The sequence below is a fragment of the Lagenorhynchus albirostris genome, chromosome 1 (genome assembly GCF_949774975.1).
Source record: "Lagenorhynchus albirostris chromosome 1, mLagAlb1.1, whole genome shotgun sequence".
Lineage (NCBI taxonomy): Eukaryota > Metazoa > Chordata > Mammalia > Artiodactyla > Delphinidae > Lagenorhynchus > Lagenorhynchus albirostris.
In genome coordinates this window covers 31,955,316-32,166,060 of record NC_083095.1, presented here as the reverse complement: position 1 = coordinate 32,166,060, position 210,745 = coordinate 31,955,316, and the positions used below count along the sequence as shown (strand labels likewise).

At 43.5% G+C, this 210,745-nt stretch overlaps 2 protein-coding genes across 6 annotated transcripts; one reads left to right on the top strand and one right to left on the bottom strand.

Annotated features, from left to right (window-relative positions):
- Window positions 1-738: 738 nt before the first annotated feature.
- SLC8A3 (solute carrier family 8 member A3) lies at window positions 739-150,554 on the bottom strand. Of its 5 annotated transcripts, none has more exons than XM_060140229.1 (8): window positions 150,469-150,533; window positions 149,542-150,157; window positions 127,799-129,644; window positions 16,200-16,303; window positions 7,198-7,322; window positions 6,550-6,649; window positions 4,609-4,884; window positions 739-2,814 (listed from the first exon to the last, which is right to left on the bottom strand). In XM_060140229.1, exons 3-8 carry the CDS (start codon window positions 129,580-129,582, stop codon window positions 2,438-2,440), a joined length of 2,766 nt encoding a protein of 921 aa, XP_059996212.1. In that variant the 5' UTR covers window positions 129,583-129,644; window positions 149,542-150,157; window positions 150,469-150,533; the 3' UTR covers window positions 739-2,437. The 5 variants fall into 5 exon arrangements, with proteins under 5 accessions (XP_059996212.1, XP_059996221.1, XP_059996242.1 ...); XM_060140238.1 differs by having other exon boundaries at window positions 150,055-150,157; XM_060140259.1 differs by having other exon boundaries at window positions 4,609-4,881; window positions 150,431-150,477.
- Window positions 150,555-164,795: 14,241 nt separating this feature from the next.
- Window positions 164,796-204,165, top strand: LOC132527755 (dynactin subunit 6-like). Its single transcript, XM_060163771.1, has 3 exons — window positions 164,796-164,877; window positions 165,376-165,486; window positions 203,577-204,165. Exons 1-3 carry the CDS (start codon window positions 164,796-164,798, stop codon window positions 204,086-204,088), a joined length of 705 nt encoding a protein of 234 aa, XP_060019754.1. The 3' UTR covers window positions 204,089-204,165.
- The last annotated feature ends 6,580 nt before the right edge of the window (window positions 204,166-210,745 follow it).

Genomic DNA, 210,745 nt, shown 5'->3' with positions numbered 1-210,745 from the left:
ACAAAGCAAGAGCACGTTGGGAGGGAGAGGAAGTGGACAGGCCTGACAGGCAGAAGGAGGAAAGACGGGGGACACCTTGAGGTTTCAGGGAGGTGGAACGTGGCCTTGCTTCCTGAGGGCTTTCAGGCCCCCGTGGCCTGCCGTGCTCCTGCCTTGGGTTCCGCAGTATCGCCCCCGCCCCCTTCATTTCTTGAACTAGCTTAATGGGTTTCTTCTTCTTGTAACCAAAAGAGCCTTGGTTAAAAGAAGTTCTACCGGCCTCTCTGGACTGTGAGTTGCTTGAGGTCAGGAACTCTATCTCACTCTTCACGGTAGCACCAAAACGTAGCTCAAGGCACACAGGGTGCTCAAAACACATTTGTTGAAAGAGTCATGAATAAATGAATGAATGAATGTGCCTATTGGTAACTAATACAGGGCGCTGTTTGTCCAGCTGGAATCCTGCCCTACCAGGCCTTTCTAATACAAAACGCTCTTTCCCCTTTAATCATCACAGCGCCACCTCGTGCGTCCTCCAGCGCCTTAAAGTCCAGGCTTTGGCAGCTCGCATTGTCCTGAAGCATTTTTTGCTTTAAAAATCCTGGGTCTGGCACATTGGCATCTGAGGACATGATGGACACAAATAGGAGACGCAAACAGGAGAAGACGCTTTCTCCTCAACCCCTTCAGCTCCAGAAGGAACCCAAGGTGACCCCCCTAGACCTTTTCCTGAGGCAACATGGGGAGAAGCAAGCTGTCTTTAGAGAGATATAAGTATAGCTTTTATTTTTTTTTTTAAACCAACCCAACATTTCCACTGGCAACTGTCAACATGGCTTATGACATGAACACTGTTTCTTTTTCAGCTATTTTTTCTTAAAAAATGTGTTTAAAATTAAACAGGTGTTTTTTAATTTCTTCTTTGCCCTTAAAAAATGTATTTATGTCAATGCAGAAAGCCTAAAGGTCTGTGGGCAGTCTTTTGGTGATTTCATATGTGTGGTTATTTGTGTCTCTGTGTGTGTGTGTGCGCACGTGTGTGCGTGTGTGCGTGTGTGTTTGTGTTTTAAAGCCAGGTCCTTTCAAAATTTGTTGGGAAAGGGTCTGTAGGGCACGCCAATCTCTCTATAAACCCAGGCTCCATGGGGTTACGGCAGCTTAGGTTCCTCCTACTGGGGCAAGAAATAGCCCACAGCCTGGAAAAAGAGCTTCAAGAGGTTTAAAAACAAGCAGGAATGTGGGAGAGATGAGGAATTCCAGTTCCTGTCTTGTGAAAATACTTTCAAATGTGACCAGAGAGTCCAGGAGAGGTGGAAGGAGGCCCTCATTTTCTTATAAAACTCTAAGTTTTTGCATTAAATCAAGAGACACAGTCAGAGCTCTTAGTCTGGTGCATTAGGAAGCGAGGGTGTGGTAAAGCTGACATTTCTCAGAAGCACTGACATTTTACATATAATCTTTTCCCTTAAAGATCTCACTAGGTGGACATCGCATCTCTCCTGCCTCAGATATGAAGCCAAAGATGTTCTAGAAGGCATACAGCCCTTCTGTTCCCCTAGCTGCCCTATGTCATCATATTCCATTCCTATTTTTGTCCCCTATCTCCCGTTAGGTAGGTCTTCCTGCAGAAGGGTAAACATATAGACATTGACACAACGAGACAGAATTTGAAAGGCTCGGGCAGGGAAGAGAAAAATGACCTCTTGTTTTAAACTGGATTTCGACAGAAGCTTGATAGAAAGCTGTGCTCCAGCCCCAGCCCCAGTTCTTCAGCGCGCTGCCTGGGTGTGCAAACTTACTGCCACCCAAATGCCACCAGTCCATTCAAGAATGAAGAGAATAAAAGGAAAGGGGGAGAAGGACCTCAATGGAGCAAGAGACAGCTGTTACCCAGTGCAAGTGGGAGAGGGTGTGTCTGAAAGTTCGTGCTTCTACCCATCGGCTCAGACCCTGCGTTCCTTCACAGCACCGTTGTCACTAACCTCAGAGAGAAAAGACAAGATGAACAAACAAATGATGAGCAAAGCCTGATGGGAAAATGAAAGCCACCGCGATAATGATGGCAATGAAAATAGAACCCAAGCCAGCCACGTGGATAGGGCTCGTTTTCGAGCCTTGCCAGTGGAGTGAGAGAAGGGTGATGTATCACATTGGACAGACAGAAGAAACCCTGCCCCCGAGGAAAGTAGAAGCAAAGGAATAATCAGAAGAAGGTGGTATCGAAGGTGGCGAAAGGGTCTGACTATGTGATGGGTCAGGGACATCGCGGGAAGATGGGCTGGAGTTGGATTTGTCGCCATTGTTGGTTTGTATTGAATTAAATACTTTGTAAAATGGGTATCTCCTCCGTTCTGTTGGATTGCTTAAGACTCTGCCCCTTCAGTTCACTGCCAGGGCCCAGGCGGGGGAAGTTCCTGGGGCTCGGGTCCTGACGCTGCCTCTCCAGGGCTGCTGCGGCTCAGAACCCCTTGATGTAGCAGTAGGCCTCCAGCGTGGCGAAGAGTATGTAGAGAAGCCACAGGCTCACAAACAGCGAAGTCGTGGCCAGCTTGCAGCCACGAGGGCCGCCCAGCTCCCCGCCCAGGTGGGGCCGCCGGCGGTACAGGAGCACGCTGACGCACACAAACGCGAAGATGGTGAAGAGGGTGACAGAGAAGGCCAGCGTGCCCGCGGACACGTGGAACTCCTGTCCCTGCAGGGCCCAGTAGATGGCGGCCACGGACCAGGCCAGGCCGATGCCCAGGAAGACGTTGACGGCGTTGCTGCCCGTGACATTGCCAATGGAGGCATCTGCGTACACGTCCTGGACGGCGGCTGCTTTGCTGGCAAACGTATCTGAAAAGAGGCAGACAGACAAGAGCTGGTGGGAGGCTGAGGCGCGGAGGGCCTACCTTTGAGGGTGTCCAGGAAGGCAGCTGGGGCCATCAGGCCGAGCCTGGGAATGACAGGTGGGGGGTTGGGGGCTACCCCCAGCTCTGCCATTAATAAGCTGTGAGGCCTTGGATGGGTCACCTTACTTCTCTGGGCTACCCGTTCCTCATCTGCCTGCGTCTGAAAGATTCCCAAGGTTTTTTTTTTCTGGTCCTGGTATTTACTGAATGGGTTTATTGTTCTCCTTTGACTACTTTTGCAGTAAGGGGAGTTTGCTTTCCCATAATATCTCCCCAGGGAACCTTGACATCCAGGGAAGCTTCTTACAGTTAAGTGCCTGACTGCACCTGTCACACGGGGCATTTACTTACGTAACAGACTGTGAGTGAGCCCATGGGCTTAGCATTGCGCTAGGTGCTGGATTTATGGGGACAGAGGACATGCTGGGGAACCATGATGGGGAGATACAAGGGGAGCTGTGGACTCAAGGAAGACAGGGCTCTGCCTTTGCAGTTAATATACAGAGCACAGGGCTGTTTGACATCTCTTTAGATGTCAGCATGAATCGTAAGCACTGGAAGGACTGCCAGCCACCCTTTTATCTGACAAGTTAGGAAAAATAAGGTTCAAGGAATCTACTCAAGGTAAGTTATCAGGAGATTTGACCTGAAAACCCTCATGTTAAGAGCCCTTTCCATAGCGTCACCCTACATCCAAGGAGCTTCAGCCAAAGCCACACATCAGCTGAGTGGACCACAGGATAACCTTCAAGCCCCTCATGCTGCCAGCTGTTCTCTGGACGCATTGCAAGGACTTGGATGTACCCCAAACGCTCCCTTGCCCGGCTTATCCTGGCTTGCCTCCTTGTTGCCAGTTTTCTCCCAGAGAAAAGCTCTTGCCTTTTCTCGCCTATGACCTTGCTTTAAAATTTTTTTTTAACCTCTGATTCTCTGCAATTTCTTCCCACATCTGCTCCTTTTACCCACATCTGCTCCATCCCCTCTGACAGCTCCAGTCCCTCGAGGCCCTGGAGCACAGAAATAAATCGCACGTGGAGATTTATAAACTCCACATGGAAAGGGAAGCATGTCTGTCTTGTTTCCCATTATTGTCCCAGCAACCAGCACAAGACTGTATCAGGCTCAGTAAACATTTGTCTAATGAATAAATAAAGGCATGCTTGTTCCTCTTCATCTTTAGGTGTTTATAAGAAAAAAAAAAGAATATGTAATTCATCAGATGAAAGGACAAGAGCTTGCGAAGCTCCCTTCACCTATCCTGCTGGGAGACACTTTGTACTCACAGGCGTCCTAAGCGGAGGAGGCTGCCGGGCATTTCTCCAGCACATCTTCAAGCAGGCTAACCTGCAGCCGGAGCGAAGTGGCCTATTCATCTGATGTGGAGGTTAAGAAACTGGCCACTTAACTTAAGCAGGTAACTTAACCTCTGGGGCCCCACTTGACAGATGAGGATAATAACACTCCTTATTGAATAAGGTTTGGGTGAGCATTACAGGGCTAAAACAGGTGAGCTGCTTAGCACACACACTTCCTGGCACATCAAAAGTGCTCAAGAAATGTTAGCTATCATTCTTAATAGTGGCAGTGACCCCTTTGACCGACTTCTGTGCACCTAAGGGGCGGAGGCTCTGTTAAGCTCAGATCTGAGATGGTAAGGAAGATAACGAGGCAAAGTGTGTAGGGATCACTTGAACCAGGTGATATCCTCTTCGCGAATGCAAGCACCCCTCCCTCTCACCTGGCACAGAGGTGCCGAACGCCACAAAGACAACAGCCGTGACCGAGTCCTTGAGGCCAATGGTGCAGCCGAAGTGGGAGGCCAGGTCCCCGATGACGGCTGTGAGCATGCCGATGATGAGAATGGAGACGACAAAGCAGGCCCAGCCGTGGCAGTACTCTGTGGGGGGCACGCAGGCAAAAAGCACCTTCCAGAAGACCGTTAGGAAGTGCATGACGTAGTCAAAGCAGGAGGGCAGCCTCTCCTCACCTGACTCATCCTCGTCTTCGTCCCCTGCTGCAGGCAAGACAAACAGACCCGGGAAAGGACAGCGGGGTCAGATCCCCGTTCATGAGAAAGTCCAGTCCAACCCACGTCGTAAGCACCACTGGCTGCACGGAGACTCCAGCTCTCTCCTGGGCAGCTGGCGCGGGCACCAGAAAACGGGCGGGAAATTGAAAACGAGTTGGGGTGCCCCGTGGTCAATTTGAATGCAGGGCACCCAGGGAGAGTGGGTGAGAGACGACAGGGGAGTAGGAAAGGGAAGAGAAAGAGATGAAGAGAAAGGATGAGAGAACCTGAGAGGGACAGGGCAGTGGGGGAGAGAGGGAGGAGGATGGAGCAGGCACGGGGTTGCCTGGGTGAAGGAGGGTGAAATCAGCTGGGTTTCCACTCTTCACTGGACACCCGTGGGGCTCCTCTAATCTTCCTGACGTGACTGCTGCAATAACCTCGTGGTTCTGGTCATTTTCCATCCCCAGCAGGACAGCTTTCATTCCAGATCATGTGGGCATCCCGGGGAGACAGTGCCATCCTCCAAATATCCCGTGGGATGGAGCAGGGATGGGCCTTGTTTGTCCTTGCCAGGAAATGTGGGCAGAGTTGCCCATTCAGCAGTCCAGGAGGAGAGGACGTGCTGGCGCCCCGTCAAAGGCAACCTCTGTCATGTTTTGACATAACCGGTGGCAGCAGGAGTCGGGACACTTGGGTTCCAACTGCAGCTGCGCTCTGAAGAGAATCTGGAACCTGGGGTCAATCATCTTTGGTTTCTGAATCTCGGCTCCCTCATTTGAAAAAGGAGGGCGTTAGATTATGTGCCTGATATTCCGCTTATTGCCTCTATAGGGGCAAAGAAAGGTCCTCAGAGGTGGGACTGGGAGTATCTGAAGCAGGTGATAGGAAAAGAGGGGGCAGCAAACGCAGCAGCAGTGGCCCTCTCTTCCTGGCTGTACTTTGGCTCTGGTGCTGGGACCTCAGGGATGTGACCCTGTGGGTTGCTATGACAACAAAGCTTCATGAAAAGAGACAAGGCCAGGAGTGCGGGGCAGTCCAGGGGGCCTCCGTGGTGCTAAGAGGCAATGCTGTGAGTGCTGGCAAGACCCCTCCCATCCCCATGCCAACCCGCATGCAGGCCTCTGGGATGCTAGCCTGTGCTGTGGGTCCCCACTGAGGAAACCTGTCACTCACTGCCGAGGAGAGGTCTGAAATCATCCAGGGCAGGGGTTTGTCAGTCAATGCAAGGTTTTTACAAACCCCAGACCCCCACATCTCTAAATCAGAATAGTCCCGCATTTTACAGAAAAGGAAGACCAAATTAATAAGAGGACGGAATGATGAAAAAGAGAATTTCTTAAGTTCCTGTTCAGTACCAGACTGTGCCGCTTTCTACTCTCTTCGCTGAGAAAGGTGGCAATAGTTCCCTTTTTGGATGAGGAAGTCAAAGTACAGAGAGGATAGCTTGCCCCAGTTCACACAGTAGAACCAGGGTTTGAAACCAGAGATAGCCATGCTCTTCTAGTTACCCCATAGTTCTCTTCCAAAGTGACTCAGTGAAAAGGCAAACATCTAGGGTTAGAGCTGGGAAGACTGGCCACAGGGCCCTCCCAGAGACTGGTGAGTTGTTGACATGGCTGTGTTCTTGCTTCCCTGGAGCTGCCTGTGCCCATCTTGTGACCCTCTTACCTGCACTGACAGTGATGGCCTCCATGAACTGGTCCCTCCAGGAATGGGTCCCCACAACCAAGGCCAGGTTTGTCTTCCTGATCAGCTTGTCCACGGTAGTCTGTCAGGAAGATTAAAACTTGGAACCATGAGGTTAGAATGCTCAGAACCATTGTAGAGTCTGGTACTTCATGGGAATGAAAGCTACCCTGTACTCCAGGGGGCTCCACGTGAGTTCTGAAAGTTATGCATGGAATGGCCTTAGGGGGTATCTTCTGGCATAGTCCTTTTCTTCAGTTGTGACTGCTGACATTGGACATTTAGAGCAATACAACAGAGAATAACACTAATGATGTCGGTAAACCTAGCCTGGAGTAGTGAACTTTAGTATATTTGTTTTAAAAATACAATTAAATAGTGATGATACATTTAGGAGCTTTATAGCTCATTTATTCCATAGGCTATGTTATGTTTCCTCACAATATTCCTAAGATACACATGGCCAGCACTGTTTGCTCCACTTTACAAATGGGAAAACTGAGCCTGGGATAAGTGAGTTGTTCAGTTTCAACTTCACGTATTCAGTGGTGACATTGGAACAAGACTCCAGGTCTTCTACCTCCCACCTCATTACTTTATTATTCAATTACATCTCACGTATGGCCTGACCTTGAATTCATAGGACTCTTCAATGATGACCTCTAGTTTGGGGTGTTCACCCAATATTGGCTTTCCCATTTCTGCTATCCTCTTGGCTTCCTCTTCCTCCACAGTCAGCTTCCTGTCTGTCACCTCTGCAACAAAGCAAAATCAGACTAGCTTTAGCTCATTGGCCATTCCCTGGAAGTCTAAAGCTCAGGGTATTAGGCATGGGCAGTGGGCATACAGCAAATAGCTCTTGAGGATGAGGACTTTGTGTACTTTTTAGTGCCTTTTTCTATAAGGTGCTAAACACTTTATGATCATCAGACCATGAGAGTGTTCCTTGCAGGCCTGGGCTAAACGTTCCTCTTTTGATTTGATACCTGGGTGGGCAATCTGACCCAAGGATCTTCTGAGAAATAACACCAAGTGAAGTCCCAAGACGTTTGGTGAGATATCGAAGAGCTGGGAACCAAAGTCAAATCTCTTGACCTTTAATAATTTTGAACTGTTGGGCATGACTGGTCAACTACTTCATATAAGAGTTCTTGGGGGTCAGAAGCACATTTTCACCCAAAGGGAATGTCCACTGGTTCCCATTAACATCTGTCTCCAACACTCTTGGGAGTGTTCTCCTCTATAAAGGAGGAAGAAGGGATATTTCCAGGAATATCTACATTTCATACTAGTGACTATTATCCTCACCATGAGAAACTTGGAAGATTTCCCCCCAAACTTCATGATTTCCAAATGAAAGATCCCCAGGATTTCTAAGGAACCAGGCACATTTCTTCAGAAACACAAATACTTGTTCAAAAACAAAACAAAAGGAAGCTCTTCCTCTACTTCCTTTTGAGGCATCCCCTGTCACCCCTCAGCATCTTAACTCAATCACCGGTGGTCCCTTCTCATGCTGAACAGTTAGACATTTTTTGCACTTCAGCTGGTGAGTCCATTTTAAGACCACTTCACCATGAAGACGCGTTTTCTAGATTAAAGTGGAATAGAGATTGTCTTTTTATTCCCCTTTGATTAGAAAATTGCTCTTGGCGTCCTGTTTCTTTCAGAGCTCGTTTAAACATCTTTCCAGCCGAGTCCACATTCTTACATGCAATTAATTCTTTTATTTGGCTCTTTGATTGCTTTCATTCCACACAGTGAATCTCCTGGGGGGAATTCTCTAGTCCTTGAAGAATCTCAAGGACAAAATGGGTCAGAGGCCAAGAAGGTCTTCTCTTCTTTTTATCTTGGGAATTTGTGAAGCATGGGGAGGGGTGAGACTTGAGCTCTCGAGGTTGCAAGGAAAAGAATTCACTGGAAAGATGATAAGCCAAGCAGAGAGTCTGTTTTCTATAAGAATTTCTGAGTAGTCTTGAATGAAACTGGTAAGAGAGTATGCGGAGGATTCCTGAGCTGGCTGTTCTACTCAGTGCTTCTGGCACCAAACACAGAAGGCAATCCCAAAGCGCTGGGGAGCTGTCCGTGGTGCTGTCCTCCCTTTCGTGTTGGTGACCACTTTAGGAAACAATTATTTCTCAACGATCAATGTCCTCCTGTACATTTCTATGCAGACACCCCCTAGCAGCCCGACTTCATTTAGTCCATATGAGCCTCTTATTAGTTAATTCTGAATATAAGTCTGGCTATGAAGTCAGTGATCCTAGAAGCCAGACTGCAAGCCACTCTGAATAAAAGTCTTTGGAAAAAGATGTATACGGAGATTCTTTAAAAGCATGGGTACGCTTTTCCTCTACTTGTAGCTTTTGGCACCATATTGCAATGCCTATCCTAGTAGTGACAGTATTATTCCACTCCTCCCTCCCCGACTCTCCCTTGTCATATTTTACATGTGCCACAAGAACTTTATACCGATGTAATGAGCTCTCCAGTGACTTATAAATGTACCTGTCTAACCCCTTGTCTAGCTATCAATCTAGCACTATATCCATCTGGCAGGATATTGATCTAGCCACTGACCTGTCTACCCCTGTGGTGACAGTCAGTTTTTCCTTCTAGCTCTCTGCAGAAATCTCTTTGACAAATAACCAATCCTCTATCTTTCACTCTCCCACAGCCCCACAGTACCCCACAGAGGTACTCTCTCGCTCTCTGTCTATATATATATATATATATATATATATATATATATATATATATATATATATCTGTTAATTGATTGATTCACATGCCTTTAAATCAACTCTGATTTAGTATCTGGATTTGGTATCAATTCCTGCCTTTTTCTACTTCTGTAATTATCATTCCTTCACATTCAAATAGTTAATTTCTTGAGAGAGTCATAAGTCTCAAACCTAAAAGACCATAATTATTCTGATCACTTGTTTATGTAACTCCTCTGAATTTCAAGTGTAGAGAATAAATGACAGGTGATATCTTGATATTCAGACTGACTAAACAAACTCTTGGGTCTAGGAGAAGGAGGAGGAAGGGGAAAAAGAGAGAATGAGACTATTAATAGGATGGAAGATTAAACAGATATTGGAAGAGGAAAGAGCTTGCCAGGTAAGACTGGAATAGATTGCCATGAATGTTCTACAGACATCCTCAGAAGGAAATGGGGCGATGCAGCCAGTGCTCTAACTCCCAGGTCCCTGAGCTTGGTGATGTAGTTCAGATTGAACATATTTTCTCTCCGTCTTTCATCACCAGGCATTGTGAATCATGTTTGCTTGGCCACCTGGGAAAATCCAAACAAGGAGTTGAGATTTCCAGTGAATTTAAAGTCTAACCAAGGGCTCCTAAACTGCAGGCGTACAGATTGAAAGATCTAGGAAATGACACCTTCTTTTCCTGTTTTAGTTTCTACTGGTATCTGTGCCAATGTGTTAAAAGTATAATGAAGCTTAAATTAAATCACAACCTTTGGTATGTGCATATGTGTGTGGCTGGTGGAGGGGTAGAGGCAAGCATTGGAACAAAAAAGCCCAAATGTCTCCTCGGGCGAGAAGATGAGTGAAGTGGAGAACACCCAACGCTCTGACATTGAAACCCTGGGAGAAGAGTGGAATATATGGGGTTGGAGATAGTCATTATCCTATTGATATAAGAGGAAGCAAGAGGCCAGGGAAGCTGGAGTAATTTTTTTCCATAAAGGGAAAATGTAGGGGTTTACCTACATATATCTTTTATTTTGGTTTGAGACTCCAAGGAGGTAAATGTCCTTACTATGTACACTGCCCCTTCCTCAAACTCAGTTTACAGCCAGCCTATGGTGACTGAGTACCAATGAATTCTGTAAGATGGTTTGCCTCTCAAATGACCTTAAAATTTTTATACATTCAAAGAACTAATGAAGTATAAAATGTTATTTTAACATATGTTGAGACATCTTGTATAGCTCACTCTGCCTGCACCAAGAGTTACAGTATCGCCGATATGCTGGAAATGCATTCCTAACTGCTCACAAAGTTGGACATTGTCTATGATTTGATTCCACTGATGCAAGCATACTCTCAAAGTAGATGTGTTTCCTACAACAGGCTCTAGACTCTGCGTGAGAATATCTCCAACATAAATTCCCCCGAATTTCTATATACAATCAGATAATTGCCCACCCCCACCCCGCCATAACATTCTAATTCTTCTTGTTGTTCATGGCACATGTGACTTCAAGGATCAATGACTAATGAACCAAAGTTCTACAGATTTAGGTCTCTGCTGTGATGAAATGGAAGATCTTCAGGATCAATAAAATACCAGATTCCTTAAAAATTGCTTTTCCTGTTCTCACAGCAGCTCCTGATTATTTCTCCCTGGACCCCTTAAGATCAAAGTATTTTCTTTCTCATCCCATCATGATCCTATTAGGAGAGTCAGCTCTGACTCTCATCCTCTCTTGCCCCACAGCATGAGACGACAGAGGAATTAAGGCTCAGGAGAAGTCTATGACCCACCATTTCTTTGGTAAGTTTCAATTCTCTTCCTGGTCTCAGAGAGGACCAGCTATGCCTTTACTCACATCCACTAAAATGGTGCTCAAGGAATTGTCTACCTCCTCACAATTACTTCAGGTAGGGAAATATCTCCAAGTCCTTAGGAGAACTTGTTAGGTGGAGTTGGGCCCCCAGTTCCTAGTAAATAAATCAAAGGACATTGGTCTTAAACTAAATATTGGCACTGGCAAGAAGCAGAAAAAGGGGGGAAGACTCCCCTTACCTGGAGACAACAGGAGCGCTGTTTGCAAATGGGTACCAGACAGGGGAAGAAAGAAAAGGAAAGAGCATTAAGGTCCCATCTTAAAAGTGTCCCCAGGCTTTGTGGTTGCAGTAGCACAAGGAAAGCAGTGAGCTTAGTAGATGAGAACTTTGCAGCCACATGCAAAAGGCAGCAATTGGAGCATGCACAGCAGCAGCAACTGCAGCAAGGGGCGTGAACTACTAGAGAGACTGCTGAGCACCAGGAGCCTGCAGCTTCAAACTTTCCCCACACCTTCCCTGCAGCTCTGAGGGCCAGGGATAGAGGCATGAGGATGGGGGAACCAAGCGGGTGGAGAAGAGACAGAGTTGGTCATTTGTGGTCTTCTATGGGATCAGGTTATCACATCCATTCTGTAAAGGAGTGAGAATCCAGTTATCTTGAAAACTGTATAGGTTGCAACCCTGACCCAGCTCTGAGTACCCCTAAAAGAATGACCTTGTGAAAAGGTAAATCCTGCAAAATGTTTTCCTTGAATAGTGTGTTATTTTAGAGAGATAGCCTGGAGGTTGGAGGCCATGGACTCCTCCCATTTTGTATCACCTGTGCCTACAAAGTCACTGCAAAGTCATTGTAATTAGTAGGTGCTCATTAGAGATTTACTGTTGGTCACCTATTTTGGCAAATGTATTTTTCATAGATCCTGTGCAGCTGCATCTCTGGATGGTGTTTTGTTTCAGAAAGGACAGGCTAAGTCAGAGTCCAGATATTCTGGACCAGAGAGACTGTCATACTGAAAGCTACTGGTAGATGGAGATGACAAATACAAGGTCCCTGCATGGCCTGGGAACCATGGTTTGGTTAAAGATGTACCCAGCACAGGTCATCCCTAGCCCCTGAGTTTTCACTTACGCTAAACTCTCTTAGATTTCAAGATCCAAAAATTAAAACATTCTTGTAACATACCACATTTTCACCTTGATGGTGTCTTAGTGCGGCACCTCACTCCCTGGTTCTTGGCAAATAAAAGCCTGGGAACATCCTGTTACATACTCCTGGTGCAGCTGGCGACTGAGGGAGATTGCTGAGGAAGGAGTGGGGCAGGGGGTGGGGGAAAGTGTCTGTAGATTGTTTTTTCTAAAAATCTCTAAGAATGCCACTCAGGTCTGTAATCCCATATTCACAGCCACTGAAAACACATACGGATCCAGAATCTTTATGGTCCATAAGCAGGGAGAACAGCAGTTGACTTTTTCTGGTTTCTCCCATATGGAATTCCAAGGGGTAATGGATCAGTGGATCTCCTTACTACACTGAGATGATAGATAGATAGATGATAGATAGATGATAGATAGATAGATAGATAGATAGATAGATAGATAGCAAGAGAGCTTGTTCATTCTGCTCCTTCTATGAATCTGGACAGAAGAACCCCTCCTGCCCCCCAGGTTCCAGTGGAAACTAGAGATCCAAACACATTAGTGTATCCAGGGAGGCCAAGGGGCAGCTCTTCCAGAAAGATCCCTGCTGCCCTGGTTTTTACTCAGACATCCCTCCCAACACCAGGATCATCTTTAGCACTATGAGAGGGCTTTAAGTCAGCTGACCTGCACCATTTGCTGGTCATGTCTACAGGAATCTGAGACTTTCCACTTAGCAGTTACGGATGGGTCAGTGAGATCCAGGTAGACCAACTCTGAGTGACATGATATCTCCAGGGTGTTTTTCCTACTGTTGCTGATGAGAGAAGCTGGAGCTGAACTTTCCCCTGCATTGATCCCCAGGGTCAGGTGAGAGTCATTTATCCCTGCTCAGACATCCCAGGGACAAGCAGGAAACAGCATAGCTCTGAGTATTTGGAAGCATTTGGGCAGCTCGTTAGGGTGAGCCCATGGATGTGGTAAGAGGGGGAGCAAACAGGCCTCATTCCTGGCGGAGAGAGCTTTCCTTTCCCACCTGAGGCTTCCAATGTCCAGACCCAGGCCTCACATCCTTGACCATGCTGCTCAGAGTTGCTCTCAGCTGTCCACTGCTAGACCCCAGGGCTCCCTCTATTGCAAGGCAACTGTGTTTCCTATTCATCCTCCCTTATTCCCTCCCCCAACTTGTCCAGAGCATTTAATCTCACCTCTGAAGTCTGTTTTGTTTGCCAAGAATAGAATCTCCTATTTCAAATATAGTCCTTTACTTCTTTTTGTGATGCAATTGTCATTTTGACCATGCACACACTATACTATGTTGTACTGAATGCCTAACACTCTCCCATGTAGCAGTGATAATGAAAAGCAATTTCCGCTGTGTAGTTTCTCACTCTGAGAACAGCAGGACATTCTGGAAATCAGGATGGGGTTTCATTTGACTCTGAATCTAGACAATCAAGTTTCATGACCTTTCAACTTGTGCTCTAATGCCAAAATATGAGGAGATCTGAAGAAACTGAAAATGAACCCTATAGACAATAGAAACTGACAGAAGACTGACACCTTTCCTATTGGCACCTTCCATCTTGGCATCTTGGTCACTGGGAAGATCTGGAGTCATAGCACACCGATAGCTCGATAAAATCCTTATTTTCTCACCTACTCCCTCCCCCAGGACTGGGCTCCACCAGGACTCTGCTGGCATCTCCTTGGACAGAAAATCCAATGCAGTAAAATGGGGTCCTCAAATGAGGAGTAGCCACAGGCATTCATGTTTGGCCAAGTCTCTTGAAGACCGCAAGGTTTATCTTAGGTCACTCTCTGTCCAGCTGTTGAATGGGGTTTATTGGCAAGGCAGAAAAGAAGAGTCTCTTTACTGGTAGAATAAAGTCATGGATGGACTTCCAACCCATTCTTCTTGCCTGGAGAAGACTGCCTTCTTTTTAGCTACTCTGTGCGATCCTTTGTCCTGCTTTCATTTGCACATAAGTAGCTGGGACTGTGGAAATTGATGACACTAGTGTACAATGGCCTTAGGTGTCTGCTACGTCCATCCAATCATGAAGATGTGCATTAAATGCACAAGGGAGATGAGAATGAAATAGGGCAGGTGTTGAGACAATTTCTGAAAATATTCTGGGTGGCAGGAACACAATCTGGGAAGCAAGGGAACTGGAGATTTCCTCTTTTCTTCCAGCACTCTTTGGCAATCAGACTCATGGCAACATCTTAGGTGGCCAACAAGAGGATGAATAATGGAAGGCAGAGAGGGCTTCTGCCTCTCCAACAGCAGGTGTAAAACCAGTGTGGGCACAGAACTGGTCAGGTCTGCAGAGAGAGTCCCCAGAAGACAAGGGGAACTGAACAATCATTCGTGTCTGAGAAGAAGACCTGGGCATGAGCCTTTGGGAGCATAGTCGCCGAATCTCTTAGATTTGTCCTTGAGTGAAAGGCTTCATGCTGCTCTTTGTCACGTGACTATGAAGTAGCTGCAGAATCATCACCTTTTTTGACAAACAAGTAGGTCTCACCGTTCTATCCTTCATGAGGTTCCAGCAGCACATCTCTCCTGAAGGGGAGTGTGAGTGACCTCCTCTTGATATTTCCCAAGAGGACTCTTACCCACATATATTCCTCCAACACTTTCAAAGTCGTAGCTTCTAATCATTTTCTTCAAGGGAAGAAATCTTTCCTTACTACTACCTTGGTTGCAATGTAATCAGTCCCTTAGGCAGGTATCCCAAGATGCAGGGCCTGAGGAAAGGAGGAGAGGAGGCCACGTCTCTGGTGTGGGATGAGGGTTATCTCAAGACCTGGGTGATACGCTCATTTGCAGATGTCAAGCCAAGGCAGACTTCTGTGAACCGTCCAACACCTGTTTCTCAGAGATCAACAATAAGCAAGCCCTTCTACTGGAGTCCCTTCCATTGGAAAACCTGTAAGACCATACTGTGGGCCTGCCCAATGTCAATCCTTTTCCAGGACCCTCCGGCTAAGGAGATTTCCATACCTGGAGTTAACTACTTTCCTTTTGCAGACTCAATTTTCTGCTTTCGGGACTGCATTATCCTAAAGTAGTCTGAATAAAGTACCCTACCTTGGGCTAGAACAGAGGTAGAGTGGGATGGGGTGGGATGTCAAGGGAAGGATGAACAGCTCAGGATTCCAGATTGCACGACTAGCTCAGAAGGGAGCTTTCTCTCAGAGAGCTCTCAAAAGCGTGGCCTCTGACAACTGGTATACCATTCCATGTTTTGCTCTACCCAACTGTGAAATAGCCAGATAAAACACTTACCTCCATGAAGGACAAAGGGGCCCATGGGCCACTCTGCAAGTGAATAACCTGCCAAGCACTCAACGGAGGTTGGGAGATGCAGCAGAAGACTCAAGGCATCATGGCAAGATGGGCTCCAGCCCCCATCCCAGACCCTCCCCCATTCAATCCGGGCTAGAGAGTGAGGGGTGGAAGGGGAACAAGGCAGGGAAGGGGTAGAGGCATGCATCGCGTTACATTCCTTTCTTTATCTTCTCCTCCCCACCCACCAAGGAGTTTGCACATTTACAGGTGACTCTGTGTGTATGGTGGGGGGCTGTGAGGATGGGGAGTGCAGGGGACATTGGTAATCAGGTAATTGGAGCACAAGGCAGAAGTAACTCATTAGGGTCATGAGGGGTTGAGGCTGCAGTGTGTCCAAAAGGTGAAAAAGGAGGACGTGGAAATAAGCTATGGCCAAGAAGGCAGAGATGATACCGAAACAGGGTAAGAGCGAGAATACAGGAGGGAAAAGAATAAAACAAGTCCATTGGTCAAAAGGAGGAAGGAGGAAAAGGAAAGAAAAGGGGGGAGAAAAAAACATAGTTTCTTTTTGTTGTTGTTGCTTTTCAACTTGTTTAAATTTTTTCTTTCTTTTTGTTGTTTTATTTTGTTTTGTTTTGTTTTTAAGAATCTCACACCTGATAGTCCACGTTCCATCCATTTCGGTTCACCAAGGACAATGAAGAAATTCTCTTGCCTTTCGTATTCCTCCTCATCTACTATTTTAACCCTTACGGTTTTCCTGTAGGGACAACAAGAGAGAGAGTGTCGACTGGGTCGGTAGATTGGTTGGTCACCCGGAGCCCAGCCTTTAAAATCATTCCCCATCACTCCTGGCACATGCAGCTCAGTGCTGCCATGGTGGCTTTTGACAGGACTTGGTGGATTGAATTGCTCTTGTGTCAAAAATGGTCTTAGCTTTTCTTATCTCCTTGGTCATAGTTGTCCTTACAGGTGAGAGGGAAAGGGAGCCAGGAGGCAAGGAAAAGTTGGCAAAGGAAGGGATCCAGAAGGACAGGAGGGAAATGGGAAGGAAAAAGGGGGCTGAAGGTGGGGAGGAGTCATTTTCGATCCTGCTGACGGTTAGTAGGAAGTGAGTTGGGCAGCACATTCCACTGGGTGTCACATGGTAATTGGCATTTCTTTGGGCAGTAGGTGAACTGCTGGCCCATCGGGGGTGACCCAGGGCTCTTCTACAACAGGAAATATGTCAACAGTATCTATCTAGGGTTTTTTTTTCCCTTCCTTGTGTCCATTCCCACTTGTTATGTGGGCCTCAGAAAGAAAATCTTAAAAGGAAAGTATTTATGAGGTAGGGAAACCAGAGAGAGAGAGAGAGAGAGAGAGAGAGAGAGAGAGAGAGAGAGAGAGAAGGGAAGGAAAGAAGGCAGAATTCTATTATCTTTCTCATTCTTTATCTCACAGGGCTTCGGTGGTGGGAAGTAAAATAAATATGTATTAACCACGATAGGATGTAGTATTCCTTTAATATTTACAGCTGATGCACGCCTGAAAAATGTGGTAAAAATGATGTAAGTCATCAATTCTAAATCATCTTTGGACTTCTATCATATAGCGGTGATGTGTACCAAGGCCGGCTTAAATGCTGATTACCAAGGGTCTGGTGGACATGATAATGGAGGTTTCTGTTCATTTCTGGGTATCTCAACAAAGCACAGTGTCTTTTAATAAAACCAAATCATACGGGGAAGCAAAGTTTTCTTGAAAATCACTTCCTTCCAGAGACTGGCCTGAGGCTGGCTCAGGTCCGTTGTCTTTGGCAAAGTTGCCATGTGGGCCTGGGTCTCCCTGTGTGGCTTCTCCTGTTCCTTCAGGGAACCACAGTGGTGTCAACGGGTCCTAAGAGTGAGCCCTAATTGTTATTTTCTGCTTTTTCTTTTTTGGTTTTGTTTGTTTTATTTTTGTGGGGTTTTTTCTTTTCTTTTTCTTTTTCTCTTTCTCTCTCTCTCTCTCTCTCTTTTTCTTCTTTTTTGGCCTGGGACCTAAATGCTCTCTAAAGGGCAAAAAAGTGTTAACAAACATAGCCTAAAAAGTCTCATCAGAGCCTCTGATGTTCCTGTTCCATTCTGAAGACAGGCTCAGCTTTGTGCATTTGTGGTGTGTGTGTGTGTGTGTGTGTGTGTGTGTGTGTGTGTGTGTGACCTTCTGGGCACTTTTTGGACATCTTTCCACACCTTGCTCATTGGACAAAAGACAAAGCTCACTGATTGTCGAGAAGCATTTTCTGGGAATCTCTCTTGCCCTAGATATGGTACTCTAGGGCTGTCTAAGGGATATGAGCCTGGCCTGTCTTTCCACTGCAGGGACTCTGCTGTGGGATGGGAAGGGGGTGCTTGCTCTGTGACCATGGGCATGGTCTGGAGGAGCATGATTGACAGCTCCCCCTTCCACAGTATGATCCATCCAGAAGAGGATTTTCTGACTGTCTGTTGGAGGCTGGGGTGTATGGGGCCATTCAAATCAAAGGCAAAAGCTGCGACTGAGAAGTCCTGTGACTTCTTGGGGAAGCCTCACCTCAGGTCAGAATCCTCTCTCCCACTCTTCTAACTGCCTTGACACCTAGATGCCCTGCAGAGGGAAGACAGAAGACGGCAGGTAGGCCTTTGACCTAGACCTAGAACTCAAACCTGTACTTTCAGCTCAATCAAGGTCAGGGAGAGAAAAACACACTTGCTAGCAGGGATTCCTAAAGCCTGTCTTGGGGAATGGGATGAACCACAAACAGAACCCCAATACAAATACATTGATTGTCAACATCCAGGGACTAACAGCTTAGCCCTGAGAAGAGCTGTGCCACAGATCTCTGTGCTGAGAGCTGGGCCAGTTTCCCAGGGCTGCCCTTCTGCCTGGGATTGCACTATCTTTTTCTTCCTTGTATCCTAAACCACTCAGGAGAAGCAGAGAGCCTCATATATGATACTCTCAGGGCTGTGGCTGGTGGTTTTTCTCTCTCGCTTTCTCTCCCTTGCGTTTTTTTCCCCATATCCATCTCCCCATCCCACAAAAAACTGCCATGGGGTCTTGAGCATTCCCCTTCCAATACCATGTGACAGGCTGGCAGGTGCTAGGACAGAGCTGGGTGCAGAGAGAATAGAGGGAGAGGGAGGGGGGAAAAGAGAGAAACAGAAAAGAAACAAGGGACAGTGAACCAGAGAGGCAGAAGAAAGGGGAAGAGAAGGAGACAAATGGATTGGAGAAAGGAGGAAACAGAAGAGGAGAGGAGAGTGTTAACGTTAGTGTGCAGGACAGGGTGCTACACCTTTCTGAAAACTCATATCCACCATGTGGGGGCCCATCGTCTCAATGAAGTAATTCTTATTTTTCTCATGCGCCTCATGATCAATTACCTTGATGTGAATTATTTTGCTGTGGATGGAAAAATAAGTATCATAAACAAGGAGCAGAGTGGGGGGCCAGCCAGCCAGGATAAGAAACGAAAAGAGAAAGAAACAGTGAAAAGATCTAGAAAAGTCAAAGTTTGCCCCAACACCATAGGGACACGGAGGAGAATGGCCACCCCAGGTCCCCTTCCAGCCCCACTGGGCTCCTCCTGGGCTTCATGTGGCTTTATGGCATGATCAGACTGGAGCTCAGGCTTTGAAGTCAAAGGATCTAGGTTCTAATCCTGGATATGCTAGGTGATCTTGGACGAATTATTTCCCTGAGACACAAAGGGGTTGAATAATGCGTAAATTACACCATCTCAGGGCAGTCGTGAGAGCTACGAAATAATATACGTAAAAAGGCTCAGGCATTCAGGTTCTCCTAAAGTATTTGCTTCCTTACTCTCTCTTGCTTCTGGGGCAAAGGGGGAATTTAAAACAATTTTTTTTTCTTTTGAAATTAGCTGATACCGACTTGAAAGTTTTATTTTATAGAAAGGCCAGCTTGGGGGGGGGCGCTGCAGTTGGAGCCTGTCCCTTTCTCTGTGGTGGTGGCTATCACAGGGAAGCCAGGAGGGCCATTTGGCTCAAGTCACACCTTCTGGTAATTCACAGCAGGCATCGAACACTACCGACCTGATCTCCAAATGAGCTTCTGCACTCAGAGGAGTACACTGGCTGGATCACAGGAACTCTAGGGCTCTCTGAATTATGATTAGTTCATAAATCCTACAATGATCTTGTGACTAGCACAATTATGTTTTTTCTTTGTGTTAAAAGGAGTTGTTTTGTTAATTTAAACAGTGAAAATTATAAACCAAGCCAGGAACCCTGTTTTGCATTTCTTTACTTTAGAAAAATGTATTACTAGGAGCTTTAAAAACAGAGGTGGACCTGAGCTTCTCCCAGCCTTTGCTAGATGAGGGGGACATTTCCGGATCAGACCCCGGACAAGATGTTTAAAGGTCTCTCCCAGAGGGTGTGAGACATTGCCGGACGGGGGTGGGCATGGAGCTGAGGCTCCCCTCAGCGGTGGGAAAGAAGGGGCCACGCAGAAGCCCTGCTCAGCTGCCCACGGGCACGCACCCTTTTGCACACGGATGCCCTGAGCGAGGCCTGCCCTTTGTTGAGAAGACCAAGGCCTTCCGCTCCAGCCTTTATTCTTTCGTATAAAGTAGGAATATTGCTACATTCTGACTTGGAACAAACTCTCAGCTCTCCCGTGTTTCCCAAGTCACCGTTAGAGCTTTGCATGTCGACAGAGCTTCTGTCGGCCACACTGTCGATCCTGTGGAACAAGATGTGGGTCCGTCGCTCCTGAAGTGAATGCAAGAGCAGTTACTAACCCACCCAGCTCCCGCCACCCCGGTGCTTCAAAAACAGACTTCAAACCCTCCTCACTTGCTACACGCCCCCCCCCAGTCACAGGAAAACCTGGCTGGTCACCAGAGATCGTGTGAGTGTCCCGCCTCTGAAAGGCCACAATACTTTGGCCTTCCCTCCTCCAGGGCCATGGCATTGGGATGGAAGACTGCGACCTGGGATCAAACCCAGCCCCCTCCTGGGCCTCAGGCAGCATGGTAAAGCTCACCAAGTCTCATTTATAAAGTGGAATACTAATACCTCTTCATAGCGTTCTTAATTGAGAAAATGCATGCAAAGCACTTGGCAAGGTGTACGTTTCCTCGTAAATATTTAATAAATAGCAACTATCATTACTAAGAGTAATATGACCCCAGTCTGGTGGTTTGAGAGTAACATGTAAAGAAATTTTTTCATCTCCAGTCACGGAGTCAGAGAATAAAAGGAAATCAAGCAATAGAACTGGTGACCCAAGAGGTGGTACAGGCTGGAAATAGATGTCAGGTCAAGAAAGAATTGGATAAACCAGGATGGGAGATCCCAAATGGGTTCTTAGAGGGGCTTGGCATGTTAAAGGTGGTAGCATGGAGACAGACTCTTATATTCTCCCCAAATCTGGTTTTGTGCCCCTGTCAGTGACAAGCTCTGGGTTGGACACACCCCACGTCAGACACAGCACGGCTTGTGCTTGTTTGATTTTTAGTGAACAGATAAACAGAAGGAGAGAAGCCACTGACAACTTGGTTGAAGACAGGAAATGAGGCCAGGCATTAAGCAGTGGCAAGAGAAACTTAGATGAGCTAGGTGGAACCCCCAGCTCGAGGGCATCATGCGTGGGGGAGGAGCGGTGTGAGCCTCCCTCCCTGAGGTGGCTCGTGCGGAAGGCACCACATCTGTTTGGGCTTAGGGTGTTACCTTGCCCGGAGAAACCCGAGAAAGTTCGCAGTTCTGCTCAAGCCACACGTGAGGCCACAAGAACATTTAAATTTATTAAGAGTCACCAGCCAGGTCTCGCGTTCTCTTTCCAAACTTGTTCTCCCCCATTTCAGTCGATGATACCATCATCTATCCAAACCCAGAATCACCCAAATCCTTCCTCTCCCTCATCCCTCCCCATCACCAGCCCGACTCCCATCTCTGACCCTAAAACATTTAATGCGCCCATTCTGCTATCAAGACCTAGATCAAAGCACTATTACCTCTCCCTTGGACTTTACAACAGCCTCCTAAGAGGTTTTCCTGCTCCTGACTCTGCCCTCTTCCTTAAATCCCTTCCCTAAATGACAACCAGGGTTATCTATTGAAAATAAAATCCAGGTCCTATCACGCCTCATTAATTGGAATAAATACAAAGTCTTTACCACTGCCTATAGGATCTTGTATAACCCAACTTAATTCATCACGTGGTCCATGCTTATCCTCGTCCTTTTGGTTGTCTCATAAACATTCCTTCCTCGGTGTGGCCTTCCATGGCCACGTTATCTCTTTGGGTCTCCCTCCCCACCATGCCCACATCTCCAACCTGGGTCACCTTCTATCATGTTCCATCATGTTATTTCCTCAGCTCATTCCCTTCAGTGCACCGATCACAGCCCAAAGTCAGCTGGGTAGGTTATTAACTTACTTGTTTACAGCCTATCTGTCCACATTACAGTGTAAGCTCCCTGAAGACAGGAGCATGTCTTTCTTACTTGCCACTATAGTCCTAGTGCCTGGTGTAGAGGAGGCCCTCAATCATATCTTCCCAAGTGACTTGCTAGTGGCGAATTTCTAACGCATTAGAAATTCACAAAATTTCTAATTTCATGAAATGAATCTGAAATTCATGAAATTAATCATGAAGCTGAAGCTTCATGAAATAACTCTACTCTACCTTTTCACAGTAAAAATGTAATGCATTAGGAACAAAAAATATACTGAAGGCTACTTTGATGGAATGACTAAGCATTCTCAGTGGCACAAAGAGGCCAGAAGCCCAAATGTCATTAAACTACACCCTCAGCGTACTTAACCTACTCTATTTGTCCAGTCTTCAGGAGCTCTCTCCAACAGCAAGCAGGGATCTAACTCATGGGTTTAGGCTAGGGCTTTTGAGCCCCGTATCTCTCCTATTCCCAATTCCTCCTTCTGCCCAGTGGCAGTTACTAAATGGTCATGGGGCCAGACCATCCCAAGCAGCTGCTCCTAAGAGCCAGTAATGCTTTCAGAGGCTCTAGGCCTGCACCTGCCTCTCCTCCGAGCCTTCTGTGGAAGGAGGTTCCAAAGCATGCAGCATTCCCAGCTAAGACCTAACTGTGCTGCCTGGAAAAGATGCCCCCAGGAGCTCGCCCACCGGCAACCTGGAAGGGATTAGGAAACACGTTTCTGGGCTTCCTGGCTGGCCTCTCAGAACATTCCTTTCTACGAGGACACCCAATTCCAAATCAGGACTTGTGAATTTCACTTTACACAAGGAAGGAATCTAATGTAATATATGCATTTACGTTGCCTCCAGCACCATGAGAACTTTCTTATTTCATCCTTACTTCAGCCACGTAAACTAGGTATTATTCCTTCCACTTTAAATAGGAGGAAACGGAAACTAACACACCATTGAAAAGCAATTATACTCCAATAAAGATGTTTTAAAAAAATAAATAAATAAAGATGAGAAAACAGATGCTCAGAGAGGTTAAGTAACTTTCCCAGAGTCACACAGCTAGTAAACAGCAGAGTTGGGATTTTGGCATATGTCCCCTATTATTCCTATAGCTTATTTTGTACAGGCGGGTGGCTAAACTCTGGCTGCCATTCCCAAGCTGTGGCCACAGTAAGAACCCTAGAATTCTCCCATTTAAACTCAGGCAGCATAGGCAGGTAATAAAGGGATCTGCCTCTGCTTTGCGATGTGAGTAGCTGGCTTCTTAACCCTTTGGCCCTTCCTTGCTGGAAATAATCTCTAAAGAGTCTCTGACTTGGTGACCTCTTCCCTCCTGATTTCCACTAAATTACTCTTCACCCCATCAACAAAGGTTCCTTTTCATCATTTCTAAATTTATCCCGAGTGTTCCAGGCCACCTAATGCTCACAAAGCTTCCTTGACCTGGGGCTACAGGACGGAGCTGGCAGCAGAACTGTCAGCCTTTCTGTGGGAGCTTCCAGAAGGCTCACATCCGTGTTGGGTTCTTCTTTTAGTCCTTTTTATCTCCCTAGTTGGTGCCAGCAGCCCCCATCTCTTTCTTTGTCAAGTTTCTGGCTTTGAACCAGGGCTGAAAAAGCCCTCCCACCTCCAGTGGCAGCCTGACAACCCAACACTGACACTCCCCCGACCCCGACCAAGGTCTGGGGGAAAAGCTCCACGTCTCACGGGAAGGCTTAGGGTGCTTGCGCTGATTTCTCTCTTGAACATAGGTGTGGCATAGGGTCCCCGAAAACAGCGCTTCGCAAACTTTGGTGTGCATATGTTTTCCCTGGGAATCTTGTTAAAATGCAAATTCTGATGAGGTAGGTCTGGTGTGGGGCCTGAGAGTCTGCATTTCTAACAAGTAACCTGGGTATTCCTATGCTGCTGGTCCAGGGCCCAGCACTTTTGGGGGAATTCTCTCTGACTCTACTAAAAACTTAGGGAAAAGGAGGCAGCTACTCAAAAACTACTGCCAGTCAGGGAGAGGGGGGCTGGAATCAAAGTGTAGCATTTCAGCCAAAGACTGGAGTTAGGTCCATTCTGACACTACATTTTGAGAGGGAAATTGGAGCGCACCCAGAACAGGGAGACTAAGATGATGAAGAGTCTAGAAACCATGTTTCTAATTAATTGACTAATATTTATATCTTTTTTTTTTTTTTTTTTTTTTTGTGGTACGCGGGCCTCTCACTGTTGTGGCCTCTCCCATTGCGGAGCACAGGCTCCGGACGCGCAGGCTCAGCGGCCATGGCTCACGGGCCCAGCTGCTCCGCGGCATGTGGGATCTTCCCGGACCGGGGCACGAACCCGTGTCCCCCGCATCGGCAGGCGGACGCTCAACCATTGCGCCACCAGGGAAGCCCTATCTGACTGATATAGTGCTTCCTTTATGCCAGGCACTGTTCTATTCTGGCACTTTAGTTATATTAAACAATTCAATCTTCACAACAAACCCATAAGGTAGGTACAGATCAGGCAAGGTGCATACATCACCTCATTTAGTTAGTCCTCACCGTAACCCATGTAGGTAGGTACTGTTTTTATCCCCATTTTATAGATGAGGAACCAGAGGCCCAGAAAAGTTGAGACTAGCCCAAGGTCACAGGTAAATGAGCGGCAGAGCTGGAATTTGAACTCAGACAGTGTGGCTCTAAAGACTGAGCTTCTAACTGGGATGTGATATGTGAATCCGGAGGAGAGATGTCTCCTGAGGGAGATGGCGCCCACTCCAAATGGTTCTGGGGCTGTCATAAGTGGTTCGTCCAAAGGACTGAGTCCATTGAAGGGGAGGCAGAATTCAACTCTACCACATACCATTACATCAAAGAGATGAACTGATTTAAAAGGGAGTTATCTCCCCTTTCCTGGTGGCTAGGGTGATGACCATGCATGAAAGAGGCTGCGGAAAGGATTCTGCGTGCTACAGGAGATCAAGGAGATGACCTGTAAAGAAAGGTCGACACCCAGTGGTATGCTGGTAAACGTGCTCACTGGAAAAAAAAAAAGGAGCCCTGATTTGGGGTGATGCCTTCCATGGTGTAAATACTCCCACTATAGTCAATTTTAAGGTACTAATAGTTTGAACAACCAGTTTGCAAAAATCTTCAACACTTAACAATCAGGTCTCATGAACTGGTAGGAGCCAGTTCCAGCTGACCACTGACAGTGTCAGCTTCTGCCAACACGTTCGAGAGAGGTTATGTTGAGAAAAGGTAGTTCTGATCGATTTACAAATTATTTTACCCCATGCTAGTGTTTGCTCAAAATGGGTAGCTATCTGAATGAGCTTATTCAAACAGGCCTTTGGGGGAAAAAAAAGGCTCAAAGATTTGGCTTTTAAAAGGAATGTGGGTGGATGACGAGCCTGTGGTTGATTGAATTTCTAAAATGTCCCCTCTTAGGTGGAGCCACTGCCAGTGGCTGTGGACTGCGCCCTCGGCTCCACTTGCATGATGGTCCTTGTTGTGGTTTGGTTTTATTTTGAGGAAAATATCCTGGGGTAAATTTTAGTTGACTGCAGCTAATTTGTTTTAGAGGAATTTTGTTTAAAAGAAAAGGATCATTCTGAACTTTGCAATGACCCCTTATACATTTTCTGAAAACGAAAATGATCAGCCATGTGAAAAGATTTTTCAGGGAGGATGTCTGCATTTTATGAAAAGCCAGAAGTTATTACAGGAAAGCAGTTGTTGAATCTTTCAAATATACTTGATCATGCACAAACTGTAAGCATTTTTTCTCTTAAACTGGAAATAAATCTGTATCTGGGGCTTCCCTGGTGGCGCAGTGGTTGAGAGTCCGCCTGCCGATGCAGGGGACGTGGGTTCGTGCCCCGGTCCAGGAAGATCCCACATTCCACGGAGCGGCTGGGCCCTTGAGCCATGGCTGTTGAGCCTGCGCATCCGGAGCCTGTGCTCCGCAACTGGAGAGGCCACAACAGTGAGAGGCCCGCATACCGAAAAAAAAAAAAAAATCTATATCTGTTAGAAACAATGTAGCCAAAAGATGTGAATCTGAAGAATTTTGTTGCCAATACTTTATAGCAAGTATAGGAACCAAAGTGATTTGAGTTTGTAAAAGTGCAAAATAGTATGAACAAAATTTGCACTATACCAGATTTGAACATCTAGTGAGATTCACATTCATACTAAGTTTTTAGCATTGTGTTCTTCTGCATTCATTTTTTACTTTTATTATAGGTTCAAAACCAACTAAAAAAAAGTCCCATCTTACACAACATTGTAAATCAACTATACTTCAATGAAAAAATAAATAAAATAAAATGTCCCATCAAAGATGTTCTGCCCTAATCCCTGGAGCCTGTGAATATGATACCACCTCCATAATGTTATGTGATATGTTATGTTATACGATACAGTTGACCTTAAAATAGGGAGATTATCCAGGTGGGCCTGACCTAATCACAGGGGTCCTTAAAAGCAGAGAGCTTTTTTTCTGGCTGAAGAAGAGGAAGCCAGAGGGATTCATGCATGAATCCCTTTGAAGCATGAGAAGAACTCAATGTACTGTTTCTGGTTTCAAGATGGAGGGCATCACATGAGGAGGAATGCAGGCAGCCTCAAGGAGCAGAGTGGTCCCTGGATGACAGACAGCAAGGATGGGGGCCCTTAGACCTAAAGCCAAAAGAAATTGGATTCTGCCAACACCCTGAATGAGCTTGGAAGCAGACACTTCCCCAGAGTTTCCAGATAAGAGCCCAGCCACCCAAACTTTGATTTCAGCCTCGCGAGACCCTGAGCAGAGATGCTCAGCCATGGCCATGCCTGGACTTCTGAGCTATAGAACTGTGAGATAGGTATTGTGTTACATCTCTAAGTTTATGACACATTGTTTCACAGCAATAGGCAACTAATATGAAAGGTTTTTAAAATTTTATAAAGTCAGGAACTGAGCCAGATAATCTCTTAGAACTGTCTTGCAGTGTCTATTTTGTAATCAGACTATGTCGTCCTGATGGCGGGGCCACTGTTAGGCTCGAAGGCGCCTTTGTGAAAAACTGAGAAAAGATACAGCCCTGGAGATACACAGCTTGGTGAGGAGAGAGCGCCTTCCTCCGGCTTGCAGAGCAGCATGTCAGGGCACTGGGCTTGGTGTGGAGAGTGCTGGCTAGATTTTCAGCCTCCACTTAAGGGTCTTTATGCAGTGCACAACCTGCACCACTGTACATGGCAGTCCTGCTTGGCAGACTTTTGCCTGATTCATTAAGCCACACACGTGCCTGAACCAACAAGAATGTGGGACAGGTGGAGGCAGAGACATGGATTTCATTGAAGAACTTTCTGCAACCTGGGGGAGTGGCCAGGGAGGTACAGAGTGGTAGGGAAGGATATCTGGGTCTGTAAGGAGGAGCGTGCACAAATGACCTTTGCTGCTTTGGCATCTATTCTGGACCTTTCTGATGAGCCCGCTGCTGCTTGCAACTTCTCCATACCTACGACTAGCTGTGCCGATCAGGGAAAACCCACAAGGTTGTGGCTTCCCCTAAGCAAAATGCAGGAACATTCTGTCTCCACTGACAATTAAGACCCGACTGCTGGGCAAGTCGATGGGTGCGCACCCACATATCTGAGGACTTGACGTGCATTCTGTCCATTTGGGAATGTCTGGGCTCATCACTGGGCACTGTAACTCATGACCGATTCCTTTGCTCTCCTAATCCCCACTTTTCCCACACCTGAAGAGCGAGCCTCTTACCCGTGGCTAAAGGGAAAAGGACATCTGAAATGACTGTATGATTATGAACCTAAGGCTTCAGGGTATGGTCAGAGGCAAAATGGTGCCAAAAATCCCAAAGGGGCCACTCATTCTGTTTCCCAAAGTTCAGGGCAAAATGAGGAAAAATTTTAATTTCTTAGGTCTTCTAAACAGGCAGCCTTTCTTTTGAAGGCTGTCATGCCTCACTGAGCAGCTCTACAGGGTAGAAAAGATTTGAAATCACACATTTTTATCTCTCTACCTTTTCATAGAGGATAAAGACTGGACCCTTCATTCCAGGAATTAGATGCTCTCTGTGATGTCCATCCATACATCCACCCACCCACCCACTCATTATTGATCAAAAGCCTGTTCCCACTCTCATGGAGCTTATAGTCTAGTGGTATGAACATTTACAGAAAGTACCCTTTTGCCCCTGACCTTTGCTTTTATGGCATTTCCGTGGCATAGGAGGCAATATTAAGAAATGTAGTGTCTCAGTGGAGGGCATCAGCTTACATTCCTCAGGCAGCTCAAGTCCGTCTTGCTTTGAGTATACCGCAATCCTCAAGGAGGCTCCTAAGCTTGACTATTTCTCACGGCCACCATGCAAAGATAAAAGTCTCTTGTGTGCACTTGCTCACACACATGGGAAAGAGTGTGTTCCTCCATCGTCTAACTACAATGTCTCTGCTAGGAGAAGAGTGCTCTTCAAATCACAATAAAGATTTCTCCCCCTCTTTGCTGCCCTGTGGTGGGGAGTGCTTCATATTCCTGATTGTGTGTGTGTGCATACAAGTGGGGCTATGACGGGGTGGGGTGAGGGTAAGGAACGTTCCACTGTACACTAGAGGGAGAATCTGGCCTTCTTGAAAGTAATCTCTGTAGGGGCCTTGCTTAGTTATCCTCAAAGGGGAATTAAATTTCCAATCCCCGTGGCAGTGGACATGTGTGGGTCTCAGTTCCATATGTGACTCGGTTACCTACAGGCCTATTTGGGTTCCAAGTGTGCCCTGCCTCACCCCAAGAGAGTGGGGTGGAGAGAGAGGACGATTCACAGCTCCAATCCTCTTCCTCTTCTAAGTCAACAGGGGGAGTAAAAAAAAAAAAAAAAAAACCCACCGATGATCTGGGAATAAACCACTTCTGCGTCTTGAAATTGATAAATCCCTTTCTTGGAAAGGTAGTGAGAATAATCTATAAAATCATTTTTTTAACAGTGTGTCTGCTCCAGGTCCGAAGAGAACAAGTGACTGGTTATCCGATTCATGGCTTTGGAGATACTGGGTCTCACTGTCTTGTTTTCTCTCTCTGCTGGGGATCTCATTTTTTCAGAATGATTTTGATCCGAGCAGAAAGGAGAGAAGTTTGTACCGTAAAGATGTGAAAATTCAGGTCCAAGAAAAAGCTTCTAAAAATTAGAAAGAGAGAAGAGCTGACTCCTCAGGACCTGAGTCAAACCCAGTCAAAGCTCCACCTTCCACCTCACATCCCTGTGCACTCGAGCGCTTATAAAGCCCATCCTTCCGGTGGATAATTTCTAGAGATCCCAGTGAATAGCAAGTCCAGGAAAGATGACTGTCCCAGGTCTGGGTAGAGAAACTCCTTCAATTAGTGACTTAACTACATGGAAGATGAGCTGATTCTACAAGCGTTTTGTTGACTGAATCGATCCAGTACTAAGCTAAGGCAGAGCTGCAGCATTCCATCCATTCACGTAGAGAGCCACAGGAATGCTGGCCCTGGGGCTGTGCGATGCAGTGGCCCTGGATGAGAGGCGAGCATCCAGGTTACCTGTCAACCATTGTCACCATTTTTGGTGCATTGCGTCGTGCGTCCCAAAAGGGTTGTCAGAAATTTCTGCCTATAAGACTTTTTAAAAAAAAAGACTAGCTGACTTTTTAATTTTATTTTGGCCGTGCAGCATGCGGGATCTCGGTTCCCCTACCAGGGATCGAACCCGTGCCCCCTGCAGTGGAAGTGCAGAGTCCTAACCACTGGACAACCTGGGAATTCCCTGCCTGTGAGATGTCTAAATGACCTGTTTTCCAGTTCAGGGTTCTTCCCTTCTTCTACCTGCCAAAAAGCAAATTCTTGTTTTGCACCACCTAGAAAGAAGGTGGGGCCCAGGCTCTCAAAGGGTTGGAGTCGGCAGGGCTGAGTCCTGGCCCCAGCTCAGGGCAGCAGGGCTGAGCACTGTACCCTCCACTCCAAAGTGAGGACCCAGCCTATTGCTAACTGGTGATCTCGGCAGGAACATAGTAGGCAAACTTCTCGAGGAATAGAGTCTAAAATCTGCAGGTGAGCTTTTCCCAAGGGTGAGGGGAATGGAAATCCTATTTGCTTTGTGTTAAAGGTCTGAAGTGCTGCTAATGGTCAATACAAGAGGCTGATACAGAATCGTGTAACAGATCCAGGGCTAGAACCGGGATGAGGCAAGCAAGGGAGAGGTGCAAAAGTTAAGGGTCCACCAGGCAACTCAGCAATCAAGATAAGTAATATTTTATTGCAACATTTAAAAAAAATAAGAATTAATGTAAAAAATCCATAATGAACAAAATACCAAAATTATAAATAAAGACAGGACCCACCCTGTACCTACATGACTCACCTCACCCTAATCCTAATTCATTCCAGGGGTCATTTGGCGCCTTGTGGGATAACGGAGAGGGTGTTAGGCTTGGAAGCAAACGACGGGAGTTTGAATTCTGCTGCCGCTTCTTATTTGCTGTCTTCTCCTAAGGCATTCACCCTCTCTGCGCCTATACAGGAGGCCTTATTTCTCTCTTGGGATTTTTGTGGATAATGACATGAGCAAAAAAGCACAACCCTTGCTTTCGGAAACTACAGGTCTCACTCAAGTGTGTGTGTGTGTGTGTGTGTGTGTGTGTGTGTGTGTGTGTGTGTGTGTGTGTGTGTGTGTGTGTGTGTGTGTGTGTGTGTGTGTGTGTAATGTGTAGGGCTCCTACTTCACCCTCTGGAACTAACCCCTTAGGCCTCTCGGGAAGCCACCCAACTTCCTCAGCCTTTCAGAGTCCATCCTTCATCACTGCTCCCCCATCACCTGTGTCTATGCACCAGAGGAAGCCCCTGTCCTCTTGAGACAGGCCTGATCTCTGCTTTGAACTCCCTAATCTTAGGCAAAAGGGAGGAGACTGGGAGGGCAGAATGTCTTCTCTGAAGACACTGCTTTTGAACCGTCCTCTGGGCAGTGGCAGCCAGTTCTCTGTGGTCCTAGCTTCTGCCCCCTGCCCTTGTCAGGCATGGTCCAGCTCTCCCTGCTGCCACACACCCCGCTCAAACCACTGTCACCATCGGCCAGGACCCTTGCAATAGCCACCTAACCCAAACTGGCTCCCTGCTTCCATTCCTCTTGCCAAATTATAGTCCATTCTCTGCTCAACAGCCACGGGGCTTTTAAAAAATTTTTAAAGAAAATCATAACATGCCACTCCTCTGTACTTAAACCCTTAGTGGGTTCCCAGTGCACTTAGAATAAAATTAAACCTGCCTAATCGAGCCCTGAGTTCTAAAACCTCCGCATACTCAGAATCATCAAGCGGGCTTGATGAAACACAGAATGCTGGGCCCCATCCCCATTGTTTCCGATTCAAGAGGTCTCGCGGTAGTGCCCGAGAATTTGCATTTCGAACAAGTTTCCGGTGACACTGACGCTGCAGGCTCCAGAACCACCCTGAGGACCTTAAGGGGTCTGCAGAGCTCAGCCTAGCTTGCCCCCAGCTTACCTCCTACCACTCTTCATCCGCTCTGCCCAAGCTGTGCTCTCCTTTCCATTTTCTCAAATGCATCAACCTCATTCCTGCTTCAGTGCCTTTGCACTGTTTCCTCTGGCTGGGACTTTCCTCCTCCTTCACCAGGGCCTTTTTAATTATTTTTATTATGTTTTTAGCTTGAATTTAAAAAAAAGTTTTATTGGAGTATAGTTGATTTACAATGTTGTGTTAGTTTCTGCTGTACGGCAAAGTGAATCAGTTATACATATATCCACTCTTTATTAGATTCTTTTCCATTTAGGTCAGAGTATTGAGTAGAGTTCACTGGGCTATATAGTAGGTACTTATTAGTTATCTATTTTATTTTTAACATCTTTATTGGAGTATAATTGCTTTACAATGGTGTGTTAGTTTCTGATTTATAACAAAGTGAATCAGTTATACATATACATATATATCCATATCCCCTCCCTCTGGCGTCTCCCTCCCACCCTCCCTATCCCACCCCTCTAGGTGGACACAAAGCACCGAGCTGATCTCCCTGTGCTACGCGGCTGCTTCCCACTAACTCTCTATTTTACATTTGGTAGTGTAGATATGTCAATGTCCAGGGCCTTTTTAAATGTCTCAGTTTACCTGTTACTTCTTCGTTCACCCAATCCGATTGGCTCTGCAACTACTCTCCATCCAATCACCCTGTTTCGTTTTTATCTTCTTTACATATTTGTTTTATCTGTGTACAGTCTGTTCTCCCCAGCAGAGTATAAGCTGCACGAGAGCAGAAGCCATGACTGTCTCATTTACCAGTGCCTGACAGTCTGTGGCACATAGGAGGTACCTCCCGTATATATTTGTTCAATGAATGAATGAATGATTAATGAACACTACTGAGGGGCGGAGCGAGGATTTGAGCTGGGGACTGACTGCAGAGCCTGCACTTAACTCTTAACAAGTGATTGTACTGGAAGCAGTGCCGGGGCAGACCGGTGCTGGCCTCCCTGACTCCATTTCTGCCCATATTACTCCATTCAGAGCATTGTTATTGGGCTACACTTATGAAAAGATCACTTTAATCGCTCCCCTTTCCCTTCCCAAACCAATCTAAACTCCTTTGGCCTTCAAAACATGCATGAATGGAGTCCCCTTTGGCTGGAACCTGACTCTGCTGTCACTTCAGTAATTCAGTCATGACTTTAGTGAAGTGTTAATATGCTCCATTGTTCCTTCCTGTGACCCATGCCAGGAAAACAATTTTCTGTTCCATCATTTAGTGGTTAAGAGCATGAGCCCTAGGGTCAGAGATACCTGGACTCAGTCCTTAAGAGTTTTAGGACTTTTCTCCCAAGGCAATAGAAATAAAAGCAAAAATAAACAAATGGGACCTAATCAAATTTATAAGCTTTTGCACAGCAAAGGAAACTATAAACAAAATGAAAAGACGACCTATGGACTGAGAGAAAATATTTTCAAATGATGGGACCGACAAGGGCTTAATTTCCAAAATATACTAACAGCTCATACAACTCAATAACCAAAAAACAAACAACCCAATCAAAAAATGGGCAGAAGACTTAAATAGACATTTCTCCAAAGAAGACATACAGATGGCCAATGCGCACATGAAAAGACGCTCAACATCGCTAATTATCAGAGAAATGCAAATCAAAACAACAATGAGGTACCATTTCACACTGGTAAGAATGGCCATCATTAAAAAAGTCTACAAACAATAAATGCCAAAGAGGGTATGGAGAAGAGGGAACCATCCTACACTGTTGGTGAGAATGTAAATTGCTGCAGCCACTATGGAAAGCAATACGGAGATTTCTCAAAAAACTAAAAATAGAGTTGTCATAGGATCCACCAATCCCATCCCTGGGCATATATCCAGACAAAACTATAATTCAAAAAGATACATGCAGGGACTTCCCTGGTGGTCCAGTGGGTAAGACTCCTCGCCCCCAATGCAGGGGGCCGGCGTTTGATCCCTGGTGGAGGGACTAGATCCTGCATGCATGCCGCAACTAAGAAGTCCGCATGCGGCAACTAAGACCTGGCGCAACCTAAATAAATAAATAAATAAATATTCAAAGATACATGCAGGCGAATGTTTATAGCAGCACTATTTACAAGAGCCAAGACACAGAAGCAATCCAAATGTCCATCGACAGACGAATCGATAAAGAAGATGTGGTGCATACATACAATGGAATATTACTCAGCCATAGAAAGAATGAAATAATGCCATTTGCAGCAACATGGATGGACCTAGAGATTATCATACTAAGTGAAGTCAGTCAGAAAGAGAAAGATATATACCATATGATATCACATATATAGAATCTAAAATATGACACAAATGAACTTATTTATGAAACAGAAACAGACTCATAGACATAGAAAACAAAGGTGGTAAGGGAGGGATAAATTAGGAGTTTGGGATGAGTGGATACAAACTATTATATACAAAATAGATAAACAACAAGGTCCTACTGTATAGCAAAGGCGACTATATTCAATATCCTGTAATAAATCATAATGGAAAAAATATGAAAAAGAACATATATACACATGTATATATGTCTGTACATACGTCTATGTCTCTGTCTCTATAGATCTGAATCACTTTGCTGTACACCAGAAACTAACACAACATTGTAAATAGACTATACTTTAATAAAAATTTAAAAATATATAATTAAAATAAATAAGATAAAGCAAAGTTAACATATGGGAGAAAAAGAGATTTAGGACTTTTGGCAAATGGCTTAATCTCTGTGAGTTTTGGTTTCCTTATCTGAAGACGGGTGCAATAATAAAATCTACCTCATAGGGGTTCTGAGAGGAGTAAATGGGGCGATGCAAGTAAAACTCATAGTATAGTAATTGGCATGTGATAAGCAGCCAGAAATTTCGCTTAATTTGATGATGGTCTATTGTTACGACTCGAGCAACCAGTGAAGGGATTATTCCTTCCCTAGTTTCCAGGATAGGGTCAGAAGAGGGTGAGATGACTGGGAGTTTGACAAGTGCTGGTTTCGCTCCAGGCGGAGCATTTTCTGAACCCCATGGTCTGGCCTGAGGAAGAATTACAAAGGGGCGTGTATGCCTGGAGAGGGCTTGTGCTTCCTCAACATCATTCCTCACTTTCCTATCACCGCATATGGACCTTAGCCTGTCTTAGGAAGTCTGTTTGGAAACGAGGATCATCTTTCCTCTGCACTTGCCGCCCCAATTTTAGCCGCATGCCTGTCAGAATGTAACCTTCCCTATTATCCAACCCTGCTCTTGGTTCTCTCCTGGGACAGGAGTTGGGAGAGTGATTGCAGAGGTGGTTCATTTGCATATTTTAATCCCATTGGTTAGAGAAGGGCCTTGAGGGGTCCTGTTTGATGTCCACGGGGGAATGTTAGGAAGAAGCAATGGTACCAGTTTGTCCTACTGAAGGCTTCTTGACCTTGGAGGAGAAGTTCTCCATGGGAGGTCAAGTAGGTGGAGGCAGCATTTGAATTCACTTCCTTCCAGCCCAATCCTAGCTGCTCCTGTTGACAGATAAGCCCCCCAAGTCTCCACTCATCCACACCTTTTTCTGTTCCCAGAGACGCAAGAATCTGATTTCATGGTTGCAATTAGTGCCAATTCCTCGAGCTCCTTTCCCGGCCTGGCCCCACTTCCGTGACTTCTCCTGAGCTGTGCTCCCTTTCTCTGTTGGCCTAACTGGGTGAGGTGGGGGAAGAGAGTCTGTTTCCCTTTCCTGACACATCTACCTGCCCTTCCTCCAACTGCCACCTCTCCCCCCTGTTCGGGACCAGAAGGTTTGCAGGCAATACTCATTTCCAGCATGACATATGCATCCTCCTGTCCTAGTGGTGGAAATAAAATGAGCTTGGGAGAACCTGGGTTCACAGAGGGAGAGGAGCAGCGGGCAAGAGTCAGCCCTGCATGGTCCTGGAGCCCTCAGTTAAAAGCATGTTTGTTTGGGCTTCTCTGGTGGCGCAGTGGTTGAGAGTCCGCCTGCCGGTGCAGGGGACGGGGGTTCGTGCCCCGGTCCGGGAAGATCCCACATGCCGCGGAGCGGCTGGGCCCGTGAGCCATGGCCGCTGAGCCTGCGCGTCCGGAGCCTGTGCTCCGCAACGGGAGAGGCCACAGCAGTGAGAGGCCCGCGTACCGCCAAAAAACAAACAAACAAAAAACATGTTTGTTTGTACTGCACATCTGTGGGCTGCTGACTTTCTGATGACATTCAGGGTGTGCAAGTCAGGCGGAGTCGTTCACCTGAAACGGAAGGCAGTGACACTCCGGGGTGATAGAAGAAAACCTAACGACAATGACAGTAATGTAATACATTTGAAATTCTACATCTGCCCGGAGGGCCTTTAATCAAGGTTTCAAAGCACATTTCCCAGATCTTGCCCATTCATCTGTAGCACATTCCTGGGAAAGAGCTGGCAGGTAGGTAGCAGAGCGCTATAAATAAAGTACTGTATCATTACCTTTGATGCGAACACTACATATTTAGACAGCATTACTCTGAAGAGCTAAAGGGCTCCGCACACATTATATTATCTAATTCTAACTCATTCATACAGCATCCCCCATATTTGCTGCCTTGCAGGTAGTTTGGAAAAGCTTTGGATCCACAGAAACTTACAACTCTCTAAAGCCTCCTCCCTCCTCTCCCGTTCCTGCTTAATTCAAGGCACTTCCCAATGCTGCCCCTGGCAGCCCTAAGCAGCCAATAGCACAGCCTGACTCACCTTGTTTACAGTAACACACACTTGGTTTCATGTAAGTGATGCCATGGGTTGGAAGAAGAAGAAATAATCCATTGCCTTACTGTCAGATTTCAACCGTATCTTGGTTGCTGGGTTTTGAAAGCCTCATCTGTCTGGCTATCAGATGGACCTCATGATCATTATGAAGAGACAGGGCAGGGAATGGGTCTGCAGGGTACACTGGTCACATGGGCTCATGGTTGAAGCTAAGTTATTAGTGCCTCACCTTGAAAACGGACATCCTCTTGAAGACTGATTAAGTGCATTTCTTTCATTTGTAACAGCATCTGTATTTCCCTTACACTGATACCAGGAGGGGGCCGATGTACTTCTGTTCTGTACTTATACATGTCACAGCTGTAAAGAATCACTCAAGTGTGTAATTATTTCCTGATTTGTCTTTTCCCCTGTCCTAAGCTCTATGAGGGCTGGGGCTGTATTTTTTCTAATTGTCTCCATATCTCCAGAGCTGAGCCCATGTCAGATGCTTCATAAAAATATTTCTTGAATGAACGGAGGAGTGATGGCATAAATCACAGTGAGCATTCTTTGGTTTAGGGCTTCTAATCATGCCCTTTTTTACAGGCTTACTTTCCTTTTAGGGCATCAGAACAGCTTCCGCACCCACGCCACATCATCATGCACCCTGGGAAACTCTCACCAACACTCCCCTCTTCATTCTCCCCTGTCTTCAAGGAACACACAGGGACTGCTTAGGTAGAAGGCATATATTTGCTCTCTTCTCCTTATCCCTCACCCTACTAGGCTGAATCTCATCCATTGACTTAGTTGAACTCTAGCCTCAGCTTATTTATATGATCATCTCAAAAAGCCCGAGTCCCCAGCAAAATCTCTCGCCTGCATCTAATATATGGTATGGTGGGGAAACACATAAACTTTGGGGTCTCAAAGACATGAGTGAAAATCTGAGCTCTAATGCTTACAGCTGTGTGACCTTGGCCAAGTTCCTAACCTCTCTGAGCTTCTGTGTCTTCAGCAGTAACATGGAGGTGATACCATCCACATCAGGGGGTGTGGGTCAAATGAGAAGACACAGGCAGCAGCCTCAGTGGATGGCTGTTCCCTTTCCTTCCCTTCTATCCTCCCCCTTCCTTGACTTATCCTCCCTCCTGGCTGCCGCTTATCCTTCGGATGCTTCTAGCTGTCACCCCCTACGTTTCAGGCTCCGTGCTAGAGGTGCTGGGACTCCGACTATATTTATATGCCTTAGCTCTTTTATTTTTTACACCACTGTGTTGCTATGGTGATGGTGAGGAAGGAAGCAGGGAGGACAGCCCGAAAGGAAAGATGAAGCTTAGCCATGAAGATCGGTGGCTCTGGTTGGGGATTTCTCCCGGTGAGCTGATGCTCTCCAGGACCCCTACCTGTGCATTCCATCAGGAGGTGCTGCAAGGAGACGAGAGGAGTCTCTGCCTAGGAAAGGTCTTAAGAAAAGAGGCGATAAAGAGGAATAACTGCTGAAAGCTGCTCACCCCGCTGGCCCAGCCACAGCCTCAGCTCCTGGAGCCTTCCTCAAATGATTTCTCTATCAATCGAGTCAGGAGGCAGCAGATGGGGTTGGTGGAGGAGTGACATCAGTGATGTTGGAGTTCGGAAGATGTTCAGACCACACTCCTTCCCAAGAAGAAAGTCCCCTCTCTTATTGCTGAACCTGGGGAAACTCTTGTCCTCAGCTCTGAGGGTTTGGAGGAAGAAACAGCAGAATCCAGGGAAGCCACAGCATGGCCCAGGCTCACACACCATGGACGCAGTACATAAGGAAAACCAAAGTCAAACAAGGGCAGAAAGGAAGAGAAATTTCTTTTATTCGTGTGAAGAACTCCATATATCTACTGGATTTGAATGTGGGCATGGTAGGCTCCAAGATGATGAAAAAAACCTGCAATGTAGAACAATCCAGTGTTCCTAAAGCTGTTACTCATACGTGATATCACTGGATCCTCAAAATGGCCTGATGAGGTAGGATTATCTTTGTATGAGGAAAGGACACAGAGAGGTTGGCAACTTGCCCAATGTCACACAGCTGGTAAATGGCAGAGCAGGGATTTGAATTGAGGCCACCTGGACTCCAGCCAGTTGGTGAACCCTGGGTTCTAGCCTATGAATTTGTCATCAGGGTCCAGATGAGGCCACAGCCATTGTCTGACCTTGGTGGGGTCACCGTTGTGTTTAACAGAGCGGAAGGCCACCCAAGGAAGTTCTGGGTGGGGCAGAGAAGGGTACCGTACTCAAGAGCACATGAGAGAGGTTGATCTGGGGAAAAATCCTAAAGAAGTATGTGAGAGTTGGGCTGAAGATACATTTATTGGCCAAGCACAAAGTCTGGAGAAATATACAGGGAAATAATGCTCGACTGCTCAGTCATTGAAGCATTGAGAGAATTACATGACAAAGGATGGAGGTTCTGATGATGCTGTTGAGGGGGCAGTCAGTGTTGGATTAAGATTTTTAGCTCTCCTCCATTCGGAAGACCTTATGATGCCCCCTCCCCTATAAGGAACAGCTTCCTCTGGGCCAGACACCATGCTTTATACAAATAACTCATTAATCCTTCCCAGAGCCCTATGAGGTATATACTATTAGCATTTCTAGTTTACGGGTGAGGAAACTGAAACTGTTAGGAGTTAGGTAATTTTGCACAAGGTTAGCCAGCTAGTAAGTGGTCTGATGCTAGGGTCTATGTGTACTCTAACCCCAAACTAACCCATAAAATAAATATAAGAAGTTCAATTATGTTCCCATAAGATTTTTCTTTTTTTTTGTATTTTTTTCTTTTCTGTTTTTTTCTTTATTTATTTAGTGTGATAAGATTTTTTTAAATCTCAAATTATTTCATTTTTTTCCTAATTTTTTTGGGGATGACTCTACTTAGCTGATGCTTTTGGGTGATCCAGTATTGGGTAAATGAAGGAATATCTCCAAGAGGGTTCTTTTCCCAATTTTCTCCCTTGCTGTTTCCGGCGCTTTCAGCAGATTGCATTGTAAAGTTGTCTCTACAAAAATTTATTTAAAAAAAACCCAACACCAAAGACTGCAACACATTTATTATGTAAGTCCTACCTCCAAGGTAGAGCCGAGGTTCCATCTCCTCCAGAAACCTTCCCCAGTGACTCAGCCTGCAGGGCCTCTCCCTCCTCAAATCTGGTCCCATGTCCACTCCGTAGCAACCATTTGGCACCCAGCACCTACACAACCTCTGCCTTCTCACGTCCTTACTGTCCTGTGAGCCTCATGGGGGGCACAGCCATGTTGTATCCCTCTGCTTCTCCAGCATTTGGCGGAGTGAGGCTACCCTGAACAATGGAGCATTCATACAGGAGCAGAAAGTTGAACCAGAGGGAAACCAGAATTGAAGGAGGCCAAGGAATTGTGGGCACAGAGGGAGGTGAGAATGGGCAGCCTGAATTCACCTCCTGTGCAATTACAATATGGGTAGAAACACTCTTGAATACATTCCTCCCTTTTCCCTTTGTATACTTCCATTGGATCATAACCTGCTCTGCTTATCACTTGTCCTGGGGTCATGGAGAATAGGTAGGGAGGGAGAGGGCAACAGGGGCAGGAAGGGGACATGATCTAGCCATAACTCGTGATGCCAGCCCATGGTCCAAAGGAAGCTGGCTGATCTGGTTCTAAAGCTTTCATAAATTCAGATTTGACATGACTAGTTTCCTCTGTTCCATTTTGGAGACTGACCTGGCTCCTCTCCCCAGCATCTCCCTCAGATTCTGGCCACATGTAGAGTAAATGGTTTTCTCCAAGAATCCAGCCATCAAGCATGGGGCCCTCTGATTGAGATTTCTTCTCTCTGGATAGCCCTTTACAGTTTATGAAATGCTCTCCCACACATGACCATTCAAGAGTTTGCCAAACACACTGGGGGTGTGGGCGGGGCAGTTATCAGGGACCCCATTCTGTTTATTGTTGAGAATGGAATTATGGGGTTAGCTATTGGGCATCTTGGTCTATTTCCTCTTTTCCAAAGGAAAAAAAAATCCTATTGGAAAGGCAGCTGGCAAACATCTAAAGTTTTTGAGAAGAAAGAGAAAGAGGAACCGTAATTAATTATAGCGCCAGTCAGCAGACAACTGACCATGTTCTGTGCTCCTAGTTGCCTAGTACTAGCTTCTAATACCTGAAAGTAGGGAATGCCCGTACCCTTTGTATTTGCTGTGGGCATTTCGGTTTAGAGAGTTATTTTATTTTAGCCTCACAACAGCCCAGGGAAGTCCATGCAGTTATAATCACACATTTGAGGGGTGTGGCTACTGAGACCTGGGGCAGAGATAGGATCTGCCTGAGGTCACACAGCTGGTAAATGATACTGCCTGGGTTAGGTTCGCATCTTCAGAAACAAGGTCAATCCTCTTTTCAATACTCTATTCTGCCTCCCAGCCTGTGAGTTTTACTCAATCCACACTTAGGCATTCTGAAGGTAACGGAAGCAGTGTACGAAGAGGGTCCATTTCCATGGACTGGGCATATCACAATATAGGAAAGAAGAGCAGAGATCTTGCAGCTAGACTGACCTAAGTTTGAATCACACCTCTGCCACTTATAGCCAGATAACAGTGGGGAAATCACCCGTTTAAAGGTGATTTTCTTGTCTGTAAAAGGACAGCATGAGGATTAAGTGAAACCTCCTCCTGCAAATTGCTTAGCACAGATTCCTCAATATATACTCACTGCTGCTGTGATTGTTGACGGCCAACAGTGACATTAATCACTGGATCTGTTTTAACTAAATGATCCTGAATAAGATCATATCATAGTGGTTATTTTCCAAGATGGCGGTGTGATCCCACATGCTTAGGCATCTTTTCTATTTCACAAACTTCCCTATCACGTTTTGCAAAAGTGGTTATAAAGTTGCTTTTTTTTAACCAAACCCTCCATTAAGAGTAGTTTCAATGCTGTTGTCAACCTTCTGGGTCTTGAGGATAGAAATCCGGTGGGTGGGTGGTTAGCTTATCTTTTCACCCTGATGGTCATTATTCAGCCAAGCTTAACACACTTCTGCCTTTTCATTTTTCCCTCACACTCTTATCTAGTCAAGTTTCTGAAGAGGCAAACTTGTCGCTGAAGTGATCAGACAGAACACTTAGCATTTTTCTCACACACATATGCTTTCAAAGTACTTTTCCATTTCTCTCCAGCATTCAGTGTCTAGAGGGAAAGTGGTGTCCAGGAGCGTGGCATTAAGAGAGGAGAACACGGAATATTTCTGGAATTGCTAATGCCTCACGGGGACTCAGAAAATATTCACTGAGGAAGCAGAGAAATAGAGTCGGGGAGAGAAATTAGGAACCTGCCTCAGGTCATGAAACTGGATTGCAGGACTTCCCTGGTGGAGCAATGGTTAAGAATCCACCTGCCAATGCAGGGGACACGGGTTCGAGCCCTGGTCCGGGAAGATCCCACGTGTCGCAGAGCAGCTGAGCCCATGTGCCACAACTACTGAGCCTGCGCTCTAGAGCCTGCAAGTCGCAACTACTGAGCCCACATGTCACAACTACTGAAGCCTGTGCGCCTAGAGCCCATGCTCCGCAACAAGAGAAGCCACCGCAATGAGAAGCCCGTGCACTACAGTGAAGAGTAGCCCCCGTTCACCGCAACTAGAGAAAGCCCACGTGCAGCAACGAAGACCCAATGCAGCCAAAAATAAATAAATTTACATAAAAAAACCAAAAACTGGATTTCAGGGTCTGAAGAGCCTTAAGTCTCCTGATTTCTAGAATTCTGTTTCCCAAAGGGCACTTGAAATTCTTGACACGAGAGACACAGGGCAGTGGAGCTGTCAAGTACAACGATGGAGGAAGAAGATGCCAAGGGTATCATCACGTGCCGTTTACAAGGTGTGAGGGAAGGGAAGAGAAGGATAGACAAAGTGTATCATACACGAGGGATGGGAAAATATGAGTGCCTTCCTGGACTTCAGAAATTCAATGCCATTTCTAATAGTTATTGAGTGTCTATGGGCAAAGTATGTGACAGGCATTAGGGGCTGAAGGAGTTACAAACATGAGTAAGATGTTTTTTACTTCAAGGAGCTTGGCATGACACAGATTACAAATGTTGAGAACTAGTGACCTAGAAACTCTCATGGCCGAATTCCCAGCTTACAGATTCATGTCTGTGGCAATGTCTCTTGAGCTGTAGTCTTGGGAAAGGGAGTGGATTGGCACCTCATTTTCCACGCACACCAAAACAAAACACACAGCACATATGTAAAACCATATAGTGATAATAATGATAATATGAAAACATGTACAAGCAAATCATCATTTTCTCTCCTACGTACTCTCCTCAGGCTCTTTTGGTGTTGACACTGAAGGTGAAATACTGATCTGATTTCTCCTGGATAACAATGTTTGCAGTTTATGTTGATGACTATTTAGTGTGTATGATACTCCTGAAGCCCTTCTCTCACCTTTAACCTACCCACCGCCCCGGCTGCACCGACCCACATTGACTGAGGCCCTACAACGTTCTCAGTACTATGGTCGACACCTCGAAAACATCAGGCATCATCGTAAGATGCTATGCTACACGGAGATGAATAAAACTGTTTCTCTGATTTTCAAGAATTCACAGTTCAATGGGGAAGGCAGACACATAAGCAGATATTTATACTTCAAACTCAGTCTGACTTATGAAACTGGGAAACACCTCAAAGACTTTGGAGTTCTTATTTATTATCGCCTTTTAGAGACAATAAAACTCAGGCACAGGGAGGTTAAGTCACTTGCCTAGGGTCACACAGCTTAAACGACAGGTAGAATTTGAACTGAGGTAGTCTAGGCCTACAGTCCTTGCCCTTAACCACCAGACTATACCGACTGTCAAATGAGATGGTAAAAATTGCTTTCCAGTGAAACAGAAGAGATTATGAGCTCTGTCATCCACGGTCACCTTTGGGTCTCTCTGGTAACTCTCAACCAGCATTTATCAATTTCTTGAGTGCTCCTTATGTGCCAGACACTGTGCTCAGTGCTTTCAACACATCTCATTTAACCCTCATTACAGCTCAATGAGCCAGGTACTAGCGCTATGCCCTGTTATGGACTGAATGTTTGCGTCCCCCTAAAATTCTGGAGTTTCAAGAAAGTAGGATAAGTTTTTCGAGTTCCCTCAGCCTAAGATCAGCCATGCCAAGCCCTTCACTCTGGGAACGTGCGTGTGTCCACCTCTTGCTGAGAGAATCGGATTCCATAAACCAGACCCCCTACTACATAGAGCCAGTGCCAAAGTACGAGTACTGGAGGGAAGAGTCGGGGGGATCAGTAGATGAACCCCTTGCAGTTCCAAAGGTCCTCACTGACTAGAGTCTGGGGGTTACCAATGACATCACCTTCCATAGGGACCATTATCCAAAGCACAGTCCTCACTATCTTTGACAATTATTCAAGAAAACAGAAATTCTCCAAGGATCTCTAGCCGTCTAACGAGTTTTTAAAATCATTACCTAAACGGAAGAATAATTCAGGATCATTCCTATCTCCAGATGTCCCGGCTAAAGTCCAGGCTAGAGTATTATTAGGATAACCATCATTAAAATGAGAAAAGGAAGACAGTTTAATGTGAAGAATGAAGAATAGGCAGATGGTGCTCTGAAGGGGCACTGCCATCCTAAGAAAGCGCTTGGGTTGCTGTGCAATTTCCATTCATCTCCTTAAACTTCCTGGAATACTGGTCACTGATGTACATCTATCAATGGCCCAGCAGGCATATTAAACCCTGTCCATTAATGGCCACAGGGGTTTGTGTCCAACAGGTTTAGACACTTGCTACTTGACCTCATTTATTTTCTTTTTTTTATTGCTCTGCTATAACATTTTTTTTTGAGCACTTACAATCTCCTCTTTTTCCTGTCTTAAGCAGTTACTCTCTGTCAAGTACTCATTTTCATTTTCTGGATGTACAGACAAATCACTTGAACTGCCATTCACAATCCCAGCTCTCAGGCAAATCAAACACATCCAAAACAATTGCTACAAAAGCTAAAAGGAAACAAAGAATTCAGTGCCATCCCTTATAGGCTTTTGCTTCATGGAATTTGAGCTCCATGTACTGTCTGTCATTCTTACTTCATACAAGAAACACAGGGGCCAGAACTTTGCAACGCGTGTAACTTCCAAGTAGGAAGTTAACTAACCAGTCTTCTAAATATTCAGGGTGCATCTAAGCATACAAGCAATTGTGCTAGAAACTGACAAAGTATAAGTTGGATTCTGGTCCACCAAGAGGTTGCAATACATGTGCCTAATAGGTAGTATTCTGTGGTATAGTGTGTTACAGAATATTGAGTAGAGTTCCCTGTGCTATACAGTAGGTCCTTGTTGGTTATTTATTTGATATATAGTAGTGTGCATATGCTAATCCTAAACTCCTAATTTATCCCTCCTCCCCACGTTTCCCCTTGGGTAACCATAAGTTTGTTTTTGAAGTCTGTGAGTCTCTTTCTGTTTTGGAAATAAGTTCTTTTGTATGATATTTTTAAAATTAATTTATTTATTTTTGGCTGTGTTGGGTCTTCGTTTCTGTGAGAGGGCTTTCTCTGGTTGTGGCGAGCGGGGGCCACTCTTCATCGCGGTGTGCGGGCCTCTCACTATCGCGGCCCCTCTTGCTGCGGAGCATAGGCTCCAGACGCGCAGTGGTTGTGGCTCACGGGCCCAGTTGCTCTGCGGCATGTGGGATCCTCCCAGACCAGGGCTCGAACCCGTGTCCCTTGCATTAGCAGGCAGATTCTCAACCACTGCGCCACCAGGGAAGCCCCAGTATGATACTTTTTTAGATTCCATATATAAGTGATATCATATGGTTTTTCTCTTTCTCTGACTTACTTCACTTAGTATGATAATCTCTAGGTCCATCTATGGTGCTGCAAATGGCATTATAAAACTCTTATTCATTGGCCTCCATCACCTCTGGCCCAGATTCCAGTAACAGTCTCCTAACTCATCTCCCTGACCCCTCTTCACGCCCACTCAATTTCGTTCTCCCAACACAGCTGGGGCCGTCTGTTCAAGTTGCCAATCTCACTAGGCCCCTCCTTCCCTTTTTTTTTTTTTTTGCAGTACGCGGGCCTCTCACTGCTGTGGCCTCTCCCGTTGCGGAGCACAGGCTCCAGATGCGCAGGCTCAGCGGCCATGGCTCACGGGCCCAAGCCGCTCCGCAGCATGTGGGATCCTACCGGACCGGGGGCACGAACCCGTGTCCCCTGCACCGGCAGGCGGACTCTCAACCACTGCGTCGCCAGGGAAGCCCCCTCCTTCCCTTTTTAATGGTTCTTCACTGTCCTCCAAACTTCTTAGCATGTTGTAAATGGCCCTTCTGGAATGCTGTTGCTTGCCCTCTTTCTTGCTCAGTTTCCACACATCCTCCAGACCTCAGAAATCACCTTCTCCAAGAAGCTTTTCCCAACCTCTCTGAACTGGTTTGGTAAGTCTCTCCTGTCCTGTCCCACAGTACTCTGCTTGCCTGTGTGATGACACTTATCACACTCAATTGAAATCTCTTTTTCACAAGACCATCTCCAGCAGGAAACACAGTTTCCAGAACATCGCAGGAGCTCAGAAATGCTTGTGAAATGAACAAACGAATGAGTGAGGGAATGAACGAATGAAGGGATGTATGAGGAAAACATTGTGAATGCAGAAATGGGAGGTACGGCGAAGTATTAAAAGATAAACGTAAGGTTTCACACCTGATGAAGGAGGTAGGGATGATGGGGCAATGGACAGAAAGAGGGACTTCCAGAAGAAGTTGCTTTTGGTGAATGTAAATGATGCTTTCAATTCGGGCAGGATGACTGGGAAATGACGGCTAGACAAAGCCCAGGAGACACAGATTTGCAATTTATACACGAAGAGGACCTCTTTGAAGCCATCTCCATGGAAGATGTCTTCAATACAGAATTTACAGAGAGAAGAGCAGAGGACAGAGGCTGCTTCATGTAAGAAGCTTTACCAATTATCCAGATAATTCAGGTCTAAGTGCGGCTTCTTAATTTTCTGAATAGTTATCTCCATTGTTTCTGACTTGGAAGATCTGCTGTTCTGCTTTTGTTTCCTTTCTTCGTAACTACTCTTACTCTTTTTTTTTTTTTTTGAGCATATTTTGCGAACTCCAGCTGTTAATTACCTCATTACACAATCAGGCCATTGGGGTTTATGTTGCCTGTTTTTTGCAGTATGATGCTTAGTTTTCAGTTGTATTCTACTGTTTTCTCCCCAAATATAATTTCTTTGATCAACATATTGGCTGCTATTGATTCATCCGAGTTTTATCAGAAACAGTCTTGCTTACTCTTCCTCTTGCCTCCTCTAAGTTGATTTTCCATAAGAAATTCTGTGTTTTGAATTTTATTCTCCTCAATTTCAAGTGAACATTTGTGAGTCCTTAAACATATCACATAATATGGGCACGTCGTTATGCCTACCTGTCAATTACAAAAGTCCTGTTAGTGAAAGTACAATGCATTGGCACATCATAGGCTACAGTTTACCCCTAGAAGCCAAAATCAGCCAACATTTTCCTAATTGAAATATAAAGGTTTTATTTAGTGAAACCACAATTATTTTTCAGGGTTGAAATATAAATATAAGAGCATTGCATGAATCTGATACGTTCTTTCCTGCCAAGGGCAGAAATCTTTGGTCTTTTGAAAGAATTTGTACATAGTGGTCCTTACTCTAAATATATTCAATACGCTAAATTTCTGATTCTTATAGAATTACTACAACATGTCCTTGACGAATTTCTACAGTTGGAAGTAGACCTGCTTTTGAAGTGTGAAACTGCAACCCAGTTGTGCGAGCTGCCCTGGTCAAATCTGGAAGTCTCTAAGTGCAGCAAAAACTCTCTTTATTCTAGGGAATGGTTCTTAATCTTTTGGGTGGTCATGAACTGTTTTGATAACTCAGATGCCTTTTACCAGAAAAATGTACACACTCACACACAACATTTTGTTTGTAATTTCAGAGGGTTCAGAGACCCCATGAAAAACCAGTCACTGATCCCCTAAATGTCCCTGGGCTCCTCCGGGTTAATAACTCCTAGACTAAGGGCTAAAGATCAATTGTTGATGGGTGATGGATTTCAGTAACCTCAGAATGAAGAGAAAACAGCTGCAAAGAAAATGTGAACTGCTGGACAGTAGCTACAACTCCCAGCAGGAGAGGCATGGCTTGTGTACAATCATGCCCAGCCAGCATGGCACTGAGTGGGCTGCCATCTTTCCTTCTGCATGATGTCGAGTTTTCTACTTATCCTATTATGAGATTTTATTTTATGGCAGCAGAGCTCTGATTCTATGATGGAAGTCAGCTCCTCTTTTTAAACAAAAATTGGCCCTATAGTCATTTCAGCTAAAACAAACCCACTTTTTAGCAAGAGGGAGGAGACGGGAGGAAGAGGCTTCTGTGTAGAAAGACCTGCAATTTTTGCCACTCCTCCCTCCCTTCCTACAAAAACCCTAGCTCCTCGCTTTCTCTAATACCTTACACTCCCTTGACTTCTACTTGCCTTTCTTAGGTCTCATTTCATTTTCTTGAAGCTGGCGCCTGAAAATCCTACATCAGTTCCAATCTTTCGAATGTCTGGTGTTTACTTATCTCATTCCATATTGCTTTGCACGTATCTGATTTCTGAGCTGTACACTATTCCCTTGAATCCTAAGGGCAGCTTGGTGCTTTAGATCATTTGTATCACCAACCCCTACGTTCCTTTTTAACTCAAGGCAACCTAACCCCCTCCTTCAAAGTTTTTTTACAAACGTAACTGACCTTTAATTTTTGAAAACCATGTTAAAAGCATGACCTGAAGGATAAGCCAACTTAGTAACCGCTAATTACAAACTGCACTGTTTTGCCTGTCTCACCATCGTCCCCATAATCATATTTCCTAAGATTTTATATGTATAGGGAAACATCAATTACTCAGACAATTTGAGATTTTCCCCTCTCTTCCCAAAGGAAAATCCTCTAAAACACCATCACGTTACAGATATGGTTTTCAAGCCAACATTCCTCACCACGTTACTTGCTATCCAATACCTTCCAGCCTATATACTATTTCAGGTTGTTCTTTGATCCTCTTCTAAACAAATCCTTTCAGGGTTCTTAAGAGCCTAACTCTACAAATATGTTCAAAACCTTTATTCTTCTATCCTTGACATCAGGACCTTACCACCCTCCCTTTCGTACCTTGGCCTCCAGCAATGCTGAGTCACTTGCCTTTCCCAAGTGCTCACACCCTTCTGGATTTTTGCTAATGTGGTTGTGTCTGGCTGGAATGCCCTTCCTCTCTTGTACACCTAGATGATTCTAGTCATCACGTGTCCCTCAGCTCCGTGTAATGCTTTCCTGATGACCCTTCTCACCCCAATGCAGACCCACATGGATGCCCCTCCTCTGGCTTTCATGGCTCTTGTGTCGTAGAGCTTACGGGACTGTGTTACAGCTGCTGACACTCTAGTCTATACCCACAATCCCCACTAGACTGAAAGGCCCTTCAGGTCAGGGCCTGGGTATTGTTTGTCACCTAGAGTGTCCTTCCTCCAAGCCCCTGCTTTGGGGTATGTCTACTCCTCTAATTCTGACCATGTGGTTGAAACGGGAGCTACCATCTTCTTACATATTCTACCCGCCTGGCACAGTGAATGGTGTAAGTGGTGTCTGACACCAGAGGGACAGTCACCTCCAATGTTTAAGCTTAGGCTGTGAGTCTGATGGCTGCTTGCAGCTATGTCTCCAGCCCGGTGAGGGGAGCCATTCCGGGCGAAGAAATCTGGCATGAAAGGAGAAGACAGAAAGCATCCTGAGGCTGTGGTCATCCCTGGGACTGCCCTTCTCATGCTTTGCTTATAAGAGCCAATGCAGCCTTTCTCCAAAGCAAATGCAACTTGGGTTTCTGCTGTTTGCAACCAAAGAATCCTCTCAAGTGATACTGACCGACTTCTTCATGTTTCTACCCCCAGTCGCTGACTGAGGGCTTGGCACTCACTAGAGGCTCTGTAAACGAAGCCTGAAAGCATGTTTGTTGTAATGTGGAATCAGGGACCGAGGTGAGAGTGTGAACACACGTCACACTATGATAGGTGTATGAGGGCCACACCTCAACGCTGTAGAGTGAAGCAGTGATTCCATGCACATTCCGAGCATCTCTTTGGGTCTGAGTTTGTTCTGTGTTTCTGCTCAGCCCTCCTGCAGAAGTGTTGGCTGATCTGATTATTTCTTGTCTAACCAAGAATAATGAGCTCTTCCTGAAAGACACAGTGAGGGAGAACCGTAACATGCATACATACTCCATATGGCTTCCTGGTTGGCTTTTATTTGCGCCGTGCACAGATGTGGGAGAGAAGACAGCTGAGACGGACACTGTTTACCAGCTGTGTGGCTCTGGAAAAGCAACTTAACTTCTCTGGGCCCCGCTTACCTCACAGGACTATTGAGAGGATGAGAAGAGAAAACACACAGGGTGGTACTTTGTTGTTGTGGTCAAATCCTTTCTAGGGCATCATATCGGGCCCTTCTCTAAACACAGAGGCCACTGCAGGGCTGACAGGGCTGCTCTGATAAACACGTGGCCAAAGGCAGGGTCACTGCTTCAAGAGCTGGCCCAACACACACACCTTCGTCAAGGAGCTGAGGTGAGCCTTCCCACGTCCAACACCTGCTTTCTTTCTTTCCTCTCCTCCTGGATGGATGGTCAAACAAAGCTTCTGGCCACTTCCCACTCTGTCACTACTCAGAAAGCCTCTCAGCTCAGCCTTTGGTCATGAAAACGGATCCGGGATCTCCTGCTTCCCTGTTCCATTCCCTGGAACATGCCCCCAGGTACCTGCCCTAACTAACGAGTTGGGCTGAAGCTTGGTGAAACCTGACAGACTGTTGTGGCTTGTGCAATGTCCGGGATGCCTCTCTAGAACACAGCCAGCCTGGCCAGGCCCGGGTGATAACAGCTGGCCACACTGTGTGGGCCGGCACTGGCAAGCTGCCTGGGGGCCCAATCCAGCTCTGACTCTGTTTCCTTCCTTGCTGACCTTTGCATAAGTAGCTTCCAGCAGCTTCCCAGTCTGCTTGACTGGAAAGGAACATCTCTGACGCCTATTCCACTGCCTCCCCTCCAATGGGAGGCAGTGGTAGAAAGACAGAGGCTTTGGAGACCTGGGTTCAAATCCCAGCCCTGCCATCACTGTGGAACTAGCCTGTGGAACACAACCTCGCTGGGTCATATTCCCATCTGTAAAATGGGGCTGAATGAAGCCCGTATTACATTGCAAAGATAACCAACAGTCACACAGTTGCCCAGCGTACAGCAGGTGCTCAGTAACCGATGTTTCCTTTCCCATCCCTCAATTGTTAAACAATCCCCAGTATTGGGATATTCTACATCTCTGGCAGAAACTTGCAAGCGAACGGGAATCTACAAATGAAAATATTTCAAAAATAAATTTGGAGGGGAAAATCTACGTCCTCATCTCTTCAACCTGCTGAGACCCAGATTCTAGGTTTTGCGTTCTCCCAGCAACGAGGGAGGACACAGCATGAGCTACACTCCTTCCAGGCCTGGGGAGGTGGGAGGGGAGTGGGGCTCGCTTTGTCAGCCTCGCTCAGGGTGAAGACAGGCTCTCCCCCGCTGCTGTTGGTGGGGAGGAACCCGGGGCTGGGTAGAGCTCGGCGAAGCCCCGGGGGCTGGCGGTATGTGACAGCAACAAAAATAATTCCCATCTGCAGGGGCTGCTTGTTTTCAGAGCCCTTTCTCTTCTTTTGTCTGTGTTTCCCTCTACAATATCCAAGTGAGATGGGCATTATCGTTCCCATCTGACAGACGAGGAAATGAAGCAGAGAGCGGAGGAGTATGGCAAGTGGCTCTCGGGAAACAGACAGGGCTGTGCTCACATCCCAGCTCAGCTGTGTGACCTTGAACTAGCTGCTTACCATCAGTGCCCCAACTGGCTCTCCTGGGATATGGGTCTGAAAGCACCCGTCCCGTGGGTTGTTGTGAGGTATATGAGGGTTTGTTACATGGTAGAAGGAACAGAAGCTTTGAAGACCTGTATTTAAATCCAGGAGTTCTAGGGATCAGCTCCATGAGAGCACCACATGACAGATTAGCGAAGAGCTGGTCCCAGGACCCAGGGGTCCTCATTCTGAGACAGGCTGGGACCTGGGACCCGGGTCCCTTTGCTGCAGTGCTTGCACCTGGACGAATGTCTCCTCAAGCAACAAAATACAGAGAAACTTTAAGAAACTAAAAGTAACTGCATGCATGCCAGTTGGGGAGAGTTATGGAAAACAAGATACAAAAAACCAAAAACCCAACTGCCACTTCTGAAGAGCCGGGAGCAAAAGCAGGGTACTGCGCATGCCCCCTGCACACACCACCACCAGAGGGAGGGGCAGACCACCTAGGCCACGCCTCCGGCCCGACCCCTGGACTCGCCCCTACCCTCAGCCCATATAAGGAAACAGCTCTCCCCACCTCAGGGAACGAGTGAGCAAGGGAAATTGTTACTTGTTTTCGCTCCCCACTGCTGCAGCAAGAGCCCCAATAAAGCCTTGCCTGAATTTCTTGTCTGGCCTCTTATCAATTTCTATTGATTAAGGAGGTCAAGAACCCTGGTGAGTAACAATTCCAGAGCCTGAGTTGTTCCAGAACTTCATTTTGCATGCTTTCTTTCCTGGGGGTCCTGAACTGAATTTATCCTAGGAAGGCCCCAGGACCCCCTGGTGGTGGAGAGACAAAGTAGAGAAACCTCACTTCCCCTCAGAATCAGATACCACGTCTGGTAGATCCAGTATAGACACAAAAGCCAGAGATCTGGATCCCCAGCCAGGCTCGTTCTGTGCCTCAGTTTCTCCATCTGTGAAAAGGATGTGACTTACTTCTGCCCTGACCTTTTAAACTACTCCTTGGACCACGACAACAGCTGCCTGCCCGGCCTCCCTGTTGCCCCTGGGCCTGGCAGCCGTGTCTTTTTCTCCATTTCAACTGCCCTTCAGCCAGGCCCTTGACCCAAACTTTCTCCCTGGAATGTGGAGTTTTAAGTATACTACGGCTGCCCTGAATGAGGATCTGTGAACTTGGAAGTGCTGATGCAGGTTTTTCCGCATGCATGATGAGGCAATAAAAGACAGTCAGAGGAGATGGAGAGAAATGAGGCAAAGATGTAGAGAGAAGCAGGTAAGAAACCATTGGGTTCCAGAGGAAAAGGCAAGGAGGCACCGGCAACATCCCTGTTCCTGCTTTCAGCACCTCAGAAGGCCTGTTTGCCCTAAACCAAACTCTTTAAGATACCTTATATCTTATACATTCAACTTTAAAAAAAATATATATATAAGCTGGCTTTCGTGGGTTCCTGCTTCTTGTAACCAAAAGAGAGTGACACGGATTGTACATGTGTGCTCTTCCGACCTCGCCCTTAGATGGGCTACATCACTGATGAAATCATAGTCATTGGTTTTTCTTGCTGGTGCCCACTGTCACAGCACCCAGGCAAGACCTTGAACATCAGAGGCCATCACTGGACACAAGGCCTTGGCAAAGAACAATCAGGCCAGTGTAGCTCCAGACAGCTGGTCTCTGCTTTATTGTGCAAGAAGATGGCCGTCGATCTATCTCCAACTTTGACTTGGCTGTTTTCAAGTAGGAGGCGAGATAGAATGCTGATTAAGGGCCCAGGCTCTGGAGCCAGACTGCCCTGTTTTTGCATCACGGTTCCAACAACTTACTAGCCGTGTGACCTGGAACAAGTTATTCCATCTCTGTGCGCCTCGGTTTACTCACCTGTAAAATGGAGAGTATCGCTGGTACTCGCCTCATAGGGATATTGTAAAGATTGAGCTGTGCGGTATAATAAATAAATCCCCAATACGCACGCCCTAGGATTTTCATGTCCTAAACAGAACACAGAAAGCATTTAGAGAGGAGGCTAGCAGAGCTGTGAAAGGATTTTGGTTTCCTCTCCACTTTGGTTTTGAGGAGGGAAGCTGGTAACTTCAGAGAAAACCAAGGCCTTGAAGAGGGGCAGACTGAAAGAGAGGTCATCAGAGAGACTGACGGGCAAAGAAGGGAACGGCTTGCCAGGCTCAAGGAGGGCCTCAGGGCAATCGCTCGGGGACGCCACTGGAGAAATGAAACGCTGTCCCGAGGAAGAAGAAGCCGGACCGCGAGGCTGAACAAGGAGAGAAACTTGCTCTGCCTGAGAATAAGAAGGGGAGCGCACCCCGACACCAACACTGGGGAGCAACGGGGCTCAAGAGAGATGAGGCAACAAAAACCAGTCGGAAATGCGGGAAGAATGGCAATGCAGGAGAGTCAGAATGAAGCTCGCGAAAATCTTTCTTTTTTTTTTTAACATCTTTATTGGAGTATAATTGCTTTACAATGGTGTGTCAGTTTCTGCTGCATAACAAACGGAATCAGCTATATGTATACATAGATACGTAGATCTATGTATGTATCTATGTATACACAGATACTATATCCCCGTATCTCCTCCCTCTTGCGTCTCCCTCCCACCCTCCCTATCCCACCCCTCTAGGTGGTCACAAAGCACCGAGCTGATCTCCCTGTGCTATGTGGCCGCTTCCCACTAGCTATCTATTTTACATTTGGTGGTGTATATATGTCAGTGCAACTCTCTCACTTCGTCCCAGCTTACCCTCCCCCCTCCCCGTGTCCTCATGTCCATTCTCTATGTCTGCTTGCGAAAATCTTGATCGTAAAGATTTTTATGAATTTGGATGCCACCCTCAGGACACCTTCGGGTAAAAGAACCGCACCACCTCTTTAAGGATGAATGAAATCCCAGCAGCACACATCTGCAGACTCCTTTCAGCTCATCAATCCAAAGCTACTATAAATGGTTCTGTGCAGAAAATCGTTTCAAATGTATGACAAGCCTATGCTAACGTTACTGATTTCAAACTGTGGATTCTCAAGTCAGGCTGCTTGGGTACAAAACCTGGCTCCACTGCTAATCAGCTCAGTGACCTTGAGTATGTTTCTTAAGTTCTCTGTGCCTCAGTTTCCCTGTTTGTAGAATGGAGATGGTAAGCATCTAGTCCATAGACTTAGGGAAAGGGAAAATGAGTTACCACGTATACAATGCCTAAAACGCTGTGTGGCCACCGGGAGGGCTCAGTGAACGTTAGCTATTCCCTCTGCCTGTGGTTTTTATATTTTTATGTGGTGTGATACATGGTCCTGCGCATGTATGGTACACACACACGCCAACAATTCCAATGCAAACAACCAGCCAGGTTATCCAGAGCCCTCTCACATGCAAGGGCAGAGTGAGGGCACAGTCCGGCTGAAGGGCCAACGTGAAAGTTCCGAGAAGCTCAGCAGCCAGGGGATGGCCTTGGTGTCAGGTTCCGGCACAATCACACGGCATGCCCTTTCTGACTCCCCAGATCCTGTCTCTGGGTATAAACCTCCGATGTGTTAAGACACCCTCTCTCCCCTGCTATCACCTTGTGGCTGTTACAACCGCAGACCCTGAGAACCCCAGCCCTCAGCTTTGTTACTATTCCTTCCCTGCCCCCTCCCCACCCCGGGAGGGAAACCCACGAGCAGCGGCATCAGTCCACCACATTCCCTGGTTTAAGTGACACCCTGGCTGGGGCCGCCTGAGCTCATGGAAAGGGAGATCAGAGGCTCCCCTGACACGTGACCAGGACAGGTGTCATGGCAAATGTCCACAGGCTTCCAGTAGGACGGAGCTAGCCAGGAGCAGCGGTCCTCACCACCCAAAAAGTGCTCCATCCTTCCCTCCTTCGGTGGGACCCTCTTCCTGAGGTTCTCCTTCCCTTCCTTCCTCTTTTTTTTAATCTTCTCTCTGTCCATACTGTCCCCTCTCCCCTCCCCAGCTGCCATCTCATTACGCAACTGCATGTGCTAAAAATACTTCTGGCAGCCGTGATCAAACCCAAACTGAGCAAGATGCAGAGTTAATGAGGCTTCCATGGAAACACAGTTCCTTTTCCCAGGCAGAAGAATGTGTCTGCGCCAAGGAAAGGGGGCAGGCAGGGAGGTGTGTGGCGAGGAAACAGAGACGTTGGTTAGATGGGGGCAGTGGGGAGTCACAGGAAGCTTCTTGGCCCTCCAGCCTCTTCTGGAAGGGGACTTCACCTCCTAGAGATGGTCAGCTGTCCTGGTCAGCAGCAGCCTAAGAACCCCACTGTATGAGCTCAGCAAAGGGAACCTCGCTTCTTCCAGGAGGGAGATAGGTATTCACCACAGGAGTCCCTTAAACAGTCAAATGCTTGGCAACTGAAAAGGGAAATAAATTAAAACATAAAAATAAAGAGCCCCTGACCCAAGGGTTCCTCATTGTGCTCTGATTACAACCAAGAGGGTGCAGAGGGGAAAGGTTGAGAAGGGGCAGGCAAATGTGAAGACAATTTCTGCCCTGCAGGTTTCCTGCTCCCACGAGGAGGCCTTTCCCTCCGGCCTTCTGGAGCCATGAGGTTCCTGACAGAACTGCAGAGGGAAAGCTGAACCCTTCCAGGCACAGCGGCCAGTGGTTAAGTGACCCCTGGTTCATCTCACCAGAGCAGGGATAGCACCTACTGTAATCCTGCTACCTCTCCCAGGCACTCACCATTTTTCTCACTGTTTTCCACTGGAAACACAGAGTTTCCACATCCTGAGAAACAGTGTGTGCGCCGATTAAAAGCAGAGGTCAGCAAACTACAGCCCACAGGCCAAATCCAGGCCATATCAGGCTCATACTCCATTTGTGTGTGTGTGTGTGTGTGTGTGTGTGTCTTGTGATTTCAAAATGGCTTTCACTTTTATAAAGGGTTGTAAAGAAGGAAAGAATATGTGACAGTGACCACATATTCCCTGCAAAGACTGAGATATTTACCATCTGCCCTTTACAGAAATAGTTTGCCAACCCCTAGTTAAGAGCAAAGACTACGGACTCAGACAGACATAACGAGGTTCAAATCCCAGGGCCTCCATGGACTAACTCAATGAATTTATGGAATTTACTTTCTCTCTTTGCATCTCAGTTTTCCCAGTTGTAAAATTAGGCTAGGTATCTATCTCATAGAGAAGGAAGATAGCAGCTTAGCAAGGTGTTCACTGCATAAATGCTCTACAAATGGTAGTTAGCACTACCACTGGGAAGGATGGAAAAGTACATTTGAAATATGGCAGAATAATGACCTAGATTCTCTTCCAGAATTATGTCAATTGCAAACATTCCGCCCCTCGGTTTGGATAAGCATCAGATACATCACCTCACCATTGGTTCAGGAATTAGAATTCCCAGAATTCAAAGGCATTCCATGGAGACAGGGATTCTGGGCCACAAGGAGTCTGACAAAGGCTCTGATGATGAACACCTAAAGGCAGGATTTGCTGCTCACCCAAATCACAACCATACAAGTCTCGTGCGATCATTAGTCCCGTTACGCACAAGACCTACTAAAACCGACATCGTCAGAACTGGAACAGCAGAAAAGTGGCAAAGAACATGTAGTGAGAAATCAGACAGCCCTTAATAGTACAAAACTACTCTGGCCTACCTTTTCTCCTCTTCAGCTTTTATAAAAGATTAAACAGATAAAGGAGACCCTGACACTGCATTTATTCATCCTTTGGAATAAATAACTGAACTGCTGAGCCAAAGTGGTGCTGAGAAGGTCGTGCTGATGAGCTCAAGGTTAAACCTGGATCAGCCATACGCCCTTGTGTGGTCAAAAATTCAGATGGTGTTCCCAGCCAGTTGTCCTGTGAATCTCCGCACTGGTTACAGAAGGGAGCTAGAGGGAGGGGATAGAGCTCAGAACATTCACGTCTACTTAGGGACAACAGCACACAGATGACTGCAGCCTTTCTAGACCGACGGCTGATTTTTGGCACAGTGTTCATTAGCTTAAAAAAAACAAAGAGGCATTAGAATGTTTGAGATGTAGTTCTTCAACAAAAAGGCCCAAGCATTTTAAAATTGTAACCAGATGGCAAAGAGCCCCACAGGGCCAAGAATGGAAATGGGGAAACCGCTCAGTGTGGGAACCGACAGGAGCAAAATGAGTGTAAACCCACGTAAAGTCTCCTCTGTGCTCACTGATATTTTTTAAGAGCCTAAAATGTCAACATGATCCCATTCTGAAAAACTAGAAACCTGTTTCAAAAAGAGGATTATACTGTGTACACATGTTTCCTTATAAGGGTAGAAAGAAGCCAAGAGAATGGGAGGCCAGGGGGTCTCAGGAAAGAATTCCTGATTAGATGCCAGGAGACTGTTCTAGCCATGTTTCTACTTCTGGTAGTATGAGCTTTGACACATTATCCAGCTTTTCTGTGTCTGAAAAATCTTTACCTGATAATAGGCACAAAGCTTCCTTACAGGGTTTTGTGAGGCTCAGAGGAGTTATGCAGGAAATCCCTCTTTGAAAAGTAAAGAAGACTATACAAATGTAAGATATTATATTTATTATCAATGATAAAGTGAGTAGAAGATCTAAAAGACAGAGGTAGATTCATTTATTCAACAAGTACATATTAACTACCTGCTGGATGCCAGGCACTAATAAATACTGGGCATGTGGAATAAATAAAGGGATAGGATCTCTGTGCTCCTGGATTGTGCATTCTAGAGGAGCAGAGGGATATGAAAAAAAAAATAACCACATAATTACAGTTTTAGTAAGTGCTTTGAAGGAAAAAATACAGGGTGAAACGAAAGAATACAACAGGCGATGGAACCTAAGACTGGCTGGGTCAGGAATGGCCATCCTCAAGAAATTACATCTTGGTTGAAACTTGAGGATGAGTGGCAGTGGATGAGGCAAGGAGATAGTGGAGCATTTTTAAGGTGGAAGGAATACCATGTGAGAAGCCCCCAGTGGGAGAAGTTCATGGAAGGTGAGAAGACTAACAAGAGGGTAGTGTATGAGGGGGAAGGTGGCACCATAAGGAACTAGAGAAGTACGCCCGAGTCCATGTCATATAGGGCCTTGAAGGCGATGTTACAGATCACCAACATACCCTAAGAGCAATGGAACGCTGCCAAAGGGTTTCAGGAAGGAAGAGATATGACCCAATCTGTATTTTAAAAAAGATACAAGTTGAACTTGAGTCTCTAGTCATGACAGAGTTAACTGGTACTAGACATGACCTCCCATTGAAAACAACCATAAAACTGAGAAAAAAAAATATTCGAAGAAACTGTCTTCAGTTATTGAATAACACTGAATAACACACAGGACAGAACTGTGATCTTTGAGAGAAAGAAAACACATGAATCAAGAGGCATAATCACTCCACAACTGCCCAGCCTTCCTTCCTGGAGATACTTTCCTTTTTCTTGTTGTGGAGCAGGAAGATGGAGCTGAAAGACAGTAGTAGTTTGGCTGAGCTGAGAAGGCAGATGTTAGAGCTCTGGATTGCTGGGATGGCTGAAATCTTCATAGTAGAGTCTCTGAGAAGAGGAAGCTATATAGGGGAGGGCCAGAAGTCTGCACAGAGGTTCCCTGCAGGTCTTCGGTGCAGGGTTGGATGGTAGAAGTGCAGAGAAGATTCCACAAGGCCCAGAAGAGATATCCTTCTGCAGGCCTGAGAGCTGAATGATGAAAATAGAGATCAGGCCATGATGGGAAATACTGCAGTTCCAGCCCAATCAGAGTAGTGAGATCTCACTGCGCATCTCAGGCATTAAGGATAAGCCTGGTAGGAGTAAGGACCATACCAGAGAGCAAGGGCTATGCTCTAGAACTGGTTAAAAGTAAAAATAGGCTTATCCTTACAAAGAATAAGACCAAGCTTGACAGGAACAAAAGTTACAGCAATGCAATTACTTTCTGAACAAAATTCAATACCCTTTAAAGGAAGATGACATTATTGAGACCTTTTACAATATTTCATCTCAATGTCTAGCAGACAATGAGTTATTACTAGACATATAAAGAAACAGGAAAATGTAGCCAACAGACAAGAGAAAAATCACTCAATAGAAAATAACTTCAAGATAACTCAGATGTTGAAATTAGCTGACAAGAACTTTAAAATAGCTATTACAAATATGTTTAAGAACTTAAAGGAAAATGTATCTTAATGAATGAGCAAATGAAGAATCTTAGCAGAGAAATGAAAACTATAAAAAAGAACCTAATAGAAATTCTATCAATAGATCTGGATGGCCTTAATATCAGATTGGAAATGGGACAAGAAAAGATAAATTAACTTTAAGATAGATCAAGATAAATTGTCCAATCTGAAGAACAAAGAGGAAAAAATTGAAAAAGAAAGGAAGAAAGAAAGCAGAACCTCAGTGACCTGTGGGATAACATCAAGCAGTATAACCTATGTGTAACTGGAGTGCCAGGAAGAGAGGAGAGAGAACAGGAAAGAAGAAACATAAAATAATGTTTTAAAATTCCCCAAATTTGCTGAAAAACTTAACTTACATAGCCTAGCAGCTCAGTGAACACCAAGTGGGATGAATATAAAAAAACAACACTTAGGCATATCGTATTCAAAGTGTTGATAACCATAGATAAAGAGAAAAATCTTAAAAGCAGCCAAAGAAAAAGAACATATTCCATACAGGGAAGCAACAAATAATGGATAACTTCTTTTCATAAACAACAGATGCCAGAAGACAACAGAACCCAAGAGAAAGGGAAAAAGAACCTGTCAACCTAGATTTCTATGTCCAATAAAAATATATTTCAAAAACGAAGGCAAAATAAACACCTTTTAAGAGAAATGAAAACAGAGAATATGTTTCCAGCAGTCCTGCACTAGAAATGCTAATGGAAGTTTTCAGACTGAAAGAAATAATACCAATGGAGACAGGTCTACGGATAATAATTAAAAACAGTAGAATTGGTAAATACGTAAGTAAGAACACAATACTATATATATTTTTTTACTCATAAAATTGTTATAACTCACATGAGGGTTTTAAGCAAAAGTTATAACACTGTACTGTGGGTATATATATATATATAACGTATGTAGCTATCATATGTATGGTAACAATAACACAAAGCATGGATGAGTGTAAAGAGGCATAGATTGCTGCAAAGTTCTTTACTTTATGTAAAGTAGTATAATATTAACTCTAAGTTGACTATAAGTCAAAGATGCATATTGTTATCCCTAGAGCAATCAATAAAAAATAATGCAAAGAATTATAGCTTTAAAACCAATAGAGGAATTAAAATGGAATATTAAGGAACAACAACAAAAGAAGATGGGAGATGCAACAAATAACAAAATGGTAGACTTAAATCCAACTATATTAGTAAACATATTAAATGAAAAGGAAGAAATTGTCAGATAGGAGTAAAAATAATCAAGATACAATAAACTACATACTGTCTATAAGACATGCACTTTAAATATAAAGACAGAGAATGAAAGTAAAATAATAGAAAAAAATATAAATTATGCTTAGTAAGCATAAGAAAGATGAAGCGGCTATATTAATATCAGGAAAAGACTTCAAGGCAAGGGATGTTACCTGAGATAAAGAAAATTTCATAAATGATTTTTAAAAAGTGTCAATTCATCAGGAAGCTACAGCTATCGTAAATATATATGTGTCTAATAAGAGTTTTAAATTACATGAAACAAAACTGACAACACTAAGGAGAGAAACTGTCAAATCCACAATCATAGATACAGATTTTTAACTCCCTTGTCTTAGTTAATCATGAAACAATTAAAATTCAGTGAAGATATGGATGATCTAAACAACATTATCAATCACCCCATTCTACACCCAATAATTACAGAATATACTTTCTTTTCAAGTGCACATAAAATGTTCACCAAGATAAACCATCTGCTAGGTCAAAAACCAATTCTCAATACATTTCAGAAGGCTAAAACCTTGTAGAGTATGTACTCTGACCCCACAGAATTAAATTAGAAATCAACAGTAATAAGATATATTTGAAAGACCCCAAATAGTTGGAAATTACAGCATATTTCTAAATAGCCCATGGGTCAAACAAGAAATCCTAAGGAAAATTAGAATATTTTGAATTTAATGATTATAAAAACACAATCTCAAAATCTGTAAGACATGGCTAAAGCAGTGCTTAAAGGGTAACATAAGTTTAAATGCACATATTAGAAAAGGAGAAAGTTTCAAAATCAATAATGTTAGCTTCCATCTCAAGAAGTCAGAAAAAAATGAACAAATTAAAACCCAAAGTAAGTAGAAGAAAGAAAATAATAAAGATAAGAACAGAAATCAGTCTAATGTAAAATAGACAAACAAGAGGGAAAATAAACAAAACCAAAAGGTAGTTCTTTGAAAAGATTCATAAAACTGATAAACCTCTAGCAAGCATTCTTGAAAAAAAATGAAGGGACAACATTACAGATCCTACAGACATTCAAAGACTATTATGGACAATTTTATAGTAATAAATTTACAACATAGATGACATGGAAAAATTCCTTGAAAAACACAGTTCGCCAAAACTGTCACAAGATGATACAGAAAATATAAGTGCTATATTTTAGAGCAATTGCATTCTTTATCAAAAAGTTTCCCACAGGAAACTGTTAAGTCCAAATGGTTTCACTGGTATATTCTACTGACCATCTAAGGAAGAAATAATTCAAATGCCACAAAAATTCTTTCAGAAAAATTAAGAAGGAGAGAGTACTTCACAACTCATTTTGTGAGACCTCATAACCTTGATACCCTAAACTCTTGCAAAAACTTTACAAGAAAAAACTGCAGACTAATTTCCATCATGAAAGTAGACACATGCACAAAAATTCTTAACAGAATATTATTAGTTTGAATCCTTCAGTATATAAAAGGGACCTAGTATAATTTATGCCAGTAATATAAGGCTGATTTACATTTGAAAATTGATCAATATAATTAAACCATATTAACAGCTTTAAAAGTAAAACCATATGATTATCTAAAGAGACACAGGAAAAACATTGACAAAATTCAAAACCCATTCATGGTAAAAAAACAAATAAAAAATTAACAGGGAACAGAAATAGAAGGAAATTCTTCAATTTAATAAATGGCATCAATGAAAAAGTTATAGATATAATATTGAAGAAGACTGGGAACAAAGTAAGAATGCCTATTCTTTCCATTCCTATTCAACATTACACTAACCAGTGCAATAAAACAAGAAAAAAGAAATAACAAGCATAGAGAAAGAAGTAAAAACTGTAGATAACAAGATTTTTTTATTAAAAACCCTAAGAAAAACATAAATCAACAATTAGTTGCTAATAAGTTAATTTAGCAAGGTCATAGGACAGAGGCTAATATACAAAACTCAATTGCATTTCTGTACACTAGCAGCAAACAATTGGAAATGAAATTTTGAAAAATATTTTAAAAATTCACTTAGCATCAAAAACAAAAAGATACTTTGAGATAAATTTAAGGAATTATATGGAAGACATCTACACTGAACACTATAAAACATTCCTGAGAAAAGTTAAAGATTAAACAAATGGAAAGATATATCATGTTCATGGATTGTTCATGGATTGGAAGTCTCGATAGTATATGATTTCAACTCTCTCCAAATTGACCTATACATTCAATACTACATTTCTAATTATAATCACAACTAGTTTTTTATAATTAATAAGCTGATTCTAGCATGTAAATGGAGATACAAAGGAACTAGAATAATATTTGAACAAGAAGAACAAAGTTGGGGAACTCACACTACTTACCAAAGTGCCACAATAATTAAGCCAGTATGGCATTGACAATGTAACAGAACAGTGAGTTTCTAATTTCCATGGAAGATAAATTGATAGATAAGAAATTATGCCTACAAATTTTTAAAGAAAATTAGGTTACCTAAGTACAAGAAGAATACCTCTAATACAGGGTATTTGAGCAACTGGTACTCTGTCCAATAATTGCAACTCTAAGTACTGCAAAGAACAGGCACGTTGATTAGAGATATATCAATGTTATGAATATGACAATGATCATCACTGTTCCCATTCTCAAAGCATGTGCGTCTTATTTTATATCTGACTAAAAATTTATTTTGCAACTCCTTTGTGCTAATACTCTCACATGCATTTTTATTTTATTTTATGAAATAAATATTCTTTTAAAAATGGACTATGTTCAATACCTGTAAATTGAATGTAAGTTTTATTGTAGCAGGAATCTTGGTATTTAGAGCTGCCTTCAGAAAATGAAGAGGGACTTCCCTGGTGGCGCAGTGGTTGGGAATCCACCTGCCAGTGCAGGGGACACTGGTTCGATCCCTGGCCCAGGAAGATCCCACAGGCCACAGAACGAATGAGCCTGTGTGCCACAACTACTGAGCCAGCATGCCACAACTATTGAGGCTCACACACCTAGAGCCCATGCTCTGCAACAAGAGAGGCCACCGCAATGAGAATCCCAAGCACCGCAACGAAGAGTAGTCCCCGCTCGCCGCAACTAGAGAAAGCCTGCACGCAGCAACGAAGACCCAACACAGCCAAAAATAAATAAATAAAAATAAATAAATGTATTAAAAAAAAGAAAATGAAGAATCATCCTTATAATATGAAGAATCATCCTTATAATATGAAGAATCATCCCATACATTGTTGATTTGGAAAGTTCACGTATTGTTAACTCTGTTTTTATAATTTTATGGTTATCAGGTTGCTGCTGATTGTGATGAGAATGGTGATCACCTTTATAGGAAGGAGGCTAATGTACTCAGAAGAGTGCCAGGATGAGACTGTGATATCGCTAGAGCAAACTGGTAATTTCATGATGACGGAAGAGCTCAGAATTGGGGCTCATGTTCCACCTGATTTGATTTAATTCTTTAGTTTGTGTCTCTTTTTATGTCTTTGTTACAGGAAGTTTACACATGGTGTATTTATTGGTGTTCGCCTCCCCACCAGGTTATGAGGACTTGAGGGCACAGACATACATTACTTGACTTCGTATCTCCCATGCTAAACACAGGACCTGACCTATGGGAACGCAGAGGAAAGGAGCTCTCCAGCAGGGCAGGAAGAATTTTCAGAGACACAGATTTCAGCTGGGTCACGAAGGATGAGAGAAAACTCCCCTGAAGCTTTCCTGGCAAAATGACCAGACTGAATAAAGGTGACAAGTTCAGGATCCCACAAGTAGTTTACTTTGGAGGAGCAAGAGTAACAAAGAATAGGTAGGAGCTGAGACTGGAAAGGTAGGTTAGGACCGATTGTTCTGACGTCAGTAGAATATGCTTTAATGTGATTGGTTTATGTCTCTTACTACAGAAAACCAAATAACCACACCTTCATAACTAAGAAGGGAGAGCGTTCAGGAGCAACTTCCTGCTCAACTCCCAGACTAAAAGTCGTACGGAAATAGGAAATAAGGTAACTAATCAGCCACAGTGAAGCCAGGTTCCTTATACATCTACCATGACTGATAACTTTTATCAGAATCCATGAATAGGAAAGCACATGTCACACCCGAGTTGTAATAAATGTTGCCAGCAGCCACTGAGTGCTTGTAGACATGCATCTGTACATCAGATCTTATCAGCAAGGGTACCCAAGACATTTTCAATCTCAGTATGGGGAGACGTTTGGCTTGCCCTGTGCCTTGAAACATTTCCAAAAGTCACAACTTGATTTGTAGAGGTACTGCAGTAGATTAATTCATACCAATGCCGTTCAGTGGGGTCCTAACATTATCACAGCAGTCCAAAGGGCCATAGCACATCCTTTTATATAAGCTGCTTTCTACGATAGGGATGAAATATGGGAAAGTCTGCAAAGTCAGTCCAGAAGTCTTCATTTCTGCACATTTACTTAACCAAGAAATGACTCCAGCAGGAGCTCCTGACCATCTTTTCAAGCTTGGGACTGGGGTAGAAAAGGATTAGAGAGAGGATGAGGCAGTACAGCAGACAAATTCTGCCACCCGGGGAATTTTCCTTGTCCTTCCTCTCTATTTTCCTTTCCAAAAACCTCCTTTTATCATTCAGGTCAGGTCTTAAAATTCCTCTCTCTCTTGCCTCTGATAGATGTTTGGCATGAATGGATGTGTTTGCCCTTAGCCTTCCTTCTCTTGTATGTGCTTACAATGACTTCCTAAAGGGTTGCTTCCCACCCCATTGTATCCACTGCTGTATAGGCCCTCTGATGGCAAGAGCTTTGCCTGTCCAGTTTATTGTCATATCCACAGTTGCTGGTACAGCCTGGCACATAATAGAGGCTCAAAACAATTCATTGAGCAACTGGATGAGCAACCTGCGTTACTTCTGAGATTCTCTTCCAAGTTCTCTCCAGCTATTGAATGAAAACACTGAAGACAGGCTCCTCTGTGTATCCAACTGAAGGCTGTGGATTAGGGAAAAGGGCTCAGGGTCTCCACTTCTCTTCTCATCCTTACAAATCTCTATCCCAACAGATTGTCTTCCCTTGCTGACTCGTCTTCTCTGAGACTCAGGTACTTCCCTAGGCAGATTGCTAAGTTCCTCCCAGAGAAAAATGTCACCTTTGTGAATCACAGCCCTGTCCCACACAGTGTTTGGCAGGAGGACCTACCCTGAATTAGAACAGCTATCACTCCTGGTGGTGTAGTCCAAGTATATGAGAGTGTATTGAAGAAGCTGCCATCCTTAGATAAATTACCTCTTAAACAGCAATCATATTATTTTAGAATGCAAAAGTACCTTCTAACTTCCCACAGTTTCCTAGTGCATTGAGAAGAAAATCGAAACTACTTACTTACTGTGGCCTGTGGGGCCCTGTCTAGCTCTGTACCGTAACCATGGTCCTGCCATACTGGCCTTCCTTGATTTTCATTTCTTCTCCAGGCTCTTCTCCACCTCAGGGCCTTTGCGGTTGATGCTTCCTCTGCCTGGATTGCTCTTTCCTCAATATCTGCCTGTTTTACTTCTGCACCTTAAATGCTGCTTTCAAGGGGTCTTCTCAATACAAAGTACACACATTATTTTCATCTTAGCTTATTTTCATCTTAGCACCTTTTTATTTTCTTTATAGCACTGTCACAAGTTGTAATTTTTTAAAAATTTATTTATTTTGATTTTTATTTATTTATGGCTGTGTTGGGTCTTCGTTGCTGTGTGTGGACTTTCTCTAGTTGCGGTGAGTGGGAGCTACTCTTCATTGAGGTGCGTGGGCTTCTCATTGCGGTGGCTTCTCTTGTTGCAGAGCACGGGCTCTAGGCACGCGGGCTTTAGTAGCTGCGGCACACGGACTCAGTAGTTGTGGCTCACGGGCTCTAGAGCGCAGGCTCAGTAGTTGTGGCACACGGGCTTAGCTGATCTGTGGCATGTGGGATCTTCCCGGACCAGGGATCGAACCGTGTCCCCTGCACTGGCAGGCGGATTCTTAACCACTGTGCCACCAGGGAAGCCCTGTAATTTTTATATTTATTTATTTATTACTTAAACTAGTCTTTCCCAGTGGGCTGAAAATTCCTCAAGGGAAAGGATTTTGTTTTGAATTACGACGGCACCCTCATCACCAAGCACAGCTACTGGCACAGAGATGATTCTTAATAAATATTTTTTATATAAAGAATCTATCTTATCACTTATATGTGGAATCTAAAAAATGATGCAAATGAACTTATATACAAAACAGAAACAGACTCACAGACATAAAAAGCAAACTTATGATTACCACAGGGGATAGGGGCAGGGGAGGGATAAATTAAGAATTTCGGATTAGCAGATACAAAGTACTGTATATAAAATAGATAAACAACAAGGTCCTACTGTATAGCACAGGGAACTATATTCAATATCTTGCAATAAATTCTAATGGAAGAAACTGAAAAAGTATATATATACATATACATATATAAAACTGAATCACTTTGCTGTACAGCAGAAACTAACAAAACATTGTAAATCAACTATTCTTCAATTTTTTAAATAATTTCTTAATAGGGTTTCCCTGGTGGCGCAGTGGTTGAGAGTCCGCCTGCCGATGCAGGGGACACGGGTTCGTCCCCCGGTCCGGGAAGATCCCACACGCCACGGAGCGGCTGGGCTCGCAAGCCATGGCCGCTGAGTCTGCGTGTCCGGAGCCTGTGCTCCGCAGGAGAGGCCTCAACAGTGAGAGGCCCGCGTACCGAAAAAAAAAAAAATTTCTTAATAAAGAAAGAAAGACTCTATCCTACCTGGCCATCTCCCCTCCTTCTTCTCAATGCAGAAATGACCTCGGTAATATGCCTGACACAGAGATAAAGAGCTCACTACATCTGGTGACGGTTTCAGTGTTAGGCTGCTCCAAGTGTTATAAAGTTGCTTTTACATCAAGCCCATGATGCTCTTCCTCTAAAGTCTACTGACCACTTTTAATTTTACAATATGAGGACACATATATTGTCACCTCTTGCTCTTCCATGGTCAGATTTTCGAGTACTAGACTTTCAAGCTGTCATGGCAATCCACAAATACTGCATTCATCCTACAGATGAGGACCTGTACCAACTACTTATAAAAAGGAAATTTGGCCCAAGTAACAAACTTGTATGTTAAAATGGGGGTAATCATTCTTAACTGATGACTATTTTGAGGATTAAGGACCATGCTTAATTTGAAAGCAGCGTTTTGCAAACCATCAAGTGTAATATAAAAGTAAACCATTCTGGGCTGCCCTGGTGGCGCAGTGGTTGAGAGTCCGCCTCCCGATGCAGGAGACACGGGTTCGTGCCCCGGTCCGGGAAGATCCCACATGCTGTGGAGCGTCTGGGCCCGTGAGCCATGGCCGCTGAGACTGCACGTCCGGAGCCTGTGCTCCGCAACGGGAGAGGCCACAGCAGTGAGAGGTCTGCGTACCGCAAAAAAAAAAAAAAAAGTAAACCATTCTTACTACTGTTTGCTATCATAAATGATATGAAACATAGAATGAAAGGTATGATTAGAGTAGAAATAATCCTAATAGGAGGAAAAATATGATGGGAGACAAGAGAAATATAAAGAGAAGCTTCCAAACAGTGACATATTAGCTAGCAATTTACCTTTTCTGATCTGTTTCCACACTGGTCAAAAGAATAATAAATATTTACCCTCCTGAGCTATAGGGATTTTGTTAGGCTCAATTGAGAAAACGCAGGTGAAGACATTTTGTAAACTGTGAAATCCTGTTCAAACATAAGGTGATGGTGATGATGATGGCAATGATGATTTGGGATAGATGTTAAAGTGTGTCCTGGATTTTGATGGGTAGTGCTTGACGGTGAGAGGGTGGGGTGGGATGGAATCATTCCGATGGAGGGTGTGGCACTCAGAGCCAGGACACAGAGGCTTAAAAGCACCAGAGAATCCCAAGCAAGAGAGTAAGTACAGGAAGTGGTGAGAGATATAAACAAAACCACATGGCGCAGGTATCTGGAGGCCAGCTTAAGTCTTCTGCCACGGAAGAATTTTTTGTAGTAGGGTGGAGTCAGGCTCCCTCCAACTCAGGCCTCAAACAATACTTTGGGCATTTTTTTTTCTTTCAGTATTTAAGTTGGCGTTGGCTCATGGAGAAAGCTGAGTCATGAGGACTAGTCAGTAATCCACTGCAATGGTCCAGATGAAATGTAATGAGAGCCTCATTGGGGGTATTAGGGATGGAGGGAAAAAAACAAGAAGCAGCAAATTTTGCAGGACAACCCAGAGGATTAGACCGCTGATTAGATTTGAGAAGCAACTGGAGATGATAGACTCCGTAATGACTTCAGAGAAAGTAGTGGTACCATGGACAGAAGCAGGGGGCACAGAAAGAGTAGGGTAGCAGTGGACATGGAAGAGGGGGAGCCCTAAGATAGCTCCCAGCTGCTCAGGAGAGTGGCGGCGTGGATGAAGATGCCATGTGCAGAGAGAAAAAGCACAGAAAAACAGCGTTTGGGAAAAGTTAATGAGTTCAGCTTTAGATGTGTTGAAAATGAGGTGTCTGTGAGACATCAAGACAGAGCTGCCTTGCAGGAAGTTGAAGGAAGCTCTGGAGATCAGTGGGAGGTCTGGGCTGAGGATAGGAAATTGTGAACCCTTGGCATGCAGGTGGCCATTGAAATTATAGGAGTAATGAGATTATTCATGGAAAGCTTGTAGACTGAGGAACGAAAGTGGGTAGAGGAAGAGGAGCCAGAAAAAGATACTGAGAAGGAACAGGTGGAGAGGTAGGAAGAAACCAGGGACCAAGCGAGTTGCGAGCTTCAAGAAGAGAGTGGCCACAGTGAGAAATGCTGCAGAGGGCATACGAACCATGTTAACACATAAAAATATATGTGTGTGTGAAAGGAAAACTGCAAAAACAAAACATTTTGTTTCAGTGTGAGACTATGTGTGATGCTTTAAAAATGAATATTTGAGATGTCTTTAATGTTAACAGAGAGATGACCATTTGATTTATTGATTTGGAAAGTCCCTAGTGGCTTCATGTTAGAGGGTGAGGCCAGGAGTCTGTCTACAAGAGTTTGATGAAATGGAAGGGGTGACTATTAATACCTCCATAAAGAAACTTGAAGGAAAAGATCAAGTAGTCGTCTGAGGAATGTATTTGTTTGTTGGTTTGGTTTGGTTTTATTAAGAGAGACCTAGGGCGCTCCCCTGGTGGCGCAGTGGTTGAGAGTCCGCCTGCCGATGCAGGGGACATGGGTTTGTGCCCCGGTCCGGGAAGATCCCACATGCCGCGGAGCGGCTGGGCCAGTGAGCCATGGCCACCGAGCCTGCGCGTCCGGAGCCTGTGCTCCGCAACGGGAGAGGCCACAACAGTGAGAGGCCCGCGTACTGAAAAAAAAAACAAGAGAGACCTAGGCCTGTTTGTAGAAAAGCACTGAGCATGGGGAAGGAGTGGGGCACCAGAGAGGGAGAGATTGAAACCAGCAGCTAGGCTTGGATGCTGGAGTACAGACCCTGAAGTTGCCAGAGAGGGCTGGGGTCAAGAGCACAGGTGACTCACACTGCTACCGTGGTCTTGGCTGCTCTTGAGCCCCAACCTCAGTCCAATAAAACCTGTAAAGATGGAACTGTACAACACTGCTATATTTAAAATAGATAACCAGGGACTTCCCTGGTGGTCCAGTGGTTAAGACTTCGCCTTCCAATGCAGGGGGTGTGGGTTCGATCTCTCGTCAGGGATCTAAGATCCCACATGCCTTGCAGCCAAAAAACCAAAACATAAAACAGAAGCAATATTGTAACAAATTCAATAAAGATTTTTAAAATGGTCCACATCAACCCCCCCCCAAAAAAACTAGACAACCAGCAAGGAACTACTGTATAGCTCAAGGAACCTGCTCAATATTCTGTAATAACCTAAATGGGAAAAGAATTTGAAAAATAGATATATATGCATAACTGAATCACTTTGCTGTACACCTGAAACTAACACAACACTGTTAATCAACGATACTCCAATATAAACTAAAAACTAAAAAAAAAAAAAAAAAAGAATGGAACTGTACAAAGGCATACTGACTGTCTCTGTGGACCCCTGGCTGTCCAATACACTTATGTCTATGTGTACCTTAATTATCCTAACACAGTGATCTCTCCCAACATCCCAGGAGCCCTTTGCCCACCCCCAGAAGGTCATCTATGTTCCATAAAATGCTTAGGCATGCTATTTTCCACAGGTCAGTTGGGTGTGGTTTCCCCAAGATCATTCCACCCTAGGCATATGAAAGCACCACATGAAAACCAAACTGGACTTCCCTGGTGGCGCAGTTGTTAAGAATGCAGCCGCCAATGCAGGGGACACAAGTTCGAACCCTGGTCGGGGAAGATCCCACATGCCGCGGAGCAACTAAGCCTGTGTGCCACAACTACTGAGCCTGCGCTCTAGAGCCTGTGAGCCACAACTACTGAAGCCCACATGCCTAGAGCCCATGCTCTGCAACAAGAGAAGCCAACACAATGAGAAGCCCGCGCACTGCAATGAAGAGTAGCCCCCACTCACCACAACTAGAGTAAAGCCCGTGCACAGCAAGGAAGACCCAATGCAGCCAAATATAAATAAATTTTTTTAAAAAAAGAAAACCAAACTGGTTAACTTATGATTCTTGACTGTCATATGCATTTGAAGCATTTATTTATATAATATTTTTTATATTGAACATAAAATTTCTACATATAATGTTAAATACATATACCCTATTTTGAACTTTACGTATTTTATTTGCTTTGAGTCTGTACAGGGGCAGACTTTAAAAGAATCTCTTTTCCAAACCTGCATTTGTCATGAACAGTAAGTTGTTCTTGCAGAAGTTTGATGATTCAACACATTAAGCAACGAATCTGAGAAAAATTAGAGTGTTCATTGTGTTTACAAATAAAATATATGAATAAATAAAATGCTAATACTTTTAATATCTAAAAAAGAAAAAAGAGAACAGGTGAAGAGAGTCTCCTTAGCAAGCAAGAAGTACACACCTCCCTTCAGACGTAGGACTCAGAGAGGGGTTCTAAGGTGAGGCGTGAAGTGAAGAGTGTTCTCATCACTGTCTCAGGGTCAATCATCCATTGAGTGTGAGGCAGGTGGGGTGGGCTTGGAGACTTGAGAAAGACAAGAAAGGTTTGGACTGGTCACTGAGGGGATGGGACAGGCAGCCGGCAAGAGAGGGAAGAAAGGCTGGCTATGCGGCCATGGTGGTCTGGATGGGACAAGAGAGCAGGACCCACAGGGAGACCATCAGCAAGTCTCACAACTTCCTGCCATCTCGAAGCCTGGAAACGGGAATGAAGGCAACGGGCAGTGGACAAGGCTGGGGGGTTTCTGGCTCTTACAATTTGTTCTCCTGTGGCTCCCAGACGCCCCTCCAGCCTGGTCGCGTTAGTTTCCTAGGGCTGCCGTAATAAAGTACTACACACGGGGTGGATTGAAACAACAGAAATGTATTGCCTGACAGTTCGAGAGGCTACAGGTGTGAAATAAAGGTACCAGCAGGGCCATGCTCCTCTGATGCTCCCTGTCTCTGTTGGCTCTAGGGAAGGACACTTCCTTAACTCCTCCCAGTTTCTGATGGTTGCCAGCAATCCCTGATTTTCCCTGGCTTGCAGAAGCATCACTCCAATCTCTCCCTCTGTCATCACTTGAGCTTCTCCCCATCTGTCTGCGTATCTGGGTCTGTTCTCTTCTTCTTGTAAGGACATAAGTCATATTGGATTAGGAACCACCCCACTCCAGTATGATCTCATCTTATTACATCGGCAAAAACCCTATTTCTAAATAAGGTTACATTGGGAGGCGGACATGAAATTTTGGGGAACACATGATTCAACTAAGTACACTGGTCTTTGTGCCCAGTGAAGACTCGAGCATGGGGATGGTCTTGAAAGAGAGTGTCTAGAACTGAACTCAATGCCGGGCCTGGCCTGGCTAGTGCACAGAGGAGGAGGCCTACGGCGTTTGCCAACTGCAATAGCACTAAGAACTCTTCCTATGTCTTCCTTTTATATTCCTTTATTTATAAAGTCATTTGTATTCCAGAAAGGGTTATTTAGCCATTCTTACCTCAATGTTAATCCCTTAAGACAGAGAAAATGATCCTGCTAAAGGGAAAGGGAGATTAAAAATGAGGTGAATTACTAAACTTAGGAATACAACCACAGCTAAATCAACAGGCACAGATTGAGCCAGGATTGCTTAAAATTGGTTCAGAAATCCACCTCTGTGCTAAAAGAATGCTAAAGCATTCCATTAGGTCACTTGTCTATATTGTTCAGTTAAGTTCAGTTCAAGTTCAAGGTCAAATCAGAATTCAGCAGCCTAACCTGACTGTGGCAGAGGGGACTTTTATGTTTTTACTGACATTGCTAGGTGTTGGTGGAAATTTCTTCTCTGATTTGATACTAAGCCTCATGAACTTCCAGCGCTGGAATAAATAACTCAAATTATGCTCTTCCTAGATGGTGTTCAGAACCCAGAGAAGCCTTTTACCTTCTTCTCCAAGAAAGCTTATAAAATAAAGCCCTGGGTCCTTGGCTACTTAGGAGGACAGGCAAGGTTGTATCAATAAAGGTAAGTGAGAAGTCTTGGGTGGAGGAAAGAATTTAAGCAGAAAGAATGTAACCCCTCGTGGATCACATGACATCTCACAGCTCTGGGGCTTTAGCACTGCTGACGTCTGTGGATCATCTAGGATTTTAGAGTTGGAAGGGACATGAGAATCTTTTCAGTTCAGCCTTCTCGTTTTGCAGATGAAGCAACTGATAGGAGAAGTAACCAGCTCAAGGACACATGAAGGGCTTTTAACTCATCTGGGAATGGACTCAGGTCTCTTGACTCTCAGCCCAGTATCTTCCCACTACATGCAACAGCATTCAAAAGAAAAATGTAGGTGCAGGAAAGTGAACCCTGCTCTCACATACATCTGCTATGATCTAATCTACACTCCCCAATCCCTTCCACCCCGAAAATTCAGGTTCAGAAATGCAAAGGCTAAAATTTGGGGAGATGTATTAGCTTTCAAGAGCATTTGTAGGGCTTCCCTGGTGGCGCAGTGGTTGAGAGTCCGCCTGCCGATGCAGGGGACACAGGTTCGTGCCCCGGTCCGGGAAGATCCCACGTGCCGCAGAGCGGCTGGGCCCTTTGGCAATTCCATTAAAAATAGCTTTGACTTGAAATTGGTCTGGAGATCATCATTGCCTCTGCAATTATATAAGCCCTCAACTGAATGCATTATCATACCAAGCAAAACCCAGGTGACTACGGTGGGGCTGTGCTACCTGACAGCTCCAGGCCTTTAAGGTAGACAGGCACAGTACCCACTTCATCCCTGATTCTCAGGTACACTGGTAAGTCTGTGATCTACAGGGACTGGAAGGTAAAAGAAAAAGCCATGGTGTGCCTTCATCTGTGGCTCTCAAAACAAATAATTTCCACTAACTCTTCCTCTCCCCAAAGGGCACTCCAGTCATGCTTACCGGCAGGGTTGGTTCTTCCCCACTTCAAAGAGAAAGCTAGCACTTCCATGTAAGACCCAGAGGGGCACCAGGTAAACTTCCATCTTTAAAAACAAATCCATGCACATGGCAGGTGCTCATAAATATTTGGTGAATGAAAAACTGAATAAGTGAATGATATAAACTGATTTTAAGTGATAGCTAACAAAAAGTAGGCAGTTGAGTTCTGATACACAAATTCTAGAATAGCTGGTTATAGACCTAATTGAAGAAAGAAATTATTGAGTATTCTTTATAGTTTTAAATCTTATGTTTCATAACGAGAATATCATTTTCTACTCATTATTATTATTATGCCAGTGTTTTATTTTATTTTATTGTTTTGGCTGTGCTGTGTGGCATGTGGGATCTTAGTTCCCTGACCAGGGTTTGAACCCATGCCCACTGCAGTGGAAGTGCAAAGTCTTCACCACTGGACCGCCAGGGAAGTCCCTATGCCAGTGTTCAGAAACATTCTGATGTCATTTGCTTGTGAGAAGTGAAGGGTTTGAAATACTGAAATATTTCCTATGAGGAAAAGGTCTCTTGGAGAAATAAAATACGAAAGTCTTGGAGAAATAAATTATTATTAACAAGTTTGAAAAACAAATCCATGAGGAAGAAAATGCCTTGGGTTAGATTCTCCTTATGGGATTTTTAGCAATGGTACCACTATACCGCAAGCATACCAATAGGTAAGTTTTACCTGAGTGGTATCATCAGCAAAATCTAAGGATTATTCTCAGCTTTTTCAACATGAATAAGCCAGTTTAGTTTGGTGACTTCCCCTCAGCAGCAAATTGAGATGTCTCACCACATAGCTTCAGACACATAGCTTGATTTAAAATAAAATATGACCTCTATCTTCCAGGGGATTCCTGCCCAGAAACCCCTAGCCTATTTTTGAGATGGATTCTCTATCCTAACTCTAATGGATGCCCAGGTGTGCCACCCAGATTCCCCTTCAGTACCAAGGTATTCCCTCCTCTGGCTGCTGGGGTGTTGGTGACTGAACCCCCACTACAGTGACCTGTATACAGAAAGCTCACTCATTTAAGACCACACCCCTCTGAGGGCATGATGCGGAGCCTGCACCCAGTGACTGGTCTGACCCCTTGTCCCAATTCAGGACATCTCTGTAGGGCCCTCTGAGCTCCAGAGCTCCCCGTGGACCAGGATCGCCAAGGTCTTTGTGTGACTGGCATCACAGCCCAATTTCTCCTCTGCTCAGTTATGCTCCCTTCACTTCCTCCACAAGTATGGAGCCTTAGAGCTGTCCACATTCAACTTCCTCACATACATCCCCACATAAAAATAGAAATCCTGTTGGGCATCTCTTTGCTCGTTAACAACCTGTCCAACATGTCACCAAAAAAAGCCTTCAAAAGACATTGTAAGAGGACTTTGGAGCTTCTCCTACCTCCAAGTTTGGGAATCTCCAGAAGCTTAGGATGCTGTGGGTGGGAGCATCAGAGGATGGAGGTAGAAAAGACACATGAAGGTGTACACAAACAGAACCACACACACAAGTGTAAAATTGGTCTCCTCCATACACAGTGAAATATAGCTTTGCTGTACACAGCCATTCAAAGATGGTCCTTTCCTTAAATATTTGGACCTGGAATGAGTTTGGAACTCACTCCACGACTATATGAGATCTCTAAGGAGAAGTCATTCTGAATAATTCATCCATCTCGAGCCCTTCAAGAGCATGCCAATGCAGGGGTCCTACAGGACCCTGCTCAATAAAGTCCTGCAGCTTCACAATTGCATTTAAATGCAAGTATTTTTTTATTGAGAATGATTTGTGCCCATGTGACATCTTTTAATTTCAGGAAATCAGCATTTTGGGTGCAGAAGTAGTGTTTTTTCCCTCACTCTAATGACAAGAGCAGTAGATAAAAAGTCCTATTTTCAAGGATACCCCTAAGTCACTCTGAGACCTTGTGGGAAAAAGCACTCCTTTTTCAGTATATTAATTATTTTTACTAGAGAAAGGGGAATAATTTGACCTGTTTTCCCCTATGTGGACACTGTAAGGTTTTATGTTTCTAAAGGGAATTAGGAAACCTTTAGAAGGGCCTTGCTATAGTCAAGCAACCATGGGGATCTTATTGTAATGGAATGAATTATGTCCCTTCTCAAAATTCATATGTTGAAGCCCTAACTCCAAACGTGATGGTATTAGTAAGTGAGAGGTTGGTAAACAGGTTTATATGAGGTCATGAGGGTGGAGCCCGCATGATGGGATTAGTGCCCTTATAAGAAAAGGAGGAAACACCAGAGTTTTCTCTCTCCACCAAGTGAGGGTATAGTGAGAAGATAGCTGTCTGCAACTTGGGAAACAGACCGTCTCCAGATACACATCTGTTAGCACCTTGATCTTGGACTTCCCAGCCTCCAGAAATGTGAAAAATAAATGTCTGTTGTTTAAGCATCGAGCCTATGGTATTTTGTTATATCAGCCCAAGATCACTGAGACACACACATCTGATCTGTTCACCCCAAGAACGATATAATGTCCCAGCTGTCATGCTAGCTCAGATCTCATCCAGCTTAACATTCTCAGTTTACAGAGAATGAACCCAAGGTACAGAGGGGAAAAGTAAACTGCTGAAGCCTACATAGGCTATTTAGTGGCTGATGTAGTTTCTCAGCCCAGAGTCTCGAGAGGATGTAATGGAGCAGTTATGACCCTGGGCTCTGGAGTTAAGGCTTGAATTTTGGATTTGCCACCAACTACTTAACCTTGTATTAGTTATGTTACATCTCTACAAGCAGTTACTTTTTTTTTTAACACCTTTATTGGAGTATAATTGCTTTACATTGGTGTGTTAGTTTCTGCTTTATAACAAAGTGAATCAGCTATACATATACATATACATATATCCCCATATCTCCTCCCTCTTGTGTCTCCCTCCCACCCTCCCTACCCCACCCTCCCTATCCCACCCCTCTAGGTGGTCACAAAGGACCGAGCTGATCTCCTTGTGCTATGCAGCTGCTTCCCACTAGCTATCTATTTTACACTTGGTAGTATTTATAAGTCCATGCCACTCTCTCACTTAGTCCCAGTTTACCCTTCCCCCTCCCCGTGTCCTCAAGTCTATTCTCTACATCTGCGTCTTTATTCCTGTCCTGCCCCTAGGTTCTTCAGAACCTTTTTTTTTTTTAAGATTTCATATATATGTGTTAGCATATGGTATTTGTTTTTCTCTTTCTGACTTAGTTCACTCTGTATGACAGGCTCTAGGTTCATCCACCTCACTACAAATAACTCAGTTTCATTTCTTGAGTAATATTCCACTGTATATATGTGCCACATCTTCTTTATCCATTCATCTGTCAATGGACACTTAGGTTGCTTCCAAGTCCTGGCTATTGTAAATAGAGCTGCAATGAACATTGTGGTACATGACTCTTTTTATGGTTTTCTCAGGGTATGTGCCCAGTCGTGGGATTGCTGGGTCATATGGTAGTTCTATTTTTAGTTTTCTAAGGAACCTCCATACTGTTCTGCATAGTGGCTGTACCAATTCACATTCCCACCAGCAGTGCAAGAGGGTTCCCTTTTCTCCACACCCACTCCAGCATTTATTATTTGTAGATTTTTTGATGATGGCCATTCTGATCAGTGTGAGGTGATATCTCATTGTACTTTTGACTTGCATTTTTCTAATAATTAGTGATGTTTGGCAGTCTTTCATGTGTTTGTTGGCAATCTGTATATCTTCTTTGGAGAAATGTCTATTTAGGTCTTCTGCCCATTTTTGGATTGGGTTTTTGTTTTTTTGATATTGAGTTGCATGAACTGCTTGTAAATTTTGGAAGTTAATCCTTTGTCAGTTGCTTCATTTGCAAATATTTTCTCCCATTCTGAGGGTTGTCTTTTCATCTTGTTTATGGTTTCCTTTGCTGTGCAAAAGCTTTGAAGTTTCATTAGGTCCCATTTGTTTATTTTTGTTTTTATTTCCATTTCTCTAGGAGGTGGGTCAAAAAGGATCTTGCTGTGATTTATGTCATGGAGTGTTCTGCCTATGTTTTCCTCTAAGAGTTTGATAGTTTCTGGCCTTACATTTAGGTCTTTCATCCATTTTGAGTTTATTTTTGTGTGTGGTGTCAGGGAGTGTTCTAATTTCATTCTTTTACATGTAGCTGTCCAGTTTTCCCAGCACCACTTATTGAAGAGACTGTCTTTTCTCCATTGTATATCCTTGTCTCCTTTGTCATAGATTAGTTGACCATAGGTGTGTGGGTTTATCTCTGGACTTTCTATCCTGTTCCATTGATCTATATTTATGTTTTTGTGCCAGTACCATACTGTCTTGATTACTGTAGCTTTGTAGTATAGTCTGAAGTCAGGGAGCCTGATTCCTCCAGCTCCGTTTTTTCCCTCAAGACCACATTGGCTATTCGGGGTCTTTTGTGTTTCCATACAAATTTTAAGATTTTTTTGTTCTCGTTCTGTAAAAAAATGCCATTGGTAATTTGATAGGGATTGCATTGGATCTGTAGTTTTCTTTGGGTAGTATAGTCATTTTCACAATATTGATTCTTCCAATCCAAGAACATGGTATATCTCTCCATCTGTTTGTATCATCTTTAATTTCTTTCATCAGTGTCTTATAGTTTTCTGCATACAGGTCTTTTGTCTCCTTAGGTAGGTTTATTCCTAGGTATTTTATTCTTTTTGTTGCAATGGTAAATGGGAGTGTTTCCTTAATTTCTCTTACAGATTTTTGATCATTAGTGTATAGGAATGCAAGAGATTTCTGTGCATTAATTTTGTATCCTGCTACTTTACCAAATTCACTGATTAGCTCTAGTAGTTTTCTGGTACCATCTTTAGGATTCTCTACGTATAGTATGTCATCTGCAAACAGTGACAGCTTTACGTTTTCTTTTCCTGTTTGGATTCCGTTTATTTCTTTTTCTTCTCTGATTGCTGTGGCTAAATCTTCCGAAACTATGTTGAATAAGAGTGGTGAGAGTGGACAATCTTGTCTTGCTCCTGATCTTAGCTGAAATGGTTTCAGTTTTACACCATTGAGAATGATGTTGGCTGTGGGTTTGTCATATATGGCCATTATTATGTTGAGGTAAATTCCCTCTATGCCTACTTTCTGCAGGGTTTTTATCATAAATCGGTGTTGAATTTTGTCAAAAGTACAAGCAGTTTTTTCATCTGTACATTGAGGGATAATAACCTTGTAGGGGTGTTGTGAAGATTAAATGAAATAATACCTAGCACACTGCCTGACAAATAATTAGTATTGCCTAAATGCTAGCTCCTTGTGGTGGAGACCAATACAGATCTGGGCTCCTCTTCCACAATGTAGAGTTGAGTTGTCACTGGGACATGGCTGACCAGACTGGGGCTACATTTCTCAGTCCCCCTTGCATCTAGGTAGGGTCACATGACTGAGTGCTCACCAGGGAAGTGCAAGTACAGTGATGTGTACTGCTGCTGGACCAAGGTGGTTAAGTAACAGGTACAAAATTTGCCCTCTTCTGTTGATCAGATTTTGCCAGAGCAATGCTGCAGCCCCAAACTGGTGGAGCTGCAAGGTGGAAGCAGCCTGCATCCTCGAGTAATGGCTTGGAGGAGAACTGCCTGTTCAGGACATTAGACTTTGCAAGAGTAAGAAGTAAACTTTTATCGCAGAACCCAATGACATCTGGGGGTTGTTAGGAGAGCTAGCATGAAGTACCCTAACTAATAGGCTATTGCTGTTATTACTAAAGTAGGACGTATGTTGAGAAAATGAAAGGGAAAATTGGAGTGTTTAGCTGGTATGACCTTTAGCTACAACTTCTGGGTTTGAAGGTAGGAAAGGTATGTATTTGCAGCATCCCTACTTAAACTAATCCTCATGCTCAAAAGCCTACATTGTCCTGCTATTAAAGAGCAGAGGGCAAAGAGGCAGAGCCCGGGCTAGCTCTGTCCTCCCTAGAGGCTGACATAGCTTTCCTGATGAATGGTAAGAGGATTCTAAACGATTTCAGCCCTGGCCCTAAAATCCCTTGCAAGAATGGTAAAAGAATTAGAAACGTTGCAGGAAGGGTGGCAGTGCAGTGTTGAGACAGCATGGACCTGGTCTTCCCTCCGCCTTTAGCTTGCTGCATAACCTTGGCCAAGCCAAATGATGTCTTAAACCTTAGTTTCCTCATCTATGAAATGAGGGACTGAAGGAGCTTAAAGGGTCCTTCCAGCTCTAATGATCTGGGCTTTTTACAAGTTCTTCCATTCAACAGGCATTTATTGAGCACTGTGCTGGGTGCTGGAGGGACAAAGATCTTTAAGTTATGGTCTCTCTGGGCTTCCCTGGTGGCACAGTGGTTGAGAGTCCGCCTGCCGATGCAGGGGACACGGGTTCGTGCCCCGGTCCGGGAAGATCCCACATGCCGTGGAGCGGCTGGGCCCGTGAGCCATGGCCACTGAGCCTGCGTGTCCGGTGCCTGTGCTCCGCAACAAGAGAGGCCACAACAGTGAGAGGCCCGCGTACTGCCAAAAAAAAAAAAAAGATATGGTCTCTGGCCTTAAGGTGCTCACAGTCTAGAGGGGATTTGCCTGTCCTGGACTCAGGCATGATGGAGGCGGTCTGCACGCAGTGTTCTCTTCCTACATGGCCACTTACAGGCCTCGTATACCTTGATGCATGATATAGGACCAAGGAGGTAAGGACTACTTTACAAAGGCAAATACCCTAAGCAAGGTGTTCATTCTGGAACACTTCAGAATACATGGCAGCAATTCAGAAAAGTCCCTTATTTTCCCCCCCAGCAACTCAAATCACTGCATTTTGGACCCAAAAGGAGCCTGTTATCTCATATGCCCTCATTTTACAAGTGAAACTAAGGCCCAGAGAGACTAGATAGCTCATCTGAGGTCACTTACCTGAAGTGACCCAGGTCAGGCCCAGGTCCTCTATGCCAGTCATCTTGACTCATGGCCTTGGAAAGGAAGGGAAATTTGAAAAATCATCCCATTCTATGCCCCAAAGAGTGGCCAGGTCAGTGTTTCCCACTGCAACGCCACCTAGATTCCTTGCTTTGAAACTTCTAGATTTCTTTAGCAGATGCTTTTGAAGTAACTGAAGTCTCTTTGTGACACGCCTGCAGATTCTGGTGAGTGTTGCTCTAATCAGGTCTAACATCCACAGCTCTAACATTCAGTTGCTGAGAAACTTCTAGACTAGTTGCCTTCTTAAGCCTTTCAGCCTCAGTTTCCACATGTTATACCTGTTTTAATTATGTTTAAAACTCCATAACTGCAAAACTAGTCATGCAGCCAAAAATGGGTAGAGGGTGGAGTGTGGACTGTGGGGAAGAGTCAACAGCCAACCTTCTGTTTGAAAGGATTCAACCTTCTGCAGGAAACAAAAAGCCCCTTCCTCTGTTGCCATGGGAACAGCTCAGCACTGCTATGGATGCCCTGCAGGAGGCTGCCTTAGAGCAGAACTGGGGAGAGGGCTTTCTTTCCAATAAGGCAGGAAAGCTGTTTGTGGAAAAACAATCCCGTCAGCCCTTCTGATTCCTGAGGGGGCTGGGAGTGATTCCCTGGCCTCTAGCCCTAAGGCATCTTTTTTCATAGCACTGCCCAGCTGGCAAGGAAAGAGGCTATGGCCCAAGGCTCACTCCAAATGACGGAGTAGGGTTCTCTGTTTAAAGATTCAGACTCACCGAGGAGGAGAGCTTTCCTCATCTCCACTGGTACAGCCACATCCCTGCCCCATGAGGACAGTATGACTGGGCATCCCTTGTCTAAAGAAGCCAGAGATAGCCAGGAGAGAGCCACAGCACAGATTTGGCAGGGGGCAGGTATGTGAATGGAGAGAGTGAGTGGCCACACGTCACCTCTAAGTGACTCTGGAAACCTTTACGGCCCCCACTCCCACACCACATGTTCCCACAAGGACTGACAACGATTACTGTTTCCTGACCTGTTTTGTCTTTTACTCTGTTTCACAGAAGACTAATTTCTCAGCCCGCTCCCAGCTGTTTCTGACTCAGACACGCCCCCGGGGGCCATGTCGCGCACTCATCCCTTATGAAGAGCTCCCCCTTTACCAGGCTAAGGACAGTGAGGAGGGCTCTGATAGCACAGCAGTTAAAAGCATGCCCTCCAACACCAGGCAGGTCTGGCTCTGTGACCTCGATCAGGATACTAGGACTCAGTCTCAGTTTCCTCATCTGTAAAATGGAGAGTAATACTATCTGCTTCATAGGATTACTGGGAATATTATGTGATATAGTGCATGAATACCATTTAGCTAAGGACCTGGATCCTAATGTGTATTTAATGGATGAAGACTTAAAAACAACAACAAAAATAGATTAAATGACTTTTACAGTTTTCCCAATTATAAGAGTATGTGATTTTTATCCCCACTTCTCAAAAAAAAATTTATTATGACTATTCTCCATGGTTAGAATTATTTCAACCATTTTTAATGTCATATTCACTCTCTCCTTTTCTTATTCTCCTTTATAAATAATTGTTTATGCTAAACACAAAGAACATGGAAGAAAGAAATACAATAAAATGTGAACAATGTGTGTGGTGGCAGGAGACCATGTGGAGTGATTTTTTCTCTCTTACGATAGAAATAAAATAGAATATTTTAAAAAGTGGTATTATCCAACATTCTGTGTGATCTCTATTCCCTTTTTGACATCTAGTTAATGGGTCTTAAACATTGCCTAACTTTAATTGTCTTTTCCACAGAGGGTATTTCCAAGTCTCCATCTCGGGGCCTGGCCTCCCTCCCAGACTCTGGTCCCTCTGGGCCAGCATACATCCATGTGGATGAGCCAGAAGAATCCATCGTTATTCAATTGCTCAGGGTTTATTACTGTTTACACAGCCCTGCCACACTTGTCTTACTTAATCTGCAAAATAACCCTGTGATATGATTATGAATATCATCACCCCCATTTTACAGAAGAAACAACTGAGGCACATTAAAAGGCATTACCTATTCCATGTACACTTCAGTCAGTAGATAAATGGTGGAACTAGGAATTTGAACCCAGTATGCTGATGCCACTTCAGAGGAGGCTTCCCCAAGGGTAAAATGTCTGGACACCCCAGGTTGATTATCCCTCCACTGAATCTAGTGACTCTTCCAGCCTCTCTCTTTTCAGTAATGGCATCATCATCTCCTCCCTCAACCAGTGCCCAGACCTGGCAGGAATCTGACTTCTCTCACTCTCTTCTCCACCACTTTATCAATCATGAAGTCCTGTCAACTCTTCTCTTTCAATGTCTCTTCTATCGCCCCTTTTTCTCAGTTTCCACAATGACCCCTAATGTTCAGGCCCTTGTTGCCTCCTATATATACTGATGACTCAACTATGCAATTGCCTTCCAATTAGACTCACTAACTCCAACCTCTTTGTCCTTCAAGGTAACCAGGTTAATCTCATTTATAGTCTCTTGTGCAAAAACCTCAATAGCTTTTGATTTCCTACTAATAAAGTTCAAGATCACTGCCTGACAGTCAAAACCCTTCTCTATCTCCTGAACCTTTAATCCTTGCTTTAATGCTTATTACTCCTCTACTTAGTCACTCAGCTCTAGCCATATATGACCTGTCCAAGAAGAGTAAATGAGTCTCTTCCCAGGTGCCGAGAGATCAAAAGGTGATGCCTGCCTAGAGCCCAGGTCTGAAAGGCTGATGAGGCCACATTCGGGTCAGAGATAAAGGGTGCCAAAATCAATTAGCTGCATCTTCCATTGTCAAAAGGATGGGGAGGAGGGGCGGGAGAAGGGGGCACTTCATGATCACTTGTCTTTTCTATTAGTGTAAAGCTCATCTAGGCCATGATCTTGCTTTTCTTCCCCAGGAGAATTTCTCTATAGCCATTTAACACAGTGCCTCGCACTCAGTAGATACTCAGTAAATATTTTTATATTGATCCGTAGCTTTTTTGTTTGTTTGTTTTGTGGTACGTGGGCCTCTCACTATTGTGGCCTCTCCTGTTGCGGAGCACAGGCTCCGGACGCGCAGGCTCAGCGGCCATGGCTCACGGGCCTAGCCGCTCCGTGGCATGTGGGATCCTCCCAGACCGGGGCACGAACCCGTGTCCCCTGCATCGGCAGGCGGACTCTCAACCACTGCGCCACCAGGGAAGCCCAATCCATAACTTCTTCTAAACTCATTTTGAGCTCCAATAAAGCAGAAGCCCATAGTATAGAGCACTGGCTCTCAACCCTGGGGAACTTAAAAAAATGCTGATGTCTGGGCCTCATCCCCATGGGTTCTGATTTAATTAGTCTGGGAAGGATCCAGCACTAGCAGTTTTTTAAAGCACTCTATGGTCAAGAACCGCTGGTTTAAGAGAAGGGCAGTGGATCTCAGAAGTCCTGATTTTACTGAATAGCTGTGTGATCATGAACAAATCACTTTACTTCACTGGGGCTCCATCTTACCTGTTAGAAAATAGTGTTTTGCTGCATTAGATCCAAGGTGCATTAAGTTCTAACAATTTTCTCTTCTATTTCCTAAAGAGTTTCTCTACCAGCAGAGTCTGGCTCTTACACTGAGGGATCTAAAGGCCTTCATCAGATGATCCCAGAATTGGAAGAAATGAAAAGCTTCCAATTTACATTCTTCCAATGTACATTCTTCTTTTATCTTCTTTTTATTACAGCCTGCTCTAGCCATTGGAAACATTACTCCTTAAATCAGTCAATCAACCAATCAATCCACTGATGATGGTAAGGGTAATTTAGGGGTCATTAAGCCCCACCCATTCTTAGATATGCACAATTGACATTTTCTCACATGCAAAATGCGCTTTAAGAAGAGTTCCTAAACCTCTGTTGCAACCAGGTTGTTACCTCTAAGCCACCTCTTATGTAGAAAATTTGGAGCTGCCTAAAATCAGGACTTGAATGAGTCCTTATTGTTGTTTAGAACAATGCAAGGGACTGTGTGGAGAATACAAAGAAACACAAAATCTTGTTCTGGGAAACTTAGACTATAACTGAGGAAAGAAAATTCACACACACACACACACACACACACACACACACACACAGACACGCACAATTTAGAACTACATACAGGACCCTGACAGTAAGTGTTCAGGTAGCACTCAGGGAAGGGAAAGATCCGTATTCTTCCCATCAGTTCCAGCTAGGTCTTTCTAACCTTAAAGTGCTGGTATCATCCTGACCCTACTTTCAGCCTTATTCATGCCATGACCAATTCCTGGCCATGGGGAGGGGCTCCCAGGATGCCATATAATTGCTGAGCATAGCAGGAAGTAGCAAGAAACATCTTCCACACGTCCCATCATCCCTGCCTTCTATTCCCCTAGTAATGGCTCCCAAATTCATACCCAAGTAATTTACAAGCAATTTAGACTAGAAAGAGGCTGAAAGGATGGGGGTGGGGAGAGAAAGTAAAGTGAATCCCAAACACCTACAATTGAGAACCAAATGTCCTGTTCCTTGGAAACAGTCCGGATGGCGCCGAGACCAGGTTCATCCAGAGAAGGTGGTGAATGTGCACTCGGTAAAGGTCAGACACCTGGGCACTGTGTGCTGAGCAAGCAGACTTTCTGAACCTACCCAGGCATCATAGCACTTTATCAACAGGTCTTGCAGACCAGTGTTCTCTGGTCATCTCCCGGGGGTTAACTCTCAATTCTAACAGTTTCTCTCCTTGTGAGTGTGATCAGTGGTAGCTGAAGACTTCTGACAGTGATGGCAATGGGTTCAACTGAGTCCCGACTTCCTGGGACCAGCACCAGAAACTGTCTTCCCTGTGCTAGACTTCCTCTGCTCAGTTCGGCCTCAGAATGGCCTTCTCTGGTAGCAGCCAGTTTGCTACATTCTCTTTAAATTTGGCTTCACAGAATGTGAATCATCTAATCCAACCCCTGATTTTACAGATGAGGAAATCGATCCCTTCTAGAGAAGGGACTTGCCCATGGTCACCCACGAGGCGGTGTGAGCATCGTGATCCTCTGATGGTCCGAAGGGTACATGAAAAGAAAAGGCAGAGTTAGCCTTTGGCCTCTTATCATTCTAAATTCTCCCCATTCAGTGATCTCATCTACCCCCATGACTTCAATCTCACCTCCATTCTCATGACCTTCTCTCTGAAACTATCCTGAACGCCAGGTCCATATTTCTACTGGACCAAAAAGTTTTTCCATGGGTGCCCTGTTACTGTCTCAAAACCAACATGCCCCAAATAGGACTCATCACTGGCCCCCAAATACCTTACAAACTTGATCCCCACTTTTAGATTCTCCATCTTATTTAAAGGCAATTCTATCCATTCTGCTTTGCTAGATTAAACTAGGTCGTCAGCTTTGACCCTGCCCTCTTATTTCCTTCCACTCAGTGCCACTCAGGCTCCAGGTCTACTGATTCTCATCATAGAGTGCCTTCTTACCCATTTCCTGTCTATTTCAATAGACATAACCTAGGCCTGCCATCACCCCTCACCTGCATTTCTGTGATATTTCCTTAATCGGTGGCCCTCTTTCTGGATTCTCCCCATCTGCCCCTTATTCATCCTCAATATTGCTGCCAGGTTAGCTTTTCTAAAACAAAGATCTGTTAGGTCATTCTCTTACTCAAAATGAGCTCCTGTGGTTGCTTTTCTTTCTACAGAGTATTGTCCAAACTCTCCAGTTGTTGTCAAGACTATCTACAATTCGGTCATACTCTGCAGTTCTTTCACTCTGCACCTGACCTAGCCACGTTTCACTACTCATTGTTTCTTCAATAGGCCCTGCAATTCCTTCTCTTGACCAGAGATGTCCTTCCTTCCATATTACTTTGACAAAGCCCTATTTCTTCTTTAAGACTCACTTCTTTAATGAAGTCATCTCCCATCCTACACATGGTCCCAGAGTGGTGACTTTTAGCATTTTAAAGTTAATTTGGTGACATGCTGGTTATTGAGACTGTGATAAGAATATGTTAGAGGAAGTAGTACAAAAGCAAAACCATGAGAAACCCAGAGAAGGTGGCCATACTATGGCCTCTTTTAATGTGTTCTCTTTCTCCCGATTAATGGGTCAGGCCTCAGGCTGTTAAAATTCTCCTACCCTGCCACTGTACTTTGTACCTTTATTTTAGCTCTTACCACCTGCCTTTCATGATAGGTGTACGTATAAAAGTTTTGCTTCCTTACTGGTTTAAAAGCTCATGTAGAACACCAGGGGAGTCTGAAACGATGGTGCCTTGACATTTGTCAATGTTATCACAAGGTTAATTAGCCTCTGTTGTAGTTATGAGTACAAGTAGGAGGTGATGGTCGTGAGAGTGGGGGGTGGCTGCACGTATGAAGTGGTTCCCATTATTGGCTTGGGCTCTGGGCCAAAATACCTACTTATAACTGCATTAGGCCAGACAAACCTTGGGAAGGCACATTTTCCTATATGGGGTAGATCTAAATATAAATTCCCTCTACACTCAAGCCCTTCTCAGATCAAGCTTGGAAAGGCCACACTCAGTGCTTGTGAGTGGGGAGAGAGAGTTCAACAGAGCATAGCGTGAACCCAAATCACCTTATTTATACTCCTAGGGAAGAACCTACAGAAAACGTGGGGTCCTGGAATTTGGCCACTGTGATCTGGATTTCTGGATGTAAAGGAGTGGTAAGTAATGCTGAGAAGACTTGTCCTAGAAGCTACCATTACATAGTGACTAATATTACCGTGCTAAGAGGCTTATACACATCATCTCACCCTCCTAGCAATTCTGTGTGGGTATTAATATTATTATGCTTATTTTAAAGAGAAGAAAAAGTTTAGAGAGCTTTGGGTTTTGTGACTCCTAAAACAGAGAATTTAGTGAGCTTTATTAATGTTTTAATGCATTTATTGAGCATTTTACTCCAGCTACTGTGCTAGACATTGTGGGAGATTCAAGGATCAATCAGATATGCTCCCTGACCCAGGATGCCACGGGCCAGTGGAGGAGACAGTTAAGTATTCGAGTAAGCCGGATTTTGTTATAGAAAGAGAGAGGGTGGTATTGACTCAGTGGTCTTACTTAAAGAAAAGGATTTGGGCCAGTGGCACTGCAAGGTAGACCAGACTTCCAAAGGCAGAGTTAGGAAGGCATGTGTTTTCTGGGAAACTAAACTGGAAACCCCTTTAGGGCAGAATCAAATCCTTTATGCATAGTTCAATTCAAGAGGTTTTTATCATGGACAGCCTAGAAGAAATGGAAAAATTCTTAGAAAGGTGCAATCTCCCAGAACTGAACCAGGAAGAAATAGAAAATATGAACAGACCAATTACAAGTACTGAAATTGAATCAAACAAACTCCCAACAAACAAAAGTCCAGGACCAGATAGAGGGCTTCACAGGTGAATTCTACCAAACATTTAGAGGAGACTTAACACCTATCATTCTGAAACTATTCCAAAAAACTGGAGAGGAGGGAACACTTCCGAACTTATTCTATGAGGCCAGCATCACCCTGATACCAAAACCAAACAAAGATAACACAAAAAATTACAGGCCAATCACTGACAAACATAGATGTAAAAATCCTCAACAAAATACTAGCAAACCAAATCCAACAACACATTAAAAGTATCATACACCGCGATGAAGCGGGATTTATCCCAGGGATGCAAGGATTTTTCAATATCTGCAAATCAATCAGAGTGATACACCACATTAACAAATTGAAGTATAAAAATCATATGATCATCTCAATAGATGCAAGAGGTTTTCATCAAGCATATTCTATGTACCTGCCAGGGTACTGTGCGTATGAGGAGGGGTGGGGTATAAAGATAAACAAGACAGAGTTGTTGCCCTCAGGCCTCTGGACAAACTCCTTCCTCCGTCACTAGCAGTATATCCTCCTCCAGCCGCCCAAGGAAGCGCCTCACTCTCTCTCCCTCAATGAATACTTGATGGACTCGTTGACTTGACTGCCCCCTGCTTCGTCTAGGTCAGAGTTTGACCTGCTGTCAAGAACAGCAGCTAGGGCTGGGATTCTGGGACTGCAAGACCATGGGAAAGAGTTTCACACCCTAAGACATCTGCAGGTCACTCTCTGAGCCCATCTATGAACATATTTCAGAGGAGGTTTGCTAACCTTCCTTAATAACTCACCTAAAGTTCATCTGCTGATCCACACGTTCTCACCCTTAATGGAGGTACAACAGAGATGCTGGGTTCCCTGTGTTTGCTTGTGTCCTGTGTACACACGTGTGAGAGCTCGTGTGTGTGTGTGTGTGTGTGTGTGTGTGTGTGTGTTAGCACATGTAAGAACAAGTGATACTTCTCAGGATCACCAACCACATTGGAGGAACCCACATCTGGTTTCCTGCAGTCCTCTGAAAGGATGTTACCTATATCCAGGAAACCACACCAAGCCTGGCTAATTGACCTGAATGTCAAGGCACATCCTCTGGGAATCTCTAAGGGCTTGTCTGAGAAGAGCTGTAAACATTCATAATAACAAAGGGAGAAAAAATAACAACAGTCCATCTTAGCGCCCTGGCTGTAAATGGCTCATTTACTCTGGCAAGACGAATGGAGTTTTAATGACAAATTGTAATGTCACACAGCAGGTTTCGTTGTGTGCTGTAAATTATTATTATTTTTTAACTAATTTATTTATTTATTTATTTTTGGCTGTGTTGGGTCTTCGTTTCCATGCAAGGGCTTTCTCTAGTTGCGGCGAGCGGGGGCCACTCCTCGTGGCAGTGTGCAGGCCTCTCACTGTTGTGTCCTCTCATGTTGCGGAGCACAGGCTCCAGATGCGCAGGCTCAGTAGTTGTGGCTCACGGGCCTAGTTGCTCCACGGCATGTGGGATCTTCCCAGACCAGGGCTCGGACCTGTGTCCCCTGCATTGGCAGGCAGATTCTCAACCACTGCGCCGCCAGGGAAGCCCTGTAAATTAGTTTGAAAGAGGCACTATGCCTTAATAATAAGAGGATCGCTCTCTGCTGCAGAGTCTGGACTCAGCCGTGGAGTGAGGGCAACTGGAGTCCCCCATCCTCACTTCCACTCCCCTCCCAAAGCTTCCCTGATCCATCTCCAGGTCTACTCTCTCCTGACTCTCGGTCAATGAAGACAAGGCAGTACCTTTCAGAGGTGAGTTTCACAGACTGCATTTTCTCTCCTGGGAGTGAGAAAGATCAAGTTGAATTTCACAAGACCCAGAGCCAGAGGGCACAGGGTTCAAAAGGCATCGGCTAACTTGTCCTGTTGAGAACTTTCTGGTCTCTTTTCTACACAGGAGGAAGGAGCCCTGAGAACTGTGTTGGAAAGATTGAGAGGCATGCCAGGAGACCTCCAAGCTCATACCTTCCACATCTTTTATCAGCCATTGGGGATGGGAAGTAGATGCCACTGAAGCGCTGTGGCAGAGGTAGCGCTCACTCAATTCCACGCCCTCCACTAAACTTCCCAGCCTCCCTTGCCATTGGATGGGGCCATGTGACCAGTTTGGGCCAAAAGACTATAGAGGAAAGTGAAATGTATCACGTCAAGGTCAAGGCAAGTTAAGAGCCTGTGTGCCTCCCCCCATCTCTTTCCCTCTCTACCCCTTCATGGTGTTCTTGGAGGCCATCCATTCCTGGTGGAGTAGCCATGAGATGAAGGAAGGCAGTGTGTTCTACATTGGGCTCCGTGTTCTAGTGAACAAGAAATAAAACTGTTATATTAAGCTAGAGAGATTTCAGGGTCTCTTTGTTACCGCAGTACACTCAAGCCTACCCTGACCAATGAAACCACTTCCTCGTACTTGTGTTTCCTGGTACTGGGTAGCACGTCGCCATTCTGCTCCCATGCATTGGCCCTGTCTGCCTTGAGGGCTGACTGTGGAGCAAGGTCGATGCAATGAGACAGGCCTGCACTCCAGGCCAGCTCTGCCACTCACTAGGCAATTTCACACAGGTTGCTTAGTCTTTCTGAGTCTCATTTTCTCCATCTGTGAAACAGGAGCATCTACCTTGTCAGGCTGTTGTGACAAGTCAGGCGATCTTTGCAAAACCCCTGATGCGGTTCTTGACACTTAACAGGTGCTCAAAAATAGCAATTCTTACCCTCTCTTTCCCTTTCTTCCCACTCAAGATACAATGTGGTTCTGAATGAAGTGAGGCTAACTGGCCCATGAGAACGTGGCCTGCAGAATTGGTCTCATCAACACTTAATGCTATTTAAACATTTGAATATCTATGTGTGCCACTTACTGGTTATGTTTCCTTGGGAAAGCTACATAATCTCTCTGTATCTCAGTTTCCTCATCTGCAAAATGGGGGAGTAAAGGGACCTCACTCATCTGGTTGTTGTGGGGATTAAACAAATGATATTAACTATATAACATGCTTGGAACAGTGCCTGGCACACGTAACCACACTAGATATAAAGGTTATCTCCTATTGTTACTACTCTCTGACCCTGGGCTAATCTCACTTTGAAAAAGTTGTATCCTGGGGAGTGTCTCATCTGTTTATACATGAATTGGAGAAAACCTAAAATTCAGAAATGTCACTCGCATAGTCCAGAAATCAGGTGACATATTTTCCCATGCCCTAATGTGTTTGAAAGCACTCTTCATCTCTAGATTGTATGGTCCAGTCAAGTGTTTTGGTTAATTAGAATGAGAGACTAAATATTTGGAAGAGAGAGGAAAAGGAAACTATGTCCAGATATCTGAGCTTAAGATTTGCTCTGCACTTGACGCACCCACTCATTTATCCTCTAAACATTTACCTAGTGTCTGCTGTGTTCCAGGCATCAGGTCAGGCACTGTAGGTGAATCAGCCATTGTCCTCACACTCTGATGGGGATGACAAACACATGAACAGATAGTTCTGACATAGTATGGGTGGGAGGATGAAGGTCTGTACAAAGTAGTTTAGGGAAAACTAAGAAAGGATACCCAAAGCAGCCTGGGGTATGTGGAGTGTGTGTGTGTGTGTGTGTGTGTGTGTGTGTGTGTGTGTGTGTGTGTGTGTGTGTGTGTGTGTGTGTGTGTGTGTGTGTGTGTGTGAAGACTTCCCAGAGGAGGTGACCTACATCTGAGTTTTATAGGGTAGGTAGGGGTTTATGGGCAAAAAATGGGATGAGGGTATTTGAAGCAAAAAGACACAGAGACCATTTATACTATTGCACTATAAAAAGACGGAGATGATGAAGGCTTGATAGAGAGGTAGATGGTAGATGGAAAGGAGATGAGTCCATCCTGAGATATGTCTGTGAGAAACAGTTGTTAGGGAGAAGGATGTGGTATTTAATTGGATGCAGAGCAAATCAAGGGTGGCTTGCAAGAATCCCAGGTTGCTCTAGCTCCAGTGACGAGGTGAGGGATGATGCTACCAACTGAGGAAGAGGCAGTCCTGTGGGGATCGTAGCTGTGATGAACGTCTGTGAGACCTTCACAGGGAGAGATGTCCCACAGGCAATGGAATATATGGCTAAAGGTGGAGATTTGGGTCACGTCAGTACAGAAGTTGTGGACAATACCTGAGTGGATGAATAGATCAAGTAGACTGACAAGCAAAGTGAAACCCTGAGGAACATCAATATCGATGTATGATGGAGAAAAAGCTACCAGTGAAAGAGACAGAAACAGAAAGAGAAGAGCTAGGAGGATGCTGTGTTCTGGAGTACATGGGAGTGAGGAGCTTCCAAAGGCCAGTGATCAGCCTGGCAAACACACCAGAGAAGCCCTGATGACCTCAGAGAAGTCAGATTGCAGGGGGCAGAGCAGTGGCAGGAAGTGGGACACAGAGACAGGGAGATGTTTGAGAAGTCTGGATGGGAAGTGAAGGTGGGAGAGGGAAGGAGTTGAAACGATGTTGGCGGGGGAGCTTTTGCAATGTTTTGGGGTCCACCAGGGCTTAGTGAGACACTCAGCTTCCATACAACTGTGTGGCCTGGAGTGGATATAACAAGCCCGTTTCTTCATCAGTAAGGTGAACATAATAAAAGCTAGACCACAGGGTTCACAGGGGGATAGGGATCCAGGCAGCAATCTAGCTGCAGGGCTACCCTGGGTGGGTCCATCTGCTCCTGGAGACCACCTTATTCAATCGGTGGAGCTGGAGGATGACACAGGGTCATAGGAGAGGTTTTTAGAAGACAGGTAGGGCTTCCCTGGCGGCGCAGTGGGTAAGAGTCCGCCTGCCGATGCAGGGGACGTGGGTTCGTGCCCCAGTCCGGGAAGATCCCACATGCCGCGGAGCGGCTGGGCCCGTGAGCCATAGCCGCTGAGCCTGCGCGTCCGGATCCTGTGCTCCGCAACAAGAGAGGCCACAACAGTGAGAGGCCCGCGTACCGCAAAAAAAAAAAAAGACAGGTAGAACAGATGTGATAGGTAAAGACAGGCACATTCAGACATTGGCCCTCATAATGGCAAATTGTAATTCAAGCGCTGCTGATTTTTCTTGCTGAAACTGGGAGAAATTATGGGTTTCCGAGATCATTGCCCTTGATGCTGGGAAATGTGTCAGTTACCGAATGTGACAAAGCCTGTGATAGTTTAGGAAGGCACTGTGTCTGTGTGAAAATCAGGTTGAAGTTCAGGGACAGTCGAAGGTAAAGATCACAGTGACAGTTCAGAAGTGATAAGTACAGTGAGAGAACAAGCAAAGAAATGGAAATGAGGTTGCAGAGGAAACAAGGTCACAGAGAAGGAAGGAGGGGGGTGTCAAGGGCTGTCTTTTTTTTAAAAAATTTTATTTTATATTGGAACACAGTTGATTAACAATGTTGTGCTAGTTTCAGGGACACAGCAAAGTGATTCAGTTATACATATACAAGTATCTATTCTTCTTCAAATTCTTTTCCCAGAATATTGAGCAGCGTTCCCTGTGCTACATAGTAGGTCCTTGTTGGTTATCTAGTTTAAATACAGCAGTGTGTACGTGCCAATCCCAAACTCCCAATCTATCCTTCCCCCGCACACGTCCCCCCTGGCTGTGGTTCCCAATCTATCCTTCCCCCGCACACGTCCCCCCTGGCTGTGGTACATAAATACAATGGAATATTTCTCAGCCATTAAAAAGAATGAAATGATGCCATTTGTGGCAACATGGATGGTCCTGGAGATTATCCTACTACGTGAAGTAAGTCAAACAGAGAAAGATAAATATCATATGACATCGCTTATATGCAGAATCTGAAAAAAAAAATGATACAAACGAACTTATTTACAAAATAGAAAAAGGGCTGTCTTTAAATAGAAGGAGGGACAGGAGGCCTCAGGGGAAAGTTTCCAAGAGACCAAATTCTCATCCTGGCGGGGGAAGGAGCAGTTAGCAATCATCCAGATTGCCCGTTCGTCAGGCAACGGCAGAGCTGGAGCCGGACCAGCTGGTTTACAGAAGTTACACACACAGTTAACAGCAGATTCGGGGCTAGAACCTGGATGCCCTGGCTCTTGCCGAGGCATTTGTTTGCTTGAAAGGAATTAAAATGCAACAGTTAGCTTGCCTTGTTCTGGTGATCATTTCTTGTTGGATTGGGATGGGAAGGAGGAAACCAAGCTAAGAAACTAAGAAAACCCTCCATCCAAGAAAGTAGCAAATTCAGGAAATGCTGCAGGCTTCACTGTAATACGTAGGGGCTCGGCCCCTTGCCTTATATACTATTTGAGTTGATTAGTGAAAATCGTAGTATGGTTGTGCTAAAACAAAACAAAACAAAAAACACAGTTATGGAAGAGCCAACTCGTTTTACAGATGAAGGAAAGAGTTTGCCAAGCACACAGGGAACTGAGGCCGAGCTGAGACTGGAACTGAGGTGTTCAGACTTCCAGCCACAGGAACACCCTTGTAGGTGTGCAGTGTGGGCAAGCAAGTGGGGCTCTGGTGGCTTTGCCTTGCTGCTATAAGTAGCTCAGGAGACAAATGTGGAGGAAACAGGAGGCCCTTTGTCCCATCCTCCAACTGCATCTCAGGGCAGCCTTTGGAAGCAGTGAGTCTAGCAATGTGGTGTACAGAGAGGGCCATCTAGATGGACCGGATAAATTCAGCTCTCTGCTTTGATGCTGAATACCTGACTCTGTGAGCAAACGTGTGTCGCTTGTCAGTCCCAGGGGAGGCGGGACGAGACAGTGCAGGCAGGAGCTCAGGTAACCACAGTCCTTCCTCAGGCATCTGGGGATCCACCACGCAACAGAATGAGCCCTTCACATCCCTTTCTTGGGGCCAGCCAGCAATGCACCTCTCTCCGCTGCCTGCCTCTTGTATCACCCTTGGCCCCTCTGCTTATCACTGACTGCTATCTTCTGCTTCTAACTTACTGCCAAGGTTGACACTCAGGAAAAGCCGAGAAAACACGAGGATGAAAATCTTTCCTTCCTCCAGAAGCAGCCCCTCCTCCCATCTCCCAAACCAAACAGATGTCTTCTGAAGTTATACAACATAAAGGGGAGCTTCCTTCCCCACTAGCACGGCAATAAAACCAAGGCAAGGTTCATCTGGTACCTGCAGTGGAATAGCCTTTGCCATTTGTTTAAGCCAAAAAGTGAGCTCTTGAAGGAAGACAAAAGAGACAATAGGATATAAGTGATGATTAAACTCTCTTGTGTTCCCAGCTCGGGCAGAATGACCTCCACTCAGCAGGTTGGATGAGTGGTCCTGATGCCAAGCTGGGAGGTGGTCTGTCCAAAGATGGTAGATCTGTGGCCACTCCTTTCTTCACTGTTTCCTAGAAAAAGCTACAAGAGGGCCAGGGACCCCTTCCAGCATAGGCAACTAATACTCTCCTCTTCAGAGCAAGGTGCAGTGACGCTGGAGAGGAGCTCACACTGAGCATGTTTTTGGCAAAAGCCATGCACAGTGGGGAGAACTCAGGACAGGGTGACAGTACACAATTGGTGGGGACCAATGAGGTCACACTATGTCAAGTACCAAAGCCAGAATGCCACTCTTGATGGTGATCATTCCAAATGCCCACATTCAACTGATCTGACAGGAATTCAAACAAAAAAGGTAATGGAGATACAAGCTTAAGCGGACGCTGTGATGAAAACCCGGCTCTGGTAGAAGCAAAACTCTGGGGTTTGGACGAGCTATTGCTGGGAATGCAGAAGAAGACGGGGTATCAGAAATGACTGAGTCAAGAGAAAGCCATGGTGATGGTGAGTCGAGCTCAGGGAACAGTTCTCTTTTAAAAGCCTGGATTTTAGCCCACTTTTTACTTCAAGCCCTGTTTCTGTTTTCTGTGCTTCTCTTACTTCATGCCCCAACCTACCCCTAAAATTCCCCTCTATCCTCCTTTCTTCCAGCTGGTCCCTGTGGAGGGAACTTGTTATCCCCCAATCCCATTTTGCTAGCACTTTTGGCTCTTTGCTTCTGGGTCCTGGTCCAGCTTGAGCAGTGCGATAGAAGTAAATTAAGCGCACACACTTACAGCCAGTCTAAGGAAAAACTGTGACACCAGGCACTTTGCCTTGGAGTGTCACGGCTCTTTCTTTCCTGACGCTTTCCTCTGGTGTCTTGTTTGCTGCTTTGTCTGATCTCCCAATCAACAACTGCTTTTGGGAAAAGTCCTCTGACGGATCGTGTTTCCTCTCCAGGGATGTTTCATTTTAACAGGGGACTGAGCTTTCTGACAATTTTTTTTGTTTATGATATTTCAGACAAAAGAAAGATAGCGGTGATTAGAAAAGAGTGAGCTTTCTAATTTTCATCCCCTGCATTTTTACCATTCCTTGATCCCCACCTAAACCACTTCCAGCCCCAAATCAGGTCTTCTCCAAGTTTGTAAATGGTACCATGGTAAATGGTAAATGGTACCATCATCCCCTCACAATTAAAGTAAAAGACTGGATACCATCCCCAAGTCCTTCCTTTCCCTCATCCCACATCCAGTCCATACACGTTTTGTCATTCGTCCTGTTCTTTGATATTTAAACTCCACTCAGTTCTCCAACTTCCACAATCATCTTAATCCATGCCACCATCACCTCTCACCTGGACCAGCCCTTTACAAGTGATTTACTAGTCATCTACTTCTATCCTCACCACTCTTCCTCAACCACCACCAGTCCATCCTTATATAGCAGCCTTTAGAACATATATCACATCATGCCATCCACCTGCTTAAGATCTCTCTGGAATTGTATGCAGAATCATGGTAACCTCCTCACCATGGGGTTATGAGTTGAATTGTGTGCCACTAAAATTTACGTGTTGTAGTCCTAACCCCTTAGTACCACTGTATGTGACCTTATTTGGAAGTAGGGTTGCTGCAGATGTAATTAGTTAGGCTAAGATGAGGTCACAGTGGAGTAGGATGGGCCCCGAATCCAATATGACTGGTGTCCTTAGAAGATGGCCAAGTGAAGACACAGACACACAGGGAGAATGCCATGTGATGATGCAGGGAGGTTGGAGTGACGCAGTTGCAAGTCAAGGGATGCCAAAGACTGCCAGCAACCCACCAGAAGCTAGAAAGAGGCAAAGAAGGATTCCCCTACAGTGGGATCGTGGCTCTGCTGACACCCTCATTTTAGACTGCTAGCCTCTGCCACTGTGAAACAAGAAATTTTGGCTGCTCGAAGCCATCTGGTTTATGGTACTTTGTTACAGCAGTCCCAAGATGCTAATACACATAGCTTCTAAGAACCTGTATGGTGAGGTTTCTGCCTACTTCACTAAACTCCTTTTATGCCATCTCACCCGTGCTCCGGTAAGGCATTTTCTTCATGTTCCAGAACACACGTTCTAGAACACAGTAAGCTGTTATTGCCTTTAAGGCCTTTTCCATTTAACTTTGTTCCTCCAGCTCTTCATGTAATTGGCATCTCCTTAACTTTTTGGTTTCGCTTTAGATGTCATCACTTCAGAGGAACCTTCCCAGACCACCCTATCTACATAGGTGTGAAGCACCCCGCTTCTTTCCTTCACAGCACCCATCTCAACCTAAGACTGCTTAATTTTTCTAGCCATTTGTTTACTTTATTCTGCCACTGGACTACAAGCTGCGTGAGGGCATGGACCATTAATGGAGCTGCTGTTCTAAGCTGAGTTTCACGGTCAGTGTCTCGAAAGAGTTTGTTCATTAATATAGCCTTGGCATTCTGCACAGGGCTCAGCACATATAAAGCACTCAGTGAATTTTCTGAATGCATAAATGAATGAATACTACATTTAAGGCTCGTCCTGCTATGTCTCTCTTTATTGAAGGAAGGAACACCTGCCATGAAGCATGGAAGGGCTGATCAATGGAGGTAATAGCATGCTTTTGTTGGAGTCAGAAATAAAATGGAAACCAGGCCTCCAAGACCTGTAACTCAAGCTTTTTCTACCAGCTCGTGCTGAGAATATCATGAAAATCTGTTTCTATTTCAAATTTTTAGAAATTAAGTCATATTTTAAAGCAGTGAGGGAGCTGGCCACCTAAAAGGAATCCTGAGGTAAACCAATTTGTAAAATGAGTGACAATTTCCTAACTCCTAACTTGTGAAAATTCATCTTTGTGATTACTGAGGTAGTTGGTATCGAGGCACGACTGCGATTCCTGCCTCTGAAAACACAATGATGCTGATTTGTACCACCTGCTCTGAGGTGTATGACTTTTTTTTCTTACCTCGTTAATAATTCATTTTTTTCCAGGGGAGAGAGGCCACTAAAAACTTCGCAGGATTTTTTTTTTGAATTTTAGAATTTTATTTATTTATTTATTTATTTTATTTTTTTTTTTGCGGTACACAGGCCTCTCACTGTTGTGGCCTCTCCCATTGCAGAGCACAGGCTCTGGACGCGCAGGCTCAGCGGCCATGGCTCACGGGCCCAGTCGCTCAGCGGCATGTGGGATCTTCCCAGACCGGGGCACGAACCTGCGTCCCCTGCATCGGCAGGCGAACTCTCAACCACTGCGCCACCAGGGAAGCCCTTATTTATTTTTTTATACAGCAGGTTCTTATTAGTCATCCATTTTATACACATCAGTGTATACATGTCAATCCCAATCGCCCAATTCATCACACCCCCCCACCCCCCCACCGCTTTCCCCACTTGGTGTCCATACGTTTGTTCTCTACATCTGTGTCTCAATTTCTGCAAACTGGTTCATCTGTACCATTTTCCTAGGTTCCACATATATGTGTTAATATGCGATACTTGTTTTTCTCTTTCTGTCTTACTTCACTCTGTGTGACAGTCTCTAGATCCACTGAAGTGGATGACTTTTCACTACAAACTCCTTGCCTTCAGCCCCATTGCAGCGTCGGATGCCAAGTACAACGAGCTAGTCGACGAAACCACCCACCAGTCTATCTGATTTGAGAGCTGGTGGTGACTTTTTTATTTTTTTGCTAATTTGGAAATCTCCCAGAACCTTGTTAATTTGACTCTCTGGGGAAAATGGGATCTTCAGTTCACCTCTGTGGGGGAGAAGGATGGATGACTTGGCATGACCTGTCCTTTAAGCAAGTCTCCTCACCCTCCATGCTGGGCAATGATTCACGTCCACCGTGCCTCGGTCCCTCACCCCTCTCAGTTCCTTCATACACCTTTCCTGGCGCTCTTCAGGAAGGAGAGAGGATGGCATGTTCCCCGAGATCTTGCCTTCAGGAGAGGGGAGGCAGCAGGGTAGGGGGTGGCCCTGCTCACACTGCCAGCGGTTGCAGCCCCTGCCTTTGAGGGGGTAGGTGGATGGCAGAACTTCCTGAGGGCCTACGTGACTCTAGGGAGCTATCAGCCTCAGGACTGCAGGAGCCCAGGCTGTGCTTTCTCAAATAAAGAGAGAGGCCACTGAAAAAGAGGCTTTCATCTCTACACTGTGAGTTCCAAGGGGCAGGGAACTTACCTATTTTGTTCACTGCAGCATCTTCAGTACCTAGACTACCGCCTGGCACATAGTAGGGACTCAGACATCTTTGTTGACTGAAGGAAAGAAAGGATGAATGACCATGTATGCTTCCACCAGCCATATAAAGCAGCTTAGATGTGACAGACCCTTCTTTGAACCAGTGGTGTCCTTCTGCTCTAAGCCCATAGCTCTGCCCACTGTACCACCCATCTAGATCCAGCAGATCGAATTCTGGCTCAAACCTCTCCCATCACCGCACCAGCTGTAAGCTCCTGGAAGGCAGGGGACTTACAATAACCATCTCCTCCCTCGCTCTCCATGCTTGAAGTTATCCAACTTGCCAACTGGCCCCGATGTGGAGCTCAGAGAAGATGGTCTTTCTGGCCCAGTCCAGTGCTTTGCATAGAGTAGTTTCCAATAAACATTTGTGAAATGAGCGTGTTCCAGACTCCCAGGTGGGATGAGGACACACGGCAAAGAGTACCATGGTCTTAGTGCTCTGTTTATCTGGCTACGTGTGGACAAACAAATGGTCTTAGCTACCTCGGAGGTTAAGCAAAGAGGAAAATAATATAGTAGGTCTCCCGCTGGCCCTCACTTAGAAAACACCTGCCCGGTGCCAGGTACTGTGCTAATATGCATTCAATATTTAACAGGATGTCAGACTCACTGTCCCAGTGTTGGCAGCTGGAGTACAGAGATGAGGCAAAGAGGTCTTAAGTCTCCCCAGTCTTAAAGACAGCAGCCAACACTTGAGGCCAGACACCTTCCTCAGGACTCTGTAAAAGGCCGCTGAACTGGCTCTGCTCGCCCTGTCCCCCTACTATCACTCTAGCAGCCCTCTTCCCAGCCTATGAAACAGAGAAGGAGAAAAGGAGGGGGTGCCTGAGTTGCTGACTAATGGGGAGATTTTGGGCTCCTTCCTCTCCTTTTGGGAAGGAAAGGAGAGAAGTGCTTTCTCTCACTCCCACCAAGCCAAGTGAAGGTGGCACAAAGAAAAGTGTCCAGAATATTCGAGATGCCTCTGGAAGGTGACACTGATACTTCACTCCCAGCTGATAATCTATCTGCATGCCCTCTTCAGTGCTGCCATTAAAATGAGCAAAGCAGAGTACTGAGAGTTCTTCAGAGAGCTGGGGTGAGATCCCAAGAGGTTGCAGAGATTCACGCCTGCTGCTTCTTGCCCCGCAGGAGGCCTGCTGGACCAGTGGAGCCACTGTAATGTCCTAACGTCCCTCCTCTTCCTCCAGTTCCCTCTGGTCTCAGAGGGTATGAAAGAGGAGGCCAGAGGTTCCCATGCCTCCACAAAGCAGAGTGTAAAGGCTAGAAGGTCAAGAGGAGCTGTGAGGCTGCCCCGGCAGCTGCCGGATCAAGCCAGGGGGTGCCGCCACACAAGAGGGGTTGGGGGAAGGGCCTGACCTAAGGGAAGTATAGTTGTCCCACTCTTAGAGAGTCCACGGTGACTTGGGACTAAGGTGAAGCTGAACTCTGTCCTCAAATAGCCTCTATGTCAATAGGGGGCAGAAGCAAGAGTGAGTGACAACCCCAGATATTTCTCTTACTCCCCGTCCCTGATTCAAAACAAGAGAGGAGCTCAAGTCTAGAAGGGGGCCAGGGTGGAGGCTTCCCAGCGGCACACCACACAGCCCCAGTACCACTCCAAGGACCAGGGGAGAGGGAGGAATCTTGTGGTGGATCACACTTGAAGTCCCCCTCAAGGCACGAACCTGGGGGAGGGAGCTTCACGTTAGATTTGAGATTGCTTTAAACAAGATGGACGGAATAATTTTAACAACAGGAGTTGCCAGGAAATCGTGGATGCTGTCCAAGACATCAGTCAGGTATGAGCTTAAGGTACCTGCCCAGAGACGGAGGGCAGTTCAACGTAAGGCTTCTGGAGACCATGACTGGGGGAAAATAAAACTGGCCCATGTTACACGTTCTGAGTTCAGACTGTCTAATAAACTAGTTACACATACATGATACCACTGCATACTTACAGCAGCCATGTAAGGTGTGATCGATCATACAATCCTCATGGAATGGATGAGGAACTGAGGGTTATGGAGGTAAAAAAAAAACTTGCCAAAAGTAGGTATCAGTTCTCTGAACTTTCACAGGACATTGCCTCCCTGATTCCTCCCTGTGGACTGAGCTCCAGATGTGTTCACAGGCAGATGCTATGGGGGATCTAGAACATGGATTAGGGGCAAGGTCCCAATGGATTTGTGTCATGGCGCTGCCACCTCACACCTTGGCATTCTGGGGGAATGACTAAAGGAGTTTGAACCTTACCTTCCTCCTCTATACAATGGGTATAGTACCTACCATCAAGATATTGTGAGGATTTGATCAGGACACTTTTGCATAGGGCCTGGCAGGTAATACAGATGTACATTAACAACTAATTCTTTCAGCCCTTTTCTTCCCCTTTTTTAAAGAACTGAAGTATAGTTGATGTACAATGTTATATAAGTTATAGGTGTACAATATAGTGATTCACAATTTTTAAAGGTTACACTCCATTTACAGTTATTATAAAATATTGGCTATATTCCCTGTGTTGTACAATATATCCTTGTAGCTTATTTTGTACCTAATAGTTTGTACCTCTTAACCCCCTACCCTTATGTTTCCCCTCCCCACTTCCCTCTCCCCACTGGTAACCACTGGTTTGTTCTCTATATCTGAGTCTGCTTCTTTCTTGTTATATTCACTAGTTTGTTATATTTTTTAGATTCCCCTTATAGGTGATATCAATATAGTATTTGTCTTTCTCTGCATGATTTTGTTTCACTTAGCATAATGCCCTCCAAGTCCGTGCATGTTTCTGCAAATGGCAAAATCTCAGTCTTCTTTATGGCTGAGTAGTATTCCATTATATATATATATATATATATATATATATATATATATATATAAAATAGATGTAGTATAGATAGATAGATAGATCTTCTTTATCCACTCATCTGCTGATGGACCCTTAGGTTGCTTCCACATCTTGGCAACTGTACATAATGCTGCTATGAACATTGCTTTCAGCCCTTTTCCTAAAAGCCTAGTTTAAGGTGCACCCTTCTCCCTTGATGTCTTATAGCATCAGTTAGATCTTCTCACTGAACCCTTTACCAGCAGCACTCGGCACGTCCTATAAACTCCTTTGCATATGACTTATTTCCTTTCCATCTGATTACATCTCTTCCTAATTACACCATGAGCTACTTAAGGTGGGGGAGGGGACCAAATTCACACTTCTCTGTCTGCACCTCTTTTTTAGGGCATCTAGGCACACACACAGCAGGGGCTCAGTTAAATCCATGCTTCGGCAAAACTATTACTCTGTGAAAAAGCTCGGAGAAACTGAGGCCTATGGAAGAGAAAGAGGATGATGATGACAATACTGACAATAAGAACAACTAATTTATTGAGCACTGACCCTGTGTCAGGCATGGTACGAGGGTGCTTTGAATGTATTCTCTTATGGACTCCTTCCACCAACCCTGGCTACAAGGTTTTACTTATTGGTAGGTCAGTTGGTTGGCTTTAGCTAACACTTATCAAGAGCTTACCATATGCATAGACACTGTTCAAAGTGTATTATCCCACTTAGACCTTACTGAAAAGCTGTATGATAGATACTAGTATGCCCATTTTATAGGTAGAAAAATAGAGGTACAGACAGGTTAAATAGATTGCTCAAAGTCACGTAGCTAGAAAATGAAAGATTTAAGATTCAAGTCCTTGAAACGTGTCTCCAAAGCACAGACTTAACCCCTGTGCTATCGTGCTAATAGGATAGGTGACTTGCCAAAGTATATGCAGGTAATAAATGAGAGTCTGGAGATGTGAACCCCCTGGTTCTAGAACTCAGTGAGTTCAAAGTAAGGTAGCAGAAGCAACACTCCGAAGCAGCAGTTCATAAATGCAGCATTTGTTTGTTTCAATCTGTGGCCCTCCTCCACAGGACAAGAGAGTTCATGGGTCCCTCTTCTAACCACTTGTACTTGTCAACAGAACAAGCTCTCCTCAGACTTAAATAATGAGGCTTGGGGTGAGACAAGGAAAAACCCCCTAGTTTCAATGGGTCATAAATCAATTAATATATACCACCAGAAGCTAGATGCTATAATTTTAGAGGTATTACCTTGTAGAGACCCATCCCTGATATCCTCCTCTTATACCCCCAAGGACTTGGTACCTTTCTCAGATCAGCTCTCTTACTCCCTGGCTTACCTCACAGTGTGACTTCTTTCACCTTGTAATCCATTCTTTGCTCTGAAAAGATGCCCACCTAGCTGCTACCCCTGCGGCTTGGAGATCCATCCCAATGGCCCCAATGGCCTCTGTCTCAACAATGACAAGAGTCCTGCCATAGAACCCAGCTCCACAGAGTCCAGCTCAGCACCTAATGGTCGACGCAGCCCCTCATGAGCCAGGAGAGAAAAATCGGAAGCACTAGTCACCAGGGTTGGGCTGACTCAAAGAAGGTCTGATATGTAGGGTGATATTTCAACTGACTCACATTACCATGATCAGATAGGCTTCCAATCTCTCAACCCTGGGCTTGCTATAGGAGATGTTGTACCCTGTTCTTGCAGAGCCCAGAGAAGAAGCTAGTAACCTTCAGAAACTTGGACTGACTGACCATTCAGATTGGCGTAAAAGTAGGATGGGGCAGATGAGGGCAGCGGTGCATCTGATCATTAGTTTATCTGAAAGATTCTTTATTTGACCACAGGGCTCCTCAAAATATGATTGAGTTTCCATACAAATATTCACAGATATGCATAAAATAAGGCGTCGAGTAGTTCTCTGCTAGAATTAGTATAAGGCTGCATTCTTGGACTCAATCTTGCATAGGGTGGTTGATTTCTCTCAAAGACAAACACAGGAATGACATTAGATATTCTCTTGGGAATCATACTTAAGTCCAGTATTGCCTTCTGATGATTGAACTAGATAGAAATCCATTCTTTTATGAGTGGAAACTTCACTCCAGGAGACCTCACTCAAAAGCAGTTATCTGTTAGCATTTCGGTGGAGGGTCCTTTTGTTTTCTCTCACTTGACTTTTTTCCCATCAAGTCGAGAGGGCAACACTCTGTCCTATGCATTGACTTGGATTAAATATAATCTAGATTCTTCTCCTCCCTTCAAAGAAGTCACAGTTCTAGAATTGTTCCTCAATGGATGCAAAATTAACTCATTGCCTTTGCTTCACCAGCAAAGTTTTAGTCCCGTTTTAGCTGTCCTCGTTTCATTATGTCATCGTTGAGCATCGTTAAGAGTGGCATTCAAGTGCCACTCATTTCCTGAGCTTCATCCTGTTCCCAGCCACTCCCAGGTCACCCCGTGGGGCTCATTCCTCCCTCTACAATCCACACGTCCCCTGAATGCGAGCTGTCGGAGACAGGTTTTTACTTCGGAACAGCGGTCACAGATTTTTGATTTGGTGGCGTAAGTCCCTGTGGTTTGAAACATTAAGTGTTGAGGGTCTAGCCCATGGGACCTCTGTGAGTGCTTATTTATGAGCTGGGAATTATCCCATGTAAACCTCACAATAATCTTGGAGGAGGTACTAGCATGGTTCCCATTTTACAAATTAAGAATTTGTGAAGCTTAGGCTGTTTAGTGACTTGCCTAAGGTCACTAAGTGGTGGCGTCAAGTCTTACACCCACGTGTGCTTGGTTCCAGAGCCTTGGCCAGAACTCCCTCCATTTGCTGCGACAAAAAGCCTGTTAACTCATGGAGACATGGGCCTGGGAGCACCTCTGGAGTGCAGAGGTTCAAACCCTAGCTATGTATTAGAATCATCTGGGATGCTTTTAAAATATACTGATGCCCAGGCCCCACCCGAGCCCAATGAAATCAGAATCTCTGAAGGCAGGACCCAGGCATCGGTATTTTTTAAGCTCCCTGGGTAACTCTTAACAAGAAGCCAGGCTGAGAACCACTCATCCACAGGAAGGAACTGAACTCATGCCCAAAAGAGTGCTTGGATTCCAGATCCCAGAGCTGAGCTGAGCTCTAACAGCTTCAATAACAGTTTTGCTACTGCTGTTCTAGAATCTCACGCCCTGTATTCCCACTGTGTGATGCAGCACTTGGCACAGAGGATGGATTCAAACAACACTGGTTGAAAGAATACATTCAGACCCGAAGAGCTAGATCCTGGTATCAGCAAACTCTTTAGAGAAATCTTTTTCCTTCTGTTGTCACAACCTCTCCTTCCATTCACCTCCATTTGACACAAAGACTTTTTTTTATAGGAAGCAAAAAACAAAAAGTAATTGACCCTTCAAGATTTGGCTCAAAACTTGCCTCCAAAGGAAGTCTCTTGGATTTTCCCCAGCTCATGATGACCTCTTTTCAGTGAATTTCTATAGTCATTACAGTCTGTATAATTCAGTTGTCAATTGCATTCTTCTGTTACTGTCTCCAGTGGTTGTTTTTTTTTTTTTTTTTTTTTTTTTTTTGTGGTACGGGCCACAAAAAAAAGGGTACGTGGGATCCTCCCGGACCAGGGCACGAACCCGTGTCCCCTGCATTGGCAGGCGGACCCTCAACCACTGCTCCACCTAGGGAAACCCAGTGGTTGTTTTTTGAATGCTCACACGTTTATGTTTTACTTTCCTTGTAAAAGTGTAAACTCTATGAATTTGGGGACTATCTCTAAGATGGTAGATCATTCTGTTGGCTCACTTGTTTGATGTCCCCTGACAAACTGTCAGCTCCTTGAGGCCTGACACTCCCTGACATTACTCTTTACATGGCAGCACGAGGCACAGTGTTGGCACAACTTAGGAGCTCAGCAGGACTTTGTTAAGTGAAGACATCTGGTAACCCCTCTTAGCCCAGTGCCCTGAACTCGCTACATACCCACTAATCATATTTGCTGACTGGGCGTGAAATGAAAAAACACATAATTCTTATTATATAAGATGTGGTACGTATGAGGCACAGAAATTCCCAGATTCATCCTATTTCAATTTCTCTTTTACTTTTTGTAAATGCCTGGTTGTTTGGCTCCAAAATTGAATGAGACGTGTCAGGAGGAATCCCTCATCCCCTTCCAAACCCCTTACATATCAATTTTATACAAAGCCCCTAAACCTTCAGTTCAAATCACTCTGGATTTCGTACATCTCCATTATTAAATTCAACAAGTCACTGCAGAGAAAAGACAGTGGTACCAGCTGTGTCGACTGGTGCCCGTATGCCACACTTGCACCTAAGTGCGATTTCTAAATATGGAATCAGGTCTGCTATTTCATTCTTAATGAAGCAAACAGATGCCCCGGCCCCCTCAGTGGAGAGGTTGCCCTGCTTCACCAGCTACAAAACACAGGGTTCTGCTCTGTTTTGCTGATTGATGATGCAGAAGTGTTCCCCGCAGATGGCAGGCTTGGTATCCATGACAGCCACATTGCCAGATCATTGCTTTCTGTTTTCTTTTGGTGCAGTAAAAGTGTGTGTTGGGGGAGGTGGGTGGGGAAGGGAGAGAAAGGGGACAAAAGAAACAAATAAGCTCACCTGCCCCAGAAAATCACTGCACCACCCTGTTGCCCAACACCAAATCCCCAGCCCCATTTTTGGCCTCACAGCTGCTGCTGCCCAGCACACACAGCTGTTGCTACTGAGTTCTAATGAGTTGCAGTTAGTAGGGTAGGGAGGGAAGGGTTCTGATGTCACTAATGAGGAGTCACGAAGACAAGAGCTCAGCGAAGCCGGTTTTAAAGCAGATGAGTCTAAGGAAGGAAGGTAGAGCTGGAAGACAGCGTGTACGACAGCATCAGAATTAGAGACTCGGTGTTAAGGTGTCTTCTGGAACGTTGAGAGTGTGTCTCAAAGCCACCACCCGCTGGAGTTGGTTGCAATCTGTCACCACAGGCAGAAGAGAGAAAGGAAGAGGCATCTCGTTTGGCCAACTCACACCCAGCTCTAGCCACTGGGGCATCAGCCCTTCAGCGTTCTTTGAAATATAATGCCTGCTGTGCCTGTCTTCCCCACTCTGCGCAGCAGGAGATCTGTCACGTCCACAATGCCACGGCCGGGAAGTTCAAACCAAAGTACCTTTAGCAGGAATCTGGGTCTGCAATGAGGCCATGAGGGCTGAGGCCCTGTCTTCAGAAGGCGCCCCTAGAACATTTCACCTCTTAGTACGGAGTGATGGGCAAATGGGCTTTTTTTTTTTTTTTTTTTTTGGCGGTACACGGGCCTCTCACTGTTGTGGCCTCTCCCGTTGCGGAGCACAGGCTCCGCGGCCATGGCTCACGGGCCTAGCCGCTCCGCGGCATGTGGGATCCTCCCGGACCGGAGCACGAACCCGTGTCCTCTGCATCGGCAGGCGGACTCTCAACCACTGCGCCACCAGGGAAGCCCCTTTTTTTAAATCAGTATTGACTCGGTTTCTCTTTTTTAATGCTGCCTTAGAAGAGTTGTAAAATGTACTGAGGAGATGAATCCTCTCCAAAGAGGCCCAGCAAGGGAAAAGGAAGGAGGGTCCTTGCTTCTGACCCTCACTCCAGCTCCTGCCTCTAGTCATTGAAAAAACACTAAAAAAAGATTTGGGGAAAAAAATAACCTACCTGTGTTAAGTACGGAGGTTCCTCAGAAAACTAAAAATAGGGCTTCCCTGGTGGCGCAGTGGTTGAGAGTCCGCCTGCCGATGCAGGGGACGTGGGTTCGTGCCCCGGTCCGGGAGGATCCCACATGCCACGGAGTGGCTGGGCCTGTGAGCCATGACCGCTGAGCCTGCGTGTCTGGAACCTGTGCTCCGCAACGGGAGAGGCCACAACAGTGAGAGGCCCACGTACCACCAAAAAAAAAAAAAAAACCCTAAAAATAGAGTTGCCATATGATCCAGCAGTCCCACTCCTGAGCATATATCCAGACAAAACTATAATTCGAAAAGATACATGCACCCCTATGTTCATAGCAGCACTATTTACAATAGCCAAGACACGGAAGCAAGCTAAATGTCCATCGACAGATGAATGGATAATGAAGATGTTGTACATATATACAATGGAATATTACTCAGCCATGAAATAATGCCATTTGCAGCAACATGGTTGGACCTAGAGATTGTCATACTGAGAGAATTAAGTCAGAAAGAGAAAGACAAATACCATATGATATTTATATGTGGAATCTAAACTATGACACAAATGAACATATCAATGAAACAGAAACAGACTCACAGACATAGAGAACAGACTTGTGGCTGCCAAGGGGGAAGAGAGGTGAGGGAGAGAAGGATTGGGAGTTTGGGATTAGCAGGTATAAATTAGTATATATAGATTGGATAAACAACAAGGTCCTACTGTATAGCACAGGGAACTATACTCAATATCCTGTGATAAATCATAATGGAAAAGAATAGGAAAAAGAATGTATATATATGTATAACTGAAACACTTTGCTGTACAGCAGAAATTAACACAACATTGTAAATCAACTAAACTTCAATAAAAGTGAAAAAATAACCTGCCTGTTTTATATGTATATATATATATAATATTTATACAAAATGTTATATAATATTGGGGTCACCTGACTTCATGTTCCCAGGTGAGGTCCAACAAGGTGATGCTCTGCCTCCTTGTTTCATCTCATGCCATAAACAAGTGTCCTTTCTGCAGTCTGTTTGGTGCCACTTTTGTTTTACATTTTTGTGGGGTTTTGTTGGTGTTTTCTCTTTTAAATGGCCCCCAGCCTAGTGCTGAAGTGCTGTCCAGTGTTCCTAGGTGCAGGAAGGCTATATACACCTTATGGAGGAAATACCTGTATTGGATAAGCTTCCTTCAGGCACGAGTTAGAGTGCTGTTGCCTTTGAGTTTAATGTTAAGGAAGGAACAGCATACATTAAATAAGCATATATTAAACAGAAACACATGAAACAAGATAACGTATGGGTCAGTTGGTGAAAATGTGATCAGGGGCTCACGGGAACCTAACTCTGCACTACCCCATGAGCAATGCTTCAGCATTCACTAATTCATTGTTTGCAGCAACTTTATGGAACGTTACTACAAATAATGAGAATCAACCATACTTTTTGGTATAATTTTGACTACTTGGAATCGTTTTCCTTGGTATTTCAAATCACAGAGACTGAAGGATAGATGAACAACTAAAGGGAGGGTAAGTAGGAAATTATGTACTTGTGTCTACTGTCTGCCACTCTTTTCTTTTTAAATTTTAGAATTTATTTTTTTTATACAGCAGGTTCTTATTAGTCATCAATTTTATACACATCAGTGTATACATGTCAATCCCAATCGCCCAATTCATCATGTGCCCCCCCACCCCCGCCACTTTCCCCCCTTGGCATCCATACGCTTGTTCTCTACATGTGTGTCTCTATTTCTGCCCTGCAAACCGGTTCATCTGTACCATTTTTCTAGGTTCCACATATATGCGTTAATATACAATATCTGTTTTTCTCTTTCTGACTTTTCAACATAATATGTCTCTTTAGTCTTTGTAATAACTCTATATGGCTGCTTTTATTGCCCCTTTTTTCCAGGTAAGAAAACTGAATCTTAAAGAGATTAGGCAATTTACCTGAGGTCACGTAGCATGGTAGGCAGAATTCTAATGTGGCCCTAAGATTCTTTCCCATCCCTACTGTACATGCCCTATATAATGCCATCCCTAAAATGTGATGGGACCCGTGAACATGGCAATGATTAGATGCCATGATTATGTTATAAGGCAGAGGTGAAGGGATTTTGCATATATAATTAGGGTCCCTGATTAGTTGACTTTTAAGTCATGACTTCAAAGGAAATTATCCTGGTGTGCGCCTCCTAAACAGATGAGTCCTTTAAAGAGTGAATCTCTCTCCTGCCGGCCTTGAAGAAAGATGCCATGAGTTCTACAGCCGCATGGAAATGAACTCTGCTAACAACCACCTGAACTTGGAAAAGAACCCTGAGCCTCAGATAAGACGGCAGTCCCAGCTGACACCCTGACTGCAGCTAACTTGTGCCCAGACTCTCGATCCACGGAAACTGAGCAATAATAAATCAGTGTTGTTCATGGTAATGAGTTACGCAGCAAAAGAAAACTAACACACACAGCTGAGGAGTGGCGGAGTCAGGGTTGGAACACAGGTCCACCTGCCTCCAAAGCGGATGTTTTTGTCCTTTATACTGTGTAACACCACACTGGGTTTGGATTTTGTTTTCTTGCTTGTTTGGTTGCTATGGGGGGATGACAATGGCAGAAGGAGATATGAAAGACGTTCAGATCCAATGGCTAAGGTCTGAGCCTTAACGCAAAGGGAGTCTCTTCAGCCTCGGGTAGTGGCAGTAACTGTGACCAGTAAAAAAGTGAGGAGCCTCTTAGTGTTGGGAGTGGGCAAGCAGTTTATCTCCTCTTTCTCAGGAAATAGGTAAAGGTAATTGGGGGTAGCAGCGTTCGCATAGGGGCAAGCGAAGAACGCCGGGTCCCTAGTGTTGGATGAACCACATGAAAAGGCCAATGTGATTGCTTTTGATATCCTCAAATGGCGATTACATGTGATTCAGCCAGTAGTTAGGAAATGCCAGGTCAGAGACCGGAAGCAAGAAAGAAGCCAGGAGTTCTGCGGGGAAGGACTTCTTGAGCGGGAAGAGATGTGAATGCGGACACTGTCAAAGCAAGAATCGAACAGCTTGGTTTTCGGAGTCAGGAGGAACGAGGTCAGGGACCACGCTCATGCCTCAACCATGGAGATTTCAGCTAAGGGTGCTGCACAACTGTGGGAAGGGTGAACACCTACGAAACCCAAGCTTAATCTTCAAATCTCTGACTTTGATCTAGTGATATGCTGTGCTAGAAAAGGGGAAGCACAGGGCAGAGTGGCCAGGGCAGGGATGGGGTTATATGCCATTGCAGAATTAGTGTAAGGATCATAAGAACACACGTCACACACCTGACGTAGTACCTGCCACGTGGTAAGTACCAAATAAATGGCAACATCGGTATTTGCCACTTCATTAGATGACAGAAAACTGCCTTGCTTATTATGTAAGATGAAGGTAAGGGCGAGTCATCTCTAAATACAAGGACAAAAATGAAAGGTAGGAGGCCCTGACTGGGAGCACCGGAATCAGGCTGGAAAATATTTAATTCTTTAGTCACTGAAATTCCTCTTGTGGGGTGGCGTGAGGGAAGGGACAGCACCTGGGCCAGCACTTCGGCAGAACTGCTTTCTTGCTCCAGACACGTGGCCATCAATCGTAGGGCTCTCAGGCTTCCCTGGTGGCGCAGTGGTTGAGAGTCTGCCTGCCGATGCAGGGGACACGGGTTCGTGCCCCGGTCCGGGAGGATCCCACATGCCACGGAGCGGCTGGGCCCGTGAGCCATGGCCGCTGAGCCTGCGCATCCGGAGCCTGTGCTCCGCACCGGGAGAGGCCACAGCAGTGAGAGGCCCGCATACCGCAAAACAAAAACAAAAACAAAAACAAAACAAACAAACAAAAAATAGTAGCACTCTCCATCTGAAGGCATCCAGGATGGAGAGATCTGTGGTTTTCATCACACGAGCACATAGACGGGACTCCGCTCTGAAACAGTAACTGTTCTGTTTAAGCTTCCTGATCAGAGAAAGGCTCTAAGGGGGACGGTGTACCGTGTGGCCTGGGAAGCAGGTCGAACTAGAGAAATCTCAACACCGCCTACTTGCTGCTCCGAGACGTGCCCAAGAGCCCTCGGGAACCCGTACAATAATTACTAGAGTTGTGCGAGCCCCAGAGCCCCACCAGCAGGTGATTTCCTATGTAATTATCCTCCAGAGAAGAACATGCATCCTCCTCCAAGCCCTTCTTCCTCCCTTCCTCTCTCTCTTTTTATTTTCATTCTCTCTCCATATCCCTTCTTCCTTTCTCTTCATCTCCCAAACAAATTCAATAAAGTCCACATCAGGATGCAGAGGAACCCACCCCAAGGTCACTTTCTACCCCAGCCTGGGGCTGCTCTCTCCCTGGAGAGAACCCTGTCATGTTCCCTGACATCGTCAAAGAAAGCCTTGATAACGAAATTTTCCTCCACCTTCCTCCAGACAAAACTCTTTGACTTTCTATCTTTAGATCAACTGTCTCTTCCCAAAAGCTCACCTTGGGCTCGGGTGGCGAATAGAATTACTGATGGGGGAAGCTGCCTGAGCAAAACGCTGGCCCACGGGTCAGCATGGCTTTGATAACAGCAGAGATTCTTTAACTCCTTAACAAGTGGCTGGCACGTAATACATCGGATGAGTAACTGAGACTCGGCACCATGTTAAATGTTTTATAGTCCTATTCAATCCTCACGACAACCCTAGGAGGTAGGTGCCATTGTGATGCACATAATATAGACGAGTAAAGTGACAGGCCAGGTAACCTTCCCTAGATCCCATCGCCAATAAACAGCCGAGCTGGGATTCCAGTTTGGTCCGTGTGACGCCGTGTCCATGCATTTCATCACCCTGCTCTGTCACCCGCCCCCACGTCTATATGGGCTTCTACCTACATCGCTGCTCTCCCACTTCTGTCACTGGCAATTCATGGTGCAAACAACAAACCAAAATTCTGTCTTCAGCTCCTTGACACTCATTCAGCGCCCCCTTCTCACCTATCAGGGCTGCCTTCCTTTCATCACAGACAGGCATGGCTCACTCGCTCTTAGGTTGCCCATGGCATTTCCATTTGTTCCCCCCAAGCCAGGCCCCCCTTGCTTTGCAGAGGGAAGCAGGTAACATCTGCATTTCAGGACAAGCAGGTAACACTCCTGGATCTCAGGACCAGCTGCAAAGCATCAGGGAACACCAATGGGAAAGAGGGCCTGGGGAACGGGTACTTCTTTTGCCTCCCCAGTCACAAGATGAGTGACTCTTAACGACACGGTGGGGCACTGTTTTCAATGGCCCAGAGGTAAGCCATTGGAAGGGTGGAAAAGGAGAAATGGGCATGCAGTGCATGGAGCACTAGCTGGAACCTCCAGGCTGTTGTTTAAGAACCATCAGTGGAGGTTCATTAGAAAACTAAAAATAGGATTGCCGTAGGATCCAGCAATCCCACTGCTGGGCATATATCCAGAGAAGACTATAATTCAAAAAGATACATGCACCCCATGTTCATAGCAGCACTATTCACAATAGCCAAGACATGGAAACAACCTAAATGTCCATCGACAGATGAATGGATAAAAAAGAGGTGGTACGCATATACAGTGGAATACTACTCAGCCATAAAAAAGAATGAAATAATGCCATTTGCAGCAACACAGATGGACCTAGAGATTATCCTACCAAAGTGAAGTAAATCAGACAGAGATAGAAAAATACCATACGATATCACTTACATGTGGAATCTAAAATACACACAAATGAACATATCAATGAAATGGAAACAGACTCACAGTGATAGAGAGCAGACTTGTGGTTGCCAAGAGGGAGGAGGGCTGGGGGAGGGAAGGATTGGGAGTTTGGGATTAGCATATCCAAGCTATTATATATAGAATGGATAAACAACAAGTTTCTACTGTATAGCACAAAGAATTATATTCAATATCCTATGATAAACCATAATGGAAAAGAATATATTAAAAAAGAATGTATATATAGGTATAACTGAATCACTTTGCTGTACAGCAGAAATTAACACAACTTTTTTTTTTTTTTGCAGTACGCGGGCCTCTCACTGTTGTGGCCTCTCCCATTGCGGAGCACAGGCTCCGGACGCGCAGGCCCAGCGGCCATGGCTCACGGGCCTAGCCGCTCTGCGGCATGTGGGATCTTCCCAGACCGGGGCATGAACCCGTGTCCCCTGCATCAGCAGGCAGACTCTCAACCACTGCACCACCAGGGAAGCCCCACAACATTTTTAATCAACTATACTTAAATAAAAAATATTGACAGTGGAAAAAAATATATATTTTTATACATATATAAAAGAACCATCAATGGACCAGGACTAAGGAGATTGGAAGATAAAAGAGGAGGCCATTAAAATAGCTGTCATAAAGTAACTAAACTGATAAGGGAGTGTGGCTTAGAGAAAGTGGCCAGATTATTTTTTTAAAACCTTCATCTAACCTGCAAACAGGAATGGAAAGGCTTACAATTACAGTCCATATATGACAAAGCTGTTACATGAGCTCTGGCCTCCCTCCACCTCAGAAGCTGTGGGTCAGTGTCCTGAGGGCAGTTAACCCCATGGGCAATGCTCTTCTCACCACCAGTCCTTTGACCATGTTACTGAAATCCAGAGCAGGCATTACGCAAGGCTTGGGTATTAGTGTCCTGCAGCTGCTGTAACAAATTACCACCAACTTGATGGCTTAAAACAACAGAAATTTATTCTTTCACAGGTCTGGAAGCTAGAAGCCTGAAATCAAGGGGTCAGCAGAGTTGATTCCTTCCTCAGAGGTTCTGAGGGGAATCTATTCCATGCTTCTCTCCTAGCTTCTGGCGTTTGCCAGCAATCCTTGGCATCCCCAGGTCTGTAGCTGCATCACTCTGCAACTTCATCTCTGTTGTCACATGGCCTCCTTATGTTGACGCTAGTCATAGGCTCTAAGGCCCACCCTAACTGAGTATAACCTCACTGCAACTCATTAAATCTGCAAAGACCCTGTTTCCAAATAAGGTCATGTTCAGAGGTTGTGGGTGGACATGGATTTGGGAGCGGGGAGTGGGGGCACTCTATTCAACCCCACACAGCTTGCCAGTGGCATTTTTGGCCGATCTCGCATAAGAGCAAAGAGAGGATTTGGGTTCCTCAAGAGAAAGGCTCAGGTAAACCTCAATGCCGGTGGGGAGGTAGAGGGGAGAAACCACCTTGAGCAGCGTCCATGTCAGACTGAGGCAGCACCCGTGCATCTAAAACATTTCACAGAAATCAAGTCCAATGGAGCAAAGAAAGTCATGCAGAGAACTAAGGTAACTTCCCCCATAGCTCAGAACAGACCAGGCCCCTTCCCCCTCAAAGTGCAACAATAGAATTATCCAGGTAGGATGCCAGGTGACCCCCTCTTCCCAAGCCGACATGGAAAACAGGCAAATTCCTTCAATCTCCTTTCCTCTCCCCTCTAACCCCCAGGGGGGCTGTGGGACACCAGGGGCTCTGGCTGAGAGGGGAATGGAGCTCTCTGACTCCCACTCAGCCGAAAACAATCCCGGGGGTGGGGGGTGGCTCATGGTAACGAGCAGAGCAGAACAGAGCGAACCCTCAGGTTCCCCTAAGGAAGCCCTTTCTGCTAGTGGGGACTCATTTCTAAGGCCTTCAGGGAGGTGCTGTGCAGAACTGCATCCAATCCGGGCTAAGCAGATTAGTTCCCTCCCAGGGAAAGGTTCTGGGCAGCTGAGCAGGGCAGCTCCCTGCGCGGTAGCAAGGGGCTGTCATTACGAGGCCCAGATAGGACATAATGACATGCTCCCCGGAGGGAGCTCCTAATTGAATTACAGGGTGTCTCCTGAGCATCAAAGGCAGCCTGTGCTCAGAGGTAGCCGAGCAGCCCAGGAACAGACCTTCTGCAGAGCTGGTGTAGGGCAGGGGTCAGGCTGGGGAGGCGCTCGGATGCCTGAAGCCAGAGGGCTCTGTGGATGTCGCTGACACTGGGAGAGAAGAGGAGGAAAGCATGGGGAGTGGGGGATGGTGGGCACCCCTGGACCTCATACCTAAGAGATGTGTTCAAATCCCATATCCTCCGAGCTTGCTGCAACCGGGAGGTAGTACAGAGCCAGAGGACAGGCCAAGAATTCACTCTGTTCATTCATTCATTCATTCACTCATTCAACAGGCATCTTTTGTGTCCCTATGATGTGTGATGGAGATGAACCAAGTGCTGCTCTGATCTGAGGATGCACCCTACCTGGGGACCGTTTACTCCTGAGGTCAACTTCTACTTCTATCCGTCCATGTCTCACAAGCTGAAGCCAACGAGCCCTCCTTCTAACAAGTCCTTCTGAGTTGACTGGAGGAGGGGGTGTGCAAGCCACCTTCAATCACTCCAAACCGAATCCCAGCAAAAGGCAGGAGGGAGTGGCTGAGACTCGGAGATCCCTCTTTCATAGCAACTCTCACATGCACTCCCTTCCCCGTCAGCCTGGGAACGTCCTGAAGACAGGGACAGTGCCTCTTCTCACTGTGCTCAGCCCACAGAATGAGCTCCATGAATGTCTGCTGACTGTACCCTGAGAGACTGGCCCCTGCTTCCCCACCTCCTCTCTGGATAGAGGGCTCTCATAGGCTCTCTGGGGGTTGCAGGCAGAACCCACCTACACTCTCTTACCACCCTCCTCCTCTAACCCTTGGTCCGGGATGTCCTCAGACACCAGGGTCACAGCCGCAAAGGAGGCCCCTGGATCTGAACACATGGTCCTGAGCCAGCCTTGCCCTGTTCCCCAGGCAACAGGCCAAAGCATTATCTGTTGATAGTTCCTGATGGTGAAGTGACACAAACAAGGCCCCTCTGTGTACCGGCCCGGGCAAGGGTGTGTCTGAGCCAGCAGTCAAGAGTGATGAGTCCAGACTTCTGAGCTGGGCATTAAGGAGTCTATTTGGCCCTTGCCAAATTCCTTGGGCCCAGCTGCCCCTGAATTAAAGGACAGCCAACTCTTGCTGTTAAGGAAGAGATGTCCTCTTAACTCCTTCCATATGAGAAGAAAGCCTGCTGCTTTCAGCTTCGTGACCTTATTCTGAGGCTAAAATATGTAACATAGTTGAAAGAATATGTGATTTATAAGCAGAAGATCTAGGTTTGGATACTGACCCTTAAAAGCTCTGTGTTCTAAGGTAAATTAATATTTCTTACTTTCAGTTACCTCATCTGAAGACGGTGATAATATTAACTCTAGAGGTATGACAAATCCTTTACTTTTAAAAGTTGAATTTTATATTTTCATACAAATATTAGAAGTTTTATTATGTAAGAAGAAAAACAACAACAATAGTAATCTTTCTCCAAGGTCTAAACAATGCTGAAGACTCGATAACCAATACTGTGTCCTATATTCTGATATATTCTCCGGAATAGCTGGATCTCCCCAGGAGGTCACCCTCTTCAGAACAACTTTAAACAATTAGTGCCTAACATTTTCAAAGCATTTTACATCAGTTTGTTCTTTGAAAGTCAGCCCGTGGCTGTGTTTATTCTACTCTCTCCCCAACCCCCAAAATAGAAAGTATGTATTCTTACAACAGTCCACACAGGTTAATTAAAATGTCACTTCTGTCTACTTTGGCTAGAACTATATTAACTCATTGTTGTAACACTAGTTATCTTTTGCTATATTTTATGAGAAAAGGGAAATCGAATTAATTTTCAGCTAAGAATCTTCTAGCACCTGGGATCCATGAGAAGGAATAGATAATTAAAATGGCCGTTGATGGGGAGCTGGTTGGGAACCACTGGTCTAGTTTATGAAGCCCGCTAGGTTAGCAAGGTTTCTGGAAGATTCTGGTCTGATAAGAAAGTTATGTGCATCATGCGTCCAATGGGGATTTATGTCCCTGTGGATTCATCCAGCGATTAGAAGAAAGTTCCGAGTTATGCTGGATGAAGAAGGCAGTGATCCAATGAGGCTTTTCGCATTAGGACCGGCCCGGTATTGGAGAGACAGTGGCAACTTCATGCTAGTGCACCCCAGTGAAATGGAGGCTCCTACTTTCTCTATCCCATGAAGATATCCCTACTTTATCCCTACTTTATCCCTACTTTCTTTATCCCTTTCTTTCCATCTGTCATCCCAGGACTAGAGTTGACAGATAGTTGGTTTTTCTTCTCACATCCACAGCTGAGTCCAGATACAGCCTCAAAAATCCTTTCCAAGATGGCTGCCTGGACAGCCACGATGGACTGACTGGAACTGACACCGAAAGAGTCCTATTTTACACCCAGCCCTGTGTCCTGGGACGTGGACACTTGACAGAGTCACATACTGTGCCACCTGGAGATGAGAACACTCTGGCTTCCGGGGAGTTCCTGGAAAGGCATCAAATTACAGCTGCGAAGATAAGGGGGGGCGGCGTGGTGCCTGCTGGCTCCGGTTAAGTCCAGCAGACCAGCTGTCTAGCAGGGGAGGGGTGGGGAGGGAAAGGCTGTCATTCTATCCCCAGCAAGCATGAGTGGCAGGGAAGCTTTCCGTCCTGGCTGGGAACACAGGCTGCTCTGGAAACCCAAATCCACGAAGAGGCTTTGACAGTGACTCAGTACCCAAATAGTGCACCTGAAAATGACGGCAGATTATCTTCTGACGTCAGTCTCCTGGAGAGGACGGACCAGAAGAAGGCAAAGGAGGAGGGACGAACCTAGTAACCTTGAGATTTGTGTCACTGAGCATCACCCACTAGGAATGTTTTCTGTTGATCTGGGCAGAGGCCATGTGAACCTTGGCTGCTGAGTCTGTGGCCAGCTTGATGAATACGGTAGGGCTGAGGGCTCCAGAGGCGGCAGTGTCTCCCATTCTCTAGCCTCCCGCCCCAGCACTGACCCCTGTAAAATCAGCACTCTCTCAGAGGCACTGCAAACCTTATACACTGTGTCAGTTTTGAGGTGACAGATGACTGTCTCACTTGGGACTTCCTTCTAAGCGACACTGTCCACCACTTAGAGACACAACTGCTTAGGTAGCTTACCATGGGAACCCCTGGGCAACTTTGTTTCCCCACCCCACCACCCAATTATGGCAGATTAACTGTCAAGTTGGGGGTGGGTGGAAACCTGGTTTGACACAGGGCAACCAATATGTATTGGGCCAGTGGCCTTTGACATAGTTAAGGTGGAAAAAAAGGCGGGGGTTGGGGGGAGGGGGCAACAGAGTTCCTCCCTCGAGAATCTGAGTTAGAAGAATAGAAGGATCTTTCCAAGTAGGAGATAGGACTGTTGGGCTGTGAGGTATCATCAAAGCAATAAGGGAGAAGGCCACAGAGAGAAGCAGAGATGCCAGGAGACAGAGACCCCATGGCCTAGAGAGACAGCGTCAGAAAGAGAAGGTGGTCCCTAGGGCTCCCGCAGCCTCTGATGCCTTTCCAATACCAGTTCCAGTCTATGCTGGATCCTTACAATTCAACCTTCTTGTCTTAACAGTCAAACACTTTGCGGTGAAGGGAAAAAAAGAGCACCAGGGTAAGTGGTTTGTTTCCTGGGAGATATCAGTCTTCTTGGTATTATCGTGAGGCTAGTTCTTTCTGTCCAAATGCCGGGCTGTCTTAAGGGATACCCACAGTGCACTCCTGGTCACCCAAAGAAATCATAGATCAGACAGCAGAGAGAAGGCAATCCAAATACAGATGCCAACAGTGTGAAGGAACGGGACGTAGGGAACAGGATAAGAGTAAGAGAGGACACGGGACTAAAGGACGTGGGAGGAAGGCACTGAGCTCGAGCAGAAGTAGAAACCACGGCGTGAGTGTCAGCAGCGCCTGGAGCACACACGGTAGAGAAAGAAAAGATGCAGCTGAGGACGTTTAGAAGAGAGAGCAAGTGTCAGCAAAGGGCATCCACACAGAAAGGAAGGTGCAAGAGGGGAAATAAAGTGAACACATAGAAGACTTGCAGCCAGGGCCAGGGCTTGCTCTAGGGACGGCTGCAGGGTACACTCTCCATCACCACAGCTCAGAAAGAGAGGGTCGGGTGGTAGTGGGGGTCCCGAGGAGAAATCACATGGGATACACGAGGAGGAAACCAAAAGCGAGACAAATCAAGACCAAGAGCTCTGAAAAAAATGGACTACTACGGAGAAATGGCAGAATTACTCACCTGTAATCCATAACTTGTTCCACAGCCATATTCTAAGTAGGAAGTTACTATCAAGATGTCACTCATTTTGAAAGCACCAACTAAAGAGTCTAGAGTGTTGTCTGTATCCTAACTAACTGGTTCTTCATGAACCCTTGCCACCAAGTGGTAAGTGAACTGGGCTCAGGCAGGGGCAGGTTAACAAGGCTGTGTCCATGCACGCTGGCCCTTCGCTAGAGAGGGTCAGGTTGGTGCCACACTGATAACTAAACTCAAATATATGCACACACCTAGTGATGGCTCAATTTTAGAAAAACAAATTTTTCCATAGTGAATAACTTTTACTTTCAATTTTTTCTTCTTCTGTACTCACCCAGATAACTTCCTACTCGGGTGCGTGGTAGGCGGCAGGGGTGGGAATATAATTCCTATGAACGATCATTATCACTCCACCTGAGAATGTTTACCTAGTGCTTTCCTTCATGGCCTTTTAGCAAAATTCTCAACACATGTGATTCCTGCAAGAGTTTCTGGACGGTGCAGAATTTAAATACGGGGACTTTGCTCTGTTTGCAGGTCAAGGAGTTCTCTCTCTCCAACCATCAGTTACACACTACTGGCTCTATGCCAGGACTTCTGATTGGGTTCTGGAAGCACAGGTTAGTTTTTCTTTTAAAAAGACAGCAAGAGGGGCTTCCCTGGTGGCGCAGTGGTTGAGAGTCCGCCTGCCGATGCAGGGGACACGGGTTCGTGCCCTGGACTGGGAAGATCCCACATGCCATGGAGCGGCTGGGCCCGTGAGCCATGGCCACTGAGCCTGCGCGTCTGGAGCCTGTGCTCCGCAACAGGAGAGGCCACAGCAGTGAGAGGCCCGCGTACCGCAAAAAAAAAACAAAAAACAAAAAAAAACAAACAATAAAAAGACAGCAAGAAAACAACGTCTTGAATAAACCGAAGACTGTAGCTCTGAATTCTACTCCATTCCTCGTGGAGTTGACAGGGGCACAGCTAAAGGATGGGGAAGGAATAAGTGCTCATGTATGACCCAAATACACCTGGGAAGTTGATAAAAGTTGGACAAAAAGGAAGAGTCCTCCCCACTCAGCCACCTCACTTTGCCCAAGTATCCCTTTCCATCATGCTTGTGAGCGAATGAGGAAACTTCGAAGAGTCGAGACAAACGAAGCAAGGTCCATAGCAGGATCTCCACTGTCATTCCTTTATTACTGCCTGACGCCCCAACTACTATCATTCCAAGCAGTGCACAGGAGACCCTGCTTTGAGGCTGAGACTGTTTCACCTTCTGATTGGCTGGTCATGTGATCATCTCCAATGGCAGTGCGTCTCTCTCCTCAAACCCAAACTGACATTCTTCCTGGCAGAATCTCTAACCCTGCACCCTGAACTTTCTCATACCAGATGGCAGACCAAAGCGAGAAGACCCAGGGCAGGCACACTGAACGCTCTGCTGTAGATGGTCCCTGACCAGGTCAAGTAGAGGGAGTGTTGCCTGATCCAGTATTGCCAGGAATGTTGTACCCTTAGACCCTACAACAAATTAACCAGGAAGACTCTGGAGATCTTTCCAGACATGTACGGTTTAAGTATACTTGGGGTGCTTTATGAATCCTGAAGTTGGAATATGTCACCCTTTGACATATTCTTCGGCAATTTCAGTAATTAAGAAGAAAAGAAAAAAATTAGCAGGACCTGGGGCCTTTCAGGGAACAACATCCAAAGCTTCTGCTAAAGAGTCCACATAGCCTCTCATCACTCCTTTGGGCCCCAGAGAGACAGAATTGTAGTTGAACAACCCTACCTGAAATGTTCCACTGTACTGTTAAGTCCCCCCATTAAACAATTGGCTTAGACATGGATCCCCTTCTTCAGGACAACTCTGAACCAAGCACACAGCTCCACTGTGAGTTCCATGAAGCCGTGGCCCGGGTGACCGACTGTTTTCCTAAAGCCACAAAGACAGCTTGTTACTGGAAATCAGGTACTGCAGGCAGAAGAGAGGAGAAAGGGAGGGATGCCAGCTAAGGGGGAAATACATCTACCTCCACTGCACTCCCACCCTCACTAAGCGTGCAGCTTGTGACTTTTCTCAAGCACAGAAAGGGCATTCTAGAGGCAAATCATCTTCCTCCGTGGCCAGACAGACTATCCTATCACCCTGCTGAGCCAAAGAAAAAGAGAAAAGTCCACTGTGTTTCAGTCAACTTGGAGAATGTAAAAATTGTGTCCTGGATAACTCCAGATTTGTATAGGTTTTGATGGGAAGATGCCTTGGGCTGAAACTTTATAGAGAAAGCACCCCTGGAAGAGAATGGCCTGCATCATTCTGAAAAAAAAAAAAACAAAAAAAAAAACCCTGCATTATTTCATGCAACAAGGTCTAGCCTGAAGTTAACCATCACTAAAAGATGTCTCAGCTACACATGTCTCCCTCAGCAAGAGATCACTAAGACAAAGCTTTTTAAAACTTTTCTATGGGCTCACTATTTTCCTTCAACAGTTTCAAGGTGAACCAAGAGATTAAAAATAGTCCATAATATATTATTATTCTTAGTTAAGACATTAGTCACATAACACTCCTGGATGTGCACTTCCAGAGCATCTGTCACCCAAGAATTTCCATATTCTTTCCGAAGCTGAGATTTTGATGGATAAAAATAAAATGGAAAGGTCCAAATCGGGAGGGGGAGACATTAAATCAGTAGCATCTAAAAACTCCTTTCTATCTAAAAGTCTAACTTTCTATCATATCTACCCGTGTGATCCTGGACAAGTCACTTTGCATCTCTGATTCTCAACTTCATGATTTGTAAAATTGGGAGGTCAGATAGCTTCCAGTTTTAACGTTCTGAGTTGCTTGGGAAATGCACGGTACAGCTAATACTCGATCCTTCTTTGAAGGAGGCCTATGTTATTTAATTACAGTAGATCTTGACATCTGTGGCTTTGACTATTCCCAGAGACCCCAAAGGTCAATGAGTCGCAATAATCTTATGTTTGCAGAGGCACGCTGTGAGCCTGGGATACAGGAGCCAGCCACACGCTCAGTGAGTGGGATGAACGTGCTGGCAAGCACCCGTATCTCGGTGAGGCTTTATTATTATCTGCAGGAGGCTCAGAGGCTATTATTCCCAGGATGTGCTGCAGTGGTAGTCACAAAGGTATGGATTCTTCTGGAGCACGAAGATGTCAGTAGTATCCCTCTCAAAGATCACGAGTTTATTGTAACGTGGGTTTAAAGTAATCATGTTTCCACCCACCCCCCGCCCCTCTTCATCTACTTCACTACTACATCCTTAATGAAGGTGACTTTAAAAACTTTAGTCAGACTTCCCTGGTGGCGCAGTGGTTAAGAATCCACCTGCCAAGGCAGGGGACATAGGTTCGAGCCCTGGTCCAGGAAGATCCCACATGCCGTGGAGCAACTAAGCCTGTGCGCCACAACTACTGAGCCTGCGCTCTAGAGCCCATGAGCCACAGCTACTGAAGCCCACGTGCCTAGGGCCCATGCTCTACAACAAGAGAAGCCACCGCAATGAGAAGCCCGCGCACCGCAACGAAGAGTAGCCCCCGTTCGCCGCAACTAGAGAAAGCCTGCGCGCAGCAACGAAGACCCAACGCAGCCAAAAATAAGTAAATAAATAAATTAAAAAACAAAAATCTTCAGTGATGTCACACACACAATTAGGAGTTTCATTCCCCTCTTATTGAGCTTATCTCAACCATACTTCTCCCATGTGTTTTGATTTGTGTGTACACCTTGTGTCCACTCCACTGGAGAATAAGATCCTTGGGAGCTGAAATGCCAGCTTATCTTAATCACTTATTTCTCTCCGGTACCTAGTAATGTACCTAGGATGTAGCAGATATTTAATAACTGTCTGCTGAATGAATGAGCACCTTTGATGAGCAGGCACTGTGCTGAAGGTGCATTTTCTTCCTATTTGTATGTAGTACTTATCACAATCCTGAAGAATAGATGTTATTGTTCCTATCATTCCAACAAAATATCTGGGGCTCAGACAGCTGAAGTGACTCATTACAAGTTACACAGCTGGTGAGTGATGGATTCACACCTGTTTGTCAGACGCCAAGGTTCATGTTTTTTCATCCTACCACGGTGCTAAGGACACCTTTGAAGAAGTAAAGCACAAAACCAAATGAGTGAATTCACGGACCTAGTATTATTGATAGAGCATAGGCCTGGCTTCATCCTGAATAGATTCAGAGGAGTATGGTGAGGGCAAAAGTGACAGTGCTACCAGGACTGGTGGGCAAAAAAAGCTACACAAAGAGAGAAGGATTAGAAAGTAAAATCGTTCCAGGTGTCACACAGCTTCTGTCTAAGTCCTCCTGAGGGTTTTAATTTCAGTTTCCAAATCGGTATTGCGATTAGCAGGGTCTCAGGGTAAGAGCTAGATTCTAGATAAGATGAAGTTGAACATTGGACCTGGAAAGCAAGCATTCATGATCCAATCATGACAGTCATCTGAAAAGCCACTTTCCTTCCTGGGTTTCATGGTTTCGGCAAGAGCTTTAGAGCCTTTCACCTCTAACTTGGCACCAGGAGCATCAAGAGCTTGTTAGAAATGCAGAATCTCAAGCTCTACCCTAGACCTTTGGAATAATAATCTGCATTTTAGCAAGATCCCTGAGTGGCCCATGAGCACATTAAAATTTGAGAAGCACTACTCTATGATACCTGGAAGATATTCTGAGGTCCCTTCTGGCTCCAGTATTTTATGAGTTTAGATTAGTAATCTTCATGGTAACCAAAAAACTTGCAAGCTTATTAATTAGGGTCACACAGAGATCCAATCAGGTAACCTGATTGGATCAATGGTGTCTTCTGAAGAATATTGTTAATTCATTGATATTACTATTAATGGCCTTGCTTACTGAGCACATACCATGTACAAGGAACACTGCATATAATATCTTCAATCATTATAACAGCCCTGCATGAGAGACATTATTATCCCCATTTTTTCAATGAGGAAATAATCTAAGTTAATAAAATTTCTCCAAACTACATAGTTAAATCAGTAGTAGAGCCAGCATCCTAACCCAGAGTACTATACTTAGAGCCCATGGGTTTTTTTGGCTGTATCATACTGCCTCTAGATGTAAAATTACAATTTAAAGTATCAAAGGTAGGGCTCCTTTTGTGAGAAGAGACCAGTAGGCTTTGGACTCATTCTTCTGCAATGAAGAAGGCCAAGAGGGTAGTCTAAAGTCTACTGAAGTCTAAAAACTAATGCAAAGGAATCGATGGGAAACCCTACAATACCCTGGACCAGCATCTCAAACGTGTGGAACTGCACATACGTTTAGAACAAATATCACCCGGAAGCGATCATTCATGAGGCTCCTTTACACCAAGACAGTAATCTAGCTGAAAATACACACAGGTCTGAGGCAGGTTGAGTCATATTTAGAGATCCTAGGTGCACAATTGATTATTAATGAGGTGAAGAAATTGCGAGCTCAACTTCTGATCTCTCAAAAACTACCCTTCAGTTCCCTCGGTAGACAGGTACTGAATAGGAGGAACCCCAAGTCTGTCCAGTTATGGCCAATGCTGTGGTCTTGATGTCATTTAATGCCTGACAATAACTTCTTATCTACTGACATTGCCATAAATACGTGTGAAATTTCATGGAGTTTTTCCTCCCAGCGAGGGCCTTCATTTGTATGTATATAAATGGATAGTATTCTCTAGAAGGAACAGGTTTTTACTTAGGTTAACGAGTTATTATCCTTCCCAGCAAAATGACTAAACAGAGCTCCAATAAATCACTTTGTCAATGGCCATTTCATTTCAGAAGACAGTACCCCCTGTTCCATCTTTGGCTGCTGTGGGTATGAGAGCCTAGGTTTATAGTTCAGAAAATCCTACAGCTGGGAGGAACTGCAAAAAGAGACGAGCCCAGCCTTGAGGCAAGGAAAGTATTGTTATTCCCACTTTACAGATGAGAGTTTTCATTTCCCATTGAAAGTGGTTTTAGCAGGTTCTTGGAGCAGTTTGACATCTCCCACTGTCTATATATGCCCCTTTTGTTCTTCACACCTTCCCCTCTACTGCTTATTGCTCGTGGATGTGAGCAGGAATTCTGAGACCAATGTTCCCCTTTCTCATCCCCTTTCTTCTTGGCCACCTTGGAAAGTCTGCCCTCTCATAAGCTGCAAATCCTGGGGAGATTCAGTCTGCTATCTTCTTTAAAGATATCCATCCGAGAACAGGACTGAATACCCAGTACAGGATGTTTCAATGGGGAGAGGCCTCACAGTGACAAAGGCAATAGAAGTGCAAGACCCAGTGTCTGAAGGACTAAATGGGGCAGTAACCTGAGAAGTATTTTAGGAGAACTCTGGACGATGAAAAGAGATGACCACACAGAAGATGTATTTTCCCCCCACAATTCCTAAGAGGCTTCTCCTCCACTGCTTAGCCAGATTTTGGAGCTTAGACCTGTGACTGAAGACGGGTGGCCGCTGCCCTGGGAGCTCTGCTTCTCCAAGATACCTCCAGGACCCAAGCCATACTGATTCATCTCACCTAAACTGGGCAAGCCTCGCACCATAAAATAGCCTATTGGTGTTTAAAGAGACTGCTAAGTTTCAATCAATTTTGCAATTTCCAAATTGAAGGAGAGGTGCCTGAAATCTGCTTATACAATACAGTTGCAATGTGGTACTGGAAAAAAAAAGCCAATGCCACTCACTTTCTTGAGGATGTCCTGATTGGGCTACCACCGTCTCAGAATGGAAAGGATTGGCTTCAAAGCTCATGTAAGCCCTTGGCCTGAGAAAAGGAGGAAGGAGAGACCCAAGCAGTCTCCTAGCTCTTGCTAGGAGAATTCACAAGAATCCCCCCAAATCTGATATCAGAACTTCTGTCATCCCACACCTCCACCAGCCATCATTTTGAGTTTCAGTGGACAAAATGTTCTACGTCCTTAGATCCTGCCACAGGATTCCTTGCCCGTAAACAATTTAAAGTGAGAAAGCTGAAGGAGATTTTGGAAGCAGAACCTGGCAGGAGGGTCTGCTGATCCTGCATACCTGTGATGGAACCAAAGTTTGACATTAACACAAATACAAGAAAAAGTTTTAAAACATGGTGCAGGAGAGAAGGGGGTGGCAAGGGACGGAGGCAGATGGACTGTGGAAAGGTTACTTACACAGTTTCATCATTCTTGAACTCCATCTCCCCATATGTGTCTTCAAAATCCTCACCACCACCCTTGGCGGCCCCTTCTACTGTCCTAAAGGGTACGATGACTGTGCCCCGGGCACCTGATGTCCGCAGAACCTTGACCTCCATGATACCAATACTTTCACTGACATGAACAGTGTCACATTCAAAAGTGAAGATACCCGCATGATCATCATCCAAGATGGTGACTGTGGCCACACAAGGGGACACCAGGACAGCCCGAGGCAAGGGAAGACTATTGAGTACTCTGGGAGGCATCCCCTCCCCTGGCTGCTCCTCCTCTATGCGAACGTTGCTCAACCTCACAAAGAAGTGTTCATCCTCCTCAAAAATGTCATCATCGATGATGCCCACAGAGAATTCCTTCTGGGTCTCTCCTGGTTTCAGAACCACAGTGCCCTCTGTGAACTCATAGTCAGCCCCCGCATTGGCAGAACCATCCTCTGTTTTGTAGTCCACATACAGGGTCTTGGACATGTCCCCCCCTTTCCTCACCACTGTCAGGAGCACAGCCCCACAGTTCTCCAGGCACTGGTAAGAGCACGGGTCAAAGAAGACCTTGGAGACAAAGTCCTCCGGCTCATCAGTGTGCACCTCGCTCATGCTAGAGGCCTTTTTGGCTTGTTCTGCTGCGTGCTTCTTCAGGATATTGCCTGCGCCAGTCATCATACGGGTGGCCTGGATCCGGTAGAAGGCGCGGCTCTTCTGTTGATGGGAGAGAGCGTAGTAATTGGCCATCTCTACTAGCTGATCTAAGTCCTTCTCCGGGTGTTTTTGCTTCAGATCCTTGAGAATCCGGATCATCTCCCTGCGGGACTCATCCACTTCCTTCCCTTCCAGGGGCACCAGATGCCCATCTAGGAAGTGGGAATTCATCATTTTCCCATCCATCTCGATGCCCTTGGGGTGGCCACCCTCTGTCTCTATGATGATTCCTCGGTGTTTATCTGTGCGGTACTTTTTGTGCATGTATTTGTAGAAGAGCAGTCGCCTATCTGCCACCCAGGCCAGAAGGACACACACTGGAAAGAAGAAGAGAGTGAGGAGGCCTTCCCAAACCTGGACCACACCAGGAGAGAAGACGGCCAGGATCATATAGAGCCAGATGTAGGCAAAGATGCTCCAAGCAGCAGTGACAAAAAAGACTCGGAGGTGCTTTATCTTGCGAGTCTCTCCATCGGGGATCACGTAGACGCAGATACCAATGATAATGAACATGTTGAAGGCTGCGCTGCCTACAATGGTAGAAGGTCCCAGATCACCAGCAATGAACCCATGACCACACACCTCAATTAAAGAGAGGAGGATCTCAGGAGCAGAGGAACCCAGGGCCATAAGGGTCAGATTGGAGACAGTTTCGTTCCAGACCCTAATCGTGGTTGTGCTGGTCTCTCCATTGGGCTTTTTGATAGTCACCTCTCTCTCTTGAGAAGTGATGACTTCAATAGATGCCATGAAGCGATCAGCAATGATGGACACCCCGAGAAACATGTATATCAGGGCCACAAAATAGACAATGACCCTGGCAATCTTGTCTCCAAGGGAAGGGTTCTCCGGGTACCAGATTGGCAGGATGACACCCTCCTTGCAGTCCGATGACCCTGTACAGGACTCATTGTTCTGCCCTGTGCTGGGCACATCCCCTGAGCCGCCAGCCTCTGCCCGAAGACCATTCAGGAAGAGCACAAAGGTAATCAGCCCAAAATGGAGGAAGGCAGAGGTAAGAGGCTGCAACCTTAACCACGCCATACACAAGACTTAGCTGCTGGCTTCCACTGCAGCACCAATGGTCCACCTGACAGTCCAGAGACCTAGAAGAGATCAGAGGGGCAGAAAAAGGCATGAAGAAAAGGAGGACAGCAAAGGGCAGGTTCCCGCCAATTCAAACTGACGCTTCACCTTGACTGACGTATTGCACTAACACATTGGCAGTCTCTCACTTGGAAAAATAGATGTCACTGGGAGGTACAAATAGCTGCTCTGTCCTCAGGACCCTCTGGTAGACTCCGTTGAAATATGGCTTAAAATAGCTGGGAATATTGGTATTGGAAACTTAAGTGGTACCCTTTTAGTCCTGTCTTCCAACCCCTTTGTTATCTGTGAGAGTTCTCAACAATCAACTTAAAATTGACCAAGTATAACATGAATATTCATCCTCACTTCTACTGTTTCTAGAGTTTTCAGCCTTCCTTACCACACTGTCGTCATACTTAAGATACTCAAGAATCTTGCATAACATAGGTTTGCAGGAGTACATATTGAACTTCTTTCCTGGGCTACTCCCCCCAGATAGAACACCTTGCTCTGTGTGCAGTTGAGTCTGGTTGGGAAAAACTCCTTCCCCATATGAAAAATTTAGGGAGGCAAGCTGTAATTCTGAGATCACTTGGGAAATCAAGAGATGTTCTGTAGTGAATATTACCTGCCATATAGCTAAACTGACGCCCTGTAAGCTGTGCCCAAGACCAGTCCACGGCAGTCCTTAGCCCTCCAGCAAAACATGCTTATGAAAGAGTTTAGGTATCCAGTTACAGGAAGGTGAAGATCAGTCAGCCACTCAAATTCCACACCCAAACACTGAAAGGGCCAGGTGGTAGAAAGCACTATAAATAACATGCAAGTGGCTCTCAAATAAGTTTCTTTTCATCTGTAGGCAAGATTTTGGGGGTGAAATGCAGCCTCCTCTGCTGGTCTCAAAGCACTAAAAGCACTAAAAGGTGAGCATGAGTTCAGAAAAATGGAAGAAACTCAGCTGAAACTACAGACTTCTCTTTCTACTCATTGCCTCATTCAGATGAAATGAGGAAGCAAATATTCAACACCTGAAAATAAGCAATTTGCCCATTTTTCTACCTCTGCTATAACCATGTAGGAGTATTGTTAGTAATGGAGGAATGCTGCTATTCCCTACCTGCTCCTCCTTCTTCTCCGCTGTTTCCCATTTCAGAAAATAGCACTTCCATTCACCCGGTTTCTCATGCTCAAAAATCGCTGCCTGTCTGCAAGCCTTTCTTTCTCCAGTCCAGCACTAAACCCTACCAACTCTCCCCCCAACTCTCTCACCACCATCACAGCCCAAGGCCCCTTACTCCTCACCAGATGAATCTACTACAGTCACCTCCTTACTGAACTCACTCCAACTCTGACCATTCTCTATTCCATCTTCTCATATAGCCACAGTCATCTTTTTTTAAAAAAACCCAAACCTATGCTCTCACTCCCCCATTTGAAGTCCTTCAGTATTTTCCCCTCGCTCTTAATATAGAGACCAGGATCCTTACCATGACCCGCCAAGCCTCGCACGAGCTACTTTCTTCCTCCTCTTCCCCCTCAGCTCTTGCCACTGTCCCTCTCACTGAATTTCTGCAGTAATAGCCATATCAGGTCCTAGAGTACATCAACTTATTTTCCACCTCGGGACCTTTGCCCATAACATCACCCACGACCAAAATGACTGCTCCTTCTTCGTACCCCCACTGTTAACAATGCTTTAGATCTCAGCTTGAGTGTCACTCTCTCAGAAAAACTTATGTTCACCCTAGAAATGGTCAACTCCCTCTTTAATTTTCCTTCGTGGCACTTATAACATTTTGAAATCACATGGGTATTTGTAGGATTATATGATTAATGACTAACTCATCCATTAAACTATGAATGACATAAATGCAAAGATTATGTCTATTCTGTTTATCACAGTATCCTAAGTAGTTAGTTAGATGCTCAGTAAACGTATGTTTGGGAATAAATAAATGTGACCCTGATGGAAGCTTCCTCAGTGCTATGGACTGAAATGTGCCCCTCCCCAAATTCCTATGTTGAAGCCCTAATCCACACTGTGGCTTTATTTGGAGATAGGACTTCTAGGAGGTAATTTAGGTGAAATGAAGTCATAAGGGTGGGGTTCTAATCCAATAGGATTGGTGGCCTTATAAGAAGATGAAAGAGAGAGAGAGAGAGAGAGAGAGAGAGAGCTGTCCATTTTGTGAGGACATAGGGAGAGAGTGGTCATCTGCAAGCCAGGAAGAGACCTCTATCCAGAAACCAAATTGGCCAGTATCTTGATCTTGGAATCCCAGCCTCCCGATAAATTTCTACTGTTTAACCCACTCAATCTATGGTATTTTGTTATGGTAGCCTGAGAAGACTAATAAACTCAGAAATCAGCCTTCTTTAAAGTCATTTTACAATCTGAATTATAGTCATTTGTTTTAGGAAAAAAAAAAATCTCATAGACAAATCTGGACTAGATTTTAGAGGCTATGTAGGACCTGTTTAAATTCCCAAGGCTTGTACTCAAAGGGAAATTCCCTTTGGGACACAGTACACCCTGGTGCATACTGTAATCCTGAAGGCCCTCCTCCCAAAGGGCTCTGTGGATTAACTTGGTTTCGTTCATCCACAGAGCCAACTGCTGAGGACCACATTCCCCATTAGTCCAGGTACTGGGGGTCATCCCAGAAGGTGCTTGGAGCTTTGACCTCACTCAGAGGAGAAGAGGCTATGACAATGACCATGGAGGAGTAGAGAGGTTGAAGGTGTTCAGCATCCATATTCAAAGCCCTCATAATCTGTGATGCACACAGTGACCCTATTCATAGGTTTGGCACTCACCTAGCCAGAGAAATGTGGACAGAGACAGGTCTTGGCTCCTTGCCTTGACCTCTGAAAACACAACACTCTGTGAATTCTGATAAGCCCCAGACATGAGGAGACAGAAGGTGGGCACAGCTGGAGCAGCTCTTTGATCAAGAGCCAACATGGTGACAGGCGGTAGCAGCTGCATGGCTGGCCAAGCCCACAGGGGTGGGCTATCCACAGGTTAGGGAAGAGGGCTGGCCTGCTGCAGTCAGGGGACATGTAACATTGAGCTAGTAGAGTTATCCTGATCAAAGGGGGACGAGGATTCCTACTGATCTTACCTACCTGGATAATTAAGCAGGATCATGGCCTTTATTTCCCTTGGTCCTACAGACACACGTGGCAATAGGTTTTTATGGGGACTATGCTATCATGTGGTCAGAATCAGGCTGTTCCCTGACCAAAACAAATGAATTGAAGGAAAGGATAAAAGAAAACAAGGCAAGAAGGTGGCTAAGAATTGCCTGCATCAAGTAGTTGGAACTGAAGGTGGAAAACGAGCCGTGGATGCCCAGTTGTTCTTTCCGGCCCTACCGGGAGATGGTTTCTGCCTGAGAAGTTAGAGGGAGAGGGGACGTCTCTGATGAACAAGCGAACAGTCATCTTTTTGTGCCATTGCCCCAGCCCCAGACACCAACTGAGACAGATCCCAACCTCCTGGGGGGTCCACGCAGTCCCTCAGAGACCCAAGTGATATTTCATGGCTCCAGAAGGCTTTTAATCAGCCCTAAGTCAGGGAGGCGACTCAGCTTGAGACCCCCAAGAACCACCCCAAATAAGGAAGATATTAATGATTGTAACTAACACTTAAAAGTGCTTATTGTGTGCATAAAGTATGATCCCATTTCATCTTCAGAACAACCCTATGAGATTAGTACTATTTTTATCCCTCTTTTACATTTTGGGAAACTGAGTCTTAGTTAAGTCATTTGAGTCATTTACTCAAAGCATAAAGCAAAGAAGTAGCAGAGCCAGAGCCCACACACAAGTGACATAAAATTTATGGTCTTAACCACTCCACTTTACTAGGATGTCCCAATTTGTTGCAGAATGTCCACGAGCCCCCATCAGCTTCCAGTCTTCTGTGGACTTAGAAGCAATATGACTGCCTCACGTACCCTCACAGGAGAGACCAACCATTTGGTAGAGTTGCCCGGTCCCCAGGTTTCCTGGGGGTGTCCTGGTTGCCCGAGGCCATCTCCCACCCGAATATTCTCCTTCCCATCAGTTCAGTTTGACAAACATTAACAAACGCCTATGATTCTCCAGGCCTGGTACTAGATGCCAGTGGGCAAAATAAAAAATGATACAGGGTTTGCCCTCGAAGGTACCACCTAGCAGCGGTGGAGAGCTGCACATATAGGCACTTCTACCTTCGTCAGTGAAGGTATACCTGCCGCACGCGAGGAGGGCACTGAGCCAGCTTGGGGACTCAGGAGGTGTTCTGAAGAAAGTGATCCCTGAAATGAGGCTTCGAGCATGAGTGAGCTTTAGTTTAAAAAAAAAAGAAGAAGATGAAGAAAGAAAGAAAAAGAAAGAAAGTGGGAAGGGCACTTGAGTCAAAGAGAACAGCCCAAGCAAAGACACGAAGCCATGGAAAAGCCTGCTGTGTGCACAGGATTACAAGGAATTCAGTGCGAGGCAGAAGGGGCAGAAGATGAGGCTGGTCACAGAGGGAGGACCCAATTCATGGCAAGTCTTATACGCCAGGCTGAGAAGATGGGATTTTTTTATCCTAAGGGCAGTGAAAAGCCAATGATAGGATTCTGAACAGGAGAATGACATGGTCTGATCTGTATTTCAGAAAAACCAATTTGGCTAAAGCGTTTAGGATGGCTGTAGGAGGAAGAAAACCAAAGCAGGAAGATCAGTTTGAAATCTATTGGAAACAGAACGGATACAGACAAAGAGGGTGGGCCTAGGGTATATTCTGCCTATGATGACCCTCTGTCCCCTCAGCTCAGCCCACAGGCTCTCATCTTTTTCCTGAATTATTTTCCTAACGCCCCCAGGGGCCGTCTGCAAGGTGTCTGTGTCCTCAGCAGTGGCTCCTGACATCTTTTAATATCACTGGCATATTTAATGAAAATCACTGTTCCTCTGCTCTTCCAGATCATTAATAAAACAGTGCCACCAGGCCAGACTGAGCAAATTCTCCCTGCTGCTACGCCCTCCACTTTCTCCAATGGGGAACACTGCTCCGGGCTTGTCACCAGCCTGGGTAGACTCATCCTGCTCTGCTTCTAAATCTGGGCCCCTGCACAGGCGTCACAGCCAAGTTACATAAAGTTTTAGGTGCAGCCAGGCTGCACTGGATCTGAAGTGTCACCCAAGTCCAGGAACACCGCATCGTCTGTACTTCCTCTGCCTACAGGGGATAAGAGTCTGCAGAGTCCTCTCTGTGGCAGTGCTCTCCCAGAAACACAGGAACGAAATTCCCGGCGCTCTCAAAGAGTAGGAAAGACGTGACCTCTGCTGCTTAGGTAGTTCGTCTGCCACAGTTGGAACTTGGATCCAAGGAGGAAACTACGATGATGCTGCTTTTCGTGCATTATGATCTCTTTGAATCTTCAGAGTGAAAAAGTTAATATTATCATCACGCCTATTTTACAGATAAGCAAATTGGAGTTCATGAAGGTTAAAGAATTTGCTCAAATCACAGTAAGAAGAAAAATAAGCTCTTGGATTCTGGCAGCCTGACTCCAGAGCACATGGTGTTAACCACCGTGCCGGGTAGATACCCTACGTCTGGGTTCCCCCTTTGAAAAGCAAGGGCCTGGGGAGGGGATGGTGAGTCTTTCTGGTTATGGAGCCCTTGCTACGAGCTTGGAGGCTCTACATACTCCGAGGCAGCCCGGAGCAGTGGCAGAGCCCCAAATTTGAAAGCAGGAGGCAAGAACTTTCTTCCCAGCTCTGCCTCAACAAGCTATGAGACTTTGAAGAGTCAGTGAACCTCTTATGGCATCAGCTTCCTCATCCAGAAAATCTGTGCTGGGTTGGATAATCTCCATAGTTCCCCTGAGTCAAAAATGCTTTGATGGCAGGCAGGGCCGTCTCTCACGAAACGCAAAGAAGCGAAGGCACACATTTAAGTTAGGTTGTGGCCCAAGCAGACCTCAGAGGATAAGAGATTAAGTTAAGGGAGGGTGGTAGGAAAAGGGGACCCCAAAAAGGCAAGGAGAGCCGACATTCTGGATTTACCAAAAGCACCTTGGATCAAACCCATTTTTTAAACAACTGCTCTTTGAATGCCCATTTTGGACCAAGCACTGTCCTAGGGATTGGGCGTACTGCCATGAATGAGCTACACCACATCCCCAAATTTATAGCGTTTACCTTCTGATGAGGAATAGAGACAAACCAGGAATTATGGGCATAAGTGTCTATGATGATGTCATGGGAAGTACTGTCTTTTTCTTGTTCTGCTCTAAGCTCTCAAGTTGGTCGCTGCAGAGCTGCTTCTAACCTTGCGGACAGTGGGTGCAATGCAGCACGGCTTTGTAACACCAAGAACCTTGCAGTAGCACATGATATGGCTGGTATTTTACTGTTCTTGCTTCTCTGATCTCATGCAATTGTCATATTCTGCCTTCCTTGAAGCCCCCAAACCCTTAATGACATCCAAGCCATATGATAACTTCATAAAACCCTACTGGCTCTCTCCCAGGCACTACCACACAAGAAGAAGAAGCGGGGCTTCCCTGGTGGCACAGTGGTTGAGAGTCCGCCTGTCGATGCAGGGGACACAAGTTTGTGCCCTGGTCCGGGAAGATCCCACATGCCGCGGAGCGGCTGGGCCCGTGAGCCATGGCCGCTGAGCCTGCGCATCCGGAGCCTGTGCTCCACAAGGGGAGAGGCCACAACAGTGAGAAGCCCGCGTACCGCACACAAAAAAAAAAAAAAAAAAGAAGAGGAAGCACCAGCAGGCCTCCTTCTCATGCTGTGTATAAACCAAAGACTCTAAAAATGACGACAACAAAAACAATCATCACATCTATTCACTGAGTACTTACTCTATGGCTGGCGCTGCATTAGGTACTTTTACAGCTGCTGCTTAATACCTAAGGATCCCACAATGTAGTATTACCCGTTTTAGAAATGAGGAGACTTGGGCCCGAAGATTAATAATTCACCCAAGGTCCACTAGCTGAGCAAGTGGCACAGCTGAGCTATGAAACTTGGTATGTCAAATGCCAAAATCTAAAAGGGATGGTGGAATAACAGGGTAGGAATCTGGAGCTCTTAGGTCAAGAATCTACAGACCTAGGAACCTCTACCTCCTCTGGGAAGCCTTCCCTGATAATGCCCTCTTCCTCTACCTTCCAAATGAGTCATTTTCTCCCCCGCCTTCCTCTAGCACTTTGATGACCACTGAAGCACTTGTCACACATTGTCACGTTAATCTGGGCTTATCTGTCTACATGTCCATCTCCTACACTCTTAGAGAAATTCCCTGAGGGATTCTCTAAGGGACTTTTTTTTTTTAGCAAGTGATCACACTCAGCTGACAGGGCTAAGAGGTTGGACCTGATCTCTAATATCCTCTCTGCCTCTAAAATTCTATGATTCCAAGGCTTGTTGATTCTATTCAAAGGTTTACCAGACTCTGTGGAAGCCAGAGGACTTTGCCCTCCATAAGTCCTTGACAGACCTGGAGAGTCACAAACCATGAGAGGGGGCCAGAGAGAAAGGAAGAGACAGGGCTTTGCCCACCTAATTAAAGTTCTGCTTCTCCTGCTGCTGGACCTACATCTGCATGTAAGTCATTCCCCACGTTGGAGGCAATAATGGAACTAGGATCACGTGCTAGACAGGGCTGTGCTTTAGAATAACTTTGGAGCTCTCAAAAATACAGATATCTGGATCCTACTCTGGACCTAAGTTTTGGACTCTCTGTGAGTGGAGTCTAGATACTTAGCCTTTTTAAAAGTTCCTTAGTTGATTTTGAGGTACAGCCAAGGGAGAGAAGAAAAGGAACATAGCCTGACTAAGACATTTGCATCTCAGGGATTCCAACCATTAGGGACTTTCTTTGGACCAAAAAATAGGGCTCTTAGTGTATCATGAGTTGGCTCATAAATGGGTACCACAAAGCCTTTCTATACACTGGACAAACATCCCACCCTCCTGGACTCTCACTTCCTTTCATACTTTGCCAAGGAGAGTCAGCATCAACTCCCTACTCATATAAGTAGATTTTCCCTTTGTCTCCCCCTAAACTTGCTGTCTGATTAATTTACTCTTTTACTAAAGAAATAGAAAAGACCCAGAGTTCCCTTACCTACACAGGAAAATGATGCTGCTCATCCGTTTTCAGCAAACATGTTTCTAAGTATTTTCCCTTTTTCCTCACACTATCTTTGTTTGTTTAGTGATTCGTTTATTCATTTATACATGCACGCACTTGTATGAAATCCAGTCCACGTGGCACAGGTCAACGTTCACAGAACTATGATAAGGAGGTTACTCCGCTTCGTATCCAACTCTTTTTTTTTGGCACATTCAAAAAAATTAGAATGAAAGTTCCTAGAGGGTAGACATTTTTACCTCTTTGGTATTTCTGTATCCCCAGTGTCTATATCAGTGCCTGGCATAGAGTGGGTGTTCAGTATATACTTAGTGAATGAATAGATCCATGAATAAACATGCAAAAATAGAAGGCATAATAGCCAGTGATTTCTCCCACTCTTGGCAGTGTTCACACGGAGCAACCCATCTGTCAGGGATGCTGTGAGCAAGGTTTTTCCAATTTGAGTTATATGAACAAAATGTAATCCCCCCTGAGGAGCACACACTTCACTGGAGAACAGTGACAGAAAACCAAATTACAACAAAATGAGTCCTAGATTTGGAAGCATGTGGAATGTGCCAAGAGAGTACAGAGGAAGGAAGGTCAAGGGCTGCCTGGGATCATCAGGGCCGGCTTCATGGACCAGGCAACTTTAGATCTAGGATGTGAAGAACGAACAGGAGTTAACTGGGTCGAAGCCGGTGCACCTCAAACAAAGGTAAGAGAAAGCCATGCTAAAGAACACGTCAGCCCAAACAAGCAGTGTCTGTTTAAAGAACAGTGAACAGGGTGTCTGAAGGACAGGGCACTTGAGAGAAGCTGCAGAAATAAGTGAGGAATCGTTTGTAAGAGGCCTTGTACGCCCAGCCAAGGTAGTGGGGCATTATCTGGGAGGTAATAAGGAACCACTGAAAGTTTTTTAATCACAGGAGGGACAAGATCATTGTTTTCCCTTTGTACGGAGCCCTAGACTGACAACAATGCAGAAACTGGATAAGTGAACGAAAGTGGGGCAAGGCTCGGGGCAGAAGACCGGTTCAGAGGCTCTTGAGGTATATGAGTGAGGCATGATCAGAACCTGAGCACAGGCAATGAGCACAGGCCCGCTGAGGAGAGGCAGGGGTTTAGAATTTTTTCAAAAGTAGAATCCATACATGTTGAGGACTAATTGAAAATAGAAGATGATGGCGAAAAAGGGATGAAGAGCCCCAGGCAGGACCAAACCACATCGGGCACCTTTGTCATCCCACTGGTCCCGCAAGGGTTCTCCTGATTCAGGGATCTCCAGGCCCAAAGAAATGGCAGCTGAAAAATTCAACACAAATCCGTCGAACTTAGATACCTGTTTAGCTTTAGGGATGTCCTGTGACTGTGAGACAAATGAGGCCAGGAGAGTTCTGGGCTCTCCAGGAAGAAGGCCCCAGAGCTCCACCAAGGCACCAGAATGCTCCCCAGTCTAGTCAAGGTAATAACCATATGTTGGCTCAACAGTCCTGACTGTGATAAGTTCAGGGGACGCGGTGATGAGACAGGTCTGGTCCCTGCTGTGGAGAAGTGCACAGAAAGGTACACAAGATCGGTTTCCAAATGTAAACATAGGCTTTTAGGAATTACCAGCACTGACTGAGAATATCCATCCCGCCACCCCACACCGCCCTGGAAGTGGTGGAGTCAGATTTCTCACATCTCTTTCAAAGGAGAATGCAGTTTTACCCAGAAGGAAATGAACTCATAAAATGCACTGCCCCTCCGAAATACTACCAGCTAGAAAACTAAAAAGTATTTTTAAAAGATCCAAAATATCGAGATGAACTCAAATCCTAGCGTGGGTTACAAGAAAACCTGATTCTGCTCATTCATTCACGAAAAAATTTATCAAGCATTTACTATGTGCCCATCACAGCTGTAGGTTCTTGGAAGATCATTTCTGCCTCGACGTGTTCTCAAGTTTATTGGGTGCCAAATGCGTGTCACACTCTTTTCTAACTACTGGAGGTTCAATATTACCTCACCTGGACTACTGCAAAGCTGCCAGTCTTGCCACATCTCTTACAGTCTACGCTCCAGAAAAACAGCCACCGTGTCTTTTTAAAATGTAAATCAGGGCTTCCCTGGTGGCGCAGTGGTTGAGAGTCCGCCTGCCGATGCAGGGGACACGGGTTCGTGCCCTGGTCCAGGAAGATCCCACATGCCGCGGAGTGGCTGGGCCCGTGAGCCATGGCCGCTGAGCCTGCGCGTCCGGGGCCTGTGCTCCACGACAGGGGAGGCCACAGCAGTGAGAGGCCCGCGTACCACAAAAAAAAAAAAAAAAAAAAAGTAAATCAGATACAGTAAGTCCCCAACATATGAATGAGTTCCGTTCCGAGAGTGCGTTCCTAAGTCCAATTTGTTCGTAAGTCCAACAAAGTTAGCCTAGGTACCTAACTGACACAGTCAGCTATATAGTACTGTACTGTAAGAAGTTCATAATACTTTTCACACAAATAATGCATAAAAAACAAACAACACAAAAAATAAAGAAAACATTTTTAATCTTACAGTGCAGTACCTTGAAAAGTACAGTAGTACAGCACAACAGTTGGCATACAGGGGCTGCCATCGAGTGAACAGGCTAGAAGAATTACTGACTGGAGGAGGGAGAGGAGGTGGGAGATGGTAGAGCTGAAGGATCGTCAGCAATAGGAGACAAGCTGCAATTTCACTCACGCGTGACATTGATGGAATGCATGTTCGAATCTTAGAAAGTTCGCAACTTGAAGGTTCATAGGTAGGGGACTTACTGTAGATCATGCCATTCTTTGCAACCTTCTCTTTCTGCAGAACTCCCCGCTCCCTACTGACTTCTAACTTCCCACCCTCACCTCCCATCACTTTATTTTGCTGCCGCTATACTCCACTCCAGCTATGGTGGAGTTCCCTGAAGTTTCTAGAACACATCAAGCATGTACCTGCCCTAGGACCTTTGCATTTACTGTTACTTCTGCTGGCAACACCTCTACCCTAAAGATCTCTATAGATCACTTTTTGATCTCATTCAGGTCTCAGGTGCCGCCTTCTCAGAGGCTTCCTGCCCTCATCTTAACTAAATATGATGCTATCCTTCCCCCTCAGCACTCTGTCATACCACTTTTCCTTTCCTTTCTTTTTTTTTTGGGGGGGGGGTGCACCGAGTGGCATGCAGGATCTTGGCTCCCCAACCAGGATCAAACCCGTGCCCCCTGAAGTGGAAGCATGGAATCTTAACCACTGGACCTCCAGGGAAGTCCCACTCTTCCTTTTCTTTAGAGCACACACTGTGACTGAAATCATCATTGTTTTTCTGTTTGTTCACTGGTTTATCATAGAACATAAACTCCATGGGAGCAGAAAACTTGGTCCCAGTATCCTCAGGGCCTTGACTAGAGCCTGGCAGAGTGACTGTCAGTATTTCTTGAGGAGATCGATGCTCACTCTGCAGGAATAAGCGTTTTTGGAAAGATGCACCTGTGAGGGGAGATGTCAAGCTTCCTGGGAAGCCTTGGGGTAGAAAGGTAAATGGTTAAAGCCAATGACCTCAGAGAACAGCCAGTTTTGTTCACGTGAAAGCACCAACAGGACCACAGTAGTATTTGGAGGGTGGTTGTGAGGACGTTTCTAAGCACATTTCATTCTCTCCACCTTAGCCCTCTCATGGGCACCTTCCTTTTCCTCCAGAGTGCGTGGCCTCATGATAACCAACATTCATAGTACGCTATTCACTCAACAAATCTCCAGTGATAGTCTGTACCAACAATTGACAAAGGCCTTCTCACTCACATGATCTCATTTAATCCTCATGAGGTTGTTCATACACATGAAGAAACAGAGGCTCAGTTCACTGCCTAGAGTTTCCAAGCCAAGAAATAATGAAGCCAGAACTAAACCTTGGTCCTCTGGCTGCCAGGGGTCTCCTTCCGCCAAGCCTGAAAAAGTATCATGTCAGGCAAGACCAAGAGACAACATCCCCCTGTCATTGAAAGGAAAATCAGGGCTGGGCCAGGGGCCCAGGACAGCCTGAGGGGGCATTGTTTCCGCCCCTCCCTGTTCCCCAGAGAAAACCACTTGGGCTCTATCTTTTGGAATTATCCACAGAGAGAGAGGGCTGACATCCCTCTGCCCTGTTGCCTACCCATCAAGGAGAAGCTGGTGATTAGCTGCTTTTATGTACCTTTTCCTCAGCACATCCTCCAGGAGGCTGATTTATTTTAATGCCATTTAATTTCTCTTAATTTTTAAATGTTAAAATATGGGATTAGGTCATATCGTTGCCCAAATGAAGAGCAAATGGACTCGGGCAAGCACTCAAAGTACTCTCTCTGACACACGGCTGCGGGATTTTCTTGTACACTCAACTCCAGGGGTGTTCTGGGCCTCCTTTCACAAGAGGGTGCTGGGAGCAGACTCCTGGGACTCCCAGCAGATCCAGATGCTGTCTTGACAGCTGTGCTCTCTCCCCACCCCTCTAATGATTCTCCTCGAAGTTGACTCCCCCATTAGTTCCTTCTGAGAGGCTGGAAGGCACAGACTCAAGATGATTCTTCCCGAATCCTAGGGGAGAGAGTACAGTGGTATGGTAGGCCCTGAGCAGAGCCTCTGGAAAGCCGCTGGACAAAGTGATTCCACGTAGGCTCTCACCAGAGTCTACACGGATTCAAATACATCCTTCCTGGATGGAAAAGGAAAAGCAGAAGCACAGGAATCGAGACAGAATTGTCTGGAGCATTTGGGGGCCGAGCACTACTAGTCATTCTGAGAATGCCCCAGAGTGTCGCAGTGGGAAGGGACTCCACACAGGAGTGCCAGCCTCGGGCCATCAGGGCCCTTAACCAGCTCAGGATGTCTTGTAGCCCAGACATCCAGAGAGTTGGGTTGGCTGCTCATTTGACCTCTAGAGACCCAATGTGATAACAAATTGGGGGCTTCAGATTGCAGCTGGAAGGTTCTGGAACAAAAGATGCGGTCAGCATGAATAATGTTCTTAGTAGGAGGTGATCTCTAGGCTGTGGAACGAGACCCACAGAACACAGAATTGTCAGGTCAGGGAGGTAGCTTAAAATCAGCACATCTAACATAGCCTTTTTTTTAAGCGTAATGAATGTGAGGCCCAGAGAGCAGAAGTGGGTCTTGCCTGTAGTTGTCAGAAGCGATAATAACTAGAATATAATGTTCTTGCCACCCGTTCAACGCATCTTCTGTGATACCACATTGCCCGCTCCTGGTTTGATTTTTTGACTCCATCACTGGCTCCTTTTATGATAAATAGGACAGATTCCTTTCTTGACCTTGTTTCACATGCCTCAAAAGTGGGGCAGATTATTCATTTCTTCACTTCTTCATTTTTCATTGAACACCCACTGTGTTTCAGGCATCATGCAACAAGGAGTGAGACAGAGAAAAAGGACTTGGTCCCAGAAGGAAAGTAAGTCACAAGACAAAAAAGAAATTTTTTTAAATAATTTTAAAAATCTGCATTTCAATAAATATAAGGGTCTCATGAAAAACAGATGCTGTGTTATATTCAGAATAAGAGACTGCTTCTCCACAAAGCCTTCCCATCAGAAAGAGCTAGTTGAACTGAACACTGAAGAACGGGTAGGATTCTTAGTGAAAGGCAAACCATGAACAAAGGCACAGAAGAAGAAAGGACAAGAGTACTTATGTGCCTACATGGGAACTGTAAAAAGTGAGACTATAAGCGGAGCAGTGAACCAGGCCACGGAGGCCCTTGAATACCAGGAGTTAGACTGCTGCAAAAACTGGGAGGCCCTTCAGGATTTTTTTGTGTGGGAAAATGACAAACGTAGAACGGTGTTTTAGGAGGGGAATCTCGTAACGGTCGCTAAAGTGAATTGAAGGACCAGGAGAATGAAGTTGGGAAGATGTTAGAAAGTTATTGTTTAGAGTATCATAGTAATAGTTACTTCATACAGGTATGGTAGGGATTGAATGGGAAAAATCAATGTTAGGCACCTTGCAACAGATTCTGTTGCAAACATACAAATGTTGGCTGCTATCATAATAATTATTATTATCATTATTATTATGTAAGAGGTTATCAACTCTGTACTGAGGTAGTGGTAGTAGGGATGGAGAAGAGAGGAATGGACTCAACAGACATTAGCAATACGATAGTCCCCCTTCATCTCTGTGGGATAAATTCCAAGACCCCCAGTGGATGCCTGAAACTGTAAATAGTACTTAACTCTACATAGAGTACGTTTTTTTCCTGTACATACATGCTTATAGTTGACTTTACAAATTAGGCCCAGTACGAGATTAACAATAACTAATAATAAAATAGAACAATTATAACAATACACTTTAATAAAAGTTATGTGAATGTAGTCTTTTTCTCTCTCACTCAAAATATAGTACAAATTTAATGCTTTTTCCATCTTAATAAAGCACTTTATCACGCATTGTGGCTGTAACTTTTGTAGTGTGACAGAGGTGCGACAGCAAAACTAGCATGAATTTCTTTTTCCTTCCCAATTTCATGGTTCTTACCATAGATCTTAGCAACCTCAGCATAGGATTTTTTCTTTCCTTATTAAATGGTGAACTTGCGCTTTTTCACTTAAAGGAAGCACTTTGCGGCTTCTCTTTGGCACATCCGAATTGCCAGCATCACCATTCTTGTGTCTTGGGGCCACGATTAAGTAAAATAAGGGTCCCTTGAACACAAGCACTGCGATTCCGAGACAGTCGATCTGATAACTGAGCCGGCTACAAAGTGACTAATGGGCGGGGATACGCTGGACAAAGTGATGGTTCACATCCGGGGCGGGATGGCCCGCGATGGCACCACATTTCATCTCACAAAACAGTGCACAATTTAAGACTTATGAATTGTTTATTTCTGGAATTTTCCATTAAATATTTTCGGACCAAAGTTGACCACGGTAACTGAAACCGCAAAGAGTGAAAGTGTGGTTAAGGGAGGGCTACTGTCCTCGGATCACAAGGGGGCAGAGTCATAGGTAAATTTGGGGACTTCCAGCCAGGGTGACGGGAAGTTGTGTGATGCCATCAGTAGAACGCGGGAAGTCAGGAAGAGCAACTCCTCAGGACAAAGATGTCAGTTTAGTAAAGATTCAGTCTGAGGGGCTGACAGGACATCCTGCGGGAGATGTTGTGCAAGTGGCTGGAAACAAGCTGCTGGGCTTGGAGAGCTGGAGTCCTTGACTGAGAACTCTCCACGCAGGAGTGACAGCACAAACCACTAAGGAAGATGCTGAGGGATAAGGTAGAAGGGGAAAACTGGGAGGGAGGAGAGGATCTTGGAGAGGAGGTGGAAGAGGGACCACCTAGAGAGTACATGGAGAGTTCAGTGTGATAGAAGCCAAGAGGGGGAAGTTTCAAGGAGCTAATGATCATTCTTATCTGACGGGGGCTGGGGGGAATCAGGAATAAGTTATTATATTTGGGAGAATGAGAAGTGCTTGGTGGGTGATAGTTGGGCAGGAGGTAGAAAAAAGTGAGAAAGCAAGGGGCTAAGTGAATGAATGAGTGATGGGGAAATAGAGACAGATGTCTGCTCTAAAATTTCAGGGGTCTGTTGAAAGCGAGATGGGAAGAGAAAATGACGGGAGAGGAAGTGAACAAAGTGATATTCTTGTCAGGATGGGGTTTGTTGAGCCTGTTTACAGTTAGAAGGAGGAGATTCGATGCTGAAAAAGAACGAGCTCAGGGCAAGTTTATTAAGGCAGGGCAGGAGGGGCACTGTGCAGGAAGGGGAGGGAGAGCTTTTTTTTTTACTGTGAGACCAGTGACAAGTAAGGATGAGGGACAAAGTTGGGAGATCAGGGTGCAAAGGGAGAGTGTTGACCGAGCTCACACTACTTGGCTTCATTCTCTAGGATGAACAAAGCAGTGCATGACTGGGAGGTCCTCTCCTCAAGTGACTTGGAAATTGCCACGTGCGAGCCAGGGCAGGAAAACAGTTTCCAGTCCCACTTCTGGATCCAGTATCTACATGACCCAGCGTTCCTGTATACAACCAGGAAAGCACTATTTGTCATTCAGCTATCAAGGCAGTAAATGCTACCTGGCCCATTCCAAGAGCTGTTTTCTTAATAGACGCAACTCTGTATGCCACATCTGAATACACGTGATTCGGGAATTAGACTTTATTCCCTCTCCATATTATAAAAAATATACATACACATGCGATTCTTCCTATCTAGATGTCTTGTTCGATAGTCTCTATGGACTTCGATATGGATCTAAATCCATTACCCTCCTGCTTGAGACCTTCCCCAGCCCCCAGAGACCTCAGATCTTTGGGGGTCTGCCTTGCTGGGCAGCTCAGTTGACCAGGAAGTGTGTCTTACACCTGCTGGAGCCAGTTTTCCTTTCCCCTGAGGCGCCCTGCCCAGTGTTGGGTTTAGAGTGCCATCCAAAACACAAACAGATAACCAAACATAAACCAAACTCATTAAAGAAAACAGGGAAACTTCTTCCTAGAAGGACAGCTCTGGTTTGTATGCTAAAACAGAAAGAGGACCCCCTAACCCTCCCTCACAGGCCACCAGGATGACAATGCACTTGGGTTTCTACAACAGCCCCCTAACTCCCTACCTCCCTCTCTCTACATTCTGGTCTCAACATACTATCTAAAATGCAAATCCGACCACGCACTACAGTACTAAAAACCTTCCTAAACCCCCTGGAAACTCAGTGGAAATCCTTAGCATCGCGTATAAGCCTTTCAAGGTTTGGCCCCTAGAGCTTCTCTAAACTCATCTCCCCGAATTTTACTCTGTCTTCAGTCATTTGGAAGAGCTCTTGTCCACTTGAGGCCTTTGCATACTGATCCCTTCACTCAAAGCGCTTTCTCCACCACGTCCCCCCTCCCTGCTTTCACCAAAGCCAACTCCTCTCTATCCTGTCTTTCTGGAATTAACTGTCCCTAGAAGTTCTCCTAGGGACTGAACCTGGGGTTTAGCCTCCACTGAAAGGAATCACTTTATATGTTAATTATGTGTTCACGACTTGGTTATCCCTGCTGGAACGAATGTGTGTTTACGAGGAAAGGGACCATTCTATTTTATTTGCCTCAGTACCTAGCAAATGCCTGGCAGAGTAGGTTGCTGAATATTTATTGAATAAATAACTGATTGAATGAATAAATGAAGGCTTTCTCTTTTGGATTCTTATGTATTTCTGAACCTCATCAAATGTTTGAACTTCTAAGCAAAACAGCCAGTCTTGAACGCAAAGGGAGTTATTCTCTCTTCTTATCTGACCTTGGTAGCTTGAAGAGAAGACAAAACGTGTGACACATTCCCCCCAAATCCATACTGTGGGCAGTGACTGGACCATGCAGGCTGAGGAACAATGCCCACAATGACTACCCATGGACAATAGGAGCAACTATGCCAGGGACTGTACAAGGGACCGCCTTGCACAGGGACAGGGCAGAGCTGGGGCAAAAGGACACTCCCTCGGCTTCAGGGTCCCAGCTCAGGGAGAAGCCCAGGGGAAGGGTGTGTTTTCTACAGGGTCAGTTTGCTAACCCTGTTCTTCCTTCTCTGACCAGGAGACTCTGGGGTGCAGTGCAAGAGATGCCCAAGTAGAGGTCAGAGGAACGGGAGCAGAGAGGAGAGGTAACTTATTCCTCCAAGTCCGTTCATTCACCCAACGTTGACTGAGTAGCTCCTCTATGCCAGGCACAGTGCCAGGCCCTGGGGATACAATGTGAATAAACACCAGCTATCTTTCCTCCCTTCATGCAGCTTTCTGTCCAGAGGCATGGCTGGCATTACTCAATCACATAAATAAATTGAATGTGCATCTTTAAATTACTTCAAAATATTAGGTTCCAGTTTTGAGTGTGTAAAAAAAGGGGACCTGGCCTAGTCAGGGAAGGTATGGAAGGCTTCCTCGAGAAAGTCACCAATGAATTAAGGGCTGAAGGACGGATAGGAGTACATTAGATAAGGATGGAGGTGGAATTCAGGAGTGCTGGAAGAGCAAAAAAGCATTCCAGGTAGAGGAAACCGCATGAACAGCCTTCCCATCTTCATTAAGTTCGAGAACCACTTCAACTAAGTTCAGTTCTACAGTTCCCACCTTCTTCTTTTCAACCCCGTATCTATATTTTATTTAAAGGAAAAGGAAGCTGTGGAGTGGCCCTGTACGTGCAGACTGCAGACAGGAATTGCAGATTGCAGGGACGGGTTGGTGGGCCACACCTGGTCACCCCCAGCTCTGACGCTCAACCATCCTCACGTGGAGAGCTGCAAGGCATGAAGGGGCAGGTTCCTCTCAAACTTGGATCCAGTGAGGCCGGCAAGAAGGGCTGGCAGGTGCACAGGCGCCCAGACAGAGTGAGCTGATCACCTCTGTCAGGGAGAGCAGGGCGCAGCAACTATATTTGAAAATCGAGGTAAACAAGAGCTCAGCTCAAGTGGACAGGGCACAACAGCTGCGGAGATTAATCACGCACGGCTGCGAGGCACCAGGTCGCCCCAAGGCCCAGAGGCTTCCCCTTCGTGAACCACCAGGAGGCCGGATGTGCTCCTATCACTTACCCACAACTCCCTCCGCTTGGGGTGTTTCTCCACCACCTAAGAGCTTGGAGCCTTGCTCCCAGCTGCGGCCTGCCTTTCTGCTAAACTAGCCCCAGTTTCAGTCTTTCTGCCCAGGGGACCAAACCACCAAACCTTCTGGGTTTGTCTTTTAATCACCAGGAGACAGAGAGCCAGAGGGTGAGAGACAGGCGGCAGGCAGGCGGGTAGGGAGCGGGGAAATTTATGGCACTCCATTAAAGGCGTCTGTTCTATTTAAAGCCCCCACCCCCTCCCTCCACGGTTAAAAATAAAACGCATTGAATAAAGAGGAAAGATAGCTTCCCCCACCCCCGGAACAAATTGCTTTCTTCATCTCCTCCAATGGGTCGGGTCCTCGGGGCAGGTCAGGCACGGTCTGCAGGAGCAGGCTAGCCTCTGAATGAGGGCCTGTGGCTGAGTGGGTGCGTGCGTGCGTGCGTGTGTGTGTGGTGGTGAGGGGTGTGTAGGCGGGGAGACGGGGGTACAGGTTAGCGAGAGGTAGGTACACACTTCACCGCTCTCCACCCGGGCCCGGCCCGCCCAGACCACCGCGTACCAGAGAACAGAGGCCGGGAGAAACCCTCCTTCTCCCCGCCCCCTTGGCCGCCACGGGTGGGTGCGCTGGGGCTGCAGTTCCCGACCCGCGGCGGTGGAGTCCAGAGGTTGGGTGCGCGCGTGCGTTTGCACGCGCGGGCGCGCGCCGAGCGGGTAACGCGCTCCCCTCCTGGCCCACAAACCCGGCGGGCGCTCACCACCCCGGGAGCACAGCACGCCCTGGCGCAGCCCGCACACACATGCACACATTCACACATTCATCCAGCATGCAGCACAGCACTCAGCCTCCCTGACGCGCCCCCGCCGGTAACCCCATAAACCCGCGACCCGACTGCACGCACAAGCCCAAGCATCTCTTTCTGCGCTGCCCCCCGCACCCCCCGGTAGACGCTCACTCCGCCAGAACGCCACCCCCCCGCCCCCAGCACCGCAGGCTGCCCAGTGCACTTTCCGGGGCACCCTCCCCCCCACCTCTTCTGACACTCAACCCGCAGGAGGGCAGTTCATAGGAATGATCTTGAGAAAGAACTTAATTAACACCATTATTCACAAGCAGGAACCCTCACGGGGATATCCCCAACCCCCCGACTTCTGCCTCCCCGGCCTCGGCCGCCCGCTGAGGGGGAAGGGCAGGAGGCTCACCCCGTCACTCACCGTTTCCTCTCGATCTCCCGGGCGGGGTGGGCAAGTGAGGGGGTTGAGGAAGGTGCGCGAGGCCCCCGCCGCCGGGCTCCTCACCGGCCGCAGCGGCTCATCGCCCCCGCGGGCTGCCCGCTGGCCGCAGCCGCGTCCGGGGCATGTCAGTCTGCCGCCGCCGCCCACCGGCCGGGCTCGTGGGCTAGCGGCTTTCAGGGAGCTGCGGGGCAGCGCATCCGGAGTGCGAGGGCTGGGGCCAGAGCAGGGGGCCTGGGGAGAGGTCCCTCGGCGCTGTTTTAAGGAGCAGGGAGCACCGCTCCGAAGACCCCCCCGGAAAACCCCGACTCGGGGGCGGACTCGGGACTAAGCCCCGAAGAGGCTCGGAGTCCCGGCCGGCCGCAGGCAGCGAGGGGATCCCTGCCGGGAGGGGCAAGAAGGCGAGCGGCCCGGCGCGCCCTGGCGGCTCCGAGGGCCCAGGGCTTGCAGTCGCGTCGCCGGGGCTTTCCCGGGGCTGGGAGCGCGCTGGCTCACCGCCTTGCACGCCGTCACCGCGGGACTCGTCTCGGCCTCGTCGCGCGGAGGGGACGCGCGGAGGGTCTGGTTTCTGGGCGAGCCGAGAGCTTTGCCCATTAAGCTGCGGGAAGAAGCCAAATCAAAAAGCCAATCTCCAAGCCTCCAAACCCAACGTCACCCTATCAGCTGGGAGCGAGAGAGCTGCACGGAATCACAAGCCGCGCATATTTATCCTCGCGCGCCGATGGGGGTAATTTTCAGAGAGCTTCCCGACCAGCAGCGAGGAAGCCGAGTCCGCCTCTCGCGTCCAGAGAGCCCCAAGGACCGAGTGCAGACGGAACCCGTAGGCTGCGGCCACCCACCCAATCTTGGGAGCCTGGCGCCCGGCGCCTACCGGCCAGGGGCAGTTCCAGGACGGCGGCGCGTCCTGACCTGGATTCCGTGGAGTCCAGAGTTCCGGGCAGCGGCGGGGAGGGCGGGCAGGCGGGCGCGCAGCACCGGCTTTCCCCTTGTCCTCAGGAGACGCCGCCTGCAATCCCGAAATTAAGTCTCTACCGAACACATCTGTGGTTTTTAAATATAGCAGGGGACGATTACCCAGGCAGGGTCCACCCAGGCCTAGGGGAGGAGTTGAGGGGGTATGGAGGGTGGCAGTGGAGGGGAAATAGAACTCCCTTTTTCCCCTCTTTTTTTTTGTTTTTCATCTGTACTTGGTGCAGAACTCAGTCTGTCATTTTCTCAACCCAAATCAAACAACAGCTGTGACAGACGCTTGGGTGAGTGCTGGTATGTTGGTTTTGGGGGTTTTAAAGCTAAAAATAAGAGGGGGCTGTCTCCCAAATTGCTGATTCCTCTGGGCCTGGAGTCTGGAAGAGAGATGGTCCTTTGATGCAGCGACAGAACTAGGGTTTGGGGCTTGGCCCACGCAAAGTGTACACACGTAGCCTTAAATCAGATGCCTATAATTTCTGCTATATTTGTCAGGCTTGGTCCTGGAGGCACGCAGGGTGGGCAGGCCTCTCCTAAGAATGGGGTTTCACATCCCTAGTGTATGGATGGCATTAGGCAGATCTAAAATAAGCATGGTGGCTGGCCTTTTGTAGAGACACTAGTGCAGATTCTGGGACAGAACATACGGGAGAGAAGTTGTTGCTCTCAGGCCTTTGCTGCCTGAAGCCGAATATGATGGGCCAACAAGTGAGGATAATATACTTAGCAAGCGTCAGCACCTCCTTAGGGCCCGGCGCCCTGCTAATGAATTTGATCGCCGAATTTCATGTCATCCTCACAAAACTCTATGAGATAGGTACAATTACAAACTCCATTTTCTCTTGAGGAAATTGAGCCTTAGAGAGGTTGAATAACCATCCCAAGGCCACAAGCAGCAGAACCAAGGATTGGAATAAGGTGGAATCAACTGGAGTTTCACTGATAACTGCAACAGTATGTGCAAATTCCCAGATCCTTGGCTCTCCCGAGAACTGCTCTGGAACAAGGTTTGGTCCAAAGAGATTAAGTGGGCATAGGAGTTAGAGAGTGTCTGAGTTTGGAACGGTGTGTGAGTTCTTTCCTGGTCCCCTGAACAATGCTACTTCAGCAAATCACGTGGTGGTTTCAGTCCTGAGTTTGAGTCCTGGATATCCTCAGTCCTAACTGAGCGCTGTGATCTCAGATCCCTGAGCATTTTGGGGCCTTGAATCCAGTTAAGGGCTGAGACACTGACTCTGTAAGACTTCAATAACTCCTAAGATTGTGGGATTTCAGCTTATGTCAATTGGTGGGATTTACCTTGTGTCTGTTTCTGTGGAGACCCATGATGCTGACAGGTCTATAGTCAAGACCAAGAGGTGGCTGGTGGGCCCATAAATTGATATGGCTTTTAGGGAGGGCAGTTTTGAAAGACATATCAAATTCCTAAAAAAATGTGAACCTCTTTTGCCTCAGTAATTTTACAGGTAAAAATTTATGCTGTGGCAATAATTAAGGATGTGCTCAAATATTAGTTACAAGGATATTCATGGTAGTGAAATTTATAAGAGTAAAAAATTGGAAGCATCTTAATTTTCCAACAGGGAGAATTGGTTGAGTAGATCATGTTACACTGTCGTAATGGTGTATTCTACCACCATAAAAATGCTGAAGCAGTATTCTGTGCACTGACGTGGATTTTCATGATATGTTATTGAGAGAGAGAAAATAAAACAGAACATCGAGTGTGATACTGTGTGTGTGTCAGTGCGTGTGTGTGTGTGTGTGTGTGTGTGTGTGTGTGCGCGTGCATATGCATGCCCTGGCAGCAGAAACATACCAAAATGGTAATGATGGTTATCTTTGGATGGTGAGATTACTGGTGATTTCTTTTTCTCTTTAAATCAACTTTACGAGGCATAATTACATAAAATAAAATTCACCTGTTTTAAATATACAGGTTGATGAGTTTTGACAAAAGTACGTACAAATGTAACAACAACCCAAATCAAGGTACAGAACATTTTCATCTCTCCCCAAATTTCTCGGGCCCCTTGGCAGTTTTCCCCCACCTCCCCTCAAGTAACCATTGATCTGCTTTCTGTCACTATAGATTCGTTTTTGCTTGTTCTAGAATTTTCTTCTTTTTGCCATTTATATCTGTTGACATTTCTTCAGTGAACATCACCCATTCACTAAAACAACATCAGAAACAATAAAAACAGAATTGGTCTTGTCATTTTTTTTAGAACTATCCAAAAACCAACAGGAGCTTCATCACCTTGTCACCTGGAGCAGGGCACTGCTGGGTAGGAAGGGGGGAGGTGAGGGAGGTGCCGAAGCACGTTCAACCATTGCTATAGGCAGAGTGACATGTGCGGGTTCTCTGAGTTCTAGGTAGACTGAAATAACAAAACCCAGATCTGCATTCTGAGCCTCCATGCCCTCACCGGTAAAATGGAATTAATATTAATAACAATAATATTCTTCTCATGGGATTGTTGAGGATTCTGTGAGATTACAGTTTCTGGTATAGAGTAAAGCTTAATTCTCTTTCTTTCTCCCTCCAGCCCTGCTTCTCTCCCGCTGTAAGTTCTGCAACCAAATTTCTCCTTTAACACTGGACAGAGTTTCACTTTTTCTCTCTCTCTCTACTACATGCATACTGGGTTGGAAAAGGGTAAATCTGATGACAACCTGCCTTTAATTTCTGCCATTGTTTCTTCCTTTATTTCTGGTTGTGTTAGAACACAAGGGGCTTTTCACAGGAAAAACAGCAGGTCAGCGATCTCTTGTCAGTATTAGCAGCAAGAGCCACAGATTTTATTTTCAAGTTGGGAGGAAACTGAGGCCCAAAGAAGTGAGGGGATTCGACCCAATCACAGAGCTCAGCAAGGAATAGATAGCATCTGCTCTGGGGGGGATGGTGTTCCCCGCCCCCAAAGGCATATGTTGAGGTGGTGACCTCTAGGACCTCACAATGTGACTGCAAAGAGGTAATTAGGTTAAAATGGGGTCATTAGGGTGGGCCTTCGTGGAATCACTGGTATCCTTATAAGAAGAGGACAAAGACAGACAGAGGGAAGACCCCACGAAGGCACAGCAAGAAGGCTGCCATCTGCAAGCTCAGGAGAGAGGCTTCACAAGAAACCAAACTTGCTGACCAGACTCCAGACTGTAAGAAAATAAATGTCTTTTGTCTAAGCCAGCCAGCCTGTGGTATTTCGTTATGGCAGCCCAAGCAAACTAATACAGAATCCAAGTATTCTGGCTGACTCTATGAGTCCTTGCTATATTCCAACTTCGAGGAGTCACCTGGGGTCATTTGGAACCTTGAAACATCCTGGATTTTACAATTTAACAAAAAGGAAGTAAGGAAACCAGCTTTTACTTAAATACCTGCTATGACACTGTGCTATGAATTTTTATATGTATTATTTCACTCAGTAAAACTTGTGGAACACCTTCTATGTACCAGATACTCTTCTAAGGGCTGGGCATACAGCTGTGAGCAATGAAGACAAAAGTCCCTGCTCTCACGGAACCTACATTCTAAAGGAAGAGATAGATGATAAAAAAAAAAAAAGGGAAAAAATACATAGAGCATGTCAAATGGTAGGTGCTGTGGGAGAAAAATATAGCAAGGGAGGGGGTAAGGGGCATAGGGACTGCTGAGAGAGGGAGGGAAATTGCTAGACTCTAACTGAAGAGAGTCCTGGAAGCTTCACTGAGAAAGTGACAGTTGAGTAAGAACCTGAAGGCAGTGGGAGAGGAAGCCATGCTGATGCCTGAGGGAAGAAGGTTCCAGAACGGCAAACGCCAAGGCCGTGAATGAAGTAGGAGTGTATCAGACTTGTTCGGGGAAAGTTACCTTATTTAGACCTCAACTCCACCTTGAGAGATACTGTCCCTTTATCTAGGGAAGAAGAAATCTCAGACAGGTGAACTGACTCCCCTCAAGGTCACATACACAAAGCAAGTACTGCCCTTCTTTCTCCAGAGGCTGGCAACACGATAGGGCAGAAGGGATGAATAGTAAGAAGGGGACATGTGGCTTCTCAGTAATGCCCCATCCTTTACCATTATGCCCCAGGACTCCACAAGTCGGGGCCTCTTCGTGCCTCTCCAAACGTGGGGCCTCAGGTACTTCACAAGGAGCAGCCCTGCCTGCCTTGGCTGCCATTAGCTCTCCATCACACAAGCCATAGCGTTGTTGTCACAGGCCCCGCTGTTGTCACAGTACCCCACTGGTACCCAGGTACCAGCATTCCGCGGCCCTAGGATTGTACAGTCTAGGAGAGTCAGAAGCAGACAACCAAGTTGAAGTTTCAAATAAGTTCTCGAGCAGCCCTGTAGGGGAGATAAAAATTTAATAAGCAATATTTGATAATGGGGTAGTATAGTAATAATAAACTCCTTCCTATAGTCATAATTCTCCCCTATGGGTTATGTAATTTTTAACCTTCTTATAACTTGTATTTCCAAAATTTGTCACAATTTTTTTCCTTGAATAATTTTTTTTAATTTTATTGAGGTATAGTCGATTTACAATGTGTTAATTCTGCTGTACAGCAAAGCAACTCAGTTATACATATATATTCTTTTTCATATTCTTTTCCATTATGATTTATCACAGGATATTGAGTGTAGATCCCTGTGCTATACAGTAGGACCTTGTTGTTTATTCATCCTATATATACTAATTTGCATCTGCTAGTCCCAAACACCCAATCCTTCCCTTCCCCACTCCCCTTCCCCCTTGGCAACCACAAGGGGGTTGTCTGTGAGTCTGTTTCTGTTTCATCAATATGTTCATTTGTGTTGTGTTTTAGATTCCACATGTACGTGCTATCATATGAAATTGTCTTTTTCTTTCTGACTTATTTCGCTTAGTATGATAATCTCTAGGTCCATCCATATTGCTGCAAATGGCATTATTTCATTCTTTTTTATGGCTGAGTAATAGTCCATTGTATATATATGCCACATCTTCTTTATCCATTCATCTGTTGATGGACATTTAGGTTGCTTCCATGTCTTGGCTATTGTAAATAGTGCTGCTATGAACATAGGGGTGCATGTATCTTTTTGAATTATAGTTCCATCTGGGTACATGCCCAGGAGTGGGATTACTGGATCATATGGCAACTCTATTTTTAGTTTTTTGGGGAGCCTCCATACTGTTCTCCACAGTGGCTGCACCAATTTACATTCCCACCAACAGTGTAAGAGGGTTCCCTTTTCTCTACACCCTCTTCAGCATTTATTATTTATAGACTTTTTCATGATGGCCTTTCTGACCAGTATGAAATGGTACCTCATTATAGTTTTGACTTGCATTTCTCTGATAATTAGTGATGTTGAGCATCTTTTCATGTGTCCACTGGCTATCTGTATGTCTTCTTTGGAGAAATGTCTATTCTGCCCATTTTTTGATTGGGTTGGTTTTTTTTTTTGGTTATTGAGTTGTATGAGCTGTTTGTATATTTTGGAAATTAAGCCCTTTTGGTCACATCATTTGCAAATATTTTCTCCTAGTAAGTAGGTTGTCTTTTCATTTTGTTTACGGTTCCCTTTGCTGTGCAAAATCTTATAAGTTTGATTAGGTCCCATTTGTTTATTTTTGCTTTTATTTTTATTACCTTGGGAGACTGACCTAAAAAATTGGTACAATTTATGTCAGAGAATGTTTTGCCTATGTTCTCTTCTAAGAGTTTTATGGTATCATGTCTTATATTTAAGTCTATAAGCCATTTTGAGTTTATTTTTGTGTGTGGTGTGAGGGAGCATTCTAATTTCATTGATTTACCTGTGGCTGTCCAACTTTCCCAACACCACTTGCTAAAGAGACTGTCTTTTCCCCATTGTATATTCTTGCCTCCTTTGTCGAAGATTAATTGTCAATAGGTGTGTGGGTTTACTTCTGGGATCTCTATTCTCTTCCATTGATCCATATATCTGTTTTGGTGCCAATACCACACTGTTTTGATTACTGTAGCTTTGTAATATTGTCTGAAGTCTGGGAGGGTTATGCCTCCTGCTTTGTTCTTTTTCCTAAGGATTGCTTTGGCAATTCTGGGTCTTTTATGGTTCCATATAAATTTTAGGATTATTTGTCCTAGTTCTATGAAAAACATCATGGGTAATTTGTCTTTCCCTAATTTCTTGAGATAGATACGTTACCACTGAATTTCCATCTTTCTTCTTTTTGAGTCCATGCTTGTAGAGCTTTAAATTTCACTCTAAGCAGTTTTAGCTTTATTTCATAACATTTTATAGGTTGCAATTTTATTTATCATTCAGTTTAAAACATTTTATAATTTCCACTGTGATTTTTTTTCTTTAACCCATGCGTTATTTTGGAGTGTACCTTTAAATGTCTAATATCTAGTAATTTTATCTTCTTGTTGTTGATATCAAACTTAATTCCACTGTGTTTAAAAAAACATTCTCTGTGTGACTTAAGTCTTTCAAATATATTGAAACTTGCTTTATAACCCAGCATATGGTCATATGTTCCATATGACTTTGGGGAAAAAAATATGTATTCTGCAACTACTGGATACAGTGTTCTATGTTTCAATTAGGTCAAGTTTGTTAATTTTCAGATTGTTCAAATCTATTTTTCTATTTACGTTTAATCTGCATGTTCTATTAGCTTCTAAGAGAAATATGTTCAAATCTCTCACTAAGATTGTGGGTGAGGTCTGACAATTTGTGCATTGTATGTTTTTAAGACTATACTATAAAATGTACCCATATTTAGAATTGCTATTATCTTCCCTTTTATTGCTAGTAATGCTCCTTCCTTTTAAAGTGTTTGTCTAATATTACTGTAGCTGTATCTTTCATCTGTTGGTTAGTGTTTTTATGGTCTTTTAAATGGGACTACTTTTTTTTTTTGTCAACCAAAAAGAATACCAGAAACCTAACAGCTCCTCTACAGAAAGAAATGTATAATAGAAAAAATGTTTAATAGAAGAAAGGACCCTGAGCTGAAACTCAGAGGCTGTGGGTTCTGGTCCCAACACTCCTACTATAATATCCCCATAAGTAAATTGCTTAATCATTAATGGGCCTCTGTTTCCTTATCTGTCAAATATTAAGGTGATCATATCTATGGGTATCATTAAAAATCATGAATGCTATATAAATGTCAAATAATTATATATGTTCTAAGGAAAATCACACAAAATCAGAAAGCAGCTTGTCTCCATTTTGGAACAATGAAAAGGTTTTGCCTTTTCACAAATTCGTTCACAAAAATTTTTTTTCACAAACTTGTTTTTTCACATACACACAAAATATATAGTATATTCTTGGTCACTAGGTTCCCTATTCATCCAGGTTCCTTTGTCTCAGTTCAGCCCTCACATCCTCTCCCTTCCCTCTCTGTGCACCTTGAGAATACTCAAAGGGATAGAACTTTGTTCATCTGCTATGGAAGCAAACAGGTCTCTTTAAGAGAAGCCCCTGAATTTCATGCCTTTGAAGACTCTCTCCTTGTTGTGTTCTTCCAACCCAAATGGGCCTCCCTACATGTCTATGGGAGACTTCAGCTAGGTGGAAAGGGCTGCTCTTGGAGTCTGTGTTTCTGCCGATGGCAGGTAGATGATGACTGTCATGGAAGAAAAGAATGAATGGCATGTCAGTATTAAAGCATCCTCTTGGCCCTCTCACATACAGTTTTTCTCACCATAAACTGCAGTCATTTTCTTGATATTTAGTGATCTTCTTTAAAAGATATAAGCCCCTTCACCTAACATTCAGCACATCCTTTTCCCTCTCACACAATTTCTACATTGGTTTATGAGGATTTTTGTCACTAGACTGTGAGTTCTTTGAGGGAAACTCTTTCCACAGTAGAATAACCCAATCTGTTTGCTGATGGCTGAAGGATGAGGGAGAAGGATCAGTCTGGCATGACTTCCAGGTGTCTGGCTTGAGAAACTCAAGGGATGGCAGCACTGACTTAGGAAACATGGGAGGAAAAACATGTTTGGAGAACAAGGAGGGAAGGGTCATTTTGGACCTGATGAACCTGCGTGATGTTCAAATGGGCAATCTCAGAGGCAGTTGGAGATGGGTGTCTCAAGCTCAGGAGACAGGTTTGGCTGCAGACACAGATTTGGGAACCATCAGCATATAGGTGGTCACTGACGCCATGGGAACAGATGAGACCCCCAGAAAGAGTGTGTAGAGTTAGTTGCACACTCTTTTACTCCATTTTTAGTGCTTATCCCAGAGCAGGGATTAGCAAACTATGGCCTGTGGCTGTTTTTGTAAGTAAAATTTTATTGGCGCACAGCAACACCTGCCTGTTTGTTTGTGTCTTGTCTGTGATTGCTTCACATCACAACAGCAGAGTCTAGTAGCTGCAGCAGAGACCGTATGACCTACAAAGTAGGAAATATTTACTATCTAGCCTCTTACAGAAAAGTTTGCTGACCTAGAGACTACAACATGCACCCTTGCTTTATTATATGTAATACAAATGAGGCCGTTGAGAATCCAGTCGTAAGTTTATTGCTACCCTTTTGCAGTAAATGGATCTCCTTGTTGCTCTTAAGTTTTTCTGTCTTTGGTTCCTAAAAGTTTTACTGTGATGTGCCTTATAGTAAAACTGGGTGTGCCTGGGTGTAGCTTTCACTGAATTTATCTTATTTGGATTTTATAGAACTTCTTGAATTGAATGTCTTTAAATGATCTTGGAGAATGTTTAGTTATTATCCTCTTAATACTTTTGTCCTATTGTCTCTCTTCTCTTCTTTCAGAAGTCCAATTACAGGTGTGTTAAACTTTTTCAGTATGCCCCATATTTCTCCTATACTCTTTTCTGGATTTTCTGTTCTTTTTTATCTCTATGTTTTAGTCTAGATATTTTATACTGATTTATCTTTCAATTAAGTTTCCATTTTTTATAGATTCCATCTTATTATCTATTAATCACAGCTATTTTAAAGTCTTTGTATGATATCTGCAACACCTAGATTTCTTCTAAGTTTATTTCTAGATTTTGCTCCTCTCTCTCTCTCTCTCTGTATATATATAGAGAGAATGAGATATCTATATGTACATGTATATATAGATATACACATAGATATAGATATATAGACATATATATCAGTTTTTCTTGTCTCCTGGTATGCTTGACCGAATGCTAACATTATGTGTGAAAAATTATAGAGTTAAGGTGAGTCTCTGGATTATGTTAGCTTTTTGAGAGAGGTATCACTTTTTTTGAGTGGGGGGGTGTGGGTAGGCTGTTAGGATCATGATGAATCATCTCAATCCAGTTTGTATTTGAGTTTAGTTGAGACTGAGTTCCATACTACATAAGGATTCGTCTATTTCTGGTCACTTTTATTGCTCAAGGGTCACTTCCATGGTGAAACAGGGACTTTGCAGTTTTTGTCTCCACGTGGGTTAGACTGCTCAGAATTCTCCTTCATCTCTCAGTCTTGTAGTTGTCACATTCTGTTTAGCTTTTCAGTAGACCACACTTTGTGGTTACGCAGAGCTTCAGGAAGAAAAGCACTATAGAATTTCAGCTCTCTTCCCAGTGTCTCCCTTCCCTCATGTTTTTTTGACTCTTCATGTCCTTAATGCCTTAGTAGCTCTCTATGATCTTCAAATCATAGCTAGAAGTAGAAATCACATTTTTTTAATACAAAAGAAATGTATGCTGGCTCTATCAAATCAAATAATACAAATATATATAAGGAAGAGTTTAATAATTCCCCTTCCCCAATATGTCTCCTTTATTGAAGTAACTAATGTTAAAGTCTAATAAGTATCCTTCCATTTCTTTATGCTAATATATGTAAATGTAGAGATTACTGAAGACAATTAGTTTGGGTTCGTTTTAAAAAATGGAATCACACATATACATGATGTTGCAATTTGCAACAATTTTTTACCAATGCATAAAAATGTATTTAAAAATAACTGCCTAATATTCCACATATATGTCATATTTATTAAATCATTCCCCTGTTGATAGACATTCAAATTGTTTCTTTTTCCAGCCACATAAATACTGCAGGTTATTACTACTTTCTCGATTCTTGCCAATCTAATAGGTGGAAAATGGTATTTCAATTTACCCCAAAATATTTAAAGAATTAAAAAATATATGTTTACTGAGTATTTGCATATACTCTTTTGAAAATTCTTGCACATACTCCTTTGAAAATTCTCGTTTATATCCTTTGTCCATTTTCCGTTTCTAATGTTATTGATTTGTAGGAGTTTTCACTATAATTCATGATAGGAACCCCTCATTTGCCACATGTGTTGTAAATACTTTCCCAGAGTCTATTTGCCTTTTAAGATGTTACTTATGGTATCTTTTCTCATGTAAACATTTTATACGCATAAAATGCCCATTTTTCATGATGACTTCTGGATTCTGTGTTTTGCTTTAAGGCTTTCTCACTTCAAGCTTATAAAAATGTTTTCCTAAAATTGATTTCCTAAAATTTTATATTTACATTTATATATTTAATTTATCTAGTTTTTGTGGTTTTTTTTTGTATGTGGTATGATACATGGGGTCTAACTTGTTTGCCTTCAGATGCTAACTTCATCAACATAATTTACTAAATAAACTACCCTTTCCCACTTGGTCAAAAATTAAGACTCATATTCTACTTGAACCAATTTTGGATTCTGTTTCATTGATCTATTTGTCTATTATTGTGCCAAGCCCATAGCCAAGGCTTTCATCTTTCTGTAAAAATTTACTGACTATTCTCAGCTCTTCCTCCATTGACCTTTAAAATCATCATATCCAGTGTAAAAAATATCAAACTAGGATTCTGGTTGAAATTTCATTAAATATATAAATTCCTTTGGGAAGGGTAGATATTGTTATGACATTATCTCATTCTATCTTAGGAAGTTGTCACTCCATTTGGATATCTTTTTTCACATTTTAATAAGTTTTTTTTTTTGCCGTACTTGGGCCTCTCACTGTTGTGGCCTCTCCCGTTGCGGAGCACAGGCTCAAGACGCGCAGGCTCAGCGGCCATGGCTCACGGGCCCAGCCGCTCCACGGCATGTGGGATCTTCCCGGACTGGGGCACGAACCCCTGTCCCCTGCATTGGCAGGCGGACTCTCAACCACTGCGCCACAAGGGAAGCCCTTTAATAAGATTTTTATAGTTCTACTTATTTAGGTCTTTTGCTTTTCTTGTGAACTTTATTTCTAGGTATTTTATAGTTTGAGGTTTTATTAAAAATGGGATTTCTTCCCCCAGAAATTTAAATTTCTGTTTATTAAAACTATTAACTTTTGTATTTTAATTTTGTATCCAGTCACTTTATTCAATTATTTTAAAAACAATAACTAACAATTATGGAGAACTAACTATGGGCTACACATTGTTTCAAGCATTTTAGTGCGTTAACTCATTTAATCCTCATAATATCTCTATACAGTAGATACTATTATATCAGTTCTATAGATGAGGAAACTGAGACATAAAGTAGAATTTCTTAGTCTTTCTTGGAAAACAATCTTCTAACCTGAAAATGAAAATTCTACTATTTAGCCATATTTCTGATAATTTTTTGATCTTATTGTATTGGCTAAAACTTGAAAAACAATGTTGAATAACAGGAGAAATAATACACATTTTTGTCTTTTTTCTTATTTTAATAGAACTATTATAAATAGAAATTATAGGTAAACCCAAATGTACCCTGGTAATTTGATAAGGAACTACATGTTTTCAAATAATGATATAATAATGATTATTATTATTATTATTAGGAAGCAAAGAAAAAATAAAGGGATTTATATGTGCAAGTATCTTCCATTTGTGAAAGTATCTTCCATCCTTAAAGAAATCCTTGCTCAATCCCACAGCCCTGTTAAGATTTCTTCCCTCTGTAAGTAATAGAGTGCCCAACCAAGAGCGGTTTAAACCATAAGAAGAAGTCAAAAGGAAAGTGATTTCAGGGTAATTCAGCAGCTCAGTAATATCATCAAGGATGCAAGACCTTTCTGTAATTTCCACTTAACTGTGATAGGGAAGAGAAATCTGACTCCATACTGGGTCTCTTTCTTTTACTTTAACCTTTGTATTCTATTGCTTTTGCTACAAGTTAAGAATGTTGCCTAGAGTCTGAAATATACAAGATAGCCCATTCTCAAGTCTCTGACCTCTGAGGGTACACCACTTTCCCATTTATATAGAAAGAAAAATTTGCAGAACAGAAAATAACATTTGTCTTGTTGGAGGTTTACGGGAACATTGTGACCCAACCTACCTGGACGGCTGCAAGAACAAAGGATTTGGACACCAAGAAGTTTGCAACAACCAACCACACCCCATCCCTTTTTCATATAAAAAAGTCTGAATTCTAACTTGTGTAAAATGGTTCTTTGGGACACTAGTGCACCATCTTCTTGGTCTGCTGGCTTTCCGAATAAAATTGCTATATTTTGACCCAACACCTCATCTCTCGACTTGTTGGCCTGTCCTGCAGTGAGCAGTACGAGCTTGGTCTTGGTAACAAATTTTGGCAAAGGTAGCCAGCAGCCTTGCTGCTCATGGCCAGCTGGCTGGCCTGGTTGAGGAATTTTCGGGTAAGGCCCTAGCAGCTGCTGGGAGCACTTGTCCTTAAGATCTTCCCTTCAAAATTCCCTGAAGTGACGCCAGCTGCCCCAGCGCTTGGCAGTTGGAGCAAGGAATCGAAATCTGGGAGCCGACTGACTCAATACAGTAGGGCAAGTCGCTTTGGTGTGGAGAGCCAGAAATTTTATTCCTTTCCATTTGGGTTTTTTTCCTCCAGAATAAACCAGTTTATTTTGTATTTGAGCGGGTACCTTGTTGGAGAGAGGAAATAGTTGCTGAACTTTTACCCGATTTGTGAACTAGTTCGTTTGTTTCTTTGAATGCTAACATTTGTGTGCCATTTGTGTTTTGTCTTGTTTTTCTGTCTTTAAAAACTGCAGAATGTTTCAACTATCCCTAAAGAAAGTCCTCTCGGGTGCATTTTGGATAAGTGGTCTGATTATAGCTATGAACCCATGATTAAGAGAAAGATACTATTTTATTGTAACAATGTGGTGGCCACAGTACCTGTTAGGATCTCCACAAAGGGCTTATGCAGGGTTATCTTGGGACCCTGTGTACCATGTACTATCACCCTTGCTTTGTTAATTACATCGTTGTTTGCAGTTTCCTGTGTCATTGGTCTAGCCAGGGAGTCACATTGCATGGAGGTTGAATTGATGGTTCCTGTGATATGTAAAACCACAAGACCAAACTTGAGGGTTTGTTCTTTGGGTTTTTCACTTCAGTTTGTTTTGGTACCATTTCTCCATTTACCGCCAAATCAATTTTGTGCTATTTAAAACTTTTACTGATGTCAAATGGAGGAAAGGAACAGAAAAAACAAACACACATGCACACACACACACAAAATGCTGTCTGTTCTTGTCTGAGAGTGGGACATTTCCAGGGAGAAGGAAAAGGTTGCACTTGGTTCCTAAAATCACCAAAAGCCCCAGCCCAGAATTCAGCTGGGTTGGTTGATGCCAGGATAAAATGGTTAGAGAGGATCAGTTGCTAGTTACGGTTTTACAATAAAACGCTGAGGAATGGTGGTCTTCAAATGGCTCTATATAATCCTACCATTTCACAGAGCTATTCTGTGAAAAAGTGGGGAAGAATGATGAAATCCCCTTTGTGCAAGCATTTGCACTATAACATCAGGGAAAACAAGAAAAGCAAGGGAACAAGAGTGACGATATATTGCTTCAAACCTTAACTCCTCTGGCTGACAGCCACTCGGCCACTATGCTAATGTATCCACCCCTTCCACCACTTCCTGCTTCTATATAGTCCACCCTACTCCCAATGCTGGGGCTCGGGAAGTGATGGGACTGGCTCCCCTTCCTTATAAGGATCAATTGGAAAATCCTGTGTTAGTTCCTGGGGCACAGGGACCTGGTTTGGTATTGCCATCTAAGACCTGACAGGACACCCAGTTCAGACCAGGAGCCACTCCCTTTGCAGGGCAATTTCCCCTATGCCACTATTCCATGGGGGCCTAAATGCAAACAGCCAGCAGGCTGGGTTTAACAAAATTCAAGAAATTCAGTAAAAAACAAATGAAGACCCCTCTGAATTTCTGGAAAGGATTTATCAGGTCTACAGCAGATCCCAAGCCCCCTGAAAATACTACAATGGTAAATATGAGGAAATTGCAAAAATTAGATGGTGCATTTGGAACAAACCCTTCTCAATCGGTAGATGTTGCTTTTAAAGTGTTCAACAATGGGGAACAATGACAGAAGATGCAAAATGGAACGCCAATCTTCTGGCATGGCATTGGATGCCCAGAGTAACCCAAAGAGAGGTAAGCCACCATTAAGGGAGGAACAATGAGCTACTGTAAGGAGGAGGGGCATTGGAAATAAGATTGTCCTAGGCTAAAACATAAGAAGCAAAACCATAAAAGAAAGATGGGAGCCTCTCATATGGTAGACAGAGAGCAACATTCTGATGATAAATGAAGAGGCCCAGAGGCTCCCTAGGACTTGAGGCACCCGATTCCAATTTCACCACAGGAGCCCCGTAACGGTGGGGAATGAGCTGATTGACTTTCTGATAGTGCGGGTGCAACATACTCTGTGGTAAACACCAAGGTGGCACAGAAACCATCTCAATCCATCCCAGTCACGGAAGTCTCTGGAGAAGTACAAAATCGTTTGTTCTTGCAACCTCTAAAATGCCAACTAGGGGACCTCACCCTGAAACATAGTTTCTTACATATGCCAGAGTGTCCAATCCCTCTTCTGGGTGGATATCTCCCTTGTAAAGTTAAATGCTCAAGTAACTTTTTTTTTTTTGTCAGAACAGCTTAACATCAGAGTCCCACCAGAACACACTTTAAACCTACAGATGACGCTCATAGAAACCGCAGATAAGGAGACAGAGCTCTTTCCCCACGGAGGCCTATGGAAAGGTAAGACCAAAAGGGTGGGCAGACAGCACCCCAGGGAAGGCCAAAAATGCATGGCCAATACAGATCCCATTAAAAAGGGATGATGGGACACCAAATCTAAAACAATATCCTCTGAGGCAAGAGGCCCAAAAGGAAATTCAGCCAATTCTCAAAAAGTTTTTGAAAACAGGACTGATTAAACCCTGCAGGTACCCATACAAAACCCCTATTCTCCTGGTCAAAAAGTCAAACTCAGCAGAGTATCGCTTTGTCCAAGACCTGGGGGCTATTAATGAAGTAGTCCAAGATTTGCACCCTGTGTATGCTCTGCTCACAACTATTCTGGAAGAATACAGCTGTTTCTCAATTTTCGGACTTAAAAGATACTTTTTTTCTGCATTCCTATTTGCAGAAGAATCACAGCACCTATTTGCTTTTGAATGGCAGGACCCAGAAACACAGGTGGTCCAACAGTATTGTTGGACGGTCCTGCCTCGAGGATTTAAAAATTCCCCTACCTTGTTTGGCGAAATGTTGGCTAGGGACCTTAGAAACTTAATATTGGGTGAAGGACTTTTACTCAATTTGTGGACACTTCGTTAGGGCGATTATCAAGCCATGATAGGATTACTTCTCCAACAGATTGACTTGTCAGAATACCAGCCATTGTATTCAGAAAGGGACAGAGAAAGGGCCAAAGAGTAGGGTTTCACTCTTGATCGCCTGGCTGGAAATGTAGTGCACGAGGAATTGTTTTGATCCCTGAGGCACTCCTGGACACTGTGCTGCAGCACATTCATAACAGAAACCATGATGGGAGAGATGCTACCTTACATGGATTCAGAAGTATATAATGGGGCCTAACCTACAAAAAACCATCCAGCGAGTCACTCAGAACTGCTTAATTTGTGCTAAAAATAACCCAAAGACTGCTGTTAGACCTCTCCAGATGGGGCCTCAACACAGAGGAACCTGCCCCACCAAGAACTGGCAAATAGACTTCACTCAAATTCCTCGAGCTGCAGGAAATTTCAGATACCTGATAGTGCCGGTGGACACTTTTTCAGGATGGCTGGAAGCATATCCCACCCAGGCAGCAAAAAGCCTCTAAAAGCCCTCCTTAAGGAAATTATCCTCCAAGTTGGATGGTCTAGCACCCTTCAAAGTGATAACAGGCCCGCTTTTGTCTCTAGCATAACCCAACAAGTGTCTAAAACACTGCACTTTAATTGGAAACTGTCTTCATCCTGGAGACCACAATCACAGGAAAAACCAAAAAAATGAATCATGCATTAAAAAGGAACATTGCTAAAATATGTCAAGAGACTAATTTAACTTGAGATAACCTGCTATGGATTTGTGTGGCTCCTAGAAGCAAGCTTAAATTAAACCCTTTTGAAATATTGTATGGTAGGACATTCCAGGTGTCTGTCTGGGCAGGAGAATCTGTAGATGTCTTAAAGGACTTGACAGTCACTATGTTAAGACTTTAGCACTATACTAACTTCCATTCATGAGTTTGCTTCCAATAGGTCTGCCTACCCAAATGAGGAAGTCCTGCACCCCTTCCTGCCTGGGGACTGAGTCTTCCTCAAAACCTGGAGAAAACAAGGACCTGAACATCAATTTGCCACTAAGTGGAGAGGACCATACAAGGTGCTGCTGAACACTGACTCCTCTTTAAATTAGTGGGGATAAGACCATGGATTCACCACACCTGAGTATTACTCACTTTTCCAGAAACTGGATGGAATGAAGAAAAGCAGACTTGGTCTTATGAGCCATTAGAAGGGCTTAAGTTACTATTTTGAGCCAAGCTTCCTATCAGATAAGTAATGGTGACTTTTGCTCTGCTCTCTTGTTTCATTACACTGGTAACAGCCTCTTGTTGGAAAGGACCAAAGAGGGGAAATAGCTCTACCCCTTCTATTAAATGTTTGGCAGGATCTAAAGATAACACAGAGCAGAGCATGCTGGATATCCTTATTCCAAGTGCTGGAATGTATGTATATGTTCAAGTGCTTGTCTAAGTATTGTGACAGGGCCATAAAAAGGGGAATCATGTATGCCCAACCAGGGACTCAGGAATACTTCCAGTCCCAAGTTGCTCAATTCCATCCCACGATCACCCCCCTCACTGCCCCCATTCAGCAGGAAGTAGCCAGGGCAGTTGTCACCCCTTTTCCCACAAGATTGTCAAATGGACATTTACAGTGGGAAATTGTAATAGGGAAGAACAAACCTGACTCCATACTGGGTCTGTTTCTTTTACTTTTACCTTTGTATTCTCTTGCTTTTGCTACAAGTTAATCACTAAAGGGAAGTTGCCTATAGCTTAAAGTATACATGATGGCCCATCTCCTGGAACCCTGCCTCCCATGCCTACCTGTTAAGCTAAAATACCTTTGTTTAAACTCACAGGAAACATCCTGACCAGGCCTACCCGTAAGTGGCTGCAGGGAAAAAGAAATTAACACATCCCTTCTGAGTCTGGCTGGAACCAGGGAATATTTGCAACCACTTGATCACCTTTTTCACTTTACCTGCTCACCTCGCCCTCTCTGTTGTATGAAAGAAACTAGCATCCAAACCAGGGCAAGATGGTTCTTTGGGACAGTAGTCCACCATCTTCTGCTGGCTTTCTGAATAAAGTCACTATTCCTTGTCCCAACACCTCATCTCTTGATTTACTGGTCTATCTTGTGGCGAGTAGTTGAGATCTAAAAAAGTTGAACTCACAGAACCAGAAAGTAGAATGATGGTTGCAGGGGTTGGGGCTGGGGTAAATGGAGAGACATTGGTCAAACAGTACAATGCCTCCTACCTCCTTGTTTGGCTGCCCTGCAATAAAGCCTGTTTCTCTCTGTAAAAGACCATTGCCTCAGTATTTGGTCTTTCCATTGTGGAGCAGGTCACAAGCCCACTTGCTCAGTTTCACTTCTACTTATAAGGTATAAGTTCTGGGAACCTAATGTACAGCACAGTGACCATAGTTACTAATACTGTATTGTACACTTGAAATTTGTTAAAAGGGAAGATCTTACGTGTCCTCACCACACACTCAAAAATGTATATATATTAAATCATCATGTTGTACACCTTAAAAAACATCATGTAAACCTAAATATTTACAATTTTTATTTGTCAGTCAAACCTCAATAAAGCTGGCAAAAAAACCCCAAACAAAACAAGAGCACAAGGAAGATACCCAGAAAAAGGCTGAGGCTCTAGAGGGACTCCCCAGAAGAAAGGTTGAGGGAATGAACTAGACATGAATAAAAGTAAAAGAAAGTGAGGTAAGCAAGAGGGCTGTGTTCTTGGGCAGTGATCATGGTGATGACAGACAGATACAAAAGGGAAATGTATTCCACACTAGACTGAGTTATCACCCCTTAGTGAGGGGTAGTAAAACTACCACAAAATCACCTTCAAAAGTGGGGTGAGGGGGATGATTTGTTCATTGGTTCATGGATGACACAGTTACTTACTGAAAACTGACTGTCTATGGGAGAGTTCTGGTATGAACATGTACCAGTCAACAAGACAAAGTTCCTGCTCTCATGGTGCAGGAGAAGGGGGATAATCAGCAAATAAACTAGAGTGCATTTTTACGAAACTTCAGATGAAAATAAGTGGTATGAAGAAAACTCAGGCCAGGTGAAAGGTTAGAGACCGGCTGTGGTGAGGATATTTTGGTGGCAATTTAGACTGAATGCTCAGAGAAGGTCTCTCAGGAAAGGTCACGTTTGACCAGCAGCTTCAGTGAAGTGAAGGAGCGAGGCATGTGCAGATCTGGGGGCAGATGACCAGTGCTGTGTTTGAGGAGTAGGCGGCATCCACTAGAGCCTAGTGAATGATGGGGGGCGGGGGAGGGAGCAGGAGACAGCGAGAGACTTGCAGCTCTGGCTGCTGCTGAAGTCAGGCAGCCTGAAATCTCTGAGGTTTTTAGCTTGATTTCCTCACCCCTAAATTCTTTCTACATAAGATATCATATCATTCTCCCTCATGGCGTACGTAGTTCTCTTCCTAATGGAGGGCTGTTTCCCATCTGCATGGCTTGGCTGTCCATCTACAAGGTACTTTGTCTATTGTATGTCTATATGCTACAGTTTAGAAGTCAACAGAGCTAAAAATAACAGAGTCTCGCTGGAGAGCAGTGATGAATCTGCTAAATTCTGCAGAGAGCCAGAGGCAACAGGGAACCAGACAGCACAAGCTCCAAGCACCCTGGGCAGTCTCTTCCCTGAGAAATCATCACAAAACTTCTAGTCTTGATCTATTGATGAGTCTCCCTTTCACCAGTGAGAAATGCACTTCTTGATGAAAAGAAAACAGCTCTTGAAAGGTTTGCTTCTTCCCGGGGTGGTGAACAGCACCAGCTGTTGTAGCAGTATCTTACTCTGTGATGCTGATTTTAAAGAGAGAAAGAAAGAAAACAATAATATTTACCTAATTATGAAGCAATGCATATTTATTGTTGGGAAATTAGATGTGCAGAGAAGTATAAAGAAAAATCATCCAAATATCACCACCTGATGTAAGTATTATAACATATGTAATTTCATACAATTACACACTTAATATGTATTTGAATATAACTGAGCATTTGGTAGCTACAATTTTGTATCTTAATTTTTTTTTTTTTTTTTTTTTTCCGGTACGTGGGCCTCTCACTGTTGTGGCCTCTCCCGTTGCGGAGCACAGGCTCCGGACGTGCAGGCTCAGCGGCCATGGCTCACGGGCCCAGCCGCTCTGCGGCATGTGGGATCTTCCCGGACCGGGGCACGAACCCGTGTCCCCTGCATCGGCAGGTGGACTCTCAACCACTGCGCCACCAGGGAAGCCCTGTATCTTAATTTTAAATTAGGCATTATTTAGTAATTAGCTTTCCATTGATACTGCCTTTTAATTCCACAAACTGGGCTCTAGGCTCTAGCAATACCAAGGGAACTAGTGCAGGGAGAGGTTGGGGTTGGTGAAAGCCAAGATTACGTCCCATGTGGTTGTTTTCTGAGGTAAACATCATTGTGTTACAACATTGGCAGCTCCTTGACTCTCCTCTCCAATTCATACGTGTGTATTATACAAAGAGGATAGAGGAGACTCAGAGAGGTTTTTATTTAGCCAATTATTTTATTTAGTGTGTAGCTGTCAATAAGACTCATTTCAATGCACAGTACACTGCTAAGGAACATACACATACACACCCACACAAATGGCATTATATATTTTTTTGACTGCCCTTACCATGGCACACACATCCTGACCTTTACCCTAAAAAGTGGGCCTTTCTAACCAGGGAAATTGGCTTATTCTTAGTCTTAAGAGATAAGGGGAGCTGTCTTCAGCAGAGCTACTATCAGAGATTAACCGCTCTCTGCCTGACTTGCAAATAACAGTTGCCTCCTTATTTTTGGCCCAGCTGAGCCTCTTAATGGTATGTAGAATGAGTTCAGCCTACGGAAGATTTTTTTAAATTAAAGTATAGTTGATTTACAACATTGTGTTAGTTTCAGGCATATAGCAAAGTGATTCAGTTATACATATATATATTTTTTTCAGATTCTTTTCCATTATAGGTTATTATAAGACATTAAATATAGTTCCCTGTGCTATACAGTAACGCCTTGTTGTTTACCTAGTTTGTATATAGTGGTGTGTATCTGTTAATCCCATACCCCTAATTCAGCCTCTGGAAGATTTTAGCTGGTTTTTGTACTCCTACAATTTTGGTGTCTTTCTTATCTTTTTTATTCTGATTGTGGTCAAGGCTAAAGCAGGAGCCAAACATAAACCAAACCCACTTCTTGACCAGCTCTACTCATAGCATATAGGTAACTTTATTGTCCTTTCTTATCAGAGCACAGAGGATCCCATGACACATTACATCACATGAGCAGCAGCTACGATTAGCTCATGTCCCCTTTCTTCAGCCTTGGCCACAAGGAGAGTGAAAGATCAAAAAACACACTGAAGAGGTAGGAATAGAAAGGCTGAATAAGCATGAAATCGTGACTGGTCTAAGCCAATCAGGGGACTCTTAAACCCCTTTGCCAGATACTCACTTTTCAGCCTGTGTTGCCGTCAGAGATGGCTGTGTGATCCAGTTCCCATCATGGGCATAGGAGAAAATCTGGAAAATATTTCCTTCTTGATGAACAGAAAAAGTGTTTTTCCTTTGCCCCCTTTTCTCATCTTTGAATGTCGTGTGAAGACCTAACGCCTGGAGCTTCGGTAGCCACCTTGTGACGGTGAGGTGACAAGCATGAGGCAGCGTGCACAGGATGCTGAAACTCAAGGATGAAAAGTGGCTGGATCCCTGATGACATGTTTGAGTTGCTAGTCACCCCTGGAACTGCCCACTTTGGAAATTTTTCTTAAGAAACAAGAAAATGTCTTATGGTTTAAGACACTTTTCTTGCAAGTGAACCTATCCTAATTGATACAAAGAATGGTCAAAGAGTGAGAGGTTAAGCTTTTCTGAAGGGCACCCTTAATATTGCAGTAACTGCAAACTATAAGCCAACAAATTCAATTTCAATTTCAGGAGTTGACCAGCTGGGTGAACAGGGTGCATTTGTCTTTTAACTGGTGGAAGCTGATCTTTACAAAAGATGGGCAGATTTAGATCAGCCAGTGGGCAAAAAGGAACCAACCAGAATCTATATCCCACAAAACTCTGAGTACAGGTATGTGGCATATTCTTTAAACATGCTCTCTGTTAAGTCTAAAACATGTTGTCATTAGTACGTATGTTTTTGACAACTCCTAACAGAGAAAAGTTAATCTATATGGTATAAGAAAAGGGAGTTAAGTGTCATGAATAGAGACCTCCCAAAGAGCTCTGTAAGGCACTAAGGAAGAGAGTTTAGCTGGCACGTGCATCCATCTCAGAGCACATGGCACTAATTATGTGTTTTCAGAGCAAAAGGGAAATTAGAAACACCTCTTGATTTCAGCTACCTTATAACTAAACATTTTAATTTCCATCAATTTTTAGTGAGTGGTTATTTGTTTTGCAAATCATTACTGACAGCTTTAAATGGTCATCTTCCTCACAGTATCTAAAATGTTGTTGGATCTATTTAAAAACTGAATTATGGAATCTCTTCAGGAACATACTATTAAGGAAAGTTCCTTAACTTTGAAGTTAGACCAACAAGTATTAAAATTTCCTGCTATTAATTAGCTGTGACCTTGGACATATTACTTTATGTCTTTGAGCCTCATTTCTTAACTGAGGATAATAATGCCCATCACAAAAGACTACTGGGTGGTTTAAGTAAAGAATGTAAAGTACTGGACACATAGTAGATATTGATAAGTAATAGCTTCTGTGTCAATTAAGGTCTAACAGGAAATAGAATATTCAAATTAGGATATTTTAAGGGTTTTTTTTTCCTTAAAAATGGATTATTTCCAAAGGTGGGCAGGACTTAGGGGAACCACCTCTAAGGAGAAATCCAAGGGTAAACAAATAAATCTGCTCTCCAAATTTAATTTACAGGAGTGTTTATCACAACATTGTTGTCTTGGGTACCATCAGGAAACAATCCAGATATCCAAGTACAGGAAATTATTACATCCATAGAGCTGAATACCAAAAAGCTACTAAACATAATATTGTAAAAGTAAATGTATTTACATCAAATATTTTAGTAATGTAGTACTAAATGAAAAGAGCAGATTTTAAGATGTTATGGAGAGTAGAATCTATTTTGCTAAAATTATGTGTATATTATATGTATAATCTAAATTTATATCTAGATATCATTATTTAAAGCCAGACCCTTAAGATTCTTCTGGGATCTTTTAAAATCACCAGCTTTTTTCAGTCCTGAAAGAGGCAGAGAGTTGATTTCAGCTTTTGGGGGGCGGGAGTCACCTTTAACCCGATTCAGATGATTTATACTGAGTGGCCAGAATTGTTTGGTAATGAGCTTTCTCAAGTGTGTTTTAATCAGAGCTGTCTCTGAGGCTCTGTAACTTCTTTGGGATGGCGTTCAACGTGAAGGTGGAAAAAATGCTCTTGCTTGCCTGTGAATTTAGAGAGCACTGACTTGCCAAGTGTTGCTTGTTCTTTTTTGGTTAATGATGTGCGGGATATCTGAAGCTGGGAAACTGAAAACTGCATGAAGGATGTGAAGCAGTATATTCCCTTTAGAATAGAGACTATAAAAAGTAATTGGACGGGCCATGGTTTAGCTCAACATGGGCTGGGTGACTGAAGTCCATGTGTGGAATTACTTAGGACAGAATAACCCAGAAAGCACAGCTGCTGGACCGTTGTGGTCTGAGCTCATTGTCTGGCTACAGCCATACCTCTGAGGGTGAAGAGGTGGAGTTTCGTCTACAACAGGGGATGAAAACTGAAGTGCTTACACTGTGACAGGTAGTGATGATACTCATAGGGAACACTTATACATGCTAAAGAATGTTCTAAGGGCTTTACTTGAATTATTACCCTAAATCCTCAAAAAGGCCTGTGAAGAAGATACTCTTATTAGTTCAATTTTACAAACTGAAGAAACCTATACACAGAGAGGTTAAGTAACTTGTCCAAAGTTATAGAGCCAGTAAGTATCAGAGATGGGATCTGAACTCCAGTCTGGCAGCAGAGCCTGATTCTTAACCATTATGTTCTGCTACCTCTGTGGTAAGCCTAATGTCCTTGAGTGAAGCTGGCAGGATGTAAAGGAAAGGGAGAAGGGGGAGTTGGGCAAACTAGAGATGAATGTCCTGACTAAAAAAACAGCTATTAGCAAGCAACTGCTGTTGTGGAGGAATATAAGCCCAGCGTTTCCAGATCATCTGAGTTTTCAAGAGAAAACAGAAATCTAGATTTTTATGTGAAATTCCTAATTTAAAAATACACTGCTGACCAAAGCACACACATACATGCACACACACACACAAATACATGCACACACAAACACTACCATGAATGAAAAAAGAATGGACATTTTGGGACTTCCCTGGCGGTCCAGTGGTTAAGACTCCACGCTTCCACTGCAGTGGGCTCAGGTTCAATCCCTGGTCAGGGAACTAAGATCCTGCATGCCGCCTGATGCAGCCAAAAAAAAGAAGGGGGGGGCATTTCTATGTTCAATTGTCCTAAAAAGTGGTGATAACCTAGTAGATGAACCTTAGATGGAAGGGAGGAAAAAACTCCATTGCTTTTTTTTTTTTTAAATAAATTTATTTATTTATTTAGGCTGTGTTGGGTCTTCATTTCTGTGTAAGGGCTTTCTCTAGTTGCGCCGAGCGGAGGCCACTCTTCATCGCGGTGCGCGGGCCTCTCACTGTCGTGGCGTCTCGTGTTGCGGAGCACAAGCTCCAGACACGCAGGCTCAGTAGCTGTGGCTCACGGGCCCAGTTACTCCGCGGCATGTGGGATCCTCCCAGGCCAGGGCCCAAACCCGTGTCCCCTGCATTGGCAGGCAGATTCTCAACAACTGCGCCACCAGGGAAGCCCTCCATTGTTTATGTTGTGGTTTAAGCAAGTTAATGTCTCTGAACCTCTTTTTTTCTCATCTATAAATTGGTGGGGATAATAGTATTATCACGTAAGGCTTATGTGGGGTTAACTCAGGCAACCAACTTTTTAAAGTGTCAACTTGGAACACAGCCATACCAGACTAAAACATAAATAATAAATAAATATACAATGTTGTAGGTATGTAATATATTTATTATATACCATTTATAATTATAATTAATGTAATTATGTTTTATTACTTTAAGAAATATATGAAAAATAAGTGTTTATTGGAATTATATATAATTCTGTATTATTATGTTACATAAATGTTATTGTTTAAACACTACAACCATAGGACTAGTTGATAATGAGAATTTGTAATAATAGTAGAACCAATTAAACCATATGTCTAAGAAAAATACAACAATATTTTATAATTGTTTCTTTCTGCCTTCTGATATAGGCAATTTATTTTAACTCTTTCTAAAACTCTGTATGGCATATTTAAATTTTGTAAGCTATATTCTCGTACATCCTTTGTAAGATAACTTTATTGAGATATAATTCACATACTACACAATTCACCAATTTAAAGTCTATAATTCAATGATTTTTAGTGTGTTCACAGATATGTGTAATTATCACCATAGTCAATCTTAAAACATTTTCAACATCTCAGGAAGAAACTCCATATCCTTTAGCTATTACCCCTTATGCCTTCCCCCCACAGGGACATGAATGAAAAACTTGAACAACTTGAATTCCTAGAATGTTTCACGTTTTTATGGTTATATGATAAAATTATTCTGAAAGTCATATAGAAGGAAAAATAATGGTGAAAACAGTCAAAAATTTCTGCAAAGAAAAATGATAATGATGAATAAGTGCATGGAGGGGGTACTTCCAGTATCATATATGAGAATATATTAAAAGTTTACAATATTGAAATCAGAATGAAACTCATATCAAAAATACACACACATGTGTGCTCACTCACAGAGTTCAGGTAGTGACATAAGTGTGAATTAGAAGTTGCTCTGAGTAGAATAAATGGGATTTTTTTTTTTTTTTCAGAGCCAATATGTGGCATCCATTCCTTTTATGGCCCTGCCTGGGGGTTGTGCTGACTACTGCCTCAATGAATCTTTCAAGTTTTTCTGTTATTTGTTAGCCAACAGCTCCATCCAGCCCCCACTGACTCCATTTTTATTTAACAATAGGGAGAAGCCATATGCTTAAACTTGGGAGAAGCATGTTCAGTGTCCTGATCTGGGTAGTGGTTACATAGGTATTTACCCATGTAAAAATCCATCAGGACATACCTCAAAGAAAGCATTAAAAAAAGAAAAAGAAAAAAATAGAGTTACTTTTGAGTATTTATAACAGGGTAATCTGATTAACCTTGGATAATCAAGGAAGGCTTTTCTGAGGATGTAACATATAATCTGGAATCTGAAGGGTGAGTCATAGTTAAGCAGACCGAGGGCATAGTGGACTATTCTGGACAGAAGGACCAGCCTGTATGAAGACTCAGGAGTGAGAGGAGTGTCTTGTAAAGGCACACGTCTATACTGTCTTCTAGAACTTTTATAGAGTTTTCCCTGACATTTATTAGATTCTTAGCCCACCTGATATTAATTCTTATGTATGCTAGGTATGGGTATAATTTCATTTACCCCATATAACCAATTATCCCAGCCCTATGTATTGAGAAATGTATCATTTTTCTACTGATCTGCTATGCCAACTCTATTGTATATCAAGTTTCAATATTGGTGTGAGTCTCTTTCCAGGAGAAAAGGGACTTTCATTCTATTTTATTAGACTGTTTGTCTACATCTCTACCAACAGCAGCACACCATCCTTAATTATTGGAGCTGTTTAAAGACTCTTCATGGACTTTCCTGGTGGCGCAGTGGTTAAGAATCTGCCTGCCAATGCAGGGGACACGGGTTCGAATCCTGGTCCGGGAAGATCCCACATGCCATGGAGCAACTAAGCCCATGCGCCACAACTACTGAGCCTCTGTGCCACAACTACTGAAGCCCATGAGCCAAGAGCCCATGCTTCACAACAAGAGAAGCCACCACAAAGAGAAGCCTGTGCGTCGCAACAAAGAGTAGCCTCCGCTCGCCGCAACTAGAGAAAGCCACAAACAGCAACGAAGACCCAATGCAGCAAAAAATAAATAAATAAATAAATTTATAAAAAAAGAAAAAGACTCTTCATATCTGGTAGGTATGCCTCCCCATCGTGAAGTTTTTCTTTAAGTGTCCTGGCTATTCTTGGCCCTTTGCTCTTCCATAAACATCTTAGAGTTAGCTTTTGAGATCAGCAAAACATTTATTAGAATTTTGATTGGAATTACATTGAATAAATACATCAATTTGGGAGAGAACTGACATCTATTTTGATATTGTCTTCCAATCCATGAACATGGTGTATCTCTTCTTTTATTTGGGTAACTTTAATTCATTAGAGATTTATAATTTCCTCAGTAAAGGTGTCGTGTGTATTTTGTTAACTTTTCTTAAGTATTTATATTTTTGAAGTTTTTGTAAATATTATTTTTATTTTATAATTTCTACTGTTTCTTCTTAATAAATAAAAATGTAATTATTTTGTGTAATTACATTTTATCTAAGACTTGTTAAGTGCATTTAATCTAGTAATTTATTTTGGATTTTTTACAAAAATTATGTCATTTATGAATTATAACAGTTTTATTTACTTCTTTCCAATACTTACACATTTCTTTCTTTCATTGCCTTACTGTGCTGGCCTGGGACTTGAGAACAACGATTAATGGAACCGGTCATAGATAACCTGTGACTTGTAATAAAACTTAAGGAGAAGTCTTCCTTGTTTTGGAGGTAAGTATGATGTTTGTTGTAAGTTTATTTTTGTTATAGAAGGAAATTTCTTTCTATTTTTATTTGGTAACAGTGTTTTTTTTTTTAAAGTCATGAATGGGTGTTGAATTTAAACCAAGTAACTATAGAACTTGACCTGGTTACATGGTCTTTCTTCTTTAATCTGTTAATGTAGTGAATTCTATCAATTATTTTCAAATGTTGAACCAATGCTGCTTTACTGGAATAAATTCAACTTGGTCATAACATACTATCTTTTTTATATGTTGCTAAATTTAGTTTGTTAATATTTTGTTTAGGATTTTAAAATCCATGCTCATTATTGAACATTACCTATAATTTTCTTTCCTGTATTCTCCTTTTTAGGTTTAAGTATTATGATTATACCAATCTCTTAAGCTAAATTGGAGAGTGTTCTCTCTTCTGTTAGTTTCTGGAAAAATTCGGTAAAGATTGGGAGTATTTACTTCTTTTTCTTATTGAAGTAGAGTTGATTTACAATATTGTGTTATTTTCTTATATGTGGACTCTAAAAAATAATACAAGTGAATCTATATACAAAACAGAAACATACCCACAAACATAGAAAACAAATTTATGGTTCCCAAAGGGATGAGGGAGAGGGGAGGGACAAATTAGGAGTATAGGATTAACAGATACAAACTACTATACATAAAATAGGTAAGCAGCGAGGATTTACTCTACAGCATAGGGAATTCTGCCCAATATCTTATTTATTTCTTGATTGCTTGGTTGAATTCAACACAACAATCAATAGGGTCTTGTTGATTTTCTGTCTAGTAGTTCTATTAGTTGCCAAGAGCGGGGTGTTGGTGTCCACAACTGTAATCTGGTTTGTTATTTCTCCTTTCAGCTAGATCAGTTTTGCTTCATGTAATTTGAGGCTCTGTTGTTGAGTACATACACATTTAGGATAATTATATCTTAAGCTAAGATTTCTCTAGATTGTGCCCCCGGCGGGGGAGCGGGGGGAAGGACGTTGAAATTCTAACCCTGGTACCTGTGTATGTGACCTCATTTGAAATAGATGCAATCGGAAGGTAACGAGGTCATGCTGGATTAGGGTGGGCCTTATAAGAAGAGATAAATTTGGACATAGACAGACACAGGGAAAAGACAGCCATGTGATGACAGAGGTAGAGATTGGAGTGATGCATCTACAGGCCAAGGAACACCAAAGATTGTTGGCAAACACCAGAAGCTAGAAGAAGAAACCAAGGATGCTCCCCTACAGTTTTCAGAGGGAGCATAGTCCTGACGACACCTTAATTTCAGTCTTCCACCCTCCAGAACTGTGAGATAATTTACATTGTTTTAAGCCACCAGTTTGTGGTACTTTGTTACTGCCATCCCAGGAAACTAATACATCTTACTAGTGAATTGATCCTTTATTACTGGGTAATGTTCCTCTTTGTCTCTAGTAATATTCTTTGCTTTGAAATCTACTTTATCAGACATTAATGTAGCGCTCCTTGTGTCTGATCAATGTTTGCATGGTTAATCTTTTCCAATCTTTTTATTTTCAAACTATTTCATTGGATTTGAAGTAAGTTTCCTGTACACAGCATATTTCTGAGTCATGTTTATTCACTCTGCTTATCTCTGTCTTTTAATTGGTATATTTAGGTCATTTACTTTTAAGGTGATTATTGTTATTGCTTAAATCTGCCATTTTATTATTTGTTTCTGTTTTTTTTCCTCTAGTTCTCATTCATGTGTTTCCTTTTTTTGCCTTTCTGTGCATTATCTGAACATTTTTAAGGATTCTATCTTACTTATATATAGTGTTTTTGAGTAAATATCTTTGTATAATTTTCATAGTGGTTGCTCTAAGTATTACAAGTATAAATATGTGACATTATATTTTACTGGTATCAACATTTTAGCACTTTTAGTGAAATTTAAAAACCTTACTGCTATTTAGGTCCTTTTGCCCTCCCCACTTTTAAATATCATTTTCTTGAGTATCACATGGTGTTAGTTCTTATTTCAATCATCAAATACTATTTCTAAAACTCATGAAGAGAAGGATAGTCTATTGTATGTATCCATATTTCTGTTCTTTCCATAGTTCTTTCTTCCTTCCTGATGCTCCAAGATTCCTTCTTTTATCATTTCTTTTCTCTTTGAGAATTTCTTTTAGCTAATCTTTAAGGGCAGATCTGCTAGAGACAAATTCTTGGTTTTCCTTCTTTTGCGAATGTCTTTATTTCCTCTTCATTCCTGAAGGATAGTTTCACAGGGCATAGAATTGATGGTTGACAGTTCTTTTCTTCCACCACTTGAAAAATGTGCCACTTCCTTCTGGCTTGTATGTTTTCTATGAAAAATCTGCTGTCATTAGAATTTGTGTCCTTTATAGGTAATACATCATTTCCCTCTGGTTGTTTTCAAGATTTCTTTTCTTTTTATTTAGTTTTCAGAAGTTTAATTATGTTGTGTGTTGGAGTAGACTTCTTTAGGTTTGTCCTGTTTGAGTTTTCTCAGCTTCTTGAGTAAGTAGGTTTGTGTCTTTCACCAAGTTATGGACATTTTCAGCTATTATTTCTTTGAATACTCTGTCAGTTCCACTTTCCCATTCTTCTGAGACTCTGATAATATAAATGTTTGCATTGTCCCACAGGTACCAGTCCCTGAGGCTTTTTTTTTTCCTTGTCTATTTCACCTCTGTTGTTTATGCTGGGTAAATACTATTGATTTGTGTTAAAGTTCACTGATTCCAACCTCTGTCATCTCCTTTCTGCCGTTGAATCCATCCAGCAATTTACAAGAATTCTTTTACTGTATTTTTCAGTTCTATAATTTCAATTTGGTTCTTTTTTATAACTTCTATTTCTTTGCTGAGATTTTTTTGGGTTTTTTTCTTTTGTTTGAAGAGAATTTGTAATAATTGTTAAAGCATTTTTGATGGCTCCTTTAAAAATCCTTGTCAGATAATTCCAACATCTGATTCATTTCCATGCTGGCATTAGATGATCTACTTTTCTCACTCAAGTTGTGATTTTCTTGGTTCTTGGTATTATGGATGACTTTTTATTATATCTTGGATATTTTGTCTATTATGTTAGGAGACTCTGGGCTCTATTTATTTATCTACTTTATTTTAGCAGGCATTTACCTTGTTTAGGTTTATAAAGCATGCAAGTCCTGGCCAACTTTTGTGGACTGTATTTCCAACAACAAGTTTAATTTTCTCTTTCTGGCATTATTTTGGTCTGCTAGATTTATCTGGTGGCACTGAGATTCCCACTTGTTCCTGCTATTGCTGCCTGAGGGACCAGAAGGATTTCTGCAGACTGGCCCATCCAGTGTCCCCCAGTGAAGAGGGGAATCTTAGGTCTGCAAGGACATTGAAACTTCCCTAGCTGGGCAGCTTGTTGTCGTGGGGTCCCTCTTGCTGATCACATCTCTCCCTACCCTCTACCCTGGCCACCCTAGTGTCTCTGGATGGGGAAGGGAAATCTCAGGCCCATGGAGACAAAGTGGCCTGCCATGCCTTGCTGGTGTTGTGGTGGTGTATGGTGTCTTGTTCACATCATGTGATCACCCTATGGTCTCTCAGTAGAAGGGAGTCTCAGGCCCATGAGGACAGAGACTTTCCTGCCTGAGATGCTTATTGTGGTGGGGGCCAGTGGTCCAGTGCTGCCCGGCAGTCTCAGTATCTCTTGGTGGGGGAAGTGGAGCTTAGGCCTAGAAAAGTGCTATTCCTACCCACTAATCATTAGCAGTTCTCCTTGCCAGTAGTGCCAGGCTCCTCCGGTGGATTCTTCCTGTTTGATGGGGGGGAGGGGGGAGGGAAGTAAGCCTGACCTTCTGTTGCTAGCTTGGGGGTTAGAAAACACTGGATCTGAGTTGCCTTCTTTTGTTGGGTGAGATGTTATGTAAAGTACCCTGCTGTTGTGTATTGGGATCCCAAACCAGTCTGCCTTCTTTCTACAACCTTTCAGAGTTCTCCTTTCCTTGTCTCTTTTGTTATTTCCAAGGTATACATTTGTATTAGTGTGGAGACACAGGGAGAAACAAGTCTAATCATCTTCTCTGAATTGGAAGTTATTTACTCATTCAGTTTTATTATCATTTGTGGGACTATTCAGGTTTTCTCTTTATTCTTCAGTCAGTTTTGGTAACTTAAATTTTCTAGGAATTTATTAGTTTCATCTAAGTTTTCAAATTTGTTGTCAAAAATTTTTCATTTTATTGTCTTTTTCATCCCTGTAGTTATAACTCATACTTCTTAATTTGTTTATTCTCTTTTTCCCTTGGTAATCTTTGCTAGAGTTAACCTATTTTACAAGTCTTTTTGAATAACTTGCACCTTTGATGAGTCTCAGTTTTATATTCATTTATTAACTTCCTCCATTCTGCCTTTCTTTGGGCTTGTTCTGCAATTTTTTCATAACATCTTAAATTATACTTAGCTTATTAATTTTCAGCCTTTTTTCCAATATATGCATTTATTTAAGACTATAAATATCCCTGTAAGCTAGCAATACTAAAATAGAAAGTTTTGATATGTAACATTGTGGCCCCCACAGAGGAGGGATGCAACCCTCATCCAAATTTTGGTTTGGATATTAAGACATGACATCACATGTGCACCAAGAAAGTATGAAGAGGTTTATTACTCACATAATGAGCCTTTCTGGGGAGTAAGACAAGCTTCAAAGCAACTCCAAAGATGGCTGGAGAGAGTAGAAAGGGGCAACCAGCTTGGGATTTTACAGTGGTTAGGGGGTAGGACTGAGGTTAGGGTTCCCTCTTGTAGGCTGGGGCTTGTATGGTTTGAACTTCTCACCAGCACCAGAGGAGGAAGGGAGCAGCCAAGCTTTCTTATCAGCTTGCCCAGGAGCAGGGAAGAAGGGGGAGAAAGAGTGGTGGGGCCTGAAAGTTGTCAGCAGTCGAATATAAAAAATGGGCTCTTTATTGCACATAATACTATTATTATAGCTTATTTCTAAATACATATATTTTTACCATTATGCCTTCTTCTTTGACTAATGAGTTGTTTAGAAGCATGTGTATATTTTCAAATATCTAAATATATAGGTTTTTTTTTTTTTTGCTATGTTTAAAAACTTCTAACTAGGGCTTCCCTGGTGGAGCAGTGGTTGAGAGTCCGCCTGCTGATGCAGGGGACACGGGTTCGTGCCCCGGTCCGGGAAGATCCCACATGCCGCGGAGCGGCTGGGCCTGTGAGCCATGGCCGTTGAGCCTGCGCATCCGGAGCCTGTGCTCCGCAACGGAAGAGGCCACAACAGGGAGAGGCCCGCGTACCACAAAACAACAACAACAACAACAAAACTTCTAACTAAATTGTATTGTGGTTAGGGAATGTGCAGTATGGCTAATTTTCATCTAAGTTCATGTGAACTTGAAAGGAATTTGAATTCTCCAAATTTGAGTGCAATGGTTGATATATGTCCTTGAGATCAAATATTTGAGTTGCTTCTCTCTGCTTGTTATAAAGCTTATCTCTTTGTTGTCTACAATTTCACCATGACTTGTCAAGGTATAAATTTTCTTTTATTTATTCTATTTGTAATGTATTGGGCTTTGTGTTTCTCATAAAATCTGGAAAATTCTCTGCCATTAGCTCTTTGAAGATTGCCTCTTCCCCATTTTCTCTGTTATTTCTGTTTTAGACTGAACAGATGTTTGTTAGGACTTGTCATTCTATCCTCCTTGTCTCTTAATGTTTCTTTCATTTTTCTATTTTCTGGATAATTTGCATTCTGGGTAATTTTTTGGAATGTATTGTTCAATGCACTAATTTTGTCCCAACTGTTCTAACTTGCTCCATTGAGTTTTATCATTTACATTTTTCATTTCTAGAAGTTCTAGCTGATTATTTTCTAAATCTTAGAGGTTTCTCTTCAAATTCTTTTATTCTTTGAACATGTTTTAAGCTTCTAAAAATTTATTTAAATATATTAATTATGTTATTTTATAATCTGTGTCTGATAATTTGAATATTTTAAGTCTTTTTGTTCCCGATATTGCTGTGTTTCTTTGGCTCTCACTTATGGTGCCTTATTTCTGCTCTGTAATTTGTTTTCCTGGAGCTGTTTATTTTCTTTGGAACCTTTGGGATTGCTTTGGGATTTGGTTGAATTTGCATTCCTGCAAAGAAGACTTTGCTTTTGCTTCTACTAGTTGCCTAAGGGCACTACCAACCTAGATGACTTTAAATTCTCCATAGAAAGTTTTTGGGTCACATAGATTGTGTGAATTTGATCTCAAACCTGCTGTGGGGATGCCTGTTGTTATAATTTCTTGTGGGAGATTACCCACCTCTCCTTTGTGCCAAGTTTGAGGCAAGTTATAATTTTCCCCACTATCTTCCTTTTTGTAGCAGGTTTGTTTCTCATTTTCCTTCTGGGGTTCCAGCTCTATAAAGAGGTCTTCTGTCAGACTTCTAAGGTCCAGACTTCTAAGGACTTTACCTCCTGTTCCCCTGCATAATATAGGCAATCAGGTCCCCAAAAATCAGTCTCCAGGGATCAGGAGAAACCATTAGGGAGAAAGCAGACCTGGGTGCTCTCTTACTTCTTGGAGTTTCTCCTATAGTATTGCTTTTGGCCTCTGTGGATCCTATCATTTAACTGTGGATCCTATCAGAAAGACTTTAAACAAAATTGTTTTAATAGACTTTATTTAAAATTTTTATTTTTACTTTTTAGAGCAGTTTTAGATTCATGGTAAAATTGAACATAAAGTACAGAGAGTTCCCATATACCCTCTGCTCCACCCCCACTCCCCACACACACACAGCTTCCCCACTATGGATATCTGGCTCCAGGGTAGTATAATTGTTACATCAATGAACCTACATTGGCACATCATTACTACACAAAGACCACAGTTTATATTAGGGTTCACTCTTGGTATTGTACACTCTGTGGGCTTTGACAAATGTGAAATGACATGTTTCCACCTTAGAGTGCCATATAGAATAGTTTCACTACCTAAAAATCCTCTGCCTTCCACCTATTCATCCCTCCCTCTCTCCTAGCCCCCAGCAATCACTAATCATTTTACTGTCTTTACAGATTTGCCCTTTCCAGATGTCATAAAGTTGGATTAATATGATATGTAGCCTTTGTGGATTGGCTTTTTTCACTTAGTAATAGGCATTTAAATTTCCTCCATGTTTTTTCATGGCTTGATAGCTCTGTATGTTCTATACTGAACATAATTCCATTGTCTGGATACACCACAGTTTATTTATCCATTCACCTACTGAAGAACATCTTGTTTGCTTCCATATTTTGGCAATTATGAATAAAGCTGCTATAAACATTCATTGGCAGTTGTTTTAATGAACAGAAGTTTTCAACTCCTTTGGGTAAATACAAGGAGTGTGATTGCTGAGTTGTACAGTAAGACAATGTTTAGTTTCGTAAGAAACTGCCAAACTGTCTTCCACCATGGCTGTACCATCCTGAACTCCCACAGTGAATGAGAGTTCCTGTTGCTCCACGTCCTTGCTACCATTTGGTGTTGTCAGTGTTTTGGATTTTGGCCATTCTAGTAGGTGTGTAGTGGTATTTTATTGTTGTTTTAACTTGCAATTCCCTAATGGCCTGTAATGTTGAACATCTTTTCATATGCTTATTTACCATCTGTATATCATCCTTGGTATGGTGTCTGTTCAGGTCTTTTGCCAAATTTTTAATTGGGTTGTTTATTTTCTTATTGTTAAGAGTTCTTTGTATATTTTGGATAATAGTCATTTATCAGAAACGTCCTTTGAAAATATTTTCTCCCTGTCTATGCTTTGTCTTCTCATTATCTTGACAGTGTCTTTCACATAGCAAAGATTTTTAATTTTAAATAAGTCCAGCTTATTATTTTTTTTCATGGATCATACCTTTTCTATTGTATACACAAGGTCATCTAGATTTTCACCTGTTATCTTCTAGAAGATTTATAATTTGGGGTTTTACATTTAGGTCTATGATCTATTTTGAGTTAATTTTTGTGAAGGGTGTAAGGTCTGCATCTAAATTCATTTGTTTTTGTTTTGCATGTGGAGGTTCAGTTGTTCCAACAGCACTGTTAAAAAGATTAGCTTTTATCCTGTGTTAGAGATCAGTTGACTATATTTATATGTTTCTATTTCTGGGTTCTCTGTTCTATTGTATTGATGTATTTGTTTATTCTTTCACAATACCACACTGTTTTGAATAGTGTAGCTTTAGAGTAATTCTTAAAGTTGAGTAGTGTCAGTCCTCTAATTTTGTTCTTCTCCTTCAATTTTGAGTCTTTTGCTTCTCCATATGAACTTTAAAATCAGTTTGTTGATATCCACAAAATAACATGCTAGGATTTTGACTGAGGCTGCATTGAAACTACAGATTGTCAGTTGGGAAGAACTGACATCTTGACAATATTGAGTCTTCCTAACCATGAACATGGAATATATCTTCATTCATTTAGTTCTTGTTTGATTTCTTTCATCAGAGTTTTGTAGTTTTCATATATATCTTGTCCATATTTTTTAGATTTACACCTAAGCATTTCATTGGAGGAGGAGGGGTGCTAATGTAAATGGTATTATTTTAAATTTCAAATTCCACTTGTTCATTCCTGGTATCTAGGATATAGGGTTGACTTTTGTATATTAAAGTGTATGCTGTAGCCTTACTATAATCACTTATTAGTTTCAGAGGGTTTGGGGTATTTTTGCCAATTTTTTTTTCAGATTTTCCACACAATCATGTCATCAGAACAAAGACAGTTTTCTTTCTTTCTTCCCAATCTGAGTATCTTTTACTTCCCTTTCTAGGACTTCGAGTATGGTGTTTAGAAGGAGTGATGAGAGGGGATATCCTTTCCTTTTTCTTGATCTTGGTGGGAAAGCTTCTAGTTCCTCATCATTAAACATGATATTAGCTGTAGGCTTTTTTGCAGATGTCCTTTATCAGGTTGAGGAAGTGTCCCTCCATTTCTAGTTCATCGAGAGTTTTATTATGAATCGTTGTTAAGAATTTGTCAAATGCTTTTTCTGCATCTATTGACATGATCATGTGATTTTTCTTCTTTAGCCTGTTGATGTGATGGATTACATTAATTGATTATTAATGTATGAATATATGTGTATTCTGCTGTTGTTGGATGAACTTGCCTATAGATATCAATTATATCCAGTTGATTGATGATGCTGTTGGGTTCAACTATGTCCTTACTTATTATCTGACTGCTAGATCTGTCCCTTTCTGATAGAAGGGTGTTGAAGTCTCCAACTGTGAACTGTGATAGTGAATTCATCTATTTCTCCTTGCAGCTTTATCAGTTTTTGTCTCACATGTTTTGACAGTCTTTTGTTAGGGCATACATATTAAGGATTGTTTTGTCTTCTTGGAGAACTGAGCCTTTTATCATTATGCAATTATTCTCTTTATCCCTGATAATTTTCCTTGCTCTGAAGTCTGCTTGGTCTGAAATTAATATAGCTACTCCAGCTTTCTTTTGATAAGTATTAGCATGGATATCTTTTTCCATTTGTTTACTTTTAATCTATATGTGTCTTTATAATTAAAGTTGATTTCTTATAGACAGCATATAGTTGGGTCATGTTTGATTCACTGTCATCATAGCCTTTGATTCATCTCTGTCTTTTAATTGGTATGTTTAGAGCACTGACATTTAGTTATTATTGATATAGATGTATTAATAGCTACAATATTTGTTACTGTTTTCTATTCATTGCTCTTATTAATTTTTTTTCTATTTTTGTGTTCACTCTTTTTCTGCCTTCTGCAGTTTTAATTGAGCATTTATGATTCCATTTTCTCTCCTTTTTAAAAATATCAATTATGCTTCTTTGATTTTTAACTTCTTTTAGTGGGTGCCCTAGAGTTTTTAATATACATTTGCAATCAATCCAAGTCCACTTTCAAATAACTCTATACTGCTTCATGGGTTGTGCAAGTACCTTATAATAATAAAGGATTCCTAATTCCTCCCTCCTGTCTATTGTATCATCACTGTCATCCATTTCACTTATACATAAATTGTAATGATTGAATATATTGTTGCTATTATTTTGAAAAAACTTATCTGTTTTTTCAAGAATAGGAAAAATAAAAGTTGTTATTTTACCTTTTTCAAGAATAGGAAAAATAAAAGTTGTTATTTTACCTTCACTTATTCCTTCTCTAATGCTCTTCCTTTCTTTTTGTAGAGCAGAGATTCTGGCCTATATGATTTTCCTTCTCTCTAAAGAACTTTTAACGTTTCTTGCAAGGCAGGCCCACTGGCAACAAATTCTTTCAATTTTTGTTTGTTGGACAAAGTTCTTTTTTTTTTTTTTTTGCAGTACGCGGGCCTCTCACTGTTGTGGCCTCTCCCGTTGTGGAGCACAGGCTCCAGATGCGCAGGCCCAGCGGCCATGGCCCACGGGCCCAGCCGCTCCGCGGCACATGGGACCCTCCCGGACCGGGGCACGAAACCGCGTCCCCCGCATTGGCAGGCGGACTCTCAACCACTGCGCCACCAGGGAAGCCCCAAAGTTCATTTTTAAAGGATAATTTTGGAGGATATAGAGTTTTAGGTGGTGGGGTGTTTTTTCACTTAATACTATTTTTTGTTTAAATATTTATTTATTTTTTTTATATTTGGCTGCATCAGATCTTAGTTGCGACATGCGGGATCTACGTTGGGATCTTCGTTGCAGCATGCAGGATCCTCAGTTATGATGCGTGGGCTCCTCATTGCAGCACGTGGGCTTCTCTCTAGTTGTGGTGCATAGATTCAGTAGTTGTGGTGCACAGGCTCTCTAGTTGTGGCCCATGTGCTCAGTAGTTGCGGCACATGGGATCTTAGTTCCCTGACCAGGGATTGAACCTGCGTCCCCTGCATTGGAAGGCAGACTCTTAACCAGGGAAGTCCTTCATTCAACACTTTAAATATTTAATTCCACTCTCTTCTTGCTTGCATTGTTCTTGAGAAGTCTGATATAATTCTTTTATCTTTGCTTCTCTATATGTAAGGTGGTTTTTTCCTCTAGCTTTTAAAAATATTTTTAATCTTTTATTTTCTGCAGTTTGCATATGATCTGCCTAACTGTAGTTTTCCGCTTCGTGTTCTCAGAGCTTCCTAAATCTTTAGTTTAGTGACTGACATTAATTTTGGGAAATTCTCCGTCATTATTACTTCAAATATTTCTTCTCTCCCTTTCTCTCTTTTCCTTCTGGTACCCCTATTACTTGTATGTTATACCTTTTGTTGTTGTCCCACAGTTCTTGAATATTTTGTTCCATTCTTTTCAGTCTTTATTTCTGTTGATTTTTGGTTTTGGAAGTTTCTATGGACATATCCTCAAGCTCAGAGATTATTTCCTCCACCATATTCAGTTTACTAATGAGCCCATCAAGGCATTCTTCATTTCTGTAACAGTGTTTTTGATCTCTGGCATTTCTTTTTGATTCTTTCTTAAAATTCCTATATCTCTTACTTCATTATTTGTCCATTCTTGCATGTTGACTACTTTTTTCCATTAGAGCCCTTAGCATATGAATTATAGTTGTTTTAAATTCCTAATCTGATAATTCCAACATCTCTGCCACATCTGAGTCTAGTTCTGATGCTTTCTCTGTCTCTTCAAACTGTGGTTTTTGTTTTGTTTTGTTTTTGCCTTGTAGAATGCCTTGTAGTTTGTTGTTGTTGTTGAAAGCCAGACATGATGCACTGGGTAAAAGGAATTCTGGTAAGTAGGCCTTTAGTAATATGATGGTAAGGTGTGGTGGGAGGGGAAGTGTTCTATAGTTCTATGATTAGTGAGCTGGGGCCCTTGAGGTGTGAGCTTCACAAATACTTCTGAGTTTCCCACCCCGCTTAGGTGGGACCGGATGGCTAGAATGGGCTAGATTTGATAAATCTGATAAAACCCCAATAAGTAAGGCTCTGGTAAACCAACTTCTCTTGAGGGAAGGCTTTGCTAAGAAGAATAGGATATTCTGGTGTATTTCAAAATGTTTTTTTCCCCAGCTCTTGGATGCACTAGGGGATTTTTCTCTGATATTCACGTGGTAGAACTCCTGGAAGTAAACTCACAAAAAAATGTGAGGGCTCCCTATCACTTGCAAACCACTTCAGTGCCTGGGAGATTTTAACTATCTGACTTGTCCAAAATGACCTCCAGCAATTGGTCAATTACAGGTCAGGCTTTCCTATCCCACCACCTGTTCCCATGGAGGTTGCCGCTTCGAGTTTTTACTTCTCCAAGTTTGATTCCCTGTATCTTTTAAATTTGGGGGCAGTAGTTTGTCCGTGATCTCACTTCTCTGATGGATCTAAGAAAAGTTTTTGATTTTTGTGTTTGTTCAGCTTTTTCCTTGTTGTTTGGACAAAGTGATAACTCCCAAGCTCCTTACATGCTGGACCAGAAACCAGAAATTTTTCTTCTCTTTTTATGGCTTCCTAGTGGTCTCCCCACATCTACTGTAACAATTTAATTAAATATTATATATATTATTATAAATATATATAAAATAATGTTAATATATCTATTAAATATATATATTTTCAGTGTAAAAGGGTTATTCCAGGTATCTCCTTGGCCAAATTGTCCAAAATGGGAATCTCTCATATTATTTTCTCTTGAGTTTGGAATTTATCAATTTATACTGCAACTACCAGTTTGAGAGTTCCTGTTTCTCTACATGCTGACCAACTTTAGGCATATCTGGGATAATCATAGAGTCTGAGCATTTTTTCATGTATTTCTTGCTTATTTGTATCTCATCTTTATCTAATTGCCTATTTTTATTGGGACATAGTCACTATTTCATTGATTCGTAAGAGTTTATTACGTAAACCTTCTTTGCTACATCTTGTCTGTCACATCTTTTTCCCAGGTACTTGTGGTCTTTTAAACTTAAATGTGGTGTGTTTCATATCCCTAAGCTCTAACCCCAAAGATTCTAATTCACCAGGTCTGGAGTAAGCTCTAGGAATACGTATTTTGAAGAAATACTCAGTTGTTTCTGTGGACCACATCCTACAAAAACATTAACACATACCATTGGTCTCATAGATCATTAGGCAAATCAGATAAAGGTATTGTGACTCCTACTCTGGTATTCTTCAAGGTATGGAGTCATACCTTTCTGACTCCATTTTGGTTCTTGCTTCCTCCTTTCTCCATCCAGTTATCATAAGCACCTACTCATTACTACAAACATGAAGTTCCTGTGGCAGATAAGAGAAGTATAGGTTGCTTTTCTTGTAGACATGTAGTCATTAAGATTACATACTTTGGCATTAGACAGATGTGGGTTCAAGTCCTAAATTGCTGGATTATTTTCCAGCTGCTGTGTAATCTTGGCTATGTTATTTAACCTTTTTATGCCTCAGTCACCTCATTAATAAAATGTATATAATCAAGATACTTAACCTTATAGGGTTAGAGTAGGGATTAATGAAGTAATATTAGGAAAGCATAGCCTTTGAAACATAGCAAGTGACCAATCACTAAACTGTAGCTTTTTTGTGTTACTATTTTATGCTGAGCTTATGAGAATGTGCTCTAATTTCTGTACCAAGGTCAGGGCTGCAGGTTTGCCCCAGATGCAGCAAAGTAAAGGGATACATTATCTATAGAGAATTTTTAAAAAACTGAGTGAAAGTCGGCCTGCTTTTTATTATTACTATGAACTGGTAATTCTAAACAAAGTCAGTGATAAATACTCCTCCCCGAATACTTTCTTTGTTGGATTAGGTTCTAAATAACTGCCATGGCTACTGTTGAGTTTTATTATTTATATACGTGACCTTCAAATTAGCATTTTTGTTGCTTTTTATTTAATAAACATTGCATTCTACATGGAGGTTAATAAGGAGAGCTCTGGCCCATGCAGACTTAGCTACATGCATTTGTTTTGAGAGTGAATTTGTAAAGGTCCATAATTATTCAAGCTAACTTTGGATGCAGTTTGAGTCTCCAATTCTTATGATAGCACATATTCCAGTGTTTAAACAAAAGATACAAATAAACAATGATAGCACAGTGGTTATAAAAACAAAGAAACAAAACTTGAGTTCCTTCAATTCTGTCATTATGTGTGATACGATGAAGTTTTTTATTTGTTCAAAATTTAAGATTGTAGAGATATTTGCAAGTTGCTAGAATGGATCCTGAAGAAATAAAGACGTGCAGTTTTGCAATTTTGGATTTTGTTGTGAAATTGGATTCTTATGAATCTCTGCTTACCTTTTTTCATAAAAACTTTTCTTAACTAGCTTACTACCTTGCTACATGTTAACAAAACTTTTGAAGTTAAAATTAATAAAAAATTAATCTGGCTATACTGTCCATTAAACATGAGTGTGTGGAGCTCCGTTTTGACCAAGTCATTGACAAATCTGCATAAGTTAAGGTTCAAACAGAAACTGTAATGTTATTCATTACTATGATAGGCCAATATGAAGGTTTAAGTTTTACTATACTTTTTCAAATACGTATACATATATACACATATTCACAGTAATGTTTTTAAAAAGTGTTAATCTACTACCTTTTCTCTTTTGTACTTCTCTATTTTTGAAACTGTTTTTAAAAACACTTTCTCACTTGTATAATTATATGTGTGTCAACTACAAGTCGGCTCTTGCCATTGGCACTGCCATCTCCCTCTACAAGGATTAAATCATGAGCTGCTGCAGCTACTGACTTTCAACACCCTGAGAGGAGTTTGGGGTGGAGATCAGAAATGAGGCACTCTGTTCTCTGGGAAAAACTGGCAGAAAAGGTCTTGAGATAGTTAGATATTTTCAGGAGATGATTTTATGAGCCCAATTCTTGTATCTCCTCATATCTAAAAAAGCACTGAAATCCTTCATGGTGACATCTGCTCCTCGTGACTAGCAGTAACCTGCACAAGACTAGCAGAAACCTTCTGCAAAAAATATGTGCTTGATTGCATGTACTCCCCCTTCACCAAAATCACATGTATACTAACCTTCCCCCCTACCTCTTTGGAGCAATTTCTCAGAGCTATCTGAAATGCTGTTTCCCAGGCTAGAGTCCTCATTTTGCCCCAAATAAAACTTAACTCACAACTCGCATATTGTACTTTTTTTTTTTAAATCAGCATATGGAAAGTTCAATAAAATTAAAATTTCACTCTCTTTTCCTTTTTTGAAATGCAAATTTATTTTCATTTATTTATTTTTACTGACATGATTGTATTATGAGGTTCAATAAAGAAAAATGTTCACTGCCTAAATTTTTTCTGGCCATTATTATTATTTATTTCATTTCTTGATTATTGCTAAAAATAACTTTGTCATATAGAGGAAGAAATGTTAAAAAATAGTCTACTCCAGCAGTCAAACACTGGGTTTGATCCAAAAGTAAGTGGTGTCTACTTCCAGGGTAGTCCAGTTCAATTTTTCCCCTCAAGCATCAGGGTTCCCACCTCACCTTCCTCTCTTTTTCTTCTCACTCTTCTTTCTCTTGTCTTTGTCCTCACTGCCTCACCCAACTCCGAAATGCTATTTTAATATGATAGATCCACTGATAGTGAAAGTGAGTCTGAGCTGAATTCATCAGAATGGGTTGCACAGGAAACTAACTGAATGAAAGGTTGTGCATCACAAACAGGGGACCAGGAAAGGTTAAAAAAAAGGATGCTTTATCAGGTGGTCACCTCTTGGTAGCAGAGTGCTGGGTACAATTTCCTGTTGTGAGGACTCTGAGGACTCTGAATGGGGTTGATCAGGATGTCTACACAAACTCTTTATAGGAGCAGCCATGTAATGTGGAAACTGTTGGAGTGGAGGTGGCTGTATTTAATGAGGTGAAAGAGGAAAAGAGAACTTAAACAAAATGCACCATAATGAAGGGAAGTGCTTTTTCAAAAACACAATGATACAGATTCCTCTTTGCTAATGCTTTCTTGACCTGGGAGTTGGCAAGGGTTATCCAAACAGAACCAAAACTACTCAGAAAAAGTGGCTTTGGATCAAGCATACTCATGGAAAATTCAAGAAAGAAATTTAAAAAGCAACAAATATGTGAATAAAATAATAAATGTTATAATATTATAATAATATGATAATTTTAATAAAATAAAATATGCAATATCATTACAATTTAAGAAATATGAATAAACAGAGAATCAGCTTGGCAAAGATTTAAAAAGTCACCAAGTATTAGCATGGTAAAGACAGAGAAATAAGTAATATGTTGTTTGTGGAGTAAACATTAGTACACACTTCTTGGCAAACTTAGCAATATTTATCCTTAAAAATCTATATTCATTTGAACCCAGCATTTCCATCTATAGTAATTTGGTCAGAGGAAATAACTATGACTTTTGGTAAAGATTTAACCCTATGTAAGTTAATTATAGTTAATTATAATATAACTTAGAAAGTCTGGAAATACCTCAACTATCCAAAAATAGTGGTCCGATTAGATATATTACAGTAGACTTTGACTGGAAATTTATCCAGTGATTAAAAATTATGTACTATCAAATATTTAAGGACATGGAAATATACCCTTAACTAAAAAACAAATTACTAAACAATATTACATTATCCTTTATGATTAGGAAAGTAACTGGAAAATGTATATTGAAATAGAAAGAAATGTCTTTTTTTTTTTTGCGGTACACGGGCCTCTCACCATTGTGGCTTCTCCTGTTGCGGAGCACAGGCTCGGGACGCGCAGGCTCAGCGGCCATGGCTCATGGGCACAGCCCGCGGCATGTGGGACCCTCCCGGACCGGGACACAAACCCGTGTCCCCTGCATCGGCAGACGGACTCTCAACCACTGCGCCACCAGGGAAGCCCAAGAAAGAGAAATATCTTCATTCCCTTATTTCATTCTCCCTTTTTGCTCTTCCCTAATCCATCCCAATCCTGAGGAACCGCTAATATTTTGTCAAATTCTGGCATACTGTTTGGGCCACAGTTACAGACTGACAGCCACTGTTCATTAAAAGGGCAAGTGTGTAGCTCCCTCTCTCTTGTTTCCTACTGCCCCCATGTGGTAGGATTGGTAAACTGAATCAAGGTTTTCTTGGACTAATCAACTTGCTGCTTCACCTGGTTTCTCTTCTGTAGACTCATCATTGCTTAGGCCTCCTGTACCTTATGGTGAGTTAGAGAATAGAATATCCCAAGAAATGTAATTGGGCTTGGGAAGGAGTAGAAACTGTTAAGTTTATAGGGAACTGGTGCCGAAGCTACGCGTCAGGTACTGAAGGTCAAGGTCTAGGCTGGCTGCCTAAACCACAAAGGAGGGGAGGGGATTAATAGAGATGCAATCATTAATTAAATTAATAAATTAATAGAGATGCAACCAAAAATATTAAAAAAACCTAATATACTGGGAAATATATTGGTTGGGGGAAATTAGATTTAAAGTTTTCTAATGTCTTTATATTATTTTAGAAGAGGCTTAAGGTATAAGCTTTGTATTTTGTTGTAGAAATTAATGCTACTCTTTAGTATTTATCGTTCTACTCTCCTTTGGGGAACTTTTGGGGCCTGGACCTCCTTGCCTATTGGAAGTTAGCCTTGGCCACACAAGTAGCTTTGATCAATGAAATATGAATGAAGGTATCACTTCCAAGAGGAAGTATTTAAGAATTAGTTTGAGTACCCATTCTCTCTTTCCTTTGTCACTGTGACAAGTCACTAGTACTATTCCTGTTGAACCTTCAACAAGCTATAACCCAGAGTGAGGATGAAATCTTGCTTCTTTCTGATGATTTTCTTACACAACGTTGTCTGTATAATAGTATAAATTATTTTATCCCAACAGAAACAAGCACTGGTATTGGAAGCAGTAGGGAAATGCATATTGAAGATGAGAAAGATGTAACGTCAAAATATTTGGTAAAATGCCATCCTCCATAAGTTGTGAGACATATCATATAACATAAAGTTAAATGTAGCTCTAGGGGAGGAAGTTGGAAAACAAAACTTTACCAGTGAGTGTTGGTAATAGCTGCATTTGACCATTTCCTGAGTTCAGGAAAGCATTTGTATGTTCCCAAACAGGAATAAAATGTCCATCAGCAAAGCAATGGATAAAGATGTGGTACATATATACAATGGAATATTACTCAGACACAAAGAACAATGGAGAAAAAAAAAAGTCCCTCCACTCTCTCAGGAGTAAATTTAATCAAGGAACATGTCCCACCCCAAAGACAGAGGGCTTTACTAATATTTGCCTACTACAATTTCAAAATTGCTTCTTTTCCAAGAAGAAGTACTTTTCTGGTTATGCTGTGCCTGTCTCATCATTGTATATTGGGAACAGGTAATTAACACAATTTGTCTTTTTGGCTCGAAGGGCTTATATCAAGAGCAACAACATCAAGATCTGTTTGTAGCGATTGCTGTGCATCCACCCTACCCCATAACACAGAGGAAACCTGACTCTGAGGTAAACTTTCTAACTCTGAGACAACTTTCTGAGTTGTCTCCTTTCAGGTGGAAGTAAGTGTAATCTACATGGAAAAAAGAGTGACCCAAATATTTGGTGAGCAGAGGGCAACCTGTAGTAGACATTATATCTCCTCACCAATATTTCAAATTTTTCTCTCCTTCCCCTCTCACAGGAGGATTGTACTTCCCTGTTCCCACGAATTTGGGTATGGTAATGTGACCGTTGTCCAACGGAATATGAGAAGTGATCCAAGGCGGATACATTTAAGCACCACTGCAAACTATCCATTTTCTTGCCTTGTTACTACAACTGATGTTCCCAAATGCTGGATTCTCTGTCAGCCTACATTGCAGAGGAAGCATGAAAATATTTATTGTTCTAAGCCACTGAGAATTTGGAATTGTTAATTCCTACTACATAATATAGTCTATCTTAATGGATACTGATGTATAAAATATATACAGACATAATGTCAAAGAATATAATTCCAAACTGTTAAGGGAGAAAAGGAATGAAAAAAATTTTAAAATCAATCAAGAAGAAAGCACAATAGGAAAGAAAAAAGGAATGGAGAGAGAGCAACAGTGGGCAAAAATAATATGGTAGAAATAAATTTAAATGTATTAATCAGATCTTGTAAGGTTATCCTGCATTAATAAGTCATCCCCAAATCTCAGTGACTCAGAGAATCTAAGGTTTATTTCTCACTCGCATTATATGCCAGTCTTCAGAAGTCTTTAGCTATTCAATCTGGGACCCAGACTGAAGGAAAAGCTTCACTCTGAAACACCGCATGTATTATGGCAGAGAAAAACTCAGAACAACATGGTGGCTCTAAAACCTTCTACTCTGGAAGAGATATGGGAACATATGTATATGTATAACTGATTCACTTTGTTATAAAGCAGAAACTAACACACCATTGTAAAGTAATTATACCCCAATAAAGATGTTAAAAAAAATAAATAAATAAAACCTTCTACTCAGAAGTGGCACATTTACTTCTACTCACTTTTAACTGGTATAAATAAATAAGTAAATAAATAAAATCACACGGAGGAGATTGGTTCAAGATGGCAGAGTAGAAGGACATGTGCTCACTCCCTCATGCGAGAGCACCAGAATCACAACTAATTGCTGAAACATCATCAACAGGAAGATACTGGAACTCACCAAAGAAGATACCCCACATCCAAAGACAAAGGAGAAGCCACAATGAGACAGTAGGAGGGGGGCAATCACAATAAAATCAAATCCCATAACTGCTGGGTGGGTGACTCACAAACTGGAGAACACTTATACCACAGAAGTCCACCCAATGGAGTGAAGGTTCTGAGCCCCACGTCAGGCTTCCAAGCCTGGGGGTCCGGAAACGGGAGGAGGAATTCCCAAAGAATCAGACTTTGAAGGCAAGGGGGATTTGACTACAGGACTTCGAAAGGACTGGGGGAAACAGACACTCCACTCTTGGAGGGCACACAAAAAGTAGTGTGTGTATCAGGACTGAGGAGGAAGGAGCAGTGACCCCACAGGAGGCTGAACCAGACCCACCTCCTGAACCAGACATACCTCCTAGAGTTGGAGGGTCTCCCGCAGAGGCAGAGGGTGGCTGTGGCTCACTGCATGGACAAGGACACTGGCAGCAGAAGTTCTGGGAAGTACTCCTTGGCATGAGCCCTGCCAGAAGTCCGACATGAGCCCCACCAAAGAGCCTGTACGCTCCAGTGCTGGATCGCCTCAGGGCAAACAACCAACAGGCCGGGAACTCAGCCCCACCCATCAGCAGACAAGCAGATTAAAGTTTTACTGAGCACTGCCCACCACAGCAACACCCAGCTCTACCCACCACCATTCCCTCCCATCAGGAAGCTAGCACAAGCCTCTTAGATAGCCTCATCCACCAGAGGGCAGACAGCAGAAGCAAGAATTACAATCCTGCAGCCTGTGGAGCAAATAACACATTCAGAAAAAGACAGACAAAATGAAAAGGCAGAGGACTATGTACCAGATGAAGGAACAAGATAATACCCCAGAAGAACAACTAAATGAAGTGGAGATAGGCAATCTTCCTGAAAAAGAATTCAGAATGATAGTGAAGATGATCCAGGACCTTGGGAAAAGAATGGAGGCAAAGATCGAGAAGATGCAAGAAATGTTTAACAAACACCTAGAAGAATTAAAGAACAAATACCTAGAAGAATTAAAGAACAAACAAACAGAGATGAACATACAATAACTGAAATGAAAAATACACTGGAAGGAATCAACAGCAGAGTAACTGAGGCAGAAAGCACAGATAACTGACCTGGAAGACAGAATGGTGAAATTCACAGCCATGGAATAGAATAAAGAAAAAAGAATGAAATGAAATGAAGACAGCCTATGAGACCTCTGGGACAAAAGTAAATGCAACAACATTCGCATTATAGGGGTCCCAGAAGAACAAGAGAGAAAGGAACTGAGAAAATATTTGATGAGATTATAGTTGAAAACTTCCCTAACATGGGAAAGGAAATAGCCACCCAAGTCCAGGAAGTGCAGAGAGTCTCAGGTAGGATAAACCCAAGGAGAAACATGCCGAGACACACAGTAATCAAATTGATGAAAATTAAAGACAAAGAAAAATTATTAAAAGCAACAAGGGAAAAATGACAACATACAAGGGAACTCCCATAAGGTTAACAGCTGATTTATCAGCAGAAACTCTACAAGCCAGAAGGGAGTGCCATGATATATTTAAAGTGATGAAAGGTAAGAACCTACAACCAAGATTACCCTACCCAGCAAGGATCTCATTCAGATTCTATGGAGAAATCAAAAGCTTTACAGACAATCAAAAGCTAAGAGAATTCAGCACCACCAAACCAGCTCTACAACAAATGCTAAAGGAACTTTTCTATGTGGGAAACACAAGAGAAGAAAAGGACCTACAAAAACAACACAAAACAATTAAGAAAATAGTAATAGGAACATACATATCGATAATTACCTTAAATGTGAATGGATTAAATGCTCCAAACAAAAGACACAGGCTCACTGAATGGATACAAAAACAAGACCCATCTATATGCTGTCGACAAGAGACCCACTTCAGATCTGGGGACACATACAGACTGAAAGTGAGGGGATGGAGAAAGATTTTCCATGCAAATGGAAATCAAAAGAAAGCTGGAGTAGCAATACTCATATCAGATAAAACAGACTTTAAAATAAAGACTGTTACAAGAGACAAGGAAGGACACTACATAATGATCAAGGGATCAATCCAAGAAGAAGATATAACAATTGTAAATATATATGCACCCAACATAGGAGCACATAAGGCAAATGCTAACAGCTATAAAAGAGGAAATTGACAGTAATACAGTAATAGTGGGGGACTTTAACACCTCACTTACACCAATGGACAGATCATCCAGACAGAAAATTAATAAGGAAACACAAACTTTAAATGACACAATAGACCAGAGAGATTTAATTGATATTTATAGGACATTCCATACAAAAACAGCAGATTACACTTTCTTCTCAAGTGCACATGGAACATTCTCCAGGATAGATCACATCTTGGGTCACAAATCAACCCTGGGTAAATTTAGGAAAATTGAAATCATATCAAGCATCTTTTTCAACCACAATGCTATGAGATTAGAAATAAATTACATGGGAAAAAACTGTAAAAAACACGAACACATGGAGGCTGAACAATACGTTACTAAATAACCAAGAGATCAATGAAGGAACCAAAGAGGAAATCAATAACTAGTGGGAAGCAACCGCATAGCACAGGGAGATCAGCTGGGTGCTTTGTGACCACCTAGAGGGGTGGGATAGGGAAGGTGGAAAGGAGACACAAGAGGGAGGAGATATGGGGATATACATATACATATAGATTATTCACTTTGTTATACGGCAGAAACTAACACAACAATGTAAAGCAATTATACTCCATTAAAAAAACAAACAACCCAATCAAAAAATGGGAAGAAGATCTAAATAGACATTTCTCCAAAGAAGAGATACAGATGGTCAAGAAGCACATGAAAAGCTGCTCAACATCACTAATTATTAGAGAAATGCAAATCAAAACTACAATGAGATATCATCTCACACCAGTCAGAATGGCCATCATCAAAAAATCTAGAAACAATAAATGCTGGAGAGGGTGTGGAGAAAAGGGAACACTCTTGCACTGCTGGTGGGAATGTGAATTGGTTCAGCCACTATGGAGAACAGTATGGAGGTTCCTTAAAAAACTACAAATAGAACTACCATATGACCCAGCAATCCCACGACTGGGCATATACCCTGAGAAAACCAAAATTCAAAAAGAGTCATGTACCAAAATGTTCATTGCAGCTCTATTTACAATAGCCCGGAGATGGAAACAACCTAAGTGCCCATCATCAGATGAATGGATAAAGAAGATGTGGCACATATATACAATGGAATATTACTCAGCCATAAAAAGAAATGAAATTGAGCTATTTGTAATGAGGTAGATAGACCTAGAGTCTGTCATACAGAGTGAAGTAAGTCAGAAAGAGAAAGACAAATACCATATGCTAACACATATATATGGAATTTAAGAAAAAAAGATGTCATGAAGAACCTAGGGGTAAGACAGGAATAAAGACACAGACCTACTGGAGAACGGACTTAAGGATATGGGGGGGGGGAAGGGTGAGCTGTGACAAAGCGAGAGAGAGGCATGGACATATATACACTAACAAACGTAAGGTAGATAGCTAGTGGGAAGCAGCCGCATAGCATAGGGATATCAGCTCGGTGCTTTGTGACTGCCTGGAGGGGTGGGATAGGGAGGGTGGGAGGGAGGGAGACACAAGAGGGAAGAGATATGGGAACATATGTATATGTATAACTGATTCACTTTGTTATACAGCAGAAACTAACACACCATTGTAAAGCAATTATACCCCAATAAAGATGTTAAAAAAAAAAAAACTACAATGAGGTATCACCTCACACCAGTTAGAAAGGGCATCATCAGAAAATCTACAAACAACAAATGCTGGAGAGGGTGTGGAGAAAAGGGAACCCTCTTGCACTGTTGGTGGCAATGTAAATTGATACAGCCACTATGCAGAACAGTATGGAGGTTCCGTAAAAAACTAAAAATAGAATTATCATATGACCCAGCAATTCGACTACTGGGCATATACCTAGAGAAAACCATAATTCAGAAAGACACATGCACCCCAATGTTCATTGCAGCACTATTTACCATAGTCAGGTCATGGAAGCAACCTAAATGCCCATCCACAGAAGAAAGGATAAAGAAGATGTGGTACATATATACAATGGAGGGCTTCCCTGGTGGCACAGTGGTTGAGAGTCCACCTGCTGATGCAGGGGACACGGGTTCGTGTCCCAGTCTGGGAAGATCCCACATTGCTGCGGAGCGGTTAGGCCCGTGAGCCATGGCCGCTGACCCTGGGTGTCCGGAGCCTGTGCTCCGCTACAGGAGAGGCCACAACAGTGAGAGGCCTGCGTACAGCAAAAAAATAAAAAGAAAAGAAAAAAAAGTAAAAGGATCATACACCATGATCAAGTGGGATTTATCCCAGGGATGCAAGGATTCTTCAATATATGCAAATCAATCAATGTGATACACCATATTAACAAATTAAAAAATAAAAACCATATAATCATCTCAATAGATGCAGAAAAAGCTTTTGACAAAATTCACCACCCATTTATGATAAAAACTCTCCAGAAAGTAGGCACAGAGGGAACCTACCTCAACATAATAAAGGCCATATATGACAAACCCACAGCAAACATCATTCTCAATGATGAAAAACTGAAAGCATTTCCTCTAACATCAGGAACAAGACAAGGATGTCCACCCTCGCCACTATTATTCCACATAGTTTTGGAAGTCCTAGCCATGGCAATCAGAGAAGAAAAAGAAATAAAAGGAATACAAATTGGAAAAGAAGAAGTAAAACTGTCATTGTTTGAGATGACATGATACTATACATAGATAATCCTAAAGATGCCACCAGAAAACTAGTAGAGTTAATGAACGAATGTGGTAAAGTTGCAGGACACAAAATTAATGCACAGAAATCTTGCATTCCTATACTAACAATGAAAGATCAGAAAGAGAAATTAAGGAAACAATCCCATTCACCATCGCAACAAAAAAAATAAAATACCTAGGAATAAACCTACATAAGGAGGTAAAAGACCTGTACTCAGAAAAGTATAAGACACTGATGAAAGAAATCAAAGATGACACGAACAGATGGAGAGATATAACATGTTCTTGGATTGGAAGAATCAATATTGTGAAAGTGACTACACTACCCAAAGCAATCTACAGATTCAGTGCAATCCCTGTCAAATTACCAACTGCATTTTTTACAGAACTAGAACAAAACATCTTAAAATTTGTATGGAGACACAAAAGACCCCGAATAGCCAAAGCAGTCTTGAGGGAAAAAAATGGAGCTGGAGAAATCAGACTCCCTGTCTTCAGACTTTATTACAAAGCTACAGTAATCAAGACAATATGGTACTGGAGCAAAAACAGAAATATAGATCAATAGAACAGGATAGAAAGCCCAGAGATAAACCCACACACCTATGGTCAACTGATCTATGACAAAGGAGACAAGGATATACAATGGAGAAAAGACAGTCTAAAAGACAGTCTCTTCAATAAGTGGTGCTGGGAAAACTGGACAGCTACATGTAAAAGAATGAAATTAGAACACTCCCTAACACCATGCACAAAAATAAACTCAAAATGGATTAAAGACTGTAAAGCCAGACACTATAACACTCTTAGAGGGAAACATAGGAAGAACACCCTGGCATAAAGCACAGCAAGATCTTTTTTGACCCACCTCCTAGAGTAACTGAAATTAAAACAAAAATAAACAAATGGGACCTAATGAGATTTAAAAGCTTTTGCACAGCCAAGGAAACTATAAACAACATGAAAAGACAACCCTCAGAATGGGAGAAAATACCTGCAAATGAATCAACGGACAAAGGATTAATCTCCAAAATACATAAACAGCTCATGCAGCTCAATATTAAAAAAAACAGACAACCCAATCCAAAAATGGGCAGAAGACCTAAAGAGACATGTTTCCAAAGAAGACATACAGATGCCCAAGAGGCACATGAAAAACTGCTCAACATCACTAATTTTACAAAAATGAAATCAAAACTACAATGAGGAGACAGGGCCCGAACCATGTCGGAAAAGACTCAAAAAAGTGTGAAGATTGCACCTGGAGCAGTTGTGTGTGTAGAGAGTGAAATCAGGGTTGTGTGTGTAGAGAGCAGCAGTGTGTGTAGAGAGTGAAATCAGGGGTGATGTAACTATAGGACCCAGGACAGTGATCCACCCTAAAGCACAAATCATTGCGGAAGCCGGGCCCATAGTGATTGGCGAAGGTAACGTAATAGAAGAACAGGCGCTCATCACAAATGCTCACTCTGATGCAGCAGATTCAGAGCCCAAACCTATGATCATTGGCACAAATAATGTGTTTGAAGTTGGCTGTTATTCCCAAGCCATGAAAATAGGAGATAATAGTATTATTGAATCAAATGCGTATGTAGGCAGAAACGTAATATTGACAAGTGGTTGCATCATTGGGGCCTGTTGCAACCTGAACACATTTGAAGTCATCCCTGAGAACACAGTGATTTATGGTGCAGGCTGTCTTCATCGGGTACAGACTGAGCACCCACAGCCCCAGACACTACAACTGGATTTCCTGTTGAAAATCTTGCCAAACTACTATCACCTAAAGAAGACTATGAAAGGAAGCTCAACTCCAGTTAAGAACTAAGAACAATATATGTCATCAAGGTAACATTTGTCTTTGACCACTGTCTTCTGAAAAATCCACACTGTTTATGCACTCTTAGCAGTGCGCAGAATAATATGTGTTGACTTTATCTTGTAAAATTCAGTTAGAGAGGAAAATAATGGGTTTTCATTGTAACTGTCCTCTATAATTTATATAAAATGCATTATTTTCTGATGTCCTTGCCCCATTTCTGATAATTTACAGATTTTTCTTCTGCGTTGTTTTGTTATGTAAAATGTTGGCCATGAAATTTAGTTATATAAAAGACTACCCATGAGGGCTTCCCTGGTGACGCAGTGGTTGAGAGTCCACCTGCCGATGCAGGGGACACGGGTTCGTGCCCCGGTCCGGGAGGATCCCACGTGCCACGGAGCGGCTAGGCCTGTGAGACGTGGCCGCTGAGCCTGCGCGTCCGGAGCCTGTGCTACGCAACAGGAGAGGCCACAACAGTGAGAGGCCCGTGTACCGCAAAAAAAAAAAAAAAGACTACCCATGATAAGACAGAACATATTGTTATGTATTTATATTCTAGCATTTACTAAACTAAATAAAAATGTTGATGACAGGACTTTCAGTGAATATACTTTAATCAATTTTTCTCCTTGCATCAACTTTCCCAAAATAGCCCCTTTAATTTTTATTGTGTACTAGCTATATATTAAAGATAATGTGGATTTCTAGCTGTTTAAAATTTCAGGTGAAATTTCAGCAGCTATTGAATTAATTTAGACTTCATTTTGTTTCCAAGAAAACGATTTTATTTTTCTTTTCAGTAAAACAAAAGTAATCGGGGAAAGATGTATTCAGTAGAATACAAAATCAAAAAGAATGGTGTCTGATGAAAATGACAAGTAAAATGATGATTGAGTGGTATTCTTAGGTTTCTGAGGACAATTAAACTAGAAGAGATTTTGATATATTTATAAATGTATGAAATTATTTTGGCATATTACTAATCACTAATTATTGACCTTGTCATAATTCTATTTACCTAATTACATAATGGGCGAAATATTGAGTATTTTATTGTAATTCCAAGGGTTTTTTTTTAAATAATTCAAGTGCATACATTTAATGGGACATACTTTTTAACTTTTGAATCAGTAGATGTTGATTAATACTAAGACATTAAATGCTAAAATATTTTCTCTTGAAACTTACTATTTTTTCATTGAGGTGTGGTTGATTTACAATGTTGTGTTAGTTTCAGGTGTATAGCAAGGTGATTCAGTTATATGTATATATGTATCCTTTTTCAGATTCTTTTCCAGTATAAATTATTACAAGATTAATTTTTAATTGTGGATAGTAAAAGGCCATTTTTGAATTTCTGAAAAAAAAAGAACTACAATGAGGTATCACCTCACACCAGTTAGAATGGGCATCATCAGAAAATCTACAAACAACAAATGCTGGAGAGGGTGTGGAGAAAAGGGAACCCGCTTGCACTGTTGGTGGCAATGTAAATTGATACAGCCACTATGGAGAACAGTATGGAGGTTCCTTAAAAAACTAAAAATAGAATTACCATATGACTCAGCAATCCCACTACTGGGCATATCCCCAGAGAAAACCGTAATTCAGAAAGACACGTGCACCCCAATATTCATTGAAGCACTATTTACAATAGCAAGGTCATGGAAGCAACCTAAATGCCCATCCACAGAAGAAAGGATAAAGCAGTTGTGGTACATATATACAATGGAATATTACTGAGCCATAAAAAGGAATGAAATTGGGTCATTTGTAGCAATGTGGATGGACCTAGAGACTGTCATACAGAGTGAAGTAAGTCGGAAAGACAAAAACAAATATCATATATTAATGTATATATGTGGAATCTAGAAAAATGGTACAGATGAACTGGTTTGCAAGGCAGAAATAGAGACACAGATGCAGAGAACAAACATATCAACACCAAGGGGGGAAACGGGGGGGACGGTTTGTGATGGGATGAATTGGGAGATTGGGATCGACATATATACGCTAATATGTATAAAATGGATAACTAATAAGAACCTGCTGTATAAAAAAAATTAAATTAAAATAAATACATAAAATCACATGGTCAAGCCCGTTAATGGGCTTAGATGTTAATAGCCTCAGAAGTATAATACTTTAACAGGGATAGGCCTGGAAGAGAGGGGCCTTGTAAGGAGGAGCTGTTAGGAAGGGTCGGTGAATATTTTGATAATAAAATAATCTACCATACCAAATATAAAACTGATTCAGGGCTTCCCTGGTGGCACAGTGGTTAAGAATCTGCCTGCCAATGGAGGGGACACAAGTTCAATCCCTGGTCCGGGAAGATCCCACATGCCACGGAGCAACTAAGCCCGTGTGCCACAACTACTGAGCCTGCGCTCTAGAGCCCGCGAGCCACAACTACTGAGCCCGTGTGCCACAGCTACTGAAGCCCGCGTGCCTAGACCCTGTGCTCTGCAGCAAGAGAAGCCAGCACAATGAGAAGCCCGCATGCAGCAACGAAGACCCAATGCAGCCAAAAATAAATAGATTAAAAAACAACTGATTCCAATGAATGGAAATTGTCTAAACTACGCAATTAGTAGTCAAATATTGTCAGACTACAACAAAAACAATCCAACTCTATGCTCTTCATAAGTGCCTCATCTAAAACATAGGGGCAGAGAAAGTCAAAGTATAGGGAAAATACTACACAAATAAATCTGGTATAAAAAAGAAAGAAAGAAATCTGATGGAGCCATACTGATATTATACAAAACAGACTTCAAAGCAAAAAGCATTTCTAGAAATAAAGATCGTCAATACATAATGATAAGAGCTTCGATTCATCAGGAAAATATAATAATTCTAAACTTTATGCACTTGATAACATAGCCTCAGAATCTACGGACAAATTCACCTGCAAAAAGGAGGATTTTAACTAACTTTTCAGAGTAAATTAAACAGACCAAAAAAGGGGGGATATAAAAACTCTGAGCGACACAATTAACAAGCTCAGTGAAAAGGACATATACAGGACACTGCAGTCAACAGCTACAGAATATACGTTCTTTTCAAGCTCAAAATCTTTATGATACTGCATAAAACAGGTCCCCTGAAATTTCAAAAAACTGGTATACAGAATACTTACTTAACAACCATAAAATTAAGTTAAAAATCAATAACAAAAAGACAAATAGAAATACTTCCATGTGTTTAGAAATTTAAAAATGTATTTGCAGGCCAAAAAAGTCATAATAGAAATCAGAAAATTTCTAAAATTTCTTAGAACTGAATGATAAAGAATTTCATATTCAATACTTGTGAGATACTGCTAAAGTCTTACTTTGAGGGAAACAGATAATTGTATATTCCTAACTAAGCACAAAAGAGGCTCAAAATTAATGAACTAAGCGTTCCAACTTTAGACATTAGGGGAAAAATACAGAATAAATTTTACAAAAGCAGAAAGGAGATAATCAAGTTTTTTATTAGGGGAGAAATTACAGAACTACACGAGAAATCTTGGGCCAAGTACCTCCTGGCAAGCCCTTCCTGGGAAAAACTGTAATAGTTTCTTAAAGAATGCTGAAGAAGACTTCTGTAAATGAGGAGTTATGCTATGTGCATATATAGGTAGACTCAATACTGCAAACACGTCGGTTCTCCACAAATTGATTCACAGATTCAATTCAATCCTCAAAAGCCTAATAAGTTTTGTTTGTTGTGTTCTGGTTGGTGGCTCAATAAGCTGTTTCTAAAATTTCTATGTAAGAACAAAGGAGCAAGAATAGTTAGGAAACTCCTGAATAAAAAGAATAAAGTGGGAGTCTTGTTCTATTAGATATCAAGGCTTACGACTAAGCTATATTCATAAGCCCAAATTATACAGAAACAGCCAAAAAGAGACTAATAAATAGATCCGAATAGAGATCTCAGAAACAGACAACTTATATATGCAAACTTGATTTATGACAGAGGTGACAATATGGATCAGTGGGTTAAGAACCTTCCAATAAATGCTGCTGGGAAAATTGTTTATCCAAATAGTTATATTTGGAGATTGAACGAAAATTTGAATGTAAATTTTTACAGCCACTTTGGAAATCAATTTGTCATCCTCAAACAGAGTTAAAACTGGATATTGTATGACCCAGACATTCCACTCCTGGGCATACATGCTGCAGAAACTCTTGCACATTTTTACCAGAGCTTATGTACAAGAATGTTCACAGCAATATTACACAGAAGTTCAAAAAATAGGGGAAAAATCCGAATGTCCACTGAAAGAAGAATCCATAAATCACTTGTAATATAGTCATACAATGGACATGCAGTATAGTAGAGAAAATTAATGCATGCCCCTACTTGAATCAATATAAATAAAACTTTCAAATATAATATTGAGGAAAAAAATACCCAAATTGTATATACAGTATGACTTTGTCTATATTGAGTAGATAAACATGTAAAACAAAAATATGTAATTTAGGAATACTTATATCTGTGGATAAAATGTAAAAATAAAATAAGGGGAGTGGTAAACAATCAAATACCCGGGGTAATTAATACCCTGGTGAGTTGGGGTGGGGATTGGTTTATAGAGCGTGAGGCATGAAATCAAATAAAAGCATTTCAAATATATGGGTAATGTTCTATTTTTGAGGTTAAATGACAGGTCTAGAACTTTTTAAAATTGCTGCTTTGATACTTTAAACATATAAATATTCTCTCGTATGCATTAAATATTTAATAAAATTGCTGCACAGACACTGTAGGGGTAGGATGGACACCTATTCAAAGTCTGGTTTGGACGTACACACACACACACACACACGCACACATGCACACACACCCCAAGAAAGTATGAGAAGATTTATTACTCATAAAATGAGACTTTCTGGGGAGAGCAGGGCGGCTCCCAAGCAGGCCCCAAAATGGCTTGAGAGAGCAGGGAAAGAAGACTGACTTGGGGTTTTTACAGTGACTAGGGATGATACTGACCAGAGTTCTTGGCCTTCCCCAATCAACAGAAATCGATCAGAGGCCAGATAAATTCAGGCAAGGCTCGAAAATAAGTAACAGGTTCCCTTGCTCACTCCCTGGTGGGGGGAGGGGGAGGCACGAGTTGGTTCCTTGTATGGGGTGAGGGTAGGAATGTGCCCAGGGGTCAGGCCAGAGGGTGGCCCACCCCCTTTGTGGTGTTGAGCGCAGGGGGCTTGTGCAGTACCCTGCTTTTGCTCCTGACACCCTGTTTTTGCTTCCAGCTCTTCAGAAGTGGCAGTTGGATTTTTCTGGTCCTTTTGTATCTTGTTGTCCATAATTTGCCCCAACTGCACATGCATGCAGTTATTTTTAGTCCCTTATAGTTTCTTTGTATTTTGTAGCTTGAGGAGATGTTTGTCCACCTGCAAGCATTGCAATACTGCAGCAAAGGGTCCCAGGCCCAGGCTGCTTCAGGGAGGGTGGCTAGAGCAAGGGTTCCTGTGCATGATTTGAACTGTCACAGGCACAAAAGAAAGACTACCTGGGCTTTCTTATCAGCTTGTCCATATATGGGACAGAGAGGAAAGAGAGAGGTGGACCTTAAAAGATATCAGTCAAACATAAAAAAAAAAGTCACTGAATTTATTACAAATATACTTTAAACAAAATTGTATAGGAAACAGAAGGAATATCTGTCTTTTGGAAGACAATATGTATGTACAGAAAAGAATGTCACCTCTTCCTTTTATTTTTTTATTATTATTATTTTTTAATAGTACAGTTACTTTATTTTATTTATTTATTTATTTATTTATTTATTTATTTATTTATTTACTTTTGGCTGTGTTGGGTCTTTGTTTCTGCGTGAGGGCTTTCTCTAGTTGTGGCAAGCGAGGGCCACTCTTCATCGCGGTGCGCGGGCCTCTCACTATTGCGGCCTCTCTTGTTGCGGAGCACAGGCTCCAGACGCGCAGGCTCAGTAGTTGTGGCTCACGGGCCTAGTTGCTCCGCGGCATGTGGGATCTTCCCAGACCACGGCTCAAACCTGTGTCCCCTGCATTAGCAGGCAGATTCTCAACCACTGTGCCACCAGGGAAGCCCTCACCTCTCCCTTTTAGAAACCACTTCTCCCAATTCTTTCTTCTGCTAGGAATATCCCACTAGAGGAATAACTGTGATCAAACTGTTAAATTTGGTAGCAATTTAAAATTATTTACTATTCCACAGAAGAAACAGAGTACCAAGAGGAATTATTGCAATAACAGAAAGTTAGATGTCAAGTTCTGTGGAGTGAGGAGAATGGGAATTACTCATGGTGTTTAAAAGATCCTGGGATTATGCCATGCAATAAATATCATTTGGGTCTCTTTGGTACCTAGCTAAGCCCATTTGCTTTACCATGATGGTAGAGAAGAAATGCCGCAACTTTACACCCAGTAACTGCAATACCAGGCTTGAAGCCTTCTCCCAGAAGAAGGTATTTCATTCCTACTGAAAAGATATAGACAATGAATTACAAGTGTCCATCAATTTTTGAGCCACCTATTGGTGTTTGCTGCAGATAAAAAGATGACAGCTTCAATCTCTGCTCTCTAGGGGCTCAGAATCTCTTGTATTAGTTTTGCAGCCTGACGTGTGAAAATGTAGATTTACAGAAAACCTACAGCCCCACTGTTGCCTCAAATG

Excerpts from the sequence above, each read along its gene's own strand:
- LOC132527755 (XM_060163771.1), top strand. The coding sequence starts at position 164,796 with ATGGGGAACAATGACAGAAGATGCAAAATGGAACGCCAATCTTCTGGC. Across the intron at positions 164,878-165,375 it reads CCAGAGTAACCCAAAGAGAG|AACAGCTTAACATCAGAGTC; the intron begins GTAAGCCACCAT and ends TTTTTTTGTCAG. Across the intron at positions 165,487-203,576 it reads CCACGGAGGCCTATGGAAAG|CAGTGTGTGTAGAGAGTGAA; the intron begins GTAAGACCAAAA and ends TGTAGAGAGCAG.
- SLC8A3 (XM_060140248.1), bottom strand. The coding sequence starts at position 129,582 with ATGGCGTGGTTAAGGTTGCAGCCTCTTACCTCTGCCTTCCTCCATTTT. Across the intron at positions 16,304-127,798 it reads TTCAAGAATGATGAAACTGT|GAAAACCGTAAGGGTTAAAA; the intron begins GTAAGTAACCTT and ends TTGTCCCTACAG. Across the intron at positions 7,323-16,199 it reads GATGGAACGTGGACTATCAG|AGGTGACAGACAGGAAGCTG; the intron begins GTGTGAGATTCT and ends GCTTTGTTGCAG.